Source organism: Dasypus novemcinctus, chromosome 23, assembly GCF_030445035.2.
Source record: "Dasypus novemcinctus isolate mDasNov1 chromosome 23, mDasNov1.1.hap2, whole genome shotgun sequence".
NCBI lineage: Eukaryota > Metazoa > Chordata > Mammalia > Cingulata > Dasypodidae > Dasypus > Dasypus novemcinctus.
Genome location: NC_080695.1, coordinates 24,826,527 through 25,114,884, shown reverse-complemented (window position 1 = coordinate 25,114,884; position 288,358 = coordinate 24,826,527). Strand labels below are relative to the sequence as shown.

Below are 288,358 nucleotides of genomic sequence, written 5' to 3'. Positions count from 1 at the left end.
CTGGGTGTGATTAAGTTATGATTAAGGTTTTGATTGGGCCACATCATCAGTGTTGAGTCCCCACCCCTTGGTGGGTGGGGAGTCACAGATAAAAGGCATGGCAAAGAATAGAGTTGAAGGTTTTTGATGTTGGAGTTTGATGCTGAAGCGTTAAGCTGGAGCCCCAGGAAGTAAGTTCACAGAGGAAAGAGAAGCCAGCCCGAGGAAGGGAGGAACCCAGGAAGCCTGAACCCTTGCAGACGTCGGCAGCCATCTTGCTTCAACACGTGAAAATAGACTTTGGTGAGGGAAGTAACTTGTGCTTTTTGTCCTGGTATCTGTAAGCTCCTACCCCAAATAAATACCCTTTATAAAAACCAACCAATTTCTGGTGTTTTATATCAGCACCTCTTTGGCTGACTAATACATCTGGGAATGTCTAAAAGTCTCCCTCAGTGTTGAAAGAAGTTTTGGCAGATTAGAATTCTTGGTTGGCAAGTTTTACTTTCAACACTTTAAATATGTCATCCCACTGCCTTCTTGCCTCCATGGTTTCTGATAGAAATTGACACTTAATCTTTTTGAGTCTCCCTTGTATATGACATGTTGTTTTGTCTCTTGCACTTTCATAATTCTTTCTTTGTGTTTGGCACTTGACAGTTTGATTATAATATGCCACAGGATGGGTCTTTTGGGTTTCTCCTGTTAGGAGTTTGTTGAGCATCTTACATTCATGTCTTTCATTAAATCTGGGGCATTTTCAGTCATCGTTTCTTTAGATAGTTTCTGCTCCTTTCTCTCTTTCTTCATCTGGGACTCCCATAACGCCCTTTTTGGTAAGCTTGATGGCATTCCACAGGTTCATCAGGGTCTCTTCAGTTTTCTTTCTTCTTTCTTCTTTCTGATCCTCAGACTGAATGATTTCAATTTTCTTTCTACAAGTTCTCTGATTCTTCTGTCATCTCTAATCTGCTGTTGAACCCCTCTAGGGAATTTTAAATTTCTGTTACTGAGTCCCTCAGCTCTGGTTGGTTTCTTTTCATCATTTCCATTGCTCTATTGGTATTTTCTTGGCGTTCACCTTCAGGACCTTGTACATGGGAAGCAGATACTCAACTGCTGAGTACATCAGCTCCCCAATGAAAAGTTAGTTATTTCTTCTGTTTGTGTGTTTTTAGGCAGTACAGGGAATTGAACCCAGGGCCTTGTACATCGGAGACAGGCACTCAACCACTTGAGTTACATCTGCTCCCCTCTTTTAGTTCTTTGAGCATATTTAGTACCATTTTTTAAAAGTCTTTGTCCGTTATGTTCTTGGTGTGGTTCTCCTCATTGATGGTATCTAATGCTTTAATCTTTTTTGCCTGGGCCATAGTTCCCTGTTTCCTTATAAGTTTCGTAACAATTTATTGAAACCTGGAAATTTTGATATTTTAGCATGTTATTGTTGGAATTTAGACTATATGGCATCTGTTTCCCCTTGTATCCAGCTAGTGTTATGAGAGAGCTCTCCTTGAATGTCAGAAGCTAGGAAGGAAAGAAGGGAAGAGGAAAGGAGGAAAGAAGGGAGGGAGAGAGGAAGGGAAAGAAGGAAGAAAGGAAGGAAGGAAAAAAACACCTTTCCCAGACCTCTGCAAGTGGTCTTCCTTGGGACTTATCAATACAATGAGTTTAGAGAATAGCTCAAGGCTAAAGGGTAGGGGCCTCCATGATCTTTTCTGCCAGTGTGTCTCATCTAGGGCATGTGACCCTAGAATTTCTTCCATTTACAGGGATTTGGATAGGAATGCCCTCTTCCCCGGGAAGCAGTTTTCTCATAGTCCAGGCACTGCACTGTGTGTCCTACAGTCAGCAATCCCTTGCCTGAGGCAGTCACTTGAGTGTTCTCCAACAACTTTCTATAGGAGAGTTCTGTGAACTGCCTTTTACACACAGGGCAAGTCCTCAGGCACCATTGAGAGGTTGGGTTTTGAAATTGGGAATTGTGAGTTCTGTAACTTTGTTCTTCTTTTCAAGATTATATTTGCCATTCAGGGCCCCTTGCATCCCACATGAATTTTATGATTAGCTTGTTAATTTATGAAAAAAAGGCAGCTGAGGTTTTGATGGGGATTGTGTTGAATCTGCACATCAATTTTGGGGAATGTTTATATTTTAATAACAGCAAGTCTTCCAAACACGAACATGCGATAAATGCCAATTTAATTCTGTCTTTTTAAATTTCTTTCAACAGTATTTGTAGTTTTCAGTATACAAGTCTTACATTTCTTTTGCTAAATTTACTCGAAAGTATTTTATTCTTTTTGTTGCTATTATACACTGCTGTTGTATAGAAATACAACTGAGTTTTGTATATTGATTTTGTATCCTGCAGTCTAGATGAACTTTTAAAAAAATTAGTTCTTACAGTTTTTTAAAAGTAGATTTCTTATGATTTTCTATATACAAGATCATGTCATTGGAAAATAGAAATAGTTGTATTTCTTCCTTTCTTATCTGCCTGGTTTTTCTTTTTTTTTTTTTTTTTAAAGATTTATTTATTTATTTAATTTCCCCCCCTCCCCTGGTTGTCTGTTCTTGGTGTCTATTTGCTGCGTCTTGTTTCTTTGTCCGCTTCTGTTGTCGTCAGCGGCACGGGAAGTGTGGGCGGCGCCATTCCTGGGCAGGCTGCTCTTTCTTTTCACGCTGGGCGGCTTTCCTCACGGGCGCACCTTGCGCGTGGGGCTCCCGCACGCGGGGGACACCCTTGCGTGGCACGGCACTCCTTGCGCGCATCAGCACTGCGCATGGCCAGCTCCACACGGGTCAAGGAGGCCCGGGGTTTGAACCGCCGACCCTCCCATATGGTAGACGGACGCCCTAACCACTGGGCCAAAGTCCGTTTCCCTTTTTTTTTTTTTTCCCTTGCCTAAATGCTCTGGCTAAAACCTCTAGGAAAACATTGAATAGAAGTGGCATGAGCAGACATCTTTGTCTTGTCTTGGTCTCAGGGAGAAAGCATCCTGTCTTTTACCATTAAATAAATGTTAGATGTGAGTTTTTTTTTTTAAGATTTATGTATTTATTTAATCGCCCCCCCCTCCCTTGTCTGTTCTCTGTGTCTATTTGCTGCGTCTTGTTTCTTTGTCTGCTTCTGTTGTCGTCAGCGGCATGGGAAGTGTGGGCGGCGCCATTCCTGGGCAGGCTGCACTTTTCTTTCACGCTGGGTGGCTCTCCTTACTGGTGCACTCTTTGCGTGTGGGGCTCCCCTACGCGGGGGACACCCCTGCGTGGCACGGCACTCCTTGCACGCGTCAGCACTGCGCATGGGCCAGCTCCTAGATGTGAGATTTTTATAGATGCCCTTTATCAGGTTAAGGAAGTTCCCCTCCCTTCCTAGTTTGTTGTTGTTGTTGTTGTTTTAAACAGGCAGTTATCTTTTAAGAGATTAATTGATTATTTTCCTCATAATAGGTCTTATTTTCCTGCCTCTTTGCTTGCCTAGTGATCTTTGACTGGATGCTTAGACATTGTGATTTTATCTCATTAGATGTTGGTTATTATTGTATGCCTATAAATCTTCATTAGCTTTGTTCTGGCATACAATTAAGTTACTTGGAAACAGTCTGATCCTTTGGGCCCTTGCTTTTATTATTTGTTATGCAAGTCTGGAGCAATGCTCAGTCTACTGCTAATTATTCCCCACTAATAAGGCAAGACCTTCCAGAGTGCTCTCCCCAATACCCAAAAGAATTATAAGCCTTTCCAGGTCGGCAGGTGAAATAGGCACTGCAACCGGCCCTTACGAGTGCGAGAACTGTTCCCTTGGATCCTTTTGGATGATTCTTTCCCCTGGTCAGGTAGTTTCCATACCCCAAGCAGGCACTGAGCAGCAGTATCTTGAGTACTTGAGGGGAGCCGCTGTAGAGCTTCAGGGACCTCTCTCTGTGCAGCTCTCTTTTCTCTGTTACACGGTTTTATGAACTCTAGATATTAGGGTAAATCTCTTTTGTTCCCATCTCTCAAGAATCCCTGTCTGCCACTGAAAATCCTTGTTTTGTACATTTTGTCCTTTTGTGTTATTGCTGTTGTTTCATAATCATTTCCCACTTTCTCCGTCTGGGCCTGAATTGAAAGTCTAAGGGCAGATATTTCCGTAGAAAATGTAAATGAGCCAGACTTACCTGTTAAACTCCAGTTCTGTTCCTTACTGTAAGTGGGAGGAAAACCTCTCTGTCCAACTTCCTAGTGGATCTCTACCCTTGTGTGTTTAAAGGACACAACTCAGCATGTCCAAAACCTAGACTCCTTGTCTCTACCCCAAACCTGGCCCTCTTCTCCTCCCCGTGATGTAAGTGGCAATTTCATCCACCTGCTGGCTCAGGTCAAAAACCCTGGAGTTGTTCCTGACTCCTGTATTTTTCCCCACACCCTAATCCATTCAGCTGGATACTTCCATTCGGTCTACTTCAAATTATACTAGAGTTGGACTGTTTCTCCCACCTCCGTGCCTCATCCTGGACTGAGCCACCATCGTTCTTTGCCTAGACTATTACAAAGGCCTTCTTCTCGGTGACCCGACTTTTGCCTCTAGACTCTACTGTCTATTCTTAACACAGCAACCAGAGGGATCCTTTTACAATTTGTTAGGTCATGCTACTTCTCTGTTCAAAACTCTGCAGTGATTGCTGCCTTAGTTTGCCAAGCTTCTATCACAAATACACACACTAGTTGTCTTAATTACAGGAATTTATTGGCTCACAGTTTTGAAGGCTAGAAGTCCAAAATCAAGGTGTTGGCAACACCGTGATTTCTCCCCGAAGTCTGTAGCATTTTGGTGCTGGCCTGCCCCAATCCTTGGGGTTCCTTGGCTTGCCTCTCTGTGGTGACCTCTCCTGTATCTGCTCTTCTGGTGCCTGCTGACTTTTTCCGGTGTCCTCTGACTTATGCATTGAAATTTCCTCTCTTTATAAGGCCTCCAGTAATTCAGATTAAGACCCACACTGAATCACTTTGGCCACACCTGAATTAATAATAACATCTTCTAAAGGTTATACAAATGAGTTCACACCCACAGGAACATGGGTTGAGATTTGAACATATCTTTTGTGGGTATAGTGGCTTGGAGTTACGGACCCCAGAAAAACAAGTTCTGAATCTGAATGGTGTGAATCCATTGTAAATAAAAGCTTTTGAAGATGTTATTAGTTAAGGCAATCCCATCCTGAAGGAGGGTGGGCCATAATCTAATAAGGTGGAAGTAAAGCAAAGACAGCCATGGGCGAAGCAAGAAGCTGGAAGTGAATGGAACCCAGAAGAGAAAGGAGAAGATACTGCCCTGGGCATTGCCAGGTGACAGAGAAGTCAAGGACCAGGGATTGCCAGGAGCCAGCCCCAGAATGCCAGTCTCTGGGAAGAACGCACTGATTGGCTGACACCTCATTTTGGATTTCCCCTAGCTTTAAAACCATGAGCCAATAAATTCCTGCTGTTTAAGCAAACCCATTGCATGGTATTTGCTTTGGCAGCTGGGAGACTAAATCAATGGTGCACATAATTCAATTTACCACACTCCCTGTTTGATTCTGAGTGAAAGTCAAAGTGCTCCAGTGACCTGCCCTGCCCCTCCCCCTTTTCCCTCCATGGCCCCTTTCTCCTCTGACTCTCTTGTCACTCAGTAACTTCCTAGTCCAGTCCCACTGGCTCCTTGTTTTCTTCAATCACCCTTGTGTGCTCCTGACATGGGATCTTGATCCTTCTGGCTGTCACATGTCACCTTTACATCAAAGTGAGGACTTTCCCTGACTACCTTCTCTGCTCCCCCCACCCACCTTCTCACCTTGATTTTTCTCCATAGCACTTATTGCTGACATACTATGTAGTTTATTTATTATATTTTTTGTTTACCTGCCATTATCTGTCCTTCCACACTAGAATGCGAGCAGGGATTTTTTTGGGGGTGGGCTCTGGTTTCTCTTTTTTATTTTTCTGCCTTGGCCTTTAACCACACTCCTTTGTGATCAATCCTTCAATGATATCCTCTCCTTCAAGTTCTGGACTTGCCTCTTGGCTTGACATTTTTCTAGTTTTTCTCTCTTCTTTAGTTTTCACTTTGAAATATGGGCATTTTTCTTATTGGTAAATGCACACTTTTTTAGTCCTTATCTTGATATTCATCGGGATTCTGAGCAGGGCTTTTTGTCTGCTTTGGACTCTGATATATCCCAAGCACATAGAATGACCCACAATAAGTGCTTGTTACATGAAAATATGAATGATCCAAGGAGGAAAAATGCATAATTTGTATGGTTTGCTGTGAGAATCTGAGTTAATAACATATGAAGAACCTCAGGACTGTGTCGGGCACTGACATGATCAGCACTCGGCAAATGTGCTGGCATGGCTTCTGTTGATAATAACAACTTTGTTCCCAGGAGAACACGGAAGCAAGGAGGAACAGGAGACACTCTTGCCTCATTCATACCTCCTGAGCATCATTCTAGAAACCCCAAGCTCTGACTCCTGCCAGAGAAAAGGGAAGATGGTTAAGGAAATGTAGAAGTGGCTGAGGCCTCTTCCCTGCATGTATACGGCCATAAAGAAAATCTCAATACCACCTCACATTTCTTGAGCTCTAACGGTATAACAGAAGTTATGCTAAATGTCTTACACTGATTATCTCCTCAAATCCCCACAGCCATTCCTTGAGGTCAATGCAGGAATTACTCTATTTTACTGATGAGGAAACTGAGTCGAAAGTCACCAGCTAGAAGGTGGCAGAGCTGGGATGTGAACCCCGGGCAGTCTGGCCACAGAAGAGTCATAGCAACCCTTTGGGAAGCATGCCAAGAGGTTGACTGTTTGTAAATGAATGACTTGAGGTATCAAACTGAGGAAAACTAGGTTATAGGGTCATTATAAATCTCACCTGACAATCACCTGCCTTTCCAGTCTTTGTGGTAAGAACAAAAGTCTGGCAAGAAGTCTCGAAGCCCTGTGGGCTGCCACATTCTTAATTTGCTCAGTTAAGATCGACCATAAATACATGATGTCAAGTGTGCAGGAGCCAACTTGAAAGAACGCCACAGGGGATGGCACGAGCTCCAGTCCTGGTAGTTCTTATGGAAACTTAGTTGGTAACCCAGCCTGGGCAGAGACCTATCTATTGGCAACATTTTTGAGGAGGGCAAGAAGCAGTTACCATACTAGAGTGTGCACAATGATGGGCTCGGGACGTCAGAGGAACCCGGGGTTGAATCTGAGCTGCATCACTTTTTGGTTGTGTCCTTAAGTAAGCTAAGTCCTCTGAGCAAGGGACAGATGATACCTGCATTAGTTAGAATTCTACAGAGAAACAGAACTGACAGATTTATTAAAGGAATTGGCTCATGCAACTGTAGGGGTTGGCAAGTCTGAATTCTGTAGGAAACCACCTCTGACTCTTCTACTGCCCCAGGTAGAAGTCCCCTCTCTCCTCTGAAATGGTCCTTTATGTTTTCTCTTACCTCTCCCTTGGTATGACTTTATCTTTCTTCCTGGTATTATTTTTATGCATAGACATAAAAATTAGGAGATGCTGAAACTATAGACTGCTTACCTTAGAGGAATCTGCTTATTGTTGTTTTCCCAGGCTATTGGAAACCTGATGAAAAAAACCTTAATATTTAATGGATATTATCATTGTTACTGATATTATCCCAATCGTCATCAATCACTTCACCATAGAAATGTCTCCAACAAGGCTTTCCTCCTACTTCTCTGATGTTGTTTCTGCCAGCCTGAAATGCTAGCTCTCCCCAAGTTCGGCTTTGGTTCTCTGCCCAGTCTGTTCACCCAGAGACAGGGGAAGGTGATGGTGAAAACTAGCTACCTGGTTTGTCTGAGCCTGGCTCTGCCCAGTATGAGCTATGAAAAATTGGGTATATTACTTAGCCTCTCTGCCTCAGTCACCTTACCTATAAAATGGGGATGGGAAGCAGATATGGCTCAAGCAGCTGGACACCCACCTACCACATGCAGGGTCCCAGGTTTGGTTCCCGGTGACTCCTAAAGACAATGAGCAAGACAGCAAGCTGACATGATGGGCTGGTGTGGCGAGTTGATGCAACAAGATGGCGCAGCGAGATGAAGCAATGAAGAGATAGAGAAGACACACAATGAGAGACACAACAAGCAGGGAGCAGAGGTGGCTCAAGTGATTGGGTGCCTTCCTACCACATGGGAGCTCCCAGATTTGGTTTCTAATGCATCCTAAAAAGAAGATGAACAGGGAAGCGGACTTGGCCCAATGAATAGGGCGTCCGTCTACCACATGGGAGGTCCATGGTTCAAACCCTGGGCCTCCTTGACCCGTGTGGAACTGGCCCACGCGCAGTGCTGATGTGTGCAAAGAGTGCCATGCCACGCAGGGGTGCCCTCCGTGTAGGGGAGCCCCATGTGCAAGGAGTGTGCCCTGTAAGGAGAGCCACCCAGCACGAAAGAAAGTTCAGCCTGCCCAAGAATGGTGACACACACACACAGAGCTGAAGCAGCAAGATGACTCAACAAAAAGAAACACAGATTCCCATGCTGCTGACAACAACAGAAGTGGACAAAGAAGAACACACAGCAAATGGACACAGAGAACAGACAACGGGGTGGGGAGGGGAGAGAAATAAATAAAAATAAATCTTAAAAAAAAAAAGATGAACAGAGAGCAGACAGCGAGTGTAAACAATGGGGAGAAGGGGGATAAATAAATAAAATAAATCTTCAAAAAAAAATGGGGATGATGATAAGAGTACATTCCTCACAGGATTTTGTTAAGATTAAATTAGAGCTCACATGGGAAGAGGTTACAACACCCTCAGGCACCTGGTAAGCACTAAATCAGTCTTACTACTCCAGACTCTCCCAGGGTAAATTAACCTAAATGCTTCAATTTTCACTTACACCTTCAAAAGCTCTCTCTGCCGCTTTTCTCCTAAACTCCATACCTAATAGCTTCTATATTCAACAGGACGAACAGGGTTTGCAACCTTTGGACCTTTGCATATATTTGAAGTCTCTGCCTAAAAGGTTTTCTGTTTTGTTTTTTTAAATAAAGCCATCTGTTCGGTTTGTTTGCATTGGATGGAAAAGAACAGAGACTTACTAGGCAGCCTCAAGTAAGGAAAACTAAGGGAAGTCCTGTTCCGGGCTAAGACAGGAGTTTCAGCCATTGGCCTCCAGAGAGCCTGGGAAGAGCTTTCAGTCCAGCTCTCGGCAGACTGGAAGCAGGTGGAGGGTCCACCTGGGCTTTGTCTGCTGGGCTATCTCACTCTGCGGGCCCTCCTGGGCAGCCCACAGAAGGATTTCTCTTGAACATTCCTCCTGAACATTCGGCTGCACCCACAGGATAGGGTTGGGTGACATTGCACATGGCCCCCAGAGTCTTAGGTCAGCCTTCCTTTGAGAACATCTCTTCCAGAGCCAGCTTGCTCCCACAGCCGTGGCCCTGCGTGATCCTTCTCAACCCCAGGTCCCTGCTCAGACGCCTCTGGCTTCAGGAAGCCTCTCCGCCTCATTAGTCATTCCCATCTCTGCTCCATCGCGTCTCAACCTAGTGTATGTCGTTCTTGATGTCCAGATCTGGTTTCCCGGCAGCTGTCATCTCCCCACAGGGAGGGGGTGTGTATAACGCACATTTGTGTCATCAGCATGTTTGCTGAGTGAATAACACAAGGAGCACCTTCAGCGCTGCTCTGTGGGGCCTGCTCTCCTCACGGAAGGACTCACAGAGGACTCTCCACACAGGTCAGACCAGTTCGCCTGGGGTGGCATTCCATTGCCTTGTGGATTTTTAACGTAAATTAGTTCTTTTTAGAAATGTATTTAATTATAAAAATAACACATCATTGAAAGAAAATAAAAGACAGAATGTGTGAAGTAGCTAAATGTTAAAAAGCCCCCACACTTCCCTTTCATTTCATTCCCTGGAGGCAACCACTCTTTAAAATTTTTACAGCTTTATTGGATACGTAAAATACATATATGAAATTCACATGCCATACGATTCACCTATTTAAAGTATGCAATTCAATGTTTTTAGTATATTCACAGGGTTGTGCAGCCACCACTACAATCTAATTTTAAAATATTTTTGTCTCCCTAAAAAACACTCCACACCCATCAGTTGTCAGTCGCCATCCCCCCCACTCACTGCCTGTGACCTCCCACCCTTGCCCCTAGTTCCTGGGTCCCTGGCAACTGTTAATCTACTCTGTGTTTCTATATGTTTGCATATTACGGACATTTCGTATAGATGGAATCATATGATATGTGGTCTTTTGTGTCTGGATTCTTTCTGAGGGTCATCTATACTGTAGAATGTATCAGTACTTCATTTACTCTTTTTTTTTTTTACACTTTTTCTTATTAAAGTTAATAGATAACAAAGAATGTTACATTAAAAAAACATAAAAGGTTTCCATGTAACCCACTCCCCACCTCCCACCCCCATCATTTTTGTAAATTGTATTTTTTAAACATACATACATCACAAAAAATCATTTATTCCCAAGTAGTATTCCATTGCATGAATATTCCACATTTTATTTAGCCTTTCATTAGTCACTGGTAAGAATTTAGTAGCCTTCTGTATGTGTTCGGATTATCTGGGTTAGGATCTCTGTGGGGCAGGTTCTGAGGTGAGTGACCTTGGGTAGGTAAAACCTCTCCAAAGCTTTACCTCAGTTTCCTTATTTAAAATGTGAATAATAGTTTCTAACTCAGATTACTGGCACAGTAGTTAATATTTGTTGAGCACTTACTATGTGCCAGGCACTTTATAAAGATGACCCAACAGACCTCTGATTTACAGATTAGGGATTGTGGCTGGGGGAGGTTAAGTCATCTCCGCAATGTAAGTCTCTAAGTAATCCATGGGAGGGAAAACGCCTGCTGCTGTTAATATTTTGGCATATTTCCTTCCAGTCTTTAAGAAATATTTTAAACATACCCAAAAGTATAGGAGATAGTATAATAGACACCACCTCCACCACTGTTCTTTTACAAGACATAAAATCTAGGAGATCAAATAAATAATTTGTAAAAAATTTTAAATAAGACTTTGGGAAGTGGCTGTGGCTCAAGCAACTGAGCTCCCATTTACCATATGGAGGACCGGACTTTGATCCCCGGGACCTCCTGGTAAAAAAAAGAAAAAAGGTGTCCCAGACCTGCATGGTGTGGAAAAGTGTAGGCCCCTGAGTGGGGAAGGGATGCACCAAAAAGACAATGACACAACCAGATAGAAAAAAACAAAACAAAACCTAGTAAATCAGGTAGTAAATCAGATTCCCCCACCCAGAGGCATTCTTTTTCTTTAGATAATTAGGATCACAGCATATCATATTTTTCCCCCTGAGATGGCTCCCTTGTCTTTTTGTTCATTGTTTTTGCTTGTTGTCTGCTTGATTTTTCTTTAGGGGGCACCTGGAAACTAACCAGACCTCCCAGGAGGGAGGCGGAAGTTCAACTGCTTAAGCCACATCCACTCACCCACAAGTCATTTTGCATTATTTAGAAGTCCTATCTTGAGCATTTTCCCCAGCATATCATTCTACAATATTATTTTTCCTGGCTGGATGTATTATACTATATGGCAGAAATGTAAATTTATCTATCAATTACACATTCTGAGCATTTAGATTATTTCCAAACCCAAAACAAAACAAAACAAAACAAAACAATCACTACACATGAAATCTGTTTTTCAGGGAATCTGATAATTCCCTTTGGACAAATTCCCAGAAAGGCCCAAGATCATGGACTGTTCCTCTAGTTAAGGTTCTTCGTATTTTTTACCGAGAAGAGGCGTGCCGGGTGGCGGGCGGGACTCAGAGAGAGCCTCCAAGATCCCGGCGTGCACCGCGGCGATCCCGGCGGGCACCGCGTCGCGTGGAGGCGCCACCCCAGAGGGCTTGGCGTGTGGTGGCCGCGGTGCGGCGTCTTGCGGTGACGAGGCGGGAACGACATGGAAGTGTAAGCCGCCCGGGGCGTGTTCCCGCTGTTAGGCAGGGGGCCCAGCTCGGGCACGTTAGACCGCTGGGTGCCGGGAGGCGTGAGAATGGAACGACCCTCGGGCCGGCGACCGCGCAGTCTAGAAAGGCCTGTGGGGTCCACATGGGCGGGGAAGAAAGGGACTGCAGCTTGCGGCTCTGAACTTTTCTTCCCCACCTCCGTACCTAGGACCAGTGGTCCTGGCTGCCTAATTCGTGCCTCCCACGCAGTCTCTGACCCGCGTTTTCCAGGTCACACTGCGGAGCCCGACCCAGTACCTGAACGGGGACTTAGGAATAAAGCCATGGGTCACCCAGGAGGGGAGGCGGTTAAGTGCTGGGTTAGAGCTTAGGGACAGATGGCCCCCACTCGGGAAACCCAACTCGAACGAGTTGCTCTCTTGAGTTTGGTGAGGGGCAGGTAGCCCTTTGAAGGAAGGGGCCAGTATTCTGCGGATCAGAAAGGAGTGCGTGAGCCAAGACCGGGACCAAAGATACAGCACTGTGGGGCCTGGGAGGAGTACCAGCTGTTCTAACCATTTAGCTGCACATTGTCCTTTCCCTGTTTGCTCAATCACGTGCAAATGGAAGGTGGTGGTTTTTCTCATCATTTACTCTGCATATGCAATTTGACGTGTTTGACATTAACTTGTAGGCATGCCTATATTTCGCAGTTTCCTTTATGTTCTTTCACCTTTGTGTTTAATGGTTATATGTGTAAGTTTTTCAAATTTACTTGACCTTAACACAGTTATGGTTTTATAACTGAAAATAAAAGCTTCATGAAAACAGCATTTGCCTTTACTGTATGCTGTACATTTTGATATTGACTTCTGTTTTATTAAAAGAATACTTAGTTGTATATTTGTTACCAGAATTAAATACCATAGAAGTGTACAACTCAAAGAGTGAATCCTAATGTAAACTATAGACTAAAATTAATTGTATAGTTATAGTAATATTTTATAGTGTTTCATCAGTTGTAGCAAAGGTACCACACTAATGCAAAATGTTAATAAGGAAAACTGTGTCTCTGTGTGTGAGGGGGTGTAAGGTAACTCTACTTTCTGCATAATTTCTCTGTAAACCTTATAACTGCTCTAATAAAAAATATGAGGAAAAAAAAGAATGTTGACCTTACCTACCTAATTGGTTTTGTAACCCATTAATGGGTGTTTTTCAACACTTTGTATATATTATTTTGGTCCAAGCTATCATCATCAGTTTCCACCTATTTACTAGAGAATTTCCTGTCAGCATATAAACCTACGTTTATTTACTCACCTTAAAATTTTTTTCCTTGTCTCTTCTTATTGCTCTGCTGCTCCATTTGTTTCCCATTATAATAAAACTTCTTAAAAGTGTTGCTTATCACTTTATTCTCTAAAGTATTCCGTTGGGGTTTTATCTTCATCAGCCCACTTAAATGGCTCTTGTCATGATTACCTGAGCCATCCAAGCTTTGTTAAATCCAAAGGTCTGTGTTCTGGCTTCAACTTTCTTGATCTTTCAGCAGGAATTGATAAAGTTGTCTATTCCTTCCTTCTAGAAACTGATGATTAGCATTGTGACATTCTCTCCTGGACTTCTTCCTATATCAAGGGCTACTTCTCAGTATCCTTTCCTTCACTTCTCTCCCCCCTTGTTGGCTTATAAATACTGAGGTATCTCAGGGTTCAATCCTGGGAACCCGTCTCTCCACAATCTCTTTTGGTCATTTACCTATCTCTGCTGATGATTCCCCAACTTATATTTCTATCCCTGCTTTCTCTTCTGAATTCTAGACTCCAGTTCTTCACTACTTATTTGACATCTGCATTTGGATGTTGAAAAAGAACTCGTACTTAACATTTCCAAAACGAAACAATTGATGCTTTCTTTTCCAGCCCAACTTGTTTGTATTTCATTATGACCATTGTCTACCCAGGTGCTTGTATAAAATCTAGTCCTTCTTGTCCTCCACTGTCCCTCATTGCTACATGAAATCCATCAGCTATCCTTTTACCTCTACTTGAGAATATATTCTGAATGGAGTTAGTTTTCACTGTCTCCACTGCTAACTTTGTAGTCTCTGGACTGGGTTAAGAAATAGCCTTTGGCTTCCACTCTTTTTTTTTTTAAAGGGACCACGGCCACGGATTGAACCCGGGACCTGGTATATAGGAAGCTGGTGCTCAACCACTGAGCCACATTGGCTTCCCTGAGTAGGTTTTTTCATTTATTTGCTTGCTTGTTTTTGTTTTAAGGAGGCACTGGAAGCCAAACCTGGGAATTCCCATGTGGGAGTTCTCAAACTCTTAAGCCACGTTGGCTTCCTGATATATTCTTCCTGCCCTATTATTTGATAGCTCAGCTTACGTGTATCTTTTCATAATTGCATTTCCTCTTCAGTCAATCCAGAATAAGCCCTCCTTTTTGACTTTCTAGCACCTTGTTGTATTTTTCCTTAAATAATTAACTAGTTATAATAATACATTTATGTTTACTTATTTAGTGCCTTGTTTCCCTCACAAAAGTATGAACTCCATTGTTCACCTAGTGCTTTGCACTACTTCAGGCCCACAGCCATTCAGCAAATACTTGTTGAATGAAGTAATAACAGTAGTTCATTAGTTTAATATGTAAAACTTAATTAACTAGCTTCTACAGATTTTCAGATTTTCCTGAGTGAAATGGTTTGAATTGGGGGGGGGGCGGATATTCCTTTAACAACCCGTTCACTTCTCCCAAGGAGTTCGTGACTTACTGGGAGTAGTCAAGAATTTTGCAGCTAGCAGTTAATGGAAAAATGAGGTTTTCCAAGGGAAGCTGTATGGTTTGGGAGTAGAAGGACCCCTGAAGCAGAAAGGCATGGAGGCCTGATTTCTAGTTTCTGCCCAGTTTGACATCTGGCAGTCTAGTCATTAGGAGCCTCAGCAGAATAATGAGTCTCTTAAGAGAACAAGTACTATACCTCTGTCAGGCTCTCCCAGGACTGGGAATGGGGAGACACGAAGAGAAAAATTCCCTAAGCTTTTACTACCTTTTTTTCCTTCAATTGTTGAGTACCTGAAGAATGAATAATACATATAAATATACATTAGAAACTTTTAAAAAGCTGGGAGATATTTGTTTTATTTGATTGAATGACAATTTTTAAAAAAACAGCTTTTTGACTATTGGCAAATGTTTTTCCTTAGGTAAAAGGATACAAAATATAGCAAAATTAAGTATTTGAATATATAAGGTAATTGTTATCTGGCTAACTTTATCTAAGATTTGGGGTGATTTATAGGTCTGGAAACTTTGTATTTACTCTCTTATTCTTGATCTTAATATACATAGGAAAATGGACTCTTTTTTTTAATCTTCTGTATCATCCTTTTCAGTAGTGTCAGGATTTCCTTCTTTTTACAGCTGGAAATTCTGAGGTTTAAAGAGGTAATAGATCCTCTAACCATTCAGTAACAACTGGAAAGAGAAAACTTGTTTTTTGCCTCCCAAGAGAGTGCTACATATTAAATTTTTCATTGATTTCAGAGACTGTCCAATTCTTTATTCCAGAAATTAGTTGTTCAGAGCAAGACTTGAATTGATGATAATATAGGAGGTCAGCAATTCTGTTTGTCATTGCATTGGCAAGAGTTAACTCTGTGGCAGTTGGTAGGCACTGTGTGTGCGTGTGTGTATGTGTGCGTGTTTTCTAAGGAAAGTCTGTCAATAGATCATTTTGTTCTGTTTATTCAGAATTTGGTTTTCCAAAGTAGTTGTTTACTTCCATTAAATTGACTCAGCAAGTTAAACAAATCTTATAGGTTAAATTTCAAATAACAAGTCAACGTTAGTCAACTAATTTAGTACTCAAGGAAATTAAGTGACTGTTATATAGATTGTCTTTAAAATTCACTTGGAATATTTGCTTTAAACACCCGTAAATAAAGTAGATCCTGTTCTATTTAAGTCCTGCAAGAGAATGTGAAGTTTTTTGTAAGTGGAAAGTTTCTAGAAGTATTTTGCTTGTTAAAAGTATTATATAATTCCAAAATGTTAGCTGTAGAGGAGGCAATTCTTGCTTTTTAGGGACTAACACCTCGTATAATTCTCAGAAGTGACAATTGATAAGTCTTAGTACATCTACAATACATTGGGAAAATTGCTATAAGTTACAGTTAATGTCTTTTTCAATATTCTTTATTTCAGTTTTACGTTTCCATTTTCTTTAACTTTATAGCTTGAAGAACTGCGAAACTATGGAACAGTTGCACAAGTAGCAAGAATACCTATATACCTTTTACCTAGAGTTGCCATTTGTTAACATTTTAATATATTTTGCCATATCTCTGCCTCTCTGCGCGCGCATATACACTCTTTACATACACTCTTAACCATTTGAGAGTTAGATGTAGACTTCGTGCCACTTCACCACTTTTAAAAAGTGGACATTCCTCCTATGTAACTACAATACTATTATCACACACATAAATATCACTGATAAAACTATTATTAAAATACAGTCTGTATTGAAATTTCTCCAGTTGTCCCAATAATGTCCTTTCAGCTGGGTTTCTTTTTTTCTGATCCAGGATCTAGTCAAAGATCACACATTATGTTTAGTTGCCTTGTTTCTTAATATCCTTTACTCTGGAAACAGTTTCCTAGCCTCTTTTTTGTGACATTGGCATTCTGACACTGACATTGACAGTTTTGAAGAATCAGGCTAGATATTTTGAGCATCTCTCAGTTTGGATTTGTCTGATTATACCATCATGGTTAGATTCAAATTAACTTTTTTTGCCAGGATTGTGGTAAGGACATTGTCTTTCTTAGTGTATCACGTTAGGGGGCATATGATGTCAGAATGAACCATTATTGCTGATATTAAATTTGATAACTTGATTGAGTTGATTTCTGTCCTGTTCTCCTAAAACCTGTTATTTAGCGGTAGTGATGTTAACTTCTTATGGACCAAAATGGCCTTTGAAAAAATTTGGCAATATGTTTAGGGCTTCATGACAGTAGACCTGCACTCAGTAACATTTTATTGAATAAAGGAAGGCCTAGCATATATTGGTATTCACTTAGTAAGTATTCAGCTGCGTTAAAAAAAAGTCTTCCTATCAAAAGAAAAACAATGACTAAATCAGTTTTTGCCAACCAGCCTGTAAGTTGTAGTTTTTAAAGCATCCATTATCCTGGTACCATCACAAAGATTTGTTGAAATACACTTGAAAGGGTTTTCTCCCTTCTTTGTATATTGATTCTATAAAAGGCAAATGATATTTTCTGGATTCTTGCTTTAATAGTATTTACTTGGGCAGTTGGTGCTAACTTGGAAGGGCCAAAGACAGGTTTCCCAAGACTTGGAATATTCTGCATGATGGAGGAGGGGCCATGTTTTGGAAATGAAGTTTTAGCAGTGGTGCCTGAAAAACAAAAATAACATTTGCATTTTTTTCCCTAGCCTGTTCCATGAAGGGATGTCTTAGTTGCCTTGTATTTTAGGGAGTACAGGGAGTTGTAACTCAGTTTCAAGCGAAGATAGGAGGAAGCTTGTGGACTGGTTTCCTGATTAAGTAGGCAAAGATGACATGTGGCTGTCGATTTTATTTGAAATGAATGATATCACATACACTAATTATGTATCATCCTTCCTGTGTTAGATTCTTTTGGAATCTCATTACATTCTTTGTGACCTGAGTGCAGTTGTGGCCATTTGAGCAATGCATCACTTTTGTGAAATCCTAATGATTTGTTGAATCATTAGTAGCATTCAGTAAGCTTCATGTGCTGATTTGATCATAGTGCTGACATCACTGTGTTAACCATAACCACCTGCTAGTTTTGCTTTATTTATTGACTGGGGAAATCACCCTTCTATTTAGCCCATGTTTTTGAAAAATTGTTGCATTGTTTTCATCATATAGCCCCACTCCTGATTTAAGAACCTACAGTGGTCCCTGTTGTACATTTTGCAGGTTCAAACTCTATCTGAATTTTCAGGGTTCTGTGTTAATATCTAATGCACTCTCATTTTCACAACTCCATAGTTATTTTCCATTTGAATTATGTTTCTTACCATGTGGCCTCTAGGAGATAACTTATTGTTGAGCCTCAGTTTCATTATCTATAAACTAGGAACCATAAAAATAGCTTCTATATCACAAGGTTGTTGTGTTTTTTTAAAAGATTTATTTTTTATTTATTTCTCTCCCCCCCCCCCCCCGTTGTCTGCTCTCTGTGTCCATTCGCTGTGTGTTCTTCTGTATCTGCTTGTATTCTTGTCAGCAGCACCGGGAATCTGTGTCTCTTTTTGTTGCATCATGCTGCTCCGACAGCTCTCCATGTGTGCAGCACCACTCCCGAGCAGGCTGCGTTTTTTTCGCATGGGGCGGCTCTCCTTACGGGGCACACTCCTTGCACGTGGGGCTCTCCTTTGCGGGGACTCCCCTGCATGGCAGGGCACTCCTTGCACATACCAGCACTGCATGTGGGCAAGCTCACCACATGGGTCAGGAGACCTTTGGTTTGAAACCGTGGACCTCCCATGTGGTAGGTGAATGCTCTATCTGTTGAGCCAAATCTGCTTCCCTCACAAGCTTTTTAGTAAGAATTAAGTGAGAAAATAAATTTTAATAGTCTTAAAAAGTTAAATTTGGTGGGTCTGGGGTGGGGGTAGGGAGTATGTTAGAGTTCCCTGTATGGGGTTTGTATTTGTAACTTTCCTATAAGTTTGAAATTATTGCAAAATAAAAAGTAAAAAACAAAAAAAATCTCCAGCCCTATAAATCAATCGTCAATAAATACCCTTCATTTATAGGAGACCTTACCAAGTACCAGGAACTGTGGTAAACTTTTGAAAGTTTGTTGTCTCCTTTCATCCTCATAACAGGCCTATAAAGTAGGAAGAGGTTGTGGTGTGGTAGCATAGGTAGTAATAGTAATAATTAATGGTATTTATTGAGTGCTTACCACATTCCAGGTACTTTACCTGTTTTTAATTTTTTTTTTCTTTTTTTTGGTCTAATTTTATTTTTAGAGAAGCTTTATATTACATAAATGTTACATTGAAAATAAAGGTAATTCCCATATACTTCACCTCCTCCCACATTTTTCCCTGTCAATATCTTTCATTATACAATTGAGGAACACTTATTGGAAGCGTTGCTACTAACCATGGTCTATAGTTTACATTATGGTTTATACTTAGCACTGCACAATTTTAAAGGTTTTCTCAAAATGTATAATGGTCTGTATCCATCCTTGCAACCTCATGTAGAACATTCCAGTGTCCCCAAAATGCCCCGTGTTATACCTATTCTTCCCTCTTCCTCCCCTCTGAACCTCTGGTGACCACTGCCTTTAAATCAATGGTTAATGTTTTAACTTAATTTTCTAATTGATCTTATGAGTTTAGTTCTATAATTACCATTATTTTTGTAATGAATTTTATATTTAGAGAAGTTTTAGATTTATATTTACAGAAAAAGTACACTGAAAGTATAGGGAATTCCCACTACCCTCATACCCATACACATAATTTCCTCTATCTTTAATGTCTTACATTAGTATAGTACATTTGTTAAAATTGATGAACCAGTATTGGAGCATTGCTACTACCCAAAGTCTGTAGTTTAAATTATGGTTTACACTTTGTGCTGTACGGTTTTGTAGGCCTTTACAAATGTGTAATGTCATTAGTCCATCATTGTAGTGTCATACAGAGCAAGTTCACTGCCCTAAATATACCCTGTGTTCCACTTATTCATTCCTTCCCCTCCCTTGAGAGACTTCAGGATAGAGAGGTTAAGTAATTTGCCCAAGTTCACACAGTTAATGTATGATGGTTTAGAATGCAGACAGTGTAGCTCCAGAGCCTATACTCTTAAATCTTCTATGCTACAGTTCTAGGTACTGGTTTATTCCCCTTTTATTATTTTAGGTGGCGAAGCTTAGGATGCTGAATAACTCACCCAAACTCGTACACCTTATAAGTGGCAGAGCTGGAATATGAACCCAGATCAGTCTGAGTTTAAACTATGTTCTTCCATAATTTCATTCTAACTGGATTTGAATCCTAGCTCAGACATGTACTGCCTGTGGGCAGTTGGGCCATTGAACGCCATTCTCTTTATTATTGTTTTGTCATCTTTAAAATGGTGATAATCATGAAATTATTGTTACTATAAGTTAACACAATAAAAAAGAAACCATTTCTTCAAAAAATCCCTCTGAAATAGCTTAGCATTTTGTTCTTAATTCACACTACATTGTCTCTAGAATGCTCAAAACAATATTTTTGATATGATAGTGCAGAATGGATCCACTAAAATTTAATGCAAGTAACATTGCTGTGTTCGTACTTGAAGAATGACGTTTTGCCTTATCAATTATGACACAGGAGTACCAGACTTTTGGCCACCTGCTTGACACATGAACTCTTAACTGTTCCCTTTGGAGTTTTGTGGATTATCTGGCAGGATTCCTGGTGTTGCTGTAATTCCCAGTGGTGACGTCAAGTGTTAAGGAGCCCATTTCTATTGATTTAGAAGGAGGACTTGGCTGCTCAAGATTGCAGTAGCTGGTGGGAAACTGATGGTGTTGGGTAGAGGACATGGGTAGGGGTGTGTTTTAGTTTGCCAGAGGGCTGCTGATGCAAAGTATCAGAAATGTGTTGGCTTTAAAAAAGAGATTTATTTGGGGTAAAAGTTTACAATTCCAAGACCATGGAAAAGTCCATATCAGGGTACCATAAAAGGTGCTTTTTCATCAAAGTCAGCTTTGTTGATGTTGTCCAGGCACGTGGCAAAGCAAGATGGTTGCTCATTTCTGACAAGGTCACACTTTCCCTTCAGGCTCACTGTATCCTCTTGAGCTGCTCTGTGGACCCAACCTCTTTGAGCCTCTCGGGGGCTTCTGTTTTCCTGCAGTCCTCTCTCTCACATTGCAGAATCAAATATGCCAGCTCCCTTTTCCTCTTGTCTGTCTCTGTTTTAATCACCTATCTGGTGATGGATGCCATCATAGTAAAAAAAGAAGTGTTCTGAAATTGTCCACAGCCAGAGGACTTAGGAAATTTCTCAGTTTTAGGTGGCAGTCCTCAAATTCCTGAACTGGACTATTTGATCTTGACAGAGGAATCATTTTATAGATTTTTAACTACCACAGAAGAATGTGAACCCAAACCAATGTTAACTTGTTTTTCTTTTGCAGGAAGGATGCCAGTTCTGCTCTGCTTAGTAACTACGAGGTAAATAGCTTTGACATGTATTTTCCTCTCTGGTAGTTTGCCCTTTGCTTCTGAAGATTCTTCAGAGTTTTAGTTAGAAATGACTGAACTCACTTGGATTTTCCACTCCATTAAAATGGGACAGATGGCATCATCTATAGACCTTGGAATACTCCAAGCTTGATAAATTATATACAGTACTTCAGGGATGCTGGGAATACTTTGATTTACAGTAGGCAACCTTCCCCGAGTCTCAAAGATTCCAGATATTTATCTGGGATGCCTTCATGGAATGGAAGCATGGATTTTAGCAGCCATTTCCATATTCAAAAGTTTTCTGTTAAAATATGCCTTTTCCTAATTACAGGCCTTCACCTGTAAAATACTTTTATACATTATCTTTTTGATCCTTATTAGAGCCTTACAGGTATTAACATCCTCATTTTGAAGTAAAAGTTTAGTTGATTCACAATTATTAATAATTTAGTAGGAATTAATACTTTCATGATTTTTGAGTTTGTGGTGGGGTTGCTGGGAAAGGGAAGAAGAAAGGGAAGAAGAGCTTGGTGAGAGGAGAGAGATAAAACATTGATTTTGCTAAGCTTTTATTTTGCCTAAGTCCTGTTTGGTAAAACCATCTGATCAGTTCTAGGTGTAGAAGGAAACATTTGTACATTCATTGTCAGTTTTCCATATGCATAAACTCAGGGAGACTTAGAGGTGGTCTGGGTCTCCATTGTGAGATATATAGAGAAACTGTAATAGAGTAAACACAACTATCCATATTCCTTCTTTCCTAAAGGCTCATCATAAATTTGCTGCTCATAATAAGGAAATGGTTTTTGGCCAATCCATTGGCTTTTAGGAACCTCCTTGTCCAGTTTGGACTTTGCTAGGTGTTTGGGTATTTTTATCGTTTGGGGAAACATTGCATTCATTGGGTATCAAGTCACTGTTTCTAAAATGAAGAGCAAGCAGGGGAAGGGTTGCATTATCTCCAGTAACAGTTTGAGAGCATATATTTCCCTTGATTTTTTAATATAATCGCTAAATAGGAAAGCGATATTTCTTCCTCTTAGCAATAATAAACATGTTTTTCCCTTGTAGGGTAAGTTTGCTTCTGAAGTTCTGTAGCGTTTCTTCCCCTTTCTTCCCTATCCCCCCGCCTCCTTCCTTCTTTCCTTTCATATTTTATAACTTGCCTCATAATTTTTCCTCTCCAAGTTTATTATACTAGATTTTTGTATTGGAGAAATAGAATCCTTTTTTAGGAAAATTTATTTTCAGAGGCTATTTTTGAGATCAGAGATCAGTGATATGGTATTTATTGATAGGAAACATTTGAAATATTTTAAGTAAACTAATTAATTTGGATTATTTAACATAGATAAAGGAACATGTTAAAAATGTCAGATGTGGGGGTGGATATAGCTCAGTGGTTAAGCACCTGCCTCCTATGTACAAGGTACTGGGTTTATTCCCCGGTATTTAAAAAAAAAAAAAAAGCCAGATGTTCCCCAGATTCATATGTGTCCTAATCAGATTGGGGAAGAGGGTTGTGGGGAGAAACATTTTCCTATTTATTCTTCAAAAACATTGACCTTGGAATAGATACATTTCTTAAACTTATTTATAAAAATCTTTTGTTTCCTAGGTGTTCCAGTTACTTACTGATCTTAAAGAACAGCGTAAAGAAAGTGGAAAGAATAAGCACAGTTCTGGACAACAGAACTTGAATACCATCACCTATGAGGTAAGCCTGGGCTACCTGGAGGGCCTGCCTAATGACCACTAAGCAGGGTTTGTTTATTCTGCTGATGACATTGGCCACCAAATCAAGATGGCCTTTTATCTGATTTGAACAGCTTTATTGCAACTCAGTTTTTATTCTTTTTATAAAAGCAATACTTTCTATAGTATAAAACTTAGAAAGTACCAAAGAGCATAAAAAAGAAAGCAAACATAAATCATAATCTTGGATATACCATGGTGGACATTTTGGTGAAATCTCTTCCAACCTTATGCTTTATCCATAAAAAGAAATCTTTACACACTTAATCAGTTTAACTCACTACTCTATATCTCCTTTCCTTTCTTTTTTTTCTTTTTTTTTTTAAGATTTGTTTTATTTCCCCCTCCCCTTGTTGTTTGTGCTCACTGTCTGCTCTCTATGTGTATCTGTTGTGTATTCTTTGTGTCTGTCTTCTTTTTTTTTTAGAGTCATCGGGAACTGAACCCAGGACCTTCCATGTAGGAGGGAGGGGCCCAATTACTTGAGTCACCTCTGCTCCCTGCTTGTTGTGCCTCTTACTGTGTTTCCTTATTGTGTCTCTTTGTTGCGTTATCTCACTGTGTCGTCTTGTTATGACAGCTTGCCATGCCAGCCTGTTGTGTCAGCTCTCTGTCTTGTTCATCTTTAGGAGGCACTGGGAACCAAACCTGGGACACACACACACACACACACACACACACACACCCCACCTTGTGGTAGGCAGGTGTCCTATTGCTTGAGCCACATCCGCTTTCCTCTAGTGCCTTTTTTTTTTTTAAGATTTATTTTTTATTTATTTCTCTCCCCTTCCTCCCCAGTTGTCTGCTCTTTGTGTCCATTCGCTGTGTGTTCTTCTGTGACTGCTTCTATCCTTATCAGCAGCACCAGGAATCTGTTTCTTTTTGCTGCATCATCTTGTTGTGTCAGCTCTCTGTGTGTGTGGGACCATTGTTGGGCGTCTGCACTTTCTTTCGCGCTGGGCGACTCTCCTTATGAGGTGCATTCCTTGCATGTGGGGCTCCCCTACGCAGGGGACACCCCTGCGTGGCAGGGCACTCCTTGCGCGTATCAGCACTGCACATGGGCCAGCTCCACAAGGGTCAAGGAGGCCCGGAGTTTGAACCGCAGACCTCCCATGTGGTAGGCGGATGCCCTAACCACTGGGCCAAATCTGCTTCCCTTCTCTAGTGCTTTTAATGTAAGTGGCACCTTGTCTGAATACAGGGTTCTTGGGTTCAGCGTTTGTTCTGCAGGGCTCTGTAGGTATGACTTTGTCTATTAGGGTTTGTTATTATGGAAATCTGAGTTGAACCTGATTTTTGTACTTTTGAGAGACTCTTAACTTAGATGCTTGAGGTTTTTGTTTATTTTTCAGGATTGAAATTGTTCCCATATTATATCTAGGTGAGGTTCTCTCTTAAAAAAATAAAATACTTTTTATTTGAGATAGTGCCAAGAGTTCTTACGTACCTTTCCCCTAGTTTTTCCTACGTTGTCATACATAACCATGGCACAATTGTCAAACCTAAGAAATTAAATTGCTCTAATGATATTAAGCTAAAATAAAGATTTTATTTGAATTCTCCATTTTTTCCTCTACTGCCCTTTTTCTGTTCCAGGATCCAATCCAGGATACCATAATGTATTCAGTTATCATGCCTCCTTATTTTCCCCCAATTTTTCCTTGCCTTCCATGATCTTGACTACTGGTAAGGTGTTTTTGTAGAGTGTCCTTCCATTTGGATTTGTCTGATATTCTCTCTTTAGACTGAAGTTACGGCTTTTGGGGAAGAATACCACAGAGGTGATGTGTCCTGTGCTTTGCATGGTATCAAAGGTTGCCTAACATCAGCATGTTGTGTTACTGATGATAGTAACTTTGATCATTTGGTCGAGATGGTATCTGCCAGATGTCTCTACTATAAAGTTACTGTTTTTCCATTTCCATACTCTTTTTGTTAAAAAGGAGTCACTAAGTCTAGCCCACATTTAAGGGGAAGGGGATGAAGCTCTATCTCCTTGAAGAGGGTTATCAAAGAATTTGTGAACATTGATTTTAACATTCATCAGTGGGTGGGTATTTGCCTAGTGGTGATTTTCTGTTTCCCTTATTCCTTCTTTGTTAGAATTCTTCCTTAAGGAAGAGTTCTCTCACCCATTTATTCAGTCATTTCTTTATAGCCTTATGAACTCATGGATTTTTTTTTTTTTTTTGGGTCCCCTCACTTCTGAAAAAAAGTTGTCTAAGATATGTTAATTGCCAGATTGGGGAAGCAGACTTGGCCCAGTGGTTAGGGCGTCTGTCTACCACATGGGAGGTCCGCAGTTCAAACCCTGGGCCTCCTTGACCCGTGTGCAGCTGGCCCACGTGCAGTGCTGATGCACGCAAGAAGTACCCTGCCATGCAGTGGTGTCTCCACACAGGGGCGCCCCACACGCAAGGAGTGAGCCCCATAAGGAGAGCCGCCCAGCTCGAAGAAAGTGCAGCCTGTCCAGGAATGGCGCCGCCCACACAGAGAACTGACACAAGATGACACAACAAAAAGAAACACAGATTCCCGTGCCGCTGACAACAGAATCAGACAAAGAAAAAAACACACAGCAAATGGACACAGAGAACAGACAATTGGGGGGAAGGGGAGAGAAATTTAAAAAAAACAAAATCAATTGTCAGATTGGGTTTTTATTTTTTTTTTTAAAGATCAGAAATGTGTTCTTCCAAAATTTTAATATTCTTTCTGTTCTAGCGCCTGGATAAAGGTTGAAATCTCCTGAAGTCTGAACTCATTTGTTTATAGAAGATTTTTAAAACAACAAAAATTGAAACTACTAAATTTATATCGACTACTCTCCTTCCTTCTCATTTAGGGTTCTTTGTCTTATGCTTGCCTGTTCCCTTTTTTGTAGACATTAAAATACATATCAAAAACACCATGCAGGCACCAGAGTCCTGAGATTGTCAGAGAATTTCTCACAGCAATGAAAAATCACAAGTTGACCAAGTAAGTAAAGATTATCTTAATTAGGAATAAAGTGACACATAATGAAAATGACAGCTTAGAAAAGTTGCTCGTTTAAAGTAGGGTCTTGTCACTGCCATTGTTTAGCTGAAACACCTGAAACACAGGGACCTTGTAGGGCCAAGAGCAGAAGTTAGTGGGTTTTTTAATCTCCTAGGTCTTTCTTGGAGTTCCAGTTTATGTTCCTTATCCCATCACTCCCACCCAGCATTTATTGAGCCCTTTTAAAATCAGCCCTTGCCTTGTTCTTGATTTTAGGGGAAAGCATTGAGTTTTTCACCATTTAGTATGATAGTAGTTTAGGATTTTAATGGATCTTTTTACCAGGTTTAGGGAGTTCAGTTTGGTGAGAGTTTGTATAATGAATGGATGTTGAATATTGACAACTGATTTTCTTTATCTATTGAAATAGTCATATTGTACTTGTTCTTTAACCTTCTTAAACTTATCTTTTGGATTTTTGGCTGTATCTTTTTGTAAATTTTTATTTACAAAACAATAAAAGAATAACAATATACATATAGTCTAGATAGAGTTAATGCTTTACTGCTTTAAGTAAAATGCATAAGCCATATAATGATATAGGTTTATCTTTCCCTTTTTGTATCATAGTTGTCATATTTATTAAGCATCTACATACATTGAAAATACTGTTCAGCAATGCTTTAACATTAACTTTTTCCTTTTTTTTAGGAGGTACTGGGAATCAACATTTTTTTTCCTCATTTTTAAAAATTAACTTATTGAAGTATATCACTCATACTTAAACATACATAAAAAATAAGTGTATAATAATAGTTGCGAACTTACAAAACAAACATAAATAACATTTTACTGGTCTCTCATTATTCACCCTACCACCAAAACTTGCATGGTTGTTAACTTAAACCTTTTTAACTAATGATTGAAAAACACTGTCAAAATATTACTACTAACCAAAGTATTTTTCCCCCAACCAACCATATTATTATCTTTATATCATTTATATATGAACATACATAAACAATTAAGTGTATAGTAAAAGTTGTGAACTTACAAGGCAAACATGCATAACATCATACAGGGGTCCCATATACATCAACCCTCCACCAGCACTTTGCATTGTTGTGAGACGTTTGTTACAAATTATGAAAAAATACTGTCAAAATCTTACTACTAATTATAGTCCTTATCTTACATTTGGTGTGTTTTCCTCCCTACCCACCTTATTATTATTTTTTAAATATATTTTTTATGACAGAAGTTGTAAACTTATAAAACCTTCACGCAAAATGTGCAGAATTCCCCCTTTATCAACACACCACACTGTGGTGGAACATTTGCTATAGAAAATATCATTTGATTTTTACCATGTCCGATGTGTACATTTGGCTCACATTTTCCATACTGCCTCATTATCAACACACTACATCTTTTGCATAGATGCAAGAATATTATATTATTATTGCTAAGCACAGTCCATAGGTCACTCCAGCTGTATTTTTCCCATGCTTCTCCACGTTCCGAACACCCTGCAGTAGTGATGTACATTTGCTCTAACTCACAAAGGACACTCTTGCATCAATCACAATTCTCATCCACCCCTTGGTTTACTGTGCTATTCAGTTCCTAGATTATTCTCTAACATTCTGTCAGTTGGCATTTATACACCTAGACTATGATTTTCAGCCACATTCTCATTTATAAACTAGCTGTTACTCACTGTGTTACCATCCACTCTATATATTTCCACACTTTTACAGTAAAGCTAATTAAAACTTCTGCATACATTAAACATCAGTAGTCCATCTCAGTCCTCCTCTTACCTCCTTTAAGAATCTACCACCTACAACCAGGTCTTGAAGATATTTTCCTACTATTTCTTCTAGAAGTTTTATGGTTTTTGCTTTTATTTTTAGGTTTTTGATCCATTGTGAGCTAACTTTTGCATAAGGTGTGAGATAGGGTCCTCTTTCCCTTTTTATCTATGGATGTCCAATTCTTTCAGTACCATTTGTTGAATGGACTGTTCTGCCCAAGCTGCATGGGTTTAACAAGCTAGTAAAAAATCACTTGACCATACATGTGAGCGTCTGTTTCTGAACCATCCATTTGGTTCCATTGGTCTATGTGTCTGTCTTTATGCCAGTACCATGCTGTTTTACCACTAAGCTAGGTAATACGATTTAAACTGTATGATGTTTCTGGGTATTCAGGACCCCTTACCTTTCCAAATAAATTTGATGATCATATTTTCAATTTTTTTTAATGCTGGTCGAATTTTTATTGGGATTGCATTCAATCTGTATATCATTTTGCGTAGAATTGACGTCTTAATGATATTTAGTCTTCCAATCCATGAGCTTGGAATGTCTTCCAGTTATTTAGCCCTTTTTATTTCTTTTAACACTGAGTTGCAGTTTTCTGAATACAAGTGCTTTACATCGTTGGTTAAGTTTATTCCTATTTGAGTTTTATGTCATATTTTATTTTCACCACTCTTTTGACACTTGTAATTACTTTTATTGATATAATCTTCATTTCTAGACCCTCTTCCAGGCCTCTCTCTCTGTCTTTTGTTTTCATACTCTAGCATACCCTTCAGTGTTTCCTGAAAATCTGGTCTCTTGCTTAAAAATTCTCTCCGTTTCTGTTTATCTGTAAATATTCTAATTTCACCCTAATTTTTGAAAGATGGTCTTGCCAGATATAAGATTCTTGACTAGAAGTTTTTCTCTCGTATTATCTTAAATTTATCTTCTTGCCTCCATGGTTTCTGGTGAGAAATCAGCACTTAATCTTATTTGGTATCTCTTATATGTTATGCATTGCTTTTCTCTTGCTGTTCTCAGAATTCTCTCTGTCTTTGGCATTTGACATTCTGAGTATGTGTCTCAAAGTTGGTCTGTTTGGATTTTTTTGGATGGCAATACGATGTGCTTCTTGGACATGGATATCTATATCCTTCGATAGGGTTGAGAAATTTTCTACCATTATTTTTTCAAATATTCCTTCTGCCTCTTTTCCCTTCTCTTCTCCTTCTGGGACACCCATGACCACATATGTTTGCATGCCTTTTGTCATGTAGTTCCCTGAGACCTTGTTCAGTTTTTTCCGTTCTTTTCCTCATCTGTTCTTTTGTATGTTCACTTTCAGAGGCCATTTCATTAAGCCCACCGATCCTTTCTTCCACCTCCTCAAATCTGCTATTATATGATTCCAATGTTTTTTAATTTCATTTACTGCACCTTTCATTCCCATAAGATCGCTGTTTTTCTATGTATGCTTTCAAATTCTTCGTGCTTATCCAGTGTCGTCTTAATATCCTTAATCTCTCTAGCCATCTCATTGAATTTATTAAGGAGATTTGTTTGAACATCTTTGATTAGTTGTCTCAACTCCTTTATGTCATCCAGAGGCTTATCTTGTTCCTGTAACTGGGCCATAGCTTCCTGTTTCTTGGTGTGGATTGTTATTTTTGTTGGTGTCTTTGCATCTGGCTTACTAGAGTATTTATTCTGGGTGCAGTTTTTTTCTTTAGTTTAGGGCTTCCTGTCCTTTCTCCTTTGCTGGTTGTATAGTAGGAACCAAGGTTTTAGTTGGTGCTATAAGCTGTGGAGGCTCAAGCTGCCCTGATTGTGCCAGGGACCAATAAAGCATCTCCCAAATTTCTCCTTTGCCAGGGATAGAGGCAGAGTCACACCTGTGTGGAATAATCCAAGTCATGCAGGCCTAGACTGTAGTTGCCCAGAGAGGCTGGTGAAGCTTCTCACCCCTTTCTCCGCTGCCTGGGGTAAGGATGGAGCTGCAGGTATGGGCAGCAGTCTATGCAGTGCTGGCCCAAGATGGCCACAGTTGCCCTGGTAGACTTTGGATTATTCAGTCTGTGCCAGGCAAAGGTACCTGCAGTTACCTGGATAGGCTGGTGCAGGGCCCACCAGCCTCCTCCCTGCCAGAGGCAGGGCTGAAGTGTAGTCTCAGGCTGCAGGCCGATCTGGTGAAAGAAACTGGTTCCTACCATCACTCTGATTTTGGGTCAGCTGGGCTTCCCCTCAGGCTGTGGGCCTGTTACCAGATTTTGTTTAGGTTCTTTGACTCTGCTGGAGAAATGAATTTCAAGAGCACATCGGGTGAGTTAGGCCAGTAATTTACTCAGGTAGCAGAGGAAGAGAAATGGGAGAAAATAACAGAGCAGGGGTCCCAGGTAGAGAGAGGGGGGCTGAAAAGTGATAAAGAGGGCTGATTTATAGGCTATAATTCCCCATTATAGGTTATAAATGCTCAGGTTTTACTTGTGTGGTGATCCAAGGTAGGGGAGAAGCAGCTGGAGCCTGGATCTGGAGGCACCAGAGCACGAGAGAGAACTCAGGTCCAGTGCCACTTTTTAAGCTGCTAGTTGTTCTACCCCTTTGCTAATGGCAGGGGAGGAGTTCAAGCTGTTTACCGCTTTGATTGCTTATTTCCCCCATCAATCTTCCAGGAGAGCCCAATGATAAAAGTCCTTGGAGGAATATCTGGGGCTACTCCTGTTTCCAGAGGAAGTCTTCTTCTGAATGGCAGAATCTTGGGGGAGGGTCTTCCAGCAGCCATCTTGAGGTTGCTGGTGTTCACGTAGAGACTCTGTCAGGTTGCAGATACATCTGTTAATTCCCTATTACTAGCCTGCTTCAGGTGGAGTAAAAACGGCAGCCACTGGCCTCTTCCCGACTTGCACAGATTCACACCCCATCTGTTCCCAGGGTTATATCTTAGCCAGCCGAGTCTACCAATCAGTAGCCGAAATCTGCAGCCAAGTGTCTCCTCCTCTGTTTATGGGAAATAGAGCTTCCAGTTCCAGCCACAGAATACCTCCTGGGGCAGCTTGTGCTGCCAGAGTAAAATAATCACCGGCCTCCATGGCTTGGCCAGTAATTTCCCAGAGAGGCTGGCACAGGTCCCCAAAACTTCCTTCCTACTGGAAGTGGCACTGGGACCTAGGCTAGAACTGCAATCCAATCTGGATGGAAAGAAGCTGGTCCCCACTGGCTCTGTGATTTTCAGTCTCTACTGCTTCCTCTCGTGTGAGGTGTGGAGTTAAGATGGTGGCTACCAGCCTCTTTCTGACTTGGACAGGCTCATGCTTTAGTTGTTCTCAGGATTATACTTTAGCCTGCTGAATTTACCCATCGGTAGTTAAAGTTGGTGCCCAGCCGTCTCTTCCTCCCCCATTTTTGGAAAGTGGAGCTTTCAGTTCCAGCCACGGAACAGCTCCCAAGGCGGCCTATGCCTCCAGTGAAGGATAAGCACTGGCCTCCATGGCATGGAACACTCTACTTACAAGTCTTCTCTGCAGATGGGCAGTCTCCTCTTTCCATTCCTTCAGGTATGTTGCAGGATGCTCTTCTGGCCTCCTGGAGCCCCCAAACAGTGCTTCAGCTAGCTCCAGAGAGCTCTGGGTGTTTACTAACTGCCCTGTAGCAAGAGCTGATTCTAGGAGCTCCTTACTCTGCCACCGTCTTGCTGGTTGCCCACCATTAACTCTTTTTTATTCTTACACAGAGAACATAAGAGGACAAAAATAGTCTTTCATATTTACTCAGAATTTTACTCTTAGTTCATTTTTGAAGTTACATGTTTCCCTTGTTATCATTTACTGTAGCCTAAAGAACTTCCTTTAGCATTTCTTTTAACACTTCTTTTAGAACAGGGCTGCTGGCTATAGATTCTCACTTTTCTTTCAACTGAGAATGTCTTTGTTTTCTTTCATTCCTGAAGGATAGTTTTACTATGTTGAATGTTTTTTTCTTTAAACACCTTAAAGATGTTATTCCAGTATTTCCTGTTGTGATTTCTGATAAGAAATATGTGGTGATTTGAATATATAATGTATCATTTTCTTTTGGCTGCTTTCAAGATTTTTTTGTTATTTTGTTTTTCATCAATGCTGTTATGATGTGTTTAGGCTTTGTTGTTGTTGTTGTTATTGAGTTACTGGACCTGGGGATTGAACCCTGGACCTTGGTATGTGAGAAGCCAGCACTCAACCACTGAGCCACATCAGCTCCCCTGAGTTGGTTATTTTTTGGGGGCGGGTAAGATTTATTTTATTTATTTATTTCTCCCCACCCCTTGTTGTTTTTCACTTGCTGTGTCTGTTCATGTTCCTGTGTCTTTAGGAGGCACCGAGAGCTGAACCTAGGACCTCTGATGTGGGAGGGAGGTGCCTCATTGCTTGAGCCACCTCCGCTCCCTGCTTTTGTTGTATCTCTCATTGTTTTTCCTGCCCATGTCTCTTGTTGTATTATCTCATTGCATCAGCTTGCCACAACTGCCCATCGCGTCAGTTCACTGTCTTCTTTAGGAGGCACCGGGATCTGAACCAGCAACCTCCCATGTGGTAGGCAGGAGCCCAGTCACCTGAACCACATTTGCTTCCCTGGTTTTTTTTTTTTAAGTTTGTGATTCATTCTTATATTTTATTTTGTAATTAATTCATTTTTTAAAAGATATTTATTTATTTCTCTCCCTTTTCCTCCCCTCCCTCCTCCCCCATCTACTCTCTCTGTCCCTTTGCTGTGTGTTCTTCTGTGACCACTTTCATTCTTATGAGTGGCACTGGGAATCTGTGCCTCTTTTTGTTGCATCATTTTGTTACATCAGCTCTCAGTGTGTATGGCACCACTCCTGGGCAGGCTGTGCTTTATTCGTGTGGGACAGCTCTCCTTACCGGGAGCACTCTTTGCACATGGGGCTCCCCTATGCTGGGGACACCCCTGCATGGCACAGCACTCCTTGCACATGTCAGCACTGCACATGGGCCAACTCACCACACAGGTCAGGAGGCCTGGGGTTTGAACCCTGGACCTCCCATGTGATAGGTGAATGCTCTATCAGTTGAGCCACATCTGCTTCCCCCTGGTTATTTTGTTTGCTTGCTTGTTGTTTGTGTTTTTTGTTTTTAGGAGGCACTGGAAACCGAACCTGGGACCTCCCATGTGGGAAGCAGGAGCTCAATTTCTTGAGCCACATCTGCTCCCCTAGGCTTCTTGGTTATGTAAATTTAGCTTTCTTACATTTATGACTTATTTGGCTATTATTTTTTCAAGTGTTTTTTGTTCCAAGCTTTCTCGTCTCCTTTTGGAACTCCAAAGACATAATTTTAGAACTTTTGATATTATTCAAGTTTCTTTGAGGTTTTCTGTTCATATTTCCCCCCCATTGTTTTTCTCTCTGTGATTCAGATGAGTTCATTTCTATTGCTCGATATCTTCAAGTTCATAGACTGTTTCTTATGTCATCCCCTTTCTGCAATTAAACCCATCTGGTGAGTTTTTCATTTCAGATATCGTATTTTTCTATTCTAAAGTTTGCATATGCTTATTTTTTATAATTTTTTTTTCTTTCCTGGGGACTTCTATCATTCCTTTCATTTCAAGAATGTTTACTTATATAGCTCATGTTGTGATAATACCTATCTTAAAGTCTGTCTGGTGATTCATACATCTGTGCCATCAAGAGTTTGCCATCTGTTGATTATCTTTTCCCTTGAGAATGAGTCATATTTTCCTGGTTGAAGTAATCTTAAATTATTAGTGGACATTTTGAATATTATACTCTTTAGAGTCCAGGTCTTGTTACAGTTTTCTGGTTGATGTTTGTTTTTTGTTTGTTTGCTTGATTAGCAAGCAATCAGTGCAGTTAGGTTCAGACCTCACTGTGTTGCCTTCTGTAGCAAGGATTTCAATGTTTGTTTCATTTTTATAGCCTTTGTTCTGCTGCTTTGGGTCTCATATACATACTTCAGGGTGAGCCTAGAGTTTGTGCTGATTCATACTCAATATAGGGGATCCCCTTCTCCAGCTCTCTTCTTTGGGATTCTCCCCCTTATTCTCTGGCCACAGGGACCCTCTTTTTGGTCCTCTGGTGATAAGTATTGGTATTGGGTTTCTGCCTACATGTCCATTTATTCCTATAGCCACCATTGGAGCAAAGTAGAGATGGGGGAAAAAGGATTCCTCAGGAAGTGGATGTAGCTCAAATGGTTGAGCGCCTGCTTCCCATGTACAACGTCCTGTATTCAATCCCTGGTACCCCTCCTAAAAACAAAAACAAACGTAAAAACCAACTCTAATTGGGGAGCTGATGGAGTTCAGTGGTTGAGCGCCTGCTTCCCATGTACGAGGTCCTGGGTTCAATCCCCGATACTTCCTTAAAAAAGAAAAAGATTTCCTTAGCATTGTGGACTGCAGGGGGTCCTTTCCCAAGTTCCTATAATCAAAAAGACAGTTTTAACTGCTGGCTACCCACTTTCAGAGCTCCCCTGGGGACCTGCCTCAAGTTGTAAGAGAAAAGAGCAGGGAAAAGGTGGGTTCTTCTGGATTTTCAAATCTCAAGGGCCCTTTTCTCAGTTTTCTGGCCAGAAAGACAGATTTTCTCTTAGAGATTTAGCTTCCTGTGGAGCTGCCACAGCTCTCCTGAAAGCCTGCCCCAACCTCAAGGCCATGAGAGAAAAGAGAAAACAAAAAATAAGAAACATCCATTCCCCACCCCCAATTGGTTCTTTTTTTTTTTTTAAGATTTATTTTATTTCTCCCCTCCTTTCTCCCCCGTTGTCTGCTCTGTGTCCATTTGCTGTATATTCTTCTGTGTCTGCTTGTATTTTCATTAGGCATCCCCGGTAACCGATCCTGGGACCTTCCACAATGGGAGAGAGGCGATCACTCTCTTGCGCCACCTCAGCTCCCTGTTCTGCTATCTTCTTATTGTCTGTCCTTTGTGTCGCTTGTTTTGTCATCTTGCTGTGCCAGCTCTCTACATCAGCCGGCACTCCTGTGCAGGGCGGCATTCCTGTGCAGGGTGGCCTTCCGTGTGGGCCGGCACTCCACGTGGGCCAGCTCGCCGTGCAGGCCCGCTCACTCTCACCAGGAGGTCCTGGTCATAGAACCCTGGGCCTCCTATGTGGGAGATGGGAGCCCAACTGCTTGAACCACATCTGTTGCCCCCCTAATTGGTTCTTTAAATTTTGTTTCCCTTCCCCATCTACCTATTTCTACTTACTTTTCAGAGTTCTCAGATTGTTGCTTTTGTATTTTTTTAAAAAGTTTATTTTTTATTTTTAAAAATGTATTCCCCCCTCCCCCCTGTTTGTGCTCATTGTTTGCTTGTCTTCTATTTAGGAGGCACCGGGAACCAAACCCAGGACCTCCTATGTGGGTTGGAGGCACCTAATTGCTTGAGCCACCTCTGTTCCCTGCTTGTTGTGTGTCTCACTATGTTTCCTCATTGTGTCTCTTCATTGAGTCATCTTGTAGCACCAGTTCACTGTCTTGCTCTTCTTTAGGAGGCACTGGAAACTGAACCCAGGACCTCTCATGTAGTAGGTGGGCGCCCAACTGCTTGAGCCATATCTGCTTCCCTGCTTTTGTATTTTGTCTAGAGTCTTTTAGTTGTAATCAATGGAGAAAAAGATTTTAGCGGGCTTACTCTGTTTTGCCTGCATCAGAAGTCATCCTAGTGATTGAGTTTTTAATTTTATTGCGGTAGCATATATAATATAAAATTTGTCCTTTCGAGCTTCTTTAAGTGTACAATTCAGTGGTGTCAGTTACATTTGCAATGTTGTGTTACCATCACCATTATCCATTACCCAACCTTTTTCATCATCTAAAACAGAAACTCTACCCATTAAGCAGTAACTCCCATTCCTTCCTTCCCTCAGCCTCTGGTAGCCTCTAATTTACTTTCTGTCTCTATGAATTTGCTTATTCTAGATATTTAATGTAAGTAGAATTAAACAGTATTTATCTTTTTATGACGTGTGTCAGCACTTCTTTCCTTTTTATGGTTGACTAATATTCTATTGTATAGATCACATTTTGTTTATCCATTTGTCAGTGGACACTTGTGTTGTTTCCACGTTAGGGCTATTGTGAATAATGCTGCTGTGGACATTGGTGTACAAGTATCTTGCTTGAGTACCCATTTGGAATTATTTTGGGTATATACCCAGCAGTGAAATTGCTGATTCATATGCTAATTCTGTGTTTAACTTTTTGAGGAACTTATTGGTTTATTTAAGGTCTCTTCTCAGCTGTTTGTCTAGGCTGTTGCTTTACTGCCTAATTCCTAACATCTTTTTTAAATATGTACCTGGCTACCCATTCAAGAAACCTACAAATAGGAACTGCCTTGCAGACTGATTCATGTTTGACCATAATCTCTATAAATCTGAAGCAGGCTGTATTATACAGAGAAGGATTACTTTCTGCTCTTTTTTTCTTTTATGATGCCAAATTTGAGGATTTACAAAGTCCTTCACGACTTCTTATTCCTCTATACCTTTCATTAAATGATTGGTTTCTGAGATGGACTGACATACCAGGGATTTTCATGGGTTATCCAGGGCTGCCTGCAGTAAAAGCTGCAGGCAGTTTTGTTCTGCAGCCAGTAGAGGGAACTGGCAGGCTCCTCTCACTGTGGCTGGGGCCTGGCTTCTCATCTGGGAGCAGCCTCTAGCCTGTTGTAATTGCTGTGGCCTCAATGCCTGGTGATTCAGGGACTTTCTGGCCAACTACTACCAAGACCTGGATCGCTTTGCCACGTGATAGCCAGTGTGGATATCCCTGATATGGAGAAGAGATAGAAGACAATAACCCTTAGTTGTTCCACTTCTATTAGTGCAGATTGGAGCTCTGTTAATTTGCCTGAATACCTCCACTATTACAGTCCTTGAGGGTAGGAACCTTGTTTTATTTTACTTAATAGTCTTATTCAGCAAAATGGTGGTGTTGGGACTCAAATCAAAGCCACTCTGACACTAAGTCCTATGTTATTTTTTCTATAGCATGCTACTTCTCCAAAGTACATGGTTCTTTAATCATTTTTAGGTTTTTGTCTGAGGCATTTATTTCTCAAAGAACTGTAGCTCTCATACTGAGATCTCCTTAAGGTGTAAAACTATGCCTTAGATAGCCATGTAAATAAATAATTTTGGCCTGGTGAGCCCCTATAAGGGACTCTTTTTTTGCATAGATTACTCTTCGGGGTTTGGCCCCATATGTGGGGCTGTACCTCCTGGGACTTGCAAAGCTCAGAAACCTGATGGGTTGTCAGGTTTCCCTAGTATGTGAGGAGTGGGCTGCCCAGTCTGTTTTCTGGCCTTTGTTTCCCTAGAATTTTCTAAGTCTGTTTCCCATGGATTTCTCCTGGAAATCAGTCCTACTCGAGCCCTTTTTTTTTTTTTTTTTTAATTTATCCTTCAGGTTACATTTATCTCATGTCAGGTTTGCTGCAGGTGTTGGGGATACAAAGAGAATAAAATGGAAGTGCTGTGGTAATGAGGACATAGTGGAGAGAACTAGAAGTGTCAGAATATGAGTTGTACTAACTTGTCTGCAGGAGGTGATAATGGGTTTTAATATAAAAGTGTTAGCCAAGTGCACATGAGGAAATGCTTTCTAAGCAGAGGGAGCACCCAGCCTGAGCTTTCCTGTGCAGTGTTGGCAGTTTGGTTTGACTGGAATATGAGTACTTAGGGAAAGTAGAGGCATGTGAACCTCAAGAGACTGACACAGACCAGATTTCAAAGGGTTCTGAACTAAGGAGATTCAGTTTCATACCAAAATTTACGGAGACCGTGGAAGGATTACAATCAGGATAATGAGATGACCACATGTTTAGTTTTTAGAAGATATTTGTTTTGTAAGGTTAAGATAGATCAAAAAAAGTTGCAGACCTCTGAGGATGGAGGTCCTTGTTTTCTGGCCCAGAAGGGTTGAAGTGGCCAATGGGAATGGTGAGGTGATGACAGATAGATTAAAGAAATACAATTGGTAATACTTGGTAACTGGATGTGGTCAGTGGGTGAGAGGGAGGATGCGCCTCAGGTTTCTGGCCTTAGGATTTGGTTCTTTTTTTTTTTAAATTAGAATTACTTATTACTTTTTTTTATTAAACTCATACTTGAGTTCACTAACAGACTTGGGCTAGCATTTGTTAAGATACATAGACACTAGAAAAATTTATTTTTGAATTTAGAAAAAAAAATTTTAAGCCATCTTTTACTTTCAAAGTGCCAGCTGTGTTGGGGCCTCAAAATAAGTTGTTATTATGGTCACTTTGTGAATAGTGGAACAGCCAGTGGACTAGCAGGTAAGCAGTTTGTCCCCTTGTCTGTCTGGACAGTTCTGTGTGATGGCACAGATCCCAGTGTGAGGAGAATAAGAAAGGGGAGAAGGAAGCTGAAGAGAAAGAGCAAGTAAACAGCTGTTTTAAGGTTGTAATGATAATTCAGTCACATAAATACATTTCATATTCACATGAAGTTCCCCTAAAGGCATCCTTTCTTGGCTGTGGACATTTTTTTTAAAGAGAGAAGTTGTGAATTACAGAACAATCATCCATAAAAGACATGATTCCCATATGCCACCCTATTATTAACACCTTGTATTGGTGCAGAATATTTGTTGTAATTTACTTGAAAGCACATTTTTATAATTGTACTATTAACTATAGTCCATGGTTTAATAATTTAAGGTTCACTGTGTGCAGTTCCATGGACTTTTTTTTAAAAATTTTCATTCTAGTAACATATACAATCTAAAATTTCCCCCTTTAATCAAATATATAGTTCAATTCGGTTAATTACATTCATATTGTTATGATATTATCACCATCCATTACCAAAACTTTTCCATCATCCCAAATAGAAACTACATTTTAAACCTTAACTTCCTGTTTCCTACCCTCACCCCATCCCGTGGCAACCTGTATTCTAGATTCTGACTCTTTGAGTTTGCTTACTCTAATTATTTCATATCAGTGAGATCACACAATATTTGTCCTTTTTTTCCTGTCTTATTTCACTCAACATGATGTCTTTAAGTTTCATCCATTTTGTCATCTTACCAAGATGAGAAGTACAGAGAGTAGAGCTGGTTTGTTAGAAAGTATGGTAAGATCATGTTGGGAAGTGCTGAATTTGAAGTGTGTCAGAGATGTCTAGGTGGAACTGTCTACTTGGCAGTTGGATATAAAGTCCTGAGATCAGCTTAGGTCTAGCATGAAAACATGGATTCTTGGTTAAAGTCAATAATGGCAGTTGAAATTGTGAAGTTGGATGAGGAGCAGAGGATGAAAGATGGCACCATGGGAATGCTGCAGAGGCAAGCAGAAGAGAAAGCCCAGAAAGAGATGAAGAAATAGTCAGAAAAATAAGAAGAGAATCAAGAAAGAATGTTGGTGTGGAAGCTACAGGGTAGAGGACATCAGAGAAGCCTCCACTGGCTTTGTCCATGTGGGGGTCACTGGGTACTTTAGCAAGAGCATTTAGTGCTCAATGAGGGCAGGAGCTAAAATGTAGTGAGTAGGTTGAGAAGTGAGGGAAGAGAGTAAAGACAATAAAAATAGTCTTGCTTGTAAAGCCAGGGAGATGTGTTTGTGATCCCAAAGCTGGAGCCCAAGCATTGGCAATATGTGGAGTTCTATGAATTTATCCGTTCTCAACACCTTGGGTGTAGGAGCAAAGAATTTTCTTGGTTGGTTTGACCCAGAGTTGGGATTTTTCAGGGCACAGTTGTGAATGTTTCTGTTGCTGGAAGACTTACAAGATCTTTTTTGTGATTGATTGTAGGAACATTTCTGGCAGACCCTGGTAGAATAATGACTTAATGAACTGAGTTCCATTCCTTTGACGGATTTGTAGCAGAGATGCTCATTTATACAGCTGGATCTTTTCTCTATTCCTGCTTTTTCCTCTATTCTCTCTTCATGCTGTTGGGAGATGATGGTTTTTAAAAATTACGCAATTTTGTTTTGATTGAGCATTCAACTCACTTGAGTATTCAGAATTGCTTGCTGATCTTTTTAATCCTAGTTCTCTTGTTACCTGATTCTTTACAGCTTCTAATCCTTGTTATCTTTAAGTCCAGACCACCTCCCTCTCAGATGATTACTTCACCTAGAAAACTATCTGAAAGGAATTTCTTGCTCCTCAAATTTCCTTCAGATTTGCTTTTTCTTTCCATGTTATTGTGGTCTCAGAGAAACCTCTTTTTCACTGCAACTTTGGACTTTTGTTTTCCTAAGGATTTTTACTTTCCTCATGCTTTATCTTCTTAGCCACCAAGCATGCTGCATCCTCCCTCTAGACCCTGCCCTCCTCAGGCTGTAACCGCTACTTCCTCAGTTATTCTTCACTCTCCACACTTCAGTTGTCACCACCACTGTCATTCCACTGAACTGCAGGCAACCATTGACGTCTCTTTGGCAAATCTAGTGATTCTACACTGTCAATCTATTTTCCACACTTCAGCGTTTGACATTGTTGATGATACCCTTTGTTAAGAAATTTTCTTCTCTTGGATTCTCTAAGACCATTCTCCCAGGTTTTCTTTTCTCTGCTTCTTATTCCCCTTTGCTGCCTTCTTTCCTGTCCACTTCAATAGAGGGGCTTTAAGGTGTTCTGTTCTGTGTCTCCGGCTACTCTGCATTTGGTCTGGGCCACAGTGTCTACTGCCATGGTTTCATCTAAGTCCTTGTAATTAATCTGGCTCTAGTTTCTTTAGTTCTATCCCCAAATTTCAAACTGCTTGACAACCTTGTCAGAGCGGTTCCATAAGCACCTCAAACTAAGCTTCCAATCTTAATACCTTTTTTCCAAACACATCGGGCTAAAAACCTGGTGATAAGCCTTGACTCTTTCCTTCTCTTCACCCCTAACCCAACCAACATAGGCAATTGTCAGGTCCTCTAAATTGCACCTGACGGTGACCTGGAGCATCTAAGCTGTTCAGATGCTCATTGTCATCCCTGCTGCTGCCCAAGTTTGTGACCTCCTCAGCTGTCACCTGAGAGTATTATAGCAGCTGCTTCAATTTGTCTCTGCCTCCATTTTTACAGGACTTCATAATTGCCATCAATATCAGCCAGAGCATGTCACACCTTTCCTTGGTTGCTCTCTAGTGTCTTCTGAGCAATATCCAGGGTCTTGGTAATTAGAACCCTTTATGGTCTTATCCTGAATGACTTCCAGCCCATGTCTCACAACCTCTCTAGCAGCCATTTCCTAAAACTTCATCAATTTTTATTCTTTTGGGCAGTTTGTTTGTTTGTTTGTTTGGTTTTTTTTGGCTCTTCCTACGCTCCCATCTTTGCCTAGAAAATCCTTGAAAGCCCAGTGCAAGCAAGGCATAAGACTCCTCTACAAAGTCTTCTCTTTTTGAGTCTGGAGTAAATGTTTGCTGGATTATGAGAAATAAAACTTGACAACAGCTACCTTAATAACAGCTACCATTTATGGAAAAATTTTTTGTGGGACAGTCATTGTTATAAATACTTTCCATTATCTCAAATTTATATTAGAAGCAGATGGTTAAGAACAAGAGATTTGATGGCAGAGTCCCAAGTATGCCATTTACAAGTTGAATGACCTTGGACTAAGTTATTTACTATCTCAGTGTCAGTTAAGTCTGAAGGTAAATGTGCTTGGCGTATAGAACGCAAGCAATAAATGGTCACTAAAATTGCCAATATGAAAAGATTTTCATCCCTCATAATCCTCTTATGAGATAGTAGGTCCTATTATCATTCTTTTTTTACAGATAATGAAACTGAGGCTTAGGGAAACTAGGTAAATTTGTACTGTTTCCCCAGACACATGGCTGTGAAAATTGTCTTATTCATCTTTATCACAGAATATCTTACAATCTCACTAAGTATGTATTTGAATTGAAATATGGGTCTGGAGCACCAGGGTCAGATTTTAAAAAGAGACATTTAGGGGTTAGCACCTGCACAGGGGTGGTAGTTGAAGCTCTTTCCTTTTAAAGTCTATCGTCTTTTAGGGTCCACACCATTCAGTCACCTCTTCACCAGTGAGCTGTTTATTGCCTTGTGACTGATGATAATTATTATCTTTAGCTGTTACTTTAATCATTTGTTGTTAAAATTTGCATGTGTTTATCTTCTTTCCCCAACTGAATTGTAAGCTCTTTTTGAGGGCAGAGGACTGTTTCTTATACTTCAGTGTATTAACTCCTGCTCCCGTATAGTCTTTTGTTTTTGTTTACTAAGGTAACAGGTGACATCTGAGTAATGTTTACTATTAATATCCAAAAGGAATTCTCAGCCATTATTTCTAAGCAGTGACCCACCAACTGAGATAATTTTGTTAATCCTTACTTTCTAGAGTTTGTTCAAAAAACATTATTTTCAAAACAAAAATTTCTAGGTTAAATACGATGTTTCAAACTGCACCTCCACTATTGCTCCCTTCCATAAAATCCATGTCTCGTGCCTGTGCTGCGAGCAACGCAGCAAGGTGATGACACAACAAAAGAGAGATGCAATAGAAACCAGAAAGTGAGGTGGCGCAAGCGACAGGGAACCTCTCTCCCACATTGGAGGTCCCCGGGATTGAATCCCGGTGAAGCCTAGAGGAAAAAACGAGGCAAGAAGACAAAAAGAAACAGAGACAGAAGATCACACAGCAAATGGACACAGACAGCAAACCAGCAGGGTAGGGTGGAGGGAAAGAAAAAAAAAAATTCATGCCTTTATACCCTCTAGGATTCTAATATTCGTTTTTTTGCCCTTGGATAAGAGTTACTGATGGAAACTCTCCTATCCCTTTTCTCTCATTTTACAATTGAAGAAACCAAAGGCTTTGTTCTAAACTATTCACTGTTTTTTTTTAAAATTGCTTTCATGGTGGCTCATTGTCCCAGGTTTTATCCGACAAAGTATTCTCTGAACAACTTGGTCAGGATGCAAGATCTTTAAGAATATGAGATTTTTAAATTCTTTGTGCTTTTCTTTTAACAGAGCTGAAAAGCTTCAGCTGCTGAATCACAGGCCTATGACTGCTGTTGAGATCCAGTTGGTGAGTAAAGGAGGCCTGCTTGTGGGGTTTTGTTTCTGGGTCTGAGACATAGAAAGGGTGCCAAAGCTGAGAATGGCAAGCCAGGAACTGCCATTTCTGGAAAAGGCTGTCCATCCCTCTGTTTTATAAGTTAAGGAAGGGCTCCTCAATATGATCCTGTAAGTATGGCTGTAGGGAAAATAAAAGACTGGAGCACATTGAATTCCTCCGCTTCGATTTAGGCCTATGCATTGGCAGCTCTCTGTCTACTCTGATGTTCCTAGGCCTTTCTGGCCATTGCTTCCCTGTAGGGGTTGTTGCCAACAAGATGCTGCATAAAAACATTATAGACTCAACAGGGCTGTGCTGGCATTTATCTCCCCCATCCGCCACCTTTTACCCCTACCTTTCCTGTATTTCTTTTCTTGGTTAATGGACTTTCTTTCTCCCCTCTCTGACCTTCCTGGCCCAATCTCCCAAGCTAGAAACCTGGAAGTCATCATTCTTTCTCTTTGATCTCATATTCATTTAGTCCCCAAGTTCTGTTATTCGATCTCCTCTTCTTCCTTCTCTCCCTACTGCCTTGCCTTCATTTCTGCTGTCATTTCTCAGCTCTGTTTTTGTAGTAGTCCCCTCTCCATTCTCCCTGCCTCCTGCTTGGCCCCTCCAGTCTATCTTCTATACCACTTTCATCGTTCATTTTCTAAAACCACAAATTTGATCATCTTGTTTTCCTGCATAAAACCACTCTATTTGCCTCATCACACATAAAGTCCAAATTGCAATCACAGTATAAGATTTCAGAGTCATGGGAGGCAGCTGGATTGTAAGGCCTGGGCTGGTGTGAAAATGAGGCCCAGTGATGCCGAAAGTTGTTGCTATATTAGCATGCTGTGGCCCTTTCCTTCTGTTGTACAGTGCAGAGAGCTTCAAGCTACAAATAGTACACCACTGAATTGCCAGTAAAAAAAGCTTTAACCTGGAGAATTAATAAAATGAGAATGAAGATGTTTTTAGGGTCAGTTTTAAAAGAATTACCTTAGAAACATGTGGAAGAAACTGGTGAAAAGTATGTAGGTCTTTCAAGTTGCTTATTGAAAAACAAAACTGTTTTAAAGGAAAAGAGGTAATCTTTTATTTAAATTTTTCTTCCCAGAGTTGTTTCTGCCCTTCAAAATGCACCCAAAATTAAATTAGAAACATTCCTTCCATAAAGGATGCCTTTCTGGGGGAACTGGCCTTTCAGCTAAATAGAGATCCCTTTTCTTGTACACTCATTGTTTTGATGCTTTAGACTGTTGGAGATTCAACCTGGAGGGAGAAAACAAAACAACAAGAAACTAATTCCTGTCCCTCTGGGTTAAGGATCGCATGCCATGTCTCCTCCAGCTTTAATCAGCAGCATATGTTAGTCATGGCTTACTGACAGATGGCAAGAAGGCTGAGGGGGATTAGAGTGACTTCATCCCAGAGCCTGTCGAAAGCTCTATCATTACTTGGTGAGATTAGCAGCTATTAAGATGCTCCCTATATGCCAGGCACGTGCTAGGGGTTTTATGTACATTACCTTTAATGACCTCAGCTTAGTCTTGGGAGCCGGTATTCTTCCCATTTTACCCTAGAGCGCCTTTACCTGAGAGGTCTCCATGAGTGATAGTTAATGCCACCAAGAGAATATGGTTAAATAATTATACTGCCTGCATACTGTTTTGTAAAGTGGTTGACTGCATTATGTTTGTATTCATCAGTCTATTGGGAATGAGCAAGGAGGCCAAGAAACCTGGCTTGTGGTTGCAGGCATCGACCCTGTCAGAACTCAGGCTGTAGGTGGACCTTTGGAGGAGCAGTGTGGGATGTTTCCTAGCCTCACCCAGCAGATCTCTGGTCTGCATTCCCAGGAGATGGACAAGGCCATGTGGTGTATATTAGATTGCAAGCTTTTGAATTGGGCAGGACTGGCTTGGGATTCCAGTTTTTACCAGCCCTACTCATCAGGCCCCAGTTCTATATTCCCAGGAAATGGACAAGGCCACATGGCGTGTGTTAGATTGTGGGCTTTTGAGTTGGGCAGGACTGGCTTGGGATCCCGGTTTTGCCCCTTGCCAGAGCTGTTGTGAGTGTTAAAAGAAATAATGGATAATTATGGTGGTAATAATAAGAATTAGGAAAAATATTTGAACCATTTGTCACATAGTGGGCACTTTTCAAATGAGTTTTGATACAGTTCATTAAGTTACAGATGTGCTTGTGAAATATAAAAGTGTAAAGTGCCATTTTATTCCTAGAGGTGGCTTTTCTTTGCATATGCACCATATTCATATGTGTATGTGTACATGGATGAGTATATAACTGCTAGGGCTTTTTTTTTCTTTGAGTGCTGGGCTGGGACTATGAACAGCCTGGTGGGGAGAAGGTGGAGGGTTTTGTTACCTCTGGAGGATTTTCTTTTCCTGTGCAGATGGTAGAAGAGAGTGAGGAGCGGCTCACAGAGGAGCAGATTGAGGCTCTCCTCCACACAGTCACGAGCATTCTCCCTGCAGAGCCAGAGGCTGAGGAAAAGAAAAATACCGGTGACGTGGTGATGGACGAAGAGGACCCAGTATAAAGGAACGCAGCTGACCGGGTGTCTCACGATGCTAAAAGGCAGAGCAACCATTTCCTAGACCTTCAGAGGATTGTTTATTTGGATTTACCCTCTTTTCTGACAGGCCTGATTTCATGGTTAGTTGGGTAAATCACAAAAATAAGCTTTTCTCAAAAATAAGCTAAAAAGGAAGTCTTGTGCTTCAGGGAAAAGAAACATGGTGAAGACAGTTTAAGGTTGTCAGGGCAGAAAGCTAAAGAGGGAAGGACAAAGTCAAGGATGATGATGACTAGACCCTTTTGTGGTAAAAAAAAATAAAAAAATTTCTCCTGTGGTCTTTGCCTCAGCTGCGGGGAGGTCCCTGTACACAGCTGGAAAATGCTGTTATTTCCTTTGCTGTGTCCTAATTAGTTTCAGCTGCTTTTCTAGGACCTTCCTAAGCAGGGTCTCAGAGCATTGTTGGGAGCAGAGCTAGATTGTGAGAATGAGGTTAGATGGCTAAAAACTCCCAGAGCAGCAAATAGTTGCTCTAGGTTAAAATGAGCCATTGGATTTGGCTCAACTCTGAGGAATCTTTTCCTAGAGAGCAGCACAGATAAGAACAGAACAGGCTTGGCCAGCCTTTCCTTAGGTCTGAAGGCCCCTTTTCTCTGCTAGCACAGGCCCTGTTTACCAGCTCGCACACTGGTTAGTCTTAGATGTTAGGACCCAGTTCATTCCAGTTGAAAAGACTCACTTCAGGTTGAGTGACAGTGACAACAGAAAATACTTGGTTCAGTGTTGACTGTCTTCTCATAACCTTCAATTTCTTGTTCTGCAGCAGGAGCCCTGGGAAGGGCCCTGTTGAGGCCAGGTCAGATTGATTTGTACAGCGAGAAAGTTGTTTGCACGTTAAACAAAGAGCGAAATTATGTAGCCCTTATTATGGGCAGAATAGGTTAGTACAAGAGGTTGAATAATAATAATTTGAATTTGCTGGCTGTTACACGGTTGCCTTAGTCTTTGGATTTAAAATGTTAAAATAATTACCATGTAAAGAGGTTGTTCATAATCCATCCTTGGAAAGTTTAATAGCTCCAGGCATTTGGTTACCTTATGTCCTGGAAATACTGCTAAGTATCTGATTTCCCATGTTCATTCTTTTCCTTATTTGGGGAAGAAAATGCACGTAGACATTAATTTTCCAAATTAGTTCTCATTTTGTTGTAGGATTACAGATTTTCAATACTATTGTTAATTGTATCTCCCCTTCCTCTGCACCCACATTTCTCAGGTTATTTCCGGTCCAGCCCCTTATAAACAAATGCACTTTTCTGTCAGTCAACCTCATCATCTAAGCATAGACTGAAATTTGCTTACAGACAACATGGTAATTAATGGGGGAGAGGGTATTGGGGATTTAACTTATTGATTTATCTGTCAAGGCTTACATGTGCCTATGTCAGTGTTTAACTCATTTTAATCTAAAGTGTGTTAGATGCTTTCTCTGAATGTATTTGGGACTTAATCTAGTTAATAATAGTTTTCAGCTTGGGAAGTTTTAGAAATCTTTGAAGAGTTTATTTTGCTATGGATGGAGAGAAATAAAATGAAATCTGACTGAAGGCTGAAATGTGTAATCTTTTAAAAAGATTAAATATATTTAATACATCAGAATTCTGTACCAAATTTAAAGAAAATACTAAGTTTCTATATTCGGTTCTTGAATCTAGCCTAAGTTTCTGATTGAGCTAGACAGGCTCTGGAAGGCATAATTATTACAAGAAACATAAATTCTGTGTAGTATTCCTGTCCTGTTAATAATAAACATTTTGGAAATGTAAATACAAACTCAGAATTTATCTGAGAAACCTAACTGGGATGGCATCACATCTGGGGAAGAGAGTTGGGAAGTCTGGGAAGCCTTTTGCTTTTCATTTTATCTACTACTATACTGCTTCAGATTTTGACCATGTGAATGTTTTATTCTTTAAAAAAGTAATGTACATTTGCATATTGTCCTTCTAAATTATTACTGAATTTTTAGTGGACAGTTAAATTAAATTCCAAACATGGAGGCGAAGCCAGTCACTCTAGGTTCTTACCTTCCAAAGGGAGGCAGTTGTGAGGGCTGCTGGCAAGCTCTAGCAGATAAGGAAGGCAGAGTTTCTGAGAACTAATGCTAGCATCTAACCCAGTGACTGTAGCTGGGTATTTTATTTCAGACAATTTTGGGCTTTTAATTCACAGGCCACAGTAAAGAATACTGTGTTTGGGATTTTTTTTTTTAAGGCGAGAGCCCTGGTTTTAATATGGAGACATTTTAAAATTATTTGTCAGAAAGTGCTAAGTTCTTGACAAATTAAGTTGACCTACTAGTTAGGTTTTTACCCAAACCTTTTCCTAGATTTTGCTGAGAATTTCTAGCATGACTCTCAGAGGGCTTCCCATCTGTTCAAAGCTCTTGTTCATGAAATAATGGGTGTCATTTTCCTCATCATACAGTTTAACCATACCAGCACTCAAAGGTTTAAAACCTTTTTTGTTCCATGGAGCCCTTACTATGTTCATGCTATAGTGTGTATTATTTAATATATCACACCCGCATTAATACGTCTCCCAAGAATAACGTTTTTTTGAATTTCATTTGAAGCTCACAGACCCCTTTTAAGAATGCCTAGACTGTGATGCCCTTTATAGTCTTTGCTAGATCATTTTCTCCCTTAAAATTATTTTAACACTGCTGCTATAAATGGAGATTTTCTCATTGTAGTAACTTCACACACCAACTACAGTACAATTTAGTTCTTAACTACCCACAGTTAGGCTAGACTCCACAGATTAAGGGTGATCCTCATAAGACTGCCTTCACTAAAGGCACCAGTTGCAAGCCCAGGGGTTCCTGGGCTGCCCATACTTGTGACCAACTGGCTACAAGTTTGGGACAGGTTCTGGAATAAGGGCTAGGAGGGAGACATGGACTAAGTATATCCTCCCCCTGGTATGGGTGAAGACTGAGAGGTCACCCCCAAGTTAATCTGGTGGCTTTTTAAATTAAAAGAGCTGTTTCCCTCATTGCTCTTAGGCAAGGTGGCTATTCATTTATCTCATAGGCACTTTTTTATTTTTATTTATTTTTATTTTTTTATTTTTATTTATTTAATTCCCCTCCCCTCCCCCGGTTGTCTGTTCTCCGTGTCTTCCTGCTGCGTCTTGTTTCTTGTTTCTTTGTCCGCTTCTGTTGTCGTCAGCGGCACAGGAAGTGTGGGCGGCACCATTCCTGGGCAGGCTGCTCCCTCCTTCGCGCTGGGCGGCTCTCCCTATGGGTGCACTCCTTGCGCATGGGGCTCCCCTACGCGGGGGACACCCTGCGTGGTGCGGCACTCCTTGCGCGCATCAGCACTGCACATGGGCCAGCTCCACACGGGTCAAGGAGGCCCGGGGCTTGAACTGCGGGCCTCCCATGTGGTAGACGGACGCCCTAACCACTGGGCCAAAGTCCGTTTCCCTCATAGGCACTTTTATTAACTACTTAGAAAATGAAGTTTACCAGGACCTTTAAGACATTCAGTATCCCTTTACATATGATCTAGAATAGAAAAGATATCACCATAATCATCAGGCATATATCTAGGAGAGAGATAGGTACAATGCTTAATACTAATTCATGTACTACCCAATGCATAAGTTTCATTTTTAGCTGCAATAGATTTAAGTTCCAGGTTTACAATACCTTACGTGTTCTCTCTCCATGGGAGCAGGCCATAGTGTCAATTGTGTTTACTCACAGTAAACTCACAGTACTCCGGTGATCATTACTTGGTATGTCCTTCACACAGCCAGCAAGCCGCAGCACCGTTGGGCCTAGAAAGAAACTAGGAAGGTAGTGTCCAGTATTCCACTGGCTTGGTACATAGCACTCTTCAGCACTATGAAACAGTGCCAGTCTGGAGGTGATATCCATTTTACATCTAGCTATACTGAGCCATCATTGGCTGCTGCAGGAGTTTGAAATGCAACATAGTCTCCGTCAACTTCAGGAGCACAACCAGAGATGTAGTAGATACCTTTATTGTTTTAGGGGTCAGTGTATTAGCCAAAGGGGTGCTGATGCAAAAATACCAGAAATTGGTTGGTTTTTGCAAAGGGTATTTATTTGGGGTGGGAGCTTACAGATACCAGGCCATAAAGCATAAGTTACTTCCCTCACCAAAGTCTCTTCACGTGTTGAAGCAAGATGGCTGCTGATGGCTGCAAGGGTTCAGGCTTCCTGGGTTCCTCCCTTCCAGGGTCTTGCTTCTCTCTGGGTTCAGGTTTCCTCTCTTCCTCCACAAGGTCAGCTGTAGGCTATCAGGCAAATGGCTCTATCTCCTTCCCTGGGACTCCAGCTTAAGACTTCAGCATCAAATTCCAACATCAAAACTCCAACATTGGGAAACGGACTTTGGCCCAGTGGTTAGGGCGTCCGTCTACCACATGGGAGGCCCGCGTGGAGCTGGCCCATGCGCAGTGCTGATGCGCGCAAGGAGTGCCGTGCCACACGGGTGTCCCCCGCGTAGGGGAGCCCCACGCGCAAGGAGTGCACCCATAAGGAGAGCCACCCAAGGCGAAGGAGGGAGCAGCCTGCCGAGGAATGGCGCCGCCCACACTTCCCGTGCCGCTGACGACAACAGAAGCGGACAGAGAAACGACGCAGCAAAAAGACACAGGAAACAGACAACTGGGGGAGGGGAGGGGAATTAAATAAATAAAAATAAATCTTTAAAAAAAAAAAAAAACTCCAACATTAAGAACTCTCCAATTCTGTCCTTTGCCATACGTTTTATCTGTGAGTCTCCACCCACCAAAGGGTGGGGACCCAGTGCCTTACTGGCACAAAGGTTTACTTAATTACTTTAAATAAACCTATGAATTCAATATTATCTAATATGCCCAGAGGAAAAGATCAGTTTACAAACAATTCAATATTTCTTTTCAGAATGCATCAATAATATCAAACTGCTACTGTCAGTGACCTAGCCAATAACTCACATAGAGAGGCAACCTGCAGTGTATCGAAGGCCTGGTGTGAATGCACAAGAGAGTTTGACAGTGCTGAAGTCTATCTCTTGATTTCATATACATTTTAAACACTTTCAATGCAATGTGTAACATATCAAATGAACTTAACTTTTTAATACTTTGTTTCTTCTGCACTTTTACCATGAAGATATTAATTAGCAGGTATGTTACTTTAGCAGTAGAGGGAAAACTACTTTTTCTGATTTTTAAAAGGGAAACTAAAGATTCCCGGTGAAATCAAGATAATTTTTTATTACCACCACTTGAATATGAGATTGAGGTGGCTTCCAACGAGTTTCCTTGTTAGGAAGTTACTTTTGGCCATGAATATCAATTTAGGTTTCTAATTACTAATGGCTTCCTAGAATTAAACATTGACTATGGAGTTTTGCACAAGAATTTCATTCCTTAATTAATGGCTTATAACCAAAATGTCCCCAATGCTTTAATGCAATTTTCTTTTGCTTCAGAACTTTATTTTTCACTTTGACTCTAGCAGACCTTGGATGAGCAAGACTAATTCTATGTATGCTCACTGAGGCTATCTAAGCCTCAAGTAAACTTGTTTCTCTCAGGAATTGCCACTTTTAGGAACCCCTGACAGTCAAGGCAGGAGGCCTCCTTCACTTCTCAGTCCTTGGAGATAACAGGACTCTGGCGGCTGCTGGATTGGAAGAGTGGACACTCAACCCTGAGGGTCAAGAATTCCACCAGGCAGCAATTTAGTCCACACTTGGAGCCATGAGAGAAGGGGTCACTAATACTAGTAGGAAAGGAGACCAGGATATCTCAGGTTTGCTTTCCCCTGAGCCATGCAGAAGCTGTTAGGAAATAACCATAAGCAAAGGCAAGGGGTGAGGCTAGGCTTGAAGTGATCATAAGCGAAGGTAAGGTCAGTTCAGAACTTATACTTAAATAGTAGGTTTAGGCTAAATCTACTCAATTTTAAGTTCAGTTATTATCCTTCTGTTTTATAATACAAAGGCATCTATAAATTATCTTAACTCTTAGTTACAGTTTTTATTAAGTTTTTACTTGAAGGTGAATCGGGTACCTTTGTTAACTAAGCCTCAAGAATTTTATTAGGAACAACTTTATGAAGTTTCTCTGCTTTTTTAGCAGTTGAATTAATTCTACTTGTGATTTATACATTAAATCCACTAGCAAGACAGTATTGACATTTAAAGACTCATTTTTAGGTTGTCTTTCACTGTCACCCAATTTGTAACAGGTGAACCTCAAATCTCATTTCCTAGGGGCAAGCAAACTGACAATGTTAAACACATTTCAAAGTTGAACACAAAGTTAAGCACATTAAAACAAGATAATTTTATACCCTTAGCATTTCTAGGAACTTTTAGATTTTAACTGATGGCACTTGAAGTTTCTTATTTTCCAGGAGAGGTATAGTAACTTGTCTGGATCTCGAGCTCTACTCACACCTTTTATAGGCACGACTGAGTTTAAACTGAGAAGGCTGTTTCTAACAGGGAGTTAGTCAGAGTTTGAGGTGTATTTCTTCATTTCTCTAAGGAGAGATGACATGAGGTTTCTAAGAGTTTTATAGTTTTAGCTCTTATATTTAGTTGTTTTATCCTTTTATTTTTATTTATTTATTTATTTTTTTGAGGTACCAGGGCCAGAGATTGAACCTGGGACCTCCTACATGGGAAGCAAGCTCTCAACCATTTGAGCTACATCTGCTCCCCATATTTTATCTGTTTTGAGTTAATTTTTGTATATGGTGTGAGGGAGATAGGGGGTTCAGCTTCATTCTTTCGCATTTGGATATCCAGTTGTCCTAACATCATTTGTTGAAACTGAAGGAAACCTGCAGGGGTCCCTCTGGGTTCTTGCCCAGAGTAGATGAATTGGAGTTCACACCAGGATGGTCATGAGAGAAAACAGGTTTATTAACACCAAGGGAAGGACAGGAGAAGGGGTTTCTCAAATTTGCCTTCCCCAAACTATGGGAGCGGGAGTTTTTATGGATTCAAACCAGGGAGGATAGAGTGGTTACTATCACAATGACAAGTAACCACAAAAGTGAGCCTAGTTCTGAAATAACCATAAACAAAGGTAAGTTCAGTTTAGAATTATCATCACAATAGTTAGTATAAAGATGAGGCTAAGTTGAGAGTAACCATAAACAGGTGAGATCTGTTTAGGATGACCATCACAATAGCAAATCTGGGCTAAATCCAGCCAGTTTCAGCAATATCAGAGATTAACCTTTTGCGATTTTGTAATATAAAGGCATCTATAAAATAATTTTGGTAATCAACTATTTGTTAATTCTTAACCCAACTTAGTTACAGTTTCAGGCTTCGTTTTCATTTCAAAACAAAGTGGGCATTTTTTGTTTATCAACTGAGCAACTAAAACTTTTTTTTAAAGATTTATTTTTATTTATTTCTCTCCCCCCTGCCCCTCAGTTGTCTGCTCTCTGTGTCCATTCACTGTGTGTTCTTCTGTGTCCGCTTGCATTCTTGTCAGACAGCACCAGGAATCGGTGTACTTTTTATTGAGTCATCTTGCTGCATCACCTCTCCGTGTGTGTGGCGCCACTCCTGGGTGGGCTTTCCTTTTTTTCTTCACACGGGGTGGCTCTCCTTGCAGGACGCACTCCTTGTGCTTAGGGCACCCCTATGCAGGGGGCACCCCTGTGTGGCACAGCACTCCTTGCTCACGGGAGCACTGAGCATGGGCCAGCTCACCACATGGGCCAGGAGGCCCTGGGTATCTAACCCTGGACCTCCTATATGGTAGGCGGACACTCTATCAGTTGAGCCACATCCACTTTCCAGCAACTAAAACTTTTAACATTAGGTTTTGGAAGACAGGACTGCCTTGATCAAGAACCTGGTGTTCAGCAAAAACCAAGGTGGGACTGGATCTAAATTGTTGTCATTCAAAATCTTTAAAAACTTTTGCCTAAGCTTTCTTTCCCTGAAAAGGTGACTCTGAGCATTCTCAGGCAAGTCCTGGGCACTACTGAGTCACCCATCCTTTTGGGTCCTTACTAAATATATAAATGAGCAGCCTCTTCTAGGGGAAGAGAGGCGAAATGACCAGTTAGCTGTGGTTAAAGTTACAAATGAGATGTTCCCTGAGCTAAGAGAGCACATAAAGGAAGCTGACCTAGTCTGGGGGAGTCAGGAAAGGTTCTCTGAGGAAGTATTGTTTGGCCCTGAAGGATGAGTAGAAGTTAGTGAAGAAAAGAAAATTCCCTGACGATAGTTTTTAGTTTTCCCATCTTGGCTTTTGTGTGTTCTATGCTACCTACTTGTATTACATACTTTGTCAAGATTTGGCTCATATCCCCCCCTTTTCCAGAAAGCCCTTCATCTTAAACTGAAGTATTCTCTCTTTTTATAAAGTGAACAAGTTCCTTGGTTATTAGCTTTAAACTCTGCATGGGCTCCTGGTGTGGTTTCAATTCTCACCTTGCCTTGTTACATAAATCCAGGCATCCCTCTTGATTCCAGCAACCCCCCTCCCCCCAGTTCATTAGCAAGTCACCTCGATTCTGTTTCCAGAATCAGAGGTCTTGAGGTTGAAATAATTTCAGCCTTTTTTATTGTAAAATCTAGATACAAAAGAACACACAAAACAAGTGTGTGCCTTAATGAGTTCCAAGAATTTTCTTCTAACTACCAAGAAATAGAAATTGAATTTTGCCATGCACTTCGGAGGCAACTGCTTATTTGGGTTTCTTTACACTTTTATTATCCAAGTATGCATCCCTTACCGTTAGTTTTAACTTATATTCTTGTTGTTTTCTAGCATGTCATTTTAGTCCCTTTTTGATCCACAGGATAGCCTTCTATTCCTTTCTTTTCCTTAAAATTTATCTGATGAAGAGTGTCCTGTAGAATTTCCCACAGTCTGGATTTGCTGATGTCACACTCCTGGAGCAACTCAGTTTGTTCATCTGTCTTATGTTTTTCCAGCAATTTGGCACCTGGAGTCAGGTTGGTCAGATTCAAGTCTGATCCCTTCAGCAAGACCATGCTTGGTAGTGTGGTCTTTTCAGCAGGAGGTCATCAATTGTCTGGTCCACGTGGGCTATTAGCCACCCATTGATGCTTTGTGTCTGGATTCATTAGTTCACTGGGGACTGCAAAAATGATGATTGTTTTAGTTTCCTAGGCTGCTCAAACAATGGGTCAGGTTAAACAATAGAAATTTATTCATACTCACAGGTTTGAGGCTGAGAAAATGTCTAAATCAAGGCAATGCTTTCTCCCTGAAAACTGTGGTGTTCTGGGTCTTTTCTGCCAGTGATCCTTGGATCCTCCGTCACATGGCAAGGCACTTGGCAGCATCTCCTGGTCTCTTCCTTCTCTTCCAGGTTCCATTTGAACTTCTTCCTGTGGCTTTCTCTCTCTTTGTCTGAATTTCATTATTTTATAAAGGACTCCAGTAATAGGGTTAAGACCCTACCCGATTGAGGTGGGCCACACCTTAACTGAAGTATCTTCATGAAAAGGTCCCACTTACAATGGATTCACACCTACCAGAAATGGATTAGGTTTAAGAATATGTTTTTTGGGGTATGTACATACAGTTGTAAACCATCACAGTGATATTCTTTTTTTTGTTGGTTTGTTGCTTACAATCGCCCGTTATTACCCTGAACTTGCCAATCCTGGTATGTCTTCCCTGAATTATAAGCTTTACCCTAAACCAGGGTGAGGAGGGGAAACCAGAAGTTAGCCTTTTACCATCCCATGAAATGAAAGTGTTTGAAGTTCTTTTCCAGAAGATATGGGTGGCTGTGCAAAGAGCCTTTGACTCAGACATGATTTTATTCGAGTTGCTGTAAATTAATGCAAACCCAGAGTTCTATTTGCCCTCGGCCTTGTGGTGGCTCTCAGTCTTTTTGGGCAGCAGCATAGCCTGGATGTTGGGCAGGTCGCAGCCCTGCGCCACGGTCACCTTGCCCAGCAGCTTGTTGAGCTCCTGGTGGTTGCGGATGGCCAGCCACAGATGGCGCGGGATGATGCGGGTCTTCTTGTCAGGCTCCGATGCCCACCAGCTCCAGAATCTCGGCTGTCAGGTACTACAGCACAGCTGCCAAGTACACTGGGGTGCCGGACGACCCTCTCTGTGTAGTTGCCCTTGCGAGGCAACAATGCACAGAGCCCACTGGGAATTGCAAACTGTCCGGGGAAGAATGGCCTTGGCCTTAGCACAGGCTTGCAGGGTCCAGACTTGACAATCTCAAGTGAACTGCAAGCTGTCACTGACACACAGTGATTATCTTTTTTTTTCCCCCCTATACTTTGGGTGTATATAGTCAAAGTTGTGAACTTATGAAACAAACATGCATAACACCAATAACATCATACAGGAGTCCCATACATCACCCCACCACCTTGCATTCTTGTGAAATCTATTATTTCTTTTTCATTTTTGAGATGGAATAATTTTTATAATGAGATCCTTCCCCTTATCTACTATTTGGTTACCCATGTTGAACAAGTATAATTTTTAAGAATCTGCCAACCCAGAAATTCCTCTCCACAAGACATAGGAAAGAAAGAAGACAATTTCATTATTGAAAAAGCATTAAACTTAACTGCAGTATACATCACAGGCAACCCACTAAAGAGATTGCAAAGAGACGAAGAAATCTCCCCTTTCTATATAGCTTGGCAGATACAATCCATTAATTCTTGCATGAGTTTTGGACCATTGAACCAAGGTCATGTAATTGAGGAGAGAAGAAAGAAAAGAATTCCCCTTTTAACTTGGTCTTTACCTGTGTGATTTTGGATGAGCATGTTCTCTGAACCTCACTTTCTTTGTAAAATGGGAATTGTAACAACCAATGGCTGCTAGGTAAAGTCAAGGAAACTAATATATGTAGAGCACCTGGCTTAGACCCTGACTCAAAAAGGACCCCAAACACGTGCTTGTTCCTCCCCCACCACCCTGCATACTCTGCCAGATCCACTTTTGGGAAAAGTCTCGCTTTGAGACATCTAGTGAATTCATACTCCCCAGACATGGCATCCAGCAAATCCCAAGTATCTTCTTTCTACTTAGAAAGACTCCATGCACTTCTCCTCTGCAGTAGGGATTCTCAGCTCCCCTGTGTCACAAGTGACCTGGGTCCTAGAGAGAATCAGTTCTCAGAAATACTTCATGACTTGCTCAAGGTCCTGTATGAGCTGCACATATTTGTTGTGCATGAAGGTGTGTAAAACACATGCTAAAAATTTTGAGGTAAGTGGGGGGTTGAGCCAGGGCTATAGATGTAGAAAATCATTTCTCCTGTTTCCTGTGTGAAGAGCTCAATAAACAACCAAGACTGAAAAAAAAAATTATATATATATATATGTTAACTGTCTTCATCAAAAGGGAAAATAAAACCTCTCCTATCTTTATGACAAACAGGAATTTATGTCTTTACGTCACAGGGCCAAGCACTGAGGCTTAAATTCCTGCAGAGACGGAGAGATAGGGTGCCCTTCTTTGGTGGTCTCATTTCAAAGAGATGGCTCTGAGGCCTCTAAAGAAGGCATTCCTGGCATACAAAATTGGCAAGAGGTTTCTTTTTTAAATACGATTTAATATCTCTGAAAGAGACAGGAAGCATGTACAAATCAAGTTTTCTAAAAGAATGCTAAAGAGAACGTATACAGTATATGTGTATTTTTAAATCTTTTTTTCCCCTTGATTTCAGGAACATTTTCTTGAATTTTTCATTTTATGTATTATATATGTGTATATATATGTATGTATGTATGTATGTATATATTTTAAGTACCAGGGGCCAGGGACTGAATCTGGGACCTTGTATGTGGGAAGCTGGCACTCAACCACTAAGCCACATCAGCTTGCTTGAGTTGGTTTTTTCATTTGTTTTGCTTGTTGTTTTTTTGTATGTAGGAGGCACCAGAAACCAAACCCAGGACTTTCCATGTGGGAAGCAGGTGCTTAACCGCCTGAGCCACAGGCGGTCCCCTTATATTTTCTTGATCTTTATGTTCTGTTCCTGGGGCAGTTTGATATTATTTATGAATTCCAAAATGAGATATTGATATTTATAAATTGGTCTCTTCCTCTGGGCATGATATTCTTTGATTGTATTGGATTAGCAGAGATGCCTTTCATTAAATTATGTCAAGATTAGGACTTTGGTTCGACCATGTCATTAGGGCATTCAGGGTTGAGCTACTCCTGCTTGGGAAGCCAATAAAACAGACAAACAGAAGTAGACACACAGAAAACGACATGGCAGAGGAGAGAACTTGGTTTTGATGCTGGAGCCCCAGGGAGAACTGAGTCATTCGCCTGATAGTTTACAGCTGAGCTTATGAAGAGAACAGAGCAGCTGAGCCTGGAAAGAAATGAGCCCCGGGAAGAAAAACAAACTTTACGCCAGCCTACAGCTGAGATGGGAAGGAGCTGGGACCATGGAGCCTTAAAAGGAAAGAGGAAGGCCGAATCCTCGCAGACATCACCCGCCATCTTGCTTCAACACTTGGGAAATGACTTTGGGTGAGAAACCAACCTTGAGTTGGACTCTTTAGGTAGGGCCTTGTACCTGCAAGTTTTTACCCCAAATAAATACCCTTTATAAAGCCAACAAATTTCTGGTACTTTGCAACAGCACCCCTTTGGCTGACTAATAGAGTTCCCTTGCCTCATTTTCCACTTCACTTCTTTGCCTATCTTCTATACATGTGACTTAGATTAAAATCCTTTTTCTTTCTTCTGTCATTTCTTTTCCATTTAAAAAAATGTTCTATTTGACCCTCTTTTTCTTTTTAGCACATCTGTCGTGTTTATTCACTCTAGTGTTTCTTCTAGTCTTCATTCTTTTCCCTTTATTTCTAATCCTTTCCTCAATTAAGGGTTCTTCTAATTTTGTTTTTTTGTCAGTCTTTTACTTACATCTTGTGTCATTTCCTTCGTGATTTTAGCTGATGTTAAACTTGGTAACAGTTTTCAGCCGCTTGTGGGGATGTCTTTCTGGTATGCTTTCCTTACCTGTAGGGGTGTTATTCTGTTCTGTCATTTTTTTCTTATAACAACTTTGGGTCGAATTTTACCTCAATTTTGCTTATTTTTATATGAAATTCATTTTCTGGAACTTTAAGAAGGACTCATGTGTTTTCCAGATAGTTTTACTAACTTCACAAATTTTTTTTTAAATTTTTTTAGGTATCGGGGACAGGGTTTAAACCCAGGATCTCATATGTGGGAAGCTGGTGCTCAACCACTGAGCCACATCAGCTTTCCTGAGTTGATTTTTTCATTTGTTTAGCTTGTTGTTTGTCTTTGTTTTTTTCAGGAGCATTGGAACCAAACCCGGTACCTCCCATGTAGAGGTGGCTCAACCGCTTGAGTCACATCTGCTCCCCACACAAAACTCTCTTGCTTTCATGTAATACTCAAAAATACGGTGACTAACTGACTCTGTTCCCCTCCCCAAATTTGATTTAGCCCCAGAATCATCAAAGGCCACCTGTTTTTGTAAATAACATTTTATTGGAACATAACCACACCCATTTGTGTTCATATTATTTATGGCTCCTCTCTGGATACATCAACAGAGCTTAGGAGTTATAACTATACCCGACAGACTACAAGCCCAAATATTTACTATCAGCCTTTTAAAACCCCTTATTTAGAACTTTTCTTTCTTTGTCTCTATTGTCTGTGTTCTGTTCAATTTTTATTTCACTCCCTGCAGTTTCTTCTAAGCGTGGGGCTCTGTCCTAGAAGGGAGACTTGCTGATCAGTTTTGTTATTTTTGTTTTTTTTTTCATTTAAAAAATGTACTGAAGTATATGACATATACATAAACAGACAAACAATAAGTTTATAGTAAAAGTTGTGCATTTACAAAACAAGCATGCCTAATATCATACAGGGCTCTCATACCTCACCCCATCACCAGTACTTTGCATTGTTGTGAAATATTGTTAACAAATGATGAAAGAGCATCCTTAAAATATTATTACTAACCAAAGTATCTTAATTTGTACTCCCCCCCAATCACCCTATTATTATTATATCATTCATACATGAGCATATATAAATAATAAGTGTATAGTAAAAGTTGTGAACCTACAAAGCAAGCATGCATAACATCATACAGGGGTCCCATACATCAACCCACCATGAACATTTTGCATTGTTGCGAGACATTTGTTACAAATTATGGAAGAATAGCATCAAAATCTTACTAACTATAATCCATAGCTTACATTTGGTGTGTTTTCCCCCAACCCATCCTTTTATATTTTTTAAAATATACTTTTATTACAGAAGTTGTGAACTTATAAAACAGGCATGCTCATGTGCATAATTCTCATGCAGCACCCTTCCATCAACACAACACACCGTGGTGGAACATTTATTACAGATTGTTAGATAATATCATCAGACTAATACCACTATCCATGGTCCATAGCATACATTTGGCATACTTTTTCCATACTCTTCCATTATCGACACAGTACATCTTTGGCATTGATGCAAGAATATTACAGTATTGCTGTTAACCACAGTTCATAGGTCATACCAGTTATTTTTCTGGTACTTCCCCACATTCCCACCACCCTGCAAAAGTGATGTACATCCGCTCTAGCTCAAAGGACACTCTTACATCTGTACCATCAACCACAATTGTAATCTTCCTTTTCTGGCTTTCTTTCAATTGACATTTACATCCCTAGACTACTAACATCTATGATTAGTTGTCTCAACTCCTTTATGTCATCTGGAGGCTTATCTTGTCCTTTAACTGGGCGATATCTTCCTGTTTCTGGGTGTGGATTTTAATTTTTTGTTGGTGTCTTGGTATCTTGCTTACTGGAATATTTATCTTGGGTGCAGTTTTTCTCTTTAGTTTAGGGTTTTCTTGCACTTTCTCCCTTGCTGGTTGTGTAGTAGGAGCCAAGGATGTAGTTGGTGCTGTAAGCTGTGGAGCCTGAAGCTGCCTGTATTCCTCCAGAGACCAATGAAGCTTCTCCCAACTTTCTTCTTTGCCAGGGGTAGGGACCAAGCCACCACTGTATGTAATCCAAGTCATGGAGGCCTAGACTCTAGTTGCTGGGAGAGACTGATGAAGGCATACCCTTCTTGCCCTGCCTGGGGCAGGAATGGAGCTGCAGGTGTGGGCAGCAATCTATGCTGTGTGGGTCCAAAATGACCACAGTTGTTCTGGTAGACTTCCGGCTATTCAGTCTGTGCCAGTCGAATGGACCTGCAATTATCTGGAGAGGCTGGTGCAGGGCCTGCCAGCTTCCTCTTTGCTAGAGGTGGAGCTGAAGCCTAGCCTAGGGCACAGGCTGATCTGGGGGAAAGAAGCCAGTCACTACCTTTACTATGATTTTCAGTCAGCCTGGCTTCCCCTCACACGGGAGGCAGAGTCAAAATGGCGACTACTGGCCTCTTTCCAGCTTGGGCAGGTTCAAACTTTAGCTGTTCTTAGGGTTATACTTTAGCCAGCTAATTTTACTAATCAGTAGCTGAAGTTGGTGGGCCAACTGTCTCTTCCTTCCCCATTTTTGGGAAGTGGAGCTTCCACTTCCAGCTATGGAATAGCTCCCAGGGCGATTTGTGCCTCCAGTGGAGGATGGACACTGGCCTCCATTGTGTGGAGCACTCTACTTATGAATCTTCTCTGCTGATGGGCAGTCTCCTTCCATTCTTTCAAGAATGGTGCAGGTTACTCTTCTGGTCTCCTGGAGGCCACAAACAGGTGCTTTAGGTAGCTCTGGGTGATTACTAACTGCCCTGTAGCACGAGCTGACTCTAGGAGTGCCTTACTCTGCCTCCATTTTGCTGGTTGTCTGCCGGTCAGTTTTGAGAGTTCACAGGGACCCAGGCTGCTCCAGCCCCTTCAGACCTTAGCACAAACCCCTTGCCCTCATCCAGTTTAGCATCAGACAAAACCCATCTCATTTTCATCTGCTCCTCTTGGATTGACCTTCCGGGGGAGAACTGTAGGCTCTTGGGACTTCTCCTGTTCTCTTGTCCATCAGATGTCGGGTGCCTCCTAACTTCCCTCTGATTTCTCCCCCACAGAGGCTCCTACCACCAGGAATGAGAGTGTTTTTCCCTTGGCCTCATGTACTTGTGTGTGTGTGTTTCTTTTTTTTTTTTAATTTATTTTTTAATTGTCTTTTTTCCTTAAAGACACACAGATCACAAAAAAATGTTACATTAAAAAGTTAAAGGGGTTCCCATATACCCCACCCCTTGGCCTCATGTATTTTAAGATTTGTGGAGACACCTTGTCTTTTAATTTTGTTGTAAATGATGTTTGTAAATTATGGCTCTGCTACATAGTTGTTTAATTTTTATGAGGGGATTCAGGGAAATCCAAAAATTCTACCACTATCTCTGCTGCCATCTTCCTGTTCTCCCACGCTTTCCCCACATAGCAGGGGTTCTTGACCTTTTTTGTTCCATGGACCCCTTTGCCAGCCAGGTGAAAACCACAGACCCCTTACCAAGTCCACATACAGTCCACTCTATACTATGTATTATTTAATAAATATGTCACACCTGCACCAACATGTCCCCACGAGAATGTTTTGGTTTTTCTTCAATTTAAATTCAAGCTCACGGACCCCTTGTTAAGAACTCCTGGAAAGAGTGATTTTAAACCCCTCCCCCCCCCAAAGTCTTCCCATTGCATTAGGAGTAAAATCTAAATTCCTTACCATGCCCCTGAAGGCAAAGTATGATGTGGCCCCAGCCTACCTTTCCATCCTCATCTCACACAACACAGTCACAAGAGGCTTTAGTCCCTAGAGCACGCCAAGCTTTTTGCTATTTCAGGACTTTAGAATATCCTACCCCTCACTTTTCACATGGCAAGCTATTTCTCATCTTTCTGGGCTCTGCCTAAATGTCACCTTCTCCAAGAGTCTTTTCCCATCTCAGCACAAAGACCATGTCTTTCATAGCACATACCATGATGAATATTTCATGTTATTCATTTGATTTGTAGCTTTTTTTGGTCTATTACCCTCATGAGACTTTTTAAAAAAGATTTTATTTAATTATTTTTAAAAATTTATGCCCCCCCCCCACTTTGTGGCTTGCTTGCTGTTTGATCTCTCTGTCCATTCACTGCGTGTTCTTCTGTGTCTGCTTGTCTCCCTTTGTTGCGTTATCTTGCTGTGCTATCTCTTCATGGGCGTGGGCCATCAGCTCTCTGCTGGCGCAGGCCAGCTTGCCTTCCCATGAACCCAGGGCCACCCATATGGTAGACAGGAGCCCAATCAATTGAGCCACAGCTGCTTCCCCCTCATGAGACTTTTTAAAGTATAAATTTTTATTAGAGAAGTTGGTAGGTTTATAGGAAAATCATGCATAAAATAGTGTTCCCATTTACCACTCTATTAACACCTTGCATTAGTGTGGTACCTTTGTTACAATTGATGAAAAATATTATTATAATCATACTATTAACTATAGTCCATAGTCACATTAGGCTTCACTGTTTGTGCTATGCAATCATATGGATTTTCTTTCTTTTATTAGAGAAGTTGTAGGTTTATAGAAAAATCATGCATAAAATAGTATTCCCATATACCATACTATTATTAACACCTTCCATTAGTGTGGTACATTTGTTGCAATTCATGAAAGAACATTTTTTGTAATTGTACTATTAACTATAGTCCATGGTTAAACTTAGGTTTTTATAGTCCTGTTTTGCTTTGTTTTAAATTTTTATTCTAGAACATATATACAACTGAAAATTTCTTCTTTTAACCATATTCACATATATAATTCAGTACTGTTAATTACATTCACAATGTTGTGCTACCGTCACCCCCATCCATTACCAAACATTTCCATCACTCCAAATAGAAATTTTGTACCAATTAAACATTAACTTCCCATTCCCTACTCCCCCCATTCTCGCCCTTGGTAATCTATATTTTAGTTTCTGACTCTGAATTTCTTTATTCTAATTATTTTATATCAGGTAATACAATATTTTGCCCTTTTGTACCTGGCTTATGTCATTCAACATGATGTCTTAAAAATTCATCCATGTTGTTGCATGCATCAAAACTTTATTCTTTTTTCAGCTGAAATAAGATTTCATTGTATTTATATATACCACATTTGTTTATCCATTCATCTGTTGATAGTCACTTGGGTTTCTTCCATTTTTGGCAATTGTGAATAATGCCACTATGAACATAGGGTGCAAATATCTGGTTGAGTCTCTGCTTTCAAGTCTTTTGGTTATATACTTAGAAGTGGGACTGCCAGGTCATATGGTAATTCTATAACTTTCTGAAGAACCACCAAACTCTTCATGGCAACTGCACCATTTTACATTCCATCAACAATGAATGAGGGTTCCTCTTTCTCTACAGTCTCTCCAACACTTGTTAATTTCATTTTGTGTAATAGTATCCATTCTAGTGGGTGTGAAATGCTATATCATTATGGCTTTAATTTGCATTTCCCTAATGGCTAATTGTGTTGAGCATTTTCTCATATGCTTTTTGGCCATTTGTATTTCTTCTTGGGAGAAATGTATATTCAAATCTTTAGTCCATTTTTAAAATTGTGTTGTCTTTTTGCTGTTTTGTAGGAATCTTTACACATTATGGATATTAAATTCTTATTGGATAAGTGGTTTCAAATTATTTTTTCTCCAATTCCCTAGACTGTCTCTTTGCTTTCATGATGAAGTCCTTTGATGCACAAAACTTTTAAATTTTGATGAGGTACCAATTATTTATTTTTTCTTTCATTGCTAGTGCTTTTGGTATAAAATCTAAGAAACCATTGCCTAACACAAGATCCTCCTGAAGATGCTCCTCTGTTTTCTTCTAGGTGTTTTATAATTTTGGTTCTTATATTTAGGTTTTTTGAGTTCATTTTTGTTTATGGTGTGGGGTAGGAGGCCATCGTCATTCTTTTGCATGGACTTCCAGTTATTCCAGCACCACTTGTTGAAGTGACTTATTCTTTCCCAGTTGGGTGGTCTTGGTACTCTTGCCAAAAACCTTTTGGCCATAGCTGAGGTTTTCTTTCTCAGCTCTCAATGACGGTTTCTTTCTGAACTATCAGTTCAATTCTATTGTTCTAAATGTCTGTCCTTGTGCCAATGTCATGTTGTTTTGATTACTGTAGCCTTGTAATACACTTTAAAATTGGGAAGCGTGAGACCTCCAACATTGTTCTTTTTCAAGATGGCTTTGGCTATTCAGGGCCCCTTTTTCTTCCATATAAATTTGGAGATTGACTTTCACATTTCTGCATAGAAGGCTGTTGGAATTTTGATTGGGATTGCATTGAATCTGTTTATCATTTTGGGTTGAATTGACATCTTAATACCATTTAGTCTGCCAATCCATGAACATAGAATATCTTTCCATTTATTTAAGTTTTACTTCTTTTGGCAATATTCTGTAGTTTCTGTGTACACGTCCTTTACATCCTTGGTTATATTTATTCCTAGATGTTTGATTCTTTTAGTTGCTATTATAAATGAATTGTTTTTCTTGATTTCCTCTTTAGAGATTGTTCATTATTAGCATGTAGAAACACTGCTTCTTGCTTGCTGATCTCATACCCCACCTCTTTGCTGAATTCATTTATTAGTTCCTTTGCAGATTTTTCAGGATCTTTGGTATATATTATTGTATCATCTGCCAATAGGGAAAGTTTACTTCTTCCTTTCCAAATGGATTCCTTTATTTTCTTTTACTTGCTTAATTCCTCTAGCTAGAACTTCCAGTACAATATTGAATAAAGATTCAAATGGCATCCTTGTCTTGTTCTTGACCTTAAAGGGAAAGCTTTCAGTCTTTCACCATTGAGTATGATGTTAGCTGTGGGTTTTTCATATATGCCATTTACCATGTTAAAGAAGTTTCCTTTTATCCCTAGTATTCTAAGTGTTTTTTATCAAGAAGGGGTGCTGGATTTTGTCAAATGCCTTTTCTGCATCAGTTGAGATGATTGCATGTTTTTTTCCCTTCATTCTGTTAACATGCTGCATTTTCTTATGTTGGACCACCGTTAAATATTTGAAATGAATCCCACTTGATCATGGAGTATAATTATTTTAATGTGCTGTTTGATTTGGTTTCCTAGTATTTTATTGAGGATTTCTGCATATATATTCAAAAAGGATATTGCCTATAGTTTTATTGTGATATCGATTTATTTTATTTCTCTCCCCCCCTCCCCCGTTATCTGCTCTCTATGTCCATTTGCTGTGTGTTCTTCTGTGTCCACTTGCATTCTTCTCATGCAGCCCTAGGAAACTGTGTTGCTTTTTGGTTGCCTCATCTTGCTTGTGTACGGCACCGTTCCTGGGCGGGCTGTGCTTTTATCGCGTGGGGCGGCTCTCCTTGCAGGACGCACTCCTTGTGCGTGGGGCTCCCCTACGCAGGGGACACCACTGCGTGGCACGGCACTCCTTGCGCACTGGCAGTATTGCTTGTGGGCCAGCTCACCACACGGGTCAGGAGGCCCAGGGGGACAGTCTATCAGTCGAGTCACAACCACTTCCCCCATCTGGTCTTGAGCTTTCTTTTGTTGGGAAGTTTTTAATTACTGATTCTATTTCTTTAATAGTAATTTGTTTGTTGAGATCTTCTATTTCTTCTTGAGTCAGTGTAGGTAGTTTGTGTGTTTCTAGGGATTTATCCATTTCATCTAGGCTATCTACATTGTTGGCATACAGTTATCATAGTATCCCCTTATAATTCTTTTTATTTCTGTGTAGTATAGTAATGCCCTCCTTTCATTTCTGATTTTAATGATTTTTGTCCTCTCTTTTTTTCTGTGTCCATTTAGTTAAAGATTTTTCTATTTTACTGACCTTTTCAAAGAACCAACTTTTGGTTATTTTTATTCTGTTTTTTATTCCCTAGCTCACTTTTCTCCACTCTAATCTTTATTTCCTTCTTTCTGTTCACTTTGGATTAATTTGCTCTTCTTTTTCTAGATTCTCCAATTGTAAGGTTAGGTCTTTCTTTTTTAAAATCTTTTTTCTTTTTGTTTTTCCTTTTTCTCCTTTTTTAATGTAAGCATTTAGAGCTATAAATTTCCCTCTCATCCTTACCTTTGCTGTATCCCACAATTTTTTGGTATGTTAATGTTTTTGTTTTCATTGGCCTCAAGATACTTCCAAATTTCACTTGTGATTTCTTTTTCGACTCATTGGTTGTTTAACAGGGCATAGTTTAATTTCCACATACTTATAATTTTCCCATTTCACCTCTGTTATTGATTTCTACCTTCATTGCAGAGAAGATAAATTGTATGATTTCTTTATTTTTGAATGTATTGAGGCTTGTTATGTGACCTAACACATGGTCTATCATGTGGAATGATCCATGTACACTAGAGAAGAATGTATATTCTGCTGCTTTTTGGTGAAGTGTTTTCTATATGCCTGTTAGATCTACTTAGTTTATGCTTTCATTCAAATACTCTATTTCCCTATTGTTCTTCTGTCTAGATGTTCATCCATTATTGAAAGTGGTGCATTGAAGTTTACTCCTATTAATACAGATTGATCTATTTCTCCCTTCAAATCTGTTAATATTTGCTTCATCTATTTTGGGGCTCTGTCATTAGGTGTATATATATTTGTAATTGTGTCTTGGTGTTAGATTGTCTCCTTTATCAGTACATAGTCATCTTTTTTGTCCCTTGTAACAGTTTTTTAAAGTCTATTTTATCTGATATTAGTATAGCTACTGCAACTCTCTTTTGGTTACTATTTGCATGGTGGATTTTTTTTCTTTCTATTTTCCCACCTTCAGCCAGCTTGTGTCTTGAATTTAAGGTAAGTCTCTTGTAATCAGCATATAGTTCGGTCATTTTTTTTTTAGGGTTTATTTTATTTCCCCACCCCTACCCCCATCCCCACCCCATTGTTTGCATTTACTGTCTGCTGTGTGCTCTCTGTGTCTGCTTGTATTCTTTTTAGAAGGCACCTGGAACCTAATCCAGGACCTCCCATGTGGGAGGGAGGCATCCAATCACTTGTACATCTGCTCCCTGCTTGTTGTGTCTCCTATGTTTCTTCATTGTGTCACTTTGTTGTATCAGCTCACTGTGCCAGCCTGTCACATCAGTTCATCACATTATCTTGTTGTCTTGCTTGTCTTCTTTAGGAGGTACTAGGAATTGAACCTGGGACCTGCAGTGTGGTAAGCAGGTGCCCAACTGCTTGAGCCACATCCACTTCCCTATGTTTTTTTAATGCATTCTGCCAATGTCTGTTTTTTTTTACTGGAGAGTTTAATCCATTTACATTTGCAGTAACTATTGCTAATGCAAATTTTCTTTTTTTTTGCCATTTTGCTATTATGTCTTTGTAAGTCTTATATCTTTTTGGTCCTTCAATTCTTTCATATTTATTTGATTTTTAAAATTATTTGAATTTTTCTTTTATTTTGTTTTGTTTTGAGGTATTGGGGATTGAATCCAGGACCTTGTATATGCAAAGCAGGTGCTCAACAACTGAGCTATACCCACTCGAATTTGAGTTTTTGTTTTGCACCATTTTGAGTCCCTTCTCATTTCTTTCTGTGTATATGTTCATATATTTTCTTCGTGATGATCATGGGTCTTTAATTTAACATCCTAAATCTATAGCAGTCATGTTTGGTTTGATACCAACCTATGTTTGGTAGCATACACAAACGCTATTTCTATACCTCTGTCTTCCCACCTTTTCATTGTACTTGTTACTAATTATATCTTTTTACACTGTATGTTCAAAACCATAGATATATCTATGATTATTTTTTATGCATTTTCATTTTAGAAACTATAAGAAATAGAAAGTGGAGTTACATACCAAAAAATACAAGACAATAGTACTGGCATATGTAATAGTCACATGGTTACATTTACCAGGAGTTTTATTTCCTTATGCTGCTTTGATATACTGTCCAGTGTCCTTTCTTTTCAGTCTGAAAAATTCCTTTAAGCATTGCTTACACAGCAGGTCTAGTTGTGATAAACTCTGTTAGCTTTTGTTTATCTGAGAATGTCTTAATCTCTCTTTCATTTTTGAAAGCCTCGCCAGATATAAAATTCTTGGTTGACAATTGTTTTCTTTCAGCACTTTAACTATTTTATCCCACTATCTTCTTGATTCCATGGTTTCCAATGAGAAAAAGGCACTTAATCTTATTGGGACTTCCTTATACATAACACATTGCTTTTCTCTTGTAGCTTTCAGAACTTTCTCCTTGCCCTTGGCATTTGACAGTTTGATTACTATGTGTCATATTGTGGTTCTCTTTTGTTTGTTTGGGGTTCATTGGGCTTCTTTAATGTGTATATTCATATCTTTATTAAATTTGGGAAGTTTTCTGCTGTTATTTTTGCCCCTTTCTTCTTCAATCTCTAAGAAGGCTCAGGTAAGACAGAGAGGACCATGCAGTTTGCATTCACCTCAGGCTGACCTTCTTGAAAGGAAGCCTAAGGACTCATAGCTAACAAGCAGGAATACTGGGAGGACATTCCAGAACTGTCTGCTCCAGAGCTATAGCTCACGTCTGCAGCTTGGGAAGCAAGTGTTAGCTAGAATCTTGGAACTCCAGGATCAGGTCTTTCGAACAAGCCTGTTTCTAATGCTCCTTCCTTGTGGTCCCAAACACCACTGACCTAGAGAGAGGGTGGGGCAGGCAGACTTCCAGGCTCTGGGCTGTCACAGGCTGTGCATGTTCTGCAGTCAGGAGCAAATATGGTTCCCCTTTGATAAAGAACCAGCTACTTTGACAGCTTCATGGGTCGGTATCTTTCTACAGTGTCCTGCAAGCACAGCTGAGTCAGCTGCTTCTCAGAACTGGAAGCTCGAGGTTGTCCTTTCACTGGGCCAGGGGTGGAGGGTCTGGCAAACTAGCAGGTTCTGTGTGAAATATTCTCATTTTTTTCCCTTGTGGGGCCTTGGCTGGGAGGACCAGAACACAGGCAGGGTGGGGTCTTGTGGGTAGGAGCCAGAGGCCTGAGTCAGAGAGAAACCAAAAAGTCAGGGCCAGCGCAGGGTGTGCTGAACCAGAAATTCTGGAGGACAGCCATGACCTGAATTCCAGGAGGAGGGGAAGTCACGAGATATAGGCAAGGTCCCAGGAGGAGATGGCAGTCAGGACTGGAGCTGAGAGCCAGCACCAGTGGTTGAAGGTCATGTGCAGTTGGAGTAGAGAACCCAAACCTGTCTCTGGACATCTCCATTGCTGGAGACTTGTTCTCCAGGCCTGAGTGGAGCCTGAGCCTGGTAGGTTGGCCCAGGGATGCCCAAGGCCAGTGTGCATTAGCCTCTTGGAACAGGCTTCTGCACAGACATTTGCCTCTCCAGCTGCATCTCCAAGAGGCCACCCAGACCCACATCCACTGTGAGTGCTGGGGATTTCAGCCTCTGAATCTTACCCAGCACAGCTCCTCATGTGTGGTGATTACTCAGTCAAGCCCTGACCCTCTGTCTGGACCGAAACTCTTCAAGAGTGGAAACAATTTAAGTGCTTTACTTTCAGAGACTTTCTGTGCAGGGGCTTTTTGTCTGTTTCTTTAACTATTTGGAAATAATTTCAAACTTAGAAAAAATTGCAAAAAATTAAAATAACACACTATGAATAAATATACATTTTTTCCTGAACTTTCTAAGTGCGAATTACATGCATCATGGTCCTATACTCCTAAATATTTCACAGCTTTTTTCCCCTTCCTTGCGACTAATAAGCAGTGAGGAGAGTCCATGTGAATATTCTGCCCTTTATCAAAATTGCTGCTTAGGTTTAGCATCCATGGATGATTGTTGCCTAATCCAATCTTTACTATGATGTTTCCAAATTGATGATTTTCTAACTCTAACACTCCCTCCACATTTTTCATCGTGCCCTCAGCATTCTAATATAAACAAGAGAACTTCTCCAACCCCCATTTATCTATTCTTTCTTTCTGGGCTCATGGCATGGATTCATGAGATGCCATTTGTTCAGTGTTTTATAATTCATTACTTAATTTTTTTTTGGCATTCACATTGTCCCAGATTTGCCAGTGGGAGCCCTTTCAAGATGGCTCCTGTATCCTTGTGACATACCCCCATGTGGTGATTTGGAGCTGTATGTGTCCCAGAAAAACATGTTCTTCAACTTAATCTGTTCCTTTGGGTGTGAACCCATTGTAAGTAGGACTTTTTTGATGAGGTTACTTATCTTAAGGTGTGGCCCACCTCAGTCAGGATAGATCTTAATCATATGGCTGGAGTCCTTACAAGCAGAATGAAATGCGGACTAAGAAAAGCCTTGGGAAGGAAGAAGCTGGAATTCAACAGAACCCAGAAAAGAACAGAGAGGCTAGGAAAGGCCGCCATGTGCAGTGCCATGTGACAGAGAAGCCAAGGACCAAGGATTGCCGGCAGCAAGCCCCAGAACACCAGTCTTCAAGAAGAAAGCATTGCTTTGATAATGCCTTGATATGGACATAGGAACTTTCTCTTAGCCTCAAAACTGTGAGCTAATAAATGCCATTGTTTAAATCACCCATTGCATGGTATTTGCTTGAGCAGCCCAGGAAACTAAAATATCAGCCACCATCCCCCTTCCCCTCCCCCCCTTTTTTTTAGCACTTCTTTACTTTCTGGTGAAATGAGACATTTCCTGGACTCAGCCATTTCTCTGAGAAGCCCAGGTTCCTTTTAGGGGGGATTAGTATTAGAGGTCTAGACTGAGGCATTAGGTGCCCCCATTGCTACTGGGTATCTTTGCTTCTTGGTGTTTTTAACAGTCAGAGCAGGGAAATACATGCACGTATATACACAACAACAGATACGTGTACAGTATACACATAGGCATATTCAAGTGTGCCCGTGTGTAGAAGTAATGAATTGACACTGATACCTTCCCAAAGAGTTATTTCTTGCCTTCCCCATTCCATGTTTCTATGCCCCTTCTTCCTCAGTGAGAACCCTGGCTTCCAGCAGCATCAACAAGCTTGTTCAACGCTATAAGACATCTAAAATACTTTCCCAAATGCTTCATCCACACCTTTACTCACAGCAGACCTACTAAGAAGAGTTCAGGGTTTGTTTGCAATTCTTTCTCCTCTCCACCATAACCCCTGCCCCTGGGATGAGGCAAATATTGTATTCTTGAGCTGCTTGAATTAGTACTTGTTTTTTTTCTTTTCAGTGTGGTAGTGGTACTTATTTGAAATATAATTAGTTTCCATTTGCTTTTAGTTTTAGTTTACTCCTTTTCCATTCTTGATTTAATTTAAAAAAATTTTTTAAAGAACATGAGCTATTGCTATGCTTTCAAAGACAAAACTATACAAAAAGGGATGCTCAGAGAAATGCCACTTACCCACAAAACCCTTCCATTCCCCTTTTCCCCCTGTAAGTAACCAACTGCATTGTTTTCTTTATATATATATATTTTTTTATTAAATTATCTTTTTTAAAAAAGATACACAGATCACAAAAAATATTATATTAAAAAATATAAGAGGTTCTCACATGCCCCACACCCCACACCCGCACTCCTCCCACATCAACAACCTCTTCCATCATTCTGGCACATTCATTGCATTTGGTGAATACGTTTTGGAGCACTGCTGCACTGCATGGATTATAGTTTACGTTGTAGTTTACACTCTCCCCCAGTCCATTCGGTGAGTTATGGCAGGATATATAGTGTCCAGCATCTGTCCATGCAATATCATTTAGGACAACTCCAAGTCCCAAAAATGCCCACACATCTCATCTCTTCTTCCCTCTCCCTGCCCTTAGCAATTACCATGGCCACTTTCTCCAGATCAGTGCTGCAGTTTCTTCTATTACTAGTCACAATAGTTCTATAGTAAAATACCAGTAATTTCACTCTAATCCATATTTTATTCCTCCATTCTGTGGACCCTGGGTTGGTGATGTCCACTCCACCTCTATATCAAGAGGGGGCTTAGATCCCACATGGTTGATAGATGAGATTCTCCTGCTTGGAGTTGTAGGCACTCTTGTTTCCCTGGTATGGTGGTTGACCATCTTCACCTCCCTGTTAGCCTACTTGTGCAAGTCCCACAAACTGGAGAATAGGAGCTGCTCTGGACAGTCCAGAGATTCAAGTCTCCTGGGTATACACCAACTCCAGCACCAACCACAGGTTCAGTAAAAGTGGCATAAGGGGCTTGTGTAGAAAGTTCGCATATGAGTCCAACTCCATCACACTCAGGAACACAAATTCCAAAGTAAGGCCAACTGACTTTTCTGATTTATCCTTCTTGGGTTTCATTTTGCAATGATAAGCAGATATATGTATGTTTTCTTATTTTCCCTTCTTTCTCATACAAAAAAATAGCCTACTTTATATGTTTCACCGTACTTTTCTTTGTTTAATAATACCCGTTGGAAATCGTGTTCATAGACATAGTCCACGTTCTTTGTACAGCTCCATTTGTGTATCTAGTAGTTTAGTCAAAGAAACACCTCTGCTGGCCCATTAAAGCAGTTTCCTGTGCTTGCAATGAATACCTTGTACCTATGTATTTTTGCATTGTTGAAGGTATATCTTCAGTACAAATTCTTAAATGTGGGCTCACTAGGCCAAAGATTATATTTGTTTTCTATTTCTGCATAACAAATTTCCACAAATGTAGCAGCTTAAAACAACACCCTCCCCAACAAACACACACACGCCCATTTATTAGCTCACAGTTCAATGGGTCAGAAGTTTGGTTGGGCTCCATGGATTCTGTTCAAGTCATCACAAGGCAGAAATCAAAATGTCATCTGGGCTCTTCTCTGGAGGCTCCAGAAAGAATCCACCTCCAGGAGGATTCAGTGGCAGAATTCAGTTCCCTGCAGCAATAGGACTGTGGCCCCCGTTTCCTTGCTGTTATCAGCTGGGACCTTTCTCAGCTTCTAGGGGCTGTCTGTATGCCTCATGTGTGGCCCCCTCCATCTTCAAGCCAGCAATGGTGTGTCAAATCATTCTCACTCTTGAATCCCTCAGACTTCCTCTTCTGCCACCAGCCAGAGGAAACGCCGTTTTTAAAGCGGCTGTGTGATTAGATTAGGCCTACCTGGATACTCTCCCTTTTGTCATATTCCATAACATGATCTGCGAGTAACACCACCAGGCGATAAAGTTCTGAGGGGCTGTCTTAGTCCCCCAGGCTGCCATGAATAAATACTACACATGGTTTAGTTAAGCAAGAGGAGTTTATTGGCTTTTTGTTTTGGAGGCTAGAAGTCCCAAATCAAGGTCTCTCACCAGGCCATGCTTTCTCACCGAAATCTTTAAATTCTGGTGGGCCCGAACGCAATCTTTGGGCCCTTGGCCTGCATCTCTGCCTCCACCACATGGTGCTCTCTCCTTGGGTCTGCTCTTCCAGTTTCTGCTAACTTCTAGCTTCTGGCTCCACCTGTGACTTTCTCTAACATCTCTTTGGTAATATGGATTAAGGCCCACCCTGAGGGAAGATTTGGCCCAATGGAGAGGGCACCTGCCTACCACATGGGAGGTCCACGGTTCAAACCTAGGGCCTCCTGACCCGTGTGATGATCTGGCCCACGCGCAGTGCTGATGCGCACAAGGAGTGCCCTGCCACGCAGGGATATACCCCGCATAGGGGAGCCCCACGTGCAAGGAGTGCGCCCCGTAAGGAGAGCCACCCAGCACGAAAGAAGTGCAGCCTGCCCAGGAATGGTGCTGCACACACGGAGAGCTCATGCAGCAAGATGACACAACAAAAAGAAACACAGATTCCCGGTGCCACTGACAAGAATACAAGCGGACACAGAAGAACACAGCGAATGGACATGCCGAGCAGACAACTGGTGGGTGTGGGGGGGTGGGAAGGGGAGAGAAATATATATAAAAAATCAATCTTTAAAAAAAAAAAGACCCACCCTGGAGCAGTTGAGCCACACCTTAACTAAAAGTAACATCTTTAAAAGGTCCTATTTACACAGGAACACAGATTAAGAACATATTTTTCCTTGGCACACATAATTCAACCTACCACAGGGACCATCTAAAATTCCCAGTCAGTAATTGCCTTGGCCAGCACCCCCATGGATTATGCATGAACCAGAAGAGGTCTGAACTGTTTGGGACTCTAGGCAGTGCCAAGGCTAACTCAGCCTTGGTTACCTGGAATGTTAGGGTCCCAATTGGAACTTTCTTGGCACTGACAGTGTGGGAACAATGATGGAGGCTATAAACAATGCCTTAGAGAATCAGGGGTAAGGATACTCTTAGGAGTGATCTTGAATAAAGATCAGCTATAGTAGGACTGCTCTGTGGGTCTCTGAATCCCATCTGTACTTTTGTACAATAACATACATCCACCTCAAATGCCTTTTAATCCACTTTCTGATTTCATTCTCCTTTGAGTGACTTGTCCTTTGCTCTTAGATGGCTGTGAATGACTGGTAGGAGCACAGTTGTGGGACCTTGAAATTATTTAACTTCTTTGTGCCTTGATTTCTCCATCTGTGAACTATGAATAATGATAATAATTGTAGCTGCTTCCTTAGGTATTTGGGAGGATCAAATGAAATAATGTACCTAGAGTGGTCACTGTACACAGTAAGTGCTCCACAGATGTCAGCTGTCTGTCTATTTTTATCACTCTGGTGCTCTCCATTTCTGCTCCACAGGATGTGACATCCATTTCTGTACCCCAAGTTCTTGACTTTCCAGTGGTCCCTAGTGTTAGCCTCTGGATTCTCCCAGTACAATGACTCTTGGTTCCCAAATGTTTTATCTTGCTGTGCTCTCACATCTCCTCTAAGAGTAGAGGTCAAAAAAGAAAGTACCCTACAAATCAGTACCCTATTTGAGATACCCTTCTTCAAGTCATCCCAATGAGAAGCAGCCTTCTACCTCTTAGGGACCTCTTTCTCTGCCTAACACAGTTCCAAATTCAAGACTCAAGAAAAGGAATTTCATCTGCTTATCTACTCTTATGTAACAAAGTACCCCAAAACTATGGTAGCCATTTTATTAAAATAACCTTTATTTTTAGAGAAGTTTTAGATTACAAAAAATTATACAAAAGTATAGGGAGTTCCCATATAACCCCCATCCCAACCCCCCCCACACACACATATGTTCCCCTATTATTAGAATTTTACATTAGTGTGGTACATTTGTGATAATTGATGAACCAATATTGAAGCATTGCTACTAACCAAAATCTATAGTTTACATTATGGTTTACACTTTGTGCTGTACAGTTTTGTAGGCTTTGACAAATTTATAATGTCATGTATCCATCATTATAGTATCATACAGAACAGTTTCACTACCCTAAAAATGCTCTGTGTTCTACCTATTCATTCCTCCCCCCAACCCTATGAACCCCTGGCAACACTATCTGTATATCAGTGTTGCATGTTACTCTGTTAGCACAAGATAATAACTATAATAATAATAAATTTACTTTGTCTTTGTTTATACTCCCCCCTTACATTTGTTCATTCCTCAGTCTTGAGGAGTTTGGGATGATGTCACTCTGTTTCAGGTTGAGAGGGGACTTAGATATTATGGGGCAGATGGAAGGAATTGTTTTGATTGCAGTTGAAGATACTCCTTGTTCTGGGGATGAGACTTGTCCATAACCATTTTCTTCATTGTCCAGGGGAAGCCTGAAGAACTGGAGGGTAGGATTTGGCCACAACTCTGCTGGGTTTTAGGGTTTAACTGGTTTATGAAGCATCTGAGATTTAAGTCTCTGAGCAATATATTTAACAGGTACATTAAAAATTATAGGTTCAAATAAAAAGAGTAGAAGAATCATGATTAGGGGTATTATAAGTTAATATAACTATGTTATATTGGGGAAGTAGATTTTCTTATATTCCCAAATAGGGCCTGCAGAGGGGGTGTTGGTTTCATGAGGTTGTGTGCCTTGCCTATGGTGTCCAGATGTTCCTAGAGCCTGTGGGAGCACTTTTTTTTTTTTTTTTTTAGATTTTGTTTACTGCGACAGTTTGTGAAATCTGCCTGGGACCATCATAAGCATTTTACCACTGGACTGACATCCTGACTAACTTTGAAATCTCTTAGCCACAAAAAGAAACAAAAAAAAATCTGTTTTATTTAATATTTCCCCTGTTTGGTCAAGGTCTTTTTCCAAATGCATTGCTGGTTAATACTTGGTAATGATCCCTTGGTGCCAGGGAGGCTCAACCCTGGGAATCAAGTCCCACATCAAGAAGAAGGTAATGAGTTTATTTGAAGAGTTTGGCCACATTTGAGTAACAATGAGGTTTTCAGGAGGTAACTCTTAGGCATTAGTTATAATTAGGTTAGGTTTCTTTTTTTTTTTTTGCAGGAATAATGTTCCTAAGTACAGGTATTAAGACTGAGGGCTTGGCATATTGGCCTGTTTCTTTTATTGGGCATGACTTATATATTACAGAGATTTTTCCCATTTTATTTGAGAAGCAGCAGGACTTAAGCTGGGTGGAAGTTTAATTTTTTGTTAGCTACTGTGTGAGCCTCTATCTGTTGAGAAACCATACCTATGACAGCAATAATACATTTAAAACCCATAGAAGTACAATTTGGGTGCATTTTCCCCCAATATATCATGCCATTATAGGTACCCTGTACTAGTGACATACCTTTGTTATAGATTCTGAAAGAACATCCTTATATTTGCATTATTAACCACAATTAATTTATATTTTACATTTAATCATGGTAGCATATATAGAACATAAACTTTGAAATTTTAACCATTTTAAGTGTACAATTCAGTCGTATTAATTACATTTACAATGTTGTGCTGCCATCACCATCTTCTATTACCAAAACTGTTTCATGACTCCAAATAGAAACTCTATCCATTTAGCCATAACCTTCCCCACCGCACCCCCCCCCCCCCCCAGCCCCTGGTAACCTCTTACCTGTTTTCTGTCTCTATGAATTTGCTTATTCTTAAATATTCCATGTAAATGTAATTATATAGTATTTGTCCTTTTGTGTCTGACTTATTTCACTCAGTATGAGTGTTTTCAAGATTCATCTATATTGTAGCATGTATTGGCTCATTTCCTTTTAATGACTGAATAATATTCCTTTGTATATATGTATATATTTTGTTTACCCACTCATGAGTTGATGGACCCTGGAATTGTTTCCAACTTTTCAGCTGTTGTAAATAGAGATGCTATGAACATTTGGCATATAAGTATCTGTTTGAATCCCTGTTTTCAGTGGAATTGCTGGATCATTCAGTAATGCTGTAACTTTTTGAGGACCCTCCAAATTGTTTTCTACAGTGCCTGCCCAATTTTACTAGCCATTTTATTTTTAATTTTAATTTTATTCTGCCCCCCTTGAGATGGCTCCTGCATCTCTCTGCTCATTTTCTGCTCACTGTGTCTGCTTATTGTCTCTGCTCATTGTGTCTGCTTGTTGGGTCTGCTTATTGTCTGCTCATCTTCTTTAGGAGGCACTGTGAACTAAACCTGGGACCTCCCATATGGGAGGCATGCACCCAACTACTTGAGCCACATCCACTCCCTAACCATTTTATTTTGATTGTGCTTTTGTGAGTCAGGAAATGGCTTGGCTGGGTTAATCTCTGATACATGCTAGAATACCTGGAGCAGCTGGGGCTGGAGGATCTACTTCCAAGATGCTTCTCTGTTCCCATATTGAGCATCTCTGTGCTCCTTGGCCTCTTCACAGGCTGTCTCATCCTCCAGGTCCTTCAGGATGCTTAGGCTTCTCACAGCATGGCTGTCTAAGGCACTTAGACTTCTCACAGGGCAGCTGGCTTCTCCCAGAGTAAGCATTCCAAGTGGCCCAGGCAGAGCTGCAAGGCTTCTTATGAACTATACTCAAGGTTTAAGAGCATTATTTCTGCTGCATTCCATTGGTCAAACAAGTCTCCAAGACCAGATCATATTTATTTTGGGGGGGATGAGGGGTGGGAGGAGGGGGGTTATAATTCCACATCTCATTGGGATGAGCAGCAGAGAATGTGTGGTAATCATTAATCAACCACAGCATCTGATGAATGAAAGCTAAATTCCACTTGAGACTCCAGTCACAGTGGAGGCTGGGAAGTATAGTTTTTTGTTTGTTTGTTTATTTATTTAGAATAAAATTTTATTTTCATTTAACATAATTTCAAGTTAGGTCTTTGCTCTAAGATGAGCAAAGCAACAGATATCCTAAATCTCTTAACACATTGTTTTCACACTGTTCAACTGAGTGAGGCCTGGGGTTTCAGGGCCCCCAACATTGACACCTAACATTTTACCCCTTGAGATTTCACCTCTAGATGCAGAAAGAAGAACTAACATCACTATACAAGAATCAAATTGCCTAAGGGTATAATAATAATTAGCTCTTGTGTTATATACTTGCCAACTCTGTAGGTCTGTAATGATGATGTTACTTTTTTTTTCCTCCCACAAAGTTCAATGTCAGTTTTTGGTTTTGTTTTTAGTAAAATGTCAGAATATATAAAAATGCTGCACTTATTTCACTAAATACATTAAAAATAGTGGGGGGTCGGGGATTTTTAATTCTTCACTATTAGTCCAAGCTGAGATATGACTATTATTGTTAGGTTCTATTGAGCATACTAATTCCAAGTTTGGTGACCATCAGGAAACTGGCACCTGCAATCAAGCCTGCAGACATAAATTTACCAGAGAGGTAGAATCTCATTCCCATAATGCCAGTCAAAGTTCCAGATGTAGGTAGGAAAACCCAAATGATCCTTGGATCCTGAGATATCTGATAAGCACCCAGGCCTGCTAAACCCCCAAAGCAGAGCCCAGCAGCCAGGGATGGGACACTACCTGCTTTTGCATAACTGATGATCCCACTAGAAGCAACCAGTGCTGCACAGCCAAAGCCAAGCCAATGTAAAAGCACTAGTGAGCTGGGCTTCTTCTGCATTGCCCCCTTTTCACTCTGTCCAGTCAGGAGAATATGCCAGGCCTGCAGTGGCTACACTGCTCTCCTAAGGGTCAGCACTGAGCCACTTGGGAAATACAGTTTTAAATGTCTAGCTTCTGCAGTGGGGAAGTCACACTGGAAGGAGGATGGAATGGATGCTTAGGCAACCAGTCTCCACCAGGGGGTCTCAGCATTCAGTCATGTTTTGGTGACCAGATGCTATTATCAGCTTCCCTTCATCCTTGAACCTGGCATCCTTGAGTCCAGTTGGGAATTGGGATCAGCCTCTCAATCTATCCTGTCCTTAAAATCAAGCTTTAAAAAACATTTTTGACTAAAATTGTAGTATAATAAAGACCTTGTCTGGTGTTTGTCACTGGTTCCTGGGGGATAAAGTCTACCTCCCTGGAATTTCCCATGATAGGAGTGTCCTGTAATTCTTGGTGGATACCAGATCACCCTTGATAGTTTATGACTATCAGGGCAGGGCCAGTTTCACTGGTGGTCTTAGGGTGGGGAGGCTGGCAAAATCAGAAACACCAACCATGGAAATGGGTACTTTGAACTATTTGAGATCAGCCTGACCCCCAGGGAAGGAAGGGAGCCTGGAGATCGATTCAACTTTGTAGGCATTGATTCCACCAGTCATGCCTACGAAATGAAACCCCACAAAACCTGGACACCTGAAGCTCGAGCAAGCGTCCATGGTTGATACCTTACATCGATGGGTCAGGAGAGTGGCTTGTTCTGTGTAAGGAGTAGACACAGAAGATTTGCAACCTTCCTGTACCTATCCTTTGCATCTCTTCTTATTTATATCCTTTTTACTATTAATAAAACTCCTGGTAAGTTCAGCACTTTCCTGAGTCCTGTGGGTCGTTCTAGGAAATTATCTAGGGAGTTTGCAGAGAGTTGGTCAGATATGATGATGGGAACCTGACCAACTGGGATGGGCCCTGGGAACCACTGAACTTGAGTAGTCTCATGGGAACAGTGTCCTTAACCGTGAAGTCTGAACTCAGGGTAGAGTCAGAACTGTATTGTAGGTGGTGCTGGAAATTATTAAAGTTATTGCAGAAGCCTACAGTGAAAAAAAAAAAAGGAATTTACATCAGTATATTGACATAAATGTAACTGAAACAAGTTGCATGAAACAATCCTTGTCTTTACTATATGCAATGCTCTCATAATTTTCTATTGTATCCTCTTGCATTGTATTATTCTATTTCTTTTAAACAAAAATACTGGTTGTGTCCCCACTAAATTAATTTCATGGCTCACTAATGGGGTACCGCCCACAGTTTGAACAGTAATGTCTCTACATTTAAATGGGGAATCAAAAACTGAAAAGAAAAAGATGAGTCAAGAGGAAAAATGTTATGTAAGAACAAATAAAAATTCTTCAAAGTAGATTTACTTAATTCTACAGAAGTATAGTAAAGTTTATCATTGTGTCATTGACAATTGCTCATTCTCTCCCCATAAGATGACTATTCATCCCACCCTTGCAAGGCCTGCCATTGTGAGGCGTGGCCGCGTGACTTGTTTTGACCATTGAAGTGATGTGAACAGACACGGCCCATACCATGTCTGAGCAGAAGTTTTTAATGCAAATGCATGGTTTGGCTGGGTCTCTGGTGATTCTGCCCTCTGCTATGAGAAGAGGATGTGCCAGAAAGGTTTGGGTCCCAGAGTGAGAAAACGCTTGGAGCCCTCACTCAACATGAGAAACACATGTTTGTTGTTGTAAACCACTGAGTTGTTGGTTGTTTGTTACTGCAGCAAAAGCCTACTAATAAAAGAAGCAGCTTAATTTAAAAACAAAACAGGGGGGCAGTTATAGCTCAGTGGTTGACCACCTGCTTCCCATTTACAAGGTCCCCAGTACCTCCTGAAAAAAAAAAAACACAACAAAACCAATGAACTCTCTTAAACATTTAAACAACAGAAGGATAGAAAGTAAAATGTAAAGTTCCCCATCACCTCCTTCCCTCACTCCTTCAGGAGTCATTGTTGATTACATTTTGATGTATATCCTGTCAGAGAAAGAAATTCTTGAAATGACTGTTCTCTAATTTTGATGAGATAAAAAAGGTCACTGCATTAGGAGATCTAAACTGCTTTTAGAATCACTAATTAACAGAAAAAAAAATATTCATGACATATGAGAATTGTAAGAAATGGAGATTTCATTGTCCATAGGTAAACTTTTATTGAAACATAGCCATACTCATTTATTTACATGCTGCTTGTGGTTGTTTTCACATTAACACAGCAGAGCTGAGGAGTTTGGACAGAGACTCCATGGCCTGCAAAGCCTAAAATATTTAGAGTTGGCACTTCACAGAAAAAAGTTGTAATTACTCTCCTACATAAACCACATAAATCACACCCAGACAGACCACTTATCACTAACACAACTCTATTAACCTATGTTTAGTTTTTCTCACCATTGCCTGAAAATGTCCTCTGTAGCTCATTTCCCCTCAATTCAGTATGCAGTTAAAGATCCAACAATACATCTAGTTGTCATGTCTCTTTAGTTGCCTTTTATCTAGAACAGTTCCTCAGCTTTTTTGGACTCTCATAGAACTGACATTTTTGAAGAGTCTAGGAAAGCTGCTTTGCGAACTGTCTCTCAATTTGTATTTTTTTGTCCCCCTCTTCTTATTAATTTAAGTAAGTCAGCCCATATGATTGCTCTTCTTGCATCTCATTGCATGCCAGGAGGGTCACGATGTTGCTTAACCCAATTATTTGTGATATTAGGTTTTTATTTTATTTTATTATTATTTTTTTTTATTTCTCCGCCTCCCCCCCCACCCCGTTGTGCTTCTATCCTTACCAGCAGCACCCGGAATCTGTGTTTCTTGTTGTTGTGTCATCTTGCTGTGTCAGCTCTCCGTGTGTGCGGCACCATTCCTGGGCAGGCTGCACTTTCTTTTGCGCTGGGCGGCTCTACTTACGAGGCACACTCCTTGCGCGTGGGGCTCCCCTATGCGGGGGACACGTGCGTGGCACGACACTCCTTGCGTGCATCAGCACTGCGCATAGGCCAGCTCCACATGGGTCAAGGAGGCCCGGGGTTTGAACCGAGGACCTCCCACGTGGCAGGCAGACGCCCTAACCACTGGGCCAAGTCCGCTTCCCGCCGTGATGTTAAGTTTTGTCATTTGTTTATGTGGTGTCTGCTTGATTTCTCTGTAAAGTTAGTTTCTACCTTTGTACTTAATTGGGGGAAATTCCTTGGGCTGTGTGACTAGCCTGTTCTCTCATAAGTTATTTCATGATTCTTGCCTGAATCAATTGCTGTCAAGAAGAATGTAAATGGACATTAATATTCTTTAAATGCTCCGCAAGTGGTTTTAAGGTACAGCCAGGGTCGGGAATCATGGCTCTCTAGGCTAGAGTGTCTCAGTTCGTGCGTACAAAATTCCTGGGCGTAGTGTTAAAAATACAAGTCCATATTCAGTAGCCCTGGGGTAGGACTGAGATTCTGCATTTGTAACAAGCTTTGCGGCGTTGTTGTTGGTGCTGGTTTCCATGGACCAAACCTTGAATATCAAAAGCTAATCTAGGCTAAAGTTAATTCCTACAATTTATTCCAAATTCAATATATTGCTTCCTTAACTTAGTTTTGCTAATGTTCCAGTCAAGATTCTTAGTGACGAACATCAGAGCACACTCTAGCTTGTTGGAACAGGAAAGGCATTTATTAACGGGCATTGGATAACTTTCAGAACCATTTGGAAGACTGAGACTGAGCTCCCAGGATCAGTGCCCAGACCACGTTGCAAAACTGACCTAATGAGGGAACCAGTCTTCTGAGCACTGAGCCCATCCTTCCTGGTGCCAGGGAGGTAATTCAACTGTGCTTACCACTGTCACCAGCACCAATGCCAACTGTTTGCCTGGAACTCAACCTCACGACCATTCTCAGCCCCCCAAAATGCCATACCTTGGCTGTATCAGAACTTCATTCCTATTTACAACTGTATAATATTCCATTGTATGTATAGCCCACATTTTGTGTATTCCTTCATCACTTGATGGATACGTGGGTTGCTTCTGTTTTTTTGCATTGGTGAATAATGCTGCTATGAATATTGGCTCGCAAATACCTGTTTGAATCCCTGCTTTCAATTCTTTGGAGTATATATTAATACACAGAAGTGGTATTGAGTTGCTGATTATGTGGTAATTCCATATTTAACTTTCTGAGGAAACTCCAAACTGTTTTCCACGTGACAGGACAATTTTACATTCGTACTAGCCATGTAGAGTGTTTCTATTTCTCCATATTCTCTCCAACTCTTGTTATTTTGTTTTTAAAAAAATTTTTCATAGTAGCCATTCCAGTGGGTATGAAATAATATCTCATGGTTTTGCCTTGATATGCTTATTGTCCATTTGTATATCTTAGGAGAAATCTCTATTCAAGTCTTTTGCCCTGTTTTTTTTTTTGTGTGTGTGTGTGTGTGGTTTTTTTTTGAAGGTACTAGAGCTCAATCACTGAGCTACAACCACTCCCTATGCTGATTTTTAAAATGGGTTGTTGTTGAGTTTTAGGATTTCTTTACATATTCTAGATTAAACCCTTATCAGATATATGGTTTTCAAATATTTCTCCCATTCTGAACATTGTTTTTTTCCTTTCTTGATGAAGTCCTTTGATGCACAGAAGTTTTTATGTTTTGATGAAGTCCAGTTTATCTATTTTTTCTTTATTTGCCCATGCTTTTGGTATAAAATCTAAGAAACCATTGTCTGACATGAGGTCCCAAAGATGATTCTCTGTGTTTTCTTCTAGGAGTTTTATATTTTGGTTCTTATATTTAGATCTTTGATCCATTTTGAGTTAATTTTTGCATGTAGTATGAAGAGAGGTCTGCATTCATTCTTTTGCATATGGCTATCCAGTTTTCCCAGAATCATTTATTTCTTTTTCTTTTTTTTTGTCTTTATTTTTTTAATGTTACATTAAAAAAATATGAGGTCCCCATATACCCCCACCCCCACCCCACTCCTCCCCCCATAACAACAACCTCCTCAATCATAATGAGACATTCATTGCATTTGGTGAATACATCTCTGAGCACCACTGTACCTCATGGTCAATGGTCCACATCATAGCCCACACTCTCCCACAGTTCACCCAGTGGGCCATGGGAGGACATACAATGTCTGGTAACTGTCCCTGCAGCACCACCCAGGACAACTCCAAGTCCCGAAAATGCCCCCACATCACATCTCTTCCTCCCACTCCCTACTCCCAGCAGCCACCATGGCCACTTTTTCCACACCAATGCCACATTTTCTTTGATTACTCATCACAATAGTTCATGAATAGAATATCAGTAAGTCCACTCTAATCCATACTCTATTCCTCCATCCTGTGGACCTTAGAATGGTTGTGTCCACTCCACATCTATATCAAGAGGGGGCTTAGATTCCACATGGATGCTGGATGCAATTCTTCTGCTTTCAGTTGTAGGCACTCTTGGCTCCCTGGTGTGGTGGTTGACCTTCTTTGCCTCCTTGTTAGCTGAGTGGGGTAAGTCCAATAAACCAGAGTGTAGGAGTTGCAAGTCTGTTGAGGCTCAGGGCCTGGCTATCACATGGTCAGTCCAGAGATTCAGGTCCCCTGGGTATACATCAAACCCCAGCACCAACTACAGTTCCGGTAAAAGTAACAGGAGAGACTTGTGGACAAGATCACATTGAGTCCATCTCAATCACACAGAAACACAAACTCCAAAGTAGGGCCAACTGACATGGCACTGAACTCCATCTGCCATGACCATAGAACCTGTGGGTCTCTGTAGCCCTCAGAAGAACCAATACCTGAGGTTGTAGCTACTTTATCTGTCTCCAGAATCATTAATTGAAGAGACTATTCTTTCCCCATTGAGTGGACTTGGTACCTTTGTCAAAATTCAATAGGTCATTGGGAGCAGATGTGACTCAGGAGGTTGAGCTCCTGCCTCCCACGTGGGAGGTTCTGGTTTCGGTTCCTGGTGCCTCCTGAAAAAACAAAAATGAACAACAAGCAAAACAAATGAAAAAACCAACTGAGGGAAGCTGATGTGGCTCCATGGTTGAGTGCTGGCTTCCCACATACAAGATCCTGGTTTCAATCCCCAGCCTCTGGGTACCTAAAAAAAAAAAAATAGGGAAAGTTTTACTTCTTCCTTTCCAATCTGGATGTATTTTATTTGTTTCTCTTGCCTGATTGCTCTGGATATAACTTCCAGTATAGTGTTGAATAACAGTGGTGACAGTGCATATTCTTGCCTTTTTCCTGAGCTTAGGGGGAAAGTTTTCAATCTTTCACTCCTGGGTATAATGTGTAGTCTTTTCATATATGCCTTTTATCATGTTTAGGATGTTTCCTTATATAACCTAGTTTTCTGAGTGTTTTTATCAAGACGGGATGCTGGATTTTATCAAATTCCTTTTCTGTGTCATTTGAAATGATCATGTATTTTTTTCCCCTCATTCCATTAATGTGACATATTATATTAATTGATTTTCTTACTGGGATAAATCCCACTTGATTGTGGTGTATTATCCTTTTACTCTTCTGTTGGATTCATTTTGGTAGCATTATGTTGAAGACGTTTGTATGTATACTCATAATGAAATTATTGTTCTACAATTTTATTTTCTTGTGATATCATTTTTATTACAGTGATGTTGGCCTCGTAGAATGAATTAGAAAGTACTGCTTCCTCTTCAACTTTTTGAGAGAGTTAGGGAAGGATTTGTATTAATTGTCTTTTGAATATGTGGTAAAAATCAAATGAAGTCATCTTGTCCTGGACCAATGAAACCATCTGGTTTTGGATTTTTTTTTTTCTGGGATGTTTTTGATTACTGATTTGATCTCTTTGTTTTTGGTCTGTTAAGATCTTCTATTTCTTCTTGAGTCAGTTTAGGTAATTTATGTGTTTCTAATAATTTGTCCTTTTCATCTAGGTGATCTAATTTGTTTATATATTGTTCATAGTATCCTCTTGTATTCCTTTTTCTTTCTGTAAAGTCTATAGTAATGTCCTTCCTCTCATTTCATTTTTTTATCCCCCCCCTCCCCCCGCCTTGTGGCTTATTTTGTGTGCTGTCTGCTCTCTGCATCCATTTGCTGTGCGCTCTTCTGTGTTTTTGCTTGTCTCCCTTTTTTGCTGTTGTCCGTTGCTTCACCTTGCTGAGTCAGCTCTCCACAGTGCTTGCGGGCCAGGTGGCTCTCCACAGCCTGCAGCATGCGGCATGCGGAAAAGCCTGCCTTCACAAGGAGGCCCCTGGACAGGAACCCAGGGCCTCCCATATGGTAGATGGGAGCCCAACTGATTGAGCCACAGCCGCTTCCCTCATTTCTGATTTTTGTTATTTGTGTTCCCTCTATTTTTTTCATTTGTCATTCTAGCTAAAGGTTTGTCAATTTTATTGATCTTTTCAAAGAACCAACTTTTGGTTTTGTTGATTCTTTCTATTGTTTTTCTAGTCTCATTTTCATTTATCTCTATTCTTTATAATTTCCTTTCTTTTGCTCACTTTGGGATTAGTTTACTCAAATTTATCTATCTCCCCCAGGTGTGAGCCACATTGACCACATTGGCTACCCTGAGTTGGCTCCCTTGTCTGTTTGCTTGTTGATTGTTCATTGTTTTGCTCATTTGTTTTTGCTCATTGTCTTCTCATTGTTTTGTTTTTTTACTTTAGGAGGCATGAGGAACCAAATCTGGGACCTCCCATGTCGGAGGCAGGCACTCAATTGCTTGAGCCACATCTGCTCTCAACAGTTTTTTACTTAAAGTCTATTTTGTCTGATATTAGTATAGCCACTTTTATTCTCTTTTTGTCACTATTTGCATGGAATTTTTTCCCTATCCTTTCACTTTCAACTTACTGTGTCTTTGAACTTAAAATGAATCTCTTGTAAACAGTGCATAGTTGGGTCATGCTTTTAAAAATCCATTCTACCAATCTCTGCCTTTTGACTGGAGAGTTTACTCCATTTACATTTAAAGTAACTACTGATAATGTAGGACTTTCAGCTGCCATTTTGCAATTTGTTTTTGTAAATCTTATGCCTTTTTTGTCCCTCATTTCCTGCTTTTGTACTTAGATGATCTTTTTGTAGTGAGGCATTTTGAGTCCTTTCTCATTTCCTTCTATGCGTATTTTTCCAATACATTCTTTGTAGTTATCATAGGGTTTACATTTAGCATCCTACACCTATAATGATCTCATGTGATTTGATACCAACTTAACTTGAATATCTACAAAAACTATGTTCCTATAACCCCTCTAACAATCTTTATGTTGTTCTTGTCATAAGTTACATATTTATACATGAGTCCAAAAACATATATTTATTATTACTTTTATGTATTTGCATTTTTGATCCTGTAAGAAGTAAAATGTGGAGTTACATACCAGAATACAATAATATTGGCATTTATGCCTACCTGTGTCATTATCTTTATCAAAGATCTTTATTTCTTTGTGTGGCTTTGACCTCTTGACTGGTGTCCTTTCCTTTCAACCTGCAAAACTCTCTCAGTTTTTATCTGGGAATGCCTTAATCTCTCCCTCATTTTTTTAAGGACAGTTTTGCCAGATACAGAATTCTTTGTTGGCATTTTCTTTCTTTCAGTCCAGTGAATGTCATCCCACTACCTTCTGGCCTACCTGGTTTCTGTTGAGAAATTGGCACTTAATCTTATTGAGGCACCCTTGTATGTGATGTCTTGGTTCTCTCTTGTAGCTTTCAGGATTCTCTCTTTGTCTTTGGCATTTGACAGTTTTATTATTATAATAATCAAACTATTTGAGTTAATCTTGTTTAGAGTGCATTGAGCTTCATGTATGTGTATGTTTTCCTTTAAATAAATTTGGGAAGTTGTCAAGTATTATTTCCTTGAATATTCTTTCATCTCTTTTCTCTCTTTCTACTGGCACTCCCATAATACCTATATGCTGATAGTGTCCCACTTGTCCCTCAGGCTCTGCTCACTTTTCTTCATTGTTTTTTTCTTTTTCCTCTTTAGAGCAAACTGGTTTCAGTTGTCTTATATTCAACTTTCATGATTATTTTTCTGCCAGCTCTAATCGGCTGTTGAACCCTTCTAGGGAATTTTTTATTTCTGTTACTATGGTCTTCAGCTGCATTTGATTCTGTTCCATGATTTCTATCTCTGCATTGATATACTCATTGTATTCATCTCTCTCTTCCTTTCCTGATTTCCTTTAGTTCTTTCCATATTGTTCTTTAGCTTTTTTTTTTTTTTTTTTTGGTATATTTAGGACCATTATTTAAATCATTTCCTGATATTGTCCTCTTCATTTTTAAAAATAATGCTTTATCTTGCTCCTTGCCATGGAACACCATTTTCTATTTGTTTGTTTGTTTTTGTATGACTTATAATATTTTATTTCACACTGCACATTTTGATATTTTAATATGTTATTTTGTTATTTAATCTCTGAGACATCTCCTCCTTAAGGCTGTATCAGCTAGTGATATGACAGTGAGTTCCTGAAATGCCAGAAGCTATGAGAGAGAGAGAGAGAGAGAGAGAGAGAGAGAGAGATGAAAAGAAAAGACAAAAAAAATAAAGGAAAGAAAAGAAAAAGGAATCGCCTTTTCTGTTCTTCCCACTTGGTCTCTCAAGTGCCTAACAATGCATTCAAAGAATAGCCTGAGGCAAAAGTTTAGAGTCCTCATTAGTCTTTCCTGAGCATGCATCTTGTCCTGGGCTTGCTTGGCCTTAGGAATTCCCCCATTTGGCCCTAGGAGTCCTCCCCGTTGACCCAGATCTGCAAATGTCTCCCTTTTCCCTAGGAAACAGTTTCCTTCCAGTCCTGGATTCTACACCATCTAGCCTACAGCCAGCAATTCTTTGCCCCACCTTAGATAAAGGTATGATTTGACTGTTCTCCCAGTGTTTTAGCTGCCTAGCTCTAGCCACTGACACACAAGGCAAGTTTCAGACAGTAATCCTGTGACGAGTATCCTAATTCAGTCCTCAGGTTACCTCCAGACAGATTGGCACAGACATACATCCACCCTGGTATGTGCTCAAGAGTTACTCTGATCCTTACAGAACCAGGCTGGCTCTCCGCAGAGCTGGTGAGGGGTTGGGGAGGGGCCAGCAAGGGCACTCAGAGGGTTTCCTACCATTTTTGAGTTGCCTTTTTCTTGATTCCACTTTCACCTAATTACTACAACACTTTAGCTGTTTTCTGGGTCCCCAAGAGCAATGGTTCTGCCAAATTTTGCTTGCTGTTTAAAGCTTCTGTGGGGGGCAGAATCCTGGAACATCTCACTCTACCATCTTGGTGATGTCAGATTCCCAGGGTTTCTTTTTGAGGTGATGAAAATTGCCTCAGATTGACTGTGGTGATATCTGTAAATCTACTAAGAACCATTGATTGTACACTGTAAATGGATGAATTGTATGTCATAAGGATTATATCTCAACAAATATGTTTTGTTTTAAAGAATACAGTGTGAGGAAAGCTAAGATCATAGGGCCAAATATAAGTGCTATGACAACAAATCAAGGAAAACCAGAAAAGGGACAGGCTGGGCTATTCAAGAGTGTAGTGTTTCAACATGACATAAAGATCTGTTGGAAAGGAAGAAGAGGGACAGGGTGAAGACTGTGATCTGGGACATAGGCGGGAAGTCTGAAATTGGGGAAAGGGGGCGCAAGGCAGCTAATTTCTGACCCCTAGGGGGTACAGAAGGGAAGATAGGAATGGAGAAGAGGAAAGTTCTTGTTTGGCCTGGTATCAAATTTGTTAGGTGTTTAAAATCAGCTCTTTGATGTTTGGTGAGTTTTCCAAAGAACCCCTCTCCTCAATTACTGGGGATTTCATACGTTCATGTCGTTAATGAAGACAAACATGTTTCCATTTTCTCACATTCTTTACTCCTTTCTCAGCCTCTAGGAATCCAGTGATAACCTCCAGGTTCCCTCTGCTGAGGTCTGTTTGCCCCTCCAGGTAGCCCTTTTGGATGGTGTATTAGCCAAAGGGGTGCTGATGCAAAATACCAGAAATTGGTTGGTTTTTATAAAGGGTGATTATTTGGGGTAGAAGCTCAGTCACAAGGCCCTAAAGAACTCAACTCAAGGTACCATCATAGGTACTTTCTCATCCAGAGTCTGTTGCCACGTGTTGACATAAGATGGCAGGGATGTCTGAGAGGATTCAGACTTCATCTTCCTCTCAAGGCTCCATGGTCCCAGCTTCTTCCAATATCAGCTGTAGGCTGGGATAAGTCTCATCTCTCTTGGGGCTCACTTCTCTCTGGGTTTAGCTGCTTTGCTCTCTCCACAAGGTCAGCTGTAGACAATCAGGCAAATGGCTCATCTCTCTTCCCAGGACCTCTGCCATGTCTAATGGAGCCTTCTCTCTTTCCTCACCATATCTGCTTCTCTGTGTATTTACTTCCTGGTGTTCCAGCATTAAAACTCCAACCTTCTTTCCCTGTGGTGCAGTTTTCTCTGTGAGTCCCTCCCCCTTGGCGTGAGTCCCTGCCCCACTGATGTGGCCCAATCAAAGCCTTAATCATTATTTAATCAAGTAAAAGTAAAACCTTTGAATCCAATATAATCTAATATGCCTAGAGGAACAGACCAGTTCACAAACTGGTATTCATAAACAGTATCAAACTGCTACAGATGGGATCTAAAATGGCCCCATAAGGGAGCAGATGTAGCTCAAGCAGTTGAGTGCCTGCTTCCCACTTGGGAGGTCCCAGGTTCAGTCCTCAGTGCCTCCTAAAAACAAAACAAAACATAAAAACAAACAACTTTAAAAAAATCCCCAGGGAAGTGGATCTGCCTCAACGGGTAGAGCATCTGACTACCACATGGGAAGTCCAGGGTTCAAACCCAGGGCCTCCTGACCCGTGTGATGAGCTGGGCCACATGCAGTGCAGATGCACACAAGGAATGCCATGCCACGCAGAGGTGTCCCCCGCATAGGGGGGCCCCATGCGCAAGGAGTGCGCCCTGTAAGGAGAGCCGCCCAGGGCAAAAGAAAGTACAGCCTGCCCAGGAGTGGCACTACACACATTGAGAGCTGATGCAGCAAGATGACGCAACAAAAAGAGACAGATTCCTGGTGCCACTGACAAGAATATAAGCAGACACAGAGGACCACACAATGAATGAACACAGAGAGTAGACAACTGGGGGGCGGAGAGGGGAGGGGTTGGGAAGGACGGGGAAGGGGAGAGAAATTTTTTTAAAAAATTTTAAAGCAAAGCAAACAGACAAACAAAAACCCAACTCAGGGGAGGCTCTGTGGTTCAATGGTTGAGTGCTGGCTTCCCACATATGAGATCCTGGGTTCCATCCCTGGCCCTGGTACCTCAAAAAAAAAGTGACCCCATATAGACTGTCAGACTTACTCTCTGTGACAGATTGAATTAGGTACCCCGATAAAAGACATGTTTTTTGTCTTAATCTGCATTCCTGTGGGTGTGAACCCGTTTGTATTATTAGCTAAGGTATTATTGGCTAAGCCAAATTGAATTGGGGTGGGCTTTAATCCATGTTACTGGAAGCCTTATAAAGAGAAGAAATTTTGACAGTTAGATAAAGCTACAGGAAGAAGTCAGTAGAACGTGGGAGCAGATACAAGGAGAAGAGAGCACCATGTGCTGGGAGGCAGAGATGCTGCCCAAGGATTGTGGCAAGTTGGACCCTGGGCAGAAAGCAAGAACTTGCCAAGAGCTTGATTTTGGACTTCTAGCCTCTGAAATCATGAGACATAAATGTTTCTTGTTTAAGCCAAACATTGTGTGGTATTTGTCATAGCAGCCCTGGCAAATGAAGATAACCTCCCTCTCAGAGCATGTGGCAGGTGCCTACTGGCTCTTTAGATAGCCTCTTAAGTAGGCTCCTTGAAGTTTCTTGAAGCTCCTCTCTCGCCTTGAGCTTAAAAGTGCTTATTCTTGGGGTAAATGGATGTGATAGAGCCTCCACCTATCATTTGAGAGGACCCAGGTTCGATCCCTGGGGCCTCCTGGTGAAAAAGAAGAAGAGAAAGCATGCCTGTGTGGCGAGCCAGTGCTTGCGTGGCAAGCAAATGCCTGCACAGTGAGCCAAGTGCCCATAAGGCAAGCCGAGTGCCCATGCAGTGAGCCAGTGTCCACACAAGTGAGTCATGCAGCAAGATGATGACACAACAGAAGAGAGACGAAGGGGAGAGTCAGGGTGAAGCGCAGCAGAGACCAGGAACTGAGGTGGCGCAATTGACAGGGAACCTCTCTCCACGTCAGATATCCTCAAGATTGAATCCCAGTGAATCCTATAGGAGAAAGATGAGAAGAGAAGACAAAAGGAGAAATAGATACAGAAGATCACACAGCGAATGGACACAGACAGCAAAAACAGCAGGGCAGGGGCAGGTAGGGGAGGGGAAGAAAAAAATATTTAAAAAAAAGACTTCTAAAAAAAGAACATGCTTACTCTTGGGAAGCAGATGTGTCTCAAGCAGGTGAGCACCTGCCTACCACATAGGAGGTCCTGAGTTCAGGTTTCGGTCCCTCCTAAAGAAGAAGAGCTAGACACTGCACCCACTGCAAGGAGCAGACACAGCAGATGCCGTAGCCCGCAGGCAACAGAAGTGACTCAGGCTGTTGGGCACTCTTCTCTCATGTGGGAGGTCCCAAGTTCAGTTCTTGGTGCCTCCTGGAGAAGGCGAGCAAACAATGAGCAGATAGATGAGAGAATCATGGTATGGGAAGGGTAAAAATAAAAGTGCTTATTCTTAGAAGGGTGGTGTGTTGGTAGAGAAAATGCAATCACCTTCTATTAAATTCTCTCCAGAAAGTTCTCTCTTTAAATCTAATTACCACCCCGTTTATACCCTTGGTGGAGTAAGGGGTTAAATCTGAAGTATTTCATAACCGCAATTCAGAAACTGAAAAATATCTTCAGATACTTCCCAATGGCGAATGTCCGCTGGGGGCATAACTGCCCCAGGTTGAGAACCACTCACCTAGCCCCGTGCTCCTCTAAGCGTGGACAGTAGATCAGCAGCAGCAGCATCACCTGGGAGCTGACTGGAAATTCAAATTCTCAGGCACCACCCCGGCCCTGCCAAATTAGCACCTGCATTTTAACAAGACGTGATTTGCACTGAGAAGCCCTGGCCTAGCACACCCTGTAGAATATAGACTGCCTATTGCATTTCGGTGACTCAGGTGAAAATGATGTTCAAGGCCATGGTCTGGCCTTGCTGGCACCCTGCTCTTTATACCGGCCCTTAACTTGAGGCTTGCACGGGAATCTCCACATGTTTCTTAAACTACATGGGTTGAGGCCCCAGATTTTCTGATTTGATAGCTTCAGAATGTGGGTCCAATTCGAATTTTGAAATGCTCCCAGTGAAGAACGCCTGATAGTTACTGGTGGTTAGCTGCCGCAGACTGAGTCAATAATTCAAATCGTAAAGTCTCTCCAGATGTAGTAATTGGATCAGAAGTGAGACTGGCCGTATTTCAGAAGCGCAGGGGAAATGGGGTCATTTTGGAATCTGGAGGTGGAATCTTTTCTGGGGCCTCTTCAGCGTGGTCTCTCTGGACGGGGCCCGTGGCCGCTTTGCCCTCTCTTGCCTGGAGGACCCAGGGAGCGTCCCTGCACACACTCCCGCTGGAACCCTGGCCCGAGGACAGGCGTAGCTTTCCTTCCAAGAACACCCAGGCTTGCTTTAGGCCCCTGTTTCCTCAGGCGGGAATGGCTGGAAGGAGTGACAGGGGAGGGTTTCTTGGAAATCAATCTGGCCTGTGTCAGCATTAATGATTCAAACGTGTATTCCCCAATAGTCGTAGCACATTCCTAAACGGTTTTAACTCGTTGGTTCAGAAACTCAAGTCTCTAATCTCAGTTCTTGAGGTCTGGCTCCTTTTTCTCCCTGGACTCAGACACCATTGACTAGAAATCTCTTTAATATCCTTAGAATCTCTCCCTTCTCTCCCTCTCTTCCTCTCTCTCTCTCTCCCCCTATTTTGTTTGTCTATCTACCTAATCTTTCTTTCTCTTTCTCTCTCTATCATCACCTATCTAATCATCTAGATAAAGATAATTGTAGAAATATTTATATTATAAAATAATATAAACTTGATTGAGAAAGTGTGGAACCTAATAAAAAAAATTCTACAATCCTGTTACAGTTTTCAGGACTTTTTGGAGTTGTCAGGATAACACAAATGCAAACAATAGGCTACCTTGGGGAATCAATCTTAGGGGACTTGACTGACTTTTTGTTATGCTCCTAGGGGCCATGGGAGCAGACCCAGTAACAGTTCAGGCCCTAGCCAAAGTATTGCTCTTTCCCAGAATCTAGGATCTTCTATTGTCCTACATAAGTAAATTTATTTTTCCCTTACAGTGAAACATACAATTGACTGGTTTCACTATGAAGAACATCTGACTGAAGCTAAAAATTCACCTGTTTTAGCCTACCCAATCATTTCCATTTTTGTCTCAAATGGGTTAACTTTATGAGACCTTTGTTTCTTATCACTGATCAACACTCAGTTTGTATTTGCCATTCATTGCAAAGAAGAGTAAGGGAAAATTAAATATTTCAATAATGATCTCAATAGCTGTTCTGCTGAAGATATTGACGCTGAAGCAAGACTGTTGGCGACTGCACAGAACCCCCATGAATTAGCTGGAAATTATCCCGAGTCAGCAGTTTCACAAAAGTTCACATGTGGGCTTTGAAAAGTCCATTGGACCTGCCGGTATTACAGTGTAGGAAAGGTATGACAGTGTAGGTGTTCAATACTTGAATTTAGTGAAGTCGAGGGCACTGTATAAATAGGACGTGCCCTTTCCCTGCATCACACAGTATTCTTCAAAATTCCCTCCTATCTCCTCAAAATTCACGTTACTCTGTTATCACTACAATACGCTACACCTTCCGGTATATCTAGTCATCACTGGAATAGGCAGAAATGTTGAAGATTTTTACTTTTTCTCTGAAGTCCAATCTAGTGCCTGTGTGCTATTTTGGGGGACTGCTGACATCCTGAAATATGTAGCACTTGCCAATTAGGCCTTTATAAGCCCTGAAGGCATCACCAAGGAGATCTCATCATCTAGTTGACAAATAGGACAATTAAATTCTCATCAAAGTTTGGCATCCAAACATAAAAAGAAGACAGGTGCTTGTATTAGATAACAAAGAGAGGTGAGGGAAATCATCTCTGATTATCTGTACCAAACAGAGGCTGTAAAATTCCTGCAGAGAATAGGAACATGCTGACTGCCAGCTGCCAGCTGGTGTTAGAAAAGGCTCTGCCCAGGGGCACCACAGGGAATGGAATGCAATCCAAATGTGAACCTCTGGAAGCCAGGAGCCTGGGCTAGCTCACTGGAAATCTGCTTGAGAATCCCCTTTTAAGTCTACCCAGCTGCATTAGTTTGGTCTCTTTTCTTTGCAAGGGACAGAAATCCACCTCAAAGTAGCTTAAGCCTAAAGGTGGACTTATTATAAGGAGAGTAAGCTGTCTCCTGGAACCCATACATAAGAATGCAACTGGGACGCAGGAACTACATGGAGTCAGGGACTCTACTGCCGGCGACTTCTCTGTTTTGTCTCCAGGCCTCTGAGCTTTCCCCTTTCCACAATGGCAATGCAGCTGTCTCCAATCTTCTTGCCTATGTAATTTGAAACATGGCTGCTCAGCACTCCTAAATTTCTATATTACAACTTTGCACACCCAAGAGAGCCTGGTTCAACTCTTTCAGCATTTGTTCCAAAAACCCATGAGTAACAATCATTGATATGCTTTGGTCAGGTGCCCTTCCATGAACCAATCAATTGGGAGCAGGGAACAAGGTCCAGTCGTAACATGGCAGCCTGGAAGAAGAAAGCGAGGAGCAGGGGCAGCTCCTAGAAGGAGAGTGGTGCCAGACAGACAATGCCATGGGTGTCCACTACACCAGAAAAACTCACCATTTTGATATTGTCTTTTGTAGTTGTTAAAACTATGGATCTGGTAAATATACCATGTTCATAGTAGATTAGAACGTTCAATATTATAAAGCTCCAAGTCGGCCCAAATTGATCCCTAGGTTCTATGTAATCCTTATCAGAATTACAACAGATTACTTTGTGCATCTTGATAAGCATATTCTAAATTTTTATGAAAATGAGATGGACCAAGAGTAGCCAAGATACTGGCTTCTTGAAGTCTTGGTATTTATAAGATGATCTTCTTACTCATTCAAAATATGGCAGAAGAAAACTAGGTTTTTAAAAAAGTGAAAAACTAACAGAATATTACACATAGTCGTTCCTCAATCAATGAACATTTGGCCATATAGCAGCTTGCTGGAAAAAATATTAACTCAGACAACCCAATTAAAAAATGGGCAAAAGACTTGAATAGACATTGTCCAAAGAAATACAAATGGCAAAAAACAAAAAACAAAAAACAAAAAAACCCACAAAAAAACAACATGTGAAGAAATGCTCAACATCACTAATGATTAGGGAAATGCAAAACAAAACTACAATGAGATACCATTTCGCTCCCATCAGAATGGCCACTATTAAAAAGACAGAGAAGTACAAGAATTGGAGAGGATGTGGAGAGATAGGAACACTTATTCACTGTTGGTGGGATTGCAGAATTGTACAGCCACTGTGGAGGACTGTTGGCAGTTCCTAAAGAAGTTGAATATAGATTTGCCACATGACCCTGCAACAACACTCCTGGGTATATACCCAAAAGGACTGAGAGCAGTGACATGAACAGAGATCTGCTCACCTATGTTCATAGCAACATCATTCATGATTGCCAAAAGTTGGAAACAACCCAGGTATCCATCAATGGATGAATGGAAAAACAAACTGTGGTGTATTCACACGATGGAATATTATGCAGCTGTAAGAAGAAATGAAGTTGTAAAGCATATGACAACATGGATGAACCTGGAGGACATAATGTTTAGCAAAGCAAGCCAGACACAAAAGGACAAACACTGTATGATTGCATTACTATGAACCAAATATATTGTGTAACATGTATGATTCTAAAAAAAATTTATATGTATCCAGTACATTTAATTGAAAAATGGGTGGTTTTATTCAACTGTGTTTTCTTTTTAGTTTTTAATTGTTTATATTTTCAATTATTAAATGTACAAACTAAAGTTAAAAAAAAAAGAAAAGAAATGAAGTTGTAAAGCATAAGACAACATGGATGAACCTGGAGGACATTACCTTGAGTGAAGAAAGCCAGACACAAAAGGACAAATAATGTATGACTGTGCTACTATGAACCAAATATATTATGTAATCTCATGAAATTAGTAATTAGAATACAGGTCACCAGAAAATAGAAGAAGGTTAGAAAACTGAAAGCTAGAAGTTAATCTGTACAGAATTGGTAAAAAGGTTGTAAATCTGGAAAAGACTAGAAATGGTGAAAGCACATCATAGTGTTTGTAACTAGCAGATCCATTATATGGGGATGACGGTGGTTGAAAGGGAAAGCCTAAGGACATGGATATTATCAGAAGGAAAGCTAGTAACATATAACATAGTGAAACCTCATGTGAAATATGAATATGGGTAATATTACATATTTTCTTACAAAATATACATACAAATAAACTAGAGAGACAGAAAGAGAATAGCAGTTATGTACAGCAGAGGAAGCATAGAGAGATTGAGAGGTGATGAGTTTTTGTTTGTTTGTCTGTTTTCTGTTTTTTGTTTCTGTTTGAGGTACTGGGGTGGGGATTGAACCCAGGACCTCATATGTGGGAAGCAGGCACTCAACAACTGAGCTACACTGGCTCCCTTATTAATATTATTGGAACAATGAAAATGCTCTAATAATGACTGAAAAGATGAACGCACGACCAAGTGATTATACCAAATACCATTGATTGTATACTTTGGAAGGTTTTATGCTGTATTAAAATATATCAAAATAATTGATTTGTAAAAAATAAAATCATAGAACTCAACAATAAAAAGGCAAGCAACCCAATCAGAAAAATAAAATTAACCCAGTTCACCATCACAACAAGGAAACTTGTAAACTTTAGGTCTAGTTTAGGGAGGTGGGCTAATGCTTGCATATCAAGGCGTCATTCAACAAACATTTATTTAAAACTTATTATGTGCCACTATAGTCCTTATCCACCAGTAAGTTCAGCAATGATTTTCATCCTCCCTGTGTTCCAACATTCCTGTGTACTCTGTTATCTTTAAATACTGAAATACTGTGGGTTTTTTTGTGTCTGAAATACTGTCATGTTGGCCTTTGAAAATCTGAAATATAAATTATGTATGTTTTTAGACTACTCTCAGAGTATTATGCTGTATTAAAATTACAGTTGAACAAAGAGGCACTCATTTACAAATAATTTTTTGTACCTCCAAACTTGTGTACTTTTCTGTATTTTCTATACTTTGTTCAAGAAAATAACTTGAACTTTCTACTTGTACTTTCTATACTTTCTAAACTTTGTTTAAGAAAATAACCAACAAAGCAAAGCTTCCGATGCAACAATAATTATTATTTTGCTTCAAAGACTTTTTGAAGAAGTGCATAATTAATATCACAGATTGAAACAGATCCAGGGATCTAAATCAGAGTCTGATTCATGGTGAAGCTAAAGAAGACCAAAATAAAGTAGAATTTTCAAGCAAAAAGCACTGCTTGCCATCAATATGAAGATTATAGTCAAAGCCCCACATTCTTAAAAAAAGTGTATAAAAAAACTAAAGAACCTCTTATATTTTTACTGTAGCATTTTGTGTGATTTATGTATCTCAAAAAAAAGATTTAAAAATTTTGGAAAAAAAAGACGAAATAAAGAGAAATGGAATCAGTTAAGGATAAATGATTTGCTGTTGTTAAGGATTTATTTACTAAGAATTGGCTTTTGCAACTATGGGAGCTGAATAAGCAAGTGTGAAGTCCACAGAGCAGGAGGTCATGAAGGGAGATAACAAGGAAGCTGGAACCCTATTGGCATGGGTTGAAGTTTGTTGTTCCTGGGCAGTCAGGAAGGAAAATCCAGACCCAGCTGTGCTCACGGAAGACCTAAGCACCCGCACCCCTTCTAATCAAGTTGAGGAGACATTCGCATAACATAAAATTAACGAAGTGTACAAATTAGTGGCATTTAGTACATTCACAGTATTGTGCAAGCAACCGCTGACTGTTAAACATTTTCAACAACCCCCTGCCCCAAAAAAAGTCCTCACACATTAAGCAGTCACTCTAAATTTCCCCCTTCCTCAGCCCCGGAAACCACCAAGCTGCTTTCCATCTCTATGGATTTATGTATTCTTGATATTTCAAATAAATGGAATCATGCACTCTGACTTTATTTCTGGATTCTTGCACTTAATGTAATGTTTTTGAGATTCATCCCTTTGTTGTATCAGTTGCAGCCTGTAGCAGTACTTCATTTCCATTTATTTTCTATTTTACGGCCAAATACTATTCCATTGTTTATATATGCCACACTTAGTTTATCCATTTGTTAATTGATGGACATTGGGTTGTTTGCACCTTTTGACTGTGCATTCATGTGGAAGTATATGCTTGAGGACTCTTCTCTCACATGGCAAAGCACGTGGTTGTATCTGTTGGTCTCCCTTCTTTTCTGGCTTTTGTTGCTTTAGCTTCTGGCTTCCTCTGGCTTTTTCTCTCTGCTTTGGTGGGTGTCTCTGTACATTCATCCCATTTATAAAGTACTCCAGCAAGAGGATGAAGACCCACCCTGAGCCACACGTTATTAAAGTAATCTAATCAAAAGGCCATTAACTGAACTAATCTAATCAAAAGGGCCCACCTGCAATAGGTTCACATCCATAGGAATGGATTAGCTCCCAGGACAGGGTTTTCTGGGGTCCAAAAAGGCCTCAAACTTCCACAGTCTATATTCAAGTTTTCATATGTTCCAATAATGTCCTTTTAGGCATTTTCTCCTCCATTATTAGATCCAATATGGGATCATGTATTACATTTAGTTGTAATTGTCTTTTTAGACTGTCTCTTTTTAAAATTGTTGTGGTTACACCAACATGAACTTTCCCATCTCAACCACTCTAAAGCATACAATTCAGTGGGATTAATACATTCACAATACTGTGCTACCTTCACACCCATCCATTACCAGAACTTTCTGTTGGAAAGTTTTTGATTACTGATTCAATCTCTACTTGTTATATGTCTGTTCAGATTTTTAAAAATTTCTTCTTGAGTCAGTTTTAGTAGTCCGTGTGTTGCTAGGAAACTGTCCATTTCATTTAGATTATCTAATTTTTGGCTTACAATCCTTTATAGTATTCTCTTATAATCATTTTTATTTCTGTAGGTATTTGTAATAATGTTTACACTTTCATTCTGCATGGGAGATTGTTTATTCTCCCCATTTATTTATTTATAAATGAACTCATGAATATTTACTTTATACTTTGGGTAGTATAACTCAATACTACTTTATTTATTTTGCTGCTCAAATTACTTCTGCTTTGCATTTGGGAACGCTTTCAGTTGGCTCCTGTGCCCTTTTGACAATGCTTCCATTATTGTGGATTTCTTTTCTTATCTTTTTTTTAAAGCAATTCCTTTCTATCTGGCTCTGTAAAATGCTCGAAGCTCATCTTGATTATTTTACACCTCAGTCCTACCTAGAATCAGCCATTTCTCCAAGGAGCCCTGGTTCCTTTTATGAGATAATGGTATTAGAAACCTAGATCTAGATGCTAGTTGTGTTCATTTTTATTAAGTTGCCATCACGTCTATGCCTTTTCAGCTGACAGAGTAAGAAAATATATGTATATGCATGTTTTAGTTTGTATATGCATGTTTTAGTTTGCTAGGCTACTGAAAACAGATACTATAAAATGGGTTGGCTTTTTTTTTTAAGATTTATTTATTTATTTATTTATTTATTTATTTATTTATCTCCCCTTCCCCCCCACCCGAGTTGTCTGTTCTCTGTGTCTATTCGCTGCGTGTTCTTCTTTGTCCACTTCTGTTGTTGTCAGCGGCATGGGAATCTGTGTTTCTTTTTTTGATGTGTCATCTTGTGTCAGCTCTCCATGTGTGTGGCATCATTCTTGAGCAGGCTGAACTTTCTTTCGCACTGGGTGGCTCTCCTTATGGGGCGCACTCCTTGGACGTGGGGCTCCCCTACACGGGGGACACCCCTGTGTGGCATGGCACTCCTTGCGCGCATCAGCACTGGGTGTGGGCCAGCTCCACACGGGTCAAGGAGGCCCAGGGTTTGAACCACTGACCTCCCATGTGGTAGACGGACGCCTTAACCACTGGGCCAAGTTCACTTCCCTGGGTTGGCTTTTAACAATGGGAATTTATTATATTGTAGTTTTTTAAAAAAGATTTATTTATTTATATACTACCCACCCCACCCCCACACCTCTTTGTTTGTGCTCGCTCTCTGCTCTCTGTGTCCATTCGCTGTGTGCTCTTCTGTGTCTGCTTGTCTTCTCTTTAGGTGCCACTGGGAACAAATCCTGGGAGCTTCCTGAGTGGGAGAGAGGCACTCAATCTCTTGCACCACCTCAGCTCCATGGTCTGCTATGTCTCTTATTGTTTCTCCTCTGTATTTCTTTTTGTTGCATCATTTTGCTGCGCCAGATCTCCGCACAGGCCATCACTCCGTGTGTGCCAGCTTTCTGCGTGGGCCAGCTTGCTTTCACCAGGAGGCCCCAGGAATTGAAACCTGGACCTCCTATATGGTAGATGGGAGCCCAATCACTTGAGCCACATCCACTTCCCAGTATATTGCAGTTTGAGGCTGAGAAAAAATGTTCAAATCAAAGCATCACCAAGGTGATGCTTTCTTTCCAAAAACTGGCTGCTGGCAATCCTTGGGTCTTCTGCCACATGACAAGGTACATGATGGCATCTTCTGGTCTCTCTCTTCTCTTATGGGTTTCATTGCTTTTAGCTTCTTGCTTCCATGTCTTTCTCTCTCCCCCTCTCGATTCATTCGATTTATAAAGGACTCCAGTAAGAGGATTAAGACCCATCCTGAATGAGGTGGGTCATACCTTAACTGAAATAACCTACTTAGAATGGATCCACACCCATGGAAATGGATAACTTTAAAAACATGGTTTTCTGGGGTACATACAGTTTCAAATCACCACAATGTACATATCTACAAATATTTCTATATGTAGCCATCTGTAGCTATACTGAACTAAACATGTTCACACTGATGTCTCCCAATTCTCATCCATACCACATGGATCATTATAGCCTCCTCCCCTTGCCAAAGCACTCTTTTAAATGTTCCTGACTGATTAAACCAGGCCCACCCAGGTTAATCATCCTTTTGATGAACATAAAACCAACTGATTAGAGACTTTAATAACATGTTCAAATTCCCTTTACAATAGTACCTAGTATTTGACTGAAGAACTAGAAGGTGTGCCTATGCTACAAAATAGGCATGATCTTCCTTCCATCCTCCCACTCTCTTGAAAGAATAATACTTGTAGTCCACCCTAACTGGAAACATACTAGAAAGGGACTTCCGGGGTCTGTAGTTTAGGCTAGCCTACTTGACACATCATATAGCCATGGCACTAGTGTGAGTGACAGTTTTGGGAGATAGTGCCCCAGGATTATATTCATGATTCTTACTTCATCCTGCACATCATTGTCAACTTCTGACCCCCAGCTTTGGGCATGTGCCTCCTATGGTTTCTCTCCCTCCCTCCATCTGGCTCAGTACCCCTCATCCTCAGGGCCTGATTCAAACGCAGCAGCTGTGTGTAGCTGCAGCCTTCCCTGGCTCTTTAAGGCCCAACTGGTCTCCACTTTGTTGGGTGTCCTCTCTTTCACACCCTAGAACCCCAAGTCTCTGAGTACAGAGATTTGCCCTTGCAGAAATGGGAGTCACACCTACTCACAAATGTTCTTCTGCATTTACAGCTACTTTTCTGGTGATTTTGTTACTCACATCAAGGGCTTTGAACATTCCCTTGCTGCCTACGGCTCGAATTGCTAAATTCAGCGCTTCTGGGATCACTGGGAAGGTGATTGCTTTTGGTTGATTCTGCATCTGTGTTATGCTCACTATGTGCATGTGAATATTCGACCAGTATTTAAACTCCACCAGGGCAGGGCCTTGCTGCCTTGTTCACTGCGGTGTTTCCAGGTGCCTCCAACAGGATCTGGCACCTGGTGGGCACTCAGTAAATATGTGTGATTGAATGAATACCCTACACATGCACATTGCTGTCCAAGTGCCTGTGTGCAATATGTACACCTCTAGGTGTGTAGCTGTGTTATTTTATGTGCGTGGTGGGGAGAGGGGGACAAGAATACTTGGGTAGGCTGCAAACAGCCATCAAAGACTGCTTTAATGACTTCTAACCGTCAATATAGAAGATGTTCAGAAAAACATGTAGAAAATTAACATTTGTGCTGAGAAGAGAAGAGAACACACAAACATGGATACTTTCTGTGGAGCATATGGGAGCTTGGGGCCAATGTGACCAGGGCTGTGTGTATATCCGGTGGGCACGCACACCCAAAGCTCCTCCTCGACTCCCAGCCCAGGTCTGTGTTATGTCCAAAAGCATAGAAAAATTTGCAGAGAGCAAAGCAAACAGGCAAGTGGAGGAGCAGGGCTGGGAGGGCCAGGCCCAGAGGTCTAGAAACCTGCAGACTCACTAAGCCCCTGGAAACATTCTGGAAATAGTGCTGCACTGCTACTTCTCAACATCTCCCACCCCCCACCCCCAGAGACCACCAGGGGTCTCCAGGTAAGGGAGGAGGAAAGGGGCGGTCCTCCTGCTTCCAGCAAGCCGGGGCCTCTCTGGGGCACCATCCTGGAGGAAGGTCAGCACCCTGGAGGAGGAGGGCACCGGAGGAGGAGGTGGGCGCTGAGGAGAGCAGGTGGGGGTGGCGTTCACGCTGCCATCCCTGCAGTCTGCTTGGGTTCCTGTCCCAGTTGCTTTGCCTCTCCTGCCCAGCCTGGCTCTGTGACCTCCAGCACCTCGGCCCCTGGGAGCCAGCCAGCTCCACTGTCCCTCAGTGACCAGCAAGAGCAATGAGTAGCGGCGCTGACGCTCGAGCAGGGTGTTTCCACAGTCTCAAAATATCTCCCAACTGGTTACTTATTAGTTACAAAGGGAAAAATGGTGACTTAACGGTGGAGAAACCCTATCAGATCCAACCTTAGCCAAAAGATCAAAGTCAAAACATCACCAGTAGTTGGACACCCTCAGAAAGGCACAACGTCACTTCCATGGTGTGCCTACCTCCACCCCCCCATGTATAGCCTGAAACATCAAAGGGCTCCACCTGAAGGCTATTTTGTAAATCCTTATCCAGTAGGCTCCAAGAATGAAAAGCAGAGAAAGAGAGAGGAACTGAGTCAGATTAAAAGGGACTGTGGGGACACAACCACTGAGTGCATCACAGAGGTCAGAAGGGGCAAATTGCTCTGAAGGAGTAGTTGGGACAATTGGGGAAATTTAAATACGGACTGGAGATTTGCTAATAGTATAGGGTTATCATTGTTAAAATTCCCTCATTTGATCATTGTATAAGAGAATGTCCTTGCTTTTAGGAGATAGCAATTAGTATTCAGGCATAAAAGGGCACACTACCTGCAATTTACTTTCAAGTGGCTCAATAACAATAATATATGTGTGTGTGAGTATACACACACACACACTCAGTGAGGACACAAATGAGGTGTAAGTAAATGTGGACTTAATTGGTGTAGCTTCACCAATGGTTTATATGTTTGGAAGTTTTTCAAAATAAAAAGTTCTTAATAAAGCAATACAGCTTTTTCTCTGTGGATATAAAGATCCTTGAAGGAAACCCTGTCCCCAACACTTAATTAAATCCATCTCGACAAACATTCTGAGGCCTCTTATGGCCCAGAACAGTGTTGGGTACTGCGGGGGAGGGCGCAGGGAGTAAAATCCCACCCCATCGCCAAGCAGTTCCCTAGCTGATGAGGGATGGGGTGGAGAAGCAGACAAATTATACAAGGACAGAATACACCATGGAACAGAAGAGCTTCAAGAAAGGGGTCAGTTGGGGCCCAGATCACAAGTGTCCCAGAAGTGAGGTCCCTCCTGAAAGGGGTTGGCATTTGTGCTGTGACTGAAAGGTCTGAGAAGGACAACGCAGGGGAAGGGACCTGCAAGAGCAAAGGGACAGGAGCTGAGACCTGGGGCTTACTGAGTGATTGGCAAGTCATTGTCGTCGTCCTGGGCGCTTCAGTCAAGTAGGCAACTGAATCTGGGGCTCGACGTGGAAATGTGGGCCCTGGATGGGCAGCTGGGACCATCTTGCTCACTGCTGTGTCTTCGGCGTCTAGGACAGTCCCTGGGGCAGAACTTTGTAAGGCTCATGTGCTGAGGTCCCCAGGATCCTACTGAGGGTAGCACATCCTTTGAAGAAGCTCCCTGCCTTGGGAAAGGGTCCTGGGAGGGTAGTAAGAAGCTGATAGCCCCTGCAGGCCTCTTTAGCCAGGAGGCGAAAACCAGAACCACAGGTCACACCCGGGTTGTAGGCTAATCACCGGGCCTGACAACCGCTCCTGGTGGGCAGAGAAGGACTGGCTACTACCTGGAGTTCCTCCCGCCCCACTGCTCCCCTCCCTGGAGCTTCCCCAGCCCTGAAGGTCTGAGATTTGCCTGAGAAGAGAACACAGTCCCCTTGCCGCTATTCCAGGCTACACTCTGCACCCAGCATGACCTGAGTCCCTCTTCCTGCACCTCTGCCTGGGTGGTTCTCAAACCTGGCAGGAGAGCAGAACTTTTTCCTTCCCTTCCCTTCCCTCCCTCCCTCCCTTCTTTCCTTCCATGAATTTATTAAACCTGAATCTTTCTGCCACTGGCTTGTTGATGCCCCAGGTCAGAGAAGGGTGTTGTCTCTTTTTTTAGCTTTTTAGTTTGAAATAATTTCAAACTTACAGGAAATTTGCAAACATAATACAAAAATAATACAGAGAACTCCAATATGCTCCCTACCCAGACATCCAGATTTACCAGCTTTTAATATTTTGTCACATTTGTTTTTTATCATTCTATCATCTATCGATACCAATCTATCGATTATCTCTTTGTCTCTTGCATCTATTATCATCTATTTTCTGAGCATTGAGAGTAAGTTGCATACATTATGCTCCTTTACCATCTAATACTTCTATGTATATTTCCTGAACAAGAATATTCACTTAAAGTTCACTTTTCAAGGTCAAGCGCTTTAACACTGATATAAAGCATACAGTCTTTTCAATTGTCCCATTCATGTCCTTTTGGGCATTTTCTCATTCTTTTTAATGCACACATACATGGATAACGCCATGAATTTTCACAAAGAGAACAAACTGTGATTAGCACCCAGCTCAAGAAGTAGAATATCATCAGCTAGCCCCTTTGAAACCCTCTTCCTGCCTCCTCCCAGTCACTAATCTCCCACTCCCAACTCACAAGGAGCTGTTCAGAAAATACAAATTCCTCGATCCTTTCCCCAGAGCTTCTGCTCCAGTGAAACAGGAGAGCGTGGTGTCTACTTTGCAAAGCCGCCTGGGTGATTTACGCACATAGCTAGGTTTGGAAGCCACTCCTGGAAGTCATATAATCTTTTTTTTTGTTGTTGGAAGAGGAACTCCAGGACACTTTACTTCCATTCCGAGGCTCAGCACCACTAGAGTCTGAGACTAGGTTTACCCCCCGGAGCAGGGGGCATTTCCTGTATCTGGGGTCCATGGAGCATGTGGGTGGAAGCCCCCCAGCTCAGGAAGCCCCATTGGCCAGTTCCAGTCTGGGCACGTGGCCCTCCCTCTCTGGCGGGAGTTGCATGAAGAGGTATTTTTGGAAGGTGCAGGAATTTCTGTAGCCGTTTGGAAAATGCCTGCTCAGAGGCTGGGCTGGATTCTCATTTTAAAATGATGATGTGGCTTAGGGAGCCTGACCTGGATGGCTTTCTTGGTTCTGGGGGTGGGGAAAGTGAGAAGGCATGCTCATTTTTCCCCCTTTTCTTTAAATTGTATCTCATTTTCGGTTTGTCTCCAATCCCTCCATTCCACAAGCTCCGAGAGAATTGTGAGGTGTCCCCTGCAGCTCCTTGGCTTTTGGATGCTGTTTGCAGGTGTTTCATCCTGTCCCAAATTAGCAGGGCACTTGGGTCACTATAAGTACGGCGTGTTAACCGATTACGCAACTGGAACTCTTTTGGGTCACTTTAAATTGAGTGAGTGTTTAACCAATTTTCCACCAAGTTTCTTTGGCTTGAGAGCCCTCCACAGGAGTCTTCGTGCTCTTTATGGCAGGACCCTAAGTGACTTAAGTGCCCTCCTGTTACCTTCCCTGTATCGCTCTCTTCTTCGCTCTCCTGGGCTTCTTTGACAGCTACAACTCTTGCTGTCCACCTATCTATTCACTGTCCAGCCATCTATTCAACCAGCGCCAGGCCCCGAGCTGACAATATGATGGAGCATTGGACAGACACAACCATCCTCTCTCATCATTATTTCTGCCCTTGCCCTTGGGAATCCCCTTTGTCACCCCTCTCCAGCTGCTCCCACAGTCATGTCTATGCTCTTCGAAACATTTTTGTTCCTTCACTTGCATTGTAAAAGTAGCCTGTCCTCTCCATTTTCTATTACCAGCTCCCTTGGTCTGAGACAGAGAATGAAGAGGTGGGCACTGGCATGATTCTCTTCCTCATTTTTCCATTTCTGAGGGCCTCCCCTTCATTGCCACCTCCTGCCTCTGCTGCCATCCTCTCTCTGTGCCAGATCCTGGAATGACAATGTCATGAAGGCAGATCTGCTGCAGGTTTGTCCTTCCGAAAAAAACCAAATTTATGCCAACAGCCCTCCAAGGAAAAACTGCTGAAGAGTTGTGCTGCCTTTTTCAGTTCCCCACAAAGCTTGCAGAGAGACTTTCCTTCCAGGAAGTGAGCTGAAAGAGTCCTCACTCGCCCTCTGCCAGGCCTTCTTCCTTGGAGATGAATTCCTGAGGAAGAAGCTGAAAAAGGCTGGCCTGGAGGGCAGAGGCTTCTTGGGCTCTCCTGGGGTCGTGGTGAGCACTTGCCCTTCCTTTTCTGGGAGTATACATAATCCCAGGTAAGGATATATGTACTTACAAAAATACAAATGGGCATACTATACACACTGTTTGAACTTTACTCTGTCGACTGAGAAATAAACTAGCTGCTAGGCCACAAAGGCATTTATTTGGGGCCTTAGAATTGCAATTTGGGGAGCACAGACTCAGATAGCAACCCAAATCATGCCCCATCTTGGCATCTTCAGGCAAGAGTTTTTAAAGAAAAACAAGATTATACAAGTCATTGTGGTTGGTGGATATTTGGGGGACAGTGTACTTTTGGTTAGTGGTTAACTGAATTGTCTACCTTATGGCTGGTTTTATGGTGTCTGGATGTCCTTGGGGTTTTGAGGAACATTGTTGCTTGAGGCTTTGCCTACTTTGGCACTTTGTAATATTTGACTGATATTTGCCTAGACGTTATCTCCAGAATGACCTGACTATTTTAAATCTCTTAGCCATAGCAACTCTATTTTGTTCTATTTCTTTTTAAAACTCTTTTCACTTGAGTATATTTTGGAGACTTTTTTCTTATTAGTATACATACTCTGTGGGATGGGGACAGATTTAGAAAGCAGAAAGGACTCAGCTTGTTCCCAAATGACCCTGAGCTTTGCTTTGGACCAAGCTGCTCTTTGCCTCTGGCTCAAAGGCTGGACAGCGTGGGCCTGGGCTCACCTGAGTAGGGATCTGTGTCTCTTTTTTTTTTGCAAAGCAGCTCATCAAGAAGACAGTCTTTATTATCACTTTTTTTTGTCTTTATTTTTAAAATATTACATTAAAAAAATATGAGGTCCCCATATACCACCCACCCCCCTTACCCCACTCCTCCCCCCATAACAACAATCTCCTCCATCATCATGAGACATTCATTGCCTTTGGTAACTACTTCTCTGATCACCGCTGCACCTCATGGTCAATGGTCCACGTCATAGCCCACACTCTCCCACAGTCCGCCCAGTGGGCCATGGGAGGACATACAATGTCTGGTAACTGTCCCTGCAGCACCACCCAGGACAACTCCAAGTCCCGAAAACACCCCCACATTTCATCTCTTCCTCCCGTTCCCTACCCCCAGCAGCCACCATGGCCACTTTCTCCACACCAATGCCACATTTTCTTCAATTACTACCGTGTCTGGAATTTGTTCTCACAGTTTAATATGTGCTAGGAAGTCAAGCGCCAGACCCTGACCTGGCTACTAAGTTCTTTTTTTCAGGTCTCCTAGGTGGGTGAAGAGTTTCTGGACAGTGTGGGAGGCCACCTCAAGTGCTCTGTGTTTTTGTGCTGTGGAGAAAGGTTGACGGGGGCTGTGCTTAGTAGTTAATGCCCCATTAATTATTAAGGGGGGGGGCGCTCAGTATTACTTGAGTATGAAGAGCTCTTTTCCTGGAGGGGTCTGAAATGCAGGAAGTGGAATGGGACTTGGCCCTCACTTCAGGTTAAAAGACTGGTTAAATGACTTCAGGGGCTGCCCTCAGGTTTTTAGTCACTTTGTAGCATGTTATCTCCTTCTTGCCCCGCCCCCCCTTGCCCTCTGCCTGTTTATCTAGCTTATTTTATTTTGATAAGCTGAGTTGTCCCATTTCTGCTGTCCATAACCAGCTTGTGTCAAATCAGATCATCTTCTTCATTTGATTTAAAAATTTCAAGGGAAAAAAAAAGATCATGGTGGGTATTTCTTTACATTTCCTCAGCTCAACCAGTGTACAAGATTCTGCCAATTGAATAAAGAAAACAAACAAGCAATATTAGATATACTGAGCTGAACCCTTGCTCTTAGGGAGGCAATTTAGCCAGGGGCTTTCAAAAATTTATTATCACATTTGAATTTTTAAAAATTCACAATCATACAACTCACCAATCTAAAGTACACAATTTAATATGGTTTTTTTTGTATGTTCACAGAGTTGTGCAACCATCACCACACTCAAAATGAGGACATTTTCATCAGCCTCCCAAAGAACACATGCATTAGCAGTTACTCCCTCTTCTTTCTTACCTCCAGCACTAGGCAATCACAAATCTACCTTCTCTCTGTGTGGATTTGCCTACATTTCATAAAAGTGGAATCATATAATATGTAGTCCTTTTTGACTAGCTTCTTTCACCCAGAGAAATGTTAAGTTTCATCCATGTTGTAGTGTGTATCAATCCTTCATTTCTTCTTTTAAAAATTTTATTAATTTTTATTTACAAATACTCTATACCTACCAATACTCTATACCCCCTTTCTCCCTATTCCCTGGTAACCTCTGCTTTCACTGTGTGAATCTGCTAATTCTAGATCTCATATGAGTGACATCATACAATATGGTCCTTATGCACCTTGCTTATTTCACTGAGCATAGAATGTATAGTCCTTTGTGACTAGCTTCTTTCATGTGGCATAATGTTTTCAAGGTTCCTCCATGTTGCAGTGTGTCTCAGAACTTCATGCCTGCATATGGCTGAATAATATTCCATTGTGTGTATATACTACATTTTGTTTATCCACTCATTTGTTGATGTACACTTGGGTTGCTTCCACCTTTTGGTGGTTGTCTATAAGGTTGATATTGGGGTGCAGATATCTGTTTGAGACCCTATTTTCACTTTTTTTTGATATACACCTAGGGGTGGAATTGCTAGGACACATGGTTTCATTTTATTGCTGAGTAATATTCCATTTGTGGCTATGCCGCCTTTTGTTTATCCATTCAACAGTTGATCGGCATTTGGATTGTCTCCACTTTTTGGCTATTATGAATGATGCTGTTATGAACATTTATGTGCAAGTGAACCAATTTTGTGTGGACTTCATTTCATCTTTACAGCAATTATCTAAGGTACATACAGGACCCCATTCTGTAGGTGACAAAATTGATTCCAAGATAGTAGACAAGAATTTTGAATACAGCTGTTAGATTCCCACACCCATGATTTTTCCAAACCATGTTACCAGAATTGGAAGAATCGCTTTGAAAGAACCTGGTGTGGGATGCGTATGTAAGAAAAAAATTGTAAAATGAGCGGTGATGTTTTTAAATTGTGAAGTTTCAGTTCTCTCCCTGACCTTCAACCTTCCCTCACTGTCCTTTTCTTCTTAATTAGTTTCAGTTCTTTGAGTCAGAGCTCCATTCCTGTGGTCCGGAAAGAACGGGCTATCACTCAGTTACACTTTTAGGCGGCACGGAATATTTTGAGAATTTGAAATTTGCGTTTGCGAGTTTTCTCCAAGAGATGAAAGCTCCTCGCCAAGTAGAGGGCAAAGATGTAGCTTTTGAAGCGGTGGACAGGTAAAGGAAAGTTTCCAGGAAAAGCTCGTTATCCCACGGTTTCACGAAAGGAAAAAAAAAAAAAAGGACGAAAGGAGGCCAGGAGGAGAAAGGGCTTTTTCAGCCACCGACATGGGACAGCTGGGGCGCTGTGGACCTCCCCCCACGCGCGGCTCCCTCGAGCTTTGCCAAGAGCACCGTCGCTCCGGGGACACCCGCCCAGGCAGGTAGCAGCGGCGAAACCGCCTCAAGAGCACCACTTTGGGGGACGCGGCGCTCGCGGGGAGCAGTCGCCGGGGGCGCTAGCCGCGAGCGACGTCAGATGCCGGCTCCCCAGTGCGTTCTGGACCCTGCGGAATTCCTAGCGGAGCCGCATGCCCCGCCTCCCTGGCAACTGACGAATCACAGAGCCCGACACATCGCCCCGGCCGGGCGCCCGGCAACCAATCGCCGGGCGCATGTGATCCCGCGGCCGCCGAGGAGGCTGGCTGCTGGCGTTGAGGCGGCGACGGCGGGAGTCGCTGCTGAAGCGGCCCCTAGCGCGGGTCGCGGCGGCGCTGCTCCGCGCGGCCGGTTCAGATTGGCAGCTGCTGGTACCGGTGAGGTCGGGCTCCATGGACGGGCGAAATGGCCCCGACCTAGGGCGGTGGGCGAAGCGGCTGAGCCCAGGATGCTGAAGAGACTGCGCTGCGGCTCTTCACTCAGCCCAGGTAAGGGGTGCGCCGCGCTGGCCGCTGCTCCTCCGAACGCCGTTTCGGCCCGGCTGCCCTCCAGCCGCCGCCCACCGGCTCCGGGCCCCGGCCCGGCTCCGCCTTGGCACCCCTTGGCCCCACTTCGCCTTCTGCCTGCACGTCTGTCTGTCCCCCGCCATTCTGCCCGGCCCCCTCAGTGTGCGGCGCCGGCGGATCTGCCCCAGCGGGCTCCTGCCCCCTCGCCCCTTCCCCCCAACGTCCCTTCCCCGTCTCGGGCTCCGCCGTCGCCCGGCTCTCCCCCGGCGTGGTCGGTCTCCGGCCTTCTCCCCTCTCGTCTTTTCCCTCCCGTGTCGCGGCTCTGTTACCACCTTCCAGCCCCCGCAGTCCTGGGGAGCGCCCTCCGGGAACGAGACCGCCGCGCCGCAGGGATCAGACTCGTGCCCTCACCTCCGCCAGCCTGGGACTGAGCGTCCGCAGGCTCACTCTCCATCCCTAGCCGTGACACCGTCTCCTCTCGTCATTTCAGCACCCCCCGCCGCCGCCGCCACCTTTGAGGTGTCCCAGGTCTTGCCTTTTGCTCCCAAACGCCCTCTCCTCCCTCACTTTCATCAGTCACCGGCGCTAGGACTTCTCCCTTTCCTTTACACTTAAACCTTCAGATACTCCCTCGCATTTCCACTCTCCTGACTGCTGGGTCCATAGTTTTAACATCTTAATTCGTCCCCCAATGAGCTGCACTTATAACTTCTGAAGTGCCTTGCCCAGAGTCGGGCACACAGTAGGCCTGGCACATGGTGGGGCGCTTTTGCATCTTAGCCTCTTCCTCCTCCCAGGCCTTTGTACTCTGCAGATGGTGGTAGCCAGAGAGCCATATTAATATCCCAAGGGAGTTGACCCTCCATCTGAAGAATGATTTCGGAAACGGCAGGACGAATTGGTGAACACCAGTGTGATAAAGGGATTAAATTTTCAACTGTTTACTCATTGCATTTATTCAGAAGAGACTGAATCCTGCCATTCTTGAGTCATGTATTGTTTTATGTTAATTGGATTTGGAAAGGATTCCTCGGCTGCTTTACAGGGAGCTTTTCAATATAATTACTCCCCACCTCCCCACTTCATCTGCAGTGTTTACTAACCTTTCATTTTAGGGAAGAAAGAGCCCCTGCCTCCAAGATTAAAGTGCACTCTCACAGTCCAGAGAGCTGCAGTCAGTTTTCATTCTTTGAGAACCTGAAGAAATCTCTGATGAATGGATCGGATATCTTAGGGCTTAAAGTTCTGTCAAGTTCTTTTCTAAGTCAAAGTGAAAGAGGAATTATGAACCCGCTCCCCACCTCTACCCCCGGACTTCCCCCTTCTTGCCAACAATCTCATCCTTCTTGGCTAGCAGATGAAATAACTACTATGCCAGAGGTCAGTCAGTTTTTAAAGTGAGTAAAATAAATTTGACTTTTTTTTTTTTTTTTAAATTATAAAAGCAATGTTACTGGCTTTTTGCCGTTCTTGCCACAGTTGCTCTGCTGTTCTTCCAAGCCTGGATGAAATCAAGCAGTCAGCTTTTTTCCTTTTTCTTCTCCTGGGCTCCCCAGGGCAGACTGGAGAAAATCATGTAACTGAGCTGCTGGGTGCTGTTCTAAACTTCTGGAGTCCAGCTTCACCTTTGCTCTTAGCACTTCCTGGAGATCTTCTGACTTGCCCCCAAGGTTCCTTGTATGTCCTAAAACCTAAATGGCTTTTATATATCTTCACCTTTCTTCTCTCTTTGTCCTACTCTTGCTTTCTTCTCTTCCTTACTTATTTTGCTTCCTACTTCGCAGAAGAAATTGGTGAGCAAATTCTTTTTTTCTTAATTAAAAATTTTTAATGGATAACTAAAATATAATACAAAAGTTTCCATTTTAACCATTTTTAAGTGTTCAATTCAGTGATATTAATCACATACACAATGTTGTACTACCATCTCTACCATCTATTACCAAAACTTTTCATCCCTATTCCTTCTTCCCCCCACTCCAGGTAACCTCTAATCTACTTTGTCTATATGAATATTACTTATTCTAGATATTTCATGTAAGTGGAAGCTGACAATATTTATTCTTTTGTGTCTGACTTATTTCACTCAATCTGATGTCTTTAGGGTTCATCCATGTTGTGGCACGTAACAAGACTTCATTTCTTTTTTTTTTAAGACCATTTTATTTTAGATTTTAATTGAACTATTTTTTTCCCCCTTCGAGATGATTCCTTCATCTGTTTGCTCATTTTTGCTTGTTGTTTGTGTTTTTTTCTTTAGGAGGCACCAGGAACTGAACCTGGGACCTCCCATGTGGGAGGCAGGCACTCAACTGCTCGAGCACATCTGCTCCCATGCATCTTTTTTTAAAAAAGATTTATTTATGTATTTATTTCTCTCCCCTTCCCCCCACTCCAGTTGTCTGTTCTCTGTGTCTATTTGCTGTGTGTTCTTCTTTGTCTGCCTCTGTTGTCAGCAGCACGGGAATCTATGTTTCTTTTTGTTGCGTCATCTTGTTGTGTCAGCTCTCCGTGTGTGCGGTGCCATTCCCGGGCAGGCTGCACTTTTTTTCATGCTGGGCGGCTCTCCGTACAGGACGCACTCCTTGCGCGTGAGGCTCCCCTACACGGGGACACCCCTGTGTGTCAGGGCACTCCTTGTGTGCATCAGCACTGCGCATGGGCCAGCTCCACACGGGTCAAGGAGGCCCGGGGTTTGAACCACAGACCTCCCTTGTGGTAGGTAGGTGAACGCCCTAACCACTGGGCCAAGTCTGCTTTCCTCCCATGCATCTTTTAGAACAAATTGGTCTCACTTTAGGCTGCTAAGCCTTGGAATTTTTAACTAGAATAAAAACTGTCAAATTGATAAAATATCTTGAACAGTGATGTAACTATTTCTTTTTAACCAAGAGACTTAGGTAATGTGCCTTAAACTCTATAGCTATATGAACCTCACTAGCATTCTTGATGGTGGAGGGGGGAATCTATAATTCCCAAATATTTAATTACTATTACAGGAAACACCTGTAATTGCTCATGTATTGCTCTGTTTCCTTTTTTTTTTTTTTAAGACTTTGTAAGGTATTTCTCTTTATAGAATTTGCAATTGACAATGATTTCTTTGAGTTTATCATGTTTCATGTTAGTTCAGCTGCTTAAACTGTAGGCTTATATCTTTTGACAAATTTGGGGGGGGCGGTTTCAGCCTTGCTATTTCTTAGCATACCTCTTCAGCACCACTCTCTTTTCTGTGATTTCTGCGATACAACTGTTAGATCTTTTATTAGGTCATGAGGATCTATTTTATTTCATTTTTTTATTAGTCTATTTTTCTTTGTTCAGGTAGTGTAATTTCTATTGTTCTATCCTCAAGCTCACTGATTCTTTCCTCTGTCATATTCATTCCACTTTTGAGCCTACCAGTGTTTTTGTTTTTAAGTTGCGGTTATTAAATTTACATCATGATGAAGTGGGATTTATTCCTGGTATGCACGGGTGGTTCAACACAAGAAAATCAATTAATATAATATACCACATTAACAAAATGAAGGAAAAACACCACATGATCATTTTGATCAATGCAGAAAAGACATTCAATAACAGGCAGCATACTTTATTGATAAAAACATTTCAAAAAATAGAACTAGAAGGAAAATTCCTCAGTGTTATAAAAGGTATATATGAAAAACTCACAGTCAGCATTGTACTCAATAGAGAAAGGCTGGAAGCTTTCCCTCTAAGTTCGGGAACAAGACAAGGATTCCCACTGTCACCATTGTTATTGAATATTGTGCTAGAAGTTCTAGCTAGAGCAATTAGACAGAAAAAAGTTAAATAGGAAAAAAGGAAGTAAAACTCTCACTCTTTCTGTATAACATGATCCTATATTTAGAAAATTCTGAAATTTCTATGACAAAGCTATGTGAGCTAATAAATGAGTTCATCAAAGTGGCAAGATACAAGATTAACACACAAAAATCAGTAATGTTTCTGTACACTAGTACTGAACAATCTAAGGAGGAAATGAGGGGAAAAATTCCATTTATAATAACAATAAAAAGGCTCAAATACCTAGGAATCAGTTTAACCAAAGAAGTACAGGACCTATATGCAGAAAACTACAAAATAATGCTAACATATCAATTAAGACCTAAACCAATGGAATGGCATTCTATGTTCATGAATTAGAAGACTAAATATCATGAAGATGTCAGTCCTACCCAAACTGATTTATAGATTCAATTCAATACCAATCAAAATTCCAAAAGCCTACTTTACAGAAATGATAAGGAAATTACCAAATTCACTTGGAAGGAAAAGTACACCTAAACAATTAGAATGACATATGAGGAATTTCACTGCCTGTCCTTGAACCATATCACAAAACTACAATGGTCAAAACAGTATGGTACTGGCAAAAAGATAGATATATTGATTGGTGGAATAGAATTGAGAGTCCAGAAATAAACCCTCACCTCTACGGCCAACTGGTTTTCAACAACAAACCTATCAAGTGTGTTAATGGTACAAAACAGTCTCTTCAACAATTGGTGCTAGGAGAACTGGATATCCATAACCAAAGAATGAAAGAGGACCCCTGTCTCATTCCATATATATGAGTCAACTCAAAATGTATCAAAGACCTAAATGTAAAGCCAGGACCATAAAACTACTAGAATAATATTAGTGAAACATCTTAAAAATCTAGTGGTAGGTGGTGGTTTCTTAGACTTTACATCCAAAGCATGTGCAACAAAAGAAAAAAATAAGTAAATGGGACCTCCTCAAAATTAAACACTTTTGCCCTTCCCATGTCTCTGTCAAAAGGGTAAGAAGGCAGTCAAATCAATAGGAGAAAATATTTGGAAATTATATGTCTGATATGGGTTTAATATCCAGGATATATAAAAGAGATGTTACAACTCAACAAAAAAAGACAAAAAACCCAATTAAAAAATGGGCAAAAGACTTGAATAGACATCTGTCCAAAGAAAAAATACAAATGGCAAAAAAACACATGAAAAAATGTTCAACGTCACTAGTGATTAGGGAAATGCAAATCAAAACTACAATGAGATATCATTTCACACCTATCAGAATGGCCACTATTAAAAAGACAGAGAACTGCAAGTGCTGGAGAGGATGTGGCGAGTTAGGAATACTTATTCATTGTTGGTTGGAATGTAGAATGGTATAGCCACTCTGGAGTACTGTTTGGTAGTTCCTAAAGAAGTTGAATATAAACTTGCCATGTGACCCTGCAATACCACTCCTGGGTATATATCCAGAAGAACTGAGAGCAGTGACATGAAAGAACATTTGCATGCTAATGTTCATTGCAGCGTTATTCACAGTTGCCAAAACTTGGAAACAACCCAACTATTCATCAATTGATGAATAGATAAGCAAACTGTGAAGTATTCACATGATGGAATATTATGCAACTATAAGTCATAAAGTATATGACAACATGGATGAACCTGGAGGATATTATGTTGAATGAGGAAAGCCAGACATAAAAAGACAACTACTGTATGACTGGGCTACTGTGAACATAGTGTGTAACATCTTGTGTGATTCTATTTATATAAAATGTAAATATAAATCAATTTAAAACGTTAAAATTAGATTAATGGTTATGTAGGGCTTGGGAAGGCATGCTAAGGGGTGTGTAGTTTTCTTTTTGGGGTAATGAAATAGTTCTAAAGATTTTTTTGTGACGATGAATGCACAACATTGTGATTATACTAAAAGCCATTGATCATACATTTTGGATAGATCATATGTCATGTGATTATATCTCAGAAAAACAATTAATAAATAATTGTGCAAGAATAGACAGAAATAGCAGCTATGTACAGCAAGGGAAACAGATTAAGAGGTGAAGATTTTCTTGTTTGCTTTTTGTTCATTATTACTATTATTGAAGCAATGAAAATACTCTAATAATGATTGAAGTGATTAATGCAAATACCAGTGCCATTGATTGTGCACTTTGAATGAACTCTGTGCTTTATTAATATGTATCAATAAAATTGATTTGTTTAAAAACCCAATCAGGGACAAAATAATATTGAGTGTCTCAGCAGGCTGAGGCAGCCATAACAGTAGAGAAAAACAAGACATTAACCAAAAAACTTAGGATAAAAGGATAAACGGGGAAATTAGATGTCTATAGAGGGTAGCTCTGAATATTCCTGGGAATCAAGAAGGAATGCACATGTCTAGGAAATATCTAAGAAAGCCCTATTCTCTAACTAGCTTACCTGATGCTTTGCACAAGCAAGAAGTGAAGGCTAGGGAAGCAGATGTGGCTCAAGCAATTAGGCTCCCATCTACTATATGGGAGGCCCTGGGTTTAATTTTCAGGGCCCCCTGGTGAAGGCAAGCTGGCCCATGCCACAGAAAGCTAGCACAGCAAGATGGCACAACAAAGGGAAACGTAAAGGAGAGACAGCAAGAGATGTAGCAGACCAGGGAGATGAGGTGGCTCAAGCAGTTGAGTGCCTCTCTCCCATGCTGGAGGTTCCCCGTGCCTCCTAAAGAGAAAAAAGATGAGAAGAAAAGATAAGCAGACAGAGAAAGAACACACAGTGAATGGACACAGAGAACAGAAAGTGAGGGCAATCAACAATGGGTGTGTGTGTGTCGGGGATTAAAATATATATTAAAAAAAAAAAAGAAATGAAGGCTAAGGCCCAATTATTAACTGCCGGATCACTGAAGAATTGCTGTAACATACACACAGAGCCTCTCAGCAATGGCTGGGAGAGTTATTGGTTCAAGACATTTAAGGAAATCTCTCTAAGCATTAGATGACCAATAGGCAAACCAAGCAGAAACTTCAGTGGTTGCACAAGACAAAGGATACAGGCTTTACAGAATTAGTGAAAGTAACTTAAACAAACAGAAACAACAATAACAGCAATAAACCCAAGGGGAGTAGGATAAATACTTCCAGATTAGCCACATTATATTTCAAATGTCCACTTTTAAACAAAAAAATTACAACACAAGCAGGGAAACATGAAAGTATGACCCATACAAGGGAAATAAGGCAGTCAATAGATACTATCCCCAAGACTTTAAGTTACCTGTTGTAAATATGATCAAAGAACTAAAAGAAACCATGCATAAACAATGAAAGGAAATCATAAGAATGATTCTCACCTAATGGGGAATATCAGTAAAGAGGTAAAAATTATTTTTTAAAGCATGAGTCAAATAGAAAGAAAAGGATTAGAAAGTACAATAACTGGAATAAAGAATTCACCAGAGTGGCTCAACTGCAGATTTAAGCTGGTAGAAGAAAGTATCAGCAAACTTGAAGGTAGATCAGTTTATCCAGTTTGAGGAACAGAAGAGAAAAAAAAATGAAGAAAAATGAACACAGTCTCAGATACCTGTGGGACATAATCAAAGATACTAACATATGCATAATGAGAATTTCTTAGGCAAGAGAAGAAAGGGAAAGAAAGAATATTCAAAGAAATAATGGCCCAAACACCCCAAATTAAATTAAAAACATTAATATACACATCCAAGGAACACAACAACACCAAGTAGGATAAACTCAAATAGATGTGCATGTAGGCAACACATAACCAAACTCTCAAAAGCCAAAGAGAGAGGATTTTGAAGACAGCAATTGAAAAGCCACTCATCACAGTAAGATGAAAAACTGATCTCTTCCAATAAACCATGAAGGCAGTGGGAAGACATATTCAGAGTGCTGAAAGCAAAAGACTATCAGTCAAGAATTATATGTACAGCAAGACCATCCTTCATTAATGAAGGAGAAATTAAGATATTCCCAGTTAACAAAAATGAGAGAATCTGTCACTAGCAGAGTTGTGCCACAAGAAATTCTAAAGGGAGGCCTTCAGGATGAAACGAAAAGACTCTAGATAGTAACTTGAATCCACATAAAGAAATAACAGCAATGATAAAAGTTACTGCACAGGTAAATATAAAAATAGTATAAACATATTTTTTGGTGCAACTTTAATTCTCCTATCTGAATTAAAAGACAACTGCAGGGAGTGGATATGGCTCAAGCAGTTGAACGCCTGCTTCCCCCATGGGAGGTCCTGGTTTCAGTAGCAACAAACAAACAAATGAAAAAACCAATTCGGGGGGCAATGTGTCTCAGTGATTGAATGCTGGCTTCCCACACACAAGATCTGGGGTTTAATACTCAGCCCCAGCACCTAAAAAAAAAAAAAAAAAAAAGACAACTGCTTAAAGCAATAATTATAAAAGTGTATTGATGTACTTATAATGTATAAAATTTAATTTGAATAACAATAACCCAAAGGAGGGGTGAAGAAACAGATTTATATTAAAGCAGTTTTTGTATACTATTGAAATTAAGTTGGTATTAATATAAACTACATTACAAACTTAAGACATTAATTTTAATAATTAGGAAAATAAAGAAAATTTATAGTAAAATAAATGAGGGAATAAAATTTGTATACTGGAAAATAACTGTAGCAGTTTGATATGGTTATGAATTCCAAAAATAAACATTGAATTATGTTTGTAATCTGGTCTGTACCTGGGCATGATTATATGATTAGGTTTTTGATTGGGCCATGTCATTAGGACTTGGGGACCAAGGGGTGGGGACTCACAGATAAATGGCATGGCAAAGGACAGAGTTGAGAGTTTTTGATTTTAGAATTTAATGCTAAAGCCTTAAACTGGAGCACCAGGAAGTAAGCTCACAGATGAAACAGAAGTGAGCCCCAGGAAGAGAACAACCCTGAGCCTAGGAAGAAACAAGCCATGGGAAAAAAGGATTCCTGAACCCAGAGAGAAGCAAAACCCTGGAAGAAAGTAACCCAGGAAGGCTGAACCTCACAGATGTCAGTAGCCATCTTGTTCCAACATGTGAAAATAGACTTTGGTGAGGGAAGTAACTTATTTATGGCCTGGTATCTGTAAGCTCCTACCCCAAATAAATACCCTTTATAAAAACCAATCAATTTCCGGTATTTTGCTATGGCACTCCTTTGGCTGACTAATACAGAATTTGGTACCAGGAGTTGGGTAGTGCTTTTGCAATTACTGCTGGAGTGGTTTTATAAATAGGTAAGGGGTATTTTTTTGGAGGAATTGTGAGATGCTTAATGAAAAAGGCCTAGATTGCTTTGAAGAGACTGTTAATAGCAATATGGATGCTAAAGAAACTTTATGATACCTTAGAAGTAAATGATGAAACTATTATTAGAAACTGGAGGAAAGGCAATCCATGTTTTAAAGTTGCAGAGAATTTAGCAAGATTAACTCCTGGTGTTTTATGGAAGGCAGAATTTGAAAATGGCGAGCCTGGACATGTAGCTAAAGAAATTTCCAAAGTAAACCCAGAGAATGCAGCTTAGCTTCTGCTTGCAGCTTATAGCAAAATGCTAGGCGAGAGAGATATGATGAGGATGGAACTGTTGGGCACAAAGAAAACAGAAACTGATTCTGGAAATTCCAAGCCTTTGGAAATCAAGCTCCCAGATGAAAGTGCCCCATTGGAGGACTTAACTAAACTTGGAACTTGTAAATCAGGATTGAAGATGCGGTTATGTCAGAAAGACTTGTGGAAAGTCTTACTGTCAGATGGCTGGAACCCCTGTTTCCTGAATGCTAAACCAACAGACTTTTTGAGAGAGCTGAATGAACAAAACCACTGTCAGCCTGGAATGAAAATGACACGGAAAGGAGAGATTGAAGGAGAAACACCTTTAAGAGGAAAATCATGGAAGCTGACAACTGGAATTAAGATTTCACCATGGACCAAGAGAGGAACCCCACTCATATGTACAGAGAGGATGAGTTTGCCACAGCAGTTGAAGAGGGTGGATGTTCCTGTCAGATATTCTGGGAGAGTTTTGCCACCCGTGAGTACAGAGAGGGTGGAGCACATGCCCCAAGGATTAAGGTGGTTAAGGTCAACACCCCTCAGGTCTGAGAGGGGTGGACCTGTCGTCAACTTGTTGCTCTGTGAGGGTTGAACCTATATGCCAAAGGTTAGGGGGAATGTTTTCTTCACATCACTGTACTAGGGGGTTAAAACTCTAACCCAAAGATTGGATGAGGTGTGGCAATCACCCCAGTACTCTTGGAGGGGAAGGTCTGGAGCTTGGTTGACACCCAGATGCTTGATGAGGGTGGAACCAAGAAAATGGCCATTGGGGAAGACTGTGGAAAGGGTGGATCCCCGTATGGCCCCAAGGAGAAGAAACCTTCTTCTTAAGAATGACTCTGAGGCGTTGAAATCAAATGGAGGATGCCCTGTAGGTTTACCTAACTGTAGAAGACCTGTGACTCATGTTTCCCTCCCAATTTCTCCTTATTGTAATAAAAATGTTTATCCTTTGTCCATTTGTGTATTGGAAGCAGGTGAATTGTTTTGTAAGTTTCAGAGGTCTATAAGAGACAGGGCTTTGCCCCAAGACAAACTGTATTTCTTTAAATTGGTTATGATATGATTTAGTACTTGCCTTGTAACTGATTTAAGACTTTTTTGAATATTGTGATGACTTTTTGGAATTCAGAGGGTGGAGTGTAGCAGTTTGATATAATTGATGAATTCCAAGAAGAAATATTGGATTATGCTTGTAATCTGATCTGTACCTGGGCATTACTGAATTATGATTAGGGTGTTGTGTCCCCACCCCTTGGTGGGTGGCGATTCACAGATAAAAGGCATGGCAAAGAACAGAGTTGGGGATTTCTGATGTTAGAGTTTGATGCTGAAGACCTGGAAAGTCAGTACCCAGAGGAAAGAGAAGCCAGCACCAGGAAGGAAGGAAACTTGAACCCAGAGAAAAGCAAGCCCCAGGAACATAGGAACCCAGGAAGCCGGAACCCTTGCAGATGTATGTCATCAGTCATCTTGCTCCATATAGACTTTGGTGAGGGAAGTAACTTACGCTTTATGGCATGGTAACTGTAAGCTCCTACCCCAAATAAATACCCTTTATAAAAACCAACCAGTTTCTGGTATTTTGTATCAGCACCCTTTTGTCTGAAAAGATCTTTATGGTTTTGGTGCCTATATTTAGATCTTTGATCCATCTTGAGTTAATTTTTGTATAAGGTATGAGATGGTGTTCCTCTCGCAATCTTTTTGATATGGATATCCACTTCTCTAAGCACCATTTGTTGAAGAGGCCATTTTCTCCCAGTTGAGTGGGCTTGGTGACCTTGTGGAATATCAGTTGACTATACATGTGAGGATCTATATCAGAACTCTCAAATTAGTTCCATTAGTCAATATTGTCTATCCTTGTGCCAATACCACGCAGTTTTTACCCCTGTAGCTTTGTAGTATGTTTTAAAATCAGGTAGTGTGATTCCTCCAATTTCGTTTTTCTTTTTCCATATGTCTTTGGCTATTTAGGGCCCCTTGCCTTCCAAATAATTTTCACAGTTAGCTTTTCCAATTCAGTACAAAATGCTGTGGTAATTTTTATTGGGATTGCATTAAATATGTAAATCACTTTGGGTAGGATAGATATCTTAATGATGTTTATTTTTCCTGTCCATGAACAGGGAATATTCTTCCATTTATTTAGGTCTTCTTTGATTTTCTATAATAGTGTTGTGTAGTTTTCTACATACAAGTTGTTTACATCTTTAGTTAAATTTATTCCTAGGTATTTGATTTTTTTTTGTATTTGATTATTTTAATTGCTATTATAAATGGGATTTTTTCTTGATTTCCTCCTCAGATTGCTATTATTGATGTACAGAAATACTACTGTACATCAGTAGCCTACTACTTTTTAAAATTCATTTATAAGCTCTAGATGCTTTGTTGTAGATTTCTCAGGGCTTTCAAGGTATAGGATCATGTCATCTGCAAATAGTGTAATTTTTACTTCTTCCTTTCCAATATGGATGCCTTTCATATATTTTTCTTGCCTAAGCACTTGAGCAAGTACTTTTAACACAGTGTTAAATAAGAGCAGTGACAGTGGGCATCCTTGTCTTGTTCCCAGTCTTAGATGGAAAGTTTTTAGGATTTCATCATTGAATATGATATTAGCTGTGGGTTTTTCATATATACCCTTTATCATGTTGAGGACATTTCTTTCTATTCCTATCTTTTAAAGTGCTTTTATTTGGAAAGGGTGCTGTATTTTGTTGAATGCTTTTTCTGCATCTATAGAGATTATCATGTGACTGTTTTCTTTTTTTTTTTTAAGATTTATTTTTATTTATTTAATTCCCCTCCCCTCCCCCGGTTGTCTGTTTTCTGTGTCTTTTTGCTGCGTCTTGTTTCTTTGTCCGCTTCTGTTGTCGTCAGTGGCACGGGAAGTGTGGGCGGTGCCATTCCTTGGCAGGCTGCTCCCTCCTTCACGCCGGGCGGCTCTCCTTATGGGTGCACTCCTTGCACGTGGGGCTCCCCTACACGGGGGACACCCCTGTGTAGCACGGCACTCCTTGCTCGCATCAGCACTGCGCATGGGCCAGCTCCACACGGGTCAAGGAGGCCCGGGGCTTGAACCGCGGACCTCCCATGTGGTAGACGGACGCCCTAACCACTGGGCCAAAGTCCGTTTCCCTCTTTTTTTTTTTAAAGACTTATTTTTATTTATTTCTCTCCCCTTCTCCCCCCCCCACCCTGCCCCCTGTTGTCTGCTCTCTTTGTCCATTTGCTGTGTGTTCTTCCATGTCTGCTTGCATTGTCAGGCAGCACCAGGAATCTGTGTCTTTTTTTGTTGCATCATCTTGCTGTGTCAGCTCTCCGTGTGTGTGGTGCCACTCCTGGGCAGGCTGCACTTTTTTTTTTTCACATGGAGCAGCTCTCCTTGTGGGGTGCACTACTTGTGTGTGGGGCTTCCCTATGCAGGGGACATCCCTGTGTGGCATGGCACTCTTTGCGTGCTGCAGCACTGCGTGTGGGCCAGCTCACCACACCAGCCAGGAGGCCCTGGGTTTGAACCCTGGAACTCCTGTATGGTAGGTGGATGCTCTATCAGTTGAGCCACATCCACTTCCCTGATTTCTTTTGATCTGTTTATGTGGTATATTACATTATGTTGAACCATCCTTGCATACCAGGGATGAAACCCACTTGGTCATGGTGTATAATTCATTTGATGTGTTATTGAATATGATTAGCAAGTATTTTGTTGAGGATTTTAGCATCTAATTCATTAGAGAGATTGGTCTATAGTTTCCTTTCTTTTTTTAAATTTTATTTTATTTTATTTTTTTATTTTATTTTTTATTTTCTAATTTTTGTTTTTAATTTTTTTTTATTGACTTTGTAATAATATTACATTAAAAATATATATATATGTGAGGTTATAGTTTCCTTTCTTGTGGTGTCTTTGTTTGGCTTTGCTTTTAGGGTGATATTGGCATCATAGAATGAGCTAGGCAATGTTCCTTGTACTTCTGTTTTTTGGAAGGGTTTATGCAGGATTGGTGTTGGTTCTTTCCAGAATGTTTGATAGAATACACCTGTGAAGTTATCTGGTCCTGGGCTCTTCTTAATTGGGAGATTTTTTTTTTTTTTTGGATTTATTTATTTATTTATTTTTAATTGACTTTGTAATAATATTACATTAAAAATATATATGTGAGGTCCCATTCAACCCCACCCCCCCCTCTCCCCCCTCCCCCCAACAACACTCGTTCCCATCATCATGACACATCCATTGGATTTGGTAAGTACATCTTTGGGCACCTTTGCACCTCATAGACAATGGTTCACATCATGGCCCATACTCTCCTCCATTCCATCCAGTGGGCCCTGTGAGGATTTACAATGTCCGGTGATTACCTCTGAAGCACCATCGAGGGCAGCTCCATGTCCCAAAGACGCCTCCACCTCTCATCTCTTCCTGCCTTTCCCCATACCCATCGTCCACCATGTCCACTTTTCCCAATCCAATGCCACCTCTTCTATGTGGACATTGGATTGGTTGTGTCCATTGCACCTCTATGTCAAGAGGAGGCTCAGATTCCACATGGATGCTGGATGCAATCCTCCCATTTTCAGTTGTAATCACTCTAGGCTCCATGGTGTGGTGATTGTCCTTCTTCAACTCCATCTTAGCTGAGTGTGGTAAGTCCAATAGATCAGATTGTAGGTGCTGGAGTCTGTTGAGGCTCAGGACCTGGCTATCACATTGTCAGTCCAGAGATTCAAATCCCCTAAATATATCTTAAACCCCAACATTAACTGCACCTCCAGCACATTAGCATGAAAGTCTTATGAAGGGAGATCCCATTTGAGTCCAGATTCATCACACATAAACACCATTTCCAAAGAGGGGCCATCTGCCCTGGTAGTTAACCCCATCGGCCATGACCATAACTCCCATGGGTCTCTTTAGCCCTCAAAGGAACCAATATCTGGGGGTTGTATCTGCTTTATCTGTCTCTCTGACTCTGCTCAGTTGTGCATGAGGGCAATCCTTCTGCCAGCCTCCAGACTCTTTTTTAGAAACTCGTAGCCATATAAACTCATTTCTCCTTTCCATTTCCCCCTTACTTTAGGTCAAACAGCATTTTAAAGTCATGGTATTTTATGTAGACATGGATATTCTGCTGATCCGCATTGAACCTTCCATATAAGGTCATTTTCCAGTTGCATCATCAGTTGGTAGTTGATAGTGGTCCCTCGTTGCCAGGGAGGCTCATCCCCGGGTGTCATGTCCCACGCTGGGGGGAAGGCATTGCATTTACATGCTGAGTTTGGCTTCGAGACTGGCCACATTTGAGTAACATGAAGGCTGACAGGAGGAAATTCCCAGGCACAATGTTGCTCTAGGCCTTGTTCTTATTTTAGGTTTATCAGCTCACAAGCATAGTCATTAGCATCAGGGGCTCACTGTTGAACCCTCACTCCCTCCCAGTCCCCGCCACTGTACCTGGGAGACTGTCGCTGCTCCCCTAGGGACCACGACAGAGCACCACTGGCCAGGAACCCAGTACCCCCCCTGCTGTGGTTTTTAATTGTTGCCACTATGAGTATATCCAAACATTACCATGCACCCTGGACATATGTTCTGTACAGCTCCCTGTCAGCCATATATCACCTGTCATTGGTATCCCATACCAGTATCCCTCCATTGCCATTGTTGAAACACTCTGTGATCCAGAACTCCCCGAAATTTGAAGCCCAATATAATGTCATGGTCCCTTACTAGGGAATGGCATATAGCGATGGGTTTAAAGGATAGATAAAGAACTTGGATAAAGTTAGATAAAGAGCTTAGATAAAGAATGTTGACTTGAAAAAATTCCACATCCTATCTTTTTCTCTTTTTTTTTTTTTTTCCCCCCCTAATTATTCAGCTTTTCTTCACAGGAGTCCTAGACCACAGCAATGTATATATATAATATACAGCACTCCCACACATCCACCAGAAAACCTTTTCCCTTCCACAGTGATACTCTTACGCCCTATTCATATCATATTTACTTAAAGTGATGTACAGAGTCTGAGACATTAGCTTTCTAACAAGGTGACATCTGTGCTTACATTATGGTGCATACTTTAGGATACACAGTTCTTTACATTTTTAGTTATCCTATGTTTTACATTATGGTTTACATTATCAGTCTGTCATCTCCTATATGTTATGGTGTAATATTGCATGTTTTATATCCATCCTTGTGTACTCTCAAGAAACTCCTCTCTTACCCCCCATTTACTTTGGTTCCACACATTTAACGTCCATTTTCCCTTCCACCTTGGTGCCCACAGTGACAGCCAACCTCCGTTTCCTGAGGAGCCACTTCCAGAGATAGATGGAATAGTGTTCAGGGCCTAACTTGCTCAACTGCCCCAATGCCCTGGGAGCCACCCTTTCTCTCGAGGGATACAGTTCCCTCTATTTGATGGCATTAGTCCTCCCCAGGATGTGGGTCCACCCCCACTCTCACTACTTGGGTTTCTACCCCATGGTGTCACCCACTCTGGCAGAATGAGCATTTAGACATTCCCCAGGAGCCCGTCCTGCATCAGACCCTCCCCTCCGAGCATTCTAAACAGGTAACCCTCTTTATTATATTTTGATATGATTTTCTCGGCATTTTACTCTCCACCAACACCTGACCCTCTCCTGTGTTCGTATGCTACCCCTCCCTCCCCCCACTTTTGGGCAACGTTACCCATCCGTCCCTCCCCAGCCACCCTCAAACTCGCAAAGCTTAATTGGGAGATTTTTGATAACTAGTTTAATCTCATTGCTTGTGTTTGGTCTGTTGAGTACATCAATTTCTTCTTGTATGTTTCTAGGAATTTGTCCATTTCTCATTTATCCATTTTGTTGGCACACAGTTTTTCAAAGTATCCTCTTATGATACTCTATTTCTGTGGGGTCAGCAGTGATATTCCCTTCTTTGTTTCTTATTCTATCTATTTACATCTTCTTTCTTTTTTATTTTGGTAGTCTAGCTAAGGTTTTATCAATTTCATTAATCTTCTCAAAGAACCAGCTTTTGGTTTTATTTTTTTCTAGTGCTTTCTTATTTTCAATTTCATTTAACTCTGCTCTAATCATTGTTATTTCCTTCTTTCTACTTCCTTTGGGGTTAGTTTGGTGTTCTTTTCCTGGGTATGCAGTTAGGTCTTTGATTTTAGCTCTTCTTTTTTAATGTAGGCATTCATGGCTATGAATTTCCCTCTCAGTATACCCCTTATGTTTTCCTGCACCCCATATGTTTTGATACATTGTGTTGTCATTTTCATTCATTTCAAGGTAATTACTTAGGTAGTCAAGGTAGTTTTTTTTTTAATTTTTAAAGAAATTTTAGATCACATAAATGTTACATAAAAATGTAATGGATTCCCATATGCCTCACTCCCTCCCTCTCCCATACTTTCCCAAATTAACAAAATCCTTCATTGGTGTAGTACATTTATTACAATTGATAAACATATATTGAAGCATTGCTCATAACCATGGACTACAGTTTACATTATAGTTTGTACTTTGTCCTGCACAGTTTTGTAGATTATAACAAAATATACAATGGCCTATATCTGTCACTGCAGTATTATTCAGGACTACTCCAATGTCCTGAAAATGCCCCCATGTTACACATAGTCTTCCCTATTCCATCCCTCAGAACCTCTGGAGGCCATTGCCTTTGTATCAATAAGAATTCTTCCATTGCTAGAATAATAATAAGTTCATAGTAGAATAAGAATAAGTCTACTTTAATCCATTGTTCATTCCCCAATCTTGAGGATTTGGGGATGGTGATTCCCACTCTGCTTCTGATTGAGAGAGGGCTTAGATACCATGGAGCCAGTGGATATAACTATTTTTCTTGCAGTTGCAGACACTCTCTGTTTCTTGGGATGAGCATTGTCCATCATCATCTTCTTGTTAGTTGTCCTGGGTGAGTCCAATGAACTGGTGAGTAGGTATTGCAACTCTGCTGAAATTCAAGGCTCAATTGGCACATGGACAGATGAAAGATTTAAGTCTCTGGGACGTATTTATCAAGTATGGTTCCAATTATAGGTTCAGATAAAAGGGGCAGGAAAGCCATATGTAGAGAACCTATAAATAAGTCTAATTCTGTTACACCGGGGAGCATAAATTCCAAAGTAAGGCCCACTGACAGGGTGCCACATTTCTGAGCTGGCTGCTCTGCTTATAGTTTCTGGATGTCTCTAGATCCCTCAGGAGCACTGCTATTTGAGGCACTGTTTACTGTGACAGTCAGTGAAATCCTGCTGAGACTTGCATAAGCATAACCTCTGGAATGACCTACCAACTCACTTTGAAATCTCAGCCATAAAAACTCTTTTGTATTTACCATTTCCCCCTTTTGGTCAAGATTTTTTTCTCAGATGCATCTCTAGTTGGCCCTTGGTGATAATCCCTTGGTGCCAGGGAGGCTCATCCCTGGGAAATCATGTCCCATGCTTGGCGGGGGGGAGGAGGGGGGAAGGTAATGCATTTATGTGCTGAGCTTGGCATAGAGAGAGGCCACATTTGAGCAACAAGGAGGCTCTCAGGAGGTAACTCTTAGGTACCGTATAATACTAGGCTAAGTTTCAATTTCATATGAAAAGGTTCATAAGTACAATCATCAATATTAAGGGCCCATCAGTGGTTCATCCTTCTTCATTACTCACTTCCCCTGTACTCAGGGGATTCTTGCTGTCCCATTAGAGAATGTGGCAGAACTCCCCAGGGTGGGAATTCAATATTCTTTCAGTTATTGTGTAGATCTCCACCCACCAAGACAATGCCCCTTGAACACTGGAACATATTCCTATGCCTTAGGGGCATGATGCAGGTGAACCCCTTTTTTATTATTTCTTTCCTTCTGTTTGTTTTGGGAGTGTTTTTCTGTTCTTTTTCTAGTTTCTTTAGGTATTCAGTTAGACCTTTTATTTTAGCTCCTTTTTTTTAGGTGGGGCAGGACTGAGGCTGGTGATTGAACCTGGAACCTCATAAGTGAAGAGGTGGTGCTTAGCCACTTAACTACATCAGCTTCCCGAGTTGGTTTTTTCATTTGATTACTTGTTGTTTGTCTTTTATGTTTTTATGAGGCACTCAGAACAGAACCCAGGACCTCGCATGTGGGAAGCAGGCACTCAGCTGCTTGATCCACATCTGCCCTCTGTCTTCTTTTTTAAAATAGGTATTTAGGGCTATTAATTTCCCTCTCAGCACTGCTTTCACTATATCCTATAAGTTGCTTTCTTTTTTTGACTTGACATTTTATTTTTTTTAAACTTTATTTTGTATATTTAGTAATTGAAAATATAAAAAATAGTTAAAAAATGAAAACATAGATAAAACATACTTCTCAAATGTACTGGATACAGATACTTTTTAAAAAAAGTAATATTCACCTTATTTATTTGTTTGTTTGTTTGTTTATTTTTAAGATTTATTTATTTTTATTTCTCTAACCATACCCCAGCCCACCCCCCAAACCGGTTGTCTGCTCTCTGTGTCCATTCACTGTGTGTTCTTCTGTGACCACTTCTGTCCTTATCAGCGGCACCTGTTGTGTCATCTTGTTGTATCAGCTCTCCGTGTGTGTGGCGCCACTCCTGGGCAGGCTGCACTTTGTTTTGCGCTGGGTGGCTCTCCTTACGAGGTGCACTTCTTGTGCATGGGGCTCCCCTACACGGGGGACACTCCCGCGTGGCACGGCACTCCTTGCGTGTGTCAGCACTGAGCATGGGCCAGCTCCACATGGGTCAAGGAGGCCCAGGGTTTGAACCGCACACCTCCCATGTGGTAGGCGGACACCCTATTCATTGGGCCAAGTCTGCTTCCCCCCTTTTTTTTTAATCAAAATCAAACAATTTGTTAAACGATATATTTGGTTCATAGTAACACAGTCACACAGTATTTGTCCTTTTGTGTCTGGCTTGCTTCACTCAACATAATGTCCTTCAGGTTCATCCATGTTGTCATATGCTTTACAACATCATTTCTTCTTAAAGCTGCATAATATTCCATCAGGTTAGTACACCATAGTTTGTTTATATATTCATTGATTGATGGACACCTGGGTTGCTTCCAAGTTTTGGCAAGCATGAATAATACCACTATGAACATTGGTGTGCAGATTTCTGTGTCACTGCTCTCAGTTCTTATGGGTATATACCCAGCAGGGATATTGCAGAGTCACAGGGCAAGTCTATATTAAGCTTCTTTAGGAATTGCCAAACAGTCCTCCAAGTGACTTTCCCACCAACAGTGAATAAGTGTTCCATTCTCTCTACATCCTCTTCAACACTTGTAGTTCTCTGTCTTTTTAATAGTGACCATTCTGATAGGTGTGAAATGATATCTCATTGTAGTTTTGATTTGCATTTCCGTAATCACTAGTGATGTTGAACATTTTTTCATGCGTTTTTTTGCCATTTGTATTTTTTCTTTGGACAGATGTCTATTCAAGTCTTTTGCCCGTTTTTTAATTGTTTTTTTTGTCTTTTTATTGTTGAGTTGTAACATCTCTTTTATATATCCTGGATATTAAACCCTTATCAGACATGTAATTTCCAAATATTTTCTCCCATTGATTTGACTGCCTTCTCACCCTTTTGACAGAGACATGGGAGGTGCAAAAGTGTTTAATTTTGAGGAGGTCCCATTTATTTTTCCTTTTGTTGCACATGTTTTGAGTGTAAGGTCCAAAAAACTACCATGTACCACAAGGTCGTGAAGATGTTTCCCTACATTTTCTTCTAGTAGTTTTATAGTCCTGTCTTTTATATTAGACCTTTGATTCATTTTGATTTGATTTTTGTATAGGGAGTAAGATAGGGGTCCTCTTTCATTCTTTTGGTTATAGATATCCAGTTGTCCCAGCACAATTTGTTGAAGAGACTGTTTTGTCCCATTACAATGGACTTGGTAGGTTTGTCAAAAACCAGTTGTCCATATATGTGAAGGTTTATTTTTGGATTCTTAATTCGATTCCACTGATCAATGTGTCTATCTTTATGCCAGTACTATGCTGTTTTGACCACTGTAGCTTTGTAATATGTTTCAAGGTCAGGTGGTGAAATTCCTCCCATGTTGCTCTTCTTTTTTAGAATGCTTTTGTCTATTTGGGTGTACTTTCTCTTCCAAATGAATTTGGTAATTACCTTTTCTAATTCTGTAAAGTAGACTGTTGGAATTTTGATTAATATTGCATTGAATCTATAAATCAATTTGGGTAAGATTGACATCTTTATGATATTTATTCTTCCAATCCATAAACACAGAATGTCTTTTTAATGTTTAGGTCTTCTCAAAATTTCTTTTAGCATTGTTTTGCGGTTTTATCCTATAAGTTTTGATAAGGTGTTTTCTCATTTTCATTCATCTCATTATATTTACTGATATCACTTACAATTTCTTCGTCGACCTACTAATTATTTAGGAGTGTGTTGTTCAGCCTCCATACGTTTGTGAATTTCCCTCTTTCCCATCTACTTTTTAATTTTTTTAAAGGTTTATTTTATTTATTTCTCTCCCCGTCCCCCATTGTCTGCTCTCTGTGTCCATTCACTGTGTGTTCTTCTGCATCTGCATGCATTGCCAGGTGGCACCGGGAAACTGCATCTCTTTTTTGTTGCGTCATCTTGCTGTGTCAGCTCTCTGTGTGTGTGGCGCCACTCCTGGGCAGGCTGTGCTTTTTTCATGCGGGGCGGCTCTCCTTTGGGGCATATTCCTTGAGCGTGGGGCACCCCTATGTGGGGGCACACATGTGGCATGGCACTCCTTGTGCATGACAGCACTGTACATGGGCTAGCTTACCACATGTGTCAGGAGGCCCTGGGTATTGAACCCTGGACACCCTCCATATGATAGGCAGGTGCTCTATCAGTCCCATCTATTATTGATTTCCAGTTTCATTCCATTGTGATCTGAGAAGGGGCTTTGTATAATTTCAATATTTTTGTATTTATTAAGACCTGCCTTGTGACTTAACGTGTGGTCTATCCTGGAGAATGATCCATGAGCACTTGAGAAGAATGTATAACCTGCTGTGTTTGGGTGCAATGTTCTATATATGTCTGCTAGATCTAGCTTGTTTATAATATTGTTCAAGTTCTCTTTTTCCTTGTTGATCTTCTGTCTAGTTGTTCTGTCAAATGTTGTGAGTGGCATGTTGAAGTCTCCAACCATTATTGTGGAGATATGTCTGTTTCTCCCTTCAGTTTTGCCAGTTTGCTTCATGTATTTTGGGGCACCCTGGTTAGTTGCATAGATATTTATGACTGTTACATCTTCCTGGTAGATTGTCCCTTTTATTAATATATAGTGGTCTTCTGTATCTCTTTTAAATTTTCTGCATTTAAAGTCTGTTTTGTCCAATATTATTATAGCTATGCCTGCTCCTTTTTGGTTGCAGTTTGCATGGAGTATCTTTTCCCAGTTTTTCACTTTCAACCAGTTTGTATCCCTGGGTCTAAGGTGAGTTTCTTGTAGGCAGAATCAGCCTGTATCTTTTGATTGGGGAGTTTAGTACATTCACATTCAATGATATTATAAATGCTATTTTATTCTTTGGTTTCCATATGTCATATCTTATTTTCATCTGTCTTTTTACACTTTTGTTATCCTTTCTGCTCTTCTTTCTTCTTTAGGAGGCACTGGAAACTGAACTCAGGGCCTCCCTGAGGTGCCCAGCTGCTTGAGGCACATCCACTTCCCTGTTGATTCTTTTTTTTTTTTTTGAGCTCTCTTAGTTTCCACTAATGAATATTTTAAACTGAATTTCATATCTGTGGACAATTTTGTTGGATAAAGAATTCTTGGCTGGTAATTTTGTTTATCATACCACTGTTCTTGCCTCAATGGTTTCTGATGAGACATCTTCACTAAATCTTACTGGGTGTCCCTTGTATGTGACGGTTTGTTTCTCCCTTGCTGCTCTGAGAATTTTTTCTTTATCTTTGATGTTTGATATTCTGAATAGTATGTGTCTTGGTGTAGGCCTACCTCTTGGACACATAAGCGCATTTCTTTCTGAGAGCTGGGAAAATTTCAGCAATTATTTCCTCAAATATACTTTTTGCCCCTTTGCCCTTCTCTCCTTCTGGAACGCCTATGATGCCTATATTGTTGCATTTCATGTTATCATTCAACTCCCTGAAACTTGCTCAATTTTTTCTGTTCTTTTCTCCCTCTGCTCTTTTCTCTCTCCAATATCAGCCCTGGACCCAGTAATGGGTTGACATTGACTTCTCAGGGCCTTGGTGAGGGAGGCTGTAAAGGTTGATAATTTCCTTATGTGCACTTCCTTGGTCTGCCAGCAGATGGTGCTCTTTGGCAACCCTCTCAGTTCAAAGCTTGTTTGGAATGTGCTTGCTGCTACATGGACTAGATAACTGTGATAGAGGATCCTGCCTGGAAGCTAAGAACCTTCTAAAGCAAACTTTCTCAGAGGCAGTTCTCCAAACTTTCTTGGCAGTCTGCTCCCTTTTCATGGGTATGAAATAATTCCACTCCCCTCTGTGTCCTCAACAACCAGGACCTTTCAGTAGAGAGGGAGATTAAGAGTGTCCTTTCCCTAAAGTCTCTTGCTTTTTCCCGAGGCAAAAAAATGGTGTAGCCTGGAAGGGTTCGTGGGGCACAACAGACCAAATTTGTTGGTCAAAGCTGAGTGAGCCTTAGGTTGTTTTCCTGTCTCTCCCTTTTACTCAGGAGGTGGGTCTCTGGGGTCCCCTTTGTCTAATCCCAAGAATGGCTAAAGTTTGAACCTGTCCAGGTTGGAAAGAGGCCAGTAGCCTCCATTTTAATTCTACCCCAGGCATGAAAGGAATTGGTGCCAATTGAAAATCACAGTGACAGTAGGGTCCAGCTTCTTTCTAACTGCAGCCCTAATGTAGGCTTCAACCCCACCTCCCACAGAGAGGAAGCTGGGGAGACCTGCACCAGCCTCTCCAGGCAACTGTAGTCCCCTTTGGCCCACAAATTGTTCAGCACATATGGCTTCATCTCCTCCCCCCCCCCCGCCCCCGCCCCATAGGATTGGAGTGGGCTGTATTTTCCCAGCCATTCTGGGCAACAGCAGGCACTTTCAGTCTGCATGGACTGGATTGTTGGACACCTGTGGCTCCATCACCACCCCCAATAGGACAGGAAGTGGGGCATTTGTTTCCTCAACCTCTCCAGCCAACTGCAAGCCCTTTTGGCCTACATGGATTAGACTGTCCATGCAGCAATCCTGTGGTTCCATCCCTGCCCCTGAGAGGGCAGAAAGGATAGTGCTCCCTCAGCTTCTTAGGACAACTACAGCCACTTTTGGTCAACATGTACTAGATTGGTGGGAAATCTGTTTCTACATCCCAATCCCAGAATGGGGGCAGTGTTTCTTCAGCCTCTCTGGGCCACTGCAGCTGCTTTTGGACTGCACAGACTAGACTGCTGGCTCCATCCCACCCCAGAAGGACAGGAGGAGGGACAGTGTAACGGCCAGGGACAAACAACCCAATTTAAAAAAATGGTCAAAATGCTTGAATAGACATTTGTCCATAGTAGAATTATAAATGGCAAAAAAAAAAAACACATGAAAAAATTTTGAACATCACTAGTGTATTAGTCAGCCAAAAGGGTACTGCTGCAAAATACCAGAAATTGATTGGTTTTTGTAAAGCATATTTATTTGGGGTAGGAGCTTTCAGATACCAGGCCGTAAAGCATAAGTTACTTTGCTCACCAAAGTCTATTTTTATGTGTTGGAGCAAGACGGCTGCCGACAGTTGGGAGGGTTCAGGCTTCCTGGGTTCCTCCCTTCCACAGTCTTACTTCTCTCTGGGTTCAAGGTTCCTTTCTTCCCAGGCTTGCTTCTTCCTCAGGGTTCCTCTTTTCCTGGGGCTGGCTTCTCTTTCCTCTGTGAGCTTATGTCCCAGGGCCCCAGGTTAAGGCTTCAGCATCAAACTCCAACATCAAAATCTCTCATGTCTTTTATCTGTGAGTCCCCACCCACCAAGGGGTGGGGATTCAATGTCCTAATGACATGGCCCAATCAAAGCCCTAATCATAACTTAATCATGCCCAAGTACAGACCAGATTACAAACTTAACCCAATAGTTATTTTTGGAATTCATAACCATATCAAACTGCTACAACTAGCAATTAGGGAAAAGCAAATCAAGGCTAAAATGAGGTATCATTTCACACCTATTAGAATAGTCACCATTAAAAAGACTGAAAACTGCAAGTGTTGCAGTGGATGTTGAGAGAGAGGAACACTTATTCATTGTTGGGAATGTAAGCTGGTACAGCCACTGTGTTTGGCAGTTCCTAAGGAAGGTGAATATAGATTTGCCACATGGCCTGGCAATAGCACTACTGGGTATATACCCAGAAGAATTGAGAGTAGTGATACTAACAGACATCTACAGACTGATGTTCATGTTCATAGTGGCATTATTCACGATTTCCAAAAGTTGGAAACAAACCAACTTCAGCTGATGAACGGATAAACAAATTGTCATGTGTACACATGATGGAATATTATTCAGCTTTAAGAAGAAATGAAGTCATGGAGAATATGACAACATGGATGAACTTGGAGGGCATTATGTTGAGTGAAGCAAACCAGACACAAAGGACAAATATGGTATAATTGTGTTAAATATATTATATATAAATATATCGTATAATCTCATGGAGTTAATAACTTGAATATGCATCACCAGAAAATTGAATGAAGTTAGAGAATGGAAAGCTGAGAGTTAACTTGTGCATAACTGGTAAAAAGAATGTGTGTTAATCTTTGGAAATGAATAGAAAAGGTGAAAGCCCAAGATAATGTCTATAATTAGCAATGCTATTATGTGGTTATGACAGTGGTTGAAAGGGAAAGTCTAAGTTCTTGTATAACTAAAAGGAAAAATGTAACCAGGGCATTGTATAGCATAGTAAAACCTCATGTGAAATTTGAATATTGTTAATATTGCATATGTGATTGTTTTTCTTTGAAAATGAACAAGTGTATGTTAATGTTACAAAATGTTAATATCAGACAAAAAAACAACACCCATTATGCTAAATGAAAGAAACCAGACACAGGGAAACGGACTTTGGCCCAGTGGTTAGGGCGTCCGTCTACCATATGGGAGGTCCGCAGTTCAAACCCCGGGCCTCCTTGACCCGTGTGGAGCTGGCCATGCGCAGTGCTGATGCGCGCAAGGAGTGCCGTGCCACGCAAGGGTGTCCCCCGCGTGCGGGAGCCCCACGTGCAAGGAGTGCGCCCATGAGGAAAGCCACCCAGCGTGAAAAGAAAGAGCAGCCTGCCCAGGAATGGCGCCGCCCACACTTCCCGTGCCGCTGACGACAACAGAAGCGGACAAAGAAACAAGATGCAGCAAATAGACACCGAGAACAGACAACCAGGGGAGGGGGGGAAATTAAATAAATAAATAAATCTTTAAAAAAAAAAAAAAAAAAAAAAGAAACCAGACACAAAATACTACATATTGTTTGATATTACCTAATATGTAAATATAAATCAATTTATAAAGATGAAATTAGATTAGTGGTTGTGTAGTGCTGGGGTAAGATAGAGGGATTGAGATGTGACTGCTAAGGGGTGTGATGCTTTCCTTTTGGAGTAATGAAATTGTTGTAAAATTTTTTGTGGTGATGAATCCGCAACATTGATTATTCTAAAAGCCTTTGATTATACACGTTAGATAGATCACATGGTGTGTGAATATATCTCAATAAAAGTGCTCAATAAACAAATATATAATTCTGCAAGAATAGCCAGAAATAGCAGCTATGTACAGTGGGGAAAACAGAGAGATAAAGAAGTGAAGAATTTTCTTGTTCATTTTTATTATTATTATTATATTGAAAAAAAAAATAGAAATAAATGTGCAAGAATGCCCAAAATAACAGTTATGTACAGCAGGGAATGCATAAAGAGATTGAGAAATGATGACATTTTTTTGCTGTTCATTTGTTTGTTTTTTGTTTATTATTATTATTTTTTATCATTATTATTTAGGAGGTACTAGGGATTGAACCCAAAAACTTGTACATGGGATTATTTTTATTGTTATTGAAATAATGAAAATGTTCTAATAATGATTGAAGTGATGAATGCACAGCTATGTAATTACAGTGGATACCATTGATTGTACACTTTGGATGGATTGTATGCTTCGTTAATATGTATAAATAAAATTGATGTGTTTAAAAAAAAAGCAAAGCTGTTATTTGAGACAAGGAAAGGCATTATATATTAATAAAAGGGGGCAATTCGCCAGGAAGAAATAACAATCACAAATGTATATGCACCTAACCAGGATACCCCAAATTACATGAGGTAAACAGTGGCAAAATTGAATGGAGAAGTTGATGTTTCTTAAACAATATAATAAATGAAATAAACCTAATATACATATATAGAACATTGTACTCCAAAATAGCAGGATATAAATATTTCTCAAGTGCTTATGGTTTTTCTCCAAGATAAACCATATATTAGGTCACAGAGCACATCTCAATAAATTTAACAAGATTGGAAAACAAAGCACTTTCTGGATCATAATGAAATAAAGCTGGAAATCAACAACAGGCAGAAAAAGGGAAAATTCACAAATATATAGAGATTAAACAACATACTCTTAAATAATCAGTAGGTCAAAGAAGTAATTGTGAGAGAAATCAATAAATATCTTGAGACAAATGAAGTGGAGAACACAAAATATCAGAACCTAAGGGATGCAGTGAAGGCATTGCTGAGAGGGAAAGTTATAGCCCTCAATGCTTACACTGAAAAAGAAGAAAGAGCTAAAATCAGTGACTTAACTACGTAGCTGGAGAACTAGAGATAGAACAGCAAGCTATTCCCTAAGCCAACAAAAGGAATTAAATAACAAAGATTAGAAAAGAAATTGAGAGAGAAAAAAAGAATTAACAAGAACAAAAGTTGTTTCTTTGAGATGATCAACAAGATTGACAAACCCTTAACTAGACTGACAGAGCAAAAGAGAGAAGATGCAAATAAGTAAAATAAAAAATGAAAATGGGGACATTACAGAAATAAAAGAAATCACAAGGAGATACCATGAACAACTTTATGCCAACAAACTAGACAGTGTAGATGAAGTGGAAGAATTCCTAGGATAATATAAATAACCTACACTGACCCTAGAAGAAAGAGAAGACCTCAATAAACCAATCACAAGTAAAGAGATTGAAACTCATCAAGCAACTCCCCAAAATGAAAAGCCCAGGACCAGATAGCTTAACAGGTAAATTCTACCAAGCATTCGAAGATTTAATACCAGTCTTACTCATTCGCTTCCAAAAAATGGAATGCAAAGGAATGCTACTTATTCTGTGAAGCCAATATCACACTAATACTAAAGCCAGGTAAAGATATTACAAGAACAGAAAATTACAGACCCATTTCTCTAATGAACATGGATGCAAAAATCCTCAATAAGATACTCACTAATCAAATCCAATAACACATTAAAAGAATTATTCATCACATCAAGTGGGTTTATACCAGGCATGCAAGGGTGCTTTGACACAAGAAAATTAAAGTAATACAACAAATTAATAAAGCAAAGAAGAAAAATCACATGATCATCTCGACAGAAAAATGATTTTACAAAATATAGCATCCTTTCTTGATAAAAATACTCCAAAAAGATAGGAATTGAAGGAAACTTTCTCAACCTGATAAAGGGCATATAAGAAAAACCCACAGCTAACATTGTACTCAGTGGTGAAAGACAAAGATTTCCCTTTGAGATCAGAAACAAGACAAGGATGTCCACTGTCACCACTGTTGCTCAATATAGTGCTAGAGGGGCAGGATACAAGATATGTAAGTAAAATAAGTAAAAATCAGTAATGTTTCTATGCACTAGTGAAGAGCAATCTGAGGAGGAGGTCAGGAAAAGCGTTCTATTTACAATAGCAACTAAAAGAATTAAATATTTAAGAATAAATTTAAGGACACGGATGTTGCTTAAGCAGTGAGATGCCCACCTACCACATGGGAGGTCCTGGGTTTGGTTTCTGGTGCCTCCTAAAGAAGATGAGCAAGGCAGTGAGCTGATGCAACAAGGAGACACAATGAGGAAACACAATGAGAGACACAACAAGCAGGGAGCAGAAGTGGCTCAAGTGACTGGGCACCTTCCTCCCACATGGGAGGTCCTGGGTTAAGTTCTTGGTGCCTCCTAAAAAGAACACAAGCAGACACAGAGAGCACACAACAAACAGACACAGAGCATAGACTGCAAAGGCAAAAGAATGAGGGGGGAAGGAGAAATAAGTAAATAAAATAAATCTTAAAAAAAAAAAGAATAAGCTTAACCAAGGATGTAAAGCACTTGTATTACGAAAACTACAATGCATTGCTAAAAGAAATCAAAGAAGACCTAAATAAATGGTAGAACATTCTGTGTTTATCAATTGGAAGACTAAATTTCATTAAGATGTCAGTGCTACCCAAATTGATATACAGATTCAATGCAATCCTGATCAAAATCCCAACAGCCTTTGTTTAAAGAAATGGAAAACCCAATTATCATATTTACTTGGAAAGGTAAGGGGGGACCTGAATAGCCAGAAACATCTTAAAGTGATGGAGTTGGAGGACACTCATTTTTGGACTTTTAAATCATAATACCTAACTACAGTGGTAAAAACAGCATAGTATTGGCATTGAGATAGACATATAGACCAATGGAACTGAAATGATTGTTCAGAAATAGACCTTCACATCTTTGTTCAAGTGATTTTTGACAAGGCTGTCAAACCCACCCAGCTGAGGCAGAACAGTATATTCAACAAATGGTGCCGGGAGAACTGAATATCCATAGTAAAAGAAAGAAAGAGGATGCCTATCTCACACCTTATACAAAATTTAAAAATAGATCAAAGACTTAAATATAAAAGATAGAACCATAAAGCTCCTAGAAGAAAATGTAGGGAAACGTCTTCAAGACTTGGTGGTAGGTGGTGGGTTCTTAAACTACACCAAAGGTATGAGCAGCCAAAGAAAAAAATGGACTAATGGGACCTCTTCAAACTTAAACACTTTTGCAATTCACTGAACTTTGTCAAGAAGGTGAAAAGACAGACCACTCAATGGGAGAAAATATTTGGAAACCACTTACCCAATAAAGGGATGATTTCCATGCTATTAATATATAAAGAGATTGCATAGCTCAACAATAAAAGGGCAACCAATCCAATTTAAAAATGGACAAAAGAGTTAAATAAATATTTCAACAAAGAGAAATAGAAATGGCAAAAAAGCACATGAAAAAATGTTCAATATCACTAGCTACTACGGAAATGCAAATCAAAAGTACAATGAGACATCATCTCACACCTCATAGAATGGCCATTATTTTTAAAAAAAAGAAGAAAACTACAGGTGTTTGTGAGGATGTGGAGAAATAGGAACACTCCTTCACTATTGGTGGGAATGTAAAATGGTTCAGCCTCTGTGGAGGATAGTTTGGCAGTTCCTCAAGAAGCTAATATAGAACTGCCATATGATCTGGGAATCCCTCTATTAGGAATATATCCAGAAGAACTGAAAGCAGTGACGTGAACAAACATTTGCACACCAGTGTTCACAGCAGCTTTACTCACAATTGCCATAAGATGGAAACAACCCAAGTGTCAATTAGCTGATGAATGGATACACTAAGTTTGGTATATACATGAAACGGCATACTGTGCTGCTGTAAGAGGAAATGAAATTGAGACTTATAGGATAGCATGTTCGAACCTTAAAGACATTATGCTGAGTGAAATAAGCCAGGACATACGGGAAGTGGACATGGCTCAAGTGATAGAGTGTCTGCCTACCATATGGAGAGTCCAGGGTTTGATCCCCAGGGTGTCCTGACCCATGTGGTAAGTTGGCCCACACACAGTGCTGCCATGCACAAGGAGTGCCGTGCCATGCAGGGGTGCCCCTGTGTATGGGTGCCCACGCGCAAGGAGTGTGCCCTGCAAGGAGAACCGCCCCATGTGAAAAATGTGCAGCCTGCCCAGGAGTGGCACCACACACATGGAGAGTTGACACAGGAAGATGATGCAACAAAAAATACACAGTTTCCCAGTTCTGCCGGATAATGCAAGTGGAAGCAGAAGAACACACAGGGAATGGACACAGAGCAGACAATAGTGGGGGGGGGGGGGCGGGGCAGGGAGGGGGTAGGAAGGGGAGAGAAATAAATAAAATAAATCTTTAAAAAAAAAAAAAAAGAAGCCAGAAAGGACAAATATTGTATGGTCTCACTAATATGAACTAAATGCGAAGAATAAACACATAGAGTTGAAACCTAGAGTATAGATTACTAGGAGATAGGGTGAAGACTGAGAAGGGATAGTTATGCTTAATGTTTGTAGAATTTTTAATTAACTTGACTGTAAAAGTGCGGATATGGTTAGAATTGATGGTAACACATTATAGTGTTCTGCAACAACACAGCTGGTTAATAAGTGGGATTGTGACTGAAAAGGGTAGTCTAGGGATGTAATGTGAATTGAAAGAAAGCTAGAGAATAATTTAGGGACTGAATAATATAGTGAACCCAGTAGTGGATTAGGAGTGTGGTTAACAGTGCAAATACAAGACTGTTCTATAAACTTGAACAAATGTACATCACTATTACAAGGTGGTAAGAATATGCTGATGCATGGGAAAAATACAATTAATATAACTTATGGACTATTGTTAACAGCAATATTGTAATATTCTTGCATCGGTTTCAAAAAGATACTATATTAATGCTAAAGATCAATAATAGGCTATGGCATTTTTCTTTTGGACTAAGGAAAATGTTCAAAAATTTAGTGAGGCAATAACTACACAGCTCTGTCATGAAAGTGAGAGCCACTGAGTGTACACTTTGGATAGACTGTACAAGGTATGGGACCATATAACACAGTGAACCATGTGGTGGAAGATGGACTGTGCAAATATGAGAGTGTTCTCTCATGAATTATAACAAACATACAATACTAATACATGGTGTTAATAATAGTTGGTGGAGAAGCAGATGTGTCTGGGGAGTGAATGTGGCTCAAGCAGTTGAGTGCCTCCTTCTATGTAGGAGGTCCCAGGATCCTGGGGAATCCTAGGAACAAGAAAAACTAACAGCAAGCAAACAAATGAGAAAGCCAACTCAGGGAAATCAATATAGCTCAGTGGTTGAGCACCAGCTTTCCACCTATGAGGTCTCAGGTTCAATCCCTAACCCTGGTGCCTCAGGGGAAAAAAAAAAGATGGGTGAGTGGATGTAGCTCAAGTGGTTGAGCACCTGCTTTCTATGTATGAGGTCCTGGGTTCAATCCTTGGTACTTCCTGAAAACAAGTAAACAAACAAAAACCAACTCTCCTAGGGGAGCAGATGTAGCTCAGTGGTTGAGCACCTGCTTCCCATGTATGAGGTCCTGGATGTAATTCTGGTACCTCCTAAAAAAATGATAATAATAGGGGGTATATGGAAAAGATATACCAAATATACGCTATAGACAATAGTTAGTGGTAATAGTCTGATGATGTTCTTTCAAAATCCGTAGCAAATGTTATACAGCAATGTAAGATGTTAGTGCAGGGTGATGTATGGGAATTCTTCACATTATACATGATTGTTTTCTAAGTTCACAACTTCACTAATAAATAAGTAAATAAAATAAAGACAAAGGAGAAAACCTGACTCTACGTGTGTGGATTCATCTCTGTACTCTCAATTCTGTTCCATTGGTCTATATTCAAATCCTTTTACTAGTTTCACATCCTTTAGTTACTGTAGCTTTGCAGTAAGTTTCGAAATCAGGAAGTGTGAGCCCTCCAACTTTGTTCATCTTTTTCACGGTTATTTGGCTATTTGTCTTTCCATATAAATTTAAGGATCAACTTCTCTATTTCTGTGAAAAAGAGTGCTGGGATTTTGGTGGGGATTGCATTGAATTTGTATATCATTTTAGGCAGTTAATGACGTCTTTACAATAATAAGTCTTCCAATCCATAATCATGGGGTGTCTTTCCATTTATTTAGGTCTTTCATTTCTGTCAGCAAAGTTTTATAGTTTTCAGTGTGTAAGTTTTTTTACTTCCTTGATTAAATTTATTCCTAGGAATTTTATTCTTTTGGATGCTATTGTAAATGGAATTGTTTTATTGATTTCCTTTTCAGATTGTTAGTGATTGTGGCAGTTTGATATTATTTATGAACCCCTCAAAAGAGAAGGGTTATGTTTGTAAATTGGTCTTTTCTTCTGGTTGTGATACCCTTTGAATGCATTAGATTCAGCTGACATGTCTTGATTAAATTAGGTGTTAAGATTAGGGCTTTGATTTGACCACACCAGTAGGGTATAACTCAGGGTTGAGTCCCCACCCCCTTGGTGGGCTGATATAAAAGGACACTCATGAGAGAAGACATAGAAGACGACACAGGAAGAGAGAGTTCCATAGATACAGAAGAGGAGTGAACTTGGTCATTTCGGTCCTGCCTTGTGACTAATAGGAGAAGACTCAAATGACTAAAGTGCCAGGAAGAGAGATGAGCCCTATGCCAGCCTACAACTGAGATTGGAAGAAGTTGGGCCCATGGAGCCTTAAGGGAAGAAGGCCTGAGAGACCAAGCAGAGATTGCCCACCATCTTGCTTCAACACGTGGTAACAGACTTTGGGCGAGAAAGTACCACTTATGATACTTTGAGTTGGACTCTTTAGGGCCTTGTAACTGTAAGCTTTTACCCCAAATAAATATTCTTAAAAAGCCAACAGATTTCCAGTACTTTGCATCAGCACCCCTTTGGCTGACTAATACAGAATTTGGTACTGGGAGTGGGGTGGTGCTTTTGCAATTACCAAAAATGCTGAAATGGTTTTATAAATGGGTAAAGGGTATATTTTGGAGGAAATGTGAGATGCTTGAAGGAAAAGGTCTAAATTACTTTGAAGAGACTGTTGGTAGAAATATGGAACCTACAGTTATTTCTAATGAGGCCTTAGATGGAAGTGATGAAACTATTATTGGAAACTGGAGGAAAGGCGATCTATTTTTTAAAGTTGCAGATAACTTAGCAAGATTGACTCCTGATTTATATGGAAGGCAGAATTTGAAAATTATGAACTTGGACATTTAGCTAAGGAGGTTTCCAAACTAAATGTGGAAAATAGAGCCTGGCTTTTCCTTGCAGCTTATAGCAAAATGTTAGAGGAAAGAGATACATGGATAACTGAATTGTTGGACACAAAGAAACCAGAAACTGATTCCAGAAATTCCATGCATCTGGAAGACCAGCCCCCAGATGATAGTGGTCCATTTGAGGAATTAACTGAACTTGGAACTTGTAAATCAGTATTGAAAATGCAATTATCCAGGGAAGACTTAAAAGTCTTACTGTTTGATGGCTTGGACCCGTGCTTCCTGCATGCTAAACCAACAAGTTTTTTATGAACAAAACCATTGTCAGCCTGGAGTGAAAAAGACAGAGCTAGGAGAGATGGAAGGGAAAACAGGTTTAAGAGGAAAACCATGGAAGCTGAGGTCTGGAATTAAGATATCTCCTTGGGCCGAGAGGGGAGCCCCACCCATGTATATAGAGGATAAGTTTGCCTTGGTATTTGAAGAGGGTGGATATTCCAGCCTGCTGTTCAAGGAGAATTTTGCCACTCCAGGCTACAGAGAGGGTGGAGCACATTCCCTAAGGGTTGGGGAGAGTGAAGTCACTACCCAAGTGCTCTGAAAGGGGTTGGCCTATTCCCCATGAGTTGGGGAGAGTGAGGTTGACACCCCAGTGCTCTGAGAAGGGTGGGCTTTCCGCCACAGATTAGGGAAGGCCAGGTTGCCAACTTCTGTTCTGAGAAGGAAGGGCCTGTATGCCAGAGATTTAGGAGGATGTTGCCTTTACCTCACTGTACTAAGGGGGTTGAGACTATACCCCATAGATTGGGTAAAGTATGGCCATTGCCCCAGTGTTATTGGAGGGTGAGGTCTGGAGCTCATTCACCAACCAGTTTCTTGATGAGGGTGGAACCAAGAAAATGGCTGTTGGGTAATCCTGTGGGAAAGGTGGGCTGCCATGAGACTCCAAACCCAACTGATTTCTTTGTGTTTGTTTTATATCTTGCAACTTTGCTGATTCGTTTATTAGTTCTAATGGCTTTTTTTTTTTTTGTAGATTCTTTGAGATTTACATATATGTGATCTTGACATCTGCAAATAGAGATTATTTGACTGCTTTCTTTGCAGTTTTATTGCCTCTTACTTCTTTTTCTTACCTGACTGCTTCGGTAGAACTTCCAGTACAATGATGAATAACAGTGTTGCCAGTGGTCAATGTTGTCTTGTTCCTGATCTTAGGGGGAAAGCTTTCAGTCTTTTACTATTGAGTATGATATTTGCTGCAGATTTTTCATAAATGCCCTTTATCATGCTGAGAACCTTCCTTCTGTTTCTAGTTTTTTTTAAATCATGAAAGGATGTTAGATTTTGTCTAAAACTTTTTCTGCTTTAATTGAGATGATTCTGTGTGTGTTTTTTTTTCTCCTTAAATGTATTCTATTACATTAATTCAATTTCTCATGTGGAACCAACATCTTTGTGTTCCTGAAATAAATCTCACTTGGTAATAGTGTATGATTTTCTTAATATACTGTTGGATTTAGTTTGCCAGTATTTTAAGGATTTTTGCACCTGTATTCTTAAGGGATATTGTTCTATAATTTTCCTTTTTGTTCTGTCTTTATCTGGCTTTGGTATAGTGCTGGCCTTATAGAATGAATTAGGGGGTATTTGCTCCCTTCTATCTTATGAAAGTGTTTGAGAAGGATTGATGTTAAATCTTTAAGTGTTCAGTTGAATTCAGCATTGAAACCATCTGGTCCTGGACTTTTCTTTTGGAGAAGTTTTGATTACCAATTCAATCTCTTTGTTACAGGTCTGTTGAGATTTTGTTTGTGTCTCTTCCCTCTCTTTTTTTTTTATTTTGAAGATTTATTTTTTGTTTATTTCTCTCCCCTTCCCCCCCGCCCCCACCCCCTTGTCTTCTCTCTGTGTCCATTCCCTGTGTGTTCTTCTGTGACCGCTTCTATCCTTAGCAGCAGCACTGGGAATCTGTGTTTCTTGTTGTTGTGTCATCTTGTTGTGTCAGCTCTCCGTGTGTGCGGCGCCAGTTCTTGGGCAGGCTGCACTTTCTTTCGTTCTGGGCGACTCTCCTTACGGGGCGCACTCCTTGCACATGGGGCTCCGCTGCATGGGAGGACACCCTTGCGTGGCACGGCACTCCTTGCACACATCAGCACTGCACATGGACCAGCTCCACACAGGTCAAGGAGGCCTGAGGTTTGAACTGCAGACCTCCCATGTGGTAGGTGGACGCCCTGTCCATTGGACCAAGTCTGCTTCCCTTCCCTCTCTCTCATTCTCTGTCTCTTTCTCACTCTCTCTCACTCTCACTCTCACTCTCTCTTATTCTTTCTCTTTTTGTCATTCTAGCTAAAAGTTTGCCAGTTTTATCAATTCTCTGAAAAAAAGTCCTGCTTTAGTTTTGTTGATTCCCTCTTTTTTTTCTGTTTTCTATTTCATTTATCTCTTCTCTAACCTTGATATTTCCTTCCTCCTACTAATTTTGGGGTTTGATTGTTCTTCTTGTTGTTTCTTTTTTAACATAGGCACTTAAATATATAATTTTTCCTTTGAGCACTGCCTTCACTGCATCCCATGAGTCTGGTATGTATATTAGCCAAAAGGGGATGATGCAAGGTACCAGAATTATGTTGGCTTTTATAAAGTGTATTTGTTTGGAGTAGAAGCTTACAGTCACAAGGCCCTAATAAGTCCAACTCAAGGTGCCCTAAGAAGAGGTACTTTATTACCCAAAGTCATTTGCCATGTGTTGAAGCAAGATGGTTGGTGATGTCTGCGAGGGTTCAGCCTTCTTTCTTCCTCTTAAGGCTCCGTGGTCCTAGCTTTTTCCAATCTCAGCTGTAGGCTGGCATAAGGCTCATCTTTCAGGACTTCTCACTGCTTTGTTTTCTTCAGCTGCAAACTCGCAGGCTCACCTCTCTTCCCGGGGCCTCTGTTGTGTCTCTGGAGCTGTCACTCTTCCTCTGTGTTCTTCTCTGTATATCTACTACCATGTTCTTGATTGAGTGTCTGTTTATACAGTCTGCCAAGGGGGCAGGGACTCCACCATGTACACTCTAATGATGTGGTTGAATCAAAGCCCTAATCTTGGTTTAATAAAGTAAAGGTGAAAAAAAAAATGCCGAAAAAAAAGGAAAAGAAAAAAAAAATAAAGGTGAAACCTCTTAATTTAAATACAATCAAAGGGGTATCACATCCAGAGCAACAGACCAGTTTACACACATAATCAATATCTTTTTTTGGAATTCGTAAATAATATCAAACTGCCACATTATGGTTTTTTTTCTTTTGTCTCAAGATATTTATTAATTTCCCTTGTCATTTCTTTGTTTGACCCATTGGATGTTTAATTGTGTGTTATTTAATTTACGCATATTTGTAAACTTACATATTTGTAAATTTTCCATACAGAGAACTCCAAAATACTCCCTACATAGATACCCAGATCCATCAACTGTTAACATTTTGCACATTTACCATATCATTCCTTGTATCTAGCTATCTCTCTCTCTCTCTATGTCTATTTTCTACACATTAGAAAGTAGGTTATATACATCATACTCTTTGATAACTTCATATTTACCATGTATATTTCTCAAGAAAGGCAGTCACTTATATAAATGTTCAAGGAATTTATCACTGATATAAAACAGTCTGTATTTCAGTTTTTTTCATGTGTTCTAATAATGTTCTTTTGGGCATATTCTTTTCCAGTCAACTCAGCATCCTGTATTGCATTTAATCATTACTTTCTCTTTAGTAGCTCTCCTTTTTTTTTTTTTAAATGTGGAAACATATATATACCATAAAATTTTCCATCTCAAACAGTCCCAAGCATTCACCTCAGTGAGATTAATCACATTCATGGTGTTGTGTTAATCTAATGTGGCAGTTTGGTATTGTTTATGAATTCCAAAAATAGATATTGGATTGTGTTTGTAAACTGGTCTGTTCCTCTGGGTGTATTAGATTGTATTAGACTCAGAGGTTTCACTTTTACTTTATTAAATCAGTTTCAGGGCTTTTAGTTGACCACATCATTAGGCAACTTGGTTTGAGTCCCTGCCTACAGCTGTGAGCTCTATAAATGGATGCTCAATCAAAGTAAGGGAAGTAAATACATGGAGAAAGAGAACACAGAGTTTAGTTTTGGACGCTAGAGCCCTGGGGAGAGAGCTGAACCATTTGCCTGATAGTTTGCAGCTGCAGAGACCAGAGCTTTGAGCAGCTGAGCCCAGGAAAGAGAAGAGCCCTCCAATTTACAGCTGAGATCAGAAGAGGCTGGGCCTGTGAAGTCTTAAGAGGAAGGAAGGCAGAAACCTCCCAGACATCACCCACCATCTTGCTTCAACATGTGGCAAATGACTTTGGGTGTGAAAGTACCTCTTATGATACCTTAAGTTGGACTCTTTAGGGCCTTGCTACTCTAAGCTTCTACGCCAAATATATACCCTTAAAAGCCAACAGAATTCTCGTACTTTGCATCAGCACCCCTTTGGCTGACTAATACGCCTCACCAACATCTAATACCAGAACATTCTCATCACCTTAAACCGAAATCTGCAAGCATTATGAATAAACATCCCATTACCTTTCGTCCTGCTTCTGCACCTGGTAACCTGTACTCTCTGTATATATGAATTTCCGTTTTCTAGTTAGTCATCATATAAGTTGAATCATACAAATCTGTCCCTTTGTATTTCACTTATTTTGTTCAACATTATGTCTTCAAAATTCAATCATATTATGGCATGTATCACTTCCTTCCCTTTTTATGGCTGGATAATACTCCATTGTATGTATATACTAGATTTTCTTTATCCATTTTCTATTGATGGAAATTTTAGTTGGTTCCTCCTTTGGATATTGTGAGTAATGCTGCAATGAACTTTGGTGTTCTGTCCTAGTCCCTTATTTCAGTTCTTTTGGGTATATAACTAGAGGTGGGATTGCTTAGTTAAATGGTAATTCTTAGTTTAACTTTTTGAAGAACTGCTCAACTGTTTACTCTAGCACCTGTACCATTTTGTATTCTCACCAACAATTTACTAAGGTTCCTATTTCTCTGCATGCTTGCCAGCCTTGTTTCTTTTCATTTAAAAAATAATAGCCATTCTAATGGTACGAAATGGTATGTCATTGTGGTTTTGATTTGCATTTCCATAATGGCTTATCTGTTGAGCATTTTTTCATGTGCTTTTTGGCCATTTTAATAGCTTCTTTGGAGAAATAGCTATTCAAGTATTTACCCAAAATTTGCAAGTAGGGATAGCTTTACTTCTTTCCAATTAGTATGTTTTTATTTATTTATTTATTTTGTGTGTGTGTACGTGTGTGTCTAATTGCTGTATCACTTCCTTCACAATGTTGTATAGCAGTGGTGACATTGGGCATCCCTGTCTTGTTCTTCATGAAAGGGGGAAACATTTCTGTCCTTCACCATTGAGTATAATGTTACCTGGGAATTTTTCACACATGCACTTTATTACGTATAGTTGAGGAGGTTCCCTTGTTATTCTTAGTTTTCTGAGTGGGTGTATTTATTTATTTATTTATTTCTCTCCCTCCCCCCATTGTCTTCTCTCTGTGTCCATTTGCTGTGTGTTCTTCTGTGTCTGCTTGTATTCTCATTATGTGGCTCCGGAAACCGATCCTGGGACCTCCTGGAGTGTGAGAGAGGTAATCATTCTCTTGTACCACCTCAGCTCCCTGTTCTGCTGCATCTCTTATTATTTTTCCTCTGTGTTTTGTTGTGTCATCTTGCCTGCACTAGCTCTCTGTGTGAGCCAGCACTCCTGTGCGGGGAGCACTCCTGCATGGGGCAATAGTCTGTGCAGGCCAGCACTCCATGTGGACCAGTTTGCCTTCACCAGGATGCCCTGGGCATCAAACCCAGGACTTCCTGTATGGTAGATGGGGGTCCCAATCGCTTGAGCTACATCTGCTTCCCATTTTTTTTAAACTAAGAAAGGGTGCTAGATTTTGTCAAATGCCATTTCTGTGTCACTTCAGATGATAATATTGTTTTTTCCTTCATTCATTAATGTGCTGGATTGCATTAATTGGTTTTCACATGTTGAACCAACTTTCCATGACTGGGATAAATCCCTTTTGGTCAGGGTACATAATCCATTTACTAGGTAGTTGGTTTCAGTTTGCTAGTGTATTTTTTTGTTTGTTTGTTTTAGAAGGGCACCAGGGATTGAACCCAGGACCTCATACATGAGTAGCAGACACTCAAATCACTGAGCTACTCCTGCTCCCCAGCTAGTGTATTTTTGAGGATTTCGCATCTATATTCTTAAGGGGTATTTGTCTGTTATTTTTTCTTTTGTTGCCTTATTTGCCTTTGATATTAGAGTGAAGCTGTCTTCACAGGATGAATTAGGATGTCTTCCCATCTCTTCAATAGTTTGGAATGGTTTGAGAAGGACTGGTGTTAATTCTTCTTGGAATATTTGGTAAAAATACATTAGCGAATCCATCTGGTCCTAGACTTCTCTTCATTGGGAGGTTTTTGATTACCAATTCAATTTCTTTATTTGTTATTGTTCTGCTGAGATCTTCCATTTCTTCTTGAGTTACTTTATGTGTTTCTAGAAAATTTTCTGTTTCATCTAGCTTACCTTATTTGCTGATATTCAATTGTTATAATTGTTTTTGTTTCTGTAATATTGGTAGTAATGTCCCCCCTTTCATTTCTGTTTATGAGTGTGTGTGTGATTTTAGTCCTTTCTATTTCTCTTGGTCAGTCTAGCTAAAGATTTGTCAATTTTATTGATGCTTTTAAAGAACCAACTTAATTATGGTTTCTTTTATTCTTTATTGGTCTCCATTCCCTACTTTATGTCTGTTCTAATGTTTATAGTTTCCTTCCTTCTTTTAACTTTGGGTTTATTTTGCTTTTCTGTTTCTGTTTCTTCCAAGTATGAGATGAAGTATCTAATTTGAGATCTTTATATTTTTTATTGTATGCATTTAGAGATACAAATTTCCCTCTGAGCACTTACTGCCTTTTTGGTAGCACATAAATTTCATTATGTTGTGTTTTTGTTTTCATTTGTTTCAAGATATTTCCTAATTCCTCATGTGATTTCTTCTTGGGCCCACTGGTCATTTAAAGAGTGTATTGTTTAATTTCTACAATTTGTGACTTTTTTCTTTCTCCCTCTGTTATGATTTATAGCTTCAATCCATTGTGATTGGGAAGGTAATTTGTATGACTTCAATCTTTTTACATTTATTGAGATGTGTCTTGTTACCTAATACATGTTCTATCCTTGAGAATGATCTGTGTGTGCTTGAGAAGAATGTGCATTCTGCTATTGTTGGATGACCTGCTCTATATTTGTTGGGTCTAGTTGGTTTATAGCAGTGTTCAAGTCCTGTATTTCTATATTATACTTCTTTCCAGATGTTCTGTTATTGTAGATGTTGCATCAAATTCTCCTATTTTTTTTAAAGATTTACTTTTATTTATTTCTCTCCCCTTCACCTTCCCCCCAGTTGTCTGCTATTTGTATCTATTCACTGTGTGTTCTTCTTTGTCCACTTGTATTCTTGTCAGCGGCACCAGGAATCTGTGTCTCTTTTTTGTTGCGTCATCTTGCTGCGTCAGCTCTCCATGTGTGCAGTGCCACTCCTGGGCAAGCTGGACTTTCTTTCGCTTGGGGCGGCTCTCCTTACAGGGCACACTCCTTGCGTGTGGGGCTCCCCTATGCGGGGGACACCCCTACATGGCAGGGCACTCCTTGCGCACATCAGCACTGCACGTGGACCAGCTCACCACATGGGTACGGAGGCTCTGGGTTTGAACCCTGGGCCTCCCATGTGGTAGGTGGATGCTCTATCCGTTGAGCCAAGTCTGCTTCCCAAATTCTCCTATTATTAAGGAGAACCATTTATTTCTCCCTTCAAATCTGTCTATTTTGGTTTGCTAAGGCTAACAATACAAAATTACCAGAAATGAGTTAGCTTTTATAATGCAAATTTATTAGGGTAGAAACTTACAGTCCACGGTTGTGAAAATGTCCAATTAAGGCATCATCAGAGATGCTGTTTCACCATAGTTTGGCTGCTGGCATATCCTGGAGTCATGCTATGTGGCAAGGCAAAATGGTGGCTCTCCAATTAGGGCTCTGCCTTCTTCTCCAGGCTGCTTCCTCTTCAAGCTCAGCTTTGGGCAATCAAGCACATGGCATGGCTTGTCTCTTCAGCTGTAAACTGCTCTGTGGGCCTAGCCTCTTGGGAACCTCTTTCTGTGCCTGCGTGCCTTGCTGATTTAGAACATACACAGCCCCCAGGACTTCTCTGTCTCTTGGGTCTTCTTTCTGCAGGTGATCCTCTCTCTCACATGGCCAGGTAAAAATGGCAACTTTCTCTGTGTGTTTCTGTTTCTAGTTCTCAACTTACGTAAGACCCCAGCAAGAGGTCAGAGACCCTATCTGGGTTACAACTCACTAATGAAGTCCAGTCTAGGGCCCTAAAGTGATCTAAACAAGAGATCTAATCAAAAGGTCCCTTAATGCATTCAAAGGGCTCCATACCCAGAGGAATAGATTACTATAAGAGCATGATCTCTTCTGGGATTCACAAGACTGCAAATGTCACACTATCAATGTGTGATTAATAGATGTTGAGGCTCTGTTGATAGGTGCATATATGTTTTTACTCATTAGATTTTCCTGATTAACATTAATCAATATGTGGTGCTCTTTTAGCCCCTTTTAACAGTTTTGACTTAAAATCAATTTTGTCTGATATTAGTGTAGCCCCTGCTTTCTTTTTTCTTTTAACTTTAAAAAATTTCTCTCCCCTTCCCCCACCCCCACCCCCAGTTGTCTGCTCTCTGTGTCCATTCACTGTGTGTTCTTCTTGTGTCCACTTGTATTTTTGTCACCAGCACCCGGAATCTCTGTCTTGTTTTGTTGTTGTTGTTGTTGTATCATCTTGGTGTGTCAGCTCTCCGTGTTTGCAGCGCCATTCCTAGGCAGGCTGTGCTTTTTTTCATGCTGGACAGCTCTCCTTATGGAGTGCACTCCTTGCACATGGGGCTCCCCTACGTGGGGGACGCCCCTGTGTGGCATGGCACTCCTTGCGTGCATCAGCACTGCATGTGGGCCAGTTCATCACATGGGTCAGGAGGCTCTGGGTTTGAACCTTGGACCTTCCATGTGGTAGGCGGATGCCCTATCCGTTGGGCCAAATCCGCTTCCCTCCTGCTTTCTTTAGGTTACTTATTACATGGAATTAAAAAAAAAAAAAGTACTTACACTTTCAATATACTTGTATTTTTGAAATTAAGGTGATTCTCTCATAAACAGCATATAGTTGGGCCATGATTTTTCAGCCTCTCTGCCTTTTGACTTCCGATCTCTGCCATCTATACTCAAAGTAGCTACTATTAAAGGACTTACTTTAGCGATTTTACCTTTGAATTTTGTAAGTCTTCTACCTTTTTTGCTCTTCATTTCTCCTGTTATTACCTCTTTTTGCATTTGGTTTACGTTTAGTAGTGAACCCTTTCAGAGCACTTCTCATTTCCTTCTGTGTACATTTTTCTGATATTTTCTTTGTTGTTACCATGGGGCTTAAATTTAACACTCTAAATCTGTAAAAATCTAGTTTGATTTGATACCAACATAACTTCAATGCCATATACAAATTATATTCCTTTATCCCTCAGGCCACCCACTTTAAGTAGATCTTGTCACAAATTATGTATATATTCATTATGAGTCCTAAATCATTGGTTCATCATTACTTTTTATGCATTTTACCTATAAGAAGTGAAAATTGGGGTTACAATAAAAAATACAATAGTACTAGCATTTATATACACCCATGTTTTTATCCTTACTGGAGACCTTTATTACTTCATGTGGCTTCTTTGTTTTATCTAGTGTCCTTTACGTTTATCCTGAAGAACTTCCTATCACATTTCTTTGTAGGGCCAGTCTAGTGGTATCAAACTACCTCAGTTTTTGTTGTTTATTTGGGAGTACCTAATCTCTCCTTCATTTTTGAAAAAGAGATGTAGAATTCTTGGTTGGGAATTTTTCCTTTCAGCGCTTTAATATGTCATCTCACTGCCTTCCTACCTCCGTGGTTTCCAATGAAAAATAGGCACTTTGTCTTACAGCAGCTCCCTCCTATGTGACACATTGCTTCCCTCTGGCTGCTTTCAGTATTCTCATTTTATTTTTGGCATTTGATGGATTGATTATAATATATATTGGTGTGAGTCTATTTGGTTTTACCCAGTTTGAAGTTTCTTCAACTTCTAGATGCACATATTAATGTATTAATGTGTTTGTTTTTTGTTGTTGTTGTTGTTGTTGAGTTTGGTAAATTTCCAGCCATCATTTCTTCAAATACACTCTCTGCCTATTTCTTTCTTTTTGTCTGGGACTCTCAGAATGAGTATATTGGTATGAATGGTTGTATCTCACAGGTTTCTCAAGCTCTTTTTTTTTTTTTTTTAAGATTTTATTTATTTCTCTCCCCTCCTTTGCCCCCTCCCACCCCCCCACATTGTCTGCTCTCTTGTGTCCATTCGCTGTGTGTTCTTCTCTGTCCACTTGCATTCTTGGCAGCACTGGGAACCTGTGTCTCTTTTTGTTGTGTCATCTTGCTGCATCAGCTCTCCATGTCTGCGGTGCCACCCCTGGTGGGGGGCTGTGCTTTTATTGCATGGGGCAGCTCCCCTTGCAGGACACCCTTCTTGTGCGTGGGGCTGCCCTATGTTGGGGACACACCAGCATGGCATGGCACTCCTTGCACATGGCAGCACTGCATATGGGCCAGCTCACCATATGGGCCAGGAGGCCTTGGGTTTGAACCGTGGCCCTCCAAAATGGTAGGCAGGTGCTCTATCAATTGAGCCACATCCACTTCCCTCTTTTTTTTTTTTAATTAATTTATTGAAGTATATCACTCATATATAAACAAACCTAAACAATAAGTGTATAGTGATAGTTGTGAACTTACAAAACAAACATATATAACATCATAGAGGACTCTCTTAACTCACCCCACCACCAACACCTTGCATTGTTGTGAAATCTTTTTAACTAATGATTAAAGAGCATTGTCAAAATATTACTACTAACCAAAGTATTTTCCCCTAACCCACCCTATTATTATCATCTTTATATCATTTATATAAGAACATACATAAACAAGTGTATAGTAAAAGTTGTGAACTTAAAAGCAAATATGCATAACATCATACAGGGGTCCCATACATCAACCCTCCACCAACACCTTGCGTTGTTATAAGATGTTTGTTACAAATTATGAAAGGATATTGTCAAAATCTTACTATTAATTTATAGTCCTTGCCTTACATTTGGTGTGTTTTTCCCTCTACCCTCCCTATTATTATTTTTTAAATATATATATTTTTGACAGAAGTTGTAAACTTATAAAACAATCATGTACATGTGAAGAATTCCCAAACAACATCCCTCTATGAACACACCACACTGTGGTGTACCATTTGTTCCAGATAAGATAATATCATCTGATCATTACCACATCCATAGTGTACATTTGTTTGTTTGTTTTTTGAGGTACTAAGCCTGGGCATTGGGCCAGGGATTGAACACCTGACCTCATACTTGGGAAGCAGACACTCAACCACTTGAGCTACATCTGTTCCCCATAGTGTACATTTGGCTTACATTTTCCATACCGCCCCATTATCAACACAGTGCATCTTTTGCATAGATGCAAGAATATTGTATTATTACTGCTAACCACAGTCCATATATCATTCCAGTTTTATTTTTCCCATGCTTCTCCACATTCCCAACATCCTACAGTAGTGATGTACATTTGCTCTAGCTCACAAAGGACACTCTTGCATCTGTACTGTCGACCACAATTCTCATCCACCTCTTGGTTTACTGTGCTATTCAGTTCCTAGATTATTGTCTAGCATTCTGTCAATTGGCATTTACATACCTAGACTACCATTTTCATCCACTTACCCATTTATCAACTAGCTGTTACTCACTATTTGTTACCATCCACTCTTTGCATTTCCACACTTTTACAGTAAAGCTAATTAAAACTTCTACACATATTAAGCATCAGTAGTCCATCTCAGTCCTCCTCTTACCTCTTTTAAGAATTCACCACCTACCACCAGTCTTGAAGATATTTTCCTACAATTTCTTCTAGAAGTTTTATGGTTTTTGCTTTTATTTTTAGGTATTTGATCCATTTTAGGTTAATTTTTGGATAAATTGTGAGGTAGGGATCCTCTTTCCCTCTTCTGGCTATGGATATCCAGTTCTTTCAGCACCATTTGTTGAATCGACTGTTCTGGCCCAGCTGTGTGCATTTGACAGGCTAGTCAAAAATCACTTGACCATACATGTGAGGGTCTGTTTCTGAACCATGCATTTGGTTCCATTGGTCTATTTATCTATCTTTATGCCAGTATCATGCTGTTTTTACCACTATAGCTAGGTAACATGATTTAAAGTCTGGAGATGAGAGTTCGCTTTTCCTTTTTATGATGCTTCTGGCTATTCAGGACCCCTTATCCTTCCAAATAAATTTAATGATCATGTTTTCAATTTTTTAAAAAATGCTGGTGCAATTTATATCAGGATTGCATTCAATCTGTTTATCAATTTGAGTAGAATTGACATCTTAATGATATTTAGTCTTCTAATCTATGAGCATTGAATGTTCTTCCAGTTATTTAGGTCTTTTTTATTTCTTTTAACATTGAGTTGCAGTTTTCTGAACACAAGTGCTTTACATTGTTGGTTAAGTGTACTCCTTGACTATTTGAGTTTTATCTGTCATATTTTATTTTCACCACTCTTTTGACACTTTTAATTACTTTTACTGATATAAGCTTCATTTCTAGACTCTCTTCCAGGCCTCTCTCTCCTATCTTTTCTTTTCAGGCTCTAGCACACCCTTCAGTATTTCCTGAAAGTCTGGTCTCTTGCTTAGAAATTCGCTCAATTCCTGTTTATCTGTGAATATTCTAGTCTCATCCTCATTTCTGAAAGACAGTCTTGCTGGATATAAGATTCTTGGCTGGAAGTTTTTCTCTTGTATTATCTTAAATATATCAGTCTTCTTGTGTCCATGGTTTCTGGTGAGAAATCAGCCCTTAATCTTATTGGGTATCCCTTATATATTATGCATTGCTTTTCTCTTGCTGTTCTCAGAATTCTCCCATTATCTTTGGCATTTGACATTCTGATTAGTATGTGTCTCAGAATTGGTCTGTTTTGGATTTATTCGGAGGGTAGTATGTTGCGCTTCTTGGACATGGATATCTATGTCCTTCAATAGGGTTGGGAAATTTTCTACCATTATTTCTTCAAATATTCCTTCTGCCCCTTTTCCCTTCTCTTCTCCTTCTGGGACACCCATGACATATATGTTTGCATGCCTTTTGCTGTCATTTTATTCCCTGAGACCTTGTTCAATTTTTTCCATTCTTTTCTTCATCTTTTGCGTGTTCACTTTCAGAGGCTATTTCTTCAAGCTCACCAACCCTTTCTTCTGCCTCCTCAAATCTGCTATTATATGATTCCAATGTTTTTTAAAATTTCATTTATTGCACCTTTCATTCTCTTAAGATCTGCTATTTTTCTTTGTGTGCTTTCAATTTCTTCTTTGTGCTCATTCAGTGTCTTAATATCCTTAATCTCTTTAGCCATCTCACTGAAATTTTTTAAGGAGACTTGTTTGAATATCTATGATTAGTTGTCTCAACTCCTTTATGTTATCTGGAGGCTTATCTTGTTCCTGTAATTGGGCCGTATCTTCCTGTTTCTTGGTATGGATTGTAATTTTTTCTTGGTGTCTTGGCAGCTGATTTACTAGCATATTTATTCTGCATGCACTTTTTCTCTTTTATTTTAGGGCTTTCTGCCCTTTCTCCCTTGCTGGTTGTGCAGTAGGAGCCAAGGATATACTTGGTCCTATAAGCTGTGGAGGCTCAAGTTGCCCTCATTGCCCCAGGGACTGATGAAGCTTCTCCCAGATTTCTCCTTTGCCTGGGGTAGTCACAGAATCACAGCTGTGTGGAAAATCACAGCCATGCAGGCCTAGACTTTAGTTGCCCAGAGAGGCTGATGAAGCTTCATGCCCCTTTCTCCCCTACCCAGGGTGGGGATGGAGCTGCAGGTTTGGGCAGCAGTCTATGCAGCGCAGGTCCAAGATGACCACAGCCCAGTAGACTTCCTATTAAGTCTGTGCCAGCCAAAGGTACCTGCAGTTACCTGGATAGGCTGGTACAGGGCCCACAGTCCTCTTCCCTGCCAGAAGTGGGGCTGAAGCCTAGCCTAGGGCTGCAGGCCAGTCTGGATGAAAGAAACTGGCTCCTACCATCAGTGTAATTTTTGGTCAGTCTGGCTTCCCCTCATGCTGGGGGCAGAGTCAAAATGGCAGCCACTGGTCTCTTTCTGACTTGGACAGATTCACACCCTAGCTTTTCCTAGGGTTATACCTTAACCAGGTGAGTCTACCAATCATTAGCTGAAAATGGCAGCCAACCGTCTCCTCCTCCCCTGTTTTTGGGAAATGGAGCTTTCATTTCCAGCCACAGAATAGCTCCTGGGGTGGCTTGTGCTGCCAGGGTAGGATGATCACTGGCCTCTGCAGGTTGGCATCCTGATGCATGTCCCTGCAGCTTCCTCCCTGCTGGAGGTGTGCTGGGGCCTTGGCTAGAGCTGCAATCTATCTGGATGGAAAGAAGCTGGTCCTTACCAGCACTGTGATTTTCAGTCAGCTGGGCTTCCTCTCATACCAGGCATGATGTTAAGATGGCAGCTACTGGCCTCTTTCTGACTTGAACAGGCTCAAACTTTAGCTGTTCTTAAAGTTATACTTTAGCCTACTGAATTTACTCATCAGTAGCTGAAGTTACTGCCCAACTGTCTCTTCCTTCCTGGTTTTGGGAGGTGGCTTGTGCCTCCAATGGAGGATGGGAACTGGCCTCCATGGCATGGAGCATTCTACTTATGAATCTTCTCTGCAGATGCGCTGTCTACTCCTTCCATTCCTTCACGTATATTGCAGGATGCTTTTCTGTCTTCCTGAAGCCCCCAAACAGGTGCTTTAGATAGCTCTGGGTGATTACTAACTACCCTGTAGCAGGAGCTGACTCTAGGAGCTCCTTACTCCAACACCATCTTGCTGGTTGTCCTCACTCTTTTCTCTTTTCTTCATTATTTTTTCTTTCTGCTCCTCAGACTGCATTATTTCAATTGTTTATCATTAGGTTCACAGATTCCTTCTGTCATCTCTAATTTCTTACTGAACCATTCTAGGGAATTTTTATTACTGTTACCATGGCATTCAGCTGATTGGTTCCTTTATATGATCTCCTTATTGATATTCACTTTGTGTTCATCTTTTGTTTTCCTGATTAACTTTGGTACTTTGTGCTTTCTTTTAGCACTTAGAGTATATTTAGGACCTGTTTTTAAAGTCTGTTTCTGGTATGTCCAAGTGTTGTGTCAGAGTTGACAGACCTGAAGGGTATTGGGAATGAAAGAAAAAGAGAGATTGGGATCAGGGGTTCTGAGAGCATTGAAGCCTCAAGCTCATCAGATGACTTTATTGATTACAAGGTGCTCTTTATATACCACAGTGTACATGTCTACAAGCAGGACCACTATAGCCTACATGCCAATAAGCACAGACCTAGCACAAACATAGCGTACGTGACATTAAGGAGCAACATGTATTAATCATCAGCATTACCTATAGTCTAAGGAATTTTAGAAAAAAATCTTATCTCAAGGTACAAAGTCTAAGTGTTCTATTCATTACAAAAGGTATGAGCTCATCTTTTCTTTCAGCCTTTAACAGCTTCAGCCCATTTGCCGGGAACTCCCAATCACTGCATTCCTTAAGCATAGTCATGGAGACAGCACTAGCATGGAGACAACACATCTCTCCTTGAGAGGCCACTGTGCCTCAGTTTCCAACAGTGTTGGTCTTTCTCAATGATGATTTCTAATGCTGTATATTTTTCCCTTGCTTGAGCCATTACTTCCTGTTTCTTTGTATATAATGTGATCTTTTGTTGCACCCTGGACATTTTGACATTTTAATGCATTATGTTTGGAATTTAGATACTTAGATGCCTGTTTTTTAAGCTTGTATTAAGCTAATGTTATGACAGATTCCCTTGAATGCTAGGAGCCAACAAAACAAAACATAACTTTTTTGGATGTGGAACTTTTGGTTGACAGTTTTTTTCTTTAAGGACATTATGCCATCCATTGCTTTCTCTTCTCCCTGATTTCTGATGAGAAATTCACTGTTAACCTTATTGGGAAATCCCTGTGTGTGGTAAGTCGCTTATCTCTTGCTACTTTCAAAATCCTCTCTTTGTCTTTGGATTTTGACAATGTCACTATTATATATCTTGGTGTAGATGTCTTAGAGTCTATGTTGCTTGGAGTTTGTTGGGCTAACTGGGTATTTTTTAAATTATGTCTTTTATCAGATTTGGGAAGTTTTCACCAGTATTTCTTCAAATACTTTTTCTGCCCTTTTTTCCTCTCGTTGTACTGGGACTTCAAAGAAGCATATGTTGGTATGCTTGATGGTGCCCCACAGTTTTCTCAGGCTCTGTTTATTTTTCTTCATTTTTTTTCCTTCTGCTCCCCATACTGGATGATCTCAATTATCTTGTCTTCAAGTTTGCTGATTCTTTCTTCTGCCTGTTCAAATTTGTTAAATCCATCTAATGAGTTTTTCACTTAATTTACTGTACTTTTCAGCTTCAAAATTTCTTTTCTGATTCCTTTTTTAGTTTCATCTCTTTAGTTGGTCCAGACAATAGCTTCTTAGTTTCTTCAATTTTTTATATGTACTCCTGTAGATTAATTAACATATTTAAGGCAGTTGGTTTAAAGTCTTTAAATAATTACAAAGTATGAGCTTCCTCAGGGATGGTTTCTGGCAAATTATGTTATTCTTGTGAATGTTTCTTTGTGTGTTTTATAATTTTTGTTGGAAGCTGAATATTCTAAGTATTAGGTTGAATAATCCCATCTCTATTGATATTTTCTTTATATTCTTTGTCTTCTTTTTTTTTTTTTAAAGATTTATTTATTTATTTAATTCCCTCTCCTCCCCCGGTTGTCTGTTCTCTGTGTCTATTTGCTGCGTCTTGTTTCTTTGTCCGCTTCTGTTGTAGTCAGCGGCACGGGAAGTGTGGGCAGCGCCATTCCTGGGCAGGCTGCACTTTCTTTTGCACTGGGCGACTCTCCTTACGGGAACTCCTTGCGCGTGGGGCTCCCCTATGTGGGGGACAACCCTGCGTGGCACGGCACTCCTTGCGCGCATCAGCACTGCGCATGGGCCAGCTCCACATGGGTCAAGGAGGCCTGGGGTTTGAACTGCGGACCTCCCATGTGGTAGACAGACTCCCTAACCACTGGGCCAAGTCCGTTTCCCTTCTTTGTCTTCTTGATTTCCTATAGTTAATCTGCCCATGTTTTCCTTTAGCTAATTGATCACGTGAGACTTTTTAAAAAAATTAAAGACATTGTATGGTATATCCCAGATTTGGTCCTCCTCATTGTTGGTTTCTAATGCCTTGATATTCTCCTTTGCCTGGGATATCACTTCCTTTTCTGTGCATGTTTTACAATCTTTTGTTGAAACCTTGACATTTTGATACTTTGGTGTGTAATCAGTGGAATTCAGACTCTGATGTGTCTGATCCTTAAGCTTCTTTCCAGCTAGCATTATGACCGAGATTCCCTTGAGTGCCAGATGCTAACAAAAAGAAAAAAAAAGAATACCTCTTTTCCAGTCTTTGGATATTGACCTGAATGCTCTTTTTCAGGGGTTATCCATATAATGACTTTGGAGAATAGCTCAAGGCCAAAGAGCAAGATAGTGCCTGATCCTCTCTACACATGTGTTTTGTCTTGGGCATGCATATGTGACCCTAGACATTTCACCATTTACATGGTTCTATATGTCCCCGCTTCCTTAGGAAACAATTTCCTTACAATCCCGGGTACTGCAATGTATGTCCTATAGCCAACAATCCCTTGCCCCAAACAGCCACTTGACTGCCTTCCCACAGTATTCATTAGGAGAACCTTGTATGCTGCCTTCTACTTGCAGGCCAAGTTCTGGGACAGGGCGCCAGCTGACAGTTTGGGCAGATATACATGTTCTCAGTATGTACATGAGGACTACTCTGCTCCATCTGGAACTAGGACCAGGGATTTACACTAGGAGCATGGGCTGGTTCCGTGCCAAGCCAGTGAGGGATGGGGGAGGGACCAGCCAGGGTGCCACAATATTCTACTGCTTTCAAGTGTCCTTTTCCTTGATTTGCTACTTGGCTTATTATTGCAGTACTTTAGCTGCTTTTTGGAGCTTTTAGAAAGTTGTTTCCGCCCGTTCTTGGTAGTTGTTCAAAGCTTTTGTAGGGATATAGTGCCCTGAAGTGTCTCTCCTGCCATCTTGATTTGTGAGGGACCCTATTTTAATTATTTTTTAAAACTTTTATTGTGATAACATATATAATGTAAAATTTGACACTATAAGTAAGGATTTTTAAAATTGTTTTATTTTTTTTAAAGATTGATTTATCCCCCCCATCCCCCATTGTTTTGTGCTCAGTGTCTGCTTTCTGCATCCATTCACTGTGTCTTCTTCTGTGTCTGTCTTCTCTTTAGGCGGTAGCAGGAACCGATCCTGGGACCTTCCAGAGTGGGAGAGAGACACTCAATGTCTTGCACCACCTCAGCTCTCTGGTCTGCTGCATCTCTTATTGTCTCTCCTCTTTTCTCTTTGTTGCATCATCTTGCTGCACCAGTCTCTGTGTAGGCCTGCGCTCTGTGTGGGCCAACACTCCTTCATGTGCCAGCACTCCTGCGCAGGTCAGCACTCTGAATGGGCCAGCACTCCGCGCAGGCCAGTTTGCCTTCACCAAGAGGCCCCAGGAATTGAACCCTGGACCTCCCATATGGTAGACAGGAGCCCAATCACTTGAGCCACATCTACTTTCCCTGTAATGATTTTTTTTTTAAGATTTATTTTTTTATTTATTTCTCTCTCCTTCCCCCCGCCCCAGTTGTCTGTTCTCTGTGTCCATTCGCTGTGTTTTCTTCTGTGACTGCTTGTATTCTTGTCAGCGGTACTGGGAATCTGTGTCTCTTTTTGTTGTGTCACCTTGCTGCGTCAGCTCTCTGGGTGTGCGGTGCCACTCCTGGCAGTCTGAACTTTCTTTCATACTTGGCGGCTCTCATATCGGGGCTCACTCCTTGTACGTGGGGCTCCCCTACGTGGGGGACACCCCTGCATGGCATGGCACTCTGCGTGCATCAGATGCACATGGGCCAGCTCCACATGGGTCAAGGAGACCCTGGGTTTGAACCCTGGACCTCCTATGTGGTAGGCAGACACCCTATCTATTGGGCCAAGTCTGCTTTCCTGTAATGATTTTTAAATATACAATGCAGTGGTATTTCAGTTTTTTTTCTCCATGACTGTGTTTTATTTTGGTGAAAAAATATAAGGCATATTTAAGGATTTTAACACATTTTTATTAATGCAATGCAAACCGACACTCTGTTTTTTAGAAACATAGTAAGAAAAACTCATTGTCTCTTGGGTTGAGATAAACAAGCAGTAGTTCTTTATTAAGAGAGAATTCACATACCATATAATTCACTGGTGTAAAGTATACAATTCAGTGGTTTTTAGTATATTGAGTGCTGTGCAACCATCACCAAAATTTTAGAACATTTTCATCACTCCAAAAAGAGACCCCTTATCCATTAGCAGTCATTTCCCACTTAAAGTGTACTCTCTCTCATTTTTTATTTTTATAATTAGAGAAGTTGTAAGTTTACAGTGTTTACATATGCCCCCTATTTTGACACTTTGCATTAGTGTGGTGCCTTTGTTAGATGAAAGAATATTAAATGAAAGTATATTAAAATTGTACTATTAACTGTAACCCATTTCTATAGTAGGGTTCACTATGTTATATAGTCCTATGTTGTATCTTAATTTTTATTCTAGTCATATATGGAATCTAAAATCCCCCCTTTTAACCTCATTTATATATAAAATTCAGTGCTGTTAATTATACTTACAGTGATGTGCTACTATCACCATGATCCATTTCCAAACCTTTGTAATCAACCTAAATAGAAATTCTGTACAAATTAAGCATCAGCTCCCCATTCTCTACCCAAAAGTCCATCCCCTGGTAACCTATATTCTAGATTCTAACGCTGTGATTTTGCTTACTATAATTAGTTCTTACCAGGAGATCCTACAATATTTGTCCTTTTGTGTCTGGTTTATTTCATTAAGCATAATGTCCTCAAGGTTCATCTGTGTTTTTGCACGCATCAGGACTTCATACCTTTTCACAGCTAAATAATATTCCATTGCATGTTTATATACATTTTGTTTATCCAGTCATTGGTTGATGGACACTTGGGTTGCTTCCATCTTTTGGCAACTGTGAATAATGCTTCTGTGGTGGAGTGGCTGAAGCTCAGTAGCTGAGCACCTGCTTTGCCAGTACCATGCTATTTGGACCACTGTAGTTTTGTAATATGCTTTAAAATCAGGAAAGGTGAGTCCTCCAACTTCATTCTTTTTTTCAAAGATTTTTTCTGCTATTTGGGTGCCCTTACCCTTCCAAATAAATTTGATAATTAGTTTTTCCAGTTCTGCAAAGTAGACTGTTAGACTTTTGATTGGGATTGCTATAATCTGGAAGTCATTTTGGGTAGAATTTTCATCTAATGATATATAGTCTTCCAATCCTTGAACATAGAATATCCTTCCATTTATTTAGGTCTTTGATTTCTTTTAATAGTGTTTTGTGGTTTCCTGTGTACAACTTTACATCCTTACTTAACTTTATTCTGAGATGTTTGATTCTTTTAGTTACTGTTGTAAATGGAATTTTTTCTTGATTTTCTCCTCAGACTGATCATTACTAGCTTATAGAAACACTACCAATTTTTGCATGTTAATCTTATACCCCATCACTTTATTTATAAGCTCTGGTAACTTTATTGTGCATTTTTTTGGGACATACTCAATAATGGATCATGTCATTTGCAAATAATTAAAGTTTTATTTCTTCTTTTCCTGTTTCAATCCTTTTATTTATTTTTCTTGCCCAACTGTTCTCACTAGAACTTCCATTGCAGTGTTGTGGCAGTTTGAGATTATTTTATGAATCCTGAATGAGAAAGATTATATTTTTAAACTATTCCTGTGGGCGTGATACTCTTTGATTGCATTAAATTAAATGGAGGGTCCTTTGGTTAGATTATTTGATAAGACTGATTTAGGAGTTTTGATTGGATTACACTAGGGGTGACTCAGGTTGAAACTCCGCCTCCTTGCTGGGTCTCATATAAACCCATAGACACAAAGAACCACAGACACAGGAAAAGGAAGCTGCCATATTTGATTCTGACATCTGAGAGAAGACTAGGGGACCACTTAAGCACAATGCTCCTAAGAGGCTGCGCCTGGGAGCAGATGTGACTAAAGTGGTTGAATACCTGCTTCCCATATGGGAGGTCTCAGATTCAGTCCCTAATGCTTCCTGAAAACAAAAACAACAAGCAAACAAACTAACTAACTCAGGGTCACTGATGTGGCTCGGTGATTGAGCACTGGCTTCCCACATAGGAGGTCCTGGGTTCAATTGCCAGCCCTGATACCTAAAAAAAAAAGAGGCTTGGCTCACAAAGCATCTCAAAAGGAAACAATGCACCTGGAGGGGAGGGGACTGCTGAGACCTCAGCAGAGGTGGCGGTCTTGCTTTACTCTGTGCCCAGACAGGATCAACAGTAGCTGATTTTGGTGAGAAAGCACCTTTTATGCTGCCTCAATTTGGACTTTTCACAACCTTGAAACTGTAAGTTTTTACCCAGAATAAATCCCCTTTATTAAAGCTGCCCATTTCTGATACTTTGTATTTACAGCCACTTGGCAAAGTAAAACAAATATTTTATTAACAGTGTTGACAGTGGGCAGACTTATCTTGTTCTAGATCTTAGAGGGACAGATTTTAGTCATTCACTGTTGAGTATGTTAGCTATGGGTTTTTCGTATAGGCCCTTTAACATGTTCTATTCCTATTTTTCTAAGTGTTTTTTTTTTAATCAAGAAAGAATGCAAAATTTTGTCAAATGCCTTTTTTTGTGTCAATTGAGATGATCATGTATTTTTTTTCTCTTCATTTTGTTCATGTGGCGTATTACATTAATTGATTTTCTTGTGTTGAACTACCCTGGGATAAAACCTACTTGATCATGGTATAATTCTTTTAATGTGCTATTGAATTTGATTTGCAAGTATTTTGTTGAGGATTTTTGCATTTATAGTTATAAGAGAAATTGTAGTTTTCTTTTCTTGTAGTATCTTTATCTGGCTTTGGTATTAGGGTAATGTTGGCCTTATCTAATGAGTTAGGTAATGTTCTCTCCTGTTCACTTTTTTGGAAGAGTTTGAGCAGGACTGATATTAATTCTTCTGGAATGATTGGTAGACTTCATCTGTAAAGCCATCTGGTCCTGGGCTTTTCTTTGATGGGAAGTTTTTTATTATTGACTCATTCACTTTACTTGGAGTTGTTCTGTTGAGGTCTTCTATTTCTTTTAGAGTCAGTGTTCGTTGTTTGTGTGTTTATAGAAATCTGTTTATTTCATCTAGGTTTTCTAATTTGTTGGCATATAGATGTTCATAGTGTCCTCTTAGGATCCTTTTTATTTCTGTGGGATTAGTACTAATGTCTCCACTCTCATTTCTTTTTTTAGCACAGTTTTATTGATACATATTAAGAAAGCATAGAGTTCATCCAAAGTGTACAATCAATGGTTTTTGGTATAATCACACAGTTGTGCATTCATCACTTCATTCATTATTAGAGCATTTTCACTATTTCAATAATAATAATAAACAAAAACCAGACAAACAAGAAAATTCTTTACCTCTCAATCTCTTTATGTTTCCCCTGCTGTATATAGCTGCTATTTCTGGCTATTATTGTACAATGATTCATTTATTTATTAAGCAGTTTTATTGAGATATATTCACATACTATATAATCTATCTAAAGTGTGTAATCAGTAGCTTTTAGTATAATCACAATGTTGTGCATTCACCATTGCAAAAAATTTTAGAATTATTTCATTACTCTAAAAAGAATAACTTGGGAAGCAGATGTTGACTCAAGTGATTGGGCTCCTGTCTACCATATGGGAGGTCCAGAGTTCAATTCCTGGGCCTCCTGGTGAAGGCAAGCTGTCCCATGTGGTAAGCTGGCCCAAGCAGAGAGCTGGCCCATGCAGAGTGCTGGCCCATGTGGTGAACGGATGTGAGCAGAGTGCTGGCTCTCACAGGAGTGCTGGCCCACGTCGCAAGCTGGCCTAAGCAGAGACCTGGTGCAGCAAGATAATGCAACAAAAAGAGAGACACAGGTGGTGGACTTGGCCCAGTGGTTAGGGCGTCTGTCTACCACATGGGAGGTCCGTGGTTCAAACCCCGGGCCTCCTTGACCTGTGTAGAGCTGGCCCATGTGCAGTGCTGATGCACGCAAGGAGTGCCCTGCCATGCAGGGGTGTCCCCTGCGTAGGGGAGCCCCACGCGCCGCAAAGAGTGTGCCCCATAAGGAGAGCCGCCCTGCGCAAAAGAAAGTGCAGCCTGCCCAGGAATGGTGCCACCTACACGGAGACCTGACACAACAAGATGATGCAACAAAAAGAAACAGATTCCCATGCTGCTGACAACAACAGAAGCGGACAAAGAAGACGCAGCAAATAGACACAGAGAACAGACAACTGGGGTAGGGGGTGGGGAAGGGGAGAGAAATAAATAAATAAATAAATCTTTAAAGAAAAAGAGAGACACAGAGAGAGACAATAAGAGATGCAGTAGACCTAGAACCTGAGGTGGTGAAAGAGATTGAGCACCTCCCTCCCACTCCAGAAGGTCCTGGGATCAGTTCTTGGTGCTGCCTAAAGAGAAGACAAGCAGACACAGAAGAATAAATAAATCTTTAATAATAATAAAATAAAAAGAAAAACTCTATATCCCTTAGCATGCCTTCCTTAGCCCTACATATCCACCAAATTTCATCTTTATAAAGTAATTTGTATTTGCATTTTATATAAATGGAACCACATAGTATGTTACACACTGTTTACTTCATAGTAATGCAGTCATGCAGTATTTGTCCTTTTCTCTCTGGCTTGCTTCACTCAACAATGTCCTCCAGGTTTATCCATGTTGTCATATGATTTACAACTTCATTTCTTCTTACAGCTGCATAATATTTCCTGTGTGAATACATCACAGTTTGTTTTTCACTCATTGGTAGATGGACACCTGGGTTGTTTCCAAATTTTGGCAGTTGTGAATAACACCATTGTGAACATCAGTGTGCAGATTTCTGTTTGTGTCACTGCTCTCAGTTCTTCTGGGTGTATACCCAGTAGTGGTATTGCTGAGTCACAGGGCAAGTGTATATTAAGCTTCTTTAGGAACTGCCAAACAGTCCTCCACAGTAGCTGTACCATTCTGCATCCCTACCAACAGTGAATAAGTGTTCTTATCTCTCCACATCCTCTCCAGCACTTGTAGTTCTCTTTTTAATAATGGCCATTCTGATAGGTGTAAAATGATATCTCATTGTAGTTTTGATTTGCATTCCCTAATTACTAGTGATATTGAGCATTATTTCATGTGGGTTTTTTTTTTGCCATTTGTATTTTTTCTTTGGACAAATGTCTATTCAAGTCTTTTGCCCATTTTTTAATTGGGTCGTTTGCCTTTTTATTATTGAGTTGTAACATCTCTTTATATATCCTGGATGTTAAACCCTTATCAGACATGTTTATTAGTCAGCCAAAGGGGTGCTGGTGCAAAATACCAGAAACTGGTTGGTTTTTATAAAGGGTATTTATTTGGGGTAGGAGCTTATAGATACCAGGCCATAAAGCGTAAATTACTTCCCTCACCAAAGTCTATATGGAGCAAGATGGCTGACGACGTCTGCAAGGATTCAGGCTTCCTGGGTTCCTATGTTCCTGGGGCTTCCTTTTCTCCAGGTTCAAGTTTCCTTCCTCCCTAGTGCTGGCTCCTCTTTCCTAGTGCTGACTTCCCGGGTCTTCAGCATCAAACTCTAACATCAGAAATCCCCAATTCTGTTTTTCACTATCCCTTTTATCTGTGAATCCCCACCCACCAAGGGGTGGTGACATAACGCCCTAATCATAACTCAGTCATGCCCAGGTACAGATCAGATAACAAACATAATCCAATATTTCTTTTTGGAATTCATCAATTATATCAAACTGCTACAACATGTAATTTCCAAATATTTTCTCCCATTGAGTTGGATGCCTTTGCACCCTTTTGACAAAGTCATTTTCTGCTAGTAGTGTTATGGTACTGGCTTTTTATGTTTAGGTCTTTGACCTATTTTGAGTTGATTCTTGTATAGGAAGTGAAAGAGTGGTCCTATTTCATTCTTTTGGTTATAGATATCCAGTTCTTCCAGCATCATTTGTTGAAGAGACTGTTTTGTCCCATTAACATGAACTTGGTAGGTTTGTCTAAATCCAGTCTACTGTCATTTCTGATTTTATTTACTTGCATCTTCTTTTTTTTCTGTTAGTTTAGCTAAGGGTTTGGCAATTTTATTGATCTTTTCAAAGAATTTACTTTTGGTTTTGTTAATTCTCTTTATTGTTTTTTTGTTCTCTATTTTTCTAAGCATGTGTTATTTTTTTAAACAAACAGCTATATCGAGATATAGTTCATATACCATAAAACTCTCCCATTGTAAGGATGCAAGTCAATTTTTAGTAGATTTTGTAGACTTACACAGCCACCACAAGAGTCCAGTTTCAGAAAATTTCCATTATTGCAAAATGTCCCTTAATATCTCATTGCATTTAAAGTCCTACTTCTACCCGTGCTTTCTGTTTCTCTCCTTGCCTTTTGTGGTACATTTCATATAAATGTATGCTGATCTTTCTGCTCATTTTAAAAGAGAGTGGATGGGAGAGAAAGAAAACAATGGTTATACTTTTTAAAAAAGATTTATTTTATTTATCTCTCCCCAACCCCCCATTGTTTGCACTTGCTGTGTCTGTTCATCTTTGCTTCTTTAGCAGACACCTGAAACAGACCCAGGACCTCTGATTTGGGAGGGAGGAGCCTAATTGCTTAAGCCACCTCCATTCCTTGCTTTGTTGTCTCTTTCGTTATGTTTTTCTTCTTGTGTCTCTTGTTGCGTCATCTTGTCACATCAGCTCGCCACGCCTGCCTGTCATGCCAGCTTGCTGTCCTGCTCATCCTCTTTAGGAGGCACCAGGAACCTCTGTTTCCTGTTTTGTTGTGTCTCTCATTATGTTTTTCTTCTTGTGTCTCTTGTTGTGTCAGCTTGCCATGCTTTCCCATCATGCCAGCTCTGTCTTTTTTAGGAAGCAACAGGGACTGAACCACAGACCTCCCATGTATAGGTGAGAGCCCAAATTGACCTATCCACTTAAGCCACATCCACTTCCAGTATATTTTTACTCTTGTTTTTATTTTTAAGCATGGCTTTTTAGGGGTTGCCTCCCATCTGCAAAGCCTAGTGGTCAACCAGTGCTTAGATAGGTTTTGCTCAAACATCTTGAGACAGACGTTTTTTTGTCTACCTCCAAAGATCTTTGTGTGGGTAAGGGAGTACATTCAAAGTTCAGGCCATTTTCAAATCTGCCCTCACTTTAACTTTCCACTCAAGTCTTTTCATCTCTACTTTGTGAGTGAGTGCAGCCTCATATTAGGACACAAGCTTGCCCCAACCACGACTGCAACTTCAGGCTTGTAGAGCTATTGATCCTTTTTGTTCACTTGCTTCCCTGGATCATCACTTATACAATGCAGTTCAGCATCGGTGCTATTTACCACTCTTAGTTTGCCACAGGGCTGCTGATGCAAAGTACCAGAAATGGGTTGACTTTTATAATGAGGATTTTATTTAGGGTAAAAGCTTACAGTTCTGAGGCTGTGAACTGTCTAAATCAAAGCACCATCAGAGATGCTTTCTCACCCATGAGCTACTGGTGATCCTGGTGTCCTGCCACATTGTGAAGATGGTGGCTGATATATGCTGAGGTTCTTGCCTTCCCCTCCGGAATCTACTATCTTGTGGAGCACAGCTGTGGGCAACCAGGTATAGAGCTTATCTCTTTCCAGGCTTCCTCTCCCAGGCCTCCTTTCTCAGTCTTGGCTGCTGCTCTTTCTTCTGAAGTTCAGCTGTGAGCTATCAGCATATGGCTCATCTCTTCAGCCTTGAGCTGCTCCATGGGCCCAACCTCTTGGGGGCTTCATGCTTAACTTTGACTGCTAGCAATCCTCGAGTCCTTCCTCACATGGCAGGATAAAAAATGGCAGCATCCTTTCTCTGTATGTCTCTCTTGGTGTCTCTGTTTATATAAATCTCCACTAGAAGGGCAGGTACCCAACTTGATCACTCCTCATTGATATCATCCAATCAAAAGAGCTCCACACCCACAGGAATGGATTAGTTCAAGAACATAATCTTTTTCTTTTTGGGATTCGTAAAATAACTTCAAACTCCTAATTTTGACAGCTCCTTTCAACCCTGACACCAAAGCAGTTTGCTTTGCTGTATAGAACCCCTGTGCTTAATTAGTTTTTGTGGGTAGTGGGAGTAAGTAGCCTTAAGCAAGAATGCCATTGACTCTCACTGTCCTTACCCAATATTCAACAGTTTTTCTAGCACAAATGATTCCCATTGTTATATTCCTTTGGTAAATTCCTATAGTACTGAAAAAGTATTTTTTAATCAATTTTATCCATTTTAATTGGTTTCTGGGGAGAAGATTTTACCTACCTTTTCATTAGGTCATAGGTGGAAGACCTGCCTTTCAAAATGTATTCTTTTTTTCTAGTATAGTTAGTTATTTCCCAAAGGTATACTTGCCCTTGGAGGATTTGGGGTAAATTTTTTTCTCTAGGTATAGTTTAATTCCCCTCCTTCTCAGTATTGTATGCTTTCTCCATCTAATCTAGCAGTTCTAATGTTTCACACACATGCCTCTGCTTTTACATGTCCATGTCTTTACTTATAGTGTATCGTCAGTTTAGAATCCTCTGTGTGTCCAAATCTTATCTGTCCTTCTGAGGGCTAGGTCACAGACATATATACATATGCAATTTTCTTTACACTCTATGCACCAGCTCTCTTGAACTATTTCCTGTTACCTAATTAAGCTGTGTTCTATCATGTCGTGCTTCTGTATACAAGGTCCTGTTCCTTAGCATTCCCTCTCTCTCTTTCCATAAAACCTTTACTGGGTCCCTCACACAGACTTAGGTGCTTGTTTTAGTTTGCTACATGCTGCCAAAATAGGGAGTTTAGGTTAAAAGCTTATAGTTCTGAGGCTGTGAAAGTGTCCAAATTAAGCTGTATCTGAGTACAAGCTCTCACCGAAGGTTGGCTGCTGGTGATCCTGGACTCCTACCTCACCTTTAGGACCATAAAATAAATTGTGGGATGAATAAAACAAATCTGTGTTAAAGATTTGGAATTTGAATGTTTGTTCTCTAACCTTTCTTTATAGTAGCTTGTGGAGTCTGTGATTTCTTGGGGGTGAAGCAAACCTTGATACCAGAAATGAACCGTGAGATGGACTCCAAGCATGCTTGGGCATATTAAATATTTGCCTGACTTACTGATAGCAGTGGTTTTATATATTTTTCCACTCGGTGTCAGGTGCATAGTTTCAAAATTGTTAAATTAAGAAAGGCTGTGTCTGTTTGTTTATAAATCTAGATTTATGTTTGCAAATATTTGTATATACTTGTGTTCAAAGTATATCAAAGCATCCAAGACTGCTTCAGTTTCTTTCTAGTTAAAATGTAATTATGATACTGGTGGTTAATTTATGAATAATATTAACATGATGATAAAATAACTTTTTCCTTTTCCTACTAGATGTTGATCAACTTTCTGAAGTAAAATCTCCATGGCCTGAACATTCTCTGAAAATCACTTCTAGGAAAATACCTAGTTAATAACAGAATAATATCAAGATGGTTGGAAAACTGAAGCAGAACTTACTATTGGCATGTCTGGTGATTAGTTCTGTGACAGTGTTTTACTTGGGGCAGCATGCCATGGAATGCCATCACCGAATAGAGGAACGTAGCCAGCCAGTCAAATTGGAGAGCACAAAGACCACTGTGCGAACTATCTTGGATGTCAAAGCCAACAAAACCTTTGCCTATCACAAGGATATGCCTTTAATATTTATTGGAGGTGTGCCTCGGAGTGGAACCACACTCATGAGAGCCATGTTAGATGCACACCCTGACATTCGCTGTGGAGAGGAAACCAGGGTCATTCCCCGAATACTGGCCCTGAAGCAAATGTGGTCACGGTCAAGTAAAGAGAAGATACGCTTGGATGAGGCAGGTGTCACTGATGAAGTGCTGGATTCTGCCATGCAAGCCTTCTTGTTAGAAATAATTGTTAAACATGGGGAGCCTGCCCCTTATTTATGTAACAAAGATCCTTTTGCCCTGAAATCCTTAATTTACCTTGCCAGGTTATTCCCTAATGCCAAATTTCTTCTGATGGTCCGAGATGGCCGGGCATCAGTACATTCAATGATTTCTCGAAAAGTTACTATAGCTGGATTTGATCTGAACAGTTATAGAGACTGTTTGATCAAGTGGAATCGTGCCATAGAGACCATGTATAATCAGTGTATGGAGGTTGGTTATAAAAAATGCATGTTAGTTCACTATGAACAACTTGTCTTACATCCTGAACGGTGGATGAGAACACTCTTAAAGTTCCTCCGTATTCCATGGAACCACTCAGTATTACACCATGAAGAAATGATTGGAAAAGCTGGGGGAGTATCTCTGTCAAAGTGAGTAGAAGTTTTATTTTTTATTTTTATGTTAATATTCAGCTAATAAAGAATACTATTCAGCTAATATTCAGCTCATAAAGAGATGGACGGATATATAGATAAACATCAACCTTTTCTGGAGCAGGAAAACTTCATTGATGTTAATTTTTTGCTGTTTTAATTCCTACCAATTCATTATAGACCCTTTCATATATTTAATTCATATGTTTATTTGTGTGTTCTGATCCTTTTTATTTGTTTGATGGATGTAAATCCAATTTTCAGGTAGTAAAAGGCCTTTTCCACTGACTTCAGCCCTTAAAAGTTCATTGTTCAATTTTAGGAGCTTTTGATTTTTATTTTCTAGGTGTTCTGTTAATAAGGATATTTGGCTTTTGTGTGGCTGAAGATAAATATCAAGAAGTGCAGGGAAGCGGACTTGGCCCAGTGGGTAGGACGTCCGCCTACCACATGGGAGGTCCGTGGTTCAAACCCCAGGCCTCCTTGACCCCTGTGGAGTTGGCCCATGTGCAGTGCTGATGCGCGCAAGGAGTGTTGTGCCACACAGGGGTGTCATCCCCCACGTAAGGGAGACCCTTGCGCAAGGAGTGCGCCCCGTAAGGAGAGCCACCTAGCGCGAAAGAAAGTGCAGCCTGCCCAAGAATGGCACTGCACACACGGAGAGCTGTCACAGCAAGATGACGCAACAAAAAGAGACACAGATTCCTGGTGCCACTGATAAGGATAGAAGTGGTCACAGAAGAACACACAGTGAATGGACACAAAGAGCAGCAGACAACTGGAGAGAGTGAGAGAATGGGAGAGAAATAAATAAAAAATAAATCTTAAAAAAAAAAAAAGAAGTGCATCTGCCATGTTGGGGAGCACATACCAAATTCCAAACGTTTAGAAAGTTTTAGTGATAGAGAAAAATCAAGGCGTTTTATACTCCCTTCAGAGTATATGGATGAAAAGACTGAGTCACAGAAAGAGTAGAGTGATTTGCTCAAAGTTGGATAGCAAAACCAAAATTAGAACCTGTGCCTTGGTCTTAATGGGCTAGTGCTTTTTTGGATGGCATTTTTCTACATATAGTGCTTCTTTTGTCATCTCGAAGGAAAGGCTAGGGAGTCCCTAGAATTTAGAGGCCTGATCCATACAAGGAGATCATTACATTTAAATGTGTTTAAAATCTCCATTTCACCTCCTTTCTTTAAAGTGAGAACTAGGGTTCCTGACTTGATCTGATAATCTGACTTGATACTTCTGTACCTCGAAGGAGAGTATAAAAATGGAACTACTGTTAAATTCAGTAGTATCTCCTCATGAGGAAAAGTTGGATATAATTAAATTTCAGTTTTTATCATTTTGCAGTTATAAAATTTATATATATCACCTAAAAAAAAGAAAAACAGTATACTTCCCTTGTGTGTTCTGCTTGCTTCCACCACGGAATATCTTCTTTATTTTATTTTCAATGGATAGAAATTATGAATATTGATTCCTAATGTAGACTATCTCAAAGGAATAGCTGCCTGCCTGTACCTAGCTTTTAGTTATTAATTATAAAGTATTAGATATCATCATTCTAGTGGCTCTAGATTATTTTCATAATTTCAAAGAGAATTACATCTCCAGCTACTGTCATCACTGTTTATTGTTCTTTCCATATAATAGTCTACAATTAATTTTTAATTATCTATATTCCTAAGTAAGCATTTCTTTGGGTTTGCAAATTGGCTCAGAAGCTCTGATGCTATATTAATGTAAAAGAAGGCTCTCAGATCCTCAGCTCTCCAAGTAGACATTAAAGAGATAAGCTCAAGTTAAATTTTGGTGGAAATTAGAAAGGGATCATTTTACATATATACTTATTATGTTTAAGTCAAATATAAAGACTAAGGAAATTCATAAAAGTTTTGGATTAATGGATTTTAGAATGGAAAGAGACGTTACTTAGCATGTAGCATATAGAATAGAGGCCCAGTGAAGGTCTATGTTTTGACAGGTTTATGGCAGAACCATGATGAGAACCTTCTAACATGTAGTCCAAGACTCCTGCCATCTTATGATTTTTTTAAAAAGTTATAACATATATATAGTAAATGCCCACATATTCAATATGTAGTTTGATGAATTTTACGTCTATATACACTTTTGTAATCACTACCCATATCAAGGTATAGAAAGTAACCAGCACCCCAAGTGGCTGTACTATGCCCCTTCCCAGTTAATAACCTCCCAACTCCAAGGTAACCCACTTCTCTGACATCCGTCACTATAGATTAGTATTGTTTGTTTTTGAACTTCATATAATGCAGTTAGGCATATTATGCTTTTCTACCTAGCTTCTTTCATTTGACATTATATTTGAGATTCATTCATGGTTATAGTAAATAGCAAAAATTCATTTTTAAAATATAGTATAATATTTCAATGTATAAATATACCAGAATTTATCCATTCTTCTGTTACTGGCATTTGAGTTATTTCTGTTTGGGGTATTATGGGTAAAATTGCTAAAAACATTTTTAAAAATGTATTGTTGTAACATAACACAAAACTTCCCATTTTAACCATTTTTAAGTATGCAAGTTAGTGGTATTAATTACATTTACATTTACATTACCACCATTCAGTACCCAAACTTTTTCATTACCCCGAACAGAACCTGTGTGCCCATTAAGTAATTACTCCCTAGTCCTAGTAACTACTAATATACTTTCTATCTCTAGGAATTTGCTTATTCTAGATATTTCATTTAAATGAAAGCATATAATATTTGTCCTTTTGTGTCTGGCTTATTTCACTCAACATGAGGTCTTCCAGGTTCTTCCCTGTTGTAGGATGTATCAGAACTTCCTTCCATTTTATAACTGAATAACATTATTTTACATGGATATACCACATTTTGTTTATCTGTTCATCTGTTGTTGGACATTGAGTTTGCTTCCACCTTTTGGCAATTGCAAATAATGTTGAGTCCCTGCTTTGCATTCTTATATACCTAAGAGTAGAATTTATGGGTCATATTGTCTGTTAGTTTCCTGCATACCAAAACAAATGCATACAAATGCCGCTGGCTTAAAATACAGGAATTTATTGGCTAACAGCTTTGAGGCAAGGAGAAGTCTAAAATCTAGGCAAGGTAATGCTTTCTCCCTAAAGGCTGTAGCTGATTTTCTCCAATCTTGAATCTTTGGCTTTTCTGTCACATGGCAATGTACATGGTTGCAACCTCGCCTTTTTGTTCTTGTTTCTGTTGACTTCTAGCTACTGGCTGCTCCCCATGGCTTCTCTTGTGTCCAGTTTCCTTTACTTTTAAGGACTTCAGCCATATTGATTTGAGGTCCTCCTCATTTACTTTGGGCATACCTTAAATTATGACATCTTCAAAGGTCTTTTTTTTTTTTAAAGATTTATTTATTTTTTATTTTTATTTATCCCCCACCCCTGCCCCAGTTGTCTGTTTTCTGTGTCTATTTGCTGCATGTTCTTCTTTGTCTGCTTCAGTTGTTGTCAACGGCATGGGAATCTGTGTTTCTTTTTTTTGTGTCATCTTGCTGTCAGCTCTCCATGTGTGCGATGCCATTCTTGGGCAGATACACTTTCTTTCCCGCCAGGCGGTTCTCCTTATGGGGCACACTCCTTGCGTGTGGGGCTCCCCTATGCGGGGACACCCCTGCGCAGGGACACCCCTGTGTGGCAGGGCACTCCTTGCGTGCATCAGCACTGCGCGTGGGCCAGCTCCACTTGCGCATGGGTCAAGGAGGCCTAGGGTTTGAACCATGGGCCTCCCATGTGGTAGGTGGAGGCCCTAACCACTGGGCCAAGTCTGTTTCCCTTCAAAGATCTTATGTACAAATGGTTTTATAACCGTAGGACTTGGGATTGGGACCTAAACAGACCTTTTATCGGGGAAATGATTCAACCCCACATATGGTAATTCTGTGTCTAACTTTTTTCATTTTAAAAACAACAAACACTTTACATGTCACATAGTTTCTGTGTGTATGAGTGGTTTAGCTGGGTGGTTCTGGCTCAAGGCCTCTCATGATGTTGTAGTCAAAATATCAGCCATGCCTGGTTAGCTGGGAAGGCTTGACTGCAGCAAGAGGATCTATTTCTAGGATGGCTCACTCATGTGGATGGCAAGTTGGTGCTGGTTGTTGGCAGGAGGCCTCAGTTCCTTGCCCTGTGGACTTCTCCATTGGGCTGCTTGAGTATCCTCACAGCCTGGTTGCCCTTCCCCCAAGTGAGTATCCAAGAGGGCAATGTCTTTTTTTTAACCTAGCCTCATAAGTTACACACTGTTACTTCCCCTGAATTCTATTGGTATGATGTGGAGGAGGTGACTACGACTATATAGGATGTGAATATCAGGAGGTGAGGACCATTGGGAACTATATTGGAAACTGACTTCCACATATAACAACTGGGATAGTAACTGTATCAGCAGCAAGCTGTTTTGCCTGATGCCCTGCACAAGATGCCAGTTCTTGACACCTTGGCAATGTGGAAGATACCAGAACTAGTGCAGTTAGGGGTGGGAGATAGGCTTTCAGAATTGCTCTTATGTTTTCTGTCAACCTGGTGGAATTGGAGGCACAAAATAGATTTTAAACTATTACAGAAAGTAAAGAAATGTATAATTTACTGCATATTTAAGTTTATCAATTGAGTTACCTATTCACTAGTACACTATCTTCTATAGTAAAAACAATTACCATTATTGTAAACCTGGGAATCACTCTACTTTTATGTCACTTTCCCAAGTAGTTCAAGGCAACTCCAGTCCCATTAAGCCAGTAACTCTCAACTTGGATATACAGGAGAACCAACTGGAGAGTTTTAAGAAAATACCCATTGTATTAGTCAGCCAAAGGGGTGCTGATGCAAAATAACAGAAATTGATTGGTTTTTATAAAGGGTATTTATTTTGGTGTAGGAGCTTACAGATACCAGGCCATAAGCATAACTTACTTCCCTCACCAAAGTCTATTTTCACGTGTTGGAGCAAAATGGCTGATGATGTCTGCGAGGGTTCAGGCTTCCAGGGTTCCTATGGGCTCAGCTCCTCTGTTTTCTCTACAAGGTCAGCTGTAGACTATCAGGCGCATGGCTGTGTCTCTCTTCCCAGAGCTCCAGCTTAAGAACAGCATCAAACTCCAACATCAAAACTCCAACATTAGGGGCGGTGGTCTTGGCTCAGTGGTTAGGGCGTCTGTCTACCACATGGGAGGTTCCCCGTTCAAACCTGGGCCTCCTTGACCTGTGTGGAGCTGGCCCATGCACAGTGCTGATGCGTGCAAGGAGTGCCGTGCCACGCAGGGGTGTCCCCCGCATAGGGGAACCCCGTGTGCAAGGAGTGCGCCCTGTAAGGAGAGCTGCCCAGCGCGAAAGAAAGTGCAGCCTGCTCAGGAATGGTGCTGCACACACGGAGAGCTGACACGAGATGATGCAACAAAAAGAAGCACAGATTCCCGTGCCGCTGACAACAACAAGCGGACAAAGAAGACGACGTAGCAAATAGACACAGAGAACAGACAACCGGGGTGGGGGGGGGAAGGGGAGAGAAATAAATAAATAAATAAATAAATAAATAAATCTTAAAAAAAAAGGCTTAAAAAAAAAAACAGCTCCAACATTAGGAATCCTCAACTCTGTCCTTGCCATGTCTTTTATTGGTAAGTCCCCACCCACCAAGGGGTGGGAACTCAACGCCCTACTTACAGCAAACCTCTGAATCCAGTATAATCTAATATACCCAGAGGAAAAGATCACTTTACAAACATAATCCAGTATTTCTTTTTAGAATTCATCAATAATATCAAACTGCTACACCCATCCATAAAACTTCTGATTAAATCTATCTGAAGTGGATCCTTAGCATCAGAATTTTTAAAAGCCCCAAAGGTGATATTAACATTTAATCAGGGCTGATACCCAGTGCATGTAAACCCCAGGTCTCCTTGCTATTGCAAACATCTTTGATTGTATCAGAAATTTACCATATAGGAAGCTGGCTAATCCTTCCTGCTAACTACCAGAGCAGTTTTCCCTGGAAATACCACAACTTCTAAATGATTTCCACTGGAATGCAGAATAAAAACTAGTTTGCTAAAAACAAAACAAAAAAATAGGACCAAGGGATAATCTCAGTTTACATTGTATTCTCAAATGTAATCAACCCAGCCCTGTTTCTTCTCCCTGTCATCCCCAGTAACAGGCAAAAATGTACATTTTACCCATCAACTATTAACACACAGATATACACACACATCCACTTCCCTGTACTATTTTACATTCTTACCTATAGTATATGTGTGTCCCTATTTCTCCACATCCTCTCCAAAACCTGTTTTATTCCATATTTTTAAAAATCTTTTTATTGAAGTATATCATTCATAGATGAATATACCTGAACAATGAGTACATAGTAAAAGTTGTGAACTTACAAAATAAACATGCATAACATCATACAGGGGTCCCATACATCACCCTCCACCAATACCTTGCATTGTTACAAACTATGCAAGAACATCATCAAAATATTACTACTAACTATAGTGCATATCTTAACATTTGGTGTATTTTTCTGCCAACCCACCTTATTATTTTTTAAAATATATTTTTATTACAGAGGTTGTGAACTTATAAAGCAGTCATTCACAAGTGTAAAATTCCCATACAACACGCCGTCACCAACACACCACACAATGGTGTGGAACATTTGTTACAGATTTGAGATAATATCATCAGTTTATTATCACCAACTGTGGTACATAATGGACATTTGGCACACTTTTTCCATAACCCCCTATTATCCACACAATACATCTTTGGCATTGATGCAAGAATATTGTAGTATTGCTGTTACCCACGGTCCATAGGTCATACTAATTGTATGCTTCTCCACATTCCCACCTCCCTGCAATAGTGAATGTACATCTGCTCTAGCTCACAGAAGGACATTTTTTTTTAGCCAAAAGCCTAAGAAGTGATGTTGGCTTTTTTTTTCTTCCTTTTTTTAAGTATATATTTTTATTATTTTTTAAAGATAGTTAGATTACATAAATGTTACATAAAAATATTTATATAGGGGAGGGAAGTGGATGTGGCTCAAGCATTGGGCTCCTGCCTACCACATGGGAGGTCTCTGGTTTGGTTTCCAGTGCCTGCTGAAGAAGATAGCAAACTAGTGTGATGGGCAGGCATGGCAGGCTGATGCAACAAGATGACACAACAAGAAACACAAGGAAAAACATAATGAGAGATGCAACAAAGCAGGGAGCGGAGGTGGCTGAAGTGATTAAGTACCTCCCTCCCATGTTGGAGGTCCTAGGTTCGGTTCCTGGTGCCTCCTAAGGAAACGAAGATGAACAGACACAGCAATTGCAAACAATGAGTGCATGGGGAGAAATAAATAAATAAAATAAACCTTAAAAAAAATATATATATATATATATGTATAGGAAGTTGATTCCCATATGCCCCACTCCCTACCCCTCCCACATTTTCCTACATTAACAACATCCTTCATTAGTGTGGTACATTTGTTACAATTGATGAACACATTTTGGAGCATTGCCATGAAGCATAGATTATAGTTTACATTGTAGTTTACACTCCCACACAATTTTGTAAATTATGGCAAGATATATAGTGGCCTGTATATGTCATTGCAATGTCATTCAGGACAATTTGTAAGTCCCAAAAATGCCCCCATATTACACCTGTTTTTTCCTCTCCCTCTCCTTAGAACCTCCAGAACCTCCTTAGTACCTCCCTCTCCTTAGAACCTCCACATCAATGATAAAAGTTCTTCCATTGCTAGAATCACAATAAATCTATACTAGAATACCAGTAAGTCTATTCTGGTCTATCATTTATTCCCCAATACTGAGGATTCTGGGATGGTGATGCCCACACCAAGTCAAACTGAGAGGAGGCTTAGATTCCATTGGGCAGATGGATGGCACTATCTTTCTTGCAGTTGCAGACTCTCTGTGTTCCTTGGGATGGTCATTGTCCATCATCATTGCCTTGTTAGTTGTCCTGGGTAAGCCCAATGAACTGGAAAGTAGGTGTTTCAACTCTACTGTTGGGATTCAGGATCCACCTGGCACATGGACAGCCCAAAGATTTAAGTCTCTTGGACATATACCTGTCAACTCTAGTTCTTACTATAGATTCAAGTGGAAGGGGCTATTTGAGGCACTATTTACTGTGGCAGTCAAGATCCTCCTGAAACGTGCATAAGCATAACATCTAAAATGACCTCCTGACTCTGAAGTCTCTTAGCCATATAAACTCATTTGTTTTTCCCCTTTGCCCTTTTAGTCAAGGTCTTTTTCAGTTGTGTTGCTAGTTGGTGCTTGGTGGTAATCCCTCAGTGCCAGGAAGGCTCATCCCTAGGAGTCATGTCTCATGCTGGGTGGAGGGTAATGCATTTACATGCTGTGTTTGGCTTCGAGAGAGGCCACATTTGAGCAACAAGGGGCTCTCAGGAGGTAACTCTTAGGTACCGTATAATACTAGGCTAATTTTCAATTTCAAAAGAAAAGGTTCAGGGAAGTGGACTTGGCCCAGTGGAAAGGGCGTCTGCCTACCACATGGGAGGTCCATGGTTCAAACCTTGGGCCTCCTTGACCTGTGTGGAGCTGGCCCATGCTCAGTGTTGATGTGTGAAAGGAGTGCCCTGCCACATGGGTGTCCCCCACATAGGGGAGTGCCACGTGCAAGGAGTGCACCCTGTAAGGAGAGCCGCCCAGTGTGAAAGAAAGTGCAGCCTGCCCAAGAATGGCGCTGCATACATGGAGACCTGACACAGCAAGATGACACAACAAAAAGAAACAGATTCCTGGTGCCACTGATAAGGATAGAAGCGGTTACAGAAGAACATACAGCAAATGGACACAGAGAGCAGACAACTGGGTGGGGGGAAGGGGAGAGAAATAAATAAAAAACAAATCTTTAAAAAAAAAAAAAGATTCGTAAGTACAGTCATCAATATCAAGGGCCCATGAATGGTCCATCCTCCTTCCCTAGTCACTACCCCTGTACTCGGGGGAGCTGTCCCATTAGCGAATGTGGCAAAACTCCCCAGGATGGGAATTTGATATTCTTTCAGTTATTGTGTGGATCTCCACCCACCATGGCAATGTCCCATGAACACTTGAACACATTCATACGCCTTATAGGTATGCCCCAGGTGAACCTCCTCCCATGCACCTCCCATCACTGATGCCCGGTACCAATGATCCTCCCCTGCCACAGTTGTACTCCTACAGAGGGACATTCTTGGATCTGTACTGTCAACCACAATTCTCATCCACCTCTGGATTCACTGTGTTATTCAGTCTCTAGATTATTAGCTTTCTTTCAGTTGACATTTTCATCCCTTGAATGCTCTTTTCTTTTTTTTTAAAAGATTTATTTATTTATTTCTCTCCCCTTCTCCCCCACCCCAGTTGTCTGTTCTCTGTGTCTCTTTTGCTGCGTCTTCTTTGTCCGCTTCTGTTGTTGTCAGCGGCATGGGAATCTGTGTTCCTTTTTTTGCGTCATCTTGTGTCAGCTCTCTGTGTGTGAGGCACCATTCCTGGGCAGGCTGCACTTTTTTTCGCGCTGGGCAGCTCTCCTTACGGAGCGCAGTCCTTGCACGTGGGGCTCCCCTACACGGGGGACACCCCTGCATGGCAGGGCACCCCTTGGGCGCATCAGCACTGCGCATGGGCCAGCTCCACACGGGTCAAGGAGGCCCGGGGTTTGAACCTCGGACCTCCCATGTGGTAGACGGGTGCCCTAACCACTGGGCCAAGTCTGCCGCCTGACTACTCTTTTCAGCCACAATCCCATTTATAAACCAGCTGCAGCTCACTATAATGCGTTACCATCAGCTCTATCCTTGTTCACACTTTTAACAGTTAAGTTAATGAAAACTTCTACATAAATTAAGCATCATTAGTTCTTCTCAACCCTTCTCTCATCTCCTAATAACCTGTACTCTAGGTTTTTAACTGCATGCATTTATTCTTTGTATTTGGTTCATATTAATGAGACCATTTGCCCTTTTTTGTCTGGCTTACTTCACTTAGCATAATGTCTTCAAGATTCATCTGTGTTACCAAATATGTTTCAATTTCATTTCTTCTTACTGCAGCATAGTATTCCATTGTATGTATATACCACATGTTGTTTATTCATTCATTGGTTGAGGGACATTGGGGTTGTTTACATTGTTTGGCAATTGTGAATAATGCTGCTGTGAACATCAGTGTGTAGGAGTCTGTTTATGTCACAGTTTTTAGTTCTTCTGGATATATTCAGTGTAGAGGAATTGCTGGATCATACGGCAATTCTTTATTTAGCCTCCTGAGAAACCACCAAACTATCTTTCAAAGACACTGCACCATTTTACAATCTCACAAATAGTAAAGAAGTGTTCCTATTTCTTCACATCCTCTCCAGCACTGATTATTTTCCATTTTTTAAATAATGGCAATTTATGCAGTGTGAGATGTTATCTCATTGTACTTTTGATTTTCATTTCCCTAATAGCTAGTGATATTGAACGTTTTTCATGTGCTTTTTCTCTATTTGTTTTTCCTTTTTGTAGAACTGTCTATTTAAATCTTTTGCCTGTTTTTTAATTGGATTGCTTGCACTTTTATTGAGTTGTATGATTTGTTTATATAGCATGGAAATCAAACCTTATCGGATATGTGGTTTCTAAATATTTTCTCCTATTGAGTGGGCTGTCTTGTCACCTTCTTGACAAAGTCTGTTGAGTCACAAAAGTGTTTAAGTTTGTATTTTATTTTATTTCTTTTTAAGAGTTGCCATTCTAATTATTGCGAATTGGTATCTCATTGTGTTTTTAATTTGCAACCATTTCTCTCATGGCTAATAATAGTGAGCAGCTTTTCATGTATTTACTGACCATTTGTTTGTCTTCTTTGGAGAAGTGTCTATTCAAGTCCTTTGCCCATTTTTTAATTGGAGTTTTTGTCTTTGTTTTTGAGTTGTAGGCATTCTTTATATAATATAGTCTGGGTATTAAACCTTTATCAAATAAATGACTTCCAAATATTTTTTCCCATTCTGTAGGTTGTCTTTTCACTTTCTTGATAATGTCCTTTGATGTACAAAAGTTTTTAAATTTTGATAAAATCTATTTTATCTCATTTTTCTTTTGTTGCTTGTGCTTTTGTTGTCATGTGTTAAGAAATCACTGCCAAATCCAAGGTTATGAAGTTTTCCCTATGTTTCTTTCTAAGACTGTTAATAGTTTTTTTTTTTTAAGATTTATTTATTATTTATTTATTTAATTCCCCTCCCCTCTCCCGGTTGTCTGTTTTCTGTGTCTTTTTGCTGCGTCCTGTTTCTTTGTCCGCTTCTGTTGTCGTCAGTGGCACGGGAAGTGTGGGCGGCGCCATTCCTGGGCAGGCTGCACTTTCCTTCGCGCTGGGCGGCTCTCCTTATGGGTGCACTCCTTGCGCGTGGGGCTCCCCTACGCGGGGCACACCCCTGTGTGGCATGGCACTCCTTGCGCACATCAGCACTGCGCATGGGCCAGCTCCACACGGGTCAAGGAGGCCCGGGGCTTGAACCGCGGACCTCCCATGTGGTAGACGGACGCCCTAACCACTGGGCCAAAGTCCGTTTCCCTGTTAATAGTTTTAACTCCTGTGTTTCAGTCCTTGATCCATTTAGAGTTAATTTTTGTAGACGGTGTCATTTTTTTTTAAAGATTTATTTCTCTCCCCCTTCTCCCCCCCCCCCCCCCCCCCCGCTCCCCACCCCAGTTGTCTGTTCTCTGTATCCATACGCTGTGTTCTTCTGTGTACACTTCTATTCTTGTCAGCGGCACTGGGAATCTGTGTCTCTCTTTTTTTTTTTTTTTGTCTTTATTAATTTTTTCAACATTATATTAAAAAAATATGAGGTCCCCATATACCCCCAACCCGCCTCACCCCACTCCTCCCCCCATAACGACAACCTCCTCCATCATCATGAGACATTCACTGCACTTGGTGAATACATCTCTGAGCACCGCTGCACCTCCTGGTCAATGGTCCACACCACAGACCACACTCTCCCACAGTCCACCCAGTGGGCCATGGGAGGACATACAATGTTATCAGATAACTGTCCCTGCAGCACCACCCAGGACAACTCCAACCCCTGAAAACGCCCCCACATCACATCTCTTCCTCCCATTCCTACCCCCAGCAGCCACCATGGCCACTTTCTCCATTTGTGTCTTTTTTTGTTGCGTCATCTTGCTGCATCAGCTCTCCGTGTGTGCGGCACCACTCCTGGCTAGGCTGCACTTTCTTTCGCGCTGGGTGGCTCTCCTTATGAGGTGCACTCCTTGTGCGTGGGGCTCCCCTACGTGGGGGACACCCCTGCGGGGCATGGCTCTCCTTGCACGCATCAGCACTGTGCGTGGGCCAGCTCCACACGGGTCAAGGAGGCCCTGGGTTTGAACCGTGGCCCTCCCATGTGGTAGGCGGACCCTCTATCCATTGAGCCAAGTCTGCTTCCCATGATGGTGTCATTTTTGTTACATGTTGGAAAGCCAGTTTTCCCTGTACCATTTGTTGAAGGGCCATTCTTCATTTTTTGTATTTTGCACTGTTGTCAAAAATTGGTTTGTTTTATGTGTGGAAATTCATTTCTGGACCCTCAATTCTATTACATTAGTCTATAGGTCTATATTTATGTTAGTACCACACTGTTTTCTTTACTATGGCTTTGTTTTAAGTTTTGAAATAGGAAAATGTGAGACCTCCAACTTTGTTCTTTTCCAAGATTGTTTTGGCTTTTTTGGCCTTTTTGCGAAACCATACAGATTTCATGATCTGCTTTTCCATTTCTGAGAAAAAAGGCAGCTGAAATTTTGATCAAGATTGCATTTAATCTGTAGATCACTTAAGGTAGTATTAACATCTTAATAGTATTAAGTCTTCCAATCCATGATCACGGGATGTTGCACCGTTTATTTAGGTCTCCTTTAATTTCTAAAGCAGTGTTTTTAGTTTTCAGTGTGAAATTCCTTTGCCTATTGGGAATGGAATTGTTTTTTAAATTCCCATTTTGGATTCTTTACTGGTATGAGAAAAATTAACTGTTCCATGTTAATCTTGGAATCTGCAACTTTTCTAAATTCATTTAGTAGCTCTATTAGTTTTTTTGTGTATTCTTTGGGATTTTCTATATAAAGAATCATATCATCTGTGAGTAGAAAGAGTTTTACTTCCTCTTTTCTAACTTAGAAGCCTTTATTCCTTTTCTTTGTCTAATTGCTCTGGCTAGAACTTCCAGTACAGTGTTTAATAGCAGTAGTAAAAGTAGGCATCCTTGTCTTATTCCTTAGGGGGAGGGCTTTCAGTCTTTCACCAATGAGTATAATGATAGCTGTGGAGATTTCTTTTTTTTTTTAAGATTTATTTTATTTATTTCCCCCAAGTCCCTTGTTGTTTGCACTCACTGTCTGTTTGTTGTGTGCTCATTCATTGTGTGCTCATTTGTTGTGTGCTTGGGAACTGAACCCGGGGCCTCCCATGTGGGAGGGAGGGGCCTAATCATTTGAGCAACCTCCACTCCCTGCTTTTTTGTGTCTCTCATTATGTTTTCTTCCTTGTGTCTATTGTTGTGTCATCTTGTTGCATCAGATCACTGTGCCAGCCTGTCACATCAGCTTGCTGTCTTGCTTGTCCTCCTTTAGGAGGCACTGAGAATGGAACCCGGGACCTTCCGTGTGGTAGGCAGGAGCTCAATCACTTGAGTCACATCTGCTTCCCTGTGGGAATTTCTTAAAAACTATCTATCATATTGAAGAAATCCCTTCTCTTTTTCTGTGTATTTTTATCATGAAAGGATATTGGATTTTTTTTTTAGGAGATACTGGGGATTGAACCCAGGACCTTGTACATGAGAAGCAAGTACTCAACCACTAAGCAATACCTGCTCCCCAAAGATAGTAGATTTTGTCCACTGCTTTTTATGGTTTAGTTGAGATTATCGTGATTTTTTCCCTCCTTTATTCTGTTAGAGTGGTATATTACATTAATTGATTTTCTTATGTTAAACTACCCTTGCACTCCTGGGATAAATCCCACTTGATTATGATGTATAATCTTTTAAAATATGCTTTTGGAATCAACTTGCTAGCATTTTCTTTAGGATTTTTGCATCTGAATTCATAAGGGAAATTGTTCTGTAGTTTTCTTGTGATGCCTTTATCTGGCTTTGATTGTGCTAGCCTCATAAAATGATTTAGGAAGAGTTCCCTCCTCTTCAGTTTTTTGGGAGAGTTTGGAAAGTATTGATTTTCGTTCTCCTTTGAATTGTTTGATAGAATTTACCAGTGGAGTGAGCTAGTCCTGGAATTTTCTTTATTGGGAAGTTTTTGATTACTGATTCAATATCTTTATCTGTTATAGGTCTCTTGAGAGCTTCTATTTCTTCTTTTTTTTAGGTACAGTACCTGGGGATTGATCCCAGGACCTCATATGTGGGAAACCGGTGCTCAACCACTGAACCACATTGACCCCCTTGAGTTGATTTTTGCATTTGTTTGCTTTGTTGTTTTGTTTGTAGGAGGCACCAAAAACCAAACCCAGGACCTCCCATGTGGGAAGCAGGTGCTCAACTGCTTGAGCCGTATCTGCTCCTTTCTGTTTCTTCTTGAGTCACTTTAGATAAGTTGTGCATTTCTAGACATTTGTCCATTTCCCCTAGATTATCTGATTTGTTGGTATGTAGCTGCTTATAGTAATCTCTTAAAATCCTTTTAATTTTTGCAAGATCAGTAGTAATGTCCCCCCTCTCATTTCTGATTTTAGTTGTTTGTGTCTTCTCTTTTTTCTTTGTCATTCTAGCTAAAGGTTGTCAATTTTATTGCTCACTTCAGTGAACCAACTTCTGATTTCATTGGTTCACTCAACTTTTTCTGTTTTCTGTTTCATTTATCTCTGATCTAATCTTTATTACTTTCCTCTACTATTTTAAAGTTTACTTTATTCTTCTTTTTCTAGCCTCTCAACATATGAAGCTAAGTTATTGATTTGTAATCTATCTTTTTAAAGATTTATTTATTCACCCCTCCTCCATTGTTTGTGCTTGCTGTCTGCTCTCTGTGTCTGTTCATTGTGTGCTCTCTGTGTCTGTTCATCTTCTTTTGAGGAGGCACCAGGAACTGAACCTGGGATATGGGAGGGAGGCACCCAATCGCTTGAGCCCCCTCTGCTCCCTGTTTGTTGCTTCTCTCATTGTGTTTCCTCATTGTGTCTCTTCTTTGCATCATCTTGTTGTGTCAGCTCGCTGCCCAGCTTGTCCCATCAGCTCACTGTCTTGCTTGTTTTCTTTAGAAGGCCCTGGGAACTGAACCCAGGACTTTCCATATGATAGGCAGGCACCCAACTGCTTGAGCCATATTCACTTCCCAGTGGTCTTCTTTTTAAAAGTAAGCTTTTACAGCTATAAATTTCCTCTGAGCACTTCCTTTACTATATCCCACAAAATTTAATACGATGTGTTTTCATTTTCTTTCCTCTCTGTGAATTTTCTAATTTCCCTTTTGGTTTCACCTTTGACCCATTGATTGTTTAAGGGTATGTTATTTAATTTCCACATATTTGTGAATTTTCTACTTTTTTTCTGTTAAATGATTTCTACTTTGATTCCACTTGTATTTGTAAGATATATTTTATATGACTTCAATCTCTTGAAATTTATTGAGAATAGTTTTTTTTGGCCTTTTAGATGATCTGTCCTGGAGAATGAGCCATGTGTACCGTAGACAAATGTGTATTCTGATCTTCTTGGGTAAAGTGTTCTGTATTTGTCTGTCAAGTCTATTTGATTTATAGTATCATTTAAGTCCTCCATTTCCTTATTGATCTGCTGTTTGGATGTTCTATCCATTATTGAAAGTGGTATAATGAAGTCTCCTACTATTAATGTAAAACTGTTTCTTCCTTCAAATCTGCCAATATTTGCTTTATTTTTTTTTTGGTGCTCTGCGTTTAGATGCTTCCGTTGTATTGTGTACTATTGTAGCTGTCTAGTTCTTTTGTTAATGTTTGCTTCATGATTTTGGGACTGTAATTTGGTGATGTGTATTTATAATTGTTGTATCTTTTTAGTTTATTGAGCCTTTTCTTAGTATATAGTGCCCTTCTATGTCTCTTGTAACATTTTGACTTAAAATCTATTTTATCTAATAAAAGTATAGCCACCCCAGCTCTCTTTGGTTACTATTTGTACGGAGTATTTTTTCTATCCTTTCACTGTCAAGCTATTTGAGTCTTTAGGTCTAAGGTGAGTCTCTTGTAAACAGCGTAGGGTTGGATTTTTAGAGATTTATTTTGTGGTTATTATTGGGTTTATATTTAACATCTTTATATCTATAGCAATGTTGCTAGAATTGGTACCAACTTAACTTCAATAGCTTACATAATTGCTACTCTTCTATACTTCCATTCCCTCCTTTTTGTGGTTCTGATTACAAATTACCTCAGTGTTTTGTGTGTCCAATAGCATAGAAATAGGATTTATACCTATTTACTTACTTTTTTAAATAAAGATTTATTTCATTTATTTATTTTCCCCCATCCCCTCATTGTTTTCACTTGTTGTGTCTGTTCATCTTCCTTGTTTCTTTAGGAGGCACCAGGAACCGAATGTGGGACCTCTGATGTGGGAGGGAGGTGCCTAATTGCTTGAGCCACATCTGCTTCCCTACTTTGTTGTGTCTCTCATTGTGTGTTTCTTCTTGTTGTGTTAGCTTGCTATGCCTGCCCATTGCACCAGCTCACTGTCTTCTTTAGGAGGCACTGGGAATTGAGCCAGGGGCCTCACGTGTGGTAGGTGGGAGCTCAATTGCTTGAGCCACATCCACTTCTCCCTATTTACTTTAGATCATATGATAAATACAAATTTGAGTTACATACTGAGAATACAATAATACTGGAATTTATATTTCCCTATGTAGTTCCCTTTACCACAGTTCTTTTTTTCTTCATACAGCTTTTAGCTCCAGTCTAGGTACTTTCCTTTCAAAATAAAGAATTCCCTCTAGTATTTCTTAAACTTTCCCTTTTAACCACAATCACACCCCTAAATCAGTGCTGTTAATTACACTCACAATAATTTGCTATCATTACCTCTATCCTTTTCCACACATTTACAATCAATCTTATTAAAAATTCTGTACATGTTAAGCATCAGCTCCCCATACTCTACCCTCATTCTCTCTCCTAGTCAGCTGTACTCTAGACTTTAACTCCATGAGTTTACTTATTAATATCTGACTTCTTATCAGAAACTATGAAGGCAAAAAGGCAGTGGGATGCCATATTCACAGTGCTGTGAGTGTAGTAAGGGTGGAGACATCAACCAAGAATTCTCTACCCAGCAAGACTATCCTTAAAGATAAAGGAGAAATTCCCAGAGGAGCAAAAACTGAGTTTCTCACAAGCAGACCAAACCTACAATGTTAAAAGAACTCCTTTATGCTGAAATGAAAAGAGCTAGACAGTAACTCAAATCCCTATGAAACAAAGGTAAATGTATAGGTTCACTCAGCACTGATTCATGCTGGCGCCAGAAAATTAGGCCATCCAGAGAGCACCAGCCTGAAACCAGGAAGTGGGAAGTACATTTCTCTTTACTCCCAGCTTTTCAGAACTGTGACCCCTTCTCTCATTAAATATATGTTTTGAATAAATTAATGAGGTGGTATATTTTCACTCTTCTACTAAAAAAAAGAGTAGGTTCAATATTATTATTCAGGGAATGCAAATTTAAACCACAATGAGGAGCAGATGTAGTTCAAGCAGTTGAGTGCCCACCTCCCACAAGGGAGGTCCTGGGTTCATTTCCCCGTGCCTCCTAAAGAAGACAGACAAACAATGAGCAAGCAACAAGCAGACAACAAGCAAAAACAGTGAGCAGACAACAGGCAAAAAACCCCAAATGAGCAGGAAGCAGAAATGGCTCAAGCAGTTAGGCTTCCACCTCTCACATGGGAGGTCCCGGGTTTGATTCCCAGTGCCTCCTAAAGAAGACAACAAGCAGGCATCGAGTAAAAACAATGAGCAGCTAATAAGGAAAAAAAAATGAGCAGGGAGCAGATGTAGCTCAAGCAGTTGGGCTCCTGCCTCCCACATGGGAAGTCCTAGGTTCAGTTCCCAGTGCCTCCCAAAGAAAAAACAAACAGACAATAAGCAGACAATGAGTAATGAGCAAAAAACCCCAACAATGAGCAGATAAGCACAAACAACAAGCAAACAGATGAGGGAGCCTTCTCAAGGGTGGTAGGAACTGCAATGGGATGGGAGAAAATATTGGCAAAACACATATCTGATAGAGGGCTTGTATGTGATATAGACAAGGAACTCTTAGAACTCAACAATAAGAACACAAACAACCCATTTAAAAAATGGACAAAAGATCTGAACAGATGCTTCGGCAACGAAGATAAACAAATGGCAAATAAGCATATGACAGGTACTCAACATAATTTGACCTTAGAGAATTACAAAATAAAATGAGCTCCTACTATGCATCTATTAGAATGGGTAAAATCCAAAACAATGACAACAAATGCTGGCGAGGATATGGAGCAATAGGAATTCTCATTCATTGGGGTGAGAATGCAAAATGGTACAGCCACTTTGGAAGACAATCTGGCACTTTATTACAAAGCAAACATCAGTTTATATAATCCACAATTGTATGGTATTTACCCAAAGGAGTTGAAAAACCTGTACACAAATATTTATAGCGGCTTTATTCATAATTGCCAAAGAGTGGAAGCAACCAAATTTTTAGTAGGTGAAAAGGTGAGTGGATAAACAAATTTTGGTACATTGATACAATGGAATATTAGTCAGAAATAACAAGAAGTGGGCTCTCAAGCCACAAAAAAATATGGAGGAACCTTAAATGCATATTGCTTAGTGACAGGCAGTCTGAAAAGGCTATGTACTGCATGATTCCAATTGTATGACATTCTGGAAAAGGCAAAACTATAGAAACAGTGAAAAGATCAGTGGTTGTCCGGGGACAAGGGGTAGGGAAAGATAAATAGGTGGAGCATAGGGAATAGTTAAGGCAGTTAAATTATTCTCTATGATAGTGTAATGGTAGATACATGACATTATGCATTTGTCAAAACTCATGGAACTGAACAACACAAAAAATGAACCCAAATATAAATATGGGCTTTGGTACTAATAATATATGAATATTGGCTCATCAGTTGAATAAATGTTCCATAGTAATGTAAGATATTAATAAATAAGGAAATAGCGTATGTGTGAAAGAATATATGGAACTTCTCTGTACTTTCAGTGCAATTTTTCTGTACACCTAAAACTACTCTATAAAATAAAGTCTGTTAAAAAAAACCAAACACAACACCATGAAATGCCCCTACAAATTCACCAGAATGGCTAATATTAAATGGGTGAACAATATAGTGTGTTGGCAAGATATGAAGCAACTGGGACTTTTAAACAATATTAGTGACAGTGTAACCTCATACTGCAACTTGGGAATACTGTTTGTTATAGCTATAAGCAAAACATATACCTTCCTATGACCCAGCAAATCCACTCCTAGCCATAAACCCAACAGAAAGAAGTACTTATTTACACCAAAAGGCTTATATGCAGGAATGTTTATAAAAGCACTATTCATAATAATAGCCCCCATACTGGAAACTAATCCAAATGCCCATCACGGGTGACCGGATACATAAAATGTGGTATATTCATGCAATTAGATACTGCTGAGCACCAAAAAGGAACAGACTACTGATACAGTAATACAGATGAGTCTCAGAAATATTATGCTGAGCAAAAATGTCAGATGCAAGCAAGTTTATACTGTAGGCTTTCATTTATTTGAAGTTCAAATATATGCAAAACTGATCTATGGTGATAGTAGTAAGAATAGTGATTATCATAGGGGGTACTGACTGGAAGGTGATGGAAAGGAGCCTGTTGTGGTCTGGGAATGTTCTCTTATCTGGACCTCGGTGTTGGTTACATGGGTTTATATATAAAAATTTAAATTACACACTTAAAACAATTTTACTGTTTTTGAAGTTCTCTTTGCACTCCATATTATGAAAGGTAAAGGTAGTTTAAGATCTTGCAAAACATCTTGAATGCTCTGTCAATGTTGGTGAATAAAGGGTATATAGGGAAGCAAATTTGGCTCAACTGATAGAGCATCTGCTTACCACATGGGAGGTCCAAGGTTCAAACCCAGGGCCTCCTGACCCGTGTGATGAGCTGGCCCATGTGCAGTGTTGATGTACCAAGGAGTGCCATGCCATGCAGGGGTGTCCTCCACTTAGGGGAGCTCCATGTGCAAGGAGTGCACCCCGTAAGGAGAGCCACACGGCGTGAAAAAAGTGCAGCCTGTTCAAGCACACACGGAGAGCTGACACAGCAAGATGACTCAACAAAAAGAAACAGATTCTTGGTGCTGCTGGCAAGAATACAAGCGGACACAGAAGAAGACACAGCAAATGGACACATAGAGCAGACAACCGGGGGGGTGGGGAAGGGAAGAGAAATAAATAAAAAATAAATAAATCTTAAAAAAAAAAAGGATATATAATATTATGAAATACAGTAATCGTGGAAGAAAATCCAAACAAAATTTCATTATTTGTAATTGCTAAAATGTTGGTAGATTTTAACACATATGAGAATACATGAAAGTTCAACTGTTAAGTAAGATAAACAATTGAAAACAATTCACCTTTGAGATAAAAACTTAAACCTAGGTCTAATGATAGATCTGATGATTTTAGTCAATGTTTAAATATTTGGTCATATATGTTATTGAAGTCTGGAATGGGATTGGGGCAATTATTAGCAACATTAAACCAGATTGATTCTGTTATTTCATACTGGAGGACCAAAGCAGAATGAGTATGTTAGAGAACTTTTGAGAAATTAAATGCCAATGTTTTTACAACTACTTGACAGCCATAAAAAATAAATCAGATTTGTTCCTTGTAAAGAATGTAGGGCTGGCTAAACATCAAGATGTTGCTATACAGAAAAAAAAAAAACAACCACAGACAAAAACAAAAACTGTAAAAGAGCTGTTTTCACCCTAGAATATGCAAGAAACTGGAGAATAAGAACTGAGCATGACCAGGGCAAAAGGTAGAGGAGGGGAAAACAAGGGAGGAGAAAGATTTTTAAAAAATTTGATGTTGGTGATAATTATTCATCTAAACCTAGAAATGCTGATTTTATTTGACGAATCAGCAGATTTCCTCAGTTTATTTATGTATTCAACAAATATTCAACAAGGTCCTATTACGTACCTGGTACCATTCTAGGCACTTACAATATAGCAAAAAACAATGGAAACAAAAATCTTTACCCTCATAGAACATATATTTGGAAGGGGTGGAGTTGGCAGGAATGTATGCACACAATTTACACATAGCTATGAATTTAGATTAGATGGCTATTTTTCTTGGTAACCATAGTTTAGCTTTCAACTGTACGTACTCTTGGGGATTGAATTATATCACCCAAAAAAGGCATATTTAGGTCCCAACCATTGGTCCTGTGGGTTTGAATCCATTTGTAAATAGGACATGTGATGGTGTTATTAAAGATGTACCCAACTGAATGAGGGTGCGCCTTAATACAATATGGCTAAAATCCTTATAAGCAAAAGAAATTGGACACAAAGAGAGAAGCCATGGGAGAAGCAAGACACTGGAAGTCAGCAGAACCTGTAAGAGAAAGGAGAAGACGCTGCCATGTGCATTGCCATATGACAGAAAAGCCAAGGAACTCCAAGGATCACCGGCAGCTAGTCCTAGAATGCCACTTTCTTTAAGGACAAAGCATCGCCTTGCTGTTGCCTGTATTTTGTACTTCTGTTCTGAAAGCTGTGAAGGCAATAAATTCCCTTTGTTTAAGCCAACCCATTGTATGGTATTTGTTTTAGCAGCTGGGAGACTAATACACTTACCTTCTGAAACTTCTAGTTAATGCTAATATTGATGCCCCTATTACACATCTACTTTCTCTGAGAACTTTATTTCATTAATAACAAAATCTCCTTGCATATGATGATCTGTCTTTTTAAAATGTTCATTTTATTTTTAAAGAAGCTTTAGATTACATAAATGTTACATAAAAAATATAGGAGATTCCCGTATGCCCCGCCCCCTCCCCCTCTTACACTTTCCCCCATTAACAACATCTTTCATTAGTGTGGTACATTTGTTACAATAATGAACATGTATTGAAGTATTGCTACTAATCATGGAATATATTTTACATTATAGTTTACACTCTGCCCATGCACAATTTTACAGGTTTTGACAAAATGTAAAATGGCCTGTATCCATCATTGCAATGTCAAGCAGGACAATTTCAATGCCCCAAAAATGCCCCCATGTTACACCTGTGCTTCCCTTACCTCTTAGAACCTCTGGTGGCCACTGCCTTTATATCAATGATACAAGTTCTTCCATTGCTAGAATAATAAAAAGTCTATAATAGAATAATAATGTCTACTTTAGTCCATTGTTCATTCCCCAATCTTGAGGATTTTGGGATCGTGATGCCCACTCTGTTTCTAATTGAGAGGGGGCTTAGATCCCATGGAGACAGATGGATGGAACTGTCTTGCTTGCAGTTACAGACACACTCTGTTCCCTGGGATGGGTGTTGTCCATCATCATCTCCTTGTTAGTTGTCCTGGGTGAGTCCAATAAGCTAGAGAGTAGGTGTTGCAGCTCTGCTGAGATTCGGGGCTCAACCATCACATGAACAGACCAAAGATTTAAGTCTCTGGGACATATATTTAAAACAAGTATGTACTAATTACAGGTTCAAATTAAAGGGGCAGAAGAGCCATGTGTCGGAAAGCTATAAATGAGTCCAACTCTGTTACACTGGGAGCATAAATTCAAAAGTAAGGCCCACTGACAGGGTGCTGATGATCTGTCTTAATGGCAAACAATATAATTAAGAAATAGACCTAAATCGTATGGGGATTTAGGACATTGAAATGATATCTTACACAAAGGAGTGGGGGAGTATTGGAATAAAGTCAGTGTAGATAAAAGCTGAAATTAATAGAATAGAGAAAAAATATTAGAAAGGATAAATATAAACAACTGGTTCTTTGAGACAATAAAAAGGGTAAGTGTTGCAGTTATTGATGAAGCAAAAGAGAACAAATGCTTATACCACATCAAGGATGAAAAAGGAGAAATAACCACAGATATAAAAGAAATTGTAAGAATTATATGAAAATACATGAAAGTTTAATTTTAATAAATTTAATGATCTATAGATAATATATGAATTTTCAAGAGAGGGCTTAAATAGGTTGATTAGCTTCAAAGAGATTGAAAAAGTGATTAAAAGATACCATTTTAAAAGGCATAAATGATTCACAACTGAATTATTTCTAACATTTAAAGAACAGATGAGTCTAATATTATTAAAACTATTTTAGATCAGAGAAAAACATGGAAAGCTCCCCAGTTCATTTTATGAAACCATAATTAAACGACAAACCCAATAAAATTACAGAAAAGGAAACGTCTGATGAACTTTCTTATACATATAGATGTTAAAATCACAAATAAAATACTAGTAAATAGAATTCAACAGTGTATCAAAGATTGATAAGCTATTTTGACCAAATGGTTTTTATCCCAGGAATGAAAAAAAAGTTGTTCAATATCAGAAAAATCTATCAACATAATTTACTACATCAATAAAAGAGAAAAACCATATGCTCATATCATTAAAGGCTGAAAAGGCTCTTTGGTATAATTCAGTTGCCATTCATAATGAAACTCTTGGGTAAAGAAGGAATCCAGAAAACCATTTAAATATGATAAAGACATTTGTTCACCTAAATTGTTTTTACTGAACATCCATTATGTGCCAGGCAGTGTTGTACATGTTCAGAATGGTACAGCAGTTAATAAAACAGACAAAAAACCACAAATAAAGCAAACCCTGCCTTCATGGAACTTACATTAGCATTTGAGGCGCAAACCCATAAAAAAATTAACAAGTTAAATATATAATATGTCAGATGGTAATAAATACTGTGGAGAGAAAAAGCAGGGAACAGAGGGTTGCCAAGAGCTAGGGTGTAGGAATAGTCGGGGAAGGACTCATTGATTAGGTAACATTTGAGTCTTTATAGGAGGGCAAGAATATAAAACAGATGAAAATCTCTGCCCTCATGAAGCTTATAGTCAAGTGGGAGGAAGACAAAAAATACCAAATAAGAAAGGCATATAGTATATTATATAAAATTTATAGTATATTAGAAGGTTATAAGTCCTATGGAAAAAAAAAGATAATGGAGAATAAAGGGGGTTCATGAACCAGGGGATTTTGAGGGGAGGTTGTAATATTAAATAGAATCGTCAGGGTATGCCTCATTGAGGCCTAAGCAAAGCCTTGAATTCCTGTGAGAGAATTAGGCAAGTGAATTTCTGGAGAAAGAATGTTCCAGGCAGAGGGAAGAGCCATGCTGAAGGTGCTATCAAGGGAGCAGGCCCGGCCTAGTCAAATAACTGCAAAGAGGTCAGTGGGGCTGGAACAGAGTGAATAAGGGAGCGTGTACAGAGCAGATTATGTTATTAATACGTCAGGCCTTGTAGGCCATTGTAAGTATTATTTAAAAAATAACTTAGACTTTTCTTTGTCTTTTTTAAAATAAAATTTTATTGAAGTGTATCATTCATACATGAACATATGTAAACATAAAGTGTATAGTAAGAGTTGTGAATTTACAAAACATGCATGTCATCATACAGGGCTCCTGTATAACACCCCACCACCAGCACCTTATGTGTTGTGAAACATTTGTTACAAACTATGAAAAAGCATCCTCAAAATATTATTACTCCATTTTTTGTAGCAGTGCTTCAGGATGTGTTCATCAATTGTAACAAATGTACCACACTATGGAAAGATGTTGTTAATGAGGGAAAATGTAGGAGGGGATGGGGTGGAGTATATGGGAATCCCCTATATTTTCAATATAAAATTTATATAATCTAGTTTCTTTAAAAATTAAAAAAAACAGAATAAACGCTTAATATTTTAAAAAATGAAGTAAAAATAAAAGTTTATGTCAAAAAGCAAATATATATATATATATGTTACTACTAACTGTAGCTCATATCTTATATATTTGGTATATTTTCCCCCAACCCACCCTGTTATTAACACCTTGTGTTAGTATTATATATTTGTTATAGTTCATAAGCAAATGGTTTCATATTTGTTCTGTTAACCTCAGTTCATCTTCCACCACTGGATTCCCTGTTTTATACAGTGCCAGGCTTTGTAGAGTCTAGTCAAAGTGTACACTCAGTGGCTCTCATTTTCATCAGAGTTGTGCTGTCACCATGTCAGTCAATTTTAGAAAGTTTTCATTACTCCAAAAGGAAAAATCCCATACCCCTTTATACCCCCAGTGTTGTCCCTTAGAATTGATATATCTTCTTTGCCATAGCTGCAAAAAATATTACATTATTACTGCTATCATCCATAAATTACGTTTTAATTTTCCTGTCTATGACCATATTCTTAACACTTTGTAAAAGAAGAACATTCTTATATTTTTACTTATAACCATAATTTTCATCCACCACTGAAATCACACTTAATGATATTTAATAAAGGAAACACCCTTGTAACTATTTTCCATGTCAAGAAATAGAACTGAGAGCTGATGTGGCTCAAGCAGTTGAGCACCAGCCTCCCACATGGGAGGTCCTGGGTTCAGTTTCTGGTGCCTCCTAAAGAAAACGAGCAAACAATGAGCAAAACAGATGAGGGAGCCAACACAGGGCAGCTGATGTGACTCAGTAGTTGAGCTCTGGCCTCCTGCAGACAAGGTCCTGGATTCAATTCTCAGTTCCGGTATCTCAAAAAAATAAAAAATAAAAAGAACTATGCCAGTCAACCCAGAAGCCTTACTATGTACTCTCTCTCCAACAAAATCCTCTCCTTTCTTCCAAAAGTATCCATTATTCTGCCATTATTATAAATTGCTTCCTTATGTTTCTTTATAGTTTTATCATCCAAGTGTGCATCTCTAAATACTATATTTTACTTTTACCCATTAAAAGCAATTTGGCATGCCTCAAATTTTTTTTAAACTACAGGTTCTCAAACCCTCCATTCCATTGTTTACCATACACTTTAATTTGAAGAACCCAGGCCATTTCACCTGTAAAGCTATTTATAATCTGAATTTTGCTGATCACAAATTGTGCAGTTTTCCAATTGAACAGTTGGTTGTTCAGCACACTCCTTTGAATTTTGTGCTTGATGAAAATTGGCAGCAGAATCCAGAGCCTTAGTCAGGCTAAAGGTCTATTTTTGGCAAGGCTGCCCATTATGTTGTGCTATAAATCTTTTTTTTTTAATTTAAATTTTAGCAACCATTAATCCTCATTGCCAAGATTCATCAATTTGTTGGGTCTTGCAAAATCCCAATATTCTAATTCTGTAATTTCCCTTCCATATATTAGGTTGGAAAAATTTATAAAGAGATACATCTCAGCTTCTATTTCTTGGTCACCCAGTTCATATAGGAAAGCATGATAATTTCTTGATTCTTTGCTTTATTTGCCAGTTTCCAAGGTAATAGATTGGTTCCTTATCTTCCAAAGAGACCAGTTTGATGGGTTTCAATCTATTGTAATTATTTTTATTGTAGTTCAAATTGTCCCATCTTTGGCCACTGGAAACTAATTCAAGTTGGATCCTGAGAACTTTTGCCTTGACCTAATCCTAGTAGTGTCAGATAATTTCCTTGCTATCCAATACTACTGATATGATAAGATAAGCACATCTCAGATCAGGAATGAATCACTTCTTTAAGATGCCCTAGTTTCATTTAGTGGAGAATAGTATTTTAAGACCACTCTTTCGGCCCTAGGGTTGCTCCTTGCTGCTGGGTTAGTCATTGTTTATGAGCCTTTTCAGTTGATATAGTTTAGTAGATGTATTGTGTGTGTGTGTGTGTGTATGTATAATCAAATACTTTGTGTTCATACTGATAGTTTCAATTCAAAAGCCATGAATATAGGGTTCCATGTTAAATCTACACCTTGCTTTTCACTCTGAGAATCCTTGTTCTTAAGAACACAGGGGATGATAGGATTAGACTGTTTTATAATTCACTTGCTTTTCCCAAATTACTCCACCTATATGATTAGTGAGAACAGGGAAAGAAATTTTTTTTGCATATGTGCTTTCCCTTCTCCTACATTTTAAAAAATGATTATCCTGTATCTACATTGTTAGAGTATATAACCGGTACATACTATGCCCCTTTTAACCTTCATTTAGTTTTAATTCTAAGAGCTTGTCTGTGCCCTTTATTCTTGAAAATCAGTTTTGCTGAATATAAAATTCTTGGCTCAATTTTCTTCCATGTGTATATTAAATAGATTGTTCCATTTTCTTCTGACAAAAAGTATTAATGTTGAAAAGTCTGATAATCCAATTTTCTTTATCTTTGCTTATTTTTGGTCTAGATGCCAAAGGTTTTTTTTTCCCCCTTAAAAGTCCAGTAAATTTACTAGATTATATCTTCATGTTGGCCATTATAAAGTAGGTCTTCTCAGGTACACAGTGTGCTTTGTCAATATTAGTTTTTTAAAAAAGTTTTTAAAGAACATTTTCTTGAATTTTATTCTGTTCTCTAACTTTGATTTTCTTTCTCTTCAGGTATTCCTTTTCATGTGCTGGATTTTTTTTTTTTTCCCTGTCTTCAGTATTTGTCACTTTCTTTTGAATTTATTTTATCTCTTATTTTTAACAGAAAATTTTTAGAGCAGTTTTAGGTTCACAGAAAAATTGCACAGAAAATACAGTCTTCATTTATGTTTTGTTTTAAAAAGATTTCTTCTGTTTCCAATTATTTTCAAGTGCATATTTGTTTCTTGAAGGAATTGTTCTACTCTACCTTTAGTTTCTTCTGAGAGTATTATTTTCAATATTAGCCCTTGCCTTCCTTCTAAGTTAGTCCTCATTTTGGAAATGATTTTTTTCTTTCATTTATGATTTTTTTCCCTGAGTTCTGTCTTCTCATTTCTGAATTTTTGTAATTATGATTTTCTTAATATTTTAGCTTATTTTAAAATAGCAAATTACAATTTTAATGTGTTTTGTGGGCATGTTTTTCAGGCTGTTTTGATTGTCTCGAGGGATGTTAATTCTCCTTATTTTCTTTTTTTCTTATAACTTTGTGTGGGATTTGTACTGAGACTTTTCTGTTGTTCATTTTTACACAAAAATTGCTTTCTTAAAACTTTGAAAAGAGTAATTGTTCAGAATATCATTATTAGTTCCATAGATCTTCTTCTGCTGCTGTTTTTTTATTTTTAAATTTTTTTAAGAGGTACCGGAGATTGAACCCAGGACCTCGTACAGGGGAAGCAGGTGCTCAACCACTTGAGCTATATCCGCTCCCTGTTGTTTTAATCAAGTGCTAAATAATGTGGTGATTTGCTTTCTGAGATTTCCTGACTCTGTACTTCTTCCTCAGTTGTTAACTAGACCCTCTTTCTTTTGTTTCTGCCTTATTTTAATAGCCCAATTTTGATTCTAATCCCAGAAATTTCTCCAGTATGATGCTGTGTTTTGGCTGTAGGTTTTCAAGAGTTCATGTTTTTCAGCCTTCTCTAGCTCCTTTCAGAACTTACCAAGAGCCCTTTGTACTCATCTGCTTTTGGTTTGAGCAAACCTCTTGCAGTGTCTACTGCTCTGATTTTCAGAGAATGGTTGTTGGCTGTTCTGATGTTCTGTTATCTGTCAGATGCCCTGTTGCTTCCTTCTGCTTCCTTCCACACAAATGTTCTTTCCATTCAGATAATGTGTCTTTTCTTGGCCATCTCCAACCACTTGTATTTTGGGGTTTATGGGGCTACTTTGTCACCTAGCTTTGTTGTAAATGTTGTTCATAGATTTTTGCTTCTATTATCTATTTGCTTTGTTTTCATATGGTGCTGTGGGGAGATTAAAAAACTATTCTGTGATTTCTCAGATTCTCTCATTTACATGAGTTGGATTTTTACTCTGAGTGAATGGGGAGTCATTGCAGGATTGTGACATGATCTTACTTGTGTTTTTCTGACTGATATGCCAAGAAGAGACCACACTGGTGTAAAGGAAGAAGCAGTATTTTTATAGTATTCTATAGAATACTGTAGAAATCCAGGCGAGAGGTGATGTTGGCTTAGACCAGGAGAGAAGTGGTGGAGTTAGTGAGAAGTGGTCAGATTGGGATATATTTTGAAAGTATAGATGACAGGATTTTCACATGGATTGGATATGGACTGTGAGAAAAAGAGAGTATTCAAAGGTCATTCCAGTTTTATGTTATTTTATCCTGAGCAACCAGAAGAATGAGGTTGCTTTCAACTAAGATGGGGAGGACTGTGGGTATAGCAGATTTTAAGAGTAAATTTATGGGGAGCAAAAGTGGCTCAAACAATTGGGTGCCCACCTCCTGCATGGGAGGTCCCTATTCCATTCCTGGTGCCTACTGAAGAAGATGAGCAGATGCCACAACCAGCAGGGAGCGAAAGTGGCTCAAGTGGCTGGGCACTCACCTCCTACATGGGAGGTCCTGGGTTCCATTCCTGGTGCCTCCTAAAGAAGAGGAACAGACAACGAGCAGGCAGATGAGGGAGCCATCTGGGGGAATGAAAAAAAATAAAAATTAAAAAAAAGAGTAAATTTAGGAGTTTGGTTTGGACTATATTAATCTTGGGGTAACAGACCTTTTTTTTTTTTAAATCAATTTTATTAGTACATATTAATAAAACATACAATCCATTCAAAATGTACAGTCATGGTATTTGGTATAATCATATAGTTGTACATTCATCAATTCAATCATTATTAGAGCATTTTCATTATTCCAATAATAATTTTAAATAAACAAAAAACAAAAACTCATCACCTCTCAATCTCTCTATGCTTCTCCTGCCATTCATAGCTACTATTCTTTTTCTGTCTCTCTACTTTATTTGTATTTATATTTTGGATAGATGGAGTCAAGCAGTATGTAGTGCCTTGTGTCTAGTTTCCCTTAGTATATTTCCTCTTTTTTTTCACCCTTATTGGAAGAGTATTGATATATTACTGTATACTACTATCTGTAGTTTGCTTTGGTTGTATTTTTGCCAGATAATATCTTGTAGCATACATTTTTTCAGTTTCAAGGAAAAACAGCCTTATGTGCAATATTACCCATATTCATATTTCACATGAGGTTTCACTTTGCTATACAGCCTGTGTTATATTTTTAGCTTTCCTTTTAGTGGTCATGACCTCAGACTTACCCTTTTAACCACTGCCATACTCACTAATATCTCTGTTAGTTACAGACATTATGATGTGCCTTCACCTTTTCTATTAATCTCCAAAGATTTACAAACAATCTTTTTCCCAATTCTGCACAGATTAACCCTCATTTTTCCATTCTCTAACCTCATTCTATATTCTGGTGACCTATATTCTAGTTATTAACTCCATGACTTGACACAATATATTTAGTTCATAATAGTGCAATCATATAGTATTTGTCCTTTTGTGCCTAGCATGCTTCACTCAACACAATGTCCTTCAGGTTCATCCATGTTGTCATATGCTTCATGACTTCATTTCTTCTTAAAGCTGCATAATATTTCATCGTGTATATACACCACAGATTGTTTATCCACTCTTCAGTTGATGGACACCTGGGTTGTTTCCATATTTTGGCAATTGTGAATGATGCTACTATGAACATTGGTGTGCAGATGTCCTTTCATGTCACTGCTGTCAATTCTCCTGGGTATATACCTAGTAGTGGTATTGCCAGCATGTGGCAAATCTATATTCAACTTCTTTAGGAACTATCTTTTAAATAGTGGGCATTCTAATGGGTGTGATATGAAATCTCATTGTAGCTTTGATTTGCATTTCCCTAGTGATTTTGAGCATATGTTAATGTTGTTTTTTTTTTTTTGCCATTTGTATTTCTTCTTTTTTTAATATACTTTTTTATTTTTATTTTTTAAAAGAAACTTAGATTACAAAATGTTACACAAAAAATATAGGGGATTCCCATATGCCCTGCTCCCTAGCCCTCCCATATTTTCTCACATCAGCAACATCCTTCATTACTGTGGTACATTTGTCACAATTGATGAACACAACTTGGAGCATTGCAACTAAGCGATGATTATAGTTTACATTGTAGTTTACACTCTCACATTTTTGCAGTTATTACATGATATACAGTCATCTGTATCTGCCATTGAAATGTCATTCAGGATAATTCTCAAGTCCCAAAAATGTCTCCAAATTACACTTATTTTTTCCTCTCCCTCCCCTCAGAACCTCCAGTGGCCACTGCCCCACATACATGATAAACGTTCTTCCATTGCATCACAGCAAGCCTACAGTAGAACAACTGTAAGTTGATTCTAGTCTATCATACATTCCCCAGTCCTGAGGATTCTGTGATGGTGATGCCTACTCCACCTCTAATTGAGAGGGAGCTTAGGTCCCATAGGGCAGATGAGTAGGAGTTTCTTGCTTGCCCTTGCATACTCTCTCTGTTCCTTGAATTTTCTTCTTTAGACAAATGTCTATTCAATTCTTTTGTCCATTTTTTAATCGTGTCTTTTGTCTTTTTATTGTTGAGTTGTAACATTTCTTTATATATCATGGATATTAAACCCTTATTGGATATTTGATTTCCAATTATGTTTCCCCCATTGAGTCAGCTGCTTGTTCATCCTTTTGACAAAGCCCTTTGAGGTGCACAAGTGTTTAATTTTGGGCAGGTCCCATTTATCTTTTTTCTTTTGTTGCTCATGCTTTGGGTTTAAGGTTTAAGAAACCACCACCTACCACAATATCTGAAAGATGTTTCCCTACATTTTCTTCCAGTAGTTTTATGATCCTGGCTTTTATATTTATGTCTTTGATCCATTTTGAGTTGATTCTTGTATAGGGAGTGAAAAGGGTCCTCTCTCGTTCTATTGGTTATGGATATCCAGATGCCCCAACATCATTTGTTGAAGAGACTGTTTTGTCCTGGTAACGTGCACTTGGTTTGTCAAATACCAGTTGTCCCTAAAGGTGAGGGTTTATTTCTGGACTCTCAATTCTGTTCCACTGATTGATGTCTTTTTTTTTTTTAAGATTTATTTATTTCTCCCCCCACCCCCATTCCCCCTGTTGTCTGCTCTCTGTGTCCATTCACTGTGTGTTCTTCTGTGTCTGCTTGTATTCTCATTAGGCAGCTCCAGAAACCAATCCTGGGACCTTCAAGAGTGGGAGAGAGGTGATTACTCTCTTGTGCCAGCTCAGCTCCCTGTTCTGCTACATCTTCTTACTTTCTCTCCTCTGTGTCTCTTGTTGCGTTATCTTGCTGGGCCAGCTGTCCATGTTGTCTGGCACTCATGTGCGGGGCAGCTTTCCTGTGCAGGGTGGCATTCCCATGCAGGGTGGCACTCCTGTGTGGGGCTGCATTCCCTCAAGGGTTGGCACTCCGCATAGGCCATCTCACCATGTGGGCCAGCTTGCCTTCACCAGGAAGCTCTGGGCATCGAACCCTGGACCTCCCATATGGTAGACAGGAGCCCAATTGGTTGAGCCACATCCATTTCCTGTGACGTGTCTGTGTTAATGCCTATTATTCCATGATGTTTTGACCACTGTACCTTTGTAATATGTTTCAAGGTCAGACAGTGAAAGTTCTCCCACATTGCTTTTCTCTTTCTGGATGCTTTTGGCTATTTGTGTGCACTTTCCCTTCCAAAAATTTTGGTAATTACCTTTTCTTTTTTTATAAAGTAGGCTGTTCGAATTTTTATTTATATTTCATTGAATTTATAAATCAGCTTGGGTAGGATTGACATCTTCATGATATTTAGTCTTCTAACCTGTGAACATGGAATGTATTTCCATTTGATTTGTTTGGGTCTTTTTTTTTTCCTTTAGCATTGTTTTGTAGTTTTCTGCTTATAGGTCCTGAATCTTGAACTTCTTTGGTTAAATTGATTCCTAGCTGTTTGACTATTTTCGTTGCTATTTTAAATGGAATTTTTTCCTGATTTCCTCCTCAGATTGTTCAATACTAGTAAAGAAAGATTACTGATTTTTATGTGTTGATCTTGAATTCTGCCATTTTGCTGAACTCATTTATTTATTCAAATACCTTTGTCATAGACATTTCAGAATTTTCTAAATATAGGTGTGCTGGTCGGGGCGGCTTTGGGCGGTGCTGCAGCTCCCGCAGCCGGAGCCTGGAGCCTGGGCGCCGGGCCTGGGGGTCCCCTGCGGGCTTGTTGGGCGGGGACAGGCCGCCGGGGCGCTGGGACCCCAAGCTCCGGCGTGCCTCAGGGCCTCAGGCCGGGCCTGAGGAGGATGAACTGGCTCTTCCCCCTGGCCAAGAGCGCCTCGTCCTCGCCGGGGCGCCCGGCGGCCTCACCAGCCTGCAGCAGCAGCAGCAGTGCCTCATCGAGTCCCTCCGGAGCTCCCACGCCAGCTGAAATACAGAAAGATGTGGAGTACAGATTACCATTCACCGTAAACAACCTGACAATTAACATTAATATATTGCTTCCTCCTCAGTTTCCTCAGGAAAAACCAGTGATCAGTGTTTACCCACCAATCTGGCATCACTTAATGGATAAACAAGGAGTGTATGTTACCTCTCCATTAGTAAACAATTTTACTATGCACTCAGATCTTGGAAAAATTATTCAGAGTCTCTTGGATGAGTTTTTGACGAATCCTCCAGTTTTGGCTCCCACTTCAACATCATTTCCATACCTGTACAGCAGCCCAGGCGGGGCGCCTCCTTATGCTTCTCAGAGTTTTCCATTTCTTCCTCCATATCCCCCACAAGAAGCCAGCAGGACCATCACGTCTGTACCTGCTGCTGACACTGTTTCTTCAACTACAAGTTACAACACAGCTAAGCCTGCTTTTCCTTCCTTCGGCGTCCTTTCAAATCTGCCCTTACCCGTTCCTACCACAGAACTTCAGCACCGGTAAGCCAAAATGGTTTTGGATACAAGATGCCAGATGTCCCTGATGCATTTCCAGAGCTCTCAGAACTAAGTATGTCACAACTCACAGATATGAATGAACAGGAAGACGTACTGCTAGAACAATTTCTGACTCTGCCTCAACTAAAACAAATCATTACTGACAAGGATGATCTAGTAAGAAGTATCGAGGAGCTAGCAAGAAAAAAATCTCCTTTTGGAGCCCATTTGGAAGCCAAAAGGCAAACTGTCTTAGATAAGTATGAATTACTTACACAAATGAAATCTACTTTTGAAAAGAAGATGCAAAGGCAGCATGAACTTAGTGAGAGCTGTAGTGCAGGTGCCCTTCAGGCAAGGCTGAAAGTAGCTGCACATGAAACTGAGGAAGAGTCTGATAATATCGCTGAAGATTTCTTGGAGGGAAAAACTGACATAGATGATTTTCTCAGTACCTTCATGGAAAAGAGAACAATTTGCCACTGTAGAAGAGCCAAGGAAGAGAAACTTCAACAGGCGATAGCAATGCACAGCCAATTTCATGCTCCACTATAGGTCCCATGTTTTTGGAAGCATGTCTTGTGCGTCCTCTCTGCTGGGCTCCAGGGAGGACCTTCAGGTGGTGAGGAACACGGCTTTGTCCGAGTCCCGGTCCCTGCCGCTATCCTCACTGGGCGGGCACTCTCCCCGACTCGGAGACCAGCAGCTCAGGTCCTCCATGCCGGACTCCTGGTCGCTGTTGGCCGATAGATCTGGGTCTGAGCTCTTCAGGTTGTCCTGGGTTAGGATCAGGACAGAGTCATCGTCGCCCTGGGAAGGGCTCCTGGAGGGGAACGACCGCAGGTTCCCACTGTAGTCCTGGGGTGTGTTGGCCGTGCCGTCGTCGCAGGTGGAGAGCCCCCAGTGCTTGCTGGGCTCGCTCTGCTTACTCTTCACTCGAGTGCGGTTTAGTTGGACTTCCTGAATTTTTTCCAGCCTCTAAAAAAGAAAACAATTTCAGGGAAAAATGGTAACTAATTTACCTCTTTTTTTTTTTTTTTTTAATATATCTATGCTTTTTGTACTCATTACTTTCCAGCTGGGTATAATGTTAATTAAGCATGTGTGACTTAGCATGGACATAGGTTCAAATCTAGACTTTATGACCCTGAACAAAATAATTAAATTCTCTGAGTCTTGTTTCTTCATCGCTAATGTAGGGGTGATAATACCTGCCTTAGCATCGTTTTTCTATAAAACTTAAACCCAGGTAAAGCTCTTGGCAATAGATATTCTCCTTTTCTGTATATGTAAAGGTTAGGAGGATTCCTATAGGGTTTTATGTGAACTAAAGAATATTAGAAATGAGGATTTATTTTCCTATCTAAGTTTTTTCTAAGTTGAGATCTAATTTACATACTATACAAGTCAGCCTTTTTTTAAAGAGGACAATTCAGTGGGTTTTAATATATTCACAAGGTGGTAGTACCATCACTATTTTCTAATTCCATTACATTTCATCACCCCAAAGAGTAACACCATACCCAGCAGTGTCTCCCCACCACCCCTGCAACCACTAATATACTTCCTGTGTCTATGAATTTGTTTAATCTGGGTAATTCATATAAATGGAAAAATGTGTAGCCTCAAAAAATATATAGAATCATGTCATCCACAAATAGTGAGAGTTTACTTCCTCTTTTCCTGTTTGGATGCTTTAAAAAATTTTTTTTTGTATAATTGCTCTAGCTAGAATTTATAGCACAATATTGAATAACAGTGGTGACATCCTTGTCTTGTTCCTGAAATTAGAGGGACAGCTTTCAACTTTTCCCCATTGAGTATGACGTTGACTGAAGGTTTTTCGTATATGCCCTTTACCATATTGAGGAACTTTCCTTCTATTCCTGTCTTCGTGTTTTTATCAAGAAAGGATGTTGGATGTTCTCAAATGCCTTTTCTACATTGATTGAGGTGAGCAGGAAGTTTTTTTCCCTTGAATTTCTAATGTGTTGTAGTACATTAATTGATTTTCTTATGTTGAACCACCCTTGCCTGCCAGGAATAAATTCCACTTCATGATGGTGTATAATTCTTTTGATATACTTTTGGATTCTATTTGCAAGTATTTTGTTGAGAATGCAACTATGTTCATTAGAGAGATTTGTCTGTAACTTTCTTTTCTTGTATTAATAGTATCTTTTTTTGGCTTTGATATTAGGGTGATGTTGGTTTCGTGGAATGTGTTGGGTAATTTTCTCTCCTCTTCAATTTTTTGGAAGAATTTAAACAGGATTCTTGTTTATTCTTCTTGAAATGCTTGGTAGAATTTACCTGTGAAGCCATCTAGTCCTAGACTTTGCTTTGTTGGGAGGTTTCTGATGATTGATTCAATTTTTTAAAATGTGAGTGGTTTGTTGTGTTCTTATATTTCTAGTAGAGTCAATGTCAATTGTTTGTGTCTAGGAATTTCTCCATTTCACCTAGGTTGTCTAGTTTGTTGGAATACAGTTTCTTGTAATATGTTATGATCCTTTTTATTTCTGTGGGGTCAGTTGTAACTTGGCGTTTTTCATTTCTAATTTACTTGCCTCTTCTCTCTTTTTTTCTTTGTTAGTCTAGCTAAGGATTTTGTCCATTTTATTGATCTTCCCAAAGAATCATCTCTTGGTTTTATTGCTTTTCTGTAATGTGTTTTTTTATCTCAATTGCATTTATTTCTGCTCAAATATTTTTTATTGTTTTCCCTCTGTTTGCTTTGGGATTCTTTTGCTGTTCTTTTTCTAGTTCCTCTGGGTATTCAATTAGATTTTTTATTTTAGCTCTTTTTTAAAAAAAATATTTATGTATTCTCGCCCCTATCCCCCCGCCCCCCCCCCTCCCCTGCTGTTGTCTGCTCTCTGTGTCCATTCGCTGTGTTCTTCTGTGACTGCTTCTGTCCTTATCAGCGGCACCAGGAATCTGTGTTTCTTGTTGTTTCATCATCTTGTTGTGTCAGCTCTCTGTGTATGCGGTGCCATTCTTGGGCAGGCTGTACTTTCTTTCATGCTGAGCGGCTCTCCTTATGGGGCGCACTCCTTGCATGTGGGGCTCCCCTATGCAAAGGACACCCCTGCATGGCATGGCACTCCTTGCACGCATCAGCACTGCGCATGGGCCAGCTCCACCCGGGTCAAGGAAGCCCGGGGTTTGAACCGCTGACCTCCCATGTGGTAGGCAGATACCCTATCCATTGGACCAAGTCCACTTCCCTCTTTTATTTTAATATACACATTTAGGGCTATAAATTCCTCTCTCAGCACTGCTTTCATTGTATCCCATAAATTTTGATAGGTTGTGTTCTTGTTTTCTTTCATCTCAGTATATTTACTAATTTATCTTACAATTTCTTCTTTGACCCAGTGATTGTTTAGGAATATGTCGTTTATTTATTGCGGCCTGCCTTGTAACCCAATATGTACTCTATCCTGGAGAAAGCAACGTTATGTATTTGTCAGTTAGGTCTAGCTCATTTATCATATGGTTCAACTTTTCTGTTTCCTTATTGATCTTATTTAGCTGTTCTATTTAATGATGTGAGTGGTGTGTTGAAGTCTCCAATGATTATTGTGGAATTGTCTTGCTTCTTCCTTCAGTTTTGCCAGAGTTTGCCTCATGTGTTTTGGGGCCCCCTGGTTAAGTGCATAGATACTTATGACTGTTATATCTTCCTGGTGAATTGTCCCTTTTATAATATATAATGGCCTTCTGTATCTCTTATAACTTTTTTGCATTTAAAGTCTGCTTTTTCCCCAATATTAGTATAGTTTTTGGTTTCTATTTGCATTGAGTATCTCATTCCAACCTTTCACTTTCAGCTGGTTTGTACCCCTGGGTCTAAGGTGAGTCTCTTGTAAGCAGCATATGGATGGTTTATGGTTTTTTTTAATCCATTCTGTCAGCCCGTATCTTTTGATTAGGGGGTTTAATCCATTCATATTTAGTGATATTATATAAATGAATTATTTACTCCCATAATTGTTTTCTTTAGCTTTTATATATCATATCTTATTTTCATCTTTTTACTCTTTTGGTTAGTCTTTCTGCTAGTCTCCTCCAAGCTCCTCTCTCCTGTCTTTTTCTTTCAGACTGTAAGGTTCCTTTTAATGCTTCCTGCAAAGGTAAATTCTTTTTCACAAACTATCTTAGTTTCTGGGGTTTTTTTGGTGAATATTTTAAACTTACCTTTATATTTGAAGGACAAATTGTTGGATAAAGAATTCTCAGCTGGCAATTTTTTTCTTTCAGTATTCTATTTGTATCATGCCACTGTCTTCTCGCCTCCATGGTTTCTGATGAGGAATCTGCAGTGAGTCTTACTAGGTTTGTTTCTCCCTTGCTGCTTTCAGAATTTTCTCTTTATCTTTGGCATTTGACATTTTGAGCAGTATTTGTCTTAGAGTAGGTTATTTACTTTTATTCTATTGGGGTACATTGTGCTTCTTGGACATGTAAGCTCATTTCTTTCACAAGAGTTGGGAAATTTTCAGCCATTATTTCCTCAAATACTCATTCTGCCCCTTTCCCTTCTGTTCTCCTTCTGGAATACCCACATCTCGTATGTTGTTGCACGTCATGTTATCATTCAACTCTGAGCCCCTGCTCAATTTTTTCCATTCTTTTCTCTCTCTGTTCTTCCCTCTCTTCCATTTCAGCTGTTCTGTCTTCTTTATCACTTATTCTTTCTTCTATCATTTAGAGTCTGTTGTTATATGCCTGTAATTTTTTTTTTTTTTTTTTAGGTGCCGCTCCAGGTATTGAACCTGGGACCTTGTATGTGGGAAGCTGGCACACAACCACTGAGCCACATTGGCTCCCCTGAGTTGATTTTTTTGTTTGTTTTGCTTGTTTTTTTTTTCTTTGTTTGTTTTTTGTTTTAAAGGAGCAACCAGGAACCAAACCTGGAACTGCTTATGTAGGAAGCAGGTGCTCAACTACTTGAGCCATATCTGTTCCCTCTAGTGCAGGGTTTCTTAACCAGGGTCCATGAACTTGAATTGAAATTCGAAAAAACATTATTCTTGTGGGGCTGTGTTGGTACAGGTGTGATGTATTTATTAAATAATACACAGTATAATGTGGACTTAGTAAGGGGTCTGTGGTTTTTACCTGACTGGCAAAGGGGTCTGTGGAACACAAAAGGTTATGAACCCCTTCTCTAATGTGCATTCATTCTCACATTTTCTGTCTTTCAATCCCATAAGCTCTGTTATTTTTCTATTCAGATTTTCAAATTCTTCTATGTGCTTACCCAGTGTCTTCTAGCCATACTATCTTTCAACTCATTGATTTGATTTAGGAGATTTGTATGAACCTTGTTGATTTAGTTGTCTCAAAACCTGTGTCTCATCTGGGGCTTTAATATATTCCTTTGCTTGGATCATTTCTCACATTTTCTTAGTGTAATTTTTTCTGACTTAAAGGCATCTGATAAGGATGGTGAATTTCCTCTGATGCTCAATTTCTTTCTCTTTGCATTGGAATTTAGTGGCAGGAGATTGTGTGTTACTGCCATTCTTTGATTCTTTTCTCTCTCTTTTTTTTTTTTAGATTAATTTTTAAAATTTATTTCTCCCCACCTTCATTTTCTTTGTTTCTTTAGGAGGCACCAGAAACCAAACCCAGGACCTCTGATGTGGGACAGAGGCACCTAATCACTTGAGCCACCTCCATTCCCAGCTTTGTTGTGTCTCATTATGTTTTTCTTCTTGTGTCTCTTGTTGCATCATCTTGTGGTGTCAGCTTGCCATGCCTGCCCATCGCACCAGCTCACTGTCTTTTTTAGGAGGCACCAGAAACTGCACCATGGATCTCCTGTGTGGTAGGCAAGAGCTCAACTGCTTGAGCCACATCTGCTTTCCTGTTCTTTAATTCTTGGTTCAACCTGTTATAGGTCTTTAGGATTGTTCCTGGTAGTTGCTCAGATCATGCCCATGGACCCAGTAATGAGTTGCATACCCTTTTCCAAGGTCCTTGGGGAAGAAGACTGGAAAAATCCTCTCATTTATTTTAATTTCCCCATTTGCACTTCCTTTGTTTGCCAGCAGATGTCGCTTTTCAACAGCCCTCTCAGTTCAAACCCTGGTAGGAGTGTGTTGGCTGCAACAGACAGCAACTGTGTGACAGAAGATCCTGCCTCAAGGCTATGCAGAGTCTTGTAAATCAATCTTTCTCAGAGGCTGTTCTGCAAACTTGCTGGCAGCCCCCTCTCTTTTCCTGGGTAGGAAATAATTCCACTCCCTTCTGTGATCTCAACAACCAGTCCTGGCATGGGGGGAAGGCTGCTGGTAGCTTTAGCTGGAGCTTCTACTCACAGTCTTTCCCTCAAGATTCTTCTCCTGTGCCCCTCTCTCTTCTGGGTAGTGTCCAGCCTTCCCCTGCTGTTTTAAAACCTAAGACACTTTTTTCCAGGCCATTTCTGCCTGAAAATAAAAATCCTGCTTAATCCCACCTCTCATTATTAGCATTTTGGTATGATTCTGTGTGTGTATATGTGAGTTTGCATGTATAACATATTTTAATGAAATTGAATTCCTGTCATATATACGTTTTGAAATCTTTCATAGGACATAACCTGATCATTTTCTAATAGTGAAATAGTCTTTGAAAACTGACTTTTATTTCATCATGTGTTTTTTGGTTTTTTGGCTTTGCTTTTTTTTAGAAGGTGCCAGGGTTTGAACTCGGGACCTTTTACATGCAAAGTAGGCCCTCAACCACTGAGCTATACCCACTCGCCTCATCACGAGTGTGTGTGTTTAAAGATTTATTTATTTATTTATTTATTTATTTATTTATTTATTTATTTATTTATTTATTTTTCCCTCTTCCCCTCCTCTGCTGCTGTTTTTGTTGTCTGTGTTGTCTTCTCTTGTCTTTTTCTCTCCTCTAGGATTCACCGGGATTCGATCCTGGAGACCCCTGATGTGGAGAGAAGTTCCCTGTCAATTGCGCCACCTCAGTTCCTGGTTTCTGCTACGCTTCACCTTGACTACCCCTTGTCTCTCTTTTTGATGCGTCATCATCTTGCTGTGTGACTCACTTGCGTGGGCACTGGCTCACCATCCAGGCACTCGCGCAGGCACTGGCTTGCCATGCAGGCACTTGTGCAGTCACTGGCTCACTGTGCAGGCATGCTTTCTCTTCTTCATTTTCAGCAGGAAGCCCCAGGGATCAAACCCAGGTTCTCCCATGTAGTAGGTGGAAGCTCCATCACTTGAACCACATCTACTTCCCTCATCATGTATTTTACTGCAAAATAACTAACCATTTGGACGATATATTCTTCGACCCATTGCTTTTTACATGTCCACTCTAGCTCTGATGCTTTAATCTGGATTATTTTAATCTGGGTTATTGTGTATAATTCAGATCTGTGGTTTGGCAACTGGCCTAGCTGTAGTGTTTAACAGAGACTCAAGGAAGAGCCATGCTTACAATGAGTGTCTTGTAGTATTAGATTCACCTCAGTCATTCAAGACATTGTTCCCATTCCTCCAGGCAAGGTGCCTGTCACTATAAATGCTACAGAGTAAGTAACCTGAACCTTGCTGATTGGGGGGAAATTGCAGATTCACAGATATCTTGCCTTGCAGTCCTTTATCTAGGCTCTGGCTGCTGAAACATACCAGTCTGGTCAGGTACTATGTTTCCAACTCCTACTGTGACTACTGTGACTAGGGTGCTAGAATAGCCAGTTCATATCCTAGTACACTTCAGGCCTAAGTGTTGGTTAACTTCTGGAATGACTGAATGACTGAAAGAGTAGGGGAGAGATGATTGTCTCCATCTAGTCTGCAGGCTGTTATTTAGAAAAGAGAATGAGGCTCTTTGGACCAGGTCTGTTCAACTGTAGTAACCATATCCTTTTTATCAGAGATTGGCAGCCTTCTACTGTAAAGGACCAGGTAGTAAATATCTTTGACTTTGTTTGCCGTATGGTTTCTGTTGCAACTATTTAGTACTGCTGTTGAAGAGCAAAAGCAGCCATAGATAGTATAGAAACAATTGGGTACAGCTGTGTTCCAATAAAACTTTATTTACAAAAATAGCAGGCTGGGTTTGGGCCATTGTTTGCCAAACTTTGCATATTCTTCTTCTTTAAAAAGTGTACAACTGTTATTTTATTGTTCAGAACTTAAAAAAATTTTTTAAAAATTTTTAGGAGGTATCAGGAATTGAGCCCAGGACCTCATATATGGGAAGCAGGTGCTCAGCCACTGAGCTACACACAGTTGCTTAAAATTTAGTTTTTATTGTTATATTGCATATAACAAAATTTGCCATTTTTACATGTATAATTCAGCAGCATTAATTTCATTTACAATGTTGTGCTACCATCCATTACCAAAACTTTTTCTGTACTCATTACCCCTCCCCTCAGCCCCTGATAGCCCCTCTTTTCTATCTCTCTGAATTTGCTTATTCTAGGTATCACATATAAGTGAAAGTATATAATATTTGTCCTTTTGTGTCTAGCTTATTTTACCTAGCATAATATTTTCCAGGTTCATTCATGTTGTATCATGTATCAGCACTTTGATTCTTTTTTTATGGCTAAATAATATTCCACTGTAAATATACACCACACTTTTTTTTTTATCCATTCATCTGTTGATGGACACTTGATTAACTTTGCATAAGAGCCAAAATGTTTTCCACAATGACTACACCATTTTACCTTCCCACCAGCAATGTAGAAGAGTTCAAGCCTTCACACATCCTCACCAACTCTTGTTATTTTCCAATTTTAAATAATAGCCATCTTAATGAGTGTGAAGTGGTATTTCATTGTGGTTTTGATTTGCATTTCCCTGGTGGCTAATGATGTTGAACATCTTTTCATGTGCTTATTGGCCATTTGTTTATGTTCTTGGAAAAAATGTCTTTGTAAGCCCTTTGCCTATTATTTAATTGGGTTATAGTTGTAGGAGTTCTCTGGATATTCTAGATATCAAGTCTTTATCAGGTACATGATTTAGAACTATTTTCTCCCAATCTGTAGGTTGTCTTTTCACTTTTTGTTAGTGTCAGTGTCTAGTTTTGATACTATCTTTTTTTTCCTTTTGCTGCTCATGCTTTTGGTATCATATCTCAGAATCCATTCCCTAATACAAGGACATGAAGGTTTTCCCCCAAGAGTTTTGTTTCCTTCTAAGAGTTTTGTGCTTTTAGCTCTTACATTTAGGTCATTGATCCATTTGAGTATATGATGTAAAGTATAAGGGTCGAATTTCATTCTTTTGCATATGTATATCCAGTTTTACCAGTATTATTTGTTGAAGAAACTATTCTTTCCCCATTGAGTGGACTAGGCACCTTTGTCAAATATTGCTCATCCATATGAAGACAGATAGATTAACCAATTGAACTGAATTGAGAATTGAGAAATAGACCCTCACATCTACAGTCAGGTGATTTTTGACAAGGCTGTCAAGCTCTCCAGCTGGGCTAGAACAGACTATTCAACCAATAGTGCTGAGAATATTGGCTACCATGTCCCAAAAGAAAGAAAGGACCTTTATCTCATACCTTATACAAAAATTAACTCAAAATGTATCAAGGACCTAAATATAAAGGTGACAATGTAAAACTTCTAGAAGAAAATGTAGGAAAACATCTTCAAGATGGTGGTGGTTTCTTAAACCTTATACCCAAAGCACAAGCAACAAAAGAAAAAATAGATAAATGACATCTCAAAATTAAACACTTTTGCACCTCAAAGAACTTTGTCAAAAGGGTGGAAAGGCAGCCTACTCAATGGGACAAAATATTTGGCAACACATATCAGATAAGTTTTCAGTATCCATGATATATAAAGAGATACTACAACTCAACAATAGAAAGACAAACTTCCCAATTAAAAAATGGACAAAACCAGAATAGATATAGCTTAAGTGGTTGAGTACCTGCTTCCCATGTACGAGGTCCCGGGTTTGATGCCTGGTACCTTCTAAAAACCAAACAAACAAATGAAAAAAAACAACTTTCATTGGGGAGCAGATCTAACTTAGTGGTTGAGCGCCTGTTTCCCACATACAGGGTCCTGGGTCCAATCACCTGTACCTCCTAAAAGAAAAATGGGCAAAAGATTTGAAAAAAAAATTGTCCAAAGAAGAAATACAAATGGCAAAGAAACACATGAAAAAAATGTTGAGCATCACTAGCAATTAGGGAAATGCAAATCAAAACTACAAAGAGATATCATTTCACACTTATTAGACTGGATACTATTAAAAAGTTGGAAAACTCTAAATGCTGGAGAGAATGTGGTGAGATAGGAACTCTTATTCACTGTTGGTGGGAATGTAGAATGGTACAGCAACTGTGGAGGACTGTTCGGCAGTTCCTAAGGAAGTTGATATCGACTTGCCAAGTGACCTGGCAATACCATTACTAGGTATATACCCAGAAAAACTGAGAGCAGTGATGTGAACAGACATCTGCACACCAGTGTTCATAGCGGCATTATTCACAATTACCAAAAGTTGGAAACAATGCAGGTGTCCATCAACTAATGAATGGATAAAAACCTGTGGCATGTACACATAGTGGAATATTATGCAGTGGTAAGAAGAAATGAAGCTGTAAAGCATATGACAATGTGGGTGAACTTGGAGGACATTATGTCTACTGAAGCAAGCTAGACACAAAAGGACAAATACTGTATGGTTGCACTATTATGAACTAAATATATTATGTAAACTCATGGACTTAATAATTAGAATATAGGTCACCAGAAAATAGAATGAGAGTAGAGAATGGGGAAAGCTGAGGATTAATCTGTGCAGAATTCGTAAAAATGTTGTTAGTAAATCTTTGGAAATAGATAGATGGTGAAAGCATATATAGTGTTGGTAATTAGCAGACCTATTATATGGGTATGACAGTGGTTGAAAGGTAAATCTAAGGTCATATATAATACTAGAAGAAAAGTTAAAAATGTCAGATGGGACTGTTTAACATAGTGACACCTCATGTAAAATATGAATATGGGTGATATTGCATATATAAGAGTTTTTACAAAATATAAATACATTATGCTAGAGAGAAGGAAACAGAATAGCAGCTATGTATGGCAGGGGAAGCATAGAGAGGTTACGAGGTTGTGAGTTTTGTTTGTTTGGTTTTTGTTTTTATTATGAAAATGCTCTAAAAATAATTAAAGTGCTGAATGCACAACTATATGGTTATACCCAATACTATTGATTGTATACTTTGGATGGATGTATGCTTTATTAATACGTATCAGTAAAATTGATTTGTTAAAAAAAGTGCCCATAGATATTAGGGCTTGTTTCTGAATTCTCAATTTCACATCCTTGGTTAAATTTATTCCTAAATGTTTTATTCTTTTGGATACTATTGTAAATGTAATTATTTTCTTGATTTTCTTTTTGGATTGTTCATTGCTGGTATATACAACCGTGTTTTTTAACAATGTTTTTGAACCTGCAGGTCCTCTACCTGTTAGTGGTCATTATCCACAAGTTCTGAGTTTCACTGTTTTTCTTAGATCACAAAGCTGGATCACACAAGCCTATCTTCTAAGTCTGCATTCACAATAATAATCAAAGAAGAAAAATCACATTATTAACATGATTGACACAGAAAAGGCATTTGACAAATGCAACATCCTTTCTTATTAAAAATACTCTGAAATATTGGAATTAAAGGAAAGTTTCTCAACATGATAAAGGGCATATATGAAAAACCCACAGCTAACATTGCACTCAATAGTGAAAGACTGAAAATTTTCCTGTTGTGATTAGGAAAAACACAAGGTTGCTCACTCTCACCACTGTTTTTCAGTTTAGTGCATGAGTTATAGGAATCAGGTGAGAAAAAGAAAAGGCATTCAAATTGGAAAGGAAGAATTTAAAAATTTGCTATTTGCAGGTGATGTGATCTTATATCTAGAAAACCCTGAAAAATCTTCAAAGTTATAGAGCTAATAAATAACTCCTAGAAGAAAATTTAGGGAAGCATCTTCAAGATCTGATGGTAGATGGTGGTTTTTTAAATGTTACATAAAAATAATGGGCAACCAAAGAAATAAATGGGACTTCCTCGAACTTAAATATTTTTGTGCTTAAAAGGGCTTTGCCAAGAAGGTGAAAAGACAGCCCTCTCAGTGGTAGAAAATATTGGGAAACCACAAATCTGATAAGGGTTTGAGTTCCATGCTATATAAACAGGCCATACAACTTAACAATAAAAGGACAAGCAATCCAATTAAAAAATGGGCAAAAGACTTAAATAGCCATTTCTCCAAAGAGGAAATACAAATGTTTAAAAGAGCACATGGAAAAATGTTCAATATCACTAGCTCTTAGAGAAATGCAAATCAAAAGAACAATGAGATATCATTTCACACTTCATAGAATGGCTATTATTTAAAAAACAAAACAAAACAGAAAGCAACAAGTTCTGGAGAGGATGTGGAGAAACAGGAACACTCCTTCACATTGGTGGGGAATGTAGAATGGTGCAGACTCTGTGGAAGATAGTTTGGCAGTCTTATTACCAATGAATACAATGAATAGATAAACAAAATGTTATATATATATATATATATGTATGTATCTATCTATGTATGTATATATGCATGTATGTGTGTATGATGGAATACTATGCTGCTGTATGAAGAAATGATATTGGGACACATTTGATAACATGGATGAACCTTGTAGATAGATAGATATTATGAAATAAGCTAGACACAAAAGGACAAATATTATATGATCTTACTAATATGAACTAAATACGAACAATAAACACATGGAGTTAAAAACCAAGAGTATAAGATACTAGGAGATAAGTTGAGGGTTGAGAATGGGGTACTGATGCTTAATGTATATAGAATACTTAATCAGCTTGACTGTAAAAGTATGAAATTGGATAGAATTGATGGTAACACATTATAATGAGTATAACTAAAACACACCTAGTTTATAAACAGGATTGTGGCTGAAAGGGGTAGTTTAGGAATGTAAATGTCAGTGAAAAAGCTAGATAACAATCTAGTGACTGTATAACATAGTGAATCAATGGTGGATAAGTGTTGTAGTTAATAGTATAAATACAAGAATTTAATTCTATGAGATAGAACAAATGTACATCACTATTAAAGGTGGTAAGAATATGGTGATGCATGGGAAAAATACAATGAATGTAACTTATGGACTATAGTTTACAGCAATATTGTAATATTTTTGCATCAATGTCAAAGAAGATACTATATCAATGCTAAGGATCAGTAATGGGGGGTATGGGATTTTTTTTTTGGACTAAGGAAAACCTTCAAAAATTTACTGAGGAGATTATTGCACAACTCTGTGATGAAAGTGAGAGCCACTGAATGTTCACTTTGGGTATATCGTACAAGGCATGGGACTGTATAACAGTGGACCATGTGGTAGAAGATGGACTGGACTGTGGTTAACAGTACAAATATGAGAGTGTTCTCTCATGAACTATAAAAAATGTACAATATTATTATATGGTGTTAATAATACAGGGCATATGGAAAAATATGCCAAATGTAAGTGGTGATAGTCTTATGATGTTCTTTCATAATCTGTTCGACAACAATGCAAAATGTTGGTGGAGGGATGATGGATGGGAATTCTGCACATTATGCATGATTGTTTTGTAAGCTTATAGATATATTAAGAAAGAAGAAAGAGCTAGAAATTGAAGCCCTAACTGCATACCTGGAGAAACTAGAAAAAGGACAGCAAACTAATCCCAAACCAAGCCAAAGGAAAGAATAAAGATCATAGCAGAAATAAATGAAATAGAAAAAAAAAAAAACAAAAAACAGTAGGAAGAATCAACAAAACCAAAAATTGTTTCTTCTAAAAGATCAACAAAATTGACAAAGGAAAAAAAGAAGATGCAAATAAATAAAATCAGAAATGAGAGGTGGGGCATTATCTCTGACCCTGCAGAAATGAGATCATAAGTGGATACTATGTATGCCAACAAACTAGACAATGTAGACAAAATGGACAAATTCCTAGAAGCACATGGGGAACCTACACTGATCATAGAAGAAACAGAAGACCTCAACAAACCAATCACAAGTAAACAGATCGAAACAATCATCAAATAGATGAAAAAGCCCGGGACCGTCTGGCTTCACAGGTCAATTCTACCATTCATTCACAGACGATCTAATTGCAATTCTTGCTTAAGCTCTTCCAAAACATTGCACAGGAAGGAATGATACCAAATTCATTCTATGAAGCCAACATCACCCTAATTCCAAAACCAGGTAAAGATTAGACAAACAAAGAAAATTACAGATCAATTTCTTTAATGAATATAGATGTAAAAATCCTCAACAAAATACTTGCAAACTGAATCCAAAAGCACATTGAATTATATACCATGATCAAGTGAGATTTACCCCAAGTATGCAACAGTGGTTCAACACAAGAATATAAATTAGTGTCATAAATCACATTAATAAATTGAAGGAGAAAAAATCACGATCCTCTTGATTGATGCAGAAAAGGCATTTGACAAAATGCAGCATCCTTTCCTGATAGAAACACTCCAAAAGATAGGAATAGAAGGACACTTTCTCAACATGGTAAAGTACATGCATGAAAAATCCGTAACTAGCATTGTACTGAACAATGAAAACTGAAAGCTTTCCCACTGAGATCGGGAACAAGACAAGGATGCCCACTATCACCATAATTCAATATTGTTCTATAAGTTCTACCTAGAGCAATTAGGCAAGAAAAAGAAAGAAAAGGCACCCTGATAGGAAAGGAAGAAGTAAAACTGTTGCTATTCACTAATGATATGATCCTATATCTAGAAAATCCCAAAAAATCCACAACAGAACTACTAAACTAATAGATGAGTTCTGCAAAGTGGTGGGATATAAGATTAATATGCAAAAATCACTAGTGATTCTGTATACTACTGGTGAGCAATCTGAGGAGGAAATCAGGGGAAAAATTGCATTTATAATAGCAACTAAAAGAATCAAACATTTAGGAATAAACTTAACCAAGGACATAAAGGACCCATATTCAGTGAGCTACAAAACATTGCTAAAAAAAAACAAAGAAGAATTAAATAAACGGAAGGACATTCCATGTTCATGGATTGGAATACTAACTATACTTAAGATGTCAGTTTTGCTCAAACAGATTTACAGATTCAACGTAATCCCAATAAAATTCCCAACAGCCTTTTTTTAAATTTCAGAAATGGAAAAGCCAATTGTCAAATTTATTTGGAAGGGTAAAGGGCCCAAAATAGCCAAAAATGTCTTTGAAGAATAAAGTTGGAGGACTCTCACTTCCTGACTTTAAAGCATATTACTTAGTTACAATGGTAAAAACAGCATGGTACCGGTAAAAGATATACATATTGGCCAATGGAACTGAATCAAGAACTCAGGAATAGACCCCTCACATCTACGATCAAGTGACTTTTGACAAGGCTGTCAAGCTTACCCAGCTGAGCCAGAACATTCTATTCAACAAATGATGTTGGGAGAACTGGCTATCCATAGCTAAAAGAAAAAAGGAGGACCCTTATCTCACATCTTATACAAAACTTAACTCAAAATGGATCAAGGACCTACATATAAAAGCCACAGCCATAAAACTTCTAGAAGAAAATACGGGGAAACATCTTCATGATCATTTGGTAAGCAGTAGTTTCTTAAACCTTACACCCAAAGCACAAGCAATGACAGAAAAAAAAAATAGACGCATGGAACCTCCTCAGAATTAAGTGCTTTTGTTCTTCAAAGTACTTTGTCAAAAAAGTAAAAAGGCAGCCTGCTCAGTGGGAGAAAATATTTGGAAACCACATATCCAGCAAGGATTTGATATCCATGTTATATAAAGATATCATACAACTCAATGATAAAAAGACAAACAACCCAGTTAAAAAAATGGGTAAAAGACTTGAATAGACATTTCTCTGAAGAGGAAATACAAATGGCTAAAAGGCACATGAAAAAATATTCAACAATTACTAGCTATTACGGAAATGCAGATCAAAACTACAATGGGATACCATTTCACACTTTATAGAATGGTCTTCATTAAAATAAAAACAGCAGAAAACTACAAGTGCTGGAGAGGATGTGGAGAAATAGCAGCCCTCCTTCACTGTTGGTGGGGAATGTAGAATGGTGCAGCCTCTGTGGAAGACAGTTTGGCAGTCTTCCTCAAGAAGCTGAATATAGATCTGCCATATGATCTAGCAATCCTTTATTAGGGATACATTCAGCAGAACTGAAAGCAAAGTCACGACCTGACAGTTGCACAACAATGTTCATAGCAGCACTATTCACAATTACTAATATATGGAACCAGTCCAAATGTCCATCAGCTGATAAATGGCTAAACAAAATGTGGTATTTACATACAATGGAATACTATTCAGCTGTAAAAAAGAAATGAAATCAGGATGCATATTACAATGTGGATGAACCTTGAGGATATGTTGTGCAAGATAAACCAGACACAAAAGGACAAATATTGTATGGTCTCACTAATATGAACTAAATATGGTGAGTAAACTCATGGAGGCAAACTCTAGAGTATAGGTTACTAGGAAATAGAATGCGGGTTGAGAATGTAAGCTAATGCTCAACATATACAGAAATTTTAATAAGATTTATTGTAAAAGTGTGGAAATAAATAGAGTTGATGGTAACACATTATAGTTAGTATAACTAATACTGCTAATTTTGTAAATGAGATTGTGGCTGAATGGGGTAGTCTGTGGACATAAATGTCAATTGAAAGAAAACTAGAGAATAATCTAGGATATGTATAACTGATTTCTGTGGTGGATGAAAATTGTGGTTAATAGTATAAATATAAGAATGTTCTTTTACAAAGTGTTAAGAATATGGTGATACATGGGGAAATTACAGCTAATGTAATTTATGGACTATGGTTAACAGTAATATTGTAATACTTTTGCAGTAATGGCAAAGAAGATATTATCAATTCTAAGAGACAACTATATGGTGTGTTAGGGAGTATGGGAGTTTTCCTTTGGAGTAATCATTCTAAAATTCACTGAAGTGATGATAGCATAACTCTGATGAAAATGAGAGTCACTGAGTGTACCCTTTGAATGGATTGTACAAAGCATGGGACTGTATAACACAGGGAATCCAGGGTGGGAGATGGACTATGGTTAACAGGACAGAAATGGGAACAGTCTCTCATGAACTATAACAAATGATTAATACTAATTCTGGGTGTTAATCGGGTGGGTTGAGCGAAAATACACAAAATGTGTACAATATGGGCTATAGTTAGTAGTAATATTTTGACTGCTATTTCATAATTTGTATCAAATGTTTCACAGCAATGCAAGGTGTTGGTGGTGGGATTATGTATGGGAGTTCTGTAGGATGATATGCATGTTTTCTTGGTAAGTCACAACTTTTACTATACACTTATTGTTTATGTATGGTCATGTATGATTGATATATACTTCAATAAAATTTTATAAAAAATAATACCTATTATTTATTAAGCACATACTACATTCTATCACTCTAAGTTTTATATGTACTTTATATTTATTAACTCAGTTAATCTAACAGCCAGTGAAGTAGATCCTAGTATTATCCTCATTTTACAGATGAGAACATTGAAATGCTGAGAGATTAAGGATTTTGTCCTAAATCATTCACTGGCAGTGCCATGATTTACCCAATCCTCAAACTCTAGAACTCATGCTCTTAAAAGTTACACTCTAGGGAGTGGATGTGGCTCAAGCAGTTGAGTGCTTGCTTCCCATGTGGGAGGTCCTGGTTTGGTTCCCAGGGCCTCCTAAAAACAAAAAACAAAAAAACAAACAATAAGCAAACAACCAAAAAAACCAATTCAGGGGAGCCGATGTGCCTCAGTGGTTGATCACTGGCTTCCCAAATACACGGTCCCAGGTTCAATTCCTGACCTGGGTACCTAAAAAAAATAGTTACTCTCTGCTGCCTCCCAGTGTAACTTACTGGTTAAAAATGAGATGGGAAATGATGGGGAACGCCCATAGTCAACTATAATTTTTGTAGCCCTTAGTAACTTTCTGATTACTATTTTTTTTAAGTTATTCATCTTTTTTTTTTTAATTTATTTTTTTATTGGTTTTGTAAAAATATTACATTAAAAAAATATGAGGTCCCATTCGACCCCACCACCCCCACCACACCCCTCCCCCCCCCCCCCCAGCAACACTCACTCCCATCATCATGACACATCCATTGCATTTGGTAAGTACATCTCTGGGCATCTCTGCACCTCATGGTCATTGGTCCACATCATGGCCCACACTCTCCCCCATTCCATCCAGTGAGCCCTGGGAGGATTTACAATGTCCGGTGATTGCCCCTGAAGCACCATCCAGGGCAACTCCAAGTCCCAAAGGCGCCTCCACATCTCATCTCTTCCTGCCATTCCCCATACCCATCAGCCACCATGTCCACTTTTCCCACTCCATTGCCACCTTTTCTCTGAGGTCCTTGGATTGGTTGTGTCCATTGCACCTCTATGTCAAGAGGAGGCTCAGATTCCACATGGTTACTGGATGCAATCCTCCTGCTTTCAGTTGTAGGCACTCTAGGCTCCATGGTGTGGTGGTTGCCCTTCTTCAATTCCATCTTAGCTGAGTGAGGTGAGTCCAATAATTCAGATTGTAGGAGCTGGAGTCTGTTGAGGCTCAGGGCCTGGCTATCATATTGTCAGTAAAAAGATTCAATCCCCTAAATATATCTTAAACCCCAATACCAACTACAATTCCAGTAAAGTAGCATGATAGTCTTATGAAAAGAGATCCCCTCTGGGTTCAGTTTCATCACGCAGAAACACCAGCTCCATAGAAGGGCCATCTGACATGGCAGTGAACCCTATCTGCCATGACCGTAGAACCCGTGGATCCCTTTAGCCCTCAAAGGAACCAATACCTGGGGATTGTATCTACTTTATCTGTCTCTTAGACTCTGCTCAGTTGTGCATAAGGGCAATCCTTCTGACAGCCTCCAGACTCTTTTTTTTTAGAGACTCATAGCCATATAAACTCATTTCTCCTTTCTATTTCCCCCTTACATTAGATCAAACAGCATTTTAAAGTCATATTATTCCATGTAGACAGGGATATTCTACTGATCCGCATACTTTCTGATTACTGTTGATTTACCTCTTTATTGTGTGTGTTCCCTATACCTCAAACAAAACAAAGCAATGACACCAGAAACCCACTTGCTTTTCTCCCATTCTATTATAATGAATGATAACATGATCAAGTCATTGAAATAAAATCTGGAATTAATCATAGACTCTTTTCCCCCATATCTAATTGTCAGGCTTATCAATTAAAAAAATATCTTTGGAATTTGTCTTCTTTCTATCTCTATATCATTTGCTCTAGTTGAAGCCTTGATCATTCCTCAACTCTGCTAATATATAGTTGAACATCTTTACTGGTTTTCCTGAACCCAGTTGTCCCATCCTTCAATCTACTCCTCCCACTGTTACCAACAATGAATACTGATAATGATCATCTAATATTAGTCCTGTGATTGAAGTCCTTCAGTCATTCCCCCTCATTTTCCTTTTTTTAGATTTATTTATTTATTTATTTCTCTCCCCTCCCCACCTCTACCCCAGTTGTCTGTTCTCTGTGTGCATTTGCTGCGTGTTCTTTTGTCTGCTTCTTTTGTTGTCAGCAGCATGGGAATCTTGTGTCTCTTTTTTTTGTTGTTGCATCATCTTGCTGTGTCAGCTCTCTGTGTGTACAGTACCATTGCTGGGCAGGCTGAACTTTCTTTCGTGCTGGGCGACTCTCCTTATGGGGCGCACTCCTTGTGTGTGGGGCTCCCCTATGGAGGGGACACCCCTGCGCGGCATGGCATTCCTTGTGCGCATCAGCACTGCGCGTGGGCCAGCTCCATACGGGTCAAGGAGGCCCGGGGTTTGAATGGCGGACCTCCCATGTGGTAGACAGACACCCTATCCACTGGGCCAAGTCCGCTTCCCACCCCCTCCATTTCAAGATAAATCCAACCTCCCAGGTGATCCCAGTGCTTAACACAGATATATTTCAAAAGTCAGAATTTTTTTTATTTTAGGAAGGTAATGTAACATATAATATAATACTGATTCTGGATTAGCACTTTGTAATCAACTTTAATATTTCTGCATCAAAGAGTATAACTTTACTCCAAGTGGAATGAAGACTATAGATTCCAGTCAGTACAGGTCAGGTTTTGCTGCTAAATGAGTTACTGGAAATTGTTAATTTTCAGCTTTTGGGATTTTAGAATTTGAATGAGAGATTGTATGTGGCCTTTGTAGATATCCAGTGGTGTGCTGGAGCTGGCTTGCACCAACTGTAAAGAACCCATTTTGTGAATCTCTTCCTAACTCTGCAGTCAGTAATGTCATGTTGATACTTGAAATCAGCCATGGTGGGAATATTTACATCATGGACATCAGCATATGCAAAAAACTGTAGTCTTGTTTTCCCCCTTGCAGAACCAATTGTTAAAAATCGTCAGCACAGCACTGTTATCAGCATGGCACTATCTAATATATATTAATAGATGTAGTATATTTGTATGTTTTTCCATCATGGTAAACCAACTTTGTGGTGGAAAGCCAAAGACCAAGATTTTTAGGGAAGCATAGAATATAAAAATGAAGATGGTCGAGAGGAAGGCAGTAAGAAATAGTGGGGAAAATGGGGGCTTTGCAATCAAACTATCCTGGGTTCAAATTCTGATTCCATCATTTACAGACTGTGATCCTGGGCAAATCATTTACCTTCTCTGGGCCTCAGTTTACACATTTGAAAAATGGGGAATGGGAAAATCTTCCTCTTCAGGTTGTTTTTAGAATTAGATATCATATGCAAAATACTTGACATAGGATGACAGAAAACATTTTTTGTTTACTATAAGCTTTTTTTTTCTGAAGGTGTTTATCTCTGTAGACATGACTCCCAATCTCTAAATTTTTTAGTGCATCCACAGAAAATACCATGCAGTTTAGCATTTGGGTGTTCTCCAGTTGATTCATCTTATGTGTCAATTAGATATGCATTTCTTATAAAGACGTGGTTCTTAACTTCTCTTGAATATAAATTATAAATTAATATTGTATGTATTTTTCCATGAAAAGCTTTTAGTCATTCATTTAATCAACATTTATTGAGTATTTAGTATATGTTAATGTGCTATATGCTAACGATAGATTAATAAGACAAAGACCTTCCTTGTAGTTTAGTGGGATGATAGATAGGCAAGGAAACCAATTATTTAAATGCACTGAGGTTAGGAAGCTTTTGAATGATGGTGAGAAATGATGGCGAAATGAATTAAGGTGTAGTGGTAGTAGGAATGGAGAAGAGATCATCCTACTCAAAGATAAAGCCTGCAGAAATGGGTAACTTGAGAGTGATCATGCTTTCTCCCCAACCCACTCACGATCTCTGGCTTTGCTTTGTGGCTAGGTGAGGGTGCCATTTATCAAGACAAGATGTACATGAAGAGGAGAGGTTTTTTAAATATATATTTTTTTATTAGAGAAGTTGTGAGCTTACAAAACAATCATGTATGTGCAATCATCACCTCAGTGAATTTTTTAACACTTCCCTTATTCTGAAAGAAAAAATCCCATACCCCCCTATTACTTACCCTTTGCATTGAAATAGTACATCTTTGACAATGATGCAAGAATATTACAGGGAGAAGATGTAGCTCAAGTAATTGAGCACCTGCTTCCCATGTACAAGGACCTGGGTTCAACCTCCGGTACCACCTAAAAGCAAAACAAAACAAACAATAAAAAAACCAACTTAGGAGAACCCATGTAGCTCAGTGGTTGAGTACCCGCTTCCCACATATGAAGTCCCAGGTTCAGTCCCCAGCCTGGGTACCTGAGGAGAAAAGAATATTACAATATTGCTAACTATAGTCCATAAGGTAACATTAATTGTATTTTTCCCATGCATCACCATATTCTTACCCCCTTGTAATAGTGACATACATTTATTCTATTTTATAGAAGTACATTCTCGTGTTTGTACTATGCACAATCCTCATCCACCTCCAGGTTCACTATGTTATTCAGTCCCTAGGTTATTCTCTACCTTTCTTTCAACTGACATTTACGTCCCTATATTACAAGGAGTAGATTTTGAGCAGAAGATGATAGATGCAGTTTCAGACTTTCGTAGTTTTGAGGTGCCCATAAGGGCATATGGGCAGGGTGTCCAGATAATTTATCATACAAACTTGAACACTTATGAGAGTGAATACAAGGTGCTATTATTAAATAAGCCACGGCAGTAGGTATAAACTGGACCTGTCCTGGACAAACCAGGATGTGTTTTATACACAGGTAAAGAATGTCAAGCAGAAAACATTGGAGATGAAACTACCTAGAGAGAATACAGAGAGTTAAAAGAACAGTGAATTAAGTGGAGTCCTGAGAAAATACTTAAGAGGAGGAAAAGAATGTGGCCATTGAGGCAAGAGGAACCAACACCTGGAGAGAATGACCTTACAGAATCCCTGGGAGGAGTCAATCATTTTATTTTGTCTTGTCTTTTGTTTTAAGGGAGGGGCCCCTTTGAGAGACTCCTCATCAGGTAATGAGTATCTGTAGTGAGAGGTTATGGACTTGAAGAAAGAGGGTTTTTACCTTTTATTAGAATGATATATTTAAATGATTTCTTCTGTATTAGGATATAAATCCTCCTGAGCACTTCTGTTTTATAGTAACTTGTCCAAAATGTGTTCATTAATATCCAGTTTAGATCCAGATGCCAGTTCATATCGTATTTTATCCTCTTGTTATATTTTATTTTGTATAATTATGAGAGATAAGCACATTTAGCTGTAATATTGAAAACTATAAAACAGCATTCTTTTTCTTCCTTAGAAAATTGAGCCCTTTAGGAATCCAACAGCATTGCCTGGCTGTTTTCCCCATGACATTTTATTATGAAAACTTTTAAACACACAGAATGGAAAAAATTATCTACCACCTCAATTCTACAATTATCATTTTGCTGTATTTGCTTTATCACATATTTCTCCATCTATCCATCCCCTTAGTTGTCCATCAAGCCATCTTATTGTTTTAATGCATTTCAAGTAGATTGGCTGGCTGTTTTTCTGAAAAGTCTTATTTTTGGGTTTTGGTGGGTTTTTTTTGGATGTTGAAATTAAAGTGTCAACTCATTTTGTGCAGATGTTTCCAGTTGATCCTCCTCTCTATTTTTAGAAAAATGCAGTTGCTAATAATCACTATCAAACATACATTTTAAAAAAGTTTGGTAATTAGTGGTAAGTCTGTTTAGTGCCTGCTTTCTCAACTGCTTTATAATCTAGACACTTGCAAATTTTAAAGTTGTCAGAAAATAATTTCTAGTGTTTTATTACACTGTTTTTAATAATCTAATATTTACTCATATTATATGGTTTTCAGAGTGGAGAGATCTACAGACCAAGTCATCAAGCCAGTCAATGTGGGAGCCCTATCAAAATGGGTTGGGAAGATACCTCCAGATGTTTTACAAGATATGGCAGTGATTGCACCCATGCTGGCCAAACTTGGATATGACCCATATGCCAATCCACCTAACTATGGAAAACCTGATCCCAAAATCCTTGAAAACACTAGAAGGGTAAGTGAAGTTTTTTAAGTGAACTGAGATAATAGGATCTGGAACCCTGCAATTTGGGTCCTGAAAAGTTCTTTCTTATATTCTTTCCTGCTTTTTTATGACCAACAAGTTATTTTAAATTAGAAAAATTCTATTCATAAAATGCTTTATCAACAGAAACCTTCCTTTGCATTTTAAGGATGATTCTGGCTCTTCCCAAGAACTGTGGAAACAGTTGTTTAAATGTATTTTTTAATCAATTTCTAGTACTACTTACTATTGTGAAGATTTATTCTCATAGCTGATTATCACAAATTTGCATCATCACCAGACTTGTTAGTGATCTCATTTATTTCTGGTTTCCTTTTTCTTTAAATCTAATGACTACTTTACTTTCAAACCTTTGTTTAAAGCTAATTGCCTAAAGAGGAGGTATATCTGTCTAGCATGCCACTTTTATAATCCTTGATAATCTCTCAGTAATTGGTAATTCATCTATTTTCCTTTCCACAATACTGAAAGGGTTTTTATAAACCAAGATACATATACAAATGATATGTTGATGTTTCCCAGGCAGTTGACATTATAGTTTTCCTATGCAGGTGGCTTAGCTAGATGATTCTTGGCTATGTTGGGTGGTAGGTTGGGAAGAATGCTGTGGTTTGTATCCATGTGACTAGAGAATTTGTTTCATACACACTTGTGGCTTTTAAAAGAGTTACAAAATGCAAAATAAACCTGTTTTTCTATCTCTCTCGATCTCTGAAGTAACAAATAGTTTTGAGGAAGAAAAGATAAAATCTGAAGCGTAATTGTATTTCCACTTCCTTGTGATATGTGTTCAAGCTGATATTCTTGTTATGTAGGACTAGATTTCATAGGCCTTGTTGAAACCCAAATCCTATGTATATCTTCAAAGCATTCTTACCTGTAAAAGCTCAGATGCCAATATATCCAGCACTGGTGATGGTGAGGTTTCATAAAGTAATGCTTAAAAAGTGATCTTCAGTTGTCAGCTGTGACATGAAAATGGGTTCCAGAGTAAACAGTAACTCAGGAAATCATTCACTATTTATGGAATGAAAATTTACCTTTAGTTGGGAATAGAAATAAAAGTTCCAGGCCTTAAAAAGTGCTGGTTTTAATAAAATTCTGAGTAGTCTAGAAGTATTGGTGCTTTGAGTCAGCACATTTTTGGGACATTTTGCCCAATTTTGGACAGAAAATCATGTGCTTCATGGTTGCTGTGACTCAGATGGTAACTGGAAATGAAATGCTAATATATTCCATACTCTATCTTACCATGGTCTCTAACCCTCAAATTATAGCACTTTTAAGTAAATAGTGCCCTCTAAGTTATATCCTTAGCTTTCTCTCTCTCCCATATGTTCTTAACCTTTTTAGGCTTACAAAGCTATTTGAAAATCTGATGAAACCTATATACCCCCACCTCAGAAATATGGATAGTTACATACATATACAGAATTTTTCCCACATTTTCAGTGAATTCATAGATGTTTCTGAAGCCCATCAGATTAAGGACTTCTGTTTTATAGCCTCCTTGATCAAGGCCATTCACACATATGGCATTGATTGCAGCCTATTTGTTAAATGATCATAAATCTCCATCCCCCAATGTGTCTTTTTCCTGCACCTCAGACTCATTTCTAGCAGCCTTCTGTATATCGTCACCTGGATGCTCTCAAGAACCTCAAACTCTGGGTCCAAAATTGAACTTACTATTCAAACTTGTTCCCTGATAAACAGGAGCTAGGTGGAATTGTGCACTCAACTGAGCAGGAATCCAGAGTGGGCGTGGGGATGAGGCTGTGTTCATCTGTACTTGTCCTATCTTGGACCAGTGAGGAACAGAATTCTCAGGGGCATGTATCAAAGCCACAAAACAGTTCAACAACTTGATTACTAAACCTGAAGAGTGAGCCAGAAAGTATATCCAAGTATAAATGGAAACTTGATTATATAGTACTAGGAAAGAATAACCATATTCTTTCCTCTGTCAGGCACCTAGGATGACTGGCTGATCATTCAGATGTCACAGTGAGTCAAGCTGAGCTAGGACTGAGCAGTGGCTTTAATAAATTTCAGTTTACTCCTGGATTCAAATGAGTCTATGGAAATTTGATCTTTAACCCAACTCTCTACTTGCAGTGTGCTGTAGATAAGGGGTTGATTTTTTTGATTTATTAGCCAAAGGAGTGCTTTGCAAAGTACCAGAAATCTGTTGGGTTTTAGAAAGGGTATTCATTTGGGGTAAAAGCTTACAGTTACAAGGCACTAAAGAGTCCAATTCAAAGTACCATAAGACATATTTTCTCACCCAAAGTCTATTGCCACATGTTGACGCAAGGTGGTGGGCAATGTCTGCAAAGGTTCAGCCTTCTTCCCTCTTAAGGCTCCATGGGTCCATCTTCTTCCGATCTCAACTGTAGGCTGGCATAAGGCTTATCTCTCTTCCCAGGGCTCATTTCTTTCCAGACACAGCTGCTCTGTTCTCTTTACAAGGTCAGCTGTAAGCTCTCGGGCAAAATGACTCAACCGTCTTCCCCAGGCCTCTGCCATGTCTATGGAGCTGTCGCTCTTCCTCCATGTATCTTCTCTATATATCTGCTTCTCTGTGTTCTTGATTGAGTGTCCATTTATATAGCCACCAAGGGGGCTGGGACTCAACCCTGCACACCCTAATGACATGATCTAATCAATGTCTTAATCTTGATTTAATCAATTAAATGTGAAGCCTTTGAATTTAAATCAATCAAAAGGTATCATGGGGAGCAGATGTGGCTCAAGTGATTGGGCTGCCATCTACCATATGGGAGGACTTGGTTTCAACCCCCAGGGCTTCCTGATAAAGCCTTGCCATGCCCACATGGGGAGTGACACAGCAAGATGATGATGCAACAAAAGAGAAACATGGGAGAGTTAAGGCGAGACCAACAGAAACCAGGAACTGAGGTGGCACAAGTGACAGGGAACCTCTCTCTCACATTGGAGGTCCCCAAAATTGAATCCCAGTGAAACCTAGAGGAGAAGAGAAGAGAAACAAACACAGAAGATCACACAGCAAGGGGACACAGACAGCAAATGGGGGGGGGGGGGACGGTGAAAAAAATAAATGAATCTTTTAAAAAAAGGTATCATGTCCAGAGGAACAGATCAGTTTACAAACATAGTATCTCTTTTTGGAATTCATAAATAATCTCAAACTGCCACAATCTCATTAAAATTTTAGCTGGGAAGCTTAAATTAATTTATTTCACCTATAGATTGCAATTGCAGCAGGCTACTGGAACATAAGCACCACACAAAATTGGGAGATCTCTCTCTCTCTGCTCTCTAGCTTTGTCCTCACTGCCACTTAGCACAATTCCCTTGAGGTAGAATTGTCAGGCTGAGATTTGCTTTTATACTTGGGGCTCTTCCAGATTCTAGTCCATCAAATCAGTCCACATTATCACTAAGAGTTCAGCTTCTTTCTTTATGACTCAGCAAAATCTTTTCACCTAAGGTAGGCCTCCTTTTCTACCCACATGTACCCAGACCAGGCAGTTGATTCAAGGTAGAAAGAGGCTCTTTTCTCACCTATGAAAAACTCATCCTTCTCTGGAATTTGGTCCATTTGCATCAGCTGCTCTTTGATGACTCTAAAGAAAAGCATGGTGTTTAGTTTTCAGGTATTTTCATGTTTTATTGGGAGCACTGGTTTTTTGAGACTTTCTGCATTCTAAACAGAATGAAATTCCTTAGAATGGCCTTAAGACTGCCTTCTTCCCCCAACCTTCTTTTCACCTTATCTCTCTTTATTCTAGTCCCACCACCTTCTTGCCTTTCAATCCTTTAGCACATTTTTAAACCTCTATGCCTTTGTACTTGCTGTTCCTTCTGCCTTGAATGTCCCGCTTCTCCTCTTCAGCTTGTAACTTTGTCCTTCAAGAGGCAGCTCAAATGATACTCTTCTGGGCCACAGGTTCTTCTATTATATTTTGTACCTAACTTTATTCTTGCAGTTATCACACTGTATTGTTATTATTTTTAGACTAAGGACTTTTTAGACTAAGGACTTTTCCTGGGTAAGGACCACATCATAAACATTTTGTATACTGAGCACCAAACTTGACAATTGGTAGGTGTTCAGTTGTTTTTGACAAAATAAACCTTAGACATAGGAATATGAATACTTATGTAACCATAAAAGCTATATGCTTGTATGAGCTCTTATAGACAATGATTATGGCTCAGCTCACTGGTATTCTACTCTGATTATGTGTCCATTACACAGAGGTGGGTCTCCAGTGGCTGTAGCAGTGCTTTATGACTGTATCAGTCTAGGTTCACTTGGGAAAAGAAAGCTACTATAAGTATTATAGGAGTGAGGGGTTTTATATATTAATTAAGATTTGCACAAATGTGGAATGGCATGGGAAGTAAAGGCCTGCAAACTTTTTATTGTATACTTTGGTTTAAAAGAAAGGTGAAGAATGACTAGATACAGCTACAACTGAAGGATTAGAACAATAGGTATTAATGATTTCTTTAAATTGAGACACTGGAGTGGGTAGAAAACCAGAGCCTGGAGAGAAGTCCTAGAAGCTGCATCTAGCTGCCAAAGTGGGATTAAGTGTGGGAGCCTGTTGGAGGGTGTGCTGATGAAGTGAGGGCTTTTTCATGGTTCTCTTAAGAATAATGTGTTTGTTTTTTTTTTAAAAGATTTATTTATTTATTTAATTTCCCCCCCTCCCCTGGTTGTCTGTTCTTGGTGTCTATTTGCTGCGTCTTGTTTCTTTGTCCGCTTCTGTTGTCGTCAGCGGCACGGGAAGTGTGGGCAGTGCCATTCCTGGGCAGGCTGCTCTTTCTTTTCACGCTGGGCGGCTTTCCTCACGGGCGCACTCCTTGTGCGTGGGCTCCCCCACGCGGGGGACACCCTTGCGTGGCACGGCACTCCTTGCGCGCATCAGCGCTGCGCACGGCCAGCTCCACACGGATCAAGGAGGCCTGGGGTTTGAACTGCGGACCTCCCATATGGTAGACGGACGCCCTAACCACTGGGCCAAAGTCCGTAAGAATAATGTGTTTTGCTTCATTTCCACTTTCCAGATCTCATGCAAGTTTCTTGCATTGACAGACTGCCTCTGACCCAGAACCACACAGAAGAGGGCATTCTGGGAAACTTAATTTTCAGCCTTAGATAGTAGTGTTGATGTTGGTGCCAGTTTATCATCAACAATCCAGTATAGTCCACTCCTTTGTCAATATGGCATGCATTTTAACCATATTTAACATCCAAATAAAGATAAAATGATATTATGCTTCCAGTTAATATGATCCAACTATCCATTATAAAATTGACAGCATGCTAACCATCTCCCCAAAAAAGGAGACACACTATGTTTCATATGTCATTTTATTCATTTTTGGGTGATATTTATGTTCTCTGCTAGCTGAATCATGCTCTCTCTTTGCTATCTGAAACTTAAATATTGTGATATAGGACTGGCTGTTATCAACAGACCTTGTATTATGTAATATGGGCATGAGAAAAAGGTGGGGGGCTTAGTTAACATATTCATATCAAAATAAGGAAGAGTTTGTTGGCATACAGCTGTTCATGTTCATAGTATCCTTTTCTGATCCTTTTTATTTCTATAGGGTCAGTAGTAATGTCCCCACTCTCATTTCTGATTTTATTTATTTTCATCTTTTCTTCTGTGCAGGCAAGGTTAGAATTTGGCAATTTTAATGACCTCTTCAAAGAACTGACTTAGTTTTGTTAATTCTCTTTTTTTTTTTCTCTCTCTTGATTTTATTTATTTCTGTTCTAATCTTTGCTATTTCTTTCCTGCTGGCTGCTTTGGGGTTAGTTTTCTGTTCTTTTTAAAATTCCTCCAGGTGTGCAGTTAGGGCTTTATCTGTGAATACTTTAAACTCTACCTCATTTTTGAAGGACAGTTTTGCCAGATAAAGAAATTTGGGGGGCTGTTTTTTCTTTTTCATACCTTGAATATATCATACACTGCCTTCTCACCTCCATTGTTTCTGATGAGAAATCGGCATTTAGTCTTATTGATATACCCTTGTATGTAACAAATCACTTTTCTCTTACCGTTTTCAGAATTCCCTCTTTATCTTTGGCATTTGACATTCTAGTTAGTATTGTTTTAGAGTAGGTCAATTAGACTTTATTCTGTTTGGAGTACATGGCATTTCTTGGACATATTTATGTCTTTCATAAGAGTTGGGAAGTTTTAGGGGCCATTATTTCCTCAAATATTCTTTCTGCCCCTTTTCCTTTTCTCCTTCTGGGACACCCATGGCATGGATGTTTGTATGCCTCATGCTGTGACTCAAATCCCTGAGAGTCTGTCTTATTTTTTCTATTCTTTTCTCTTTTTGTTCTTCTGACTGTACGATTTCGGTTGTCTTATCTTCTAGCTCACGGATTCTTTCTTCTGCCTGTTCAGTGTACTTTTAGTCTCCACTATTATGCCTTTTATCTCCATTATTTCTGTTATGTTTCTTTTTATACTTTCATGTTCTTCTTTATGCTAACACATTGTCTTCTTAATATCCTTTATCTCTTTATGCATGTTTTCCTTCATGTCCTTGAAATGATTTAGAAGATTTATCTGAACATCTTTGATTAGTTGTTCCAAATTCTGAGTCTTCTCTGAAGTTTTAATTTATTCCCTTGACTGAGCCATATCTTCCTGTTTCTTAGTATAGCTTGTGATTTTTTTTTATATCTTTTATCTGGTTCTTGCCCTGGATGTGCAGTGCAGTTTTAAAGATTACACTTTTTGTGCAGTTGTTTCACCTCCAGGAGAGAGCTTCTTTTTCTCTGTTCCTTCTCTAGGAATCTTGGTCTGTTCCATTTATTTTTGTGTAGACTTTTCTTCTCACTTCCTATGATTTGTTTAAATTCTTTCCCTTACTCAGTGCCTTGTTTTCCTTATACTTTTCAGTTCTGAGACCCATCATATCTTATAGCAGCTCAGTTTAATGCCCCTGCCCTTCTTTTCCCTCTTTGTGAGGCTTTGCTGCTTCTAGTTTCTTCTCCATTAGAGTATCCAGCCCCGGGGAGCCAGATGGAATCAATCCAGAAAAGTGGGTCACTTCACAAAAGTCTGTTTTGTCTTTAGGTAGTCCAGCCAACTGAAACTGGACTGGTCACAACTGTTCTTATCAGCCATTCTATGGCCGTCTCTCTCTTTTTTTCTTCCCATGAGGACCCTTTTCTATACAGCCCTCCTCAGTGGCTCATGTTCCTCCCTGGGTCTCTGCAGCCTTAGGTTCCTTGGATATGTGTGGAGTTCTAACTTGATGCTGTGATTTGGTCTACAGTTTCTGTCTGCAGTGAGAGGGACTCAGGGTCATGCTGCATCTGTGTGGCTCTCAAGCCCTGCAGGACCAAGTGAGGCAGAGGCAAAATGGAAACTGACTGGTGGTCTGGGATGAATTTCTCCTACCTGAAATTTTTCTGTTTCTTTGATCCAGCATTTGTGGAGTTGTTCTCCAGCCTCTACCATTCCACAGAGTTTGAAGCAAGTGGAATCTGTCCTTTTAGTGCGAATTTCTGGGGATGCTTTTTTAAGGGATGTTTATATCACCATGTTGATGATGTCACTTGTCAGTTGATTTTTGACAGGAGTGCCAAGACAATTCAATGAGGAAAGAACAGTTTTTCAACAAATAGTGCTGGACCAACTACATATCCATGTACAATGAAATAAAGTTGGACCCCTTCTCTATAACATCCAGAAAAATGAACTTGAAAGGAACCATAAACCTAAATGTAAGAGGTGAAACTATTAAAACTCTCAGAAGAAAACAGGGGCAAATCTTCATGGCCTTGGATTTGACACTTGTTTCTCAGTTCTGACACCAAAAACACAAGCGACAAAAGAAAAATTAGATAGATTGGACTGCAGCTAAGTTAAAAACTTTTCTTCTGAAAATGATATTATTGGGAAGCAGACTTGGCCCAATGGATAGGGCATCCGTCTACCACATGGGAGGTCCGCGGTTCAAACCCCGGGCCTCCTTGACCCGTGTGGAGCTGGCTCATGCGCAGTGCTGATGTGCGGAAGGAGTGCTGTGCCACGAGGGGTGCCCCCCTTATAGGGGGTGCAAGGAGTGTGCCCCATAAGGAGAGCTGCCCAGTGCGAAACAAAGTTCAGCCTACCCAAGAACGGTGCTGCCCACATGGAGAGCTGACACAAGATGATGCAACAAAAAGAAACACAGATTCCTGTGCCGCTGACAACAACAGAAGCAGCAGACAAAGAAGAACATGCAGCAAATGGACACAGAGAACAGATAGCTGGTGGGGGGGCGGGGGGAGGGAGAGAAATAAATAAAAATCTTTAAAAAAAAAAAAAGATATTATTAAGTGAAAAGACAACCCACAGAATGGTATTTAAGGACTGATATCCAGAATTTATAAAGAATTCTTAAAATAAAACAGGTCACTCATTATAAAAATAGGCAAAGAATTTAAATAGACATTTCTCCAAAATGATGTACATGTGGCCAATAAGCACATGAAAAGATACTCAAAATCATTACACATTAGGAAAATACAAATTAAAAACACGATGAAATACCACCCCACACCCACTAGGATGGATAGTATTTTTCAAAAAAAACCAAAATAATTAGCATTGGTGAGCATACAGAGAAATTGGAACCATTATACATTGATGATGGGAATGTAAAATAGGGCAACTGCTGTGAAAACAGTCTGGTAGTTCTTCAAAAAGTTAAACATGGAGAATATGACCCAGAAATTCCACTTCTAGGTAGATACCTCAAAGAAATGAAGGCATACATCCACATGAAAACTTATAAATGGGTGTTCATGGCAGCACTATGAAGAACAGGCAAAAAGTGAAAACAGCCCAAATATCCATCACCTGATGAGTAGATAAACAAAATGTGATGTATCCATAAAATAGAATATTACTCAGCATAAAAAGGAATGAACTATTGATTGATGATGCTACATGGATGAAGCTTGAAAATATTATGCTAAGTGACAGAAGCCAGTCACAAATAACCATACAGTGTATGATAACATTTAAATCAAAAGTCCAGAATAGGGAAATCTATAGTGTGGTGGCCTGTGTTGGAGATACGAGTGAGAGGGACTGCTAAAGAGTAAGAGATTACATTTTAGGTAATGAAAATGTTTTAAGTGTAAAATTGTGATGATGGTTGCATAACTGTGAATACACTAAAACCCTCTAATTGTAAATATAGGGAGAAGTGTATGGTATGTGAATTATATCTCACTAAACAACGTTTTTTAAGCTTTTTAACAAAAGATAGTGGTGACAAGATTAAGTATTAGAGACTATGCAGAACAACTAGAATTCTTATCCACTGCTGGTAAGTAAGAGTGTAGAGTGGTAAAGTTATTTTGGAAATCTGTTTGGCAATATCTCATAAAGTTGACCATATATATACCATATTACCTACCAGTTCCATAGTTGCACCGAAGAGAAAAGTGCACATGCTTGTCAAATGTCATGTACATGAACATTCAAAGACACATTAACTACTATTAGTCAAAAACTGAAAACAACCCAAATATGTCTATCTAGAGTACAGTGGATAAAGTCTAGAATATGCATACAATGTATTAATAATACTGTGCAACAATGGGAACGAATGAATTACTGCTTAATGCTACAATATGATGAAGCTTAAAAATATACTAAATGAAAAATTGGAATAAGAGTACCTTTTTAGGACTCCATTTCTATAACATTCGAACTCACTCTTACTGGGGAGGGAGGCATGTTATGATTTGAAGGCTGCTTGGTTATGTTCTGTTTCTTAGGGTTCACTCTGTAAAATTTCATTGATTTACACATTATCCTTTATGTGTTGTACTTTAAAGTTTATTTAAAATTGGAAAAAAACAACAACTGAGTTATCTGGACTTCCGTTTTTAAATGCTCGGTTATAGCTGCTTTGTTCTATCCTTGGAAATCATCTAAAAACAATAACCAGGAGAGTAGATGGAGCTAAGTGATTGAGTGCCTGCTTCCCATGTACACCCTGGATTCAATCCCCAGTACCTTCCCCCTCCACCAAAAAATAAAATCCAATACTCTTTCATGATAAAAATAAAATAAAAATAATCAGACCTCTATGTTTGACACTTGGAGAAATCTGCATCCTAATCAACAAGTCAGCAAAGAAGGATCAACAAACACAGCGAAAGTCAAGCAAAGGTAAAGGGGAAACCCAATATGGTCATTTTTAGATGAGCACAGGTTTCCATAGTAATTTGCAAGCCTTGAGGGCAAAACCAACAGCCTCTTATCTGTAACAAGGGGAATACTACATAACCTAGTGGCAAGAGCTTCTCTGGACATGGTTTGATATGAAAAATCAAGAAGCAAGGAAGGCATGGGCTGAACACATACCATAAGCCATATTTTCACTAAGCTGTCTGTTGTGAAGTTAGTTAATAGACTCGGCAATGAGAGCATCTGCACTGTGTGGATCTTGGTTAATTGTAGAGATGTTAAAAAACTCAATTCTTATATAGCCTATGTCCTAAAGAGAATTTCTCCTAGCCTGGAACATGGCCCTGGCCCTCCCCAGTGTAAACCTCCTGCAAATATTTGACATATGAAGAATTCCTCTCTTTCAAAAACTGAATAATAAATAAACCTGAAAGGAACTAGCACCAGATGAAAATTGTGACCGAGCATATAGTGCTGAATTTTTTTATAAATTAGAGAATAATCATCTCTTTTAAATTAATTAATTAATAAAACAGGAGAAGATATGAAATAAGGGCAAGGTGTCTGTTATTATCAACTTTTATATGGTGACAGGATCTCTCTCCCACCAGAACTTATAAAGGGAGGCATTTCCCAAATGTAGGAAGGGGACTCAAATCCTAAGCAGCCAAAAAGCATATAAATACCACTATAAGGAGATGTGTAGGAAAAAAGATACATACATACAACTATGGAGTTTGGTCTCTGTCTTAGTTTGCCACAAGGCTGCCAATGCAAAGTACCAGAAATGGGTTAGCTTTTATAATGGGAAATTTATTTGGGTAAAAGCTTACAGTTCCAAGGCCATGAAATGTCCGTATCAAGGTACCATCAGAAATGCTTTCTCACCAAAGTCAGTTTCTGGTGATCCTAGCATCCTGCCATGTGGTGAAGATGGCCAGTGATCTCTGCCTTCCCCTCCAGAATATACTTCTCCCAGACCTCAGCTTTGGGCAACCAGGCATAGGACTTGTCTCTTTCCAGGCTTATTCTCTCAGTCTCAGCTGCTCTACTTTCTTCCCAAGTTCAGCTGTGAGCTGTCAGGCATGTGGCTCATCTTTCCCTGGGTCTAGGCTCTTTGAGCCTCTTGATGCATCTCTGTTTTCTTATAGTCTTTTTCCTCACATGGCAGGATCAATATAATGTGGTGACTTCCTTTTCCTGTATGTGTGTGTATCTGTGTCTCCGTTTATATCAGACCCAGCAAGAGGGCAGAGACTCAACTTGAGTCATGCCTCACTGACATAGCCAAATCAAAAGCACTGTAATGAAGTGATCTAAAGTGAATGTAATGCAATCAAAGGGTACCACACACCACAGAAATCAATTCGTTTAGAAACATAATCTTTTTTTTTTTTTTTTTTTTTTTGATTCACAAAATTCAGACCGTGACAGTTACCTTTTCACTGAACCCAATTGTTTCAACCCAACTTTGAAGGGCATGGGTTGGGATAGCAGTTAAGACCAAAGAATGCACTAGACAAATAATTAGGCATGAGATTTACTGGGACTTAGAAACAGGAGATCTTCAATGGCAGCAGCTGAAATATGAAGTTAGCACTCCACAAATAAGCAAGAAAAGGAGGGGGAATGTAAGGGGTCTCAGGACAAAGACATTCCACAGGATATGAGAACAGAGTTTCTACAAAAGCTACATGAGGTGCACAAACATGGTGTTTGTTGATGTTATCACGGGAAGGGAGTATACAGCCTTAAAGGGATTAAAGTTTGTAGGACCATTAATACATTCTTTCCCTCCAGAAGATCTGTTATCTTTTAGCTAGTAAGTTAACCAGCTTACACCAGGTGGCTAGGTGCTTCAAGCTGTGTTTTGGGGGGAGGGGAGGCATCCTAGTCTCTGGGCTTCCATATCAATAATTATAAAATTCTGCCTAATTAAACCAGTTTATGCTTTCTGCTTTAAGAAAACTGAACATGCACCTTTCTGATTCTAGCTCTTAGGATTTTGTTTAACTGGAAATATTTTTTTTTTTTAAATTGGAAATCTTAACAGTTAAATATGTGACTATTTCTTCAGCCTTTTTCTTAATCTCTCTTTTTCTTTGTAGGGCATCTTCTTTAGAGGAAATCTGATCATCCTAATTCAGCTCCTTTATAAATCATGTCCAAAGTAGACACATTTGGAGGGAGGGGAGAATGAGGTAAAATACTTGTATCTGCAATGAGATTTTTGTAGAATGTTTTTCCAGGCAGGTAAAACACCATGATTGTTGGTATCTTGGTCTTTAAAAATAGACTGTTTCTTTTCTCTTACTGAAGGCTTACTAATGTTGACAATTGGGAAAATTTCTTAAATAAATTTTCTACCTTTTTTTTTTTTTGTGACCTGGCAATAATTGGTTCATTCATGAAGATTTCAAAATGCAACTGAGTAAAACAGAGCACATTTTAAAAAGCAATACTGTATTTTATTTTTTAAAAACTCTTTAAACTTCTTGGATTCTTTTTAAAAAAATAAGTATGGGTTGAATACAATGATGGAATGAATGTCAGTATCCTATAAAGTAATGTCGTATGTAGTAGCCCAGAGCTTCAGCAGGTTCAAATCAGGCAGACCCCAACAGAACCACCTTTTCAGCCTCCCACTACTCAATTTATTCTGTCGGTGGGTCTCAGAAACTGTTTAGTCCATCTTCTATAATAATGGAAACCACTATGAAAGGATCTTATTCATTTATTTCTTCTTTTGCCCAGCTGTCCATTTGTACCTCATTCAGTATAGAAGGATAATTAAAACTCTGTCCCTCTCTTTAAGGAGTCTAATAAGGAAGGTAGACACATGTAATTAACTGTATTTCATTATGATAACTTCCATGATGGTAAGATATTCAGGATGCCACATGAGCACAGAGATGGCATTACAGGATTCTACATGTTTCAATGATAAATAAAAGTTCCACTGGTTGAGAAAGGGGGGAAAGGCACTCCAGTGAAAAGATATTAATGAAATTACTGGTGACTGTACTCATATATCTATTGGTGTCTCTGAAAATTTTGGTTTACTTTCATTTCCATTGAAAGGAAATGAGTTAGCATTCCTGCCTAATCAGTGTCCTATAGTTAAATGATATGGTTTCTTCATCATTCTGTATACTACGCCATTTTTCAGGAAAGGGAATGCCAATTTTCCTATATTCATATGTGCTATCTGTAAGAGGAAGAGGTTCATATTTTCCACAGTTGAAGCTCAATTCATATTCCAGTCCACCTTGTTCAACTTCACCCTTTTCAGCACACTGAAACATTTCTTTCTCTTAAAAACGCTGTAGGGGGAATTGAATGTGGCTCAACCAATTGGGCTCCCGTCTACCATATGGGAAGTTCAGGGTTCAATGCCCAGGGCCTCCTGGTGAGGGCAAGCTGGCCCATGTGGTGAGCTGGCCCACACAGGAATGCGACCCTGCGCAGGAGTGCCACCCTGCATGGGAATGCCGCCCTGCGTGGGAAAGCCGCCTCGCGTGGGAAAGCCGCCTAGCACAGGAGTGTTGGCTGACGTGGAGAGCTGGTGCAGCAAGATGACACAACAAGAGACACAGGAGAGAAAATAAGAAGATGTAGCAGGACAGGGAGATGAGGTGGCTTAAGAGAGTAATCACCTCTTTCCTACTCTGGAAGGTCCCAGGATCAGTTCCCGGAGCCGCCTAATGAGAATGCAAGCAGATACAGAAGAACACATAGTGAATGGACACAGAGAGCAGACAATGAGGGGAACGGGGTAGGGGGAGAAATAAATAAAAATAAATCTTAAAAAAAAACAACACTGTAGGAATAGAATATAATGTTTCTGAGCTGATTACATTTTTTTCCCTTGATATAGGAAATAATAACATTTATCCACTCATTTCTAGGCAGCACAAAACTGTGATGAACTCTCCAAGAACCCAGTCTGAAATGTGCAAAGCTGCCAAAATATTTTAAGACAAATGAGAATATGTAAACAACACTTTATCAGCTGTTTTATAATATTTATCTTTTAAAGATAATGAGTCCCTAGTGTGCTACAAGAGCCCAGTGGAATTGAAGATATAAATTTCAAAATCTGGATTCCATCCTGTATTAGCATATCTGGCTAGAGTTACATTTTTTTTCTACATGTGAAACAATCCAGTTGTAATTCTTCTAGGGGGAAAGGTTATTACATAATTTAAAATAACGAATTACATTACTAAATAAATGACAGCAGGCCAAGCATAGACTAATGATGAAAGTATATCATAAACTATGGATTATGATTAATCCAATTTGCACATGAGGTCTAATTGGAAGGAAGGGAAGGAGAAAATTTTATATTAGTTTACAGTGAGTTTACAGTAATAAAGGAGAATAATAAATTCCATTTTGAGTTTATGAAGAAATTTGAATTTATAACCCAGGGTTGTGAGACTAGTCATTTAACCTTTGTGGTTAAAAGTTAAAGAGCATATCAATATCCCTTATGAGTATAGATGCAAAAATCCTCAACAGAATACTAGTAAATTGAATCCAACAATACATTAAAAGGATTATACACCATGACTGTAGCAGTTCGATATAGTTATGAATTCCAAAAATAGTGGATTATGTTGTAAACTGGTCTGTAATTGAGCATGATTAAGTTATGATTAGGGCTTTGACTGGGTCAGTAGGGTGTTGAGTCCCTGCCCCTTGTTTAGTCGGGACTCACAGATAAAAGGCATGACAAAGGACAGAGTTGAGGGTTCTTAACGTTGGAGTTTTGATGTTGGAATTTGATGCTGTACTCTTAAGCTGGAGCCCCAGGGAGAGAGACAGGGCTGTTCGCCTGATAGTCTACAGGTGACCTTGTGGAGGGAGGCAAGGCCTAGAGAGCCTCATAGTCTACAGCTGACCTTGGGGAGAAAACAGTAGCTCAGCCCAGAGGAACCCAGGAAGCCTGAACCCTCACAGACATCAGCAGCCGTCTTGCTCCAACATGTGAAAATAGACTTTGGTGAGGGAAATAACTTACCCTTTAATGGGCTGGTATCTGTAAGCTCCTACCCCAAATAAATACCCTTTATTAGAACCAACCAATCTCTGGAATTTTGCGTCAGCATCCCTTTGACTGACTAATACAATGGCCAAGTGTAATTTATCCTCAGAATGCAAGTGTAGTTCAACATAATGAAAATTAATCAATGTAATATATCACATTAATAGAATGAAGGAAAAGAAATCACTTAATAATATCAATTGACACAGAGAAGGCATTTAACAAACTCCAGCACCCTTCCTCGATAAGAACACTCAGAAAACTAAGTATAGAAGGGACTTCCTCAACATGATGAAGGGCATATATAAAAACCCATAGCAGATGTATCACAGGTAGTTTAGTGCCTGCTTCCCATTTATGAGGTCCCAGGTTCAATCCCCAGGACCTCCTAGAAACAAAACAAACAAACAAAAACCTAAAAAACCAACTCTGTCATTAAGGAGTGGATGTAGTTCAGTGGTTCAGTGCCTGTTTCCCATGTACCCAGTCCTTGGTTCAATCCCTGGTACCTCCTGAAAAAAAACAAAAAACAAAAACAAAACATACCTAACATCATACTCAACAGTAAAAGACTGAAGGTTTTCCTGTAAGAGCAGGAACAAGACAAGGATCCCTGCTTTCATGACTGCTATTCAACATGGTACTGGAAGTTCTAGTCAGAGCAATTAGACAAGAAAAAGAAATAAAAGTCATGCAAATGAGAAAAGAAGTAATAAAGCTATCCTATTCACAGATGACATGCTCTTGTGCACACAGAATTCTAGAGACTCCACAACAAAGCTATTAGAGCTAATGAACAAATTCAGCAAGTTTTCAGGTTACAAAGTCAGTACACATATAAGTTATATTTCTATACAGCAGCAATGTATGATCCAAAAAGGAAATCAAGAAAACAATCCCGTTTGCAATATTTTATTGATACATATTAATAAAGCATACAGTTCATCCAATGTATACATTCAATGATATTTGGTATGATCATATAGTTGTGCATTCTGCAGTTCAATTATTAGAGTATTTTCATTATTTCAATACTTAATAAAAAACAAACAAGAAAATTCTTCACCTCTCAATCTCTCTCTGTTTCCCCTGCTGTACATAGCTGCTATATCTGGCTATTCTTGCACAATTTTTTATTTATTTACTAAGCAGTTTTAAGAGATAGTTGGGAAGCGGATGTGGCTCAAGTGATAAGGCCTCTGCCTACTCTATGGGAAGACCCAGGTTCCATCCCTGACGCCTCCTGGTGAAAAAGAAGAAGAGAACGTGTGCCTGCACAGCAATCCAGTGCCCATGTGGCGGGCCAAGTGCCCACGCAATTAGCCAAGTGCCCATGCAGGTGCTCGCGCAGTGAGCCAAGCACCCACATGGTGAGCTGCATGTCCATGTTAGTGCCCACATGGTGAGCCAAGTGCCTGCATGATGAGCCAAGTGCCCTCGTGGTGAACCATTTCCCACGTGGTGAGCTGAGTGCCCTCATGAGTGCTCACATAGTGAGCCGAGTGCCCACGCAGTGAGCCAGTGCCCACACAAGTGAGTCAGGCAAGAAGATGATGACACAACAAAAGAGAGATGAAGGCAAGAGTCAAGGTAAAGCACAGCAGAGGCCAGGAACTGAGGTGGCACAAATGATAGGGAACCTCTCTCCACATCAGAGGACCCCAGGATCAAATTCCAGTGAATCCCAGAGGAGAAAGATGAGAAGAGAAGACAAAAAGAGAAATAGATACAGAAGATCACACAGCAAATTGACACAGACAGCGAAAACAGCAGGGCAGGGGAAGGGGAGGGTAAGGAAAAAAAGATAATAGTCACATACTGTACAATCTATCTAAAGTGATTAATCAGTGAATTTTAGTAAAATCACAATGTTGTGCATTCATCACCACAAAAATTTTAAAACTGTTTCATTACTCCAAAAAGGAGAACTCTGCACCCCTTAGCAGCCACCTCTCAATCCCTCTATCCTTCCCCAGCCCTACATAACCACTAATCTAATTTCATCTTTATAAATGGATTAATATTTACATTTTATATAAATGGAATGATACACTATGTTGCACAATATATTTAATTCATAGTAGCACAATCATACAGTATTTGTCCTTTTGTATCTGGCTTGCTTCACTCAACATAATGTCCTCCAGATTCATCCATGTTGTCATAGGCATTAACGATTCATTTCTTCTTACAGCTGCATAATATTCCATCATGTGACTGCACCACAGTTAGTTTATCCATTTATCAGTTGATGGGCACCTGGGTTGTTTCCAACTTTTGGTATCCATAAATGATCCTACTATGAACACTGGTGTGCAGATGTCTAGTCACATCACTGCTCTCAGTTCTTCTAGATATATGATCAGTAGTGGTATTGCTGGGTCACATGGAAAATCTATATTCAACTTCTTTAGGATCTGCCACACAGTCCTCCACAGTGGCTATACCATTCTACATTCCCTCCCACAGTGAATAAGTGTTCCTATCTCTCCATATCCTCTCCAACATTTGTAGTTCTGTCTTTTTAGTAGTGGCCATTCTAATAGGTATAAAAGGATATCTCTCAAAGAACCAGCTTTTGGTTTTGTTGATTTTTCTCTTTTTCCCTCTCAGTTTCATTTATTTCTGCTCTAATCTTTATTATTTTTTCTTTCTTCTTGCTTCTGGATTGGTTTGCTCTTCTTTTTCTAGTTTGTTCAGTTGTTCAGTTAGATCAGAGGTTCTTAACATTTTTTGTTCCACGGACCCCTTTGCCAGTCAGGTGAAAACCATGGACCCCTTCTCAGAATGTAGCAGCAGATAGTTTTATGATATTCAACATCGGCATGTCTTTAAATTAAATTTTAGGGTTATTCAAAATTACGTTACCAACTTTCCCATAATTTCAATACCCGATAACCCAACATGACTCAACATCTGTTCAAATGGTCATTTTTGGCAAATATTTAGAAATTTGAGTTTTCCCATGGCATCATAAACCATCTCTGCCATCCTTCCCAGCCTTTTTTGCAGGTAGTTATCCACTGCACTCAGAACATGGTACATTAAAATAAAAAGCAATCTATGTCCACACTATGCTGTGTATTATTTAGTAAATATATCACACTCACACCAACACATCCCCACAAGAATAATGTTTTTTTGAATTTTCAATTCAAGCTCACAGACCCCCTGAAATCTTTCCATGGACCCCTGGTTAAGAACCCCTGAGTTAGATCTTTGATTTTAGCTCCTTTTTATTTTTTAATATAGGTGTTTAGGGCTATAAACTTCCCTCTGAAGACTACCTTCCCTGTATCCCATAAGTTTTGAGAAGTTGTGTTCTCATTTTCATTCATCTCAATAGATTTACAGATTTCACTTGCAGTTTATTCTTTGACCCACTCATTATTTAGGAATGTGTTGTTTAGCCTCCACACATTTGCTAATTTACCTCTTTACTGTGTATTATTGATTTCATTTATGATTTGAGAAGGTGCCTTGTATAAAATCAGTCTTTTTATATTTATTGAGAGCTGCATTGTACTCTAATACATGGTCTATCCTGGAGAAAGATCTATGGGTACTTGAGAATAATGTACAACCTGCTGAATTTGGATGCAAAGTTCTGTATATGTCTGTTAGGTCTAATTCATTTATCATATTGTTGAAGTTCTCTGTTTCCTTGTTGATCTTCTGTATATTTATTCTATCTAATGATGTGAGTGACATGTTGAAGTCTCCAATGATTACTGTAGAGATGTCTGTTTCTCCTTTCAGTTTTGCCGGAGTTTGCCTCATGTATTTTGGGGCCCCCTGGTTTGGTGCAAAGATATTTATGACTGTTGTAACTTCCTGGTGGATTGCCCCTTTTATTAGTATATAATGGCCCTCTGTATCTCTCTTAACTATTTTGCCTTTAAAGTCTGTTTTGTCTGATATTAGTATAGCGACCCCTGCCCTTTTTTGTTTTCTATTTCCATGGAGTATCTTTTTTCAACTTTTCACGTTCAGCCAGTTTGTATCCCTGGGTCTAAGGTGAGTCTCTTGTAAGAAGCATACAGATGACTCTTTTTAAAATCTATTCTGTCAGCCTATATCATTTGATTGAGGAGTTTAATCCGTTCATGTTCATTATTTGCTTCAACCATTTTATTCTTTGGGTAAATGCATTATGTGCTTCAACCATTTTATTCTTTGGGTTTTCTTTTGTCCTATCTTATTTTTGTCTGTCTTTTTACTCTTTTAGTTATCCTTTCTGCTATTCTTTCTCCTATACTCTCCTCCAAGCCTCTCTCTCTTGTCTTTTTCTTTAAGGCTCTAAGGCTTCCTTTCATATTTCCTGCAAAGGTGGATTCTGTTTTATGAACTCTCTTTGAGTTTCTGGGTTTTTTTGGTGAATATTTTAAACTCGCCTTCATATTTGAAGGATCATTTTGTTGAATATAGAATTTTCAGCTGCCAGTTTTTCCCTTTCACTATCATAATGGTATCATACCACTGTCTTCTTCCCTCCATAGTTTCTGGTGAGAAATCTGCACTAAGTCTTACCAGACATCTCTTGTATATGATGGTTTGCTTCTCCCTTGCTGCTCTGAGTATTTTCTCTATATCTTTGACATTTGATTTTCTGAGTATGTGTCTTGGAGTAGTTTTATTCAGATTGATTCTGTTTGGGGTATGCTGTGCTTTTTGGACATGTAAATTCATTTCTTTCATGACAGTTGGGAAATTTTCAGGTATATCCTCAAATACTCTTTTTTTTTTTTAAGATTTATTTATTTATTTCTCTCCCCTCCCCCCCCACCCTGGTTGTCTGTTCTCTGTGTCTATTTGCTGCGTCTTCTTCTTTGTCCACTTCTGTTGTTTTCAGTGGCATGGGAATCTGTGTTTCTTTTTGTTGCATCATCTTGTTGTGTCAGCTCTCCGTGTGGGTGACACCATTCTTAGGCAGGCTATATTTTCTTTCATACTGGGCGGCTCTCCTTATGGGGCATACTCCTTGCGCGTGGGGCTCCCCTATGCGGGGGACACCCCTGCGTGGCAAGGCACTCCTTGCACACATCAGCACTGCGCATGGGCCAGCTCCACATGGGTCAAGGAGGCCTGAGATTTGAACTACAGACCTCCCATGTGGCAGACGGACGCCCTAACTGCTGGGCCAAGTCCACTTCCCTCAAATACTCTTTCCCCCCCTTTTTCCCTTCTCTTCTCCTTCTGGAACTCCCATGACAAGTATGTTGTTCATTTCATGTTTTCATTCAACTTCCCGAGTCCCTGCTCATTTTTCCCCCCATTCTTTTCTCTCTCTGTTCTTTCCTCTCTTCAATTTCAGCTGTTCTGTCTTTGGTATCACTTATTCTTTTTCCTGTCATTTTGAGTCTGCTGTTGTATGTCTTTAATGAGTTTTTTATCTCACTTATCATGTCTTTCATTCCCATAAGCTCTGTTTCTTTTCTATTCAGATTTTCAAATTCTTCTTTGTGCTCACTCAATGTCTTCTTGATGTCCTTTATCTCTTTAGCCATATTGTCTTTCAACTCATTAATTTGACTTTGGAAATTTGTGTGCATCTCGTTAATTGGTTGTCTCAAACCCTGAGTCTTTCCTGGGGTTCTGATCTGTTTCTTTTCTTGGGCCATGTCTTCCATTTTCTTAGTATGGTTCATAAGTTTTTGCTGATGTCTAGGCATCTGATTTGGATGGTGAGTTTACTCAGATGCTCAATTTTTCTCTCTTTCATAGGGATTTAGTGGCAGGAGGCTATGTGTTACTGCCGTTCTTTGAAATTTGGTTCAACCTAGGCTTTTAGGCTTGTCCCTTTTAGTTGCTCAAAACTGGGCTCTGGACCCAGTAATGGTTTGCAGACCTTCCTCCTAGGGCCTTGGGAAGGGAGGCTTCAAAAGCTAGAAAGACCCTCTCTTACTTTTTTACTTTCAATTTCCTCACATGCACTTCCTTGATCTGCCATCAGATGGCGCTCTTTGGCAGCCCTCTCAGTTCATTTGCTTGGTTGGAGTGTGTTTGCTGCAACAGGGACTGGATCAATGTGATATAGGTTCCTGCCTGGAGGCTAAGTGCCTTGTGGTTCAAATTTTCTCAGAGACAGTTCTCCAACCTCCACTGGCAGTCCCTCCCTTTTCCGAGGTAGGAAATATTTCCACTACCCTCTGAGTCCTTAACAATTAGTCCTGGTTAGTAGAAAGAGAGATTGAGAGGGTTGGATCTCTTTAGTCCAGAACTGGCTCCCAAGGCAAACAATGGCGTGGCCCACCTGCTGGTGGGACACAGCAGACCAAATTTGTAGGTCAAAAGCTGAGTCAGCCTTAGGCTATGTCCCTCTCTCTCCCCTTTCCTGGGGAGGTGGGGCCTTGGGGCCCCCTTTGTCTGTAGCTGAGAATTTAAGAGTTTCTGTATTGTGGAAGAGGGTGCCAGCAGTAGCAGTTGCCACTTTTAGCTCAGAGTTTTGTGTCATAATACTCTTCCTTTGTCCCTCTCTCTTCTGAGAGGTGTTCAGTCTTTGCCTGATATCCTAGAAGATTTTTTTCCAGGCTGTTTCTGCCTTTCCTTTAGCTATTTTTCTGGAAGAGAAGAGAATCCCATGTCATTCTAGTTTGCTATCTTCCAGGAAGCCTACAATAGTATCTTTTTAAAAATAGATATCTAAGAATAAATTTAAGCAGGGAGGCTAAAGACTTGTACACTGAACTATAAAACATTACTGGAAAAAATTAAAGAAGATCTAAATAAATGGAAAAAGGGAGTGGAGGTGGCTTAAATGATTAGGCACCTCCTTCCCACATCAAAGGTCCCAGGTTTGACTACTGATACCTCCTAAAGAAAAAAGGAAGATGAACAGACACAGCAAGTGCAAACAACAAGGGGGTGGGGAGAAATAAAAGTAAAAGTAATTTAAAAATAAATAAATAAATAAATGGAAGACATCTGTGTTCATATATTGGAAGATTTAATATTGTTAAAATGTCAGTACTATTCAAAGTGATCTACAGATTCGATGCATACAGAGCCTCGCTCCTGATACCAAAATCTTAGTTATCTACTAAGGCATAAAAAATTACCCTAAAACTTAATGGCGTAAACAACAGACATTTATTACCTCACCAGGAATCTAGACACAGATTAGTGGGATGCCTTTGTTCTTTAGTCAGGTTACAGTGAAACTGCTAGCCAGGGCTGCAGTCACATTAAGACTCAGTTGAGGTTTCCAAGCTCACTCATGTGCCTTTTGGAAGGTTATATGTGCTTGCTGGCTGTTGGCTGTAGATATCAGTTCTTTGCCATGTGGGCCTCTCTCTATATAAAGATTCTCTTTTATCTCCAGCCCTTCCCCCTCTTCCCCCATTAACAACATCTTTCATTAGTGTTTATTGGTTTTGATAAAATGTATAATGGCCTTTATCTGTAATTGCAGTGTCATTCAGGACAATCACAATGTCCCCAAAGTACTCCATGTTATACATATTCTTCCCTCTCCCTCCCTTCAGAACCTCTGGTGGCCACTGCCTTTAAATCAGTGATATAAGTTCTTCCATTGCTAGAATAATCATAAGTCTGCTTAAGTCCATAGTTGCAGTCCCCCCTTATGTTTGTTCATTCCTCAGTCTTGAGGATTTGGGGATGGTGATGCCCACTCTGTTTCTGATTGAGAGGGCGGTTAGATCCCATGGGGCAGATAGATGGAACTGTCTTGCTTACAGTTGTAGATACTGTTTTTTGCAATGGACATTGTCTATCAACATCCTTTTGTCAGTTGTCCTGGGAGAGTCCAGTGAACTGGAGAGGAAGTGTTAAAACTCTTGCTGAGATTTAGGGCTCAACCAGCATCTGAACAGACCAAAGATTTAAGTCCTGGGGAGTATATTTAATGAGTATAGTGCAAATTACAGGTTCATATAAAAGGGGCAGAAGAGTTGTGTGTGGGTAAATTATAAATGAGTCTAACTCTGTTACACTGGGGAACATAAATTCCAAAGTTAAGCCTACTGATAGGGTGCCATATTCCTGAGATTGTCTGCCTTGTCTAGATTCCTCGGAAGCTCTGCTGTTTGAAGCACTGTTTACTGTGACAGTCAATGAGATCCTGCTGAGATGTGCATAAGCATAACCTCCCAACTCACTTTGAAATCTTTTAACCATATGGGAGTTGTTGTAGCTCAACTGATAGAGCGTCTACCTACCTTATGGGGGGGTTCAGGGTTCAAACCCAGGGCCTTCTGGCCTGTGAGCTGAGCTGGCCCACGTACAGTGCTGCCACGCGCAAGGAGTAACATGCCACGCAGGGATGTCCCCCGCGTAGGGGAGCCCCACATGCAAGGAGTGCGCCCTGTAAGGAGAGCCGCCCAGAGCGAAAGAAAGTCCAGCCTGCCCAGGAGTGGCACCGCACACATGGAGAGCTGATGCACCAAGATGATGCAACAAAAAGAGAGACAGATTCCCAGTGCCACTGACAAGAATAGAAGCAGACACAGAAGAACACACAGTGAATGGACACGGAGAATAGACAACTGGGGGGAGGGGAGAGAAATAAACAAAAATAAGTCTTTAAAAAAAATAACAGGAAAGACATGTTGCTTTCTTGAGCTAATTTTCAGGACCACTTCTCTCTTGGGTCTTCCAAACTACTTAGGCAAATTCTTCCTTCTCCTCTAGCTCCTTATTCTAGGTAATCCCATAATTGAAGGCTGTACTTACAAGAAGTTAATTATACATCCAAAAATTTTGAATCTGATTTCAGCCTACAAACCTAAAGCAGCATATATAATTGACCCTTCTGTTTGAGTTATTTCTTTTGGAATCCTATCTGTTGCCAGTGAATGCCTTTCAGATGGAAACATACTACCACTGTAACAAGTAAAAGCTATAAAGCAAATGTTAAGTATGTGGAGCTCACATTAAAAAAAAAATCTTTGTTTCTTTGCTGAAGCAACATTCCTAATCAGTGTATGTTTATTAAACATAGAGACCTGTGCAGAAAAATTACATAGTAACCTAAACAGGTTTTGTTATACTTTGCTTCTTGATGGAATAGTTCCATTTTTTAAGTTTATACACCAAAAGTTTTGAATTTGACCCGGCTGGTCATTAATTCATCTCTGAAAGCCTAAATGGCATTGAATTTTAGCTACTATATTTTATAGCATTAAAAGTTTATGCCTGGGAAGCGGACTTGGCCCAATGGATAGGGCATCTGTCTACCACATAGGAGGTCCACGGTTCAAACCCTGGGCCTTCTTGACCCATGTGGAGCTGGCCCATGCACAGTGCTGATGCAAGGAGTGCCGTGCCATGCAGGGGTGTCCCCCGCAAGGGGAGCCCCACACTCAAGGAGTGCACCCCATAAGAAGAGCCGCCCAGTGCGAAAGGAAGTTCAGCCTGCCCAGGAGTGGCACCGCACACACAGAGAGCTGACACAACAAGATGATGCAACAAAAAGAAACACAGATTCCCAGTGCGCAGTGCTGATGTGCACAAGGAGTGTCATGCCACGCAGGGGTGTCCCCTGTGTAGGGTAGCCCCACGCGCAAGGAGTGCACCCTATAAGGAGAGCCACTCAGCACAAGAGAAAATGCAGCCTGCCCAAGAATGGTGCCACATACACAGACAGCTGACACAACAAGATGATGCAACAAAAAGAAACACAGATTCCCAGTGCCGCTGATAAGGATAGAAGTGGTCACAGAAGAACACACAGCAAATGGACACAAAGAGCAGACAACTGGGGGGAGAGGGGGAGAAGGGGAGAGAAATAAACAAAAAATAAATAAATCTAGAAAAATTTATGCCTAAAAAAAAGTTTATGCCTAAAAAAAGTGTATGCATTAGGTAGCTTTTCTTTTTTTTTTTAAGTCGAACTTTTTTTTTTATTTCTCTCCCCTTCCCCCCTCCAGTTGTCTGTTCTCTGTGTCTATTTGCTGTGTGTTCTTCTTTGTCCGCTTCTGTTGTTGTCGGCAGCATGGGAATTTGTGTTTCTTTTTGTTGCGTCATTGGCCCAAATCCCTTTACTCAATCCACATAGCCTTTAGGTCATTGTTCAAAATGCACATGAAAAAATTTGGAGATAGGATGACAAAGTTTGAAGACGATGTGTTAAGTCAAAACTTGGAACATCTTAATTATATCTGTTCTGAGAGAAAAGCATTAAATCCTTTGTGTACACATTTAGTTTTATTGTAACAAAGTTGGTATTCAAAAATGATGGAGAGGGAAACAGACTTGGCCCAGTGGTTAGGGCGTCCGTCTACCACATGGGAGGTCCGCAGTTCAAACCCCAGGCCTCCTTGACCCGTGTGGAGCTGGTCCATGCGCAGTGCTGATGCGCACAAGGAGTGCCGCGCCACGCAGGGGTGTCCCCCGCGTAGGGGAGCCCCACGCGCAAGGAGTACACCCATAAGGAGAGCCGCCCAGCGCAAAAGAAAGTGCAGACTGCCCAGGAATGGCGCCGCCCACACTTCCCGTGCCGCTGACGACAACAGAAGTGGACAAAGAAACAAGACGCAGCAAATAGACACAGAGAACAGACAATGGGGGGGGGGGGGGGAATTAAATAAAAATAAATGAATCTTAAAAAAAAAAATGATGGAGAGTTCAAAATATTCACAGATAAACAGAAACTAAGAGAGTATGCCAATAAGAAACCTGCCCTTCAAGAAATACTAAAGGGAGTTCTGCAGGATGAAAGAAAAAAAACAGGAAAGACAGTTGGAAGAGAGTGTAAGAACAACTAAAAAGACAAAAAGAGAAATATAAACAACATATGACATAACAAATCCAAAGAAAATATGGCTAATGTACATAATTCCTTGAGAGTAATAACACTGAATGTTAATGGATTAAACTCACCTATCAAGAGATAGAGATTGGCAGAATAGATAAGGAAATAAGACCCGTCTATGTGCTTTCTACAAGAAACCACCTTAGACCCAGGAATTCAAGGAAGGTGAAAGTGAACAACTAGAAAACAATCTCACAAGCAAACAAGGGCAGGCATAGCTATACTAATATCAGACAAAAGGAACTTGCACACTTGTAACATTTAAAACTGAGCATCATCTTTCCTTTCCAGTGAAAGAAAAAGAAAATTTTTAAATAAACAGGAACAGAATTACAACAGAGAATGTCAATTCCAAATAAGAGCCTATAGGTTCTGCTGATTCTTCTATCAAGTGGCAGGGCTCAAGTCATCATTTGGAAAGAATTTTATTTTAAAACTGTCATCTTAAACTGTAAGGTTGTCCGTTAAACATCACCATTAAACATGCCAAAGGAGAAGCCATGTTTTCAAAATGCCCACTTTAACCCACCCAAATATCTCAAAACCACCCTTTGCTGACCCTCTATAGCCCCATTTTTTTGTTTGATGGCTTTTTTGCTTTTTTAAACAAGAAAAAGTAGACAGAAACATATTGGTAAATGCTAACTGTCCATATTCACATAGAGACACAGTGTAATCTGAATCCAATATACAGAGAAAGGAGGAAAAAAGATAGAATTCTGTGCCCTTCTGCCAGGGCCCTAAAGAATCTAGCTCAAGGGTGCTTTCTCACTGAAGTGAGCTACCACATGTTGAAGCAAGATGGTGCACAATCTCTGCGAGGGTTCAGCCTTCCTCTCTCTCAGCTACAGACTGGCATAGGGCTTATTTCTTTCCAGGCTTTCCCAGCTGTGCAGGGTGCTGGTCTCTTCAGCTGCAAACTATCAGGCGATGGCTTAGCTCTCCCCGGAGCTTAAGCTATTTGAGCTTTCTCCTTTCTGTCACATGGCAGGTCCCAAATGACCAAGTTCTCTCCTCTTCCACTTGTGTCTTCTTGAGTGCCCATTTATATCAGCCCGCCAAGGGGGCGGGGACTTAACCCTGAGCCGTGCCCTACTGACATGGTCAAATCAAAGTTCTAATCATAACAGGTGATTTAAGCAAGCCATGCCAGCAGAATCTAATGCATTCAAAGGATATCACACCCAGAGGAACAGACCAGTTTACAAACATCATCTTTTTTCTTTTTGGGGATTCATAAATAATATCGAACAGCCACAGACAGGGAGGGATAAAAATGAATTTGAAACAGAAAGAGGTAGAGATTCTTTTCACACTGTATTCTGTTCAAGGTATTTCCTCCCCACCCCCACCCCCCCTCCAAATAAGTTGAAAACCATGATGTAAAGGAGAGAAAAGAGACCTCAAAAACCCGGAAACTGAGCACAAGAGAGGAAAGAAGAAAAAGGAAAAAAAAAAAGGTTGCAACTTGCTCCAAGGGACTGGAGAAAATTAAAAGGGAAGGTTGGAATCCATCAGTATTCTATTAGTCACCTTCTCCTGCATCCTCCTTTCCTTCCTCTCCCTCATCATTATCTTCATCTCCTTCCCCTTCTTTTTTTTTTTTTTTTTAAAAGATTTATTTATTTATTTAATTTCCCCCCCTCCCCTGGTTGTCTGTTCTTGGTGTCTGTTTGCTGCGTCTTGTTTCTTTGTCCGCTTCTGTTGTCGTCAGTGGCACGGGAAGTGTGGGCGGCGCCATTCCTGGACAGGCTGCACTTCCTTTTCACGCTGGGCGGCTTTCCTCACGGGCACACTCCTTGCGCGTGGGGCTCCCCCACGCGGGGGACACCCTTGCGTGGCACGGCACTCCTAGCGCGCATCAGCACTGCGCATGGCCAGCTCCACACGGGTCAAGGAGGCCCGGGGTTTGAACCGCGGACCTCCCATATGGTAGACGGACGCCCTAACCACTGGGCCAAAGTCCGTTTCCCACCTTCCCCTTCTTTATCCTCCATATCAGGAACCAAATAGCACTGTAATGAATTTGGCCAAATATCAACTTTGATGATCTCTCCTAATTCATCAGTAAACCAGGTAAAGAAGCTATCTGATTCTTCCTGTTGCCTCTTCCTGCTGGCTTTATTCTGTTTTTGCTTTGAATGTTTCGGCAAGTCCTTTCCAGATTTCCATTTGATTTCAGTGAACTTTGAGGATGGATCACCACTCTCATTCAGATGAAATTCTTTGGAGAGAACTTTATTTTTGAAGTAAGGATTTTCATCAAAATAAAAATCTCTTCTGTAGCCTGATTTAATACCTTCAAATTCTGTCTCTTCAACTCTTGTCTAATAATGTGCAGTGCATCTTCATCCTCCTCCCCAAGCAAGGCAGACAATTGTGGACAGTTGACAAATATTACCTCAAAATTTGGAATTTTGATAATCAATCCTGACCTATACTGAAAGAATTGGCTGTTTATTATGTTTCTGTTCTACTTTCAAAATCTCTTCACTGGCTTCTTCAGTCTATCCATTTCATTTTGTACTTCATCAAAACGGTGAGTTGCTTCCTGGTGTATTTTTTCTCATTTTGGCAAGTCTGGAGCATCCAAAGCCTCCTGTGGCCTTAGGGCAGAAAGCAGCTTTGCTTTCTTTGTTTGAGACAAGAGTGAAGACTGGCACTTGGGGGATGTGTTGTTAGGAAAGTCCGGTAACTAGGGCTTAAGAGAGTTGTTCGCCTGAAAGAAATCCAAGAGAACTGATGGAGTTCACATTTTTATGAAACCTTATGTAGTGTTTTGCTCAATGAGAGAACTGAAAACAGTGCAGTAACCTCTGTAACTGGTAGACAGGAATTGAAAACCTGCTTGGGAGAGCAAAGGTGGAACTAAGAAAGTATCCCCTGTGATACTCAGACTTTGAGAAACTTCCTTCAGGATCATAGAGTATTAGAGCATAGTGAAGGTAGGGAGGTACTTAAAAAAACCCTTAGTCCTTTTCTTTACCCTCAGCTCTGGCATCTTGCGGATAGTTAAAAGTAAAACTGAAAAATGTGGGAATTACATGTGTCTCCTTATCTTTTTCCTCTGCACAACACAGAATTTCTTTTCCAGTAGTAGTTTGTTCCTCTATTTAGCAATACCATAAATGGTAGTTTCAAACATCTGCCAACACTAGCAACATCCTCCCTCTGCTCACAAGTTACTTAACTGGCCCTCAGAGAATATGCATGCTATGTGTGTACCCTACCCACAAATTTCCTTAAAGCTAAGTATTTAACTTTAGCACCTCTTATTCTCTTTCCCCATTTACAACTTTGCAGAGACCACCATACCCATTTGTTACATTGTCATAGAATGAGATAACTACAAATCAACACTTTATGCTGATGGCCCATGATTTGTAAAAGAGCAATAGACTGGGCGTTCCAAGACTTGGATCCTGCCTTTTTCACTTACCAATCTCTGAATTTAGGCTGCCTATATTACTTCTCTGGGTCTTGCGATCTTTACTGTCCTTCCCGACTCATAAGACTATAAGCATTGAATGAAGTAACACTTGTGAAAGCAGTAAAATCACTGCACAAAATAAATGGATTCCAGTTTAAGACAGTTGAGTAAAGACCTACAACATGATACTTGGCGAACCCCAACAAGAAAGCTAGCCGAGGAAACCTACCTGTAATTCGGCTGAGCCCTCATATACAGAACTCAATTCAGTTTTTTAGTGTGTTTCAGCCAACACTCACCATACATTTGCAGACAGTCTCTAATATGAAAGAGAGAGACCAAAAGAAAGAAAAAAGGACCGCAGAGGAAACAAAAACAATGTAAGGAGGAGAAGAAAATTTAAATAAACTCTAATTCATATTCTTATAGCATTAAAGTACAGAACAAGGTGCTATTTTTTAAAACGAAAATTTAAAAACAATCAGAGAACTGAAAAGAACACTTGGAAACTAAAAAATATGGGAGCCAAAATTTGAACTCAGTAAGAAAGTTGGAAAAATAAAGTTGGGAAAAATCTCTTATAAAGTAAAAAACGAAATCAAAAGATGATTTGTAGAAGAAAGATAAGAAAATTGGAGGCCTAATGCAGGTGGTTCAATATTTGACTGATTGGAGTTCCAGAAAAAGAGAACAGAGAAAACAGTGAGCAGAAAATTATGAAAGCAATACTATAAGAATGTTTTTAAGAATGGAAGAACATGTCTCTGTGCCACTGAATGATGAAAATGACCACTCAAAGGCATAGCATCAAAATTATAGAACACCGGGGGTGACAGAAAATCCTTGAAGCTTCCAGAGTGAAAAGACAGGTCTCATACAAAGGACCAGGATTAGAATGGTATCAGCCTCCTCAATAGTAACATGGGAAACTAGAAGACAATGGAGAAAAGTCATGAGTTCAAAAAGAAAAATTTTTATATCCTAGTATTATTATATTGCTAACTAAACTTTCACATAAGTGTTAGAATAAGATAAAGTCATTTTCAGTCATGCAAATCACAAAAGATTTACTTCTCATACACTCTTTCTCAGGCAATTACTGAAGAAGTTACTGAAAAAAATGTGCTCCATAAAAGTGAGGGTTTAACCAAGTAAGGGGAAGACCTGGATCAAGAAACAAGGACTCAAAAACAGAGAGGAAAATAAAAATAGACATGGAGAATGTCCAAGTGAACAGCAAAGGGAAATCCTAAGACAGCAGCTGTGTAAGAGACCTAGAGTACAACCCAGTGCAGACTGAGGTAGACAGGGCTTTGGGAAGGATGTTTTAGAGAAGGGGAAAAATTAAACAATGATTATCAGACAGATTTCATCATGTGGAAAATACTATTGAGAGGTTTTTATAAAGCCATTGGAGAATGTGAGAAATCTTTGCTATGTTTTAAAAAGAAAAACCTGCAAAAAAAAAAAAATGAAGCCATTATTTAACTCTAGCTAAAACAACACAAGGACGTGGATGTGGCTCAACTGATAGAGTGTTCATCTACTATATGGTGGGTCTAGCATTCGATCCCCAAGGCCTCCTGACCGGTGTGGTAAGCTGGCCCATATGCAGTGCTGCTGTGTGCAAAGAGAGCGGTGCCATGCAGGGGCGCCCCCAAGTAGGGGTACCCCATGCGCAAGGTGTGCACCACACAAGGAGAGCCGCCCTGTGTGAAAAAAAGTGCAGTCTGCTCAGGAGCGGTGCTGCACACATGGAGAGCTGATGCAGCAAGATGATGCAACAAAAAAAAAGAGATGCAAATTCCCAATGCTGCCTGATAATGCAAGCAGACGCAGAAGAACACACAGTGAATGGACACAGAGAGAGCAGGCAACAGGGGGGAAGGAGAGAGAAGTAAAGTCTTTTTTAAATTAAAAAAATAAAAAATAAACAGTTGTATGAGGACAACCAATCCAATGTCCACATAGAAGAGGTGGCATTGGATTGGGAAAAGTGGACATAATGGACAAAGGGTATGGGGAAAGGCAGGAAGAGATGAGAGGTGGAGGCGTCTTCGGGACATGGAGCTGCCCTGGATGGTGCTTCAGAGGTAATCACCGGACATTGTAAATCCTCACAGGGCCCACTTGATGGAATAGAGGAGAGTATGGGCCATGATGTGAACCAATGTATATGAGGTGCAGAGGTGCCCAAAGATGTACTTACCAAATCCAATGGATGTGTCATGATGATGGGAACGAGTGTTGTTGGGGAGGGGGAGAGGGGGGGTGGGGTTGAATGGGACCTCACATATATATTTTTAATGTAATATTATTACTAAGTCAATAAAAAATAAAAAAATTAAAAAAAAAATAACAGTTGTATGAGGAAGAAAATGTAAATATTTACATTGTTGTAATAATGGAAACATAGACTGTGGCTTTAACCAAAAATTCTGTTAATTTATTAAGAGACTATAGGAAGGGGAAGTGTAACAGAGCTAAAATCCCCATATATCATAATGGAAAATCTGTTAAGAGAGATGAACCTCCATGCTCCTATCTGAAGACATTCCCTCTCCTTGTGTACCACAGCCCATCCCACCCACCTCCTGCATCATCAGATTTTGGTTTCTAGAAGGATCATTCTTATCAGCAAACAAATATTCTCTTAGTTCTTCCACCTTAACACACATGCACACACACATACACACTCAGAACTCTTGATCCTGTTTGCCCTGTCAGCTGCCACTCCATTTCTTTGCTTCCCCTTCACATCAAAATTCAAATTTTCTATATTCCGTTTCCACTTTCTCTCCCCCTATCCTCTTGTACATCTACTCCATTGAAGAATTCACACTTGGAAAGCGGACTTGGACCAACGGATAGGGCGTCCTCCTACCACATGGGAAGTCCACGGTTCAAACCCCAGGCCTCCTTGACCGGTGTGGAGCTGGCCCATGCTCAGCGCTGATGCACACGAGAAGTGCTGTGCCACACAGGGGTGTCCCCCGTGTAGGGGTGCTCCCCGCGCAAGGAGTGCGCCCCACAAGGAAAGCTGCCCAATGCGAAAGAGTGCAGCCTGCCCGAGAATGGCGCCACACACACGGAGAGCTGACTCAACAAGATAATGCAACAAAAAGAAACACAGATTCCTGGTGCCACTGATAAGGATAGAAGCAGTCACAGAAGAACACACAGCGAATGGACACAGAGAGCAGACAACTGGTGGGGGGAAGGGGAGAGAAATAAATAAAATAAATTTTAAAAATCTTTAAAAAAAAAAGAATTCACACTTAACTGAAATTGCTCTTATCAAGATGACAGTGACCTCTGCACTGCTGTATATCTACTGATCAATTATCATCCTACCTCTCAGCCTCTTTGACACTCCCTTCTCTAGTATATTTCCCTCCAGGACTCTTTTGATTTTCCTTCTACATCATTTGTACTTTCTTCTCAGTCCTCTTTGTTGATTCTTCCTCTTCTCCCTAACCTCAACATAGAATTTCCCTAAATCTCAGCCCCTGCTCTTCTTTATACTGAGTCCCTGTGTTATCTCATCAGGCATCAAGACTTTAAATACCACTTATAAATTGATGACTCCCAATTTATATATCCCAGCCCAGACCTCTTTCACGAACTCATTTTGTTTTTTAAAAGGTTTGCTTATTTATTTCTGTCCCCCCCCACCCCTCATTGTTTGCACTTGCTCTCTGCTTTCTGTGTCTGTTCATTGTGTGCTCTCTGTGTCTGTTCTTCATCTCTTAGGAGGCAATGAAAACTGAATCCAGGATCTCCCATGTGAGAATGAGGTGCCCAATCACTTGAGATATCTATTCACTGCTTGTTGTCTCCTTGTTGCATCAGCTCACAGCACCAGCCTGCTCTCTTGCTTGTCTTCTTTAGGAGGCACCAGGAACTAAACTGGGACTCCCATGTGGGAGATGGGCACCCAACTACCTGAGCCACATGCATTCCCTGAACTCCAGTTTTGTATATCTAACTGCCTACTTGACATTTCAATTTGTTCTCTAATAGACATCTCAATCTTAACATATCTAAAACCAGTCTACTAATCTTCCTCCCCAAATCTGCTATGCCCAGGGCCTTCTCCAGTTTAGCTGATAACAGTTCCATATTCCCAGTTTGTGGTTGCTTAGGCTAAAATCTTAGAGTCATCCTTTACTCACCTCTTTTCTCTCACATTCACATCTAATATATTAGGAAATCTGAATGTAATTATTTCAAAAAACCCAGAATCCCACCGTTTGTCCTCACCTCCGCTGCTGTCTCCTTGGTACAAGTCATCATCATCTCTTGTCTGGATTACTGCTGTAGCTTCCATGTACCTGTCCTTGTCCCTCTACATCTATTCTGAACAGAACAACTAGAATGAATACTTCTAAAATGGAACTCTAACCATGGTACTCCTGCAGTAACTTTCCATTTCACTGCATTGGACAAACTACTTAATTTCTCCATGCCTTAGCTGCTTCATCTGTAAAAGGGGAATAATACTAGCACACCCCTCAAGAGGTTGTGGGATTTGGTGAGGTAATGCATATAAAGTACTTACCTAACACCAAGCTTGATGCATAGAAAATAATTGTTTAGCTGCTGTTCTTATTATTTTTATTTAAATAAGCCTTCTAAATCAGAAGCCTTACTTTTGTCTCCTCATCATTCCTTCAGTGCTTGAGGTAGGAGAGGTCTGTGGAATTATTTAGATACTGAGTACTTAGTTCATTGCTGTCAAGCAGAATCCACAATCCTTTAGCACCAGAGAGCTGTATGTTCAAAACCACTGTTCGCTTAACCAAAAGAAATTCCATTCCTAGCTTGGCTGTTTTTATTAACCATGTAATGCTTGGTTTCCTGCCTTAGATAGGAATTGCTTTGTCACTGGAAAATGTTCATTCAGTCAGTACCATAAATTCCTAACTTTTGAGGCATTTGTTCCTAAAGGAAACTGAAAGGAAGATATCCCCCAGCAGTTTCCCATTTCTCTTTTTTTTTTTTCTTTTAAAGATTTATTTGTTTCTCCCCCCTCCCTCCATTGTCTGCTTTCCCTGCCCTTTCGCTGTGTGTTCTTATGTCTGCTTGTATTCTCATTGGGCGGCTCCCGGAACCAATCCTGGGACCTTCTGGAGTGGGAGAGAGGCAATCGTTCTCTAGCACCACATCAGCTCCTTGGTCTGCTGCATCTTATTGTCTCTCCTCTGTGTCTCTTTTTCTTGCATCATCTTGCATCAGCTCTCCATGTGGGCCAGCACTCCTGAGCAGGGCAGCACTCCTGCACAGAGCAGCACTCCGTGTGGGCCAGCTCGCTGCACAGGCCAGCTTGCCTTCACAAGGAGGCCCTGTGAAGGTACCTGGATCCCCTATGTGGTAGACGGGAGCCCAGTTGCTTGAGCCACATCCACTTCCCTCCCATTTCTTTTCTGAATGAGCCTTTTATCTGATCTCTTTCTCTAGGCCCCTTTTGGATTTTTTAGTACATTTATGACATCACATACTTAGTGTTGTCCCTTCTTATAAACATGACCTATCTAGAACTGTCAGTACCTGGAAGAAATTTATATTTAACATTCCCACTCATTTTCTGTCATGTCTTTCTGGTTTTTACAGCCAATCAAGAAGAGAAGGAAGGCTCTAAATATAAGATATGCTAGTGGCAATGTAAGATGCAAAGAACATGGGAGAGGGGAAGAGTACCGGCGCCTGGCTCTGCCACTGTGTGCCCAAATGACCACCTGGGTTTAAGTCAAACTTTCGTGAAATCTAGCAGACTAAGGGGCAAGTTAAAAGAGAAGAGATTCCATTTCTGAGCAGCTGAGAGGATGTGAGGAAGATAAGAAAAGTAACTCAACCAATGGAAGAGAGGCCAAGGCAAACCAAACTTAATCTGGTTCATAAAGCAGATTCTTTAGGGAGCAGCTAGGCCAGTTGCAGTTTTAGGAATTACAAACAAAAGAAATGGGGAAAAAAAGTGTATACATTCTCTGAATCTCAGAAGGAATGCAGCTATTTTTGGAAGTTCGCCATCATATAGCCAAGTAAAAGGGGAAACTTCTTTAGGTTTGTAGGCTAAGGGCTTACTATTTAGATTTCTTTGTGTTCTAAGGGGCTACCCAATGATGCTATCCCCAACGACTATATCTAGTTTCCTGCTACAATATTCTCTAGTCCAGTGGTTACTAAACTTTTTTCTAATGGGACCCATCTCCACTCTTGACTGACGTTAGTAATTACCAGGTTTTTTTCTTTTTGTTATTGCAAACAATGTTGAAACAAACATCTTTGTATTTGAACAAGGCTTTTTGTAGCAGTGAATTTTAGCATTAAGCTGCTGGCTTAATTTGTTTTTTGAATTTTGTCTTTTAAGTGTAACAAACATACAGAAAAGTGTGATAAATAATCATAAAATGAGCACATGCTCATCATCACTACCCATTTCAAGCAAAATAAAATTATTAGCACCCTGGAAGCCTCCCTCATTCTCCCTCCCAATTGCTACTACCTCCCTCCTCTCCAGAGTAAACAGAATTCTGATTTCTAACATTATATATTCATTTTGCCTATTTATGACCTTGAAAAAAACTTTCAATGGAGTATGTAGTATATTATTCTTTTGGGTCTTGATTTTTCCCCTCATCATTATGTGTGTGAGGTTCATTAATGTTATTGGAATAGCAGTAGTTCATATTTTTCTCACTGCTGTATAGTATATCATTATATGCATAGACCACATTTATTTATCCATTCCGATTGATGGACATTTGAGTTGTTTATTGTTTTTAACTGTAACAAATACTGCTACTATGAACATTCTCATGCATGTCTTTTGGTACATACCTGAGTAGGTATCTCTGTTAGGTATATATCTGACAGAGTGAAATTGCTGGGTCATAAAGTGTACCCTAGTAGACAATGCCAAACAATTTTCCAAAGTGTTTGTGCCAATTTACATTGCCACTGCTAGTGTTTGAGAGGTCCATTTGTTCTACATCCTCATCAACACTTGGTGTTGTCAGTCCTTAATTTTAACATTCTGACAGACTGAATGGTATGCCATTGTAGTTTTAATTTGTACTTCTCTGGTAAGTAATAAAGTTGAACATCTTTTTGTGTATTTATTGACTGTTTGGATATTCTCACTTGTGAAATACCTGTCAGACTCTTACTTATTTTTCTAATCAGTTGTCTTCTTTTTGATTTGTCAAAAGTAAAATATATTGTGAGGGAATGGATGTGGCTCAAGCAATTGAGCACCTGCCTCCTACATGGGAGGTCCCGGGTTTGCTTCCCAGTGCCTCCTGAAAAACCAAAAACAAACAACTATTAAAACAAAAAAACCAACTCAGGGAAGCCGATATTGCTTAGTGGTGAGTGCTGGCTTCCCACATATGAGGTCCTGGGTTTTATCCCTGGCCCATAGTACCTAAGAAAGAAAAAAAAATGAATAGATAAAGCTACTTTAATACTATTTCATCAATTGTAACAAAGGTATCTACTGTTTAAAAAATAGTACAATTATCTTAAAAAGTGCTATCATCAATTTTAACAAATGTTCCACATCAATGCAAGGTGTTGATGTTAGGATAGTATATGGGAATCCTGTATGTTATACATGATTGTTTTGTAAACTCACAACTTCTCTAATAAAAAAAGAAAAAATTGTGACTATGAACCCTTTTAAAATTATATATGGGGCAAATGTCTCTTCCCAGTTTCTTCTTTGCTTTTTAATTCTTAATGGCTCTTTCGATGAATTAATGTTCTTTTTTTTATGTAATCCAATTTATTAATATTTTTCTTATGGATAGTGCTTCTTACATCTTCCCCTACCCCAAGGTTACAAAGATTTTCTGTTATTTTTCAGCAGTTTTATTATTTGGCCTTAGATCTATAATTTCCATGAAATTGGTGTGAGGTAGAAATCGTTTCGTTTTTGTTCATATTGATACACAGTTGACCCAGAACCATTTATTGAAAAGATCATCCTTTCTTGATTGCTCTACAATGCCACCTTTGTTATAAACCAGGTATCCATAGATATGAGGATCCATGTCTGGACACTTCATTCTGTTTCGTGGATATATTTATCTGTCCTTGTGCTAGTACCTTACTGTCTTACTTGCTATAACAGTGTAATAAGTCTTAATTTCTAGTAGAATAAGTCCTCCACTTTGTTTTTGATTTTCTTGACTATACTTGACCCTTTGCATTTCCATATAAATTGCACTTGAAATTATCCCCATTCCCTCTCCCCCCCCAGAAAAATGCCTGCTAGAATTTTGATTAGGACTACTTTTTTTTTTAAAGATTTCTTTTTATTTATTTCTCTCCCCTTCCCTCCCGCCCCAGTTGTCTGCTGTCTGTGTCCATTCGCTGTGTGTTCTGCCATGTCCGCTTCTATCCTTGCCAGCGACACCCAGGAATCTGTCTCTCTTTTTGTTATGTCATCTTGTTGAGTCAGCTCTCTGTGTGTATGACGCCACTCCTGGGCAGGCTGAACTTTCTTTCTTGCTGGGCAGCTCTCCTTACAGGGCAGACTCCTTGTGCATGGGGCTCCCCTACTTGGGGTACACCCCTCCATGGCATGGCACTCTTTGCACGCATCAGCCCTGCACGTGGGCCAGCTCCACATGGTTCAAGGAGGCCCCGGGTTTGAACAGAGGACCTCCCATGTGGTAGGCGGACACCCTATCCGTTGGTCCAAGTCCACTTCCCTGATTAGGAATACTTTAAGGAGAATAGACACCTTTACTGTACTGAATCTTCCAGTACCTGAAAGTGGTATGTCTCTTTATTTATCTAGGTTTTCTTTAATTCCTTTCAATAATACTTATAGTTTTCTGTGAAAAGGTCTTACACATCTTTTATTAGATTTATTCTTAGATTGTTGATGTTTTGGATGTTGTTATAAATGGTTTTATCTTTTTGAAAAAATATTTCTTAATTACTTATTGATATTAGAAATAGTTGTTTTTAATATACGGACAAGAGTAATTTTTTAATTTTAAGAATTATCCAATATGCAAATCATTGTGGGAATATTGGATAAATTGAGAAAAGTAAAGTTGGATTAAATCCAGGGTTGTAACATTAGCACTTTCAAAAGGCAACCAGCAAGGACTGTTCCTAAATAGTGTGAATTTGGTTGCTTAAGAGAGATTGCGTAGGTAGGGCTTGTTTCTCTCTTGGCTAACATGATTGGAACGTCGACATTCTAGGCCCTCTTCCAGGCAGTCCACATTTGGAAACACTCAGGCAAATGTGGAGCAAGAAGGAATCAGTGAATTGGAATTTCACTCTGTCCTGCCACCCTGGCTGCTTTTGGACTGACAGGCTTTGTTCCTCTCCTGAAGGTCCCCAAGGATGAAGCTGTAAACCCACCATTGTCAGGCACCGCGTATTTGTGGTTTTTTTTGTTTTGTTTTGTTTTGTTTTTAAAGATTTATTTTATTTATTTCTCTCCCCTTCCCTCCTCCCCTCCTCCCGGTTTTCTGCTCTGTGTCTATTTGCTGTGTGTTCTTTTTGTCTGCTTCTGTTGTTGTCAGCGGCACGGGAATCTGTGTTTCTTTTTGTTGCGTCATCTTGCTGTGTCAGCTCTCTGTGTGTGGCACCATTCCTGGGCAGGCTGCACTTTCTTTCACGCTGGCAACTCTCCTTACGGGGCACACTCCTTGCACGTGGGGCTTCCCTACGTGGGGGACACCCCTGCGTGGCAGGGCACTCCTTGCGCACATCAGCACTGCGCATGGGCCAGCTCCACAAGGATCAAGGAGGCCCGGGATTTGAACTGCGGACCTCCCATGTGGTAAACGGATGCCCTAACCACTGGGCCAAGTCCGCTTCCCGGCACCGCGCATTTGAAGTGATGATGACAGTACCCATTTCCTTAAACTCATCTCTGCTTTGTTTTTCCAGGTCTATAAAGGAGAGTTTCAATTACCTGACTTTCTTAAAGAAAAACCCCAGGTACGGTGTCTACTTTTCCTCTTGATGTATGATAGGTGAGCTCTTGCATCAAAGTAATCTTTTTTTTAAGAGATAATGTTATATGCTGGTGGTAGAAAGACTCATCTCAGGTAATTGTTGGTTTTAACAATAATTCAACCCACAGTCTTAATTTTAGAGCTCAGTATTTTCCAAAACTTGGGAAATACTTCACTGATAACAAAAATCCAATTGCTTGCATTCACTCACAAGCCGTACTAGCATTCTACATATGAGAGACCTGCCTTGGTGGATCTGCTCCAACTTTCTAATATCTAACTTGAAGTTAAAATACACAGGCACCCTCCTTGTTCTTATTACATATACATCCATGGCCTTTTAACTTTTCTCTGTATAGTCATTTGGAGTCTAGAAATCTTGTGAATACATTTATGTACATAGCTGTTGGCCCTTAACTGGAAAGTTCCCCAAGTTGATGAAAGGACTGTGAGAGTTTGAAGCTTGTAACTTTTACTCTTTAAAAAATTAATTGAAACAGATTCACACTTATCCATCATGTCAACCTCTCACTTACTTGCATTCTGATATGTGTTATGCTGACCTGCCTAGTTTAGTAGCTCAGAGAATGTCATGCATCTGAGTCTCATCTGCCATTCATAGTAAGGAAAAGATTTGGAAGCGCTGCTTACTGTGCAGCAAAGAACTCCTTTTTTTTTTTTAGCATGTGATAATATTGTTCCCTCTAGACTGCTACTATCAGTGATCGGCTTGTTAGTAGGAAATGAACTCAGTTTCTAAAACTCTTCTAGATATGGGTTGGTGAGGGAACCATACCACTTCATGACTGGGGGATGTCATGTTGCCTGAAGTGAGCCTAGAGCAAATGGGCTGGCCTCTTTAAAAGAAGCGGTGTCTCACACGAGGCCTAAGGGCTATTCCCTGAATCTGGTGTATTTTGTTTGTCTGATAATAACCATCAATAATTGGTATATATTATTATATTAAGAATTTAAAACTATTTTAAAGGCGTATACTTATATATTTCACTTTAATTCCTCCTTTCTTTCATTTCGTTTATTCAACAAATGTTATACTGAGTGTCTTTTATGGGTAAGGAATTGAAATAAGTCCTCAGGAGTCAAAGGGGAGAAAAACAGTCTCTGCTCAAGGAATTCCTGATCTATCTGAATCACTCTGATCAACTGTTACAGACAAGGGGATGCCGCGCTTTGAGCCCAGGCTGGGGCCTGACGTCCTAGAAATCTGGGTGGATTCATTAACAGGGTGTCACTCACAGGCTGTGGAAATTGGATCCAGAGGATAAACCATGAGTCAGGGTTTTGAAGGAATGTCACATCAAAAGGCTGATTTGCATAATGAATCTGAAGGCGTCTAAAGGGATTTGAAGACTCCATACTGCCATCAGGTGGTACACATATGATTTAAAATTCCTGAAGGCTCCCCTTGACTTTTAGGACAAAATTCGTACACCTTAGATGGTATGTAAGATTCTTCATGATGAACCTCAGCCTTCTTTACTCAGCCTCCTTTCCTATTCTTTCTCTGTTCTCTAGCCATATGCAACTTACCTTCTCTAGTCTCCCAAATTCCTTTACATCTCACTTTAAAATAACAAGTACAAAAAGTGTTTTAAACATATTAGATTATGTTAATTATGTTTACAAAAAAAAGGGCAAAATCTCAAGAAGTCAGACTAATTGGAAAAGCCTTATACTAATAATAGAAGTTCAAAATTATAGAACATTTAGGCAAAATTATAGAATCCTTAAAATATAACACACCTGCTAAGCAGTAATTCTCCAGAATCTGATTCAGAGAATGACAGGGCTGTGGCTGGTTTACTTATTTTTCTAGTTTCCTGTATTTTCCAAATTTTCTCTAAGAGCTCATATTTTTTTAATAATTAAAAAATAAATGTTAAAGAAGTGGTCTTTTAATAATTAAAAAAATAAATGTTAAAGAAATGGGTTCTCTTAGGTAAGACATGCCTTTGTTAACAAAACCTTTCTTCTCAGTTTTCAAAGCAAACTCTCAACCATTTGAATAGTTGCAATTTACAAAATACTGTTGTTTCAGTGGGAGCCTGCCTCAACCTGGTTCAACTAACCAATAAATGTCCCTATTGGATCCCTTTGGTGAAAAAGCAATTTGATAATGCTGTTTGTAGATTTTTAAAAAGGGTTGTGTAGAGCAAGTATAGCTCGGTGGTTGAGCAACTGCTTCGCATGTGTGAGGTCTTAGGTTCAATCCCTTGTATCTCCTGAAAAATAATAATAATAAAGAAAAAAAAAAAGGTGGGGCATATATTTCATGGGTAGCAGACTGAAAGTCTGTGAACAAAGCCTGTACGCTCTCACTTCTTGTACTGACCAACTTCAAAGGCTTTAAATCATCTTTTGCTTCCTTCAACAGACTGAACGAGTGGAGTAGCAGAGCTGGGAACCTTTTTCATATGTGAGGTGAGGTTTGGGGGGGCATCACTTGGGTTCTTGTAGGAGGCGGTGTAGGCAGGACTGGAGAGCACAGCTTTGGACACCATCTGCCTAGGCTGAAGTACTGTTTCTGTTACTGACCAGCTGTGTGGCATTCAGCAAATTACTTAGCCTCTCTGTGTCTTAGTTTCCTCATTTGTAAAATGGGGATGATATCAATAAGAGAGTGGTAGTAAGAGTTTACCCTAATAACTGCAAAGTCTGCAAAGAACCTGGCACATAGTAAGCATTCCAGATGTGCTAGTTATTTTTATTTCTTTTGTGAGGAAGGGTTTAAAATTATAAAATATTTTAGCTGAAAGGCACTTAGAGATCATAAGCCCAACCACCTGTTTGCTGATAAGAAAACTGATCCTAGAGGGAGCAAGTTATTTGTTAAGGTCACATCACAGAGGCAGGAGAAACCCAGGGCTAAAGAACACCTAACCCTGAATTCCAGGTAGGACATTAGAAAAGTGCTGGTTTTTGAAATGTTTTTACATTAATACTTTTTATTGTTGGTTGGTTTTTCAAATCTATCCTTGCTGACTTAATATATTATGATGTCTTATCTTTGTAAGCCATGTGGTCTCATGGTAGCCAAGGACTGCAGTGTGGGCTAGGCCAGCCACACCTTATAAACTCCTTTTTTATCTGAGAGATCATCAGGGTCATGTCGGGGACACCTGCTAATTAGTGGCAAAACTGGTTTTTGAACCTAGACTGCCTTACATACACTCAGAGCTTGTTCCCTTCTCCTCCACTTCCTTAAGATTGTCATGCTCCAAAAGATGTGGCAATGCCTTAGATCATTTGGATATTGGAAAGATTTCTAAAAATTTTAATATCAATTTATCTGCTCATAGGTTTTCTTGCTTATTTTTGTTTTTTTAATGTTTTACCTAATAACCATGTACTAAGTGTAGCCACACCTGACATAAAACAAAATGCCAATCATAATATATAGTGTATATACAATTAGTATGTGTATATCATACACACACACACACACACAAACTTCCATTCAGTTCTCAAACCATTCTGTCCAACACCTACTCTCCAGTTCATTGGACTTACCCAGGTCAGCTAAAAGGGAGGTGAGAATGGTCAACCACCACATCAGGGAACCTAAAGAGTCTACAGCTGCGAGCAGGAGAATTCCATCCATTAGCCATGTGGGATCTAAGCCCCCTCTTGATTTGGAGGTGGAGTGGACATTGCCACCCCAGGATCCTCAGGATGGAGGAATGGAATATGGATTGGAGTGAACTTACTGGTATTCTACTATAGAATTATTGTGACTCTAGCAATGGAAGAAATTGTATCATTGATGTGGAGACAGTAGCCACAGGAGTTACTGAAGGCAGGGAGAGGGAAAAAGATTGATATTGGGGCATTTTCAGGACTTGGAGTTGTCCTCAATGATATTGCAGGGACAGATGCAGGACATTATATATCCTGCCATAACCCACTGAATGGACTAGGAGAGAGTGTAAACTACAACATAAATTATAATCCATGCTGTGTAGCAATGCTCCAAAATGTACTCATCAAATGCAATGAATTACCACACTAATGAGAGAAGTTGTCGATGTGGAAGGAGTGGGGGTTGTGGAGAGTGGGGTATATGGGAACCTCTTATAATTTTTAATTTAACATTTTGTGTGATCTATGTATCTTTTTAAAAAAATGATTTTAAAAAAGCATTCTGTCAAATGGGTGGTATTATCCCTGTTGTACTGATGAGGACACTAATTTGAATAAGAGGCTTTATGACTTGCTGTGTTTTCATGGACTATAGACATTAGAAATGCTGAAACATTGCTATGCCATTTCATCACCATGGGTAGCAGTAAGTTATATTAGTGGGTTTCAGGATGTACAGATGTCTTTGTGCTAAGCAGTAAATGCTCAATGTTAGACTTATACTATATGGATCAGCATGTATAAGTACAGTTATCAGGCCTTGGGATAGTTTTGTTTCTCCAAAATAGATAGTAGATAAACTGCTCCCCCCCCCCCCCCCCCCCGCCCCAAGCTTACACACAAGGATGTTTTATAAGAAGAGAGTACATTGTCAGTTAACCAAGCCTTGGAGTTGGCTCCTCAACAGCATTTCATCCTTGTTTGTTTATTGAGGTCTGTAGGTTCTCACATGCAATGAGAGAAGAACTAGAAGGAGCTGGAAGGAGAGCAAAGCATCCACACTTGGCTCAAAGAATCATACTGTCCACTTTTTCAGCATGCTTCTGGGCCCCTGACATTTAATGCACACACATGCACACACACACACGTGTTCCTAGTCTCTCTAAAGTAGCTTCTATTACAGATGACAGTTGCAGTTATTTGGAAAAGGGCAGTAGCAGCCCTTGCTTTGGCTGCCAACTTCTTACTTTGCACATAGAAGCTCCTTGCAGGCATCTGAAAGCATCCTAGACTGAGGGAAGGTGTGCCTGTGGGGTAGTTCTTCTGAGGCAGCTGTTGTCATTGTTGTCGATCCTCCTGTCCCCTGAAGTGCCTGCTTGTGTCTGGGGCCCATAACCATGAAAGAGACGGTGATGGTACAGGGGAGAACTGACTGCAGCTTCCCACCTGTAACCACATTCTGCTTGTTTGCCCTAGGAATGACTGCTGCCTTTTTAATGGACAAGACATTTCTAGGACTGGCTCTCTCCTGCTGAGATGCATGGAGTGTGTGTACCATGGCCTGTATTTCCTCCGAACTTGCCATCCCCTCCAGCTGCAAGGGTGGGGGGCTGGTGCACATTCAGGCCTTCCTGGGTGATCTGCTTCCTGAGTCAAGCTCTCTGATCTTAAGTACATGTACAGCCCTGTGGATAAGGAGCCCAGAGGGGAACATGTGCTTTCTATTAAAACTGCTCTTGGCCTCACCTTTTCTTATCAGATTCCAAACTTTGTTTTCAAGGAAGAGTTTTAAAATGAGATTCTGTAAGCAAAATTGGGCAGTTTCATTTTAGAATAGGTTGTTCATGTTCTAATATTTTGTAGGACACTTGTGCCTGTTTAAATGTATTGATGTGGATAATGTTAAATATCTTGATTATTTAAATAATTCATTGTGTTGTTTCTGAAAAATTGGGAAATTACCCCATACATTTACAATTTAATGACTTTTGTATTTTATTTTTCAAAATAAAAGCTTTAAATGTGAAGCGTTTTAGTGGTTCACTTGCTTTCCTTCATGTGGTTTCAGAGAAGCAGTAACACATATCAGATGTTGATCTGGTAAGCCAAAATTTCTCCTGTTGACTGTAGTGTAGATATTATCCCTCTACACAACTTGATTTCTTAATGAAGTTCTATAATTTATTTCAGAGACACCACTGCCATCCATTTGTCTCAGAATCCTGATCTTCTTCCTGCTTATATACTTAAGGACAGAGAAGTTACTGGTTCCAGCTGTTTTCCAAAATCCAGTACTGTAAGAATATAGAATGATCAGATAATAATACTGATTCCATTTATTGAGTGTATTCTGCGTGCCAAACACTGAACATGGTATTTTACATATGTTACCTATCTCTGCCCCCAAACCTGTACCTCCTCTTCCAGTCTTATCCATCTCAATAATTGCAATATTTTCTACTCAGTCACTCAAGTCAGAAAGCTTGGGAATCATACTTAATCTCCTCCTTTTTCTCCCTCTTTCCACTCACATACAAGCATTTTTGAGGTCTATCTTCAAAATATTTCTTGAATCCATCCACTTCCCTTCAGCTCCACGGCCCCACCTTAATCTAAGACACTACCTTCCCTCACCTCAACTGTTGTGATATATAGCCTCCTAAACAAGATTAGCCTGTCTACTTTAGCCCCCCTCAAATTTGTTCAGGCCATAGCAGAGGAATAGTTTTGAAATACACATCTAGACACAACCCTCTCCCATTTAAAGCTTTTCAGGGCCTTACTACTTCATTTAGAACAAAATCCAAACTCCTCCTCTGACCTAGTCACCACCCTCCTCTCCATCTCTTTGCAGTTGCTCTTCCCTGCCCTGAGGTTGTTCTCTAGGGTTCTTTGCAGTTCCTGAACACAGCAAGCCTTTTGCTGCCTTGGGGACTCTGCAGGTATTATTCCTTTCCCTGGAATGTTCTCCTTTTGTATGTTTGGCACATTTTAGGAACCCAATAAAATACTTGCTAATGGATTAATCCTCCCAGGAACCTTCAGACATACCATTTTACAGATAAGGAAACTGAGGCTCAGTTAGGTCAAGTCCTTTAAACTACCCCCCCCACCCTCCTGCCTGCCCCTCCGCCTGCCTCCAGCTAGTGCCACAGTGGTGACATGGTATCTGGACTTAGATCTGACCTGATATCTTTCTTTCTACTCTACTTACCTGGCCTTGTCCCCTTCAATTTAAAATGAATATTGTGGGAAGCGGACTTGGCCCAGTGGTTAGGGTGTCCATCTACCACATGGGAGGTCCGTGGTTCAAACCCCGGGCCTCCTTGACCCATGTGGAGCTGGCCCATGTGTGGCGCTGATGCGTGCAAGGAGTGCTGTGCCATGCAGGGGTGTCCCCTGCGTAGGGGAGCCCCACGCACAAGGAGTGTGCCCCATAAGGAGAGCCGCCCAGTGGGAAAGAAAGTGCAGCCTGCCCAAGAATGGCGCTGCACACACGGAGAGCTGACACAACAAGATGACGCAACAAAAAGAAACATAGATTCCCGTGCCGCTGACAACAACAGAAGTGGACAAAGAAGACGACGCAGCAAAGGGACACAGAGAACAGACAACTGGAGCGGGGGGGGGGGGGGGAGAAATAAATAAATAAATCTTTAAAAATAAAAATAAAAAAGAATACTGCAGAGAAGCAGATGTGTCTCAAGTGATTGGGCTCCTGTCTACCATATGGGATATCCAGGGTTTGATTCCCGGGGCCTCCTGGTGAGGGCAAGCTGGCCCATGCAGAGTGCTGGCCTGTGTGGTGAGCTGGCCTGAATGGAGTGCTGGCCCATGTGACGAACTGGCCCAAGAGGAGTGCTGCCCCTAGTGGAGTGCTGGCCTGTGCAGGAATGCTGGCCTGCACCGCAGGCTGGCCCTAGCGGAGGGCTGGTGCAGCAAGATGACACAGCAAAAAGAGACACAGAGGAGAGACAATAAAAGACCCAGCAGACCAGGGAGCTGGGATGGCGCAAGAGATTGAGCACCTCTCTCCCACTCTGGAAGGTCCTGGGATTGGTTCCCGGTGCCACCTAAAGAGAAGACAAGCAGAACAGAAGAACAATAGGGTGGGGGTATAAATAAATAAATCTTTTAAAAAATAAAATAAAAATAAAATGAATATCACTACCAGATCAATCTCGTGTGTTCAGCATTATGCCCTAAGTAACTTTTTGCTCCAAAACCTTCTTTGATTCTCTAATGTCTAACACACCACATCTAAATTTTTCTGCCTTCATAATATGGCCTGACTTCTCCCTCATATATAATATACTTCCTCCCAGTCTACTGTTCTTTCACTTTCTGCTTTTTCCAGATACTCACAGACTCACTTCTCCCTGCTGCTTGGGAAATCCCAGCCTCTTTAAGGGCTTGGCCATCTTAAGTCCATTTCTTCATGAAGTCTTTTTTTTTTTTAAGATTTATTTTTATTTATTTCTCTCCCCTCTCCCCCCTCACCCCGAGTTGTCTGCTCTCTCTGTCCATTCACTGTGCGTTCTTCTGTGTCTGCTTGTATTCTTGTCAGTGGCACCAGGACTCTGTTTCTCTTTTTTTGTTGCATCATCTTGCTGTGTCAGCTCTCCATATGTGTGGCGCCACTCCTGGGCAGGCTGCACTTTTTTCATGCAGGGTGGCTCTCCTTAGAGGGTGCACTCTTAGCACATGGGTCTCCCCTACATGGGGGACACCCCTGCATGGCATAGTACTCCTTGCGTGCATTAGTACTGCGCATGGGCCAGCTCACTACATGGGTCAGGAGGCCCTGGCTTTGAACCCTATATTCCCATATGGTAGGCAGACGCTCTATCCATTGAGTCAAATCTGCTTCCCTTCATGAAGTGTTATTACTCGATTACTCCAACCTCCAAATAGGAATAAAGTTGGCTTCAGCATAACATAATATTTATTTTTCTTTGTTTCCTGTGTTAATCTTACATCGTCAACTTTGTGGGAAGGGGCCATGTGGCAGTTTGAGATTATTTATAAACTCCCAAAAAGATAAGTGTTATGTTTGTAAACTGGTCTGTTCCTCTGGATGTGATAACCTTTGATTGTATTAGATTCATCTGAGATGTCTTTGATTAAATTACGCTAAGATTAGGGCTTTGATTCGACCATATCGTAGGGTGTAATTCAGGTCAAGTCCCCACCCCCTTGGTGGGCTGATATAAATGGGCACTCACTCAAGAATACACAGAAGACACAGGAAGAAAGAAAGACTTCCATAGACACAAAAGAGGAGAGAATTTTGATCCTGCAGCCCCAGGAAGAGAGATGAGCCATTCACCTGATAGTTTGCAGCTGATTTGGGAAGACCTGAGAGATGAGCCCTATGCCAGTCTACAGCTGAGACTGGAAGAAGCTGGGCCTACAGAGCCTTAAGAAAAAGAAGGCGAGACCAGGCAGAGATCACCCATCTTACTCCAACACATGGCAACTGACTTTGGTGAGAAAGTACCTCTTATGGTACTTTAAGTTGGACTCTTCAGGGCCTTGTGACTGTAAACTTCTACCCCAAATAAATACTCTTTATAAAAGCTAACAGATTTCTGGAACTTTGCATCAGCACCCTTTGGCTGACTAATACAGACCATATACTCATTTAGGACTCTCAGAAAGGGACAGGAGGATATCCTTAAACTCAAGCCCTCTCATATTCCAATACTTGCACCCAGGGAAATGTATACATTTTTTCCCCCATACCTATCCAAACCCAGAGAATCCCCTGTTATGGATGGGAGTATAATGAAATAGGAAAAAAAACAGAGAACTACTTCACAGAGTGGCTGATTTGGAAGACAGAGAAGAGATCCATTCTCAAATGGCCTGAAGGAGTGATGCTTTGATGTCTCCATCCCTATTGACAGTCCCGCTTTCACAAAGTCTTATTTCTTTCTGGGGTGAACATATTTCTTTTGAGCTTCTAAAGAAAAGTATTCCCATTCAATATGCCAGCTTAGAACCTTCAGCATCTTGTGGAGATGACTGTTTATATGTATGAAATGTGATTTGATTGACTCAAATGGGACTTCTGTTGAATAAGTGAAAGACAACTAAAGTAAAATTTAAGAGTAGGTAACTGAGTAGGAAGCCAAGAGGTAACTGTGGCCCATGACCATCAGCAAGCTTCCTAGGCCCAGTACAGCCATAGCCACAGCCACAGCCACAGCAAGCACATGGACCTGAGGAGCCAGGGAGAGGCTGGCATCCTCATTGGCTTGTGGAAGAGCTTGAAGAGAGAATTTCAGAATAAGAAGGGAAAAAAATCTTAGTGATCACTTAGCCAAATCATCGATCTAGTAATATTTATCAAGAGCTTCTCATGGTCCAGGCCCCGTGCACACATACTAAGTGCATACCTAGTAAGTCAGGATGCAAACACAGCAGACTAGCTCCAGAGCCTGCACCCTTAACCACCACTCTACCTCTCAATAAACATCTTTATACAAGAATAGAAACTTGCTATTTGTGTCAGCTGTCTAAGTACCTCCCTTGTACCTGGCAATTTGCTAGGTGTAATTGCACGTGCCCAGAAGTTTAGGCAGATTGCTGCCCTTAGGAACTTCTGGTTTTGGTGAAAATCAAGAAAAATGCGCCTAAAACAGTTATTTCAAGCTCTATCTAACACAACTTATGGTATTGTCTACCAAACACAGTCCTGATAGGTGATGGATAAGCAGTGGTTTAGGCAAGACACCATGCAGTGCTGCCCCAAATCTGTATTTCTAGGGACCTACAAATCCTGGAATTGTCTGAGCATGTCTCTAGCAGGGTCACTGTTTTCAGGATGAGTTGCCTTCCTAGTTTGTCACTGTCCAACACTGTCTTCTACTGAGACACTATCTCCTGCACAAAGCAGAGCATGCCTTTAGTTATTCTGAATTGGATAAAAGAGGTCACTTTTATTTCTTTTGCGTTTAAATCCTAACAAAGCAATTCATTATTTCAGTATTGGTTGTGTATGTGTGTGTGTGTTTAATCTTGTGGGAAAATATTATAATAAGTGACTATGTTTCTCCCTTTGGAGTTTGTTAAAGTTCTTTATTATTGAAGATTCAATATTGAATGATTTTCACAACCACTTTGTTATATACTATATAAATGGCCTTATGTTCTTTCCCAGAAAAGAAAAGCCAAAATGCCTTTTGGTGGCCAAACTTGGGATGAATGCCAAACCCATGAACAAATTTTAAAGTTGAAAGAAGGAAGGAAGTATAGCATGAGTGTGTGTGCAAAACTTTCTCTAAAAAATGTCGATTGCAGTGTAGTTGATATAAAAATGAAAAATAGGAAACAACCTACCAATAGAGTAAATTGGTTAAATGAATTGTGATATATCACTCTTCAGCCATTAAATATTATATTGTAGAAAAATATTTAATAACATGGAAAGATGTACATGTTATACTAAGTGAAACTTAGAGGTCACAAAACTGTTCAGTATGATCCCATTTATATTTTATTTTATTAAATAACATTTAACTGATAGGTAGAAAAATAAATAGAACAGCTAGATTAATAGACAACTGAAAGGACATGTACCAAAATGTTAACAGATATCTGTTAGTGGTGGGGTTGTGGAAATTCTTATTTTCTTCTGTTTTAGTCTATTTTGTTTAAAACAAAAACAATGTTTTTTCTTTTAAAGAAAGAAATCATGAGATTAAACCCCCAATCTTAAAATTAAAAAACAAAACAAAACTGGGATCTAGAGTAATGCTGTGATTTACCCAAGACTATATACACATCTAGAGAGAAGGAAGAATTGAATCTAGTGATCAAAAATTGATACATTGGAGATAAAACTTGGGAAGTAGAAGAGTTCCGGGTGCTGGAAAAAATTCAACAGGTGCACTGGCAGTTTCTAGAAAATTCAACAGAATATACTTGGAGTTTTCTCTTCCTTCCTTTTTCTTCTCACCCCCTCCTCTGAAACAAAATTACCCTTGAAGAGTTTTAAATGGGAGGGTGACATACATGATCCAATATAAACTGTTCAGAACAGCATGAGACATAAAATAAAAGTTCATAGCAGCACTGTTTGTCACAGTACAACCCTAGAAATTAACATATGCATCAGCAGGGGCACAAATAAGGTGTGGCACACTCATATAATGGATTACTGTATAGCAACAAAGCCAGACAGACCCTAGCTATGTACAAGGATGGATCTCACAAATATAAAGTAAAGCAAAAGAAAAAAGACACAAAAAAATACATATCACATGGTTCCACTCATTCAGCCAAAATTAAACTGAGATGCATACATTGATGGTAAAACTGAAAAACCAGGAAATGATTGTCGCAAAAGTGAGGACAGCAGTGACCTCTGGGAGAATGGGGATTGTCTGCATCAGAGAGAGGCCCAGAGAAGGCTTAAGAGCCGGTCGTGTTCTGTTACTTGACTCAGTAGTAGTTATATGGGTTATATGGCTATCTCCTTTACCCATTTATACACCATATTTAGAAAGGAGGGGAATGAGGTTAGGAGAGGTATGTGCATTCACAAATGTATTTGTAATAATGTGTTTCATGAGCTAGGAGGCAAGAACATGGGTTTTTATTATCTTTATTTGTTTATATGTCTAAAATGTTTTAAATCAAAAGTAAAAGAAAGGGGAAGCAGATGTGGCTCAAGCAATTGGGCTCCCGTCTACCATATAGGTCCAGGTTCAATACCCAGGGCCTCCTGGTGAAGGCAAGCTGGACCGTGTGGCGAGGTGGCCCACATGGAAGTGCTACCCTGCACAGGAGTGCTGGCCCACATGGAGAGCTGACGCAGCAAGATGATGCAACAAAAAGAGACACAGAGGAGAGACGACAAGAGATGCAACAGACCAGGGAGCTGAGGTGGTACCAGAGAATAATAGCCTCTCTTCTACTCCATAAGGTCCAAGGATCGGTTTCTGGAGCTGCCTAATGAAAATACAAGCAGACACAGAAGGAGACAACAGAAAAGGACACAGAGAACAGACAATGGAGGGAGGGGAGAGAAATAAATAAAATCTTTTTAAAAAAGTAAAAGAAAGCAATGTGGAAAAGAAGATAGGTGCTTTTGTTCCTTTTTTTACTTCCTTTATTATTGTCAGAATATTTATTCAACAAATTAAAATGGGGAGAGAAAATTCAGCAGCTGAAGCAGTACTTCAGAAATCTGTCAGTGTTCAAAAATTCCTTCTTTTGAGGAGGATGGCAGAAAAAAATATATAATCCAGCTGAAACGATCGTAGAGCTTGATGCCTACAGGTCTATTTGGTTGACTCTTGGAGAAGTAAATCCCAGTGCTGTAACTGCCTGTGTTGTCAGAGTGGTGCCCACCTCTGCAGGGGCCTGGCCCAATAGATCCCTCCCTCAAAGGCTCACCACCCCTTTCCTGCAGCCCTCATGTGAGCTGGCCTGGAATTCATTCCACTGGGGGATGGCCGTAGCTGCTGCCAGCAAACTGCCCTGTCCTCCCAGAAAGCCTGCTCCAACCCCTTCCTACCTCATTCACAAAGCAGTCATTCCAGGCTGTTGACCTTGGATTTCCCCCCAGTGTATAAACAAAATCAACTGGGAAACTAGATTTCAAAAAGACATTCCCTTGGAATAACTGTCTCCCTAATAGCCCCTTAATTCTGTGGTTTCTTCATATGGATTCCTAGGGGAGAGGAAGCCATCTCCACAGTGGCTAAATGGAAGGAAGCTGGTTAATGATGACCTTGTCAAGAGACTTAATGAACCAAACCGGACTTGCTCAGAACTGTCATATAAGATAATAAAATTCCCTTATTAAATAAAACATTTTTATTGTTGTTTCTGTTGTAGCTGAAACATCCTAATTGTCATAAGGATGGAAAGGAAGTTTTGTTACAGGTATTTTTGAGAAAGTCTGAAGCAAGTGGTTGTAGATAAAAGAAGGCCTCCAGGGGGCCTTCTTTAGGGCAGCTACTCAGGGTGGTTTATGTACCTGCAATATCAGAATCACCTGGGAGTGTGTTAGGTGTGCAGATTCAAGGGCTTCACCCCAGACCTACCGAATCAGGATCTGTTTTAACAAGCCTATCCCTGGGTGATTTTGATGTACCCTAAAGTTGGAGAAATCACTTGCCTGGTTGACTCCTACAACCAGGAGTGTCAGTGGTCAAACAAGAAGTGCTGTGCCACTAGTTCGTTGCTGACCTCGGTGAGCCTGCTGAATCCTCTAGGCCTCAATTTTCTTTTCTGTCAAACAATGTGAAAATCAGAAGAACTGGTTATGAAAATGGTTTGAAAGAGCTAAAGACCTTGATGAGTTCATTCCCTAGGAGAGTATGTACTAGAAAAACCCAGTATAGCATAAATATTGAGGCATTGTACTGAAACTTTGTAACCGAGGGTTAAGAATGATATAGATGCCTTCATATTAAAAAAAAAAAAAAAAGGAAATGGTTAATAGCTGAAATTGCTGAAACTGGCTGGATTTGGCCTAGACCTGCCATTATGATGGTCATTCTAAACATGTCTCATCCCTGTTTATAGTTCCACAAAACTTAGCCTCTCCCTTGTGTGTAACCCTTCCAACCCTCCTGTTTGATATCCATATGCAACACCTTGTAGAGGTTGCAACTAACCTCTACTCTGTACGTTCCTATCCCTGAATCTTGATCTCTGATGATGATTATAACCTTGTAACGCATCCTGATTTGGTACCCACCCCACCATGTTCAACCCCTTAATGCTTATTAATGAAGAAACCTGTGTCCAGCTCTGCCCAGTTATCCATTAGCATCCTGATGGTGTAAATATTAGACTGCCTGCGGCTTGGAGATGCTGATTTGAGATTGTACATCTCGGTCTTCCCCACCCCCACTCGCACGCCCCCCCATCCCCCCCCCCCCCCCCCCCCCGCCGGTGACTAAATTCTCTTTTCCTTCTTAGACTAGTTCCATGTGTCTGTCAATTCTACCTTGCCAGGAGAACAAACTCAGCCCAGGATCACCCCCGCCCTTCTTCAAGAGTCCCCGAGCTGACCCAGTCCCAGACACCTCTCTCCTAACAGGGAACAGAGCTCTCCGAGGCTGCAGAGTGATGTGTGGGGTCAGGCTGAGCTCCGCCTCCAGCAGCCCGTGAGCTTCTTGGTCTGGGCCTGCCTCCGTCCCTGTGCCCAGACTCCCAGGGGAGGATGTGGCTCGGAAAGGGTGGACAGTCACTATCATTAATAGTTGAACCCAACCGCTTCTGAGTTTTCTTCTTCTAATTCCTGCCTGAGTTCAAGCCTGGCAAACGGGTAGGACTAGAAAACTTTGGTTTTGCCCTTGGAACCTTAGGGGGGTCCCTCAGTGCTGCTCCCTCTTACAGCGGCCTCAGCCCTCCTCTCCAGCACATCTCCACGAAAGGCTGCCCAGGCCTTTCAATGAGGAGATCCGGCTCCCCCGAATTTCTCTGGCCTTTGCAGCCCAAGGACAAAGGCCGTGAGCCCTTCCCTCAAGGTACCCAACCCGACGGGGTAACCATCCTCAGGCC

At 40.1% G+C, this 288,358-nt stretch overlaps 2 protein-coding genes and 2 pseudogenes across 4 annotated transcripts; 3 read left to right on the top strand and 1 right to left on the bottom strand.

The window, feature by feature from the left end:
- The first annotated feature begins 11,842 nt into the window (after window positions 1–11,842).
- CRCP (CGRP receptor component) lies at window positions 11,843–46,973 on the top strand. Its single transcript, XM_004483580.4, has 6 exons — window positions 11,843–11,961; window positions 21,168–21,204; window positions 22,838–22,936; window positions 25,862–25,956; window positions 42,754–42,811; window positions 45,249–46,973. The coding sequence occupies exons 1-6, from the start codon at window positions 11,954–11,956 to the stop codon at window positions 45,393–45,395; spliced, it is 444 nt and encodes a 147-aa protein (XP_004483637.1). The 5' UTR covers window positions 11,843–11,953; the 3' UTR covers window positions 45,396–46,973.
- A 65,172-nt stretch (window positions 46,974–112,145) lies between these two features.
- On the top strand, window positions 112,146–279,156 carry TPST1 (tyrosylprotein sulfotransferase 1). Of its 3 annotated transcripts, XR_009182953.2 has the most exons (7): window positions 112,154–112,403; window positions 175,010–175,952; window positions 233,547–233,745; window positions 273,165–273,215; window positions 275,628–275,674; window positions 278,901–278,932; window positions 279,023–279,156. XR_009182953.2 is itself a non-coding variant. In XM_058285997.2 (6 exons), exons 2-5 carry the CDS (start codon window positions 175,108–175,110, stop codon window positions 275,643–275,645), a joined length of 1,113 nt encoding a protein of 370 aa, XP_058141980.1. In that variant the 5' UTR covers window positions 112,146–112,403; window positions 175,010–175,107; the 3' UTR covers window positions 275,646–275,674; window positions 278,309–278,859. The 3 variants fall into 3 exon arrangements, 2 of the variants coding, with proteins under 2 accessions (XP_058141980.1, XP_058141981.1); XM_058285997.2 differs by lacking the exons at window positions 278,901–278,932; window positions 279,023–279,156 and adding an exon at window positions 278,309–278,859 and having other exon boundaries at window positions 112,146–112,403; XM_058285998.2 differs by lacking the exon at window positions 278,901–278,932.
- Window positions 209,417–210,635, top strand: LOC101432320 (vacuolar protein sorting-associated protein 37A pseudogene; annotated as a pseudogene).
- On the bottom strand, window positions 261,342–262,817 carry LOC139437464 (protein SET-like; annotated as a pseudogene).
- Window positions 279,157–288,358: the final 9,202 nt, after the last annotated feature.

Excerpts from the sequence above, each read along its gene's own strand:
- CRCP (XM_004483580.4), top strand. Across the intron at positions 25,957-42,753 it reads AAAAATCACAAGTTGACCAA|AGCTGAAAAGCTTCAGCTGC; the intron begins GTAAGTAAAGAT and ends TTCTTTTAACAG. Across the intron at positions 42,812-45,248 it reads CTGCTGTTGAGATCCAGTTG|ATGGTAGAAGAGAGTGAGGA; the intron begins GTGAGTAAAGGA and ends TTTCCTGTGCAG.
- TPST1 (XM_058285998.2), top strand. The coding sequence starts at position 175,108 with ATGGTTGGAAAACTGAAGCAGAACTTACTATTGGCATGTCTGGTGATT. Across the intron at positions 175,953-233,546 it reads GGGGGAGTATCTCTGTCAAA|AGTGGAGAGATCTACAGACC; the intron begins GTGAGTAGAAGT and ends TATGGTTTTCAG. Across the intron at positions 233,746-273,164 it reads TCCTTGAAAACACTAGAAGG|GTCTATAAAGGAGAGTTTCA; the intron begins GTAAGTGAAGTT and ends TTGTTTTTCCAG.